Source organism: Pseudopipra pipra, chromosome Z (assembly GCF_036250125.1).
Source record: "Pseudopipra pipra isolate bDixPip1 chromosome Z, bDixPip1.hap1, whole genome shotgun sequence".
Classification (NCBI taxonomy): Eukaryota; Metazoa; Chordata; class Aves; order Passeriformes; family Pipridae; genus Pseudopipra; species Pseudopipra pipra.
Genome location: NC_087581.1, coordinates 73,676,367 through 73,964,724, shown reverse-complemented (window position 1 = coordinate 73,964,724; position 288,358 = coordinate 73,676,367). Strand labels below are relative to the sequence as shown.

General features: G+C 40.9%; 6 protein-coding genes and 2 long non-coding RNA genes across 13 annotated transcripts; 2 read left to right on the top strand and 6 right to left on the bottom strand.

The window, feature by feature from the left end:
- Positions 1-83,273: 83,273 nt before the first annotated feature.
- On the bottom strand, positions 83,274-104,317 carry SLC35D2 (solute carrier family 35 member D2). Of its 2 annotated transcripts, XM_064642335.1 has the most exons (12): positions 103,856-104,312; positions 101,036-101,069; positions 99,350-99,436; positions 96,532-96,599; positions 94,002-94,073; positions 92,235-92,303; positions 91,093-91,195; positions 90,277-90,369; positions 88,563-88,630; positions 87,736-87,814; positions 85,948-86,030; positions 83,274-85,366 (listed from the first exon to the last, which is right to left on the bottom strand). In XM_064642335.1, exons 1-12 carry the CDS (start codon positions 103,984-103,986, stop codon positions 85,264-85,266), a joined length of 990 nt encoding a protein of 329 aa, XP_064498405.1. In that variant the 5' UTR covers positions 103,987-104,312; the 3' UTR covers positions 83,274-85,263. The 2 variants fall into 2 exon arrangements, with proteins under 2 accessions (XP_064498405.1, XP_064498404.1); XM_064642334.1 differs by lacking the exons at positions 83,274-85,366; positions 85,948-86,030 and having other exon boundaries at positions 86,764-87,814; positions 103,856-104,317.
- Positions 104,318-104,711: 394 nt separating this feature from the next.
- Positions 104,712-112,102, bottom strand: ZNF367 (zinc finger protein 367). The gene is made up of 5 exons (XM_064642336.1): positions 111,639-112,102; positions 110,579-110,729; positions 108,821-108,940; positions 108,337-108,475; positions 104,712-107,295 (listed from the first exon to the last, which is right to left on the bottom strand). Exons 1-5 carry the CDS (start codon positions 111,987-111,989, stop codon positions 107,055-107,057), a joined length of 1,002 nt encoding a protein of 333 aa, XP_064498406.1. The 5' UTR covers positions 111,990-112,102; the 3' UTR covers positions 104,712-107,054.
- Positions 112,103-116,731: 4,629 nt separating this feature from the next.
- HABP4 (hyaluronan binding protein 4) lies at positions 116,732-140,532 on the top strand. Of its 2 annotated transcripts, none has more exons than XM_064641139.1 (7): positions 116,732-117,137; positions 126,634-126,781; positions 127,676-127,837; positions 130,309-130,392; positions 136,838-137,006; positions 138,702-138,878; positions 140,009-140,532. In XM_064641139.1, the coding sequence occupies exons 1-7, from the start codon at positions 116,870-116,872 to the stop codon at positions 140,063-140,065; spliced, it is 1,065 nt and encodes a 354-aa protein (XP_064497209.1). In that variant the 5' UTR covers positions 116,732-116,869; the 3' UTR covers positions 140,066-140,532. The 2 variants fall into 2 exon arrangements, with proteins under 2 accessions (XP_064497209.1, XP_064497208.1); XM_064641138.1 differs by having other exon boundaries at positions 116,734-117,137; positions 127,643-127,837.
- A 9,134-nt stretch (positions 140,533-149,666) lies between these two features.
- CDC14B (cell division cycle 14B) lies at positions 149,667-190,592 on the bottom strand. 4 transcript variants are annotated; one of them, XM_064641136.1, is made up of 14 exons: positions 190,352-190,592; positions 182,764-182,857; positions 181,760-181,835; positions 179,884-179,976; positions 168,634-168,710; positions 166,151-166,217; positions 164,825-164,887; positions 163,820-163,907; positions 163,239-163,469; positions 161,316-161,454; positions 161,040-161,193; positions 160,206-160,306; positions 157,609-157,754; positions 149,667-149,877 (listed from the first exon to the last, which is right to left on the bottom strand). In XM_064641136.1, the coding sequence occupies exons 1-13, from the start codon at positions 190,506-190,508 to the stop codon at positions 157,643-157,645; spliced, it is 1,452 nt and encodes a 483-aa protein (XP_064497206.1). In that variant the 5' UTR covers positions 190,509-190,592; the 3' UTR covers positions 149,667-149,877; positions 157,609-157,642. The 4 variants fall into 4 exon arrangements, with proteins under 4 accessions (XP_064497206.1, XP_064497205.1, XP_064497204.1 ...); XM_064641135.1 differs by lacking the exon at positions 157,609-157,754 and adding an exon at positions 152,748-152,864 and having other exon boundaries at positions 149,667-149,874; XM_064641134.1 differs by lacking the exon at positions 157,609-157,754 and adding an exon at positions 152,748-152,864 and having other exon boundaries at positions 190,352-190,590.
- A 2,022-nt stretch (positions 190,593-192,614) lies between these two features.
- PRXL2C (peroxiredoxin like 2C) lies at positions 192,615-197,484 on the bottom strand. Its single transcript, XM_064641140.1, has 6 exons — positions 197,159-197,484; positions 196,649-196,717; positions 195,066-195,119; positions 194,507-194,612; positions 194,147-194,278; positions 192,615-193,292 (listed from the first exon to the last, which is right to left on the bottom strand). The coding sequence occupies exons 1-6, from the start codon at positions 197,339-197,341 to the stop codon at positions 193,165-193,167; spliced, it is 672 nt and encodes a 223-aa protein (XP_064497210.1). The 5' UTR covers positions 197,342-197,484; the 3' UTR covers positions 192,615-193,164.
- Positions 197,485-201,261: 3,777 nt separating this feature from the next.
- On the top strand, positions 201,262-207,585 carry LOC135406735 (uncharacterized). The gene is made up of 2 exons (XR_010426449.1): positions 201,262-206,228; positions 206,568-207,585. It is a non-coding gene; the product is annotated as an uncharacterized LOC135406735 (long non-coding RNA).
- A 35,720-nt stretch (positions 207,586-243,305) lies between these two features.
- Positions 243,306-251,858, bottom strand: LOC135407385 (protein FAM240B-like). Its single transcript, XM_064642359.1, has 3 exons — positions 251,598-251,858; positions 246,186-246,334; positions 243,306-243,701 (listed from the first exon to the last, which is right to left on the bottom strand). Exons 2-3 carry the CDS (start codon positions 246,329-246,331, stop codon positions 243,569-243,571), a joined length of 279 nt encoding a protein of 92 aa, XP_064498429.1. The 5' UTR covers positions 246,332-246,334; positions 251,598-251,858; the 3' UTR covers positions 243,306-243,568.
- A 19,860-nt stretch (positions 251,859-271,718) lies between these two features.
- Positions 271,719-277,594, bottom strand: LOC135407070 (uncharacterized). Its single transcript, XR_010426671.1, has 3 exons — positions 277,093-277,594; positions 272,078-272,532; positions 271,719-271,842 (listed from the first exon to the last, which is right to left on the bottom strand). It is a non-coding gene; the product is annotated as an uncharacterized LOC135407070 (long non-coding RNA).
- Positions 277,595-288,358: the final 10,764 nt, after the last annotated feature.

The window sequence follows — 288,358 nt, the reverse complement described above, 5'->3', positions numbered from 1 at the left end:
ATTTGTGAAAATCTATTTGCTGTGTGCAGTTGAATTGAGCTATGGAAAGATGTCTTGAAGTAAGATGTATGACACTCCATAGCTTCCTGTGTAATGTAATGTATTTTACAAGGGGATATCACCTAAGTATAAATACTGCAATTTAGTGCCCTGGGGATCTGTCTGTAAAATATTCTTGACGTGGAGATGTCTGTATAATTTAAAAAAAAGAAGCTGAACAAATTAAAAAAAGAATTTACCTACATTTGAAGACAGATCCTTCAAATACTAAAACCGAAGAGATCCATTCTGTCTTCTTAGAAATCTGTGATTATGATTTTGTTTGGCTTTGAAAATGAAGGAGGCTTTGGGGGATGTTGTCTTGAGGGTTATGGTGGTGTGGAGTTCATACAGCTCCCATGTGCAGGTTCTTGCAGGGAGGTATGGGCTACAGGAAAACTCTTAACAGCCTCCTAGCACAAGGAAATAGCTTTGTGGTAGTTGTCATCTGATCTGGATATAAATCATTCAGGAGGAGAAGGGTGTCATTGCTTTTGGGTGGAAATGGTGTGCGAGGTTTTTGCTGTTCCCTGTTGCAGTGCCCTTGTTCTTTCACTCAGTGGAGTTTGTGTGGGTCTGGCACTGGGTCCCTGATGTAGCAGCTGGTACCAATAGTTCCTGTTGCCTGTAATGAAAATTCTTTGACTGGAAAGAAAATAGGTTGCCAGAGAAGTAGCAAGAAATCTTGCCCTGCCTGTGCTAACAAATGCACCTATCTCAGCAACCAGTTTGCAAAACTGTCACCAGACCTGGTTAAAAACAGGAGTGTTTTGAGTCTGATTTATGGTGTAGTTTGGAGTAGTCTGAAGTGTGATTTGCAAACTGGGGCTATGCTTAGAACTGCATTGTGGGGGTAGCTGTGTGGTACCCAGATTTCATGTTTGATCTGGGGGCGGGAGACTGAATCATTTCAGGTAATGATTAGGTCTCAGAAAGTCAGGGTGCAAACATCTTGTGTACACATTAAGGCAGTATGAAAGGATGTATTGGCTCAGCTTCAGCAGGTGGTGAGTTCAGGCACTGGAAGGCAGAGTGGTGGCTGTGCCATGGCTTCAGCCCAGTGAGTGAAAACAGCATTAACAGGAGGAAAGGGTAATTGGTAATAGCATTATCAAAGTATCACAGGGTGTTTTGAAGGTGATAATTATTGTTACTACATAAGAAGATGATTTAAGTTAAATGCCTTAGGAATCTCAACTGCAGAAGGAGGAGAGGATTCTTTTCTTCCAAGAAACCATTTAACTGCCTTTGCTGCTACATATTTTCCTGTTCATGCAGTGCCCTGCATATCTTGTTCACTGCATACATTCCAGTTCATGCAACAAGTGAGGTAATATTAAAAAAACTCTCTCTCCTTGCATGTTCCCCAATTCAGTACATCTTGAGTTGGTGCATTTTATAGATAAAGAGTGATGACTGCCTAAGTAGACTTCATGCCAGTCTGCCTTCCTGATAATAGAGGCACCTGAAAAGTAGGGAACTGGCTTGAGGTAACTAAGGAAATGCAATTTCTGCTGTTGAAATTGGGTGTTTAGTTCACAGATGAGAGAGGTAGGCAGTGATTCAAAGCATTTCAGAGGTATTCCTCTCACCCTGTAGATCCTATGCATATCATAGCAGTGTCCTAATTGCCTGAATGAGTCTGTATCTTATACATGATTCTGCCAGCTAATTCTGAAAGAGGAAGAAAGTACATCCAAACAAGATGATTGGAGGGCTTCAGAGTTATTTCTGGTTTGGTCAGCATCCAAAAAGCTGAATTTCCTTTTTCAAAGACCAAGTGAAGATTGTACTCTAAAATAAAAGGCATAACTGAATGTAAGCATGAGGTGTATGCATGATACTTGAGGACAGATTGTCTCAGTTCTCTCAGTTTGCTTAAGCTGAGAGGATGGAACTGAGTGGTCAGAACCTGGCCTTGTGTCTGTGTCCACATGTAGTGCGACCAAATTGAGACTGCACACATCACTTCAACCTACTGGAGCATAAACAGGCCCGCTGCACTAAAGCACTGTTCTCTGAAAATGCGCACAGTGTGGTTTGTGTTGGTCTGTTTTGGCCTGTTGCAATGGCTGGACGTTGGTTGTGTGTTTGATACCAACATTCTCGATCCCTAATTGCTGCTCCCATTGAAGTGGGAAAGCAGTGGGGATACCTGGGGTGCTGAACCTGCTGATACCTGCTCAACTCAGACTGAATCTGTATTTTCCTTCAGCAGAACTGTTTGTACTGGAAGGATTTTATTCCACTTTAGTTTGATATTAAGTTGTTTCCATCAAGTGAATGCTTATGTAAACATGATCTCCCGTATCACCCTGAAAATCATTCTATGCCAGTTACTTCCAAAACAAATACCAGATGTCTGTTTATATTTGAGGTATCTGCTCACAGCTATTGCCAGCACTTGCCTCTTGGTTGAGGCTGTGGTGGAAGTCCCATCACAGTTTCTGGTTGTTCTGGTTCATAATTCTATGGCAAAGAAAACAAATTCGTACTGGGGTCTATTTGGGACTGTAATTTAAGTGCCCCTAAGAAAGCTGTTATCTTAAAAGTTCACTTTGGTGCTTTGGTCTCATCACAGTGAACTCAGAGATTTAACTTGTCCTGGTCCTTCTAAATGCAGATGCTGTAATAGCATAGCTACAGGATTTTGGGCTCCTTTTGCTTCTCTCTTAGCCCCCCACTGTGTCATAGTTGTGGTTATATATATATTTCTGTAATTACAATGTGCTAATTCTAATTTAAGAGTCTTATACTTGAGGGCAGTATCGAGGAGTATTTTCTCATTATTCAAATGTTGAGGTTCAGTTCTGCTTCTGATGCTTCACTGCAGTATTTAGGATTAATGGAGTCTAAGTTCCTTGTAAGGGGCATTATTACTTTTCATTACTGAATGCTCTAATCATTGCAGGTAGATAATATATATTTTATATATGTATTATATATATACTGTCTGGCACATATTATACATATATATGTATGTATAAATTAGAATTATTGATTAGATTATATAACATAATCGACTTCTAACATACAGTAAGGGAAATTATGATTGCATGAGAAAATGTATTTTAGGCCTGTGGCAATTACCTTCATACTTGATATACTGTTGTTTGAATCTTGGGAACATAGAATAATTTTGTCGTTTAGAATTTTGTGGTTCTATCAAATTGTTGTAATTGGATAATTTACCATCTGGTGGTCCTTTGTTTCAAACTCTGAAACCATAGGCAGCTGAGAAACCACTAAAAAATTGTAATTTGCATCCATCGCAAATACCTACATTCAGTGGCATTCATCTCTCTGATTCTTTGTAAGCTGCACAGAAGAGACTGTGCAGTCTCTTATTTTGTTCTTAGGCTGTGCAGTCCTCTATTTAGTTTGAGAAGAAACTCAATAGGGAAATGTGCTTGGAATAAACTGTGGTGTTTCTCTTGAAACACTTCTGGATACATATTAAGGGATTCTTTTTATAAATTCCACTTAGTTGAAAGAAATAGAAGCAGTAGGAAGACACTTAAGGTGAAAGTTGGACTTGCTATTGCTTATGTAATGGAGAAGTTAAAGTAATAGTAATTTAAACTTTAATAATAATAATAATCCTTTTCAATAATGAGGAAAGCTGCTTAAAATGGTGGGTATTTTTTTAATGTTTTCAATTACCCTTTGGTTCAGGCACTCATGGTAAGAAAATAATTTTAGAAATTTTAAGGGAGTTTAAAAAATAGAACAAGACACTTTTATTTTACTTTCCTCTGTGGAAATCCCAAGAGTCATCTTAGAAGACTTCATGTTAAAGACTCAGAGCAAGCAATAAACCCCTCTGTAATTGAGTTACTATACTTTAAGCATGTCACTGTTTTATCTTTTGTTGTTTCCTTCCTTCAGAGATGAGAAGTTGGTGTTCAGAACCTCCGGGAAGCTGCAGTGATTCTGCTCTTCCTGGTAGCAGAGAACTCCCAATCTCAGCCTTGCAGGATAACAGACAACAGCAGCATAACAGATATGAAGTCTGGGATGTGTGTCTGGCTGTACCTTTTGTTTTTGTTCAGGCAGGGAACTGGGAATAAATGGGAGAAGATTGTAGCTGCCCAATAGCTCGGTTTGAGTGCGTTGAAAGGGGAGCCCACTGGGCAATTGTGCTTCACAGTAGCAGAGCCTGCAGCTCATCTGTGGTGCAACCTGGGCCTCCTCATTCTTGGCCTTGTGCTGAGACAGTCACAGGGAAAAAATGCAGATGAGAAAGGGAAAGAAATGAAGGGATCTCTGCAGAGGACACCACATTTCAAAAGGGAAAGGAGGTGATGTCCTTGGGAAAAGTTAGTCTTGGTAAGCATACAGTGGAAGACTGTGCCAGAATGCATGAGCATTTGTAATGCTGTCATTTTCTAAACTCTGAGTGTTTTTATAATTTTACTATTTCTAGCACAGTTTTGACAAGGTGCTTTTTGAAAACTTTCGGATAAAACCATAAAGAAAAACAAATTCCTTTACTCAGAAGTGATTGATTCCCACGTGGATCATTATGAACATTTAGAATCAAAATTTGAATTACTTGACCAGTCGGAGTGGCTAATAGCAGTAGGTCACAGTCTCTTTTGTGGACCAGCCAGTCAGGGGAAGAAAGGACGTAGTTGTTAGTAGATGTCACGGAAACTGGTTGAATACAAGAGTGCAGGCATTTGTGAAATCTTGGTTCTCTTCTGCAGTCTGGAGACAGTGTTTGTGTACTTAGCACAATGGATCATTATGCCCTGGCTATGTTGCATCTGTCTCTTGGAGCCCGCTCTGCTTTTGTGTTTCTTTCTTGTGAACCCAAGCTCTTGGGCTCGTTTCCAAGATAACCGGCTTCCTCAGGGGTGCTGCATGGGCACCATCCATGGATGTTGATGGAATAACGGGCAGAACTTCACTCTCAGCAGCTTCTGGGGGCCAGGACCATAAATTGCATGCAAAGACCCAAACTGCTCTATAAATGCTTTTGTAATTGCCAGGACACTGGGTTCATCTGTGGGAAGGACGCACACGTAGTCTGGTGGTGGAGGAGGTGTGTGAGCTCAAGGTAGTCTTTTCTTTTTGTAGAGTGTTCAGAAAATAATGGTGCTTCTCTCTAGGAGATTTATATGGAACATGGGTAAACCACAGTGTTTAGAGCTTAACGTGGCCAAAATTTGGCAGGTTTTCAGAAGGCTAGTACTGGGCATGACGCTGACAGTCTGGCTCCTTACAGTAAGGTATCCCACCCCTAGTATTTCTCCCAAAACATGCAAGCAAAACAGATTCTCATTGAAATGAGAAAAAACGTGGGGGGAAAGGGAGATTTCTCCCCTCTAGCCCCCTTTGCAGAACAGCTGTTCTGCTTCAGTTGAAACTCATCAGAAAAACTCAGCCTGCCACGAACACTCAGCGTGGAGAATTTCAGCTTGAGCACTGAGAGTTTGACAAACTTATAAACAACTGAATGCAGGGTCCTATAACAGAAAGTGTTAAGCAACCTTAACTATTGGTGGAAGTACCTGCAGTGCATATAATAGGAGTGTAGATGTGCATTTGTAGGCATGCGCAGATAGTATCAGTGGCACAGTTGTGTGATGGTATCACTGACCAGGTACAAGGCAGTGAAAGGGGTGCTTCCAGGAGTCAGCCTGTGAGCACCTTTGCTTGTTCCTTTTAGCCTCTTCAGGGGCAGCTTAGCGGTGGTGCTACAGTTGTGATGCAGGAGAACTCCTTGCCTGTTGAATGCAGTAAAGCTGCTTTTTTTTGGTCCAGCATAAAGGAAATATTTAAGGAGAGCTGGGCAGGGGTTTGGCTGCTGTCTCACTGTTGCAGTGCCCTCACTTGGTGCAGAATTAAGCCTGGGAGAGTATATTGAAGCAATGGAGTAACAGCTATGGAAGAGTTTGCCCTTTGCCTCTTCTGTGTGTAGTTTGTTCTCACCAGCCATGCAGTATAGTTCCTATGTGATTTTTTAAATATGCAATAAGCATACCTGCCAGTTTTACTTCTTTAGATTATAATGGAAAATAATATTTGAAACACTCAGTGATTTTTAGCTTGACTAAACAGGGAGTGACAGAACCAACATTAGTCTTTAGGAAAATTGTGGGGAGGACTTTTCCTCATCTCCCTGTGCAGTAAAAATAGCTTTAATATGTTTGCATCAGCAGTTTCTCCTCTTGAAAGCTGTGTTTAGATGGCATAGGCTTTTTGCTATTTCTCTTTGGCATGGTATGCACATACTGTACTAATCCATTTTTTCATCAGCTTGTTGCTCATAATGAGCCACCTAAGCTCTGAAAACCTCCCTCTGCTCTAGCTGTAAAAGAATGCTTAAAGGATTTAGGGATGTCAGTCATCATCTGGTTGTTTTAGCAGGGGTGTGTGTGTGTGTGTGCGAGGACGAGGGAAAGAGAGCACCCGAGCCGGAGTTCAGAAATTACACTCTGTGTGTGGTCTGGGGTTATTTCTCATTTCATGAAATGCACGCTTCATTCCTGGCTCAGACAAACTTGCACGTCACTGAATAAGTCCCTTATCCAGTTTCCAAAACACTGAAGAGATTTGAAAGGGCTCTGTGGGTGGACTGCTACTATCAGCAAAAGCAAATAAGCTAACCTATTTAGCTAAGCATTTTTTAATACTTCAGCAGAATAACCTTCAGCAACACTTGAACAGTTGTGGCCAGCCAAGGGAAGAGAAGAGGGGGGGCAAACGCAGAAGTTTAAGCAGTCATACTTTAATGAACATTAAAGGCTGTGTTATAGCTCCTGGTGTGTGATGGTGCTGTCTGAGCAGCCCAGGGATGGCACTGGGGAATGATTAAATGAACTGACTGTGCTACCAGGAGTCCCCTGTGGTGTGCTGGTCACAGTTTATTCAGCATTTCACCTTCCTTTAATCAAAACTGGTGCAAAATTATTATAGTAACCCCCAAAAAGATGAATCCAAAGACTCCTTGTGTCAAGCTGTTTTGGTGTCCAGAATAAGTAAATGGCTCTACCCTGGAACACCATGAATGTCATCAGCAAAGCATTATTGTAGCAAATTCTAGCTCTGTGATAAATCTCAGCATTCAAAATAAATAATGGTTTATTTCATGGCAGAAAGAAAACAAACCAACCAAACAAAACGTTACTGTTCATTTAACTGGAAATTGTTTGGCTAGAACAGGGTTGAGTACTCCAAATCCTGGTTTCAGTCCAGTATTCAGTGATCAGAATATCTCTGATCTTGATAGATTTACTCCAAAGTAGCAGTGTAGCCAACTCTGCAACTGCCCTGCACTAGTGTGGCATCACCTTGAATGTTGTGTCAGGTTGGTCACCAAAATATAAAGAAGATATTAAGCTTAAGAGTGTCCAAAGGAGGGAATGAGGATGGGGAAGGGCCTTGATTTGAAGCCATGTGAGGACACTGAGGGCACTTGGTGTGTTCAGCTGGAGCAGAGGAGACTGAGGGGAGACCTCAGTGCAGTTCCAACTGCCTGGGCAGGGGCAGAGGAGGGGCAGGGACTGAGCTCTGCTCTGGGGGGACCAGGGACAGCAGCCAGGGAATGGCTGGAGCTGTGTCAGGGCAGGCTCAGGTTGGATCTCAGGCAAAGGTTCTTCCCCCAGAGGCTGGTTGGGCACTGCCCAGGCTCCCCAGGGCAGTGGGCACAGCCCCAAGGCTGCCAGAGCTCCAGGAGGGTTTGGCTGATCCTCTGGGGCACAGGGGGGGACTCTTGGGGATGGGCTGTGCAGGGCTGGGGGTTGGACTCGGTGATCCTTGTGGGTCCTTCCAACTCAGCATGTTCTGTGATTCTGTGCACGACTGGTATATTTACAAGATTAACTTCTTTACAGCTCTGAACTAAATCAGGATGAAAGAATCTCTTTCAAAGTGAATCTTGGAGAGAGATGTTGGATCCTGAGGGATCAGGATCTGTGGAAGCCCAGGCAGGGCAAAGTGGGGTAATGTAATTTGGTGGAGGCATTCTGTGACAGGTATGAACAATGATCTCCTTGCCCTGGGTGGCACAGAGTGGGCCTGCATCTCTCAGAGGTCTGGCAGAATGCAGGCTAAGGGGTCTGCCCGAGGTGTGAGGTTCCTGCTTTGTTCTGGCATGAGAGAAGAAATCATCCTGTTGCAGACAGGGGGTTTTACTGAGGTCTTTGCAACCCAGAATGCAGCTTCAGATACTTCTCACCTCTCGGTGCCAGTGTTAAGTTAGGTCCCAAGGGTCTCACACTTGGAATAAATAGTGGAGAAATGAATGTTGCCAAGAGGGTATTGAATCACAAGGGAGAAAGAAGAGGCATTTGATTGTTTTGTTTCCTTCACAACATCAGCAATTCTTACTTGCCTAGTGCAGGCCAAAGACTGATGAATTGCCAAGCCCAGTGGCATGTTGTCTTTTCAGGGTGCGTGGAGCTGGAAAGAACAGATGACTGTGCAGTTCTTGTCTGTGTCCACAGGCCACTGCCACAGATCTTCTGTGTGGGAAGGAGGGGGCAGGCTTAGCCTTCCCTCTGACAGCAAATCTGTCCCTGGTCACCCTCTCCCCACAGGGAAAGTGCACATGCAAGTGTGATGGACCTAGACTGACACAGAGCTGTGTCAGTGAAACTGTTCCACCTTTGTAAGGTTGTATGGTGTGTGATTGAGGTGTTTGCTCCTGCCACAAGTGATCCGCCTGCAGCACATCTCCTGCTGTTCTGCTGGACAGACCTGCACTGGAGGGGCTTGTGACAGGGAGCACTTAGTGCAGTCAAGGATGAGTGGCATGGAAATCCCTAAAGCGTGTGCAGTTACTGTCTGGGCAAGTCAGGCCACACAGAAAACACAGAAAAGATAAATTTGTTGGGCATCCATAACTAAAAGGTAAGAGTAGACAAAATTGGACAGTGAAGCAACTTAGCTGAAAAGGTGGGAAAGGTGGGATTTGAAGAAATTTTTACGGTTTACTAGGGACCTATCACAAAGGGTCCAGAGAGTTCAGGATACCAATGCACTAGAAGTCATTGTATGTTTTCCCTGCCCCTGGATGACAGCAGTTGATGTTGAAGATCTCTGAATTTTCACCAGCTCCAAAGCTGTGTTGTTGTTTATTTAGTCTGACTGGTTCTGGACAAGGTGTTAGCCTCTCATTCCTTTGTGCTTAAAGAACATCTGCAAGTCCAGCTGCTGAATATGGGGCTTTTCTCAGCAGTTGTCTGCATTAGTATCTGGTTACTGAGGCCAGGCTGTGCTGCCAGACCTCCCCAACACTGTCCAGACAAGGCTTTCCCAGAGCTGGATGAGCCCAGGAACAAAAAAACCTCACCAAAACCCACTCAGAGAAATCAATGCCAACTTCAAATACCACACTTTAAAGTGCTTCTGCTTGTAAGCCAGCAATCAGAAAACCCCTGCCTGGAAGAGGGCTCTGGACCAACTCCTGTTATAGGACTTGACTCTGAGTTCTTGGTGGTAAATGACCACATTTCTCCTTGGGGCCTGTGGGTGTCAGAGAAAAGATGCATATGAGAAAAGTCACCGGCTGAAAGCATGGACATGTTTTGAACACTAGAGGTAGTTTAGTAGCCCAGGCCTGTTTCTGATTAAAATAAGAGTCCTTCAGATGAATGGAATGTAAACCACATACCAATTATTGGAATCCCATAAAGGAAACTCCCTTTTCCGTCTGTCTATTCATCCATCCGCCCACCCACAAAAGTACAGTGTCTCAGAAATATCCCTCTGCAGGAGTGGTGGAAAAATTCAGTGCTTGCTTCCTTTTTCCTTACCTCCCAGGTGCTGGATGACAAGTAAAGAGATGAAATTGCAGTGAGGCCACTTAAGCAGTTATCAAAGAAATGGACCTGCTAATTAAAAGGATAATATTTCCTGGCACCAAGAGAAAACACACAAAAGTGAATCTCAGTTTTTTCCTCAAGCAAACTTCTGTGGGAATGTGACTGTGTGAGGGCTGCAGGAACAAGCCTGAAGAGTAAGACCCACTCAAAGTGAAAGCATTAAATCAATGCACTCATGAGAAAAAAATGCTAAGGCATGCATATACCTGTTTCATTTGGCAAATCTCTCACTCTTTTGTGTTCTCATTGCTCTTGAAATTGAAGCTTTTCCATGTAATTGACTGCAGTAATTAATGTTCCAATCTCTTCCTTCTGTGGGGCAGGAGGTGTTTCTCCCAGGTCAGCTGTGCAGTGGAAGTATTACAATATCTGTTTTGCAGATGGTAAAACCAAGACACAAAGTTCGGAAGCAGCAGATCAGTGCTGGAGTGTGTTGGAGTCCCATTCACATCCCTGACCACAACAAACACTGCTTCTCCTAAGTGTGCACTAACCCCAAACGCGCTGTTTAAATGAGCAGCTCTTCCCTGTGTGAATGAAGGCAGTGTTTGGTGAGCACTCTCTAACATCCCTGACCCCACACAAGAATCTAGATTCATGGTGAAGGTAATACCAGGGCATGCTTTTTACATTCCTACTGGTAATTGCAGGACAGTTCAGCCTCAGTGCAAAAGGCAGCCTTTGAACAGCTGGAAAAAGTTTTAAATGTTAATAATTTGGGCAAGACTTCGGTCTACAGTAGTATTATGGTCTAGTTCATGGTAATTGTTTTTTGATACTCTGCTGGCCTCTAGAGGGATAATTTATACTCAGGCTGAAGCAGTAACCAAGGGATTTTAAGCAATACCACCTGCTCTTCGATCTTCCTGCCAGGTAGTCCTTTCTTCCTTTTCTCTTTTGCAAAGCTTTTAAGTAATGAAGCTTTGTAGCTCTTTGGAAACACTTTTTCTTTTTTTTTTTTTTTTTTTTTTAGCTTCCGTGATTTTCCTTCTCTCTAGGCAATAGATGTAAGGTATATTTCTTCTGCTTGAGTATATTTCTTCTGTTTGCATAAGGAAGGGTAGAAGATCCTGACAATAAACACCTCTCAACAGACTCAGAAACTCTGAGGGAAATGTGCCAAAGGGGTGAGTGAGAGATAGAAATGCAGAAAAGAAAAACCAGCATTTTGAGTATAACATTTATGCACAATTTAAAAGCTCTTAAATGATGAACATTCTTCTCATGAATTCTATCATGTTCACTGAAAATAATGACTGCATCGTGAAAAAGGAAATTAAAATCATGGCTCTGAAATTTGCAATAGGCAGCACATCTTCCTTGGGTTTTCCTGTTTTCTTCTTCTCTACTCACTGCAAGGATTTGCTGTATTCTCAACTTCATTCCCAGACTCCACCTTTATTTTTTCAGGATACATGTATCAAATCAGAGAAAGACTATGAACAGAAAGGGTGAAAATTTTCTTCAGAGAGCAGATGATGATCTGTAAGCAGTAACTGCTTTCAGGAAATACTGTGGCTGTGTTAGTATTAAGTATATATATTCTTAATGCTTCAAGTGTACCTCTCTGTAACTTCAGAGCATGGCAGGCATCTTGGTACATGTATGTGAAGGCCTGTGTTATTATTCCAAAGTCATCTATACCTTTTATCCAGTGGCAAACATCCTTCAGGTCCTCAGCTCTGCCGTGGCACTTTGCCCCCATCCACTATGGCCAGTCTCTCCCAGCTGAAATGTCTCGTCTCTTCAGGATATTCCTATTTCCAGTGTGTTGGCAGTGAGGTTGGCTTGATGGACCCCTACCCAAAGTAATTTTTAATTCCTCTGTGTGCAATCACATGATAATTATAGAATATGTTTATATGAACTTCTCCTTTTTGCTTTGAGGTGACCATCAGGAAGTGTCAATGTGGAGAGGAGCCTTGTCTAGAGATCACCTGGTTGTCAAATGCTGTTTTAATGTTTAGGTTGATATAGGTGTGGACCAGTTTCTCCCACAAAGTCCTTTGTGCCATTTAAACACGTGTGGCAAATATTATTGGGTGCAGCAGAATGTCAAGTTAGGCCTTGGTAGTAGGATGCACATCTGTCATGGAATTTGCTTCTGCTGAGCCTTATTCTAGTAAAGCATTGAAGGAAGCAAAATAAAAACACTGAAGGAAGCAAAAGGCTGTAATAATCAAGATCTGTGTCTGTAATCTACAGCAACACTAATTTTTGCTTCAGGAAGGCTAGGATTCCAGTCTTATGTGGAAAAAACAAAAGATCCTATACCATTGTGTAGATTCTACACCTGTCTTCTGTGGAAAGATCTCCTCTCATTCCTTCTCTGTGCTGTTGTTCTGCAGATGTGTCATCAAAGTGCAACCGAGTTATTTATCAAAATTTGCATGTATTCTTCAGCACATACAGGAAGCTATCAGGTAAAAAAAATGTGGTGTACTGGAGTGACATGTAAACATTTGGTGAGAACTTTTAAAAATCTGAATGAATGCTGATGCTTGCTCTGTGAAGCCAGACAGGCTAGCCCATATAAAACTGATCTCATGAAGGTATGTTTTTCCTAAGTACAGCTGTTAAAGATCATGGTGAATCTACATGGTTCATGTGCACTGTTAGTAAAAAAACGTGTCTGTAAATGGAGAGCAAATAAAATGTGGGAAGTTTTAATGCCTTGATCCAGGTAAGAATGTTAATGGGCCTGTGTAGAGCTGCAGAGTTTCAGTGTTGTTTTGCAGCCTTGGTTAGTGTGGGATGTGTGACAGGAGGCAATCAAAAAGCAAGATTGGCTGGCAGGGTCCTAAAATGTACACTAGAAATTACTGGATTGGTGGTAGTGGTAACTACAAATGGCAGGGAACAAGTCACCTGAGCAGCAAATAGAGACCGCACAGAGACCACATCCAGAAATTGTGTCCTTTTGTCATGGGAAACAGCCTCTTTAAATGCAAAAGCTTATTTGTTTGAACAAACTTTGAAGTTCAACTGCTGGAAATTGAAACATATTCAAAAATACGTGGGTCAGTGCAAGCCTTTCAGGAAGAAAATACCAGGTTGTTTTGGGTTCATCTGGTTGCAGGTGACAGCACAGAACTGGCTGAAAAGGTTGCAGTTCTGCAGCTGCTGTGTGACACAACAGTAATCAACACGTTGTTAAATGAGAGGTAAACCAGAACTTGATATAACTTTCATGCTTCCTCTGGCTTCACACTAGACTACCACAGATGATGTAGAGGGACAAATGTGCAGAAAAGCTATGTGATATGAGCAACTAAAACAGAGGAAATCCATCTCTTTCTCTTGGGTGTTATAACAGTAAAGTTCTCGTGTAGTTGTAAAAAGCTGACATTAAAACTCTGTGTTGTGAAGTGCAGGAGTGCTACATTCTTTGGCAGAGAGTGGGGAAAGGGTGTTCATCTGATCTGCAGAAGTACAGAATATCCAGGAGGCTTACTACGGAACCTGTATTATGTGCTGAATCTCACCACCTTCCCTCACTCAAGCTTTGGTTTGAATCACTCCTTATGCTCTTGAATTTGGAGGCTGGAACAGGCATGCAGTGCCAGTGAACATGGCCAAAGAGCCTGAGGGCTTGGGAGGAAACAGGGAAAAAAAAGAATTCCTGCCTAAATAAAAATGGAGCTTCAGTTTCAGGTGTTGTCAGTGTTGGATCAAAGCTTCTGGGAAGTCCAAGAAGCCCGTGGTAGGTTTTCCCACATGGAGTAAATTCATACCACGTGCAGGAAGTTCTTTCCTCTTCTTGCATTTCAGTCCCCCTCCACGTCAGCAGAATGTCCCAGTGCTTGGCAGAGGAGCTCAGCAGCTACTGAGGGCTGCTGGGTGGGTAATTATTTTCTCATATTGCAAATAACCAATTTCTAAATCTTGCCCTAGGGGTGCTGGAAGAAGGAAGCAGCAATAGTGACAAGGACCTGGAGATGGTAATTTTGTGTCACATTCTGATCTGATGTGATCTCACACTGAAAACAAGCTAGAGTAGCCAATTTGTGTTTTCAGGTGCTTTTTCCCATAGGCTGTGGGTCTTCTGGGCTTCAGGCAACTTCAGGTTCTTGAGGGAAGACACTGAATCAGAAGACTTTGAAAGATGTAACCAGATATTTGTATACACAAAGAGATAATGCCCCTGTAACTTTTTAGTATCTTTTTATAGATTCACCAGAGTTTAAAACCATAAGGGACCATTAGATTCTTTCACAACCATTGAATTTCATTTGGCTTGTGTTAGGTCCTTAAGCATACTTACAGTACAGGAATGTTAAGCAGCTTTTACTGTGTGTTATACAGCAATAGATGCTCTGTATAAAGATAGGCCACAGCAATATATGTATAAATAGCCTTCAGACGTTCATTATAATTAGCAAATCTTCATATCTGAAAGCCAACCAATTTTTCCACGTTATTTTGCTGTATCAAGAACACAAATTATGTGCAGAGGCATCCTATCATCCATTCTTACCCATTGGCCTACAATGTTAAAACCAACAAAACTGATTTCCAGTAAACTGGTTAATTTTTAAATTTTTTTTCTGAAAACAGGAATACAGGGATCCAGGATGGCTTTGTGTATTCCAGACTCCCTCCCACTGCCTTGCTTGGGTTTGAAATTGCTGAATAGCATTTCCAGTGGAAACTCTACTATTGAGTTCGTGTTTCATTACTGGATTCCTTTTCCTCAGTGAGATTTTAGAACTTTTCCAAGAAAGGGAACAAACTCATTGGAATATTAGGAGAAAACTGCTACTTTCAGTTTGTGTGGGACAATTTCTGGAAACCATCTGAGTGGGTCAGTTCAGCACACTGAGAACAGTAGAACAGTAGCACAAGAGATGGGAGTCATTAATGAAAGACTTTGTTGTGTGGGTTTTTTTTTTTAGTCTTCATTGCTGAGGAAACTGGAAGGTATTTAATGAATCAGGCAGAGCTCAGGTGGTGAAATGCTGTCACTGACAACTGAATTCTCCCTTTTAACACCTTTGGTGTGCATCACAGCATCAAGGATTTAGTAGGTAATTGCTCCCTGTTTGCAAGGGGTCTCATTTTCAGAACTGCAGAGCACTCACAAGAGCCATGAAAGGCAATGGAAGTGTCCTGTGAGAAATGTAAAGTGCCAAAACACTTGTGCCAAAAAATTTGAGGGGAAAAAAGAAAAAAAGAATTCTAGGAACCTTAATTTAGACACCTGGAAGAGGTGGGCCTCTTGCACAGTGATCTTCACAGGCTTGTTATAAATGCAGTCTGTGAGGCACTCAAGTTTTGTAATGAGAAGGAAAACAGAGAGACATGCCAGAAACTCAGCACTTGTGTCTTCAAAGTTGTCTCTGAATTGTGCAGAAGCCACATTCTGGGCACTGGGCATGGGACACAAAGATAAATAGCAGCCCAGTCTATAAGTCCTCACCATATCCTGAGGCTCACACAAAAGTGAGCCCAAGGAGGACTTTAGGGGCAAGGGAAGCCTGGTATTCTCCATTTTAAAGAATTTATTCTGCAATTTCATTGTATATTTTTAGTTCTACGTGTGTGTACCATGCATGCAAAATACTGCATCCCTGATAGCTTTTCTTTCTGTGATCTTTATAGTCCTAACCCTAATTCAAGTTTCCTAAAATATTACTTATATTTCTAGGCTTCTCTATCACTAGAAAACTACTAGTGGGTTTTCTACATCGCGTCATCTTTTATGTCCAAACCAGAGAAATATTTGTCCACAAGTTTACCCATCCTCTCTCCCTCCAGTCAGAAAGAAAATCTAGATCGTTGTGTTCTGTGGGATTGTCATGTTCTTACCAGCTTTGGCTCTCAGTTCTGTCAGTGGGCATTTACAGGAAAAGGTTCTGCACCCAGAGGGTGGTTGAGCACTGGAACTTGAGCACTGGCTTCCCAGGGAAGTGGTCACAGCACCAAAGCTGTCTGGAGTCAAGAAGCCTTTGGACAACACTCTCAGGCACATGGTGTGACTCTTGGGGTGTCCTGTCAGGGCCAAGAGTTGGACTCTATGATCCTGATGGTCCCTTCCAACTCAGCGTATTGTCTGATTCTATGATCTAGTTGACAACTGTTTGGCATCTGCTTTGTTTCTACCTCCTTGCTCCCTGTCTGTCCTTCTTTCTGAGAATGTGTTGCTGGTATTTCAACAAAAAGATTTCTGATATTAGCATGCACAAAAATTGTCTCTCACTATGCATGAGGCAGTACATCCTTTCCCCAACACAGTATGAGCTGTGTTCTCATATTTTCTTGTAAGTGGTACTTAAATTTGCAGAGTGTCTCACTTCAGGTCTATCAAATACCACAGGGCTTCGTCTTCTACCAGTAAAGGAAACCTCATAAATTTTTAATGGATATCATTCAGTATATTCCTGACTTCAAAGGCACCGCTACGACCTGACTGGAATTTCCCTTCTTGAAGATATATCTATCAAAATTGCCATTACAGACAATCATCACTGGAAAAAAATAGAAGGCTGACTAGATACAGAACACATTTACACCAACTGTAGGGACATGGCTGAAAGATCACACTTACGGATGTAAGCCCAGGGTGTAAGAGCCCCTTCCAATCCCTATCCATGTAACAAAGGAATTTTGCAGTGTACTGCTCTCACAGCCCAAGTCACTGGGACAATTCTCACTGATCACAGAGAAAATGGGATGAATCCAACAATTCTCAAAGCTGTGCATGTGCCACATTTGATGTTCTGTGCTTCTTTTTGTACCTGTTCTCTGTCTGGTTCATAGAAACCAAATATGGTGTCCTTGGGTGAAACATTATCCCAGGGGACTGCTGGATTCTTCAGGGTTTGCAATTTCCAGATGTTTTTACACAACTGCTCGAAATTGAGATGTTGCATGTATGGCTTTCTTTTTTTTTTTTTTTTCCTACAGTATGCTCTTTTGCTCCCTTGTCCCCTTTCCTTTGTGTGGTATTTGAGACAGTTTAAGGTAAGGGCATATATTGGCTATCCATTTTTATTGTGGCTCTGGATCCAATCAGTGCCGTAAATCATTGTATGAACTTCTCTGTCTACTAACTTTTTACAAGCTCCTTTACACTGTCTGAGTAGTTGTGTCTTTCTTTGGCAAAAATGTTTGACACTGCTGGATTGAATGAAACAGAAATTTTCAATTAATTTCTGAACTCTGCTAATGAAAAGAAGTAATATGAAAAAGTATATCACTGCTTTGGAAAGACCCCTATGTTGTCTCTCATAAAAGAACCCCCAGATGTTCTTTAGTATAAACTGTATTTATTTTTATTACTCTTCCTAATATCTAATAATGAAACCTTGTATTTATGTGCTTCATCTTCAAAGTACCTTGAAAACATTTGTTATCTGAACATCTGCAGGATGGGATGTCCTTCTGCCATTCAGTGTGTCTCTCTACTACACAGGATAATCTTAAATGAGTACAGCACAACTTTACCACGTGCCAGACTTTGGGAGGATGGTTTTGCTTCGCCTTTAACCTTATCTCCATCTGCCCAAAGGTTTACAGGGTATTTTGGACATTCCTAGCTATAGATTCAAACATGCTCTAGCAAAATGATGCATTTCTCTATGACACAAGAATTAATTTAGTTTCATTTGCATATAGAGTTTTCTAATATATGCTGCTTGGTGGCCTTAATCTCAGAATCCTGTGAAATTCTAGTGCAAAACAAATGTGTATATTAAGGTCTTCCATTCCACCTGGGCTTATTTACCGTGTTCTTCCTTCACTATGACAAATTTGCATTTTTACTGTTAGTTTAGTTGTCCCATCACACTTCAGTTACAAGAGTTTAGTGCCTTTCCTGCGTCAGTGAGATCCCAGAGCTAAAAAGATTAATTGAACTGGTGATCAAGTGAAGGCTTTTGCTCTTGGCATTCTCTGGGATCTCACATTAATCTTAACATGGGATGTGAATCTGGTTTCTTCAGTGAAACAAACAAACAAAAACCCCCCTGCAACTCCCAGATTTTGCACAGACTTTTCAAGTAAGAGTATAATAATTCAGCAAACTCAAATTTGGAGCTGAACTTTCATCTCCTGCTCCTGAAGAGTCTTTTGGGGCCTATTTGCCCTGCTTGAACCTATTTCATTTTTCTTTTTTTCACTTGGGTCCTTTGGTAGCTGAGGTTGGGAAATGGTAGATGAATGTATTTTATGGGGAAGTTTAAAGGAAGGAGATCATGCACAGCATGTTATCAATCATGTCTTGTAAACACAATTACAGCATTTCCACTGCTTCACATCAAAAGCCAACTATTCTATTGCATCTCCATCATCATAAACTTTAAGGATGCTTTTTTTTAAAGCACAGTGATCCATCTCTGAGGCTGGATGCCTATTGCCTGCACTGCAAGGAGGAGCACTCTGAGCTGAGAGCTGGGAGCAGAGGGTGCAGATGCCAGGCTGTCAGTGCTGTGGCTACCCAGGGAAGAGCCAGAGATGCAAGTTTGCAGATGACACCAAGCTGGGGGGGAGTGTGGATCAGCTGGAAGGCACGAGGGCTCTGCAGAGGGACCTGGACAGGCTGGATCCATGGGCTGATTCCAAGGGGATGAGGTTCAACCAGGCCAAGGGCCGGGTCCTGCCCTTTGGCCACAACAACCCCCGGCAGCCCCACGGGCTGGGACAGAGTGGCTGGAGAGCAGCCAGGCAGGAAGGGAGCTGGGAGTGGGGATGGACAGGGAGCTGAACAGGAGCCAGAGTGTGCCCAGGGGGACAAGAAGGCCAATGGATCCTGGCCTGGCTCAGGAACAGTGTGGCCAACAGGTCCAGGGAAGTGATTCTTGCCCTGGACTCAGCGCTGGTGAGGCCACCCCTGGAGTGCTGTGTCCAGCTCTGGGCCCTCAGCTCAGGAAGGACATGGAGGGGCTGGAGCAGGTCCAGAGGAGAGCAACGAGGCTGGGGAAGGGACTGGAGCACAAGTGCTGTGAGGAGAGGCTGAGGGAGCTGGGGGGGCTCAGCCTGGAGAGGAGGAGGCTCAGGGGAGACCTCCTCACTCTCTGCAACTCCCTGACAGGAGGGGGGAGCCAGGGGGGGTTGGTCTCTTTTCCCAGGCAACTCTCAGCAAGACAAGAGGGCTGGGTCTTCAGCTGTGCCAGGGGAGGTTTAGGTTGGATATTAGGAAGAATTTCTTTCCAGAGAGGGTAATCAGGCATTGGAATGGGCTGCCCAGGGAAGGGGTGGATTCTCTGTCCCTGGAGGTTTTTAAGATGAGACTGGATGTGGCATCAGTGCCATGGTCTGGGAACCATGGTGGGGTTGGACTTGATGATTTTGGAGGTCCCTTCCAACCCAGCTGATTCTGTGATTCTATGATTCTGTGATTTTATGATTCTATGTATTGTCACCTGCTCCAGCTGCAGTGAGGACATCAGCATCCCTCCAGCTGTGCTTGTAATGTAATCAGCATGAATGCCTTGCTACAGCACCTGTAGGGTCATTAACACTGCCTTCCATTGTCCTAGTGGGACTAACTTTGGTGAATCTCACTGGGTGTTGTGTTTATATAATTTGGTCTCCTAATTTTACAATGTTTGCAATTTTTTGATGTTTCTGTCAGGACAGAGCAAAAGTAAGTTTTTTCACGTTGTGGCTGGGGACGTGGGTGTGAGCAGAAAGGCTAGGTCTGAATTTTTCACTTGTTGCTGAGATGAATTTGAGTGCAACTATTTCTGGTTTACATTTTTATAATAAAAATTTTTATAATTTATATTATAAAAAATAAGGGGAACTTATTTCTCTGGTTTGGACATAAAAGATGACATGATGTAGAAAACCCACTAGTAGTTTTCTAGTGATAGAGAAGCCTAGAAATATAAGTAATATTTTAGGAAACTTGAATTAGGGTAAGGACTATAAGGATCATGGAAAGAAAAGCTATCAGGGATGCAGTATTTTGCATGTGTGGTGCACACACGTAGAACTAAAAATACACAATGAAATTGCAGATTCAGTTCTTTACTGTCACTGTGTCATGGTTTGAGATAGCTCCAAAATCCAATTCCCTAGCTCCATTCCCCCTCCCACATCTCAACCCAGTGTGAGATGGGTTTTTCCAGACAAAACACACCAGACTCAAAGTGGGGGAAAGGGAATATATTACAAAGACTGTACAAATAAATACCATATCACATTATACACACGATCACAACTATCTCTACCATGACATATAGTATTTACAATGGATCAGATCTCTTCTCCCCTCCAAATAAAAGTCCAGGAGGGAAAGAAGGACAGATCCCTTCCAGTCTCTGAACAGCAGGATCTTCTACAGCAGCAGGTTCTGTCTGTCTTCTCCACATGCAGCAGCTGATAGCTGGCTTTCTTCCAGCACTCACGAGGGAGGTATCAAACTCCCTCGGCCCCCTTGACACAGGCAAAGGGGTTTTCCGTGGGCTTCGTAACCCCAGACAAGGTCGTTTCACCACGTCATATCACGAGACACAGGGGGGTCTTCGTGACTGTCTGGTATCTCTTGCAGGAGACTCAGCTCCTTGCAGGGCCTCTGTGCCACTGCCTCTCAGGCTGCCACCGTGGCAGCAGTGCGAGGGGGGGGAGCCAAGGTCAACTCCCCCCGCATTCCATCTGGCCGTCCTGGTCCAGCTCCCGGGACGCTCTGAGCTTCTCAGCTCCTCTCTCTCTCCGGTGCTGCATGTCTAAAACTGCTCTCCATAATAGGAGTCCAATGTCCCTCTTCTCCAAGAGGGTCTCTAAGGGAGTTTTGGGGGATCTGGTACAGTCTTACCCCAAACTCTGTCTCTCAGCTGCTGGCTCTCTTTCTACTCCCTTTCCAGAAGTCTTCTCCCCGGTGCTGCATGTTGTTTTCTGCTGCTCCTCCAGTTCAGGTTCTTATCTCTGGCTCTCTGCCACCGTTTCTCTGGTCAGTCCCAGCTGCTGCTCTGGTCAGTCCCGGTCAGTCCCGGCTGCTGCTGATGTTTTTCTGCATGGAGAAAACATCTCCTGGCATAACTACAGGCACCCAGCCCAGCTTTATGCTGTTCCAGGTCCCCGCAGCCCCCCAGCCAGGGCTGGGAGGCCCCAGAGGGCCCAAGGGGCTCTGAGCCCCTTCCTCGTGGCTCACAGCATGGCCACCTCTCCTACAACAACCAAACTACAACTCTTCTCTTCCTGTCTGGTTGTGATATGTTGACATTTCTGCAGGAGCGCCCATTGGGCAGAACTTCAAAACTTCCAGGGGTTTCCACCCCCTTGGGGTCTACCACTTTTCTTTAGCCTCTGGGGGAAAACAAAGTCCAAACCACTACACACTGTCACACATTGTGTGAACCTGGCCAGTAATTTTTATGCAAGAAAAAGATCCTGCCTTTGAGAACACAGGGACTGAGCACGATTAATTCTTTGCTCATTAACTGCTCCATCAACTCCCCTGTCAAGGATTCTGGGTAATGTAGTCCACAGGGGAGGCTCCTTGGGGTAAACAGCGCTAGATGGTTTATGTTTGGGCTGCAAGAGATTATTCTGCAAAGAGCCATAGGCACAGGAACCCAACACAATACAATTGCTCTCCAAAGAATGGGCTTTGTGCCTGTGCTGCCTGCAGAGGTTGTTTCTCAACAGGAGACCTCGTGAGTCCCCACACAGCAGGACTTGTGGGCACGGGGAGGTGGAAGGAGGACATGCACTGGAAAAGGAGTTTAGCCTCTGGGTGCTCGGATCTGGGATGCAGGAACAATGGGGACAAAAATGGTTGGGAACTGGGATTTCTGTTCTAAAAGAAAATTCCAATTGTTTCAAACAAAGCTTGTTCCAAAACAGAACAAAATGCTAATATGCATTTAACAAAAGTCTGACAGGGTTTGATTACTGTTGTAGTAATAAAAAAAAAAAATGTTTCAATATTAGTGTTGCAGTTCTATGGAACTTTGAAAATTAAATTAAAATAGCCTATGTTATACATAATGTCCATAGTATGTAACTATCTAGCATTGTCTGTATATAGATTACAGTGTTATATAAACTTGTTATTTGTCACAGTTTGAGCAACTAAAGGTTAACCAAATTGGAGAAATAAAAGTTGCATATTCCAAACACTTCCTGATGAATTTGTGAAAGCCAACCCATTCCCATAAAGCTTTCTCATACTGACAAACAGGATATTTTTAACTCGTATAAGTGGGACCATCAGCACCTGTTGTGTTACAGTTGTGACCTGGTGGAAGCAGTTCCTTCACCACCATCTGTAGGAGATCAAGAGCTGTTCTGATAGCCCCATCCAGCACCACTGTGCTAAGCTCAGATATTCCAGTTTATAGATCAGGATTTAACACATTAGCAGGTTTTGTATCAATTTCCTTCTTCACTTCAGTTTGTGAAATCCGAGTGTTGAGTTCTGGGCAGTTTCTGTGGTGCTGCTGCCTGATCAGACACTCCATCACATCAAAGAGCAGTGGCCTTCTCTGATCTGTGTGTTTGTAGGTACAACAAGTATTAGACTTGTTGTGGGAGGCACCAACACTGTCACAGGCAAAGAGAAGTCATCGTAACTTTTAATGTTTGAAAAATCTATGGAATAGCAATTTAGTTGTCCCTGATAGATTTTTAAACCTTGTTGTACAATTCCTGATGAGAATTTCCTATAAGGCACAGTTTTTCCTGGATTTGCTCAGGGGCATCTTGGTGCATCTCTTTGGAAACCAGCAACTGGATCCAGCACTCAGAAAATGATAACCATAGTTCTGTGCAAACACGTGTTTGTGGGGGCATGATGCTTTGGCCTCCTGACTTCTGGCAGATTGGCTGGTTTGCATTCCCAGCAAGCAGTAGTGAGAGATAAATTCATCTGTCCTAATCTTTGATAAGAACTAAACAGAAAGGATAGATATGGGGATAAACCATTAAAACAGCTTTAAGCATAGTCCCTGCACTGAAATAAGATAGTACCTCAGGGCAACAGTGATTTCATCAACCAGGTGTTGGTGAAGGAAAGGAAAGGTAGCCTGAAGCTGCAAATGGAGCTCATGTTTGTGCTGGTTTGCATCCTTGATGCCATTTTTAAAAGAGGTATGTGCTAAAAATGGCTGTGGTTTCCCACTGGAAGTCACAAGGTATCAGTGAAATCTGGGCATCTAAAAAAATTGTCCAACATCTCTCTACTGGTAGAAGTAAACCATTTGCATTTGTTTGTACCCATCAGCATGAGTAGAGCCCTTTGCATGCATTTTTCACCTCAGATATTTAATCAAGGCAGCAGCAGTGGCTGTGCTTTGCCATCAGGAGGGGTGAGTGTCCCCTGTACCAGGAGCACACCCAATCCATTGGTGGCTCTGTAATCTCTCTCATCACCCAACCCCTTTACTTATTGCCAACAACCAGCAAAACAGGGCTAAAACTGAGGTGGGTGTGATGGCACAAGAGATCTTTTGGGAAGGTTCAGCAACTTTAGCTGCCAGCAGATAAACAGGGCATTTTATAGCTTGAGCATCCGTCTAGATTAGTCACTGCCTCGTTGTAGTGGGGAAACAATGACTGAGGTGAAGCATCACTCCAGTTCCATGTGTTACAGTGGTTTTTTTAGTTTAATGCTCTTTTGCTTTTGTTTGATACTGTAGAAGAAATTCAGCTGATCCAATGTGGGTGTCTAGACTCGTTTTAGGTGCTATGGTGAATCACATCTTACCACCACCTGTGGTCTTGGGTGGCTGCAGAGCTCTCAGCAGCCCTTTACAAGGGTTTCAGGTGTCTGGTGTGTCTCAAACCACAGCAGCCTCGTGTGTCAGTGCAACTGCAGTTGGTCGATGCCTTCCATGAGGTACCTCAGTTATAACACCACTGCTGGGTGTGGAGAGGTAGCTCTGGCTTTTTACTGCTCCCAAGCATTTATTAAGATGAGAAAATCGCTGTATTATTGCAAGGATGAAAAGACCAACAAAAATAAATTGGATAGTTTCCTTTATGTGCTTTTAGCCGATATTTGAGGAAGGAATTACTTTAAAGGACTTCACATAGAGTTTGTTCAAATACTTGAGCTCCAAGTATTTACTGCCCAGCTTTTTGAGGACTAAGATACTTAATCCCACTGTAAATTCAGTGTTCTTCTGTAAGTATACTTAAAATAATAATCTATTACCAATCAAAACATAAACAAATTTCAACCAAACCTTCAAAACTCAGCAAATTAATTTATCAGTAAGCGTGTAAATGAAGACCTCCAGAGCTGCGTTTTATCCTCCTTTAGGAGTTAAAACTCTCCTGCACATGAAAGGAGACCTTTACCTTATCTTCTCTCTCTATTTCCTTTAAACCCGTTCCTTCAGACAATGTTTACCCTTTTCTCATCATTCCAGTCTTGGACTGCTGTACTCTGCCATACTTTCTGTTTGTGATGCCTGATTTAGATTTAAATTCTTTGGGACAGGGGAAATACCTGTATTTGTAGAATGTCCAGTAAATTTATGGTGCTGTATAATTTATGATTGTAAGTGCAAGTCACATTTCAGTTTGACATTCCAACTTATATTTTCAAAGCCATAAATAAAGTATTTATGAGCAAGATCCCGAACATTTTATTTTTAACATGTTATACTTGAATGTTTAATTCAAGGATGGATAAATATTGAAATTATGTGGGCAGAACATAGTCACCACTTTCTCCTTCTTCAGGCAATATTGAGGGGCCAATGCCAGAAAAGGTATATTTTATTCTGCTTATGATGATCCACTGTCAAGGCAATAGACTAGAAGGTTTGTTGTTTATTAAATGTCTTTCAGGAATGCCTCTCTTGAGCATCACATTATTTTAATGAAAATCATGAAAATAAGAGCAGTTTGTCTTCCCATATGTGATCTATTACTGGCTGAGCCATAAAGACACATTCTCTCTCTACATCTTCTCCTGTGGTGAATTTTTATAAGGGAAATAAGAACAGAGCCCTTTATGTTACTGGGAAATGCTGAAATGTCTATGATACATGACTGATAAATTAAAATATAATCTGAGTTGGCCAATTTCTGATGTGCAAGCAGTGCACATATTCTGTTCCCTGCATTGGTAAACACTGGTTAATTCTGCATCTTAATGCCTATAGATTCTACTGCTCTCATGACAGAGCCAGGATTTAGCATTTAGTACCCAGTTTGAAAGCCACCTTGAGAGGATGTGAAGAGAAACAAATGCTTAATATTAGCCAAAAAAGACACTGAGCATGATGTTATTTAGAATGAGCAGTTAGGGAACATTTATTACTGGCATTACTGAGACAACAGAAGTGTAGAAAACAAATTATGGGTTTCACCAGTTCCAAAACCTAAATGATAATGGATCAAGCCTTGAAAATTTGTGGAACTGCCTTAAATCAAGAGTTTAAAAATATATGATAATGAAAGTCATATTCTTTTTCTGTTTCTTTCTTTCAGGCTTATGGCTGCACCTCAATTTTCAGACTTTTAGTTAGGGAGTCCAGACACTAGCCACATAAAAGCTTGATTCAGCAATTTAGCTTCTCAAGGCTTTAAGAAAAAGGTTCCATATATCCCAAGGATCGGAATAAAACAGTGCAATTATTTTATTCAATTCTGAAAAGCAATTCTGAAAAGATAAAAGCAAGCCTTGAAATACCTGAAAATGTGTCAGTGATCCAAATGATTTGATAACAATTATGCAATCTCTGCATAATTATTTTTTTTAAAGTCTCTGTTCTTACCAGTCTTTATGTGTGTTCCAGCACCTGCTGGAATCATTGGAAGAAAAGCAGAATGATTTCTATTTGGGTCTTTAAAAATCTCTGTAAGAGTTAGATCTGTGCAACTAACTGAATTATTTTTCTCTGTTGCTGTTTGATCAGATTCCAACTGAATTTAATTCTTGATGCCTGTGAATCTTTGGTGTTTGCTGACTGCAATATAGAGGCAGATAAGAAAGAGCTGTTTATGTATCACTGAAGCTAAAGTAGTACAAAGATAATTTAATCTAACATCAGAAAAAAAAAATCTGTCAGGAAAAAAATTCCACTCTCAGGAAAGGCTATTATTGTTATTCCTAGTTCGAAGTCCAGGAACACTAATGTATTTCAGCAGCTAATAAAATTACTCTTTGGGATTTTACAAATTTGCAATTCGCTGTGCTTATACATTCCAGGGATAAAACGGAAAAATACACCAATGCTCTGAAGAAAAGCTGTCTAAAATGGAGTCATTCCACCTGAAGACAAGTAATCTGTGATGTTACAAATACCCTGATGTGATACAGTAGGCACTGAGGTGGTTCACAAAGAAGTCATTATGCAGGTGGGGCATTTGCAGCGTAGTCCAGGGCAGTGGCTAGGGAAGTTTAGCCAGCACAAACCTGCTTTCAGGAGTGAATAGCAAGGCAGTGTGCCCCCTGTGCACTCAGCAGGCTGGTTTAGGTGTGCAAGTCTGATTTCTTGCACAGGTGGGGGGGAGATGACCATGGAGCAACACCTGAGCATCTAACTGGGCTTTGTAAGACAGACAGTCCTGGGCTAATGAAAAATACAGGATTAAACCAAAGCCTTCTGAGCCTGTCGTGACCATCAGCATATAATCTGCACCCCTATTCTCAGCCAGAAAATCCACAGATTGTGTAGTGGAAAAGAGAACACATTTTTTACTTTGCAAGGAAAATGTGATTGATCTTTGGACATAAAGCATGACCTTTTAGTGTGAAACTCTTGCTGCAATGGTAGGTGAATTTTGACAGGCTGGGGAGAAAAGAGGAAGGGGCACACTGAGACAGGGGAAGGCAGGACACGAAGGTACACCTCCTGAAATAAAGACCTGACAACAGCAGTGGTTCTGGAGCAATGCCAGTGTACTCCCTGCTGGGCTGGCCAGAGTGGGCAGGTGACAATTTGTGTGATGCTGCTTGGATTGGAGGAAGGCAGGTGGTCCTTTATTTCTTCTTTATTTTTTGTGTGCCTCGTTTGAAATTTCCAGATGTTGTGGCTCAGGGGCCTCAGTAGCTGCTGTCCCACTGGAGCAGGAATGTGGAAGTGATGGGGAGTCTCCAGTTTCTTTCTAACTCCTGCCTTGGTAACATGGCCTTCTTTGTATACTTAACCTCTGTTTTCCCCTGGTCTTTTATTCCTACATTTGTCCATGTTGGGCCAATATAGTGTACTCAGAGATAGGGACTTGCCACTCAGAAACTGTTTCACTTTCACAAGTAGCCATTGCTCCTGCAGCTGTTATTGCCTCCCCCTGCTGCTGGACTGAATAACAAATAATATGCAAAAAAATATTTTATAATTTTCTGCAGAGAACTTTAGAATGGAATCTCTATGTGGATTATTGTTAGAGTGAGAATAACAGCACTTTATTAATTATTGATTGGTTGCAGTAATGCTTCTTTTGCTTGCTCCTTTTTAAAGCTTTTAGGGCTTTGCTACCTAATATGCTTTTATTTGTCTTTGTATGAGTAGCACTACACAAATATGCCACAACCAGCCTGGTAGGAGCTGTAATTTGCTAATTGAATGTAAAATCATGTTCAAATTGATAGCAATCCCCCTCCCTTTAGCTTGCCTCTGCATGCTCGTTGGAATTTTGCTTTGACTGTGAACCAGAGTTTGACGAAAAAGTCTTCACTTCTCATGTTTTCATCCCACAAATGTTATGTCTTAAATCCCCCTTTTTCCACATGACTTCATGTGCTAGCATTTGACTTAATGAGCAGCTACAATAAATGTACAGTATGGAAATATTGTTGTAAGTCTGCTAGAATATTCCCATGCTTAAACAAAGTGTTGTGTTGGAAGAGATGTAAAATAATATAATTACACTGAAGTCTTGAACAAAATCTAGCTTTTTATTTTATTCTTATGGTTTTTTTGGACAATGTGAGTAGTCCTTGTTTGTGCCTTCTTTTTGAACAGTATTGCTCAGCTTCTAAGCATCAGAGCTTTCCTTTCCCTATCATCATCCGTGGATGCTATTAAAATGAATAGGTCTCCTTGTGTATTGTTTATTTTATTTTAAGGTCTGCCAGATTCCTTATGTGCTGATGTAATTTTAAAAAGTCTCAGTTATGCCCACTGGTAATTTTATCTGGAAATTTAATTTACTTAAAGCAACAAACAAACCCAGACGAGAATGAAATAAAATGAGATTTCCTCTCTGGTGTATTTACAAATATTAAACGAGTTAAATCTGCCTTCTCTTCTGCTTCAGTGTCATCCTGCTCCCAGCCTGGTTTTGCTTGCCTACAAGGGCACAAGTAGTGAATGCAAGTGTACATTCCACAGATGAGGACTGAGTTTTGTTTTTTTTTTTAGTTTCTCTGCGAGCCAAATCTTTCAAAGATGAAAGAAACAAGTCACTGCTAACTTAAAACTGAACAGATCCAGTCTGTCTTGTCTTTTCCAGAATGGGAATACTTCCTGTTGACCCACCTGTTTGGTTTGTCAGACAGACATCTGCATTCTTTCTGATGGAAATTCAACACTTGCTGCTGGAAGCAGACATTTTTTGTTTGAGACTCCATTTTTCCCCCAAGGGGGCTCTGAGTAGAAGTTCTCTACACTATCACTGCTCTGCTCCCTCACCTATTTAGTTTTAGATGCTGCTCTTGAGGTTTGTGCTAAACTACCATTTTTATCTCTGGGCTAGGGAGCTCATATCTGCTGTTATCATTATTAACATCTTAGTATGCTTCAGGAAAGTGTCTGCTCTCAGCATTAGTGTTGTAGGGAGGCCTGGACAGCCTAAAAAAAGGCAAGGTGGGACATTTTGCATCAGTGCTCAAAACCGGTTAGTTAAATGGTCCTTGCTCTTTATACTGTAGTTCATCCTTGTAAAATTGAGATAACAGTTATTCTTACAAAATGTCTGTTTTCTGTTGTGCCAGAAGATGAGAAAGGGCTGAAAGTCCCACAAGAAAGGTTGGCAAGCTCCAGCCTGATGCTGGTGCAGCCTGCAGTGGTGGATGCAGCACTGCACTGGGTCCCGAACACCTTTCCTGAGCACACACCCCCCACTCTGTGCTCTCCTGCTCTGCTCACATGACTCGGCACCACAGACCCTCCCTCCCGAGCAGCTCCCGAGGATATTTTGAAACACTTATTTGAAAGGCTATTTTAAGCAGTCTGCAGCACCCACACAATAATAGCACTATCACACTGTTTTACAAGGCCATAACTTGGTTCCCTCCCTGGCATAAACCAGCAGAACTTCAGTCTGGCAGTTTCTCCACTTGGTGACTGGCTTAGTGCCTTGTAAAACAGCACGATGGGACTGTTACCACTGGAGGAAGGGACAGACATCAGGAGAGCCGGTTGGTTGACACCTCTTTTTCATTTAGCATAATATTTTTCTTCTTGGAAATAGCATATAAACTGAAACGTTTGCAATTGTAACACCTCGTAATTTCCTTTTCCCCTCGTGATGCAAAAACAATTTTAATACAGTTCACTTAATTTATCACCAACCTACCTGTGCTACTATTCATTGTTTATACAGCACCATAAACAGGGAGGACATGGCCACCACAATCAGACAAAGCAGTGCCTGGTGGGAGGGCTGCAGCCTCCTGGCTTCTTCCTGCAGCTCTGCACTGCCTGCAAGGGCACGGGACATTTCACAGCACTGGCAGTGTTTTCCTAAGGACCCTCATGGCTCCCTCTGAAGAATTTGTTTACTTACACCTGCAAGGCTTCTGTGTGGTAGGGAAACACTTGCTGTCCCAGTTTGACATGGGAGCATTTCGGGCAGGGAGGGGCAAAGCTGTGCACCAGCTGGGGTTTGGCCACCAGCACCAGGACAGGTTCCATGGCCCAGCCCTTTGCCATCAAACCTGCTCTGTCCCTGTCCCAGCACAGCATAGGGGTTCCTCTTCAAGTAATGCCCCACATGCCAGAGGGAACTCAGGATGCTGCAAGAGGCTCTGAGCATTAAAAGAGTTGGGCTGTAATGCCTAGGCACAGAGAGGAGCACTGTGCTACCACTGCAGCACAAGTACTTTCACAACACCTTTACTTCCTTTAAAACTAGATGTATTTTGTGATAAAATGCCTCTTAAAAAAAAAATAAAAAATTGCTTTCAGGAGCACTGCTTCTGTGTGTGTGCAAAATTTCTCAATATTATCTTCTGCTGTTGCACTGTTTAACACATTCAGCTTGGGACAATCAATTGTCAACCCAAAGCTGATCTATCTGTAGGAAGAAGAAGTCCCCTCTGAAATAATTCCACCTAGGCTTAGTTCCTGGCTAACCTGATCCTGATTAGCTTTGTCTCCTCATACCAAATCAGACCCACTCTCCATTGAGGACATAAGGAACAGCACTGTTACAATTAGGACTTTTGTGAAAACCCAGAATCTGTAAACATCCACCCAGCACAAGGTCAGGATTCTGCTGCACTGCTCAGACAGTGGCAGTCTTTACCAAGAAATTTCGCAGGAAATTGGAGAGTGTGGAAATCCACTGCAGACATGAAGGTTGCTTATTAAGTTTCACTTCCTTCTTTCATGCATCCCCTGGGAAAAGAGGCCCTTAGGAGTTGGGTCAATGTTATTTCCACGCCAGTAATACCTGGATAGCATTGGAACCCAGCAGGCTACAGGGAGCAGGAACAAAACAGAAAGTCTGCAGGCTGCTGCAAGCTCTGCTAGGGATAGGTTGAATCACCTAATTACCTCTTTTTTTTCAGGCTTAACCTGGCCTTGTACAGTTAATAAATAATACTGCTAAGCATCCTGAGGAGCAGCATTTGCTCTTCTAACCAGGCAATTGCACATCTCCTTGCAAACTTTCCAGATTTCTTCCTAGCTGCACTTGCCCTCTGAACTGCTTTCCAATGATTGGTTTCAGGTTCTCTTACTCCAGGATGGCATTGAGCTACCAAAATATTGCCTTGAAGCCAGGTCCAGTCACGCACGTGAAAACTTATCGTTAGAGTGGCACTGATCTCCTCAGTTCTCTTTTCTAAGCTTACATCTCTGGTTTGAGTGGCTCAGGAGCATTATTGCACTGAGCAGCGACAGTCTGTGAGGGAAGCTCTGCCCTGCCAGCCTGTGCTGTGCTCCGGTGGATGCTGATGTTGCAGTGGCAGGATGTGGCTTGGCTGACATCCCCGTGCCTCACCTGCCTGCTGCCATTCCTGCTGGGAAGGATCAGAGGGATCCACTGTGGGAACCACTGTGGCTCACATCCCACTGTGCTCCTGCCAACCCAGTTAATGAGCATATTGCAGTGAACAGGAATACCTGGACATCAGCAGATTTGCAGATGACACCAAGCTGGGGGGAGTGTGGATCAGCTGGAAGGCACGAGGGCTCTGCAGAGGGACCTGGACAGGCTGGATCCATGGGCTGATTCCAAGGGGATGAGGTTCAACCAGGCCAAGGGCCGGGTCCTGCCCTTTGGCCACAACAACCCCCGGCAGCCCCACGGGCTGGGACAGAGTGGCTGGAGAGCAGCCAGGCAGGAAGGGAGCTGGGAGTGGGGATGGACAGGGAGCTGAACAGGAGCCAGAGTGTGCCCAGGGGGACAAGAAGGCCAATGGATCCTGGCCTGGCTCAGGAACAGTGTGGCCAACAGGTCCAGGGAAGTGATTCTTGCCCTGGACTCAGCGCTGGTGAGGCCACCCCTGGAGTGCTGTGTCCAGTTCTGGGCCCTCAGCTCAGGAAGGACATGGAGGGGCTGGAGCAGGTCCAGAGGAGAGCAACGAGGCTGGGGAAGGGACTGGAGCACAAGTGCTGTGAGGAGAGGCTGAGGGAGCTGGGGGGGCTCAGCCTGGAGAAGAGGAGGCTCAGGGGAGACCTCCTCACTCTCTGCAACTCCCTGACAGGAGGGGGGAGCCAGGGGGGGTTGGTCTCTTTTCCCAGGCAACTCTCAGCAAGACAAGAGGGCTGGGTCTGCAGCTGTGCCAGGGGAGGGTTAGGTTGGATATTAGGAAGAATTTCTTTCCAGAGAGGGTAATCAGGCATTGGAATGGGCTGCCCAGGGAAGTGGTGGATTCTCCATCCCTGGAGGTGTTTAAGGTGAGACTGGATGTGGCATCAGTGCCATGGGCTGGGAACCATGGTGGGGTTGGATCAAGGGTTGGACTTGATGATTTTGGAGGTCCCTTCCTACCCAGCTGATTCTGTGATTTATGATTCTATGACTACCAACGATGGCAGCTGAGCCGCAGGTTGGATCATCACACCCAGCTCGGCTGCAAGGGTAGCAATAAATAAAACCTGCAACTCGGAGCAGTAACTGGAGTTGGTTCCCACATCAGCTGGAGTCTGATCCCTTAAGGGACAGTGTGCAAATACATTTCAAGCAGACCAAGACAAATGTTTCAGAAGAAAATCTGTGTGTGCCTTCAGTCTGAAAACGCCCTGGTACCTGCACACCAGTAATTTAAACCCTTTTCAGAACCCACCGGCAAGTTTGTTTCCCTGGTTAACCTGACCCACTCAGCATCTCCCCGTTGTGACCCTGCTGGAGACACGCGAAGTACGATTCCTTGGGGCGGCAAGGAAAGGGAAAGGGCTCCGCGCTGTGCTGGTCCCATCCTCCACCAGCAGGGGCATGTGGGGGGATTCTGGCTTGTCCTGTCAATGTTAATATTTCTTCAGAAAAACGGAACTTTTTTTTTTTTTTTTTTTTAAATTTTAGAATCCGTTTCTCTGAGGGAAAGCGCGGAAAAAATGACGTAAGCTCACAGATCAAAACCTAACGAGTTTATTCAAATTTCAGATCACTTTTTTTCGTGGTTTTTTTTTGTCTGTTTGGTTTTGTTTTGGTTTTGTTTTTGGTTTTTTTGTTGTTTTGTTTTGGTTTTGTTTTTTTTTTTTTAGTTGAAGAAAACATTTTGTACCGAAAGGAGAGTCTAGTTCCCATATGGTAATGTTCCCAGCGCGCTTGGCTTTGTCTCAGAGTGACTCTGAATTCAGAGTGCTGCTGACAGGATTTAAAGCTCCCCAGTAGTGCTGGGCTGAGTTTAAAGCTTGGGCTTTAAAGCCAGCAGCCGTGGGGCCTGTCTGTGTTTGCATGCATAGTTAATCAGACATCGATTAACATCTTTAGCACAACAAATCCCTGTGGATCACAATTTAATGGGTCTGCTCTGGATCCTACAAAGAAAACGAGGCATAGTACAGCCCACGTGAGCTTGCAGAAAACTGGATTCCGACTGCGAAGTGGGATTGTTTCTGATCATATCACCAGCACTCCAGAGAAGTTTCCTGCTTTTGTAAACACATTTGAGAGAGGGACCTTTTATTTATCAACCAACCTCCCCCCGTTTCCCACCCGGTGATGCGAACACTGCTAACAATTTTTTTCCTTTTTTCCTTTTTCTTTTTTTCCCCGTCAAACCTTTCAGTTAAAACCACAACTGATCATTTTGTTGGCCCAGTGTTCCTGCTCTGAGAGATTGCACACCTGGAGATTTTTACAGGAGTTTAGTTTTGGTCTAATTCCCGTGGGGTTTTGTCCCCCTCTCTTAAAAAGAATCAGAATAGCTTGCATTCCTGCACCATGGCTTTCCTCCCAAAGGACCCTAAAACCATTTACAAACTATAAAAGCTGCTTTTTCTCTAAACAGAAATCACTTTACCCATCAGTGAAGTGCAGCCACCTGGAGGGGAGGGAGAGTGGAGAGCAGCAGCTGCTTGAACACGCCCAACCCTGTTACATTTTAAGCTGAAAAGTGATAAGCAGTGTATCCAGCTGAATGTATGGCTGGCATTTCAGAAGGTAGGATGTAATTTTTCAAACTGTAATTTGACCTAGAGAGCATACCCAGGTCTTGCCCCCAGTGCAAAGAGGCATTTAATTTTAGCATGCAGTCAAACTAGCAGCGTGTGACTTATCCTAAAGAAAACCAGGACCTCTGGCAGGAAATTATCCTGAAGTTATGTAGAAAGGAAGAAAAGAACCAAGTGAATAATCAGCTCCCTAGCAGAACTGTGTAGCATTGTTTCATGAAGGACTAAGTGCTGAGCAATCTCGGACTGCTTTGTTTTTCAAGTCTCAGAAAATTATAGCCCAGGGGGGTACGGCTGCAACAATGCCCCAGATGGCACAGAAATCATTGTCAGATCTGCCTCATCATTGTCAGAATGTACTAACAATAACCATAAAAATAAATATAATAATGATAATAATAATGACAGTAATGATAATAGAACCCAATCTAGCATTGATGATGCGAGTAAAACCAAGTTCATGTGAACGTGCTTGAGGCTGGTTTTGTTAGTTTGCAAAGAGATTTCTTTTGGATGACTCGGGATTACTAAGGTCTGCTAGGGCAAGTTGTGTACTTGGTAACATGTACATGAAAAGTACAGAAGAATCACCACTAGTTTGGGGTTATCTTGTGCATCTTACCCAGTTTTGGATGATATGCCAAAGGAGAAATCCATATGCACTTAGAACACTGCATCAGGAGTAAAGATTTTAAATGAGCAGCATGCTGAGTAAGAGTTTCACAGAAGGCATTTACAGCTGCTGAGGCTGCAGCTGTATGGCCATCATAGGAAGAATAATTACTGCTTATTTAGCAATCCTCATCCGAGGGTCTCCTAATGGCCCTGAGGGACTGCAGGAGAGACAGAAAAGGCTGTTACTCACACCAAAGCAATAAAAAGCCACCATTCATCTTTTAATAAAAAAAATCAGATTTTTTAAAAGTCAGAATAGTCTGGTATAGGACATGTGCTGTCTCCAGGTTATCACAGACCAGGCAATTCCCAGGACTTGCTCCCTTTGCTGAGCGTGGTGCTGGGACTTGCTCCAGAAAGTGGCATTTCTTTTGTTGACCACAGAAAGCAAAGGAGCGTGCACCTCTTTCCTTAATAATATTATTCTTCATTTTCCTAAAACAAAACGGTGTTAAAGCACTTTCACCCAGTGAACAACATAAACAGAAAGCACAAGGGAAGAGCTGAAAGAGGACTGAGCGGCCTGAGATGGCATATGGGCAAAAGGGAGTCATCTGGCCCCAAAATGGCAAAATGAACCTGTGCTAGTCCCTCTGCATTTGTCCCAGGGATATCTGGGCTCCACATATGACTCCTGTGTTCTGCCACAAATCAAACTCACATCCTCCCTTACTCTCTTCTGTACTGTTCACATGAAATACTGATGTTAATACACTTTGACCAGGGTGTTCACTGCTGTTCCAAAGTGCTCTTGTCAGATCATGAGGAAAAGGACACTTGGTTTTAACAGAGAAAAGATTCACAGGCAAAATGTAATGGGATAAATTTTTACTGAATTTCTAAACATGCTATAAATTGCAGTAGTGAAAAGAAATTTAAAAACAGTAGGTTTGCTCTGTAGGTCATTTTTTTTTCTCATGCTGGTGAAATCCACTCTGAGGTCAGAGCAGTGCCATCACAACAGGATGCCTGTACCCAAACACCCAGCTAGCAGGTTTTCTACAGCTTGATTCTCCTTGGTCTAGATTTTGTGGCTCAGTTAGCATCTTCTCTGTAAGTGTATACTTTCATTCAAAGATAAATTAGATTTTTCTGACTGCAATGACTCCTTCAAAAAAAGGCATGCTAGATGGTAAAGTTAGAATTAAGGCAGGTAAACTACAGCTGTTGGTGCATCTAATTTATTTTCTTTTACTAGCATTAATTGAAGATAAAGCTTTTAATTCCATTCACTTCCCATATGCTGTTTCCGTGTTAGAAGGTCATTCACAAGGTAGAAGTCATAACTGGGTTCACTTAATGGAAAGACAGAGCATGTAATTCTTGCAAGGTGATCAACTGATATTTCATCCCTCAGAGATAAGAGTTCACAACAGGAATCAAGATAACATCAGAGTCACTGAGGGAAAGAGTAACTGTACCTGAAAAATACATCATGATCAAACCTGTAAAGTATGTCTGCAGGAAACCTTAGAAGGCCTCAATGTTTTTATCAACTCTATCTTTTTTAAGTACTGAAGCGATATAAAAAAAGAGGGAAATGATTATAGAATTTCAGTTCCTTTACAGTATTTATTTCAAAGACCATGAGACAAGCAGAAATAACAACCAAAACAACACTGGTCAAATTTATTTGAAAAAGTACAAGTGCAACCAAAGCCTGGGAAGCTTTGGAGATGTCTTATGTTAAATATGAAGTGTAAGTTTCTTATCCAACAAATATTTATGCACCATCTGATTTTAAGACTTCAACAAGCCTAATTAAGCCTTATAGACTGCATAATTGTAAGCATTGCTGAGTCTTTAAATGTGCTTTACTTCAGCTCTGTTCAGCAGATCATGTTTTGTGTATATACATTGAAGTTTGTCATCCTTTGAGAAGCCTGCCTAAAAATTTTCTTGATTTGTGTAATGGAGAATAAAGAATTTATACCTTGGACATATGAATGAAATGTGCATCTTAAGGTATCCTCTAATATGAGGAGAATCATAGTCTTGTACTGGAGGAATAAAGGTCTCATAACGAATTTCCCTGTCAGCCTGCAGTTTTTGTGAACTAGGTAGAGGAGATGTTTGGGCAGCCAGTGTTCATATGAGCAAAGCTGTTTTCTGAACATGTTTGAAAAACTACTTTTTGGCAACACTGATTAAATTACATCATTAGCATAGATAATTCTGGCGTAGATAAAGTATGGCAGTGGGTAGAGTTTTAAATGTGCTTCTAAGTTATATAGCTTGAGGGTAAAAACAGAGCCAAAAAGAACTGTTTTCCCAGGAAGTGACCTCTGGCATCTGCCACCTTTTTTTTTTTTTTCTGCTAAATATGATGTGATATGTGGATATGATAAAAAGGTTTGGCTGTGTTAGAAAGATTGCTCAAAGACTGATAATAAAGTGTGTTGCACTTACACTTTGTGTAAGCGATGTTTATTGTGCAAGTATATAATAACTTCTGTGATAACTTTAGTGTGTCTCTGTGATTGTTCAGTAGGATGTACCAAACGAAAGGGATATTTAACAAGCCTATTTTTGTCACTGCCTCTCCCTAATGATCTACCACACCTGCATACCATGTGGAAGGCATTGGGGTCTGATAGGCAAACTTGGAGTACGTTCAGTGCTATATTTTAGGCAAAACTGGAGCTTGGATTCAGAGATAGGTTCAAGGTCAACATGAAATCACGTTTTCTGCTCTTGAAAGATTTCACATTGGCATGGCAGGCAAAAGGCTTGAGAGGGCTGTTCTTGCCACTAATAGTGGAGATTTCCCTTGTTAACTGTTGTCCTGGTGACTGTATGTTGCTTGTCCCCAGAATTCCAGAAGTAAAGGTACCTTCAGGAAATTCTACTTGCCTTTTTGCCCTAGGCAGAAAAAGGAATACTTTCAGATTTCAAATGTTGTCCAAAACTCTGGAGGAGTTTCTGATCTGAAAAATCACCCAACCCTTTTACTTAATCCCCATGACAGAAACGATTTGTTGTGCTGAGCATGACCTCGGTTTTGTAGTAATGTGATATGATTTTATGGAAAGGGATAATATCCTTTCATAAGACTCCTGAATTTTCCTATTCTGTAAGAAGAACATAATCCCCTATTGCTCAAGGTTAATTCAGAAAGGCCTCTGTTACATTTTACCAGGGCTTTTGATGAAGGTGTGTTCTCTTTCCTCCTTTCCCCTGCAGAAATGCAGTGTGACTACAAATTTTTTCCATCCCTCAAACTATTAAAAATGAACTGGATGAGCTGCATGACCTGTAGAGGTACACTCAGTCAAACTTGACCTAGAGCAGGAGGCAGCAGCCATCCATTTCCCCAAATACAAGCTTTTTTCATGGCCATCACAGGTCCTTTAAGTAGTTTAAATCCCTGTCTAAGGAGGTTAATGCCACTTTCAGTAGGAAGTGGGTTGCTTTTTAATTCAGGTGAATGTCATCTCTTAGGATAGTGTAAGACTTGAACACTACTTCTAGCAGTGATTTTTCCATGTTAAATTTCAGGCAGTCACACTGGTAAGGGAATGCCAGTATTCATGGTGTATCCTTAGCAGGCCAGTTCTTATACCTATTTGTAAGTTTTATCCATCAGCTGAACGATTTCCAGGCACATGAACAAGAAGAAGGAATTTTTCTTTTTTTTCTCCTGATTTTTAACACATGAGCTGTCTGATTTAAATTTTATAATGTAGATGCAAAGTAGTTACTGAATTTTCCTACCTCTCTTTACATTATGGAACAAAGATCCTATTTTCCAGGGGAAATTCTTGCAGTTTCTACTTCTCAAGGGCCCTTATATGTATTTTTCATGCTTTATTTGTGCTTTGCATAATTCTGAAGATGTCTGGGTTCACAGAATTCTATGAAGTCTAAACCAGATTTTCCAATGGTTAGTGGAAAGGTATCAGGGCAAATTCTTATATGGACTGTGACCATCATCAACCAAACCCAGAGCTCAGAACTGAATATGCAGACCTACAAAGATTGCTTGGATGCCATAGAGGTTTTGGGGTGGTGTTGGGTTGGCTTGGAGGCTTTTCTTGGATTTTACTTCACTGCTGTCTGCAGCAGGAAGAAAGGGCCAGGCGAGATCTGTCCTTTACCAGTTTGTGGGTATGGTTTTAATTCCTCAGGGCTGAGAGCTGTAGCTGGCATTAGGTTGCTCTGAGTATAGGAAATCAGAACGTAACTGAAACAGGAAAGGGATTAGGATGATGGAAAAAAAAAGGAAGGGACAGAACCACAACCCTAAAACAGTTCCTACTGCGTGCAATTCAACCCATGCTTATTGTGTTTAGCTGCCTTTTCTCATGCACTTGTTTTTGATCTCCGGCACACTCCACGGTGGTAACTACCAAAGCCTAGGGAACATTTGCAAGCTATCAAAGGAGGTGGAGTCACTCAGGCAACTGGAAAGGGAAACTCTGCTATTTCTCAGGATATTTATAGAAGGGTAGTACCCCTGCTGCCATTTGTGCTTCAGGGAGGTCCTCCCCGTGATTACTGATAGTGTGTACTTTAGCCATGTGTGGTGGAGCAGATTGGGCTCAGCACTGTGAGCCACAGTTCCCCTTTCCCAGAGATTCCTTTGAACTTTGCAGCCCTGAGCAATAAACTGCTGTGTGGTGCTGGGGTGGCCCGCCCAGAGAGAGAGATGTTTCTTGGAAGCTGTCTGACACTTCCCCATGGCAGGCTACTGGGAAAACACTCTGGTAGGGTCTCTGTCAACGCGGCTTCTCCCTCACCTCCTGGCTCCAGCCTGCCCACTGGAGGACTCCAGGACTATCCCAGCTGGGAGCAGCACCTCTTGCTCAGCGTTGTTTCTGATTTGGGACCTTTCACTGCTGTCCCACTCCATGTGGCAAAGCAGGATGTTCACTGACAACATCACATTTGCCCAAAGCTATTGTTTCAGCTTTTGTTTTTAATTGCAGCATTCTCAATAGCTGGCCTCTTTTCCTCTTTTTTGATTATGAAACAGGGCCATTTTCCATGTGTTTTGTTAGTGCCTTTCCAACCTCTAACCCACTCTCAAAACAACAGTTTGAAAATGCTTTTCAGGTCCCTCTCCCCCAAAAACAGCTAGAGCATTTTTAAAGACCTTGCTTCAAGACGAGAGAAGGGAAGGGAATATCAGAAGGGCCAAGCAAGCCTGTCAGCTCTCTTATCCAAACACACTGTCGTTCCCATGATTGATGGAGTCCTCAGCCAAACCTTGGAAGGTTTTCAAACACACTCTTCTGGGGTGGTGTGAGCTTCGGAGGGTCATTCTGACAGGTGTGACTAAACACAAATTAAGTTTTAGCTCCCCAAATAAATACTGACTTCGGGAAGATAACAATTTTCACAACTCACTTCTTTTTTGAATGAAGCAAATTTTCTTAGAACTTGGGATATTCAGGAAAAACACTGAGAACATTACAATTCACTAGGCAGTGAGCATCAAGTTTAATAATTTAATACTTCTGCCAGGAAATATTTATTACACAACCAAAACTGTGAATGTATGGGGTTTTTTTCTTTGTCTTTAAAAAAAACCACAATGAACAACAACTAAACAAACAAATGGACAAGCCCACCACCACCCCTGAAGAAACAAAAACAAAACCAAAACCCCAAACCACCCTCCCAACCCTCACCATATATTTTAAGTAAAATATTAGTCTGGTATCAATGAAAGTGTCCTGTTTACTCAAAGCATCTTCAAGGACTAGCTTATCAGCAGGAAGAAGCTTGTGATAGAGCTATCTTTTCATGGAGAAGTAAAAAACCCTACCTTCAAATGGCTCTAAAAGAATCTGAGACTTGAAGGGAGGCAGCCTTATGTCCTTATATGTATTGTTGATATCTTTATGGTGATGTCCTTATCCTGATGTCCTTATATGTATTGTTGATACAGGACAAGTATTTAATACAATACAAAGCTAAATGCAAATGTGACTCAATTGGATGATTTCAAGTGAACTGTCTAAAGGGGAAGCTCAAAGAAGCATGCACAGCTTTCAAATAGAACTCTGAGTTTTCACATCCATATACCAGAAAGATGTGTTTTTCTAGTGTTTTCTTCAACTGTGAATTATGACTAAAAGTGTCTATCAGCTTAAAAATGCCTTGTCCTGACACTGTTTTAATGGCAAACAAAAGGACTTCTGCTTCCAGAAAGTGAATCACCACGTTTTTCTTTTATAAAGTGATACATTGCACGTAGAACACCTGCCACCAAACTTCCAGAAGTGGAAAAAGTCTCCCTTTGGGAGATTGGAAAGGGCAAAGTGAGGATGAGAGAATGTGTTAGTGTCCCAGCAACGCAGGGAAAGCTGGAGCAGGTGTAAGGAGTCAGTTCCAGTTCATCCCTCAGTTAATTGTTGCTGTAACTATTAAACATTACCCTTCTCATATTAATAACAGTAAGTCATTGGAGTTACCTGGCTGCTTGTGGGTTTACTTTTTCTGTGTTTTCCCAGGGTTCTCTAGAGAGCCACAGAGTCACAGGTTTTCTTTGAATTGGCATATTTGGGTTAAAAGAAGTAAGCTCAAATACTGTAAAATATTCATGGGTCTGTACAATTAGTGGGGTTCTTGCTTTTGCCAGCAGGCAGATGGATAGAAATTACAGATTCTATTTCATCACTGTATGAGCTTTGCAGCTGCTTCTGGATGAAATAGTCTGGGAATTTGCCTTTAAAATGGAAAATGCTGGAATTAATTCTGCAATAGCACTAATTGTGGTCAGTGCTTCATGCCCTGTCACTGAAGGACAAGAGAAGTTTTCTGCCATGGATAGATCAGATTTGTTACGTGCAAAATATCCTTCTCTTGGCAGGTCTCATAATGAAGCCCATTTCTTGTTATCATGGGTGCTGCTGTGTGGTTTCCTCTCTTTGCCACCTGCCTCCGATCCCTGCCCCTTTAAAAGTCCCAGTAACTTTTCTCAGGGGGCCAAACTTCTGCATGTGTCTGAGACTGAAACATTTTAGCACTTTGCTTCCTACCCAAATCAGGTCACTGTGCATGTGCCTTCCAGTCTGCCCTGGCACATGAATCACCCTTTAAACGAGAAATCTTATTTACTGTTATATCAGTTCAATGCTATAAAGGCAACTACATGTTTCATTTACAACTGGGTTCTGGATCCTGGTCTCGAGGATATAATTCTGTTTTTAATTTCTCAAATACTTTTGTTTTGAATATATTGTCAGTGACTGAAAGCTTATAGAGGGTGGGAAGGAGGAGTGCAGAAGAGTCACCACATTACATAGCTTGTGAAAGGCTGGAACAGGACAGCTGCTGTAGAACAATGCACATTTAGAAAGGCGCAGAGCCTGTGCTGGCAACTTTAGGGAGCTTTAAAGTAATGTGGATGTAATATGTCCCCAGCATGAGGCTGCATAACTCTGCCAGAGCACTGGAATGGAGAAGCACTGCCAAAGGGTAAATGCAGAAAAGTTCCCGGTATCCCACAGAACGCTGAAGCTACGAAAAGCAGTCACAGAAGATGCTTTGTTGTTGCTGGTAGAGGAGGGGTAGGGCTTCCACCAGCTCTGTCTCCATCCATGCTGACAGTGTTGTCTCTATGGTTCTTTTACTCATAACAGAGATAAATGAGCCCTCTGCAGGTAACGCTACTTGAGAAGCTACTTTAAAAAGGACTAATTCATTCTCCACTACTCAGCGAATATGGACTTGATACATACTGGCTGTAAAAAGAGTGGGGTGACTACCTCATTGGAAGTTATCTGCATTATAAACTTTACCTGACTGTAGTCAGACAGACACAATACCACCCAAAACAACTCAGCACTTCAAGAACATCTTCCAACATTGCTTCATGTACGCCCTGACCTTTCTGAGTCTTGTCACAGAGACAACCCTTGGTGCCAGCATGGCAAATAGTATTTGTGTTGCTTGATGACTTAGAGACGGGCATGGCCTTTCCACTGGTCTTCATGAACAGATACTCCAGTGGCAGAGATCAGATGAGAGAAATTTTTGATATTTCTCAATCACAAATGTATGTGTGCAGATATGCAGATGAAAAGTCAGGTTTTTGTTCAGAGTTTGGAAAAAGGGATATAAATGTGTAGGCACTTGGTTAATAAGAGTTGATTTAACCCTTATTAGTCCTTACTGGTGTCACTACCTTGGTGACGTGGTGCAGTGTTACCACTGCATGATAACACATGGGCCCAGTAGGAATCAGGGCTCACAAAAAGCAAGAAGAGTAGATTCACAGTGTGTGCCATGTATGTAAAATTAATAAAACTGAAGAGCTGTTCTTATCACTTTATATACATGACTACCAAATTCCTGCCAAACTAGTTCCTTATGTGAAGTATAATTCTTTCTGATGCTGAATAAGGTTTGGTCATGAGTTACCTTTCTAGAGTTCACCGTGCTGTGTTTTAAGCAGTAATTAATTTACTGTAAAGCTCTAACTGTTACAGTCCTGGTTTATTTTAAAAAAAAAGACAAAAACCAAAAAACAAAACAAGTCACAAAAAAACCCTCAAAAAACCCCAAGCAAACAAAAAACTCCAATCAAAACAAAACACACACACACACACAAAAAAAAACCAGAAAAAATCACCCCACACCCTCTGCCCCCAAAAGCCCCAAGCAAACAGGAGTATGCAAATTCAATTGCTTAGATATAAAAAAAATCAATTAAGTGAAAGCTGAACTATGGATATTCTTTTCTTCTGTGTTGGGAAGTTGTTGCTCTGAAAGTTGTTCCCGAATATTGGTTTTGATCTGTTGCAGAAACTCAAACAAAACTTACATGTGTTTCTAGTAATATATTACTACTAGCAGTAATGTAATACTACTAGTATTCTAGTAATATATACTACTTCTTAAATCAGGGAAATATGTTACCTAAACTTGTTATGCACTCCAAAGCTAAGCTGAAGTCTTAAGAAGAAGATAATGGGGGTCAAGCCTCCATTAATTTCCTTTCATACTCCATTTAATTTTATTCATCAGAGTAGACCCTCAGTATACTGGAAGTAGGGTCGTTATTTCTCATAAAATGGGATGTTATTTTGGACATTTTATTCACCAAAATGCAGGAGGAAAGGGGATAAAGCAAATAACAGTTTCTGAGGAGGAAATCCTACTGAGAATCAGCCTTAGAAATAATGCAGTTAGGTGAAGAAACATTTGCCAGATTTCTCATAGTAGACCAAAATATCAGCCTCAGGGAGAGGTGTGAGGAGCAAAGGGGACACAGAGGAAGGAAAACACATAAGCAAGAGAAACTGGCTCTTTGGAAGGTTATTTCTAAAAACAATTTGATCTTACTTTAAAAAGAAAGGAATAAAACCAGACAGAGAGTGAGAAATTAGGGTGAGAATACTTCCTTCTTGCTCCTCTTACTCATGTGCATATAATTCCGTTGGAAGACCTACTTGCTGCTTTATTTAAATATGAATGTCTACACTGAGAAACAGGTAACAATGACTTTGCTCATAAGCCTGGGCAGAGACTTTAATAGAATGTTAATAATTTTTATGTCTTTAGTGAAAGCTCATATTCTTAAGATCTCATACAAAGCATCGCTATCACCTATCAAAATACTCTATTGTTGTAGGTTAAGATAAAAGTCCATTAGAGTGATTGGTTGTCTCACTGCAAGGATTCAAAGACTGTTTATCTCGATTAATTAAAGACCTGTAATTACAGCAGTTTGACCTCGAGGAAGGTAATTACTCCACAAAAGCTCTCTACAGGAAACCAGACATTAGCCTTGGCTAATTAGCTTGACATTCACAAGCTGCCTGTATCAGAATGCAGATGGTTTGGCAACACCAGCATGCAAACAACATCAAAAAATACTGCAGAAAAGCAGTGCCTGTCGATGATGGCTAAGAGTGAGATTATTTTCTTGATGGCTTTTAAAATTTGCATTAAGAAAGATCCTTTTTTCCCTGAGACAATTTCCCATGGAGGAAAAGGGGATAAGTGGATGGCTGCCTGGGAGACTGACTCAATTTATTATGGGAAAAAGTCGAGGAATCTGGTTCTGTAAACTTTTCCTGCTCCTCCTGACAGTGATTAGTCTTCTCATGCCTATTGGCACATTCTTCAATCCTTCCTCCTGTCAGTGTCTGTAGGGTTTATATTTAGGATGCTGTAGGTTCTCTACATATGGTCCGAATAGAGCCCAACAACAATCAAAGACAAAAAATAGCATTCAATTTACGCTAAAAGTTGCATCATTTGCACACAAAATAAAATGGAGTTTTGGGTTGGATTTACGGTTCCAACTTCCATAGATGTATGAAATAATGATTCAATCAGTCCTGTAGAGATGTTCTAATGTGTGCTCAGCATGTAGCTCAAAATAAGCTGGGAGTAGAATTCACACTTTTTAAGAAAACAGAATTCAGAATTGTTTATTTCCTTATGTCCTTCCCAAGTGACAGTCAAGTTCTAACCTATATTGTAATTTTTCTTTCAGCAATATAGTTTTCTCCTTGTGTTTTCCACTTTGTAGATTGGGGTGTCCACCTGGGGTGGCAGCAGATCCTGCCAGCTAGAAATCACAGGGGCACAAGGGCTGGCACAAACAGGAGTATTCTGAAGTCATGCCTCAAATTTATAACTCAGTAGATATCCTGGTGAGAAGCAAGATAATAGCTACATATAAAAAAAAAAGACGTACTTGCTTTTCCTTTTCCATTGTTTGTGCTAAAAGTGTTTTAAATCATTTCGGAATATTTTATTATCTCAAATGCAATTTTAAATCCAAAATGTTATGGTATCATTCTGTTCCTTCTGCCACAGACATTTTTATGAAGGAAGACATGCTTTGCAAGTAAAGAAGGATCCAAAAGGAGGATGAGTCAGAAATTGGAGTTACTGAGTGCTGGTAAATGAATGTTCATGGTTGTTCCCAGGGCACATTTCCACCTGCTCTGAACATCACAGTGTTCAGCTTTCAATCAGCTAAACCACTGCTGCTACTCCTTTTGGAATTGTTCATAAACCTAAAAGAAGGAAGGACTTGATTATCTTGCAACTTTTATGGGATGCATATGAGATGGAAAACAGAAAAGAAGAAATCCCCCTGCAGAGTTAAAATACATTTGCAGTCCTTTCTTTTATCCACCTTTTTGCCCTCTATGAGATATGAGATGGATAAAGAATGCTGGAATTAGTATTAATTAATGTACTTCTCATGTGTTTATTTGTCTTTCACTTATTTTCCAGTCTTAGCACAAGCAGAGTTTTATTGCTCAACTAAATCAGTAATATCTACATTTGTTAAGTCAGGTTTGAATCTCCCTGAAAGTGAAAAAAAAATTATATACAAAATATAAAAATACAAAAATATAAAAATATATATATATACAAAATATAAAAAATGTATATATACAAAGAATATTTTTGCTCTGAAAAATATCAACTAGCCCTGTGGAACAATGCTCTCATCAAAGATTTGTCAATATGTAGGGAATCACTTTACAATCAGAATGAATTTCACCGCTCCCAACACCCACTCTTGCACCAGCTTTGACAAAAAATTTTGACAAAAAACCGACCTGTCCACAACACCTCTCAACCTCCCCTTTTGGAGGGGATGGGAGGGAAGAAGGAGGGGGGGTCCTCGAGCACCCAGTGGTGCATTTCTCCCAGCACGGAGCATTTCAGGAGCTGTGGAGCCTCAGGACTACAAAGGACAACTTTGTGCGGATTCCTGATCTTACAGGTGGCAATTCCACCTCTTACACTTCCCTCACCTGGCCTTCAAATCAAAATCATCAAAATGATTCTTGACACACCCGAAATCAGGAATGACACCTTTGCAAAGGTGCAGACACCAATCTAGTCTTGCTGCAAGGCACTGAAAACCCACAGAGCTCCAGTGTGTGCCAACACTGAAAATGAACACACTGGCAAAGGCACCTTTCCAGGTTTCTGGGTTTTATTCCACACCACGAAATTTCACAGGGCTGAACCCCACCCAAGCTGCCTCCAAAGCCTAAGGAACTGTATTACAGTGAAGTGAGAAAGGAATATGTACCCACCTTCCCACTCCATGCAGCCACAGAACTTAACCCTACCTGGTTTCTAGATACTGCAGCCTGTGAAAAAGAGGAAGAGCAAGCACCTGCTGTTTTCCAAACTCATCCAGTCCTTATCCTTGACAATCTTCACCAAAAAGGCTATCAAATACAGTGGTGGGGCATGGGGAGCTTGGGAACTGGGGAGGAAAGTTAGCTATGGCTATTTTTCCCTCATGGAACAGGCTTAATCCCAACGAAGAGCTACTGGAATCAAACCAGTGACCCTCAGAGTGCCTCCCAAGTCAGCTCTTGGAAAGGTAGCTTGTTATGCATGTGGGATGAAAAACTACATCCTGGAAAAACACAGAAAGTAAATCTTTAAAGAAAAAGAAACACAATGAAAGAAATGCCTTGTGTTTATATTTCCGTGGGCCAGTGCCAAGTATCTCTCATCCTGTTACCCCACTAATGTTTAGTGTACCAAATGTTTCTTAAACCAGTGGATTACTCTCCTCCATGGTTGTGAAAAACATCAGTGTATTTGTTCTGGAGTTCCTCTTCCTGCATTTGTTGTTAATTTACAAGTTTCTCACATCCCTCTGACAATTTCTGTCTGACTATTTACATGTTTCAGGTTTCTGATGGAATATATACATTGCTCTTCCCACCACTCAGGGTCTGTTATCCCCAGGAACACAAAATGTCATTCAGCCATATATTAGTGTACATTTAAGAACACAGGCCAGGAATGCCTTGGTGTCTTTTAATTCCCAAGCTCCTTTAATGTCTACTCAGAGCACCACCTCCCTCCAAAGAGAGGACAGTTGCCAGGTCTCAAACTCTGTTCAAAGCTTTGGAAAAGTCTTAATCCAAATTTGTTGAATGATGAAGAATGAAAACCAGGGACTCTTGATTCTAACTTAACCTCTCTCACAGCTGCACTCTGCTTCACTTTGTGACATTTGATGGTCAAGCATTTGATGGTACAGCTAGGAAGCCGTATTTTTGTACATCGTGGTTTTGCACATCTCTGAGTAGCTGGAGATCTCCTCAGTCTGAGAAGCTCTGCCCCTAAAGACACAACCAGCAGGGCCACCCATTTTTCCTCCTCTCAGGTCTCTGATCAAAGCTTGGGGAGCTTGGTTAAAGCAAAAGCATTCTTCTGTGTCCTTTCAGCTTTCCCTGGGATCAGAAAACAATAAGCACAAACAGAAATGGAGTGAAGACTAGAAGAGCCACCACACTCATTTTGAATGTGTAAACAACTGGTGGCACATTTTTAATGACCTGCAGCAAATATTCTGGAGAACACGTTTGTTAGCAAAAAACTGATTGAAGCAGAAAATATAGACAGATAACACAGTTTTGCTTTTTTTGTAAAAAAAAAGGGAATCCCCTTGTCAGAGGGGATGTACCAATATGCCACATGCAACGTGCACATCAGATATCACAAAGTATTCGGCTCCAGGTGCCTGCATGGAAGGAAGTTGGTGAGGGCAGTCACCTCCACCCCCAAGCAAACAGCCTTGCCCACACTAGGTTGCAGTTTAGCACTTGGATGAATCATAGAATTATAGAATCACAGAATCAGCTGGGTTGGAAGGGACCTCCAAGATCATCCAGTCCAATCCTTGATCCAACCCCGCTGTGGTTCCCAGCCCATGGCACTGATGCCACATCCAGTCTCTTCTTAAAAACCTCCAGGGACAGAGAATCCACCACTTCCCTGGGCAGCCCATTCCAATGGCTGAGCATGCTCTCTGGAAAGAAATTCTTCCTAATATCCAACCTAAACCTCCCCTGACACCTTCACTTACAGGTGTGGCTGGACACCTCAGGATGAAATGCAGCTCCAGCTAGTCTGTGGGGTGCCAGGGACTTGCTCCTGAGCCAAGGGAAAAATAATGGGGCTGTTACTTTAAGCCACAGCAGCAATCTCTGTCAGTGTTAGACCATGGGCAAGAGCTCATTTTGAATGTGAGGACAATCAGTGAGCTGCATCTAAATATTCTGAAAATGCTCTTGTTTACTTGAAAAGAAAAGCTCTGGCTCGGCTCATGCAACATGATAAATGTTTGGTTGTCACATCACCCAACCTGGAAAAGTCTACATTTCTGGCTGGGAAACAAGGCAATGGGAAAAATGTCAAAAATTTATTGTTTCAAGTAGGCAAACAGAGTGAAAGCCTTCTCACAGATAGTGGCTGGGAAGAATACTAACTGGTGGTGCTCAGCTACTTCCAAGTGCTTGGTACCAAACTTCCATTGACTTCAATGGCATGACTGCTTCCTGTGGGAATTAGGCTCGATTTTTTTTTCAGGAGCTGGCCTATCTTTCCTGTAGCCTGAGCCTTTGGCAGAATATGAGACATCAAAGACTGTTTTGACCTAAACACTTTGGTTTGGCTTCTTTAGCTGCTGCCTACCTGAAAGGACTGGGAGTGTTCCTGCAACTTCAGTCAAAATCGAAAGCACAAACTGCCTGACAGGTCTCAATGATATGTCAGAGCCTAGTTCCCATTGCTTTGCAGAGCAAACAGCAGTCCACATGCCTCTGTTGACTTGTTCTGCTCAGCCTGGAGTGTTGCTGTCCATCAGATGGATGAGAACTGTGGGGGAAACCATCTTGTTCAGACCACATCAAGCTCAAAGCCCAGCACTGTCTGATTTAGGCTTTCCTTTCTTCCCTTTGTCTTTGATCCTGTCTTGCATGCCTTCTGTCATTAAAAATTATAGCAGCACAGCTCCTTTCTTGGAAGAAAGTCTGAATGTAAAACCAACTCTTACTCTGAACTCCACACTGGTGAAAAAAACATCTTGGTGATCACTGGATGCAGCAATTTTATAGCAGACTCAGCACCACTGCATTTAGCAGGGCAAAGTTTCCATCCTGTGTGACATTTTTCTTCTAAATAAATCTTCTGTCAGTGTCCATATGACAGATAGGACACAAGTGGGTACAAATCATCACAAGAGAGGTTTGTACCTGATTTTAAGAAAGTTTTTGCTATGATGGGGTTGGTGATGCACTGGCATGGACTGTCAGGGGGGAAGGGGATAAAGGAATTGCCAGCACTGAAGGGTTCTAAGAATGAGTTTGTCAAATGTCAGTCAGGAATAACATAATTTTGTGAGTTATTTGTGTCTTACCAGACTTCTCTACCTGTTACTGAGCTTTTCAGGAAAGCTCAAAGTAACTGAGCTATGCAGGAAAGGACCCTGGGGACCTCTGGGGCAGGATGAATATGCTCTAATCACCAGAAAACAAACCCTGTTAGCCTCATGCCACCTTCCAGCATCATCAGAGCCCAGCTCCCAGTGCTGCTGGAGCAGACACAGAAGCCAGATTGCCGCAGTTTGTGCTCAGAACCTGGGGATCTGCCTTCTGCACTACCCACATGTGTCTGCAGCACCACAGCAGTGCCCCCTGTCCCATCACTAATGCACAGATTTTGTGCATTTAAGGCACAAAAATGTACCTTCAGTCTAGATAGTGCCCACAACTTCCTAACACCCTCCTCTGTTGATGGTTCTGAGGAAGAGGGAGAGTGTGTGGAGAGACTGGGGGTTCCTGTCTCAGTCCAAGCACATGTACACACACACGTTCAAAGGAAGTTTTGCAGCTGGACTGTTGGAGCATCCCTGTCTTCAAGACTATCCTAGTGGTCCCCCAGGAAAGAAAATTGCTGAGGGGTTGCAGGTGGAGTGTGCTCATGGTGTGCAGTGGGAAGGGACCCTGCACTGTGTGCTGCTGTGCAGAAACACAGGCTGTCCTGAGAACACAAGTGTTGCCATCTTCTTTACAAAACAGCCCTAGGAATGTAAAAGTCGTTCAAAAACCAGATAGGCAATGTCTGGTCAAAGTGCTGTCCAGGAGGAGTGGCAGGTGTTTGTTCTCGTGGGACCTCTTCATGTCACAGCTCGTCTGAATATTAAAAGGGATCGTTTGTGTGTGAAGGGGTAAAGGAGGGTCAGGGTCACGTTATTCTTTGCTCTCTTTGTTCTGTTAGAACAAAGCAAGGAGTCAAACTTGAATTCACAGAGTGGAGGGGCAGCCAAACTGTGTGCTTGGGAACCTGTTTGCATTTGTAACTAGCATAGTGTTAATTAAGCTGAAATGGATTCACAGGCATAGTTTCTGTGCTAGTTTGTTTTTCTGTAAAACCTTATTTCAAGGACAGGAGGAAAAGAGGAGAGACATTCCTTCTGTGCATGCTTGTGACAATTTAAGCACAGTTACTTAACTTTCCAGCCTTCTCTGCATGCATGGCGCAAATCACAAAAAGATAAATCACAGACCAGAATATTATTATAGTTCTCATAGTAACCACACTTTGGCTTTGATTTTTCACCAGAAATTGTACAAGGAAGAAAATAGGATAGTTACACTGCCAGTCACACTTGAGGTTTAGCTAATTTAAAATGTATGATTCTTATGAATAACAGCTCCAAATTGCAACTGTGATTAAATTACATGTTATCTCATTAGTATTCAGCATCACCACTCCAGACTTCAATTGCAGCTCTCTCCTATAGAGTGCCTGTGAGAACACAGAATTTACTAGTCTGTGTGTTTCTGAATCAATGTGTATCAAGTCAGTTCAGTGACACACACACAGCACAGACCTTCTGCCTTGTCCTTTGTGACCAGTGTGTGCTTTTATGGACAGTGGATCTACACAGCACGTTTGACTTCAATCTGTGAGACACACAATAAACACATTTCCATTTTAAGGTTGTTTTTCCAAAGCAAACCTGAACCTGATAAAAAAAACCAAACTATATACTCAATGAAAAAGAAATAATAAACAAAAATAAATATGTTTCTCCAGCAGAAAGATGACATTTAGATAGTCTGTGCTGCATTTGTTATAGTGCCATTCATGTCTGATTGGGCTGGGAGGAGGGATATACAGCGTCATGGGACTGAGACTGCTCTGAAGTGTTCCCAGCAAAAGCCAGGGCTCACACAGCAGGTCAGAAAGGCTCCAGAGCCATTGTCCTGTGTCAGGGTTGACAGCAAGCCTGCCAGCAGCCTGGCATTTATCGATGAAGCAGTGGACATAAACCGGAGTACAGTACACCCCTGAAAGGAGAACACAACATGCAGAGGAGTGTGGACAACTTTCAGACAGGAAGAAGATGGAAGACAGAAATGGACTTCCTGTAATTTCTGCAAGTCAAGATCACTCAACAAAAACTTTGTTTACTATATTTCAGCCAATCCTGATTTATTTATACATCAAGACACCAATAGTAGATCGACATGAACATGGCCTGATGTGTGTGTACATAAAAATACCGATAATTAAGCTGACAAGTATGACCTGATCTATGTGTACCAATAGCAGGATGATGTGTATAGCCTGTTATATGTTTATATGGAGACACCAATAGAAAGTTGACATGTAATATGTAAAAAGTATAAATGTTTGCAACCTGTTACAATAAAGTGATTGCAGCCTTCTTGTAATCCTGCCCCTGCTTTGGAAGAAGATTCTGTGTCGCATTGGCCGTCCCCAACTTTAACAGCAAAGAAACACGAGCCTGTGAGATCCCTTTATTTTTCTGTGAAAGCAATAGAATATTCCTTCCTATGATTTCAAAGCTTGCCTAAAATTTGTTGAAATCTTTTTCAAAACAGGATGTTCTTTGGTTTCCAAATAAAACACACAGCCAGGATTTTGCAAAGGTGGAAGCAGGCCCCCAGGAGCTGCTAAATATGCTGGTATCATGCACTTAAGATTCTGTTGTCAGTTTTTGTGCTTACTCATAGTATGCCCCAAGTTTGGCATTAGACCAGTTTTCTTTTATGTTGCCTATTTGTAGAAGTGAAAACCACCTCCTTGGTGACAAGACCTCCCGTTGAGGGCTGTGCAAAAACAAAGAAGTCGAATGGGAGGATAGAAACGAGCCTTACTTTTAAGGGTTGGAGTTTGGGGGGTGGGGTTTTTTTTCCTTTTTGTATCGGTTTGGGATGCAAACCGGTAGAGCTCGTGTGGTGGCAAACACTGCTGAATCAGGAGAAACTCAGTTGTAGGAATCTGCCTCTCAGTTTTGAGTCTTGGTGCTTTTGGGAGCAGGAGATGGAAGCAGTGTGATGAAACACAGTGTGAGCTGCTGGGGCCTGGGGTTTGGGTGGATTTCCAGTAACCTATCTGTGCTCACTGCTGTCTCTCTCCACAAATTTCAGCTTGTGGGCTTAACCCTGTTGCCCTACATGTCTGATTGAAAGGTGCTGATAACCGTGAAAAGTGTCTATTTTAGATTATTTATGGACAATTGTACTGAGAGAGTAGGGAAATCAGTGAATGTTCACCACATCTCTCTGACTAACTCATGACATTTGCAAGCACTTCTAGAAGCCAGTTTTACTATGCATCCTACAGAAACATTCAGCTTATCACCCTGCATTTGCAGGACACAGCTAGTGATGGGGTTCATCCGTGCCTTAACTCTTATCGTGGCTAATTTTCATCAGCCCAGCCTGAAAACAGGTGAACATGTTTGTGGAGGAAAGCAGAACCAATGGAGCAAACCCTGGAGATCTCTCAGCTTTCAGTACTTCTCCCTTAATTAACTTTTTTTGCATGATGAATGAGCAAGAGGTTTCTCCAGAAGCAGTGTTTTAGTGCCAAACTCTGTTCCCAGGTTTTATAGGCATGATGGTTAATGTGTGAAGAAGTAATTTAATTTCTTCAATTACTGGCACTTGGTGGATCCAGCAGCAGAGAGGCAGTGGAGAGAGGGAAGGGAAGATAAAAGGAAACAGGGAGAAAATCATGCAGAGGATGATTTCAAAGAGAAGTTACTGGAATTATTCTAATTTGACCTGCCTTTTTTTTTCTCACTGACTGCATAGTAAGGGTGGCTAGCCAGATGATTTAATGAAGTTTCTACATTTGAGGGACGTGAATACCCATGGTTTCACCAACAGAAGAATATGAAAGACTGTATGCTGTGCCAGCCAACGTGGAAAATTCCTATTAACCCTAGAGACAATTTGTATTGCAGCAGACGTTTGTTTCCCCTGTTGTACCTTAACACTATGATAGAATAAATGCAGTGGGGATGCAACAAAATGCAAATTAAGCCTGTTTGCAATCTTGCTTGTGCATCTTTGCCAAAACAGGTGTGGATTCATGATCTTATGTCTCCCTTCTACATCACATACATTCCCTAGGCTTGGAAGGAGGCAAGCTGACAACAGGGCTTCAAAAAATATTACTTCAGTTTTGCTGAAGCTGACCACTGTCCTGCACAGCAAAGGTGCACTTGGAAGAAATGAAGTACCCTGTTATAGCCATTTCCCAGAATCTTCTTTCTGAAAAGAGACAGGAAAGATGGTTTTGAAATCACCTCCACTGTGGACTTCCTTCAGAAGGCCGAGTGCTGACAGGATGTTGGGGCCTCTAATGACCATTTGGTCACTGATTATTTGTAGGTCGGGGCTTAGTGGGTGGCATCAAGCTCTCTGTGAACTTTTCCATCTTGTTGCTTTTGGCTGTTTTCTTCTTCTCTTTTTTTTTTTTCCTTTTTTTAACTCCCGTTCCCTGGAGCGGCTAGGAAAGGGTGGTGGTGGGAGGACACAGCATTCACAGCTAGCATGAGACACAAGCCAGTTTATTTACTCAAACAACAAACATCCAGCATGCCAGGAGAGCAGTGACAGAGGGCAGTTCCTGAATGGGATGAGACAGTGTGTCTTCTAAAGCGCCCACCCACGTTGCCTGAAAGGGTTTAGTGGTGCTGACTCCTTGTGAGGAAATAACAGCCTGTGTGTTCAGAGACGTCACAGGCAGCCCAGCAATGTGTGTGATGTGAGGATCTCACAAGCTGTCTGCAAAATGACCAGAGGCAAAACTCTGCTTATTTTCCCTTTATTTCCCTCACCCCTCTGTGTCCCCCCTCCCCCGGCCCCTTTTTTGGGGGCTGTCATTCTTCTCATCATCTTGTGTGCAGCTGGCACTGAGCAGCAGAGCACATTCCCCATCAGATGCAAGGCGAAGGGGATTATACAAACAAACAGAACAACAAGAACATTTCTAGGATCAACATCAAACCCGACCTTTTGTTTTAAGGCAAAAAGTAACAAAGATGTTCTTGGGAAAACAGCTTAGCTGAGAGAGAAAAAACACGAACCCTTGAACTGTTGTGCCTGTGTGGAGCTGACCAAGCAGCAATTTGCTTTTTTACCAGGGCTCTGAACTCTGCTGGACTATAAAAATGTACATTGTAGTTGTCGTTCTGCGAAGGTTGGTAACCTCAGAACTCAGCTGAAACAAAGCAAAACAAACCTTTTGCTATCTGTTGTTTTTCTAGCACTCCTTGAGCTGGATTTTTGCTGACAACTCCTCAGCATGGCAACGTGTGACACCAGTGCTCTGTGATCTCTGCTGCTCGCCTGCTGCTTTTCCAGATTGAGGCGAAGGTGTTGACTTTGACCTACAAAGCCCTAGATAGCTTTGGGCTTTCCTACTAGATTTTCCCTTTCTTCTAGCTGTGACCAAAAGAGGTGCCCCAGATGCTCTGTTTAAAGGAGCTGTGGGGGAGGTTTCACATTAAGGATGCCCGCTGAATGCCATAAACTCCACTCCTCCATACCCAAAATATTCTCATGAGCCCTGATCATGTGAAAAGTTTGCATAAGAGCAAGTAATTTCCTGTGGCTCTTGTCACAAACCTAATGCACCCTTAAAAGAGAACCAGGGAATCTTGAAGTTTCATCCTGGGTCTTCTAAGCACCAACTCAGCAGCTCTGACAGAGGGGTTTGTAACTGCTCAGTACTGGTAATGCAGCACCGACTTCCCTTCAGTATCAGCAGTATCTGAGAGCCTCATTTCCTCAGTTAGAGGGAGTAAAATTAATTTCATCTTAGTTCAGGTGCTTAAAATTATACATCAACATTTATTATCTTATTAATTGTACTTACTAACTACTGCTGCATCTAGTCCAGCTGTTAGACTGGACTTCATTGGCAGTCAATGGGGAGGATTTTTTGTGAACTGTCTACATACCTGCCATGGGATTAGAGGCCCCATACCCTAGAACTTCCCCGTTCTCTTCACTTATTAAAGAAAATGTCAGTGAATATTCATATGCATCTGAAACTCAGTTACCTAAATAAACTTAAACATATAAATCTCAGACAGTGATCACATCAAAATTGGTTTTTTACCACTCCCTTTCAACTGAAATATCTTTCTGTGGTGCATATTCTTTCCCAAACTGTTTGTGATGACTTGGTAGCACCATCTTGTTTTTATCCACAACTCTCAGGTTGGGATCAAAACGAGAGGTTAGCTGTACCCATATGGCACCCAGATAGCTTTCTGGATCTGGACCTTACTATCCTAAATTAATCTATCCTAAGTTTATCTCGTCTACTCTTGTCTGGTCAGCAGTGGCTTTTTACAAAATCATGTACAGACATTCCCTTCTAAACAAACTAAAGCTCATCCTCAAAATGCACAATCTTGGACAGTTTTGAAATCTTCTGCAACATTGAAACAGCTCCCACTTGCACCCCATGTTTTTAGGGGACAAGTGGAAGCGTGTTCTGAAGTGGTGTAAGAGAACAGCTCACACCACTGCTCTAAGAATGGCACTTCTCTCCCTGCTTTTCCCACAAAACACTGCAGCAAGCTTGTAAATACTTGGTACATCTGCAGCAAGCTTCACAGATAATTCATGCAGTGCTCACACGTTAGCAGGGGGACAATGATGTATTTGGAGCAAAGGAGGCCAGATCTCTCTGCCCCTATGCACACCTGCAGTTGTGAACCTATTCCTTTACATGTGAGAACCATGACTCTAAATTAACTAAGAATCTTTGAATAAATATGTTCAAGTCCCTCCCCAAACTACTTTAAAAATTGATCTCTTCTGTGTCTTGTCTAATAGACACAATAATGGAAGTCTGTGAAAAACATGACAAAATTGCACACAGGCAGACAGACCCACCACAACAGAGTATATTGAACAGCTGCTAAACCTACAGAAGTCACATTGTTTCCTGCACTGACTGAGCATCTGATCTTATTGACCTGATGCCTTGGAATTTTTAGGATTTTTAGCTGTAGCTGTATAGTCTCTCACACTTTAGAATAGTAGTTAACACTTACCAAACCCTGTTCTCCCCTTTTCATGTCAAATTTATGCACTCCTCATGCCAAAAGGCCTTCATAAAAGAGCTGTTCTCTATCTTATCTATATCAGATTTGTCTGGAATTTTTTCTGCTCTTGATCTTCAGGCAACAGAAGCCAACAGATTTGGAACAGCATAGAGAGAAACTGTTGACTGAAGAGCCCTTTACACGAAAAACCATTGTTCAGTTAAATTCTATGACTCCACAGCTTTTAAACTAGAGTGATTTTAACAGGGAAGATTTCCTGGGAGGTTTCTTTATGAAGAGAGTGAGCTGAGTTCCCCATTTCTCCACAGATTAGGCTTCATTCTAAGAAGCTTTCTCAGCTTTCATCTACTGGGAAAAACAAAAGGCATTGCCTGGGTTTAGCAGTGCAAGCCCCACATCATGGGTGAATCCCACCTACCTAAAAAGAGGAAGCAGAATTGCCAGCATAATTATTACTGAAGTTGTGATGGTTTTTGGAGAAGCCTGCTGGTCATGACCAGGGTGTCTCCTCTGGGTAACAGTTCCCTTGTCAGGAACTCCTTCCACGACATTTGCCAGCAAGAAAGGCATCAAGTTTCCCTTTACCACAATGTCATTCCAGCAGCAGGGCAGAAGGAGCAACTGATGACTCCCTTGTCACCTGAAGGCTTGTTCTGGATGGCATTCAGTGATCTGGGGATAAAGGATCTTTCAGCAGGTGCAGAAAGGGGAGAAGACATGGACCATCAAAACACACTGTCACATGTGTGCCTGTGTTCTCTTGACTCATCCAACAGCTGCAGGGATGCTACACCCTGTGGCAGGGCTTTCTTCAGTGGCTTCTACCCAGGGCACCATCCGGCAGTTAAATCTTCACAGTATCATGGGCATAGTAACACTCATTCAGCTTTTCTAATGCTGTCTGGAGCACACGGAGGGAGAAGCAGATACCAAAATATGCAGACATCTGTGGTGGTTTGAAAAACCTTTTCTCTGAGGTAGTAATGGTTTGCCCCACTGATAATACTGGACCAATCAATAGTCCACGTGCGCCCTACGGAAATTACATGCCCACAGAAATGGAAGAGAAGGTGGTGAAGATACTGTAGAAAATAGGTAGCCATGATCTGAGCCAGGAGGAGGCAGGGGGCCAGTGAGCAGGGGGCCAGTGAGCCCCAGCTGAGGCCACAGGAGACCCGGTATAGTGTCAAAGCTGGACTGGGTCCCGTAATCAAGAGCTGGAAGAGTTTCCTGACTGTCAGCAGCAGCAGAAGACACTGAAAGCGGCAGCGGAGCAGTCCTGAACAGAGACAGCGATGGCTAAAAGCCAAAAAGATAGCCAGTAGCAGCGAGATAACGTGAAGCCGGAAGACACAGAGATGTTCCTGCAGGAGGGAGAGCTGGCAACAAAACAGACGAAAACTCAACGGGGCTGTTTTGGGGTAAGACTGTATTACTTTCCCAAACCCCAGAGACTCCTTGAAGAGGAAGGGTGGACTTCCAAACCCTTAGGGAGTCCCGAAATGCAGCAGCAGCTGGAGAGAGGGAGAAAGGAGCTGAAAACCCGGAGTTGTCCTGAGAGCTGAGCCAGGACGGAATGCGGAGGAGGCGGCCGTGCCCTCTGCTGCTGCTGCTTCTATCATGCTGGAGAGCTGAGACAGAGCAGAAGAGCTTTGGTAAGACTGAACTGAAAGCTGCCTTCAATGTTCTAACCCAAGAGGAGTGAAGATCTACAAGGAAATCCCCCGAAGGCTCGGGCTCGGGGTTGGAATTTCCAAGTAAGAACAAAAGTCCTGACTGCCACACTTAAATCTGCTGCCTTGGGAAGATGAAGGACACTAACCAGTACCACAAAAAACTGAAATGAAGGAACTGTGGCCTGAGAGGTGACAGAAAGACTTTTCTCTTTTCTTCTTGGACTTTTATTGAAGAAAAGGAGAAATTTAATTTAATGTAAAAATATATGTGGGTGTAAATAAACCTTTGTAAATATTATCCCCTTTCCCCAATAACGAATGGTTGTGTTTTGTCTGAAAACTCTCCACATGAGGTGAAAAAGATATCAAGTCCATACCATCACTAAACCCTCTCACAAGGGCACACTGTGGGGGGGGGACATTTGAATTTAAAAATTAGATTCTTGAGAGTTTCAAACCACCACAACATCAAAAGTACCCTCATTACATTCCAAAGTCCTATTAAAATCCACTGTAATCCTCCTTGCCAGTACATTTTAATATCCTAAAGCTTCGCGCCTTGTAAATTGAGTCATTGTAGGATTGATTCTCCCCATTTTTTCCAATGTTTGGGTTTGATAGCAAAGACTAATGGTCTCAAAAGAAAAAAAGCTGCATCCTGAAAGGCAACAATTGCTCCCTATGTGGTAGTGAACTCCCACAAGTACAAATTGATGTCAGTGCACCACACAGACTGCTGGGGGTAGGGAGTAGGGCAGCTAGGAACACACCTCAGGGATAAATGACATTTATCTGCCATCTCCTGAAGCACCATGCACAATTTTATCTCAACTAGATTACAGTGGAATGGCAGGTCCATTGGCATTCCCTTTTTATTTTTTTTCCAAATCATACACATATTTAGAGTAACACCACGGAAAATATTTGAAAAAAAACCCCGTGAGCTTATTTCCTTTTCCTGGAATTATCTCCTTTTCTCTGTCCTCTACCAGCAAAGTGAAATGTTAGAGAAACCCAAAATATGCCTGCAATGCCCTGACACTGTGCTGTGAGGGGAGGCTCCCTGACACTGCCCCATGGGGAGGAGTGGCAGCTACAGCATCTCCCCTGTGCACTTGCACCAGATATGCAGCTGCAGCTCATGCCAGTCTGAATTTTGGGTGTGGCAGGTGCTGCTGTGGTTACTGTGCTCAGGGTCTGATTTGAAAGAGGTGAGGCACTCCTTCGGGGCACAGCAGCACAGTGCCACACTCTTCAAAGCAAGACAACTTGGGGCTGTTGTAGTTCCATCTCACTTTTGCACATGGGGGAAGCTGTCAGAATTGTCAGAATTTTGTTTTAACATATTTTTGCTGTCTGTGTTGTGACAACCTTTACAAATGGGTATGAGTTTTATGACTTACAGGGGGCCAGGAGCATGAATGGTGCCACAAATATCAGAGGGTTATATTGTCCCTGCAGCTTATAATGAAATCAAAGGTATTATTACAGCAGCAGCAGCAGCAAATAGATGAACCTCAAAGTTTAGAGAGAGATGTCTGGTTCACCTGAAGAGATAGTCCAATTATCTCCTCAATATTGCTATCTCATATGGCGTAATAAACTCCTGAAGAAAAGTACCAAGGTCAGTGTTTACAGAGCCATAGTGCTGTCTGCTCTCTCATATGGATCTGAATCATGGGTCATCTACCGCCACCACCTGCGACTCCTGGAACGCTTCCATCAACGCTGCCTCCGAACAATCCTAAACATCCCCTGGTCAGATGATGTGACCAACACATCTGTTCTAGAACAAGCAGCAGTCACAAGCATTGAGGCCATGTTGCTGAGAACACAGCTGTGCTGGGCAGGGCACGTCTCCAGGATGAAGGACCAACCACCCCCTCCCTAAGATCTTGCTTTATGGGGAACTTGCCACTGGCTGCTGCAAGAGAGGAGCCCCAAAGAGGAGATACAAGGACTGCCTGAAACAACATCTCAGCCTTGGCCATATTGATCATCACAACTGGTCTACTCTGGCCTCCAATGGGGAGGTCTGGAGACACCCCATCTCTAACGCTGCTGATGCCTTTGAGAACGCAGCAGGATCACCCTTGAGGAGAAAAGACAGCGCAGAAAGAATCGTGTCTTGCAGAATTTCCCACCTAAGGAGTCTTTCTGCTGTGCCTTTTGCAACCAGATGTGCCTGTCTCCTATTGGCCTTTTTAGCCACCAGTGTGTTTGTAACAAACGTGGGCAGAGCCCTTCCCAAATCTTCCTTCACGAAGCCTGGACATGAGATGGTGGAACAGGGGGCAGCACTTCATCCCTAGAGGGGCTGGCCCATCACCTCACATCAAATCACGTGGCACAGTTTCATATTGCTCAAGGCCAGGGCCAGCAGCACAGTTTTTGAGCACCAGGAACAAAGAGCAGTGCTGTAAGGAGGAGGAGGAGGAATGCCCCATGCAGCTGCCAGTCGCAGATGGAGGCAGAAGGGAAGCATCTCAAACCCTGTGAGAGGGTGTAGTTACTCTTTGCACTGCTTCCTCGGGCAAGGAAGAAACATCCTACAACAGAAATTAAGGTTTCATAAGGAAGTGATTGGTGAAGAAAAAGCAGGATATATCCATCTTCAGCATAGATACAGATGCACCAGCTAGATGTGCTGGAGCGTGAAACAGGGTGAGAAAATGCACTGAATAAGCAGTTTTCACCTTCTTGCTGTGTTTGTGAACACCCCCATCGTATCAGACAGCGCTGGGTGGCCCTTCTTTAGGAGAAAAGGTAGCAAATGACTTCACATTTAAATGGGATTAAGAATATGCCCAGTGCTGGAATTATATGGCACCTGGGGAGCCAGAGACTGTCTCTACAGAGTCATTAAAGCTGTTGCTGACGTTAAGCAGAGGTCTGTATCTACACCAGAAGATATCCAAAGTGCAAATCTAAAAATCAAAATGAAATCTTGAAAATACAGGGATTTTCATTTTTACTGTGAAGCCTATAACATTACAGAATGTAAAAAAAAGAAAGAAAAAAGAGAAAAAGAAAAGAAATGAGGCAAATGAGAGCATATCCTCAGAAAGCAAACTCCAAAAGCAACATCTGAAATTTTCAACTTCAATTATCTATGAACATTGTTCACAAGCATATGAATTCATTATACTAACAGTTGTGGTGATGTAGCTGTGATACAAGGTACAAGGGTAAAAGCAGACAAGGTTTGTCAGGAGAGACAATATTTTATTATTTAATACATTAGAACCTGAAGAAGGGCATATGTGTCTGTAAGATTGCCTCTTTTATCCAAATATGACACTCAATCTAACAAAGGACATTATCTTTCCTGATAAACCTTGCCTCACTCTTACTACAGAGTTTTCTTTTTGCCAGACTTGCTTATAATAAAAAAAAAATTAAAAAGATGTCTGTGTACAACATTAATACTACCTCAAAAGGCAGGCAGCAAGAAGGGGAGGATGTTCTTCTGCTATAACATCTTTTTCCCCTAACAAACCATCACAAATAATTTATTAGCAATGGTTTTTTCTGGACTGAAACTGCTGGAAACAAAGTAAAACAATAGATTGGGAGTACAGCATGTTGTTCATATGTTTGCCATATGCCCAGATCCACGCAGTGATTCAATATTGAAAGAGTATTATTCAACTTTTACTGAAATTTGCTGTGATTTCATCAGCAAAACGGGTTTCTGTAATCCAGATGGGATCAGTGTCACAGCTTAATAACAGAGGCAGCCCTGGAAATTAAGGTGATTATCAATGGATGGGCCACCCACCCTGTGCCGTTCATGGGAATGTGCCAAACAGAACAGGAAGAGAAGCTGGCATCTACTGTGTATCAGCAGCACAGACATTTGGTTACTTTATTTATTGATCTATTTATTGATTTATTATGTGGGTCAGGCTCTGGGGGAAGAAAGCTGCCTTTTAAAGCCTGGATCTATAAAATCAGCATGTGAGGATAGTTAGTGCTCTGCAAACATTTGTTTCAGACACCAAGAGCTTCTGCTGGGTTTTGGTTTTGTTTTTTTGGTACAGAATGCATCCTCCTTTTCAAAACTATTACTGCTCTGGAAAAAAAAAAAAGGCAGAATGTGCTTTGTTTATCCATTCTGAGCAACTCACATATTGTATTTGGGTGCAAGTGGTTAAGGGTGATATACACACAACATCTTCAGAAGCTTTTAGTCATTACAGTCTGAAGAACTTCCTTACAAAAAATTCTCATTTGCCTCACAAGTTGATTTCCATCTCCATGCCTACATCTTTTGCTCTCCTAGGTCTCTGTTCTTGTCCCTCAACTGTAAGGAATTGACACATTCCTAATGTTTCTGTCTCCAGATCTCATTCTTAGGTTGTCTCGCTGGAGGATATGTTCAAAACTCACATCTTTCAGACATGTCCCCAAGTCTTTTTTGCCACCAGGTCCACTTCTTCTGTAAATCTCTTATCCCTTTCCCTAGGCAACTCTTGTCCCCAGGTTCTCTTCTTCTCCTAGGTGTTTTCCTAATATGCATACCTTTATTCAGTAAAACACTTTCTTTCCAGGTGAACCAGACATTTTTGCACTGTAAAATACAGGAGAGAAGAGAGAAACAACAAGAGACAGGCCAGAACTTGGTTGAAGTTACAAAGTGTTTGATTGTTGCTAGGAAAATGTTTGATTTATATTCATATTAGAACGTCTTTACTTTTCCCATTGGTCCCAGCTAAAGACCAAAAGAAATTAAGGAAGTCGAGAAACCAATTCACAGCATGAACTACCCATGTACCTGAGATCAGTGAAAGAATCAGACACAGACCAAGCCGCAGCAAACCCTGGAGCAGCTCACTGTGGTGAGCTCCTTCAGTTGTTTAAGCTGAGCTGAATCCTTCACCCTAAAGTCCTTTTCCAGACTTCTTTTCTTTCTCCCACTCCCCTGTGCTCTCAGGTCCCTCTGTCATTGCTTTCCTGTGTGTGAGGGAGAATATTTTGGTGATATCTGAGATATATCCATTCTGTCTGAAGTGAAATGTATGACTGTGATCTTAAATCATCAGTGCTGCTAAGCACAGGCTGGAGAGTAGGGGGTGGAGTGGTTTGGAAGGGAGACGCAGGTAAAAACTCAATCTAGAATAAAAAGAGTGTGTAAATACTCAGATACATTTTCACACCAAGCCTTATTGTCCAAAGACAAACCAGGAAATTGGAGTGACAGATTAAAATGGCCGTATCTGCTGTAAATATTAGACAAATAAAGCAGTCTGTATCTGTAACAAGCAGGGCAATAGAACCACCTTTGATCAGTGAGAAGGTGTATAACATTCTTTCATGTTCTTCAAAGGCAGAAAGATGTTCCGTTTACCTTAATGTCACTTCTATCATTGTTTGCTCTACCAGAGCAAGACCCAGAAGTATTTCTGCTTGTATGGAGCACAGTGAAAAGGATAAGAGCCACAGTCTGTGGTGTCTTTACCTGGGTTTTGCTGAGTTCTGGCTAAGAAAAACACCGTTGAAATCAGCATTTGTTGTTGTTGTTGTTTGTTTGGTTTTTTTTTTTTAATTACTCCTTTAAATAAAAAATACAGTATATACCTTTGGATAGAGTAGTTGAATGAGTGCATGAACCATTAGAAGAAACGAAATAAATAAATTAGCAGCCAAACCCGGCAGGGCTTTATTTTGTGGTCATAGTGCCCCCCCGAGGTATCTGGTCACACAGCTGCGTGGCTCCCCGTAATTTTTAAACTTCTTTATTTGTACGAACGGTACAAGCCTAAAGATCTAATTTGTTCTCCGAACCCTGAATCGTTCTGATTTTCGTACAACCCGGTGTGCTCCCGAGCACACTCCGTTCCCACGGGTTTTAGCGAGCACGGTGGTTTCTCCCCAGGCACAGGATGGGGTTTTGCTGCCGCTCCTGCCTCTCTCACACGCTCTCGCAGCACCTCTCAGTGGCGAGCCCAGAGTTTCTATAACAGCAGTTCAGTGTTCGCTAAGAGGCATCAATTGGTCTGATTAACTCAGCCAAGCCACTTCCCTGCAAGAAATTCGTGCTTTAAAAACCCTACCGGGACTGAGTGTCTAAATAAGATGAATTACAACACTACACTTTTGCTTGAAACACAATATCCATTATCAGCAGATTTCTGGGTTTATGTTGATCCATTCTGTCTCACTGGGGATTGAGCCAAAGCCCACTGAAGTCGCTAGAAATCTTTCTTCTGCCTTGCCTTCCATGTTGACAGATCAATACTTTCTAAAGCACACTTGTAGAAGTTAACGTAGCCTGCACAGGGGAATTCAAGCAGCTATGATCTTACTGTAGGCTGCATCTTTTTTCTTCAAGAAGTTATTTTAGGCTGTACAATCTGTAAAGAAAGGATTAAATATTCCAGCTCTTGCAGTGTTAACATATTCTGAGCCATTAAACAGCATTAACACTAACCAGCCATCCCTGTGCCTGCAAGAAGCATTCCAAGAAAGTGGCTTCACATCTCAGTGTCTCTGATGTGGGATAAATGTTCTTGTCTCCATGGGGGGACACTTTGCCCTAGAGGTCTTAATGATCACGTCAGACCACCTACTGAGCCCTAAACAGCACCAGTTCTCAGCCTGGACCACTCCCCTTCCACTGCTCCAGGTCAGGCACCAGATTCATCCATTCCCTTCTCTCTCCTGCACCCCAAATAGGTTTTAGTCTACATCAAAGTTGCTTTGGACTCCTTCCTTTCCTTTACCAATATGTTTTTACCATTATTTCTTTCCACTAGTTACTAGTAAATTCTATGTCAGAGTATATTCGAAGATGGCGAGAAGAACTTTGATGTCCATTTATTTTTCATTGACCTGCTCACTGAAGATTATTTCCCAGGCACAAAGTCACGCTGTGCTCACAATGCAGCAAGGTCTGGCAGCAGGAGGACATCTCCTCCTAGGTCACAGCATTTCAGCAAAGTCTCTCATTGCACTGAAACAAGCCTTTATCCTGTTGAGCAGCAGCAAGCACAATTGTTTAGCTGCTCAGAATTTCCAAAAGGTTCCCTGGGAAAGCCCAATAGATTTTTAATATGTCCATAGGGAGTAACAGTCCTAGTTGCCTTGATACATCTGGGAGGTACAAACTGCAATAGTTTCTCCTCCAGTGGATTTTACACTCTCCCCTCGTGCTTGCAAAGCTGTCAAGGTGGGACTTGGGCGATTAGAGCTGTGTTTGACCTTGCTCTCCACTCACTTTCTCTGAATCACTCAACTCTGAAGTTTACAGAGTAGTGGAGGGAAGAGGAGGGGAGGGAGGAATGTAATAGCCCTCTTGGGCCAGCTGCCTTTTTCCTGTGTTTTTCTTCACTGGGTAAGTAGCCAGGAACACTTCTCAGACTTTTTTTTCCACATAGCTTTCTTCCTTGGCAACAATAACAGAAAGCCCCCTACAAAATGAACCAACCAACCCCCAAGAAACTGCCAAAACTAAACCAAACAAACAAACAAACAAAAAAAAAACCAAAAAAAACCCTCAAACCCTCAGGTTAACAAGTTTGGGGTCTTACACATACATCATAGGGGAAAACCCATTTTATCTTGAGGGAATTACAGGGGAGAAAAGGTATTCTGGTTTACAGAATGTAAGGATTCAGGGAACACAAAGGGAGAGATAAAGCACAATAAGTCTTCTGTGTAGGTGAGGAGATCAGGGTGTGAACTCTCTGGCTTGGGCAGGGCATATGATAACATCGTGCAAAGAGTCTCTTCACATCCTGCTGGAGAAGGCAGGAAAAATCCACAGGCATGAGGTCAATGAAGAGGGTTTTTCCCAGCTTCTGTAGCCCATGGCTTTTTCCAAAGACAACTCAAATCTCTCTCTGCAGATATTACGTTTTGGGATCCAACACAAGCCTGACCAGATGGAACTTTTCTTCCAGCTGAAGGTCATGAAACGTCCCAGCATTACTTGGGACATAGAAAAAGGGATCAAGTGTCCCCTCAGCAAGTCTGTGGGTTACGTCAAGGTGAGTGGCACAGTTGACACAGCTGGGGGAAGGGATGCCACACAGTGGGACCTTGATGGGCTTGAGGTGTGGGCAAATGTGAACCTCAAGAAGTGCAACAAGGCCAAGTGCAAAGTCCTGCACATTGGCTTGGGCAACTTCCCACGTGAGTGCAGACTGAGGGGAAAGGTCCTTCTTGTGCAGTGCTGACAATCCCACTGACATCTGTGGGAGCCAGGATACCTGGAGCTCAGACAATCACACTGCAAGAAGTGGTGAACAGGATCCTAGCAGGAATCCAGACAGGGAGGGGAAAAGAAAACCAAAAAAAAGGTTTGAAGATTATTTGGACCAAACCATGAGGAATGCTGGTTAAGAGAATGCTTTCCTCTTCATAATTTGGAAGAAGGGGAATTGTTTGTGAAAACCCTAGGAGGAGCAAGTTCACCAAACTGCTACTTTGCTTCAATTGATATTACATTATTTACTATCTGAAGTCATTAAGCAGCAGTACAAATTTGGGATGTAAATTCTGCTAGTCAAAGAAAGATAAGCATCTGTTGTTAATTTTCATGTCATGTTTAGAGAGACATGAAAGGAGTGAAAGCCAAGGTTGAGATGAACTACAAAGCTCTTCTGCTTCTTGTGTTCATGTCAACATGCTGGTTGCAAACAGCAGAGAAACACAAATCTTAATCAGTTGGAAAGCACGAAATACTAAATATTCTTGTAAAGGAAGGAGACAATCAAAATATACTTCTTCAGGCCCAGTTCTTTTCCAACTCAATTGAATAGTTAATACACACTGATTGTAGCAGGGGCAGAATCTGTCCCTTGTTCAATGGAATTACAACTTCTCATTGCTGTGTTAGAAGTAGAAACCGGCAGAATAATCCTGCATCATCTATGTTTGGTTCATTAAGGAAACTGCATGAAAGAGGATTATGAAGCATTTCAACGTTGTTAGCTGGTCAAGGAGAATATAATGGTAAGAACCAAATCTAGACAAAGTGCATAGTTCATCTGGTTAAACAAATGGCTTCTCCTCAAGACCCAGGAGATTTTGAGCTGTATGTGAAGAGAAATGCTATTGAACATCAGGTCTTGTTCTCACTGAAGTCACTGATTCTGATCAGTGCTGACTACATGTAACAGAAATAGACTTTTGCTACAGTTCGGGGGTTTGTTTGTTTGTGTTCTGTTGTTTCATTTGCTTCACTATTAAAAGGATGTTCGTCTTAAAAAAGAACAGCAAAAACCTTCAAAACTCCATCTTTTCACTGCTCCTTCATGAATCATACTGGATAATGTGAGCCACAGGCTCATTTCAAACTGAATATAAGAGTTGCCAACAGCTGTAAAGCAACCAATAGAGAAAATTAATTCCTTGAGGTCAAATGGAAAAGAAGTCCTCTACAAGCTGGATGCTGCTTGTAAAGTGACAGAAGAGGTGTCACAGTAAAGAACCCACTGCAACACAGAAGCAAGAAGACTTTGGAGAATCCTAATTCACTTTTAAAACTCATGATAAGTAAAGTTCAAATGCATTAGACAGCTTTGGCTAATTTGTTATGACAGATCATTTATACCAGGGTTTGTTTAATACACCATAGCCATAAAATACTCTTCAATGAACAGACCTTAATGAGTCACTCAGAACACCAATATCCAACCCTTTCAGATTGTTTTCAGTGTTCTTGTACACTGAATTTTTAGTGAAATCAGCTTGTATAACCTTCACCTTTTGACCTGTGGCCTGCTCTGTAATTAAAAACAAACAAACAGAAAAAAACAACCAAACAAAAAACAACCAAAACCCCCAAAATAAAACAAGCAAACAAACAAAACCTCAAAAAAACCCCCAACCTTTTTGTATCTATCCAGAAAGAGGGAGAGCTGTAATTAAGTAATGATTACAATCAATGTTGAGAAACAAGTAGATCTCTCATTTAGTAATTCCTCTGTACAAGCAATTATTTCAACTTTCTTCCATTAAGAAATAATACAGCACAAGCATAACACTCTCAGTCTACCCAATTTTTTCAGGGTAGTGGCCTGGCAAAATATAGGATGGATTTATGCCCCAAAATCAATGGAGTTTTTCTTCTAAAATCTAAACAAGATTTGGTCCTTCAGTAAGGTAAAACAAAACAAATGCAGAATTAAACCACACAGGACTTATTCTCCTGGATATCATAATATTTACAGATGAACACTGTCAGTATAGGTCAGACAAATGAATGTGGGTGCCAGATCCTCTCCAGTTTTGCAGAATGGTTTAGAAGCGTTTTGATGGAGAAGATGAGCATTTGAACAGGTGGGACTCATCTTTTTACACAGGAGGAGGGGCAAACAAGGATGGGTGTGATACAGTATTTCCTGCATTATTTTCAAACGGCTCCTTGCCTGTTTTGACATCTGTGATCCCACAGACTGAACCTCATCCAGGGTTTTGCAGCACTAAAAGGCATTTTAGAGAGGGTACAGCTTAAACTTTGAAAGGTCAATTTATACAGAAGGAAAAGGGAAATGTGTGTGATTTTTCCAGTGTCATTGCTATGCAGGAGTGGAGCCCAGCTGTACATTACCATTTTTCTCAGCAGTGGATTTATTGCTGTTCATATTTTCAATGAAGTTTCACGGGGAAGTTTCATAGAAGCTCTTATTTACTCACTTTTAAAGGCAAGGCTCTCCTTTAAAGGGGCCCAGTAAAGTCTCCTCTTAACTAGCTGTTCACATTGCAAATTCTTGCTACTAAAGCTGCTTTCAAGTTTTTATGGGCAACCTGAAATCCAGATGAAGTTTGCTGACAAAGTGACAGGCGAAGCTTGGAAATGTCAATAGAATATCGGGTTGCAGGCTCTCTGCAAGTGGCAGGAATTCAGGTGCACACGGATGGCAGAAAGCATGCTTTGGAGAAACTGTCCCTGCTTGTTTGGAGCCTGATTTTATCGTACAGGAGGCAGAGAGCATTGCCTTGAATAAGAATCAGAGTCACTGATTTCCACCCAGAAATTCTGCCTCATCCCTGGATGTGCTTTCAGCAGGAAGAAGAAGCCTTGCACCAGCTCCTGCAGGAGAGCAAGGCTGGCAAAAAGCTGGCTCTGGGTCCACCAGGCCAACTTGCCACAAAACAGAGCTTTTGTTGGAGGGCGAGATAAAGCTGTTCCCTCCTAGTTGTTCCTCTTTGCCCCTGAACAAATTGCAAGTCTCTACCACCTTGCACCACTCCAGCAATGCAGTTTGACGAAAAAGCAGGCACTGCGAATCCAGAGCTGAAATGTGGGTTGCATCTTGTGTGCAATTTTAGAGGACATCTGTCTCCATGACAGAAGAAAGGAGGAAGGAGTGCCCTTTTCCCTGCTCTCTTTCCAAGCTGCAGTTCTCTGTATGAAAGGAACAAAACATCCTTTGAACCTTCAACCTATAAAAGCAACTCTAGTGGCAAATGAGCCCGTCATGGTCCCAGGCTGGGCCAGTGATGAAACTATAAATAAAAGGACATTGTGAGTGTCAATGCAGTTGAGTGGGAAAGAACCGAGCAACAGCTGGAGCAGACACCTACAGTGACCTTCTGATTGAAGAACTCTATAAACAAAATGAGATGGTCTTAAAAAGTGCAGCAATGTTATGGCCATCTTTCTTGTGGGCAGTCAGGTGAGCAGCCAAAACTAGAGCAACATAAAAGTGAGGAGCAAACAAACCTCCAAAGATTTGGACTTTCTTTGCAACCAGCCAGCACAGCCAACAAACAAGCACTCCAGATGGCTTTCCTCTGTTCCATTTAAGAATAAACCAACATATTAAAAAACCAGTAAAACCCTCATGCTGACAAATGAATTATCCAGGGATAGCTCTTCAGAAATTATAACAATTCTGCAAAGGAGTGAGACAAAAAACAATTTCCAATATTTCTTATGGGTCTCCCTCTCTGTGACAAAGATTTATGACAGTCTTTGAAGACACAAGCCATTACAACTCCGTTTAAAAGTCCTGAGCATGCCAGACACAAAAAACTTAGCTTCAAGACAGGTTATTTCCTTGTTGTTATTGTTGATCTGGTTTGTTTTAATGGAGAGAAAATTAAAAACCTGAATGAAGTTGTTTAATCTGATATGTTATAAAAGGTATCACTAGAGGGTATCACAGCAGGTAGGACAGATAAATGAACCAGCACCTTCACAGGGCTCAGGGCAAGCAAGGCACATTTTGTATTCTTGACTGGTTTTTTACTCACTACTTTATTCTATATTAGCAGGCATAATTTCTGCGTATTTCCTGCATCACCAAATCCAAATTCATTAACTGCATGCTCAGCTGGTCTACACTGATACAGCTGTATTTTTACTGAGGGTCACATAGCTTATTTTCCCTTAAACTAAGATTTCTTTTTACCAAAAAAAAAAAAACAAACCAACAACCCAAAAACCCACCAAAAAGAAAGAAAAAATCCCCCCCCGACCCCAAAACAAAAAAACCCAAACAAATCCCTACCAAACTCCACAAAACTCAACCACACTTTTTGTGAAAAATTTTACATCTTACAGAAGTGGCTTTTTTTTTTGTATATTTGGCATTTAACAACCAAATGGTACAAATCCTGGTCATATAAATAGGTCTTAAGAAATAATTCTGCAAAGAGGACCTAACTCTGCCTGTCAGCATGCTTAGAAAATACAGGCAGAAAAACAAAAAAAGGAGTACAGTGAACAGCATTCCATCATTTATAATCCCCCAGTATTGTGGTTTGATCAATGTTTTACAACTGAATGTGTTAAAATCACAGTATACCTGGTGTGATGGTTCTTTCTGCACTTACTTTGCTATTTTTTACTTACCTGCTCCAGTTCACACCTTTGGCCCACAGGACTTGGAAGGCCAAACACTGAGATCTTTGAAATTACCCCCCCAGTTTAGACTCTTTTGATTTATAGTGTTTGGCATCCAAACTGATGTGACAGTGTGATCAGGCAAATAATACCATCAGTTTGAAAAAGGAGGCAAGTCTTGCCAATATGGTGTCCAACTGACTGCAGAAAAATGCATGCTGTAGATGCCTAAAAAAAAAAAGAAAAAAGGAAAAAAAGGAAAGAAGATTAACGTGTCCAGTCCTGCAACAAACACATCCAATATTTTTTTCTTTGTGTCTTTCAGTGCCTTGATTTACTTGCATGTGTGTTCAGCTGCTTGGAGTGAGATACTTCTTGTTTAGGTGGTTTAGAAAGAAAACATCTCCGAGAGTTACAAAATTTAGAAAAGAGTACAGTCGTTCTTGATCACATTTCTGCTTCAATTTTGGTTTCTGTGGCTTATTTGCTCGCAACATCACACTAAGGTTAAACTTTCCTTCCTTCCCAATGACTGCTTAGCTTAACTACAGTAAAGCCTGAGTCTGGACTTTGGAATCCGTGAAACATTTCCAAAATTTTAGCATGAGCCCACAACCAGGGCTCCCTGCTGGTTTTAGTGCCTCCGCATCAGATACTCTGTGCTTTTCATCGCTGTATTTTATTCTCTTCCCTTTTCTTTGTGTCATCTATTTGTTTTTATGTACCCATTTCCAACCTGACACAACAAATAACAGATGACTTGCTCTGGACTTCGGCCAAAACCCACCAAAAACACCGAAAACTGGAGTTTGCCACCAATCTCAGCAAGCTTTGGGGAAGGCTCTGCCCACAACCAAGTTGAAGGCAGTGTCCACACCTGATCAGTGCAGCCCGATCTCCTGGAGCCACATCCCCACACCTTGGATTACATGGATGGCCTCCACGAGGAAGGTGTACAGTAATAAATAATAAATAATAAATAAAGCCTTGTAATAAATCACAGTGCAGAGGAATTCACAGTATGTCATCTTCCCAGCCCTCCAACACTTTTTTTTCCTTTAGTTAACTATGTTAGTCTCAGGAAACCATTTTTCTTCTTTGTTTCTATTTATAATTTACAACGCAAAGAAACTATAAAAACCCTGTAGCTTTTTTTTCTTCAGGTTTCTGTTACTGTGGTTCTCTAACACACTGCTGCAAAGAAGTGCAGCAATGGCACCAGAGCTCACCTACTTCCCACAGAAATCATTTTTTTATGGCTGTTCACTTAAGAGGGACTAGTGTAGACAATTGCCACTTTGGCGTCACAGTTACGACTTCTTATAGGGACAGTCGGGGGGTTTTTGCTCTCCTCCTCAGAGGTTCCTCAGAGGGAAAAAAAATCTACACCCCTCCCCACCAAAAAAAAAAAAAAAAAAAAAAAGGTATATTGGTTAGAAAATTTCAGAGTCCAATCCTTGATTTTGGTAGCTACAAGTTCAAAAGTTGGAGACTTTTTCACCAGCCTCAAGCCTGGCACATCCCTGATGGATGCACTGCTCTCTCTCAGGGAAGTGTCCTGGATGCTCCTTGGAGTTGCCTGCTGGGCCTCCTTAAAGGCAAGTCTTTACAACAGAGATGTGGTCTTGGGGTGGCACAGACCTTAGACAAGTGAATGGAGTAATCTGGTGGACAGAAGCCACGTATAGAAAGAGAAACAGTGCAAAGAATAATCTTCATTATAGCAATCTGTGAAGTTAATGGAGGATAAAACTCATTTGACTCCTAAATAAATTCTGTCAATCTCAGTGTATTTCTACAGGCTGTTCCCCAGGGTAAATGGCTAATTTCCTTTGAGGGAAAGAAAAGGAACATTAATTCTAAAGAAACTGTTTCATTGAGAGCCAAATGTAATTTGAAAACCTAAACAAACAAACAAACAAACTTCATTTCAGTTTTAGTCCTCCTTTGCTGTGTTCCAAGAACTATTTAAAAGGTAACCTAATTTTCCTAAGCACAAACTGTTTGATAGATCCCTCTGATGAATCTCCTATTACATCTCCTTTGTGAGTATTTACAGATTTTAAGGGCAGATAAATGCAGTAAAGAACACACATTTTTTTTTTTTAATCAAACCCACTATGCTCTTTGAAATACAGGATATTTTTTTAAAGAGATCCATGTCTAGAAGGGTTCAAGTGACAGAGTAGTATTAAAAAAATATATAAAAATAAAAATATATTAAAAATAAAATAATAATAATAATAAAATAATAAAATAATAAATTTTTTTAAAGCAATAATAGATTTTTTTAAATTGTTTTTCTTTCACCTGTCACCCGCCTAGTGGGTAAACAACAGGTATTAAAACCAGGCTAAACAATAATCAGCCTTCTTGGACCCTTACAAGAAAAACAGACTGGACAAGAATCAAACTGCAATAATATGAACAAAAATAAATAACCAGAGCCAACTTCAAATGAGTGAAAGCTTTCAAGGACTGAAAACTACACGATATTTCCCAGAAACACACCTTTATTTGGGTCTGTGAGCCCAGATATGCTGATGGTTACCCAGCTGGTTTACAACTTCACCTTCCACTATAACATTTTTTTATCCTGAGGAAGCAGATTAAGTATATTTAATTGAAGGCTCAATAGTTTGAAAGGATTTGCATTTTATTTATTTTTTTTTTGTAATAGAAATAAAATTTGATGCAGGCAGACAGATAAATTTTAATTCCCCCCTTGTTTTTTTAATTGGATGCAAACTTAGAAGAAAAAAAAAAACAACCAGAAATCAAATCAAGGAAAAAAAGGTGAAGTCCACGCACGAATACTCAAAATAGAGTAACATAAATGTACATCCACAAAGATGCTGGCAATAGGTGGAATTTTATACCTGCAAACACTATTTAATATAATGAGGTCAGAGAAGGAAACACGGCCCCAGCTTTTGAAACTGAGTTATTAACAAGTAGAAGCTGAGCTGAGCTGCTGAGTGGATAAAGATAAGACCAAAAGCAGAAAAAATGCCCATGAGAGCAATAAGAGAGATAAACTGGTCACCACAAAAGTCTCTTTCAAGCACTCCACTTGAAGTTCTCAGGAAGAGAATTCTAATTGTCCACATACTGGCAGATTTCATCTACAAAGAGTTTGACTCAAGCCATTTCCAATCTGAGATGTGGTCTCTGTTTCTGTGTTCACCTGCTCCTTTCTGCCATTTGAGGGTGTTTGGATAGGGACTGTTTTAATTTTTGCACCTTCAGACCCAAGAGCAAATATCAGCCAGGTCACGCACAAAATTAAAAAAAAATTTCTGCCTCACTGGGGTTTTCAGTATCGTACCAGCTTTGTCTCTGTATTTCATGTGGTAAAAAAATCCCTCCTAAAACATAACTAAAAAAGGGTTGCTGTTGCTAAGATCACACTGTATTTCAGCTAAAAGGACACGTTTGGGGCAGTCCTATTAAACTGTTACCCATCAAGTGAGAAGAATCTCCCTTGCTGCTGTGCACCAGACTAATCAGAAGTATAAGGCATTTCTCAGGGCAAAGGAGGCTGTACACCTGACTGGTCTCTTTTGCTTCCTCACTCACGCAGAAAATGTGCATCCTTTTCAGAAATTAGATTTTTAGGACATTGCGACCACACGAGATTCAAACGGACTCTCAAGCAAACAAAAAGAACTGTGTTTAGAATTTCCTGACCATCTGCTGGAAAGGTTAAATCTGGACCAATATTTCAAACAAAGGTAACTTTTAGTGTAACTTTAGCACATAGGATTTTCCTAACGGACAAAGGCTTTGGCATTAGAGGATGGTATTTCCCTTCCCAGTAAAGAACAAGCGCTGGCTCCCAGCACTGTGTCATGAGAAGCTGCTCGTGTTAGGAAACCCTGACTCCCAGTGGCAAAGGACTGAAAAGCCCCTGAGACTCGGTCTGCCAAAAAGTAACATCACTTACCGACTCCAGCCATGAGGAATTATGACAAGTCACCATTTAGAAATGGGGCTAATAATGAAGACATTTCGAGCAGGACCAGCACTCTGGAATCTCACAAATGCACGGTTAAAAAGTTTAAACCCACATTAAATGAGGATTAAGTCACTCTGCACTTTCTAGCATGTTTTTGCAGCTCAGTCTGAGTTGAATTTTTAAACAATAAAGCTTAGTGAAAGGCAAGATACAGGTTTTATATTCAAATAACGAATGCAATTGCTACATTTACCCCGACAAGCTCATTATATTCTACATGAATCATTGGATGTAATACCTTAAAATCCCTAATAATGCTTTATGGAATCCATAGTTGCCCACCATAATTTTCTACCTATTAGAAAAGAGATTCTTCTCCAAGACTGTGCTGATATGGCCCCAGTGTTTCACCCTTTGTCTTTCCCTACCTGGGGTTCAGCCCTGTAGGGTCTCTGTGACTGAAGGACTCACTCATTCAAAGCTATGATCCAAATCTTTTAACCCTTTTTTGGTTTGTGATGACAGGACACAAGGATTTTGCAATCTTTCTGCTAGGTCTACATCTGTTCAATGCAAGTAGAATAGCAGCATTTTCAGGAAAAAATCCAAGATCAAGTGGAGAAAATAGAATATTTTACAGCTGGAGCAGGAAAACTCAGATCATATTTATTATTTGTATTATGCTGCTGGTAATATCACACACAGTGTAAACTCTAAACCAAGACAAAAACTCATGGACCAAGCATAACAGAAACCTGGCTTTTCAAACAAGTATAGCAAAATAGACCCCAAATCCCAGTACTCTGACACCACATTAGTCAGTTAAAAGGTTGGGGTCTTTATCCTCAGGAAGACCAGTCCTTCAAAATCACCCTGGTCTACTTGAACACAGATATTCAGGCAGAAGAGAGTAAGCTCAAGTTCTGTGTGTGGTTGCCTCTCAATACAAACTTGGGAAACTAAAGGTCTGTGTCCTGGCATCAACAAAGAAGTGTTCTGAGACCTCACAGCTGCTAGGCTCCTCACACAGCCCCAGGTAGCTTTGGAACCTGGGAGATTTTGCAGTGACCTGTATCTAGCCATAAACCTTGGAAGCAAGGGTACTGAACCAGTAAATACTGTCATCCTTCCCTGGACCTCAGTCTGCTGTGTTTTACCCCATGAACAACCTACTGGGCTTTCCCCACAAAACACTGAACATACAAAACCACATCAAATCAGCCTTCTGAAACACAAAACCTGTTCTCCTTAGTATCCTGTAGCATATACTACCATCAAATGTGGAGTCCTTAAGTGAGTTGGGAATTGTTATCTGCCCCTGCCTGAACTCAGGATGTCAGAAATTCATCACTTGGTGTCAGAACTCAAACTCTAGAAGAACAGAAGACTCTGCCCATCTGTGGTGGTTTGAAAAACATGGGAGCTCCAAGAGCCAAGCTAGTTTCAAAAACTTTGCCACAACTTGTTTCAATGTGTGAGAGAAAAAATTACCAGACACAGACAAGTCAGAACTCAGTACAGGGGAAAGGGGAAATATATTATAACCATTATTAACATATATACATATATACACAACAATTTTAAGTAAGAAAACTATAACTAAAGAAACTTAAACTAAAGAATAAATAAATACACAGTATTAACACAATTTCTACCACCCCTGGATCCTCCCTTTCACATCAGTTCAGGAGAAATTTTCGGGGAGATAATTAAAGCCTGTCTCTCTCTCTCTCTCAGTCAGGGTTTTGAGGGGTCAGGCTGCACCCCCCCACCAACTGCTCGGCCTCCATCAAGCAGCTCCTCTTGGGCTTCGAGGGTTTTTCAAACCACCACACCATCAAACAAGACTTGCCTTCACATCAGCACACAGCACCAGAGAAACCTACACAAGGAGAACATCAGAGAGTTTTGTGCCCCTGACATCAGAGCAGCAAGACAGCAGCGCTGAGCCAGAAACTCTGAAGGCACAGAGATACCAAAACAGCAGGGTCAGATTTATTTATCCACAAGCCACGCACAAGTGTGTGCTCCGACCTCGGCCAGCAAGATGTGCCAAGTATGAGCTCATGTGGTGTGAGCCTGGAATTTGCCCCACAGAGCAGTAGCTGAGCAGAGCTTCAATCAAAGGGACCACCTGGGGAGGACAAGACATCTCAGCGTGGACGAAGATGGCTCTGAGTCATCCCACAAACGCCAAAAATAACGAACAAATGTTCCACAAAACCTAGCCAGCTCCAGAGATGTTTTAAAAAAAAAAAAAAGGTAGTATAAAGCAGCCATGGTATAAAACATGTTACAGCTGGCCTTTCAAATGGGATTTACTGTTGTGTAACCCACATAGCACAAAGGAAACAGAACAATGGCAGAAGCTCTGATCTAGACATTCACAGGTTCTTGCATGCTTCCCAAGGATAAAATATCACCAGGTGCTTGTTGCAATCCAAAACATGGATATCAGCAGAAAAGGAACTGATAGGATTATGTAGCAGGCCATGGACAGCAGGAATTGGGAGAAGCTCCTTACTCTGAGGAGCCTCATTACAAGACCTGTTAATATTTTAATATTTAGCTGTGTTTGAGTGTCCTGTCTCTTTCAGCAAGACATGGAAAGACTCTGTGATGATGTTGTCAGATAACATCACATAGAAAACCTTTTGTTCTCTCCCCCCTGTGTGGTTCCTTGCTTCGGGAAATATTAACCACGTGTGTAACTGTAATAGAGAATTATGCAATCCTCTAATTAGCATAACCCGTCCTCTTCATTAACATGTCCTGCCCCCAATAAAGATCCCAGTTTCTACCCTCGACCTGGGATCTGTGGTTTTATTGACCACTTAGAGTTACTCACACACAGAATTATTCCAGCAAGCTGCATGTACAGGGGACTACACCCAGAGGCATGATGTTAAATAAATGTGTAAGCACTTCTGATGATTCTTCTCCCTCTGTTGATCCCCTTGAGTTCCCCCTGGATGTATGTATTCACCAGATCTGTCCCATTTGCTCACCCCTACAGCAACTCAGTGAGTAGACAGGAGGCAACATTGTCCCTTCTCTCCCATGGGAGAGCTTCTGATTTTTGTCACAACTATGCCAAACGTTAAACGCTAATATCTGGTATTTGTCTTGTGCTTCCTACATTCAATATTCCTTCAAAAGTAGTTACTGGATTGCCACTCCCAGTAATGGAAATCATGAGGCAGGTGTTTAAACTACGGACACACTTGAAAAGACTAGTGCAAAAATCCTGTAAATGAAAAGCCAACTCATTTTCCTATCCTGTGAGATATACTTTATAACCTGTGAGTAGAAGGCATCACATCTGAACTCTTGCATACTATGGGTTGATAATTGTTACCCAGTCACCTCAGCTCTGAAGACAGCAACTGATGTTTCACTGCTGTTCACCTTCTAGAAGGGGAGACAGTTTAAAATGAAGGCACCAAAGAGAAAATCTACCCCTCAGTCACTATCAGTAGTAGCAAGGCTGGAACAAGACAGGATAAGGCCACCCTGCCTTCAGTGCTGAACAGCAGGGGACAACAGGCAGGTGCTGCTGCAGTGACTCTGCACAGCTACAGGGACAGCACAGATATCCTCTTCCTCCTGCAGCCTCCTAGAGCTACTGTTAATTAAACCATTCCTTATAATTTTCAGAACTTGCAGTTTATATTAATTTATACAGCTTTCTCCCTTATTGGTTACTTCACATATAACTTCGAAAATGTGTTTGAAAGTGTAAAACCTAGAAAAGTACATTTTGTGTGTTAATGCTGGACCAGCCTACTGAAGGTGAAAAAGCAGATTAACTGTGAAACCGGGGAAAAAATGGACAATTTAGGAGATTTCCTACTCTGGACAGACATTCATGGATTATTCATTTTAGTTCCCTGGTTTGACAAGACCACTGAGGTCTGAATGACTTTCCTCTGAAATGCAGCACGAGTTGCCTTTCAGAATTTCATTAATACTACTCTGCTCATACAGGGGAGAAGGACTAGCACCATGTTTGTCACAGTAGCTTTGAATTCTAGAATAATCTTACTAACTTGCAGAGACTGAGGGAGGGATAGCAATGGCCATTTTGTTAAAATAAACTGAAGGGTAAATATTCTAACTTACCTCAAAGGGATGGACTTTTCCAAGTCCATCTCCTGCTCCCATGACCACTGGAGAAAGCAAAAAGAAGGATAAGGATTCCATTTGGAGCTCTGCTTTAGCTCATTCTTTCTGAATCCTTAATCTCCATCATCTGCATTTCTCGAATGTTGCAACCTACGTGTCTCTACTGAAGCACAGAATCAATTTTTTCAAAAAAATTTTTTCCCTGTACCTTTGCATCCTTCAGTTACTGCATCCAGCAATTTTTGTCTTCAAAGCAAATCCCTCCCCAGGGTAACCTTGTTGAGGTTACAGGGTGATAACAGGAGGCAATTATTACTCTCATTTTCAGTAGTGTAAACGAGCAAGAAGTCAAGTACCTCAGATGTGGCAGAATTTTCTTCCACATATACATTTTCACACGTTCTGCTTTGCAAGCTTGGCATTATTTGCTGGTGGCAGAGTAGTAGGAGATAAGGACTAACTGGTGTCTGAAGCTGATATAACAATTTCTCACACAAGAAATCTATCCCTAAGGAAAGATCACAGCAAATTCACCATAATCTATAAAGTGCTCTTCCTTCAGAGTTGCCCTACTCAGTTTACTTTTGGATTTAGTGTTACTGGGAAAACAAACTATCTTTGGCATTTGTAAAGCACCCTAAACTTTAAATGCTATGCAAATAAATGCCAAAGAGGAAGTATAGAAAGAAAATCCTTCTCACTTTAGAAATTAGAAGAAATAAAGTAGCAAAGTATCAAAGCAAGTACGAGGTAAATCTTATAAGTTTCAGAGCAAATTAAAAAAGAGTCAATATCAAAAAAATGTGGATTAAGGACTTCCATATTGCAAGAGACACAGGGAAAGATAGATGTTTCTGAATGGTTAATTGCTGCCAACAGAAGAGCAATTACTCTCTCATTTCACAGAGAAATGAGACCCCAGTGAAGCAGTTGGTGAATCTTTACCTGCTTAGCAGACCTGGAAATGAAAAGAAAGAGTCTGTTGGGAAACAAGCTTCTATATGCCAACTTTAATTTTCATGATTCTCAGAATCTCATGTGCCACAGGATACACAGAGTTATTCAAGACTTGTGAGTTTTATTGGGTCCAGAAGACTTTGTTTATAAAAACAGATCATAAAGGAAAGAAGTCTCCCAACTTCAATGGAAACAAAGATTTTACACAGAAAGTTCCACATGCTGCTCCTCATGCCATGCACAGAAGGGAGGTCCTTGCCTCACTTCAATAAAAATGGGATTTATGCACTGCTTCGGAAGCATGTGGTATTCAGGAAGGTCTTCTGCACAGGTGTGGATTTAATTTCTTATTAATCCATTGCGAGATGTGCTAATTAAAGGTATATTTAATCGAGTCACATCAAGTCTCTAAGGCAGAAGGAAGGAATGAAGCGCGAGTGTACTGTTCAGGTCATTTCTTAACAAGAAGCCACTTTCAGCAACATCTGTAGCCAAGGGACTCAGAAACTGCAGTACCTGTTCATTCTTCCTTCACACTGATCATCTAACAAGCTTAAGAAAGACATCAGTGATCAGTGGGAAGAAGAAGGTGTTTATTAAACTTTTCTGTTATTTTATGAGAATGCACATTATCTTTATAAAAAGCACTGCCAAGTTGCAGCCTTTGAAGATTTTAGGCTAGAGCACACTCAGCTCACTAATGATACCATTAAGGAGAGGTCACCACTTCGGAAAAAAACCACACTGGAGCAAAGAAAAGTTACTTTGAAAAGCAGAGAACATATGCTAGACATAAACTGGTTGCTTCACACACCACAAACTAAGGATATGCTATTAAAATGAAAGCCTTCACAGAAAAGCAAAAAACATCAGAAGTAGGAACAGGGAGAGAATTCCCATCTACACGTCAGGGTGTGAGCTGTTACCACTTTGACTATTTCTCTATTCTCCCCAAGCAACCGAAGATCTTCAGGCCCACAAACCCAAAGTTTTAGGAGAAAAGGAAAAGAAATCAAGCAAACCATAGTTAGCAGAAACTGTGTTTTGTTCTGAAGGGACAGAAGTGAGAAGACTAATCAAACCACATGATTTTGTTTTTTCCAAGGAATATCCAGGGTTTAGATTAGAATAACATTGATACAGTACAACCACATTTGTAAACTACTGAAAAAATCCAAACTAAACAATGATTTCTGGTGCTTGCCTTAGAGGGAAAGTTTCACTCCTTTTCTGGAAAACAAAAATGAAAATATTTTTATTGTCATTGTTTAACATTCACAGAGATCAAAGATGGGTCTAAACCTAAACCCTGAAAAATAATACTCCAAACCTTGGGGATAACACAGATCAACACCACTTCTTCCAGTGAAGAGTTAAGCTGTAGCCCAGACATTTCCAGGGCAAGTTCACGCTGAAACCAGAACAAAAAATTTAACATGTCATGTTACTGATACCTTCAGACAGAAAACCACAATATGAGGATGCTTTACAAGTAAAGATCACAAGTCAGGTGACACTACCTGAAACAAGAAGATAAAATTATCATTACCATCTTAACAACAACCCACTTTCCTCACACTAAAGCTGTCTTAATTTTTCCACTTTTGTTTTACCTCATAGGTAAGGCCAGTCAAATTTTAAAAGAAGGCAAACAATGTCACCGGGACAGAGAGATTTCTCTGAGCAATTTTTCCTGCACTCTGTAGGCCTTGCTTGCCATGGAAATGTCAAGTGTGTATTGTTTATACTTACAGACTGTGTGAAAATATGTGATGTTTATACTTGTTAACTGTGTGTCTAATTATAAGGTTTGAGAACATAATATGTTTATAGAAAGAAAACCTTGAGAAACTGAAGATAATGAAACACCTGCAAATTTAGTAAAACTCTAAAAGCAGATTAATTAGAAAGAGGTTTCTATGCCAAGGATGATTTCAGATCACGTGGACAGAACATCAGGTCCAATGAACTGGGGACATGAGACACGTGCACAGACTGAGCTATCCAATCATCTTATTATGAGCATGTGCCCCAAACAAACTAAACTGTATAAAAGTTAACTGATTTAAATAATAAATTGACATATTGTCGATCCTAAGGGTCTGTGAGCTTATATTCATGCCTCCCCATCGATAAAACAATCACAAATTACCCAAAGAATCACCCCCTATTCAAGGAATACTTTAAATTTGAACAAGGTTCACTGTTTTCCATACGCAAAAATAATGCTGAATACCTCCTCTAAATTAAAATAATAATAATAATAATAATAATTTTAAAAATCCCTTAAATTTGATGATGGACTCAAAACTCAGACTTCCACAGCTGCCAGTTTTCTCTTCCACTCTTCCCTGTTACCCTGTCATTTTTGTTTTCCTGAGGTTGACAAGGAGTCTCAGATAAGACTATGGAACTTCAGGGGCCTAGTAGTAAATTAGATACTGATAGGAAAAATAATAAATTCTTAAGAATGTGAAGACTTGTTTATTGAGCCCACTCTAAGGTTTTTGTCTGAGGTATTGCCTCTGACTTTCATAGGAATCACTGCAAGAACTTTACAAAGTGCATGGATAGGAAGTTCTTTGGTTGACCATATTTTTTTGTCTCTTAATCTCACTCCACTAGAGCTAGGCCACTGCTAAGAAATCCCCATAAAATTTAGAGTATAAACAGATCAAGGTACAGGACAATATTCCTTGCTAGTCCAGTTACTGTTTTTCTTTGTATGTTCCCTTGTAAATATACCTCGACTCCTGTAATGGTACCAGTGTAATTTTTGAAACCTTAATTTCATTAATATGAAATCTGTAGAAAAGGTGAGGACTATCAACAGCTGTATCTAACAAAAATGAGTTTTAAATTCCTATCTTATCAGCTGAAAGACACAATTTCTGAGGTTCTGAATGAAACAGCCCTTTCTGTAATTGCCTAAATTCTAACACAATATTGTGCCTGGTTGAGACCATATTCTCAGGGTTTTAACCAGCAAATTTTCATCTTTTACATTCTCTCTGCAGATACAGAGGAAAATAGTGACTGAAGCTGAGTTGCTTTGTGAAAGTATGCAAGCACTTGCACATCCTTCTAGATAGTACCAACTTGTTGTTATTCCTAAATGTATTTTTTGAATAATTCTGAGTAATACTATCATAAAGACTATGAAAATCAGGTCTGTATTTTAGGTGAGAAGTCTAAGTCTGAAGGACCTCAAAAATATTACATGAACAATGAATTAAATAAAGTAATTTCCACTGTGGTACAGAATGAACCAATGAAACTACCTCAAGGATGTTATAGCAGTTGATTATAGAGAAAGCAAATATTTGTCCTGTGCATGTGCTTGAGAGCAGGTGTCCATCCACAGGGGGAAAAAAAAATCAAAAAACTTATTAAAACCGTAATTCATATATTTTTATTTATAAAAGGTACAGCAAAATATTAATTAATTCAATGCAAACAGTAGGTGTTCCTTGGTGGGAATGACATCTTATTTAGCAGGTGCCATTGTTTGTTCATCAGTATTGCAATCAAATGGCACTCATAATCATTTTATAATCAATGAAAACCTTCCAATGCCTTGTCTCACTGCAGAGGGTTGAGGTTCAATAGTTTGGATTGTGGAGGTAGAGATGATCTGGAAAAAGAGCAGTCCTACAAAAGAATGCACTCAAAAATATTGAAGGTTTTTTAAGTATAAAGGAAATCTTTAAAAACTCTTAAAATATTTGCAGCAAATCCTTCCCTCCCCAGACCTTCAACAAATAGAAAATGCAAGTCACATCTCTTAGCCAGCTGGGAGAGCTCAGATTTCTCTTTTCACTTCAACTGTGCCCTTAAATTCCACTTGTAGTATCTCCAGTCACTGCTTCACTTGCCATTCACATCCATGCAGGCAGTGGGAAGCCCAGTCATTCCCTGAAGCTTCTGGTGTGATCCACCCACATCTCTTCAACCTAATCCAGACTGGTCATCCATGTGCTACACACAGAGCAATGCTTTTCAGATTTAGCTCTGCTTTAATTCAGAGGGGGATCAAACAAGTCATTAGACCACGCTGGTTCCACATCAAAGTCTTCCAAAATCTTCTTTTGATTTGATTATTTTCAAAAATCTTGGCTCGTGCTTGCAGGGAATTGAGACTTTCAACAAGATTAATTACTCTGCTGTCTTCCAGTGCTGCAGTGCTTCTATCATGTTTTCAGAGGTTAACACTTTATCCTCAGAGGCACAGGTAAGCATTGTCAACCATATTTTCAAAGAAGGAAATACAGATACAGAGCAGTGTCACTGTTGTCCCAGATGATAACTCAGACCATCACAAGTGTGGACTGTGCCTACTCCAGCAATCCCCAGGCTTATAATGATTTCTTGCTCAGAATTTAAAGCATAAGCTAGTACCAGACAAGCTTTCACTGTATATACATAAAGACACAACAAGACACTGAGCCTTTCTTCTCATTTTAAACATGAGTTAGTCTCCCATATACAATCAGTCTCCTCTCCCTACTATGTTTGTACATATCAGCATCACTTCTCTGCAGCAAGATATAGACAAAATATCAGAGGAGGTGATGGTGATTTTAAAAGAAAAAATCACGTAAACAAAAACAGATTTACTTTTTTTTGGTACTTGCTCTCTCTCTCACACACACACACAAAAACACCTTTAAATACTAAAAAATCCTCTGTCATTTTCCTGCTCTCCTTGATCCTGCTGCAAAGTTATGAGGATTCACTTTTAACAGTGCCAATTGCAGCAGAGCACCAGGGTGTTATTGAGGATGAAGAAAAGACTGAAAGGGAATGCCTACACAATGTATACTGAACACACTTGGACATATCCCCAATTTTTTAGTCAACACTAACACAGGAAACAATCTGGGGGAACATATCCTCTTTGCCCCATATGTTCTGTATCACCCACACACAGGTAAATGTGAAAACAGTCTGCACCACCAGGATTTTTGATCTCTTCACTGACAGTAAGGATTGCACACGGCATAAGGCAATGGTGAATCAGGCTTCATGGTCTTTAAAGGGAGTTTTGCCTCAAGAGACTACCGGCAGACACTGATCTTGGTGAGTACAAACAGCACCCAAACACAGGTAAACACAGAAATTTACAGCTTGAGATTTGCTCATAGCATTCCTTCCTATAAATTGGCTTGTGGTGTAAAAAAAAAAAAACCCTGAAATTAAACTAGTCTATATGTTAAAAACATGGGGTGCAAGAACATTTCTGAGCCAATGAATCACATCTGTGACAATCGAGGTAGATTTTCTAGTTCCAAATGTGTCCCATCATATAGTTATTTAAGTTCTCAGCAATGCTAAGCACACTTGTATCTTCAGTCCTTTTCAAGGCAGGCACTTTGGCTAACTCTTTGAGGCAGGAAGTGCATTCTCTTCATCCCCAGGTTGTGCAGGCTGGCTGCTTCCTCTCAGTGTTAAAAATGAGTACCTCAGTCCTCCTGCCATGCTAAAGAAAAAGGAATGAACAGCAGCGTCAGAGATGTCTGATGTTACAGATGCCATTTCACAGGTATGAACCCTTCCTTCCAGAGGATTAAAGAACACCAGCTACATAAATTAGGAGTGCCTCAGAGCTAGGTAAGCCATCTCAGCAGGCAAAGATCAATCACCAGTTGCTCACACAGATTCATACACACAGATGTAACAGTTCATCCAAGCACAAAAGCAACAGCTCACGAGTCAGAACCTATATGCAATGTGCACAACTTAGTCAGTGCTCTCACTTCCTACACCACTGGGCTTTTGCTTGCAAGCCTCGCAGCTCAGAGCTGCTGCTCATTAAAAAAAAATCAATTCAATCCCACACAGTAAAACTTCACAGTTTTACTAATACTTCCACAGTTAAGACCCTACCACAGTTCGATTCAATACCTGAAAACAGACATGATAAAACGTGTCTAACTAACTGTAATGTACTTTTACATCCTGAGGTAGTGCTTCATCAGGTCAAAAAAATCAAACAACCCAAACAACAACACTGAGAGATTTTCAGCTCTAACAAATAAATGCTATTCAAGTTTCACTCACCAAATATTTAGGCCTATAAAGTTTAACACAGAGAATATGTAATCTCCACCAATCAACATTCCGATGTAAGCGATGGATATATTCTGAAAGGAAAAAAAAGTCATGCATTTATTTAATTTAGGTTTCATCCCCATGAATATAAGTGATATCAACTAAATTACTTTTCTAGGGAAACAGATATACTCTGTTACTGACCACTCTAAAATCAGTGTTTAAATTCCTTTTATGTGATGTCAGCCTTATGGATAATGTAGCAATGAAACAGAATAATAAAATCAGCATGTTTTCTAAATGCACTGAGAGTGATTTTCTGGGTTAAAAAAAAGAAAAAAAGAAAATCAGCTACTCGATATTAGGCAAAATGGAGCTATGGCCACCTTTTGAAATCTACTTCTTTATAATCTTTGGAAGGCTCCCTTTAAATCCCATTTCTTAAAAGTGAGTTTTGGGTTCTCAAGCATAAAAAGGACACTTCAAAGTTACAATAAAATTCTTTTATTATTACTTTAACATGGTTATCTGCTTACTTTGCCAACGAAATGTGCACTGAAAGCACTGGGCATCAGTTCCAGACAGGCACAGTTTAAAATTAAAGGTTCTAACTCTCACCCACCCCCTTCAAGTTTTGGAAAAAATGTCTCCTAAAAATAAAAAGAAAGATGTAGAACTGTGTGAACCAACACTTTGTTGCCTTCAGATGTTTTAGCACCTGGCCTGGACAACAACATCATTCCTACCAGCCTCTGCTGGTATCTGCTGCATCATAAACTGCTTCTCAACTATAAAGCTGCACGAAGCGTCTCAAGGACTACCACAGCTCAGAAAATAGAAATTGTGTTCCTCTGACTTCATATATGCAGACATATAAAATGTAAAGAACACTTTCAGGGCCACAGAATGAAAATCACTACATTAATCTTGCCAGCTTTCAAAAAAGGGAAAAAAAACCTGGAAAAAGTGCAGTACCATCCTCCTTTTGCAGGTTTTGCTATGCTGGAGGTATTGTTTTCCTTAGCCACCCACATAAGGGATGACCTTGAGGACTGTTATTGCTGTGCCTTAACTAGTTTGGATTCTGATAGTGTTTGGCCCACAACTGCACCAGTGTTATCTCCTGCTAAAGCTGTTCCAGGTGCCTGGGCAGTCAGAGATGTTCCCAGTTCAGACATGTTGGCCTCAACAACACCAAGGAAGCTGCACTGGTTTTAAATTAAACCATGTCAAAGAAAACAGACTGTAAAGACACCGAGTTTTTAAGAAACCGATTTTTTAAGACATGCATGTTTTGCTGATGATCAAATTGACCAGAATTTGCACAAACCAAAAGGAAACAGTCCATTCAGCTGGAACACAAATTCTCACACAGAGGCTGAGGCAGTTAAACAAAAAGGAATATGCTCTTACTTCAGCTTAGTCTGTGTCAGTTCACCTGCATTTGCAACAGGCCACCTTGACTAACACACAATAACCTAACAAAAGAACAGAAGCAGGTAGTACCTGATGAAATGTGGTTAAATATATGTTTTTAAATTAAAGTGGTTCGAGTTATTCTCATAGAAAACCAAAATATAAACCAACACTAACATTGCTTTCTAGGGCATACATGAGCTTCAGTGGAAGAGAACAGTCACTCTGTGGTGTGACCCTGTTGGGCACAAGCAGTGTCTCACTATTAGCTCTCATTTTGACTTTCCATCTCAGAGGAGTATAATTAGAGTCACTGCTGAGCCAATGCTCCTCCCTGTCTATTTGAGCATTCTTGTTTCCCTCTTCTGCTCCATAACTCACCTTGATGGCACCAACTACTGTCGTTGTGAGTGCAGAATTGTAATGACTGCATAGGACAGTAGAATACATCAAGAGAAACCTAAATAACAGAGAAAATTTTATAAATGCTTCCCAGGGAGCTCAGAAGTTTAGCAACACTTTGAGATGTTCAACATTTTCTGGATCAGTATTTTTCTGGGATCTTCAATCCCACCTGTTTCAAACCCTAAAAAAAACCCCCAGATCTGTGGATTTGTATTTTAAGTTAATGATGTATGTATCCAGAATATTCAAAATACATGCCTGAGCTCTAGCAGAGCCATCCCTCTTCTCTGTGCTTTTTAAATGTCAGTACTTGAAATTAGTTTGACCCCTTAGTTGGTGATGTGTGGAAGAGAAAACAAGATGCAACTCATTCTTCTGTTCTTCCTTTGACTCTGTAGTTCCAGCAGGAACAAAGCATTGGGTCACTGCTTTTGAGTCTCCCACACGTTCCCCAGCTACTTTACAGAACAAACACACTGAAACAGTTCCTATACTGAAGGACTTGCATGCCATTAACTGCAAAACATTTAAATGATCAGAAGAGAGATAGAAGAGAGAGTACAAAAAGTACAAAGCTAAATATCAGGCTGTTACCTCACTGTATTGTGAGGTCAACAACACAGATAGTACTGAAACGGTTATTTCAAACATCAGAAATACTTAAAAGACACAATAGAAGCCTGGGGGAAAAAAAAACATTTTCTTTGAACTCTAACATAACTTATTAGTGAGTCTTACATTTGAGATCTGCAATCTGAAACACTGTCATAAAAACATTTTGCTTGATTCCCCTGTGTCCTTACCCCAACAAGCAGGAAAGAGCAAATTGAAAGAGAAATAAAAAATTTGTCCAGTGCTGGAAATGTATTGCCTATTAAAAAAAAAAAAGAGAGAGAAAGAGAATTATGTACTATATAATCAGTTGTAAACACGCATAAAACATGCTTAATATGAAAATGTGCAAAATCACAAAATATATTTAATTCATACTAAAATTACGAACCATTTATACTACTACTGGAAACGGTTCAATGCATTTAACTGTCCTCATAGTGGACCAGCTGGTAAAAGAGAAGTGAATAATGAGACACTCAAAAACTACAGTTTGCATGAGGTGGTAGCTATCGTTCCAGAACTAGATAGAGGAGCAGAAGCAATGTCCTTATCACACAGACATGGTACTGATGTTTTGACTGGCAAAAGACATGTGCTATGCATTGTCTGTGATGGAGCAACACAATAAGTTCTGCTAGGATAAAAGCTGGTCTGAAAATCTGATAAATACATGTGTTATCTACAATAATTTGCTTACTTCTCGTCAGTATTTTTCCGTTTTCTCCCTTTTTTCTGTGATTAAATTTCTGTGTGTCACATTGACATTGGTTACCTGCATCATTTAACAGGACTTTTTTTTGAGTGACCAAGCCAATGCAATACTCAACAGGCAAACCGGATCTCTCTGATATATATTTATTCCTTTCAGGTAACTGAGCATTAAGTTGCTTGCCCCAAATCAGGCAGTGGCCACAGCACACTGTTTATCTTTCCCATGGAGCAAACTTAGCAACAAGTTAAACTTCCCTGCCCAGGTCTCCCAAAATGCCTCCAGCCCTGTGTGCTGGAACAGCAGTTCAAACCTTGCAGCTACACAAACTTGGGCCCTTTCTCCAAGAAGGGCAGCAGCTGCATTCTCCTAAACTGGCTCAAGATCATGATGGACTGATGTCACAAAGAGATTTCACATTCACAGCAGACCTAAATCCATCACTTTCAGGGAATGATAATTTTTCCATTTATTACAGACTTCTAGGAACACAATGACAAAATTATGTGAGTCCAGGGCACAACAACATACAACAAAGAACATAGCAATGATTTATGACACCCTCCAAAGAATTTTCAGTGGCAAATCTCAAACATTTTTAAAAAAGACTATGAGTGACTAGACTCGTTTTACTGGTAAGAAAAAGGCAACTCAGCGAGTCTATGAGGGAGCCAGAAAAACACAAACCTTCTGGTCTGATCCTTTATATGTCAGGACATGCTGACTGTGATACTGTATCAGGATTAGCTATGGAGGGTCTTGCTGTCATTCTATGAGAATGCAAAATGTAGGTTATCAAACTAGACTAAGACTAAACAGAAATCTGTCCTGCACACCAAAATAAGAGAAGGACTGGAAATGTCCGTGTATTTCCCATTTCATTTTAGAGCATGTGGCAAACCACACAATGCAGCTGGATTATCAACCAAATTGCTCTAGCTGAAAGTCATATATTAGTTCTTAACAAAGCCTCATATGAGGACTACCACACAAATTCACCTTCTTATTAAGTAAATAATCATAAGTTCCTACCTGTGAAGGGCAAGTCCAAGTCACACTTTTCATATATTAGTCAATAACATGGAGGTAGAATTATCTCTTTAGAGACAAACAAAAAGCCCACCCACTTCCCAAGCGAAAAAAACCTGAACTAAACAAAGTTATCAGTCTGAGATATGCAATATGCTACTTACCTGCTGAAAGTCTCCAGTAGAAAAGCTAATAATAGCTGTTGGAACCACCATGAAACAAGCATTATAGAACAGGACACCGTATTTTCCCAGCTCCTGCGAAAAATGGAAGATGGTGTTTGGAACTGCAAGCCACTTGAGAGCAAAATACTACATATGACTCTGGCAATCTTCCTGACATTATTGTCAATGAGCAGACAGGACATAATACATTTCAGTTTAAAACACAGCCTTGTGATCCTTGGATTCATTGTTTTGTACTAAGCTTAATTTCCACTTCAGTCCCTTTGTCTGTATACCCAGCACAATATGACTGCTCTGTTATACCTCAGACAGTTTCTGTACAATGCCAGCTAGTCAGAAACTTCCCAAAGAACTGGTCCAGAACTGCTTTGTTCAGGACTCCACATAAGGCTCTGCCTGGCCAAGGGATTACTCATTCCACCTCTTGCAAATTAACCATGAAAACACGTAACAGGAAAATGAATGAAGTCTGACATGTAAATGATTAATTTTTGGTTTGGATTATTTTTTTTTTTTTTCCAAAAGCAAGGTTTTAAAGTAACCACAAACTCTGCCTAAGAGACCTGGGAGAAACTAAAAAATATACTGTTTGTTTACCTAAGCCTGGCCAGTGATTCAAATAACAAATTTTCCCAGGCTGTTCTGTATTAAAGATGCATATATCAACGGAAATGTGAAAGTAAATGAAACCGTTTATTAGTTCATAACTGTTAAGTACATAAAATTACATAACAAGTAACCCACTGTTATCACATTGTCATAATGTTAAATTCAATCTAATCACCCCACAGTTACCTTTGGATCGATTTTCTGCTTTGTGTAAACTCCATTTGCTGCTGTGAAGATATCATTCAGCAACACGAAGATGTAGCCTTCCAGATTGAAAGACAGATCAGACCTGGGGAAGAAACATTATACTGTAAATAAGCAAACAGCATGCAATGCATTGCATTGGCTTGCTTACCTAGATGGACACTGTAAATGAGGATACGCAAATCCTGACAACTGCAGCAAGTCACAGGTTTTGCTTCAAGCATTCTTTGTAAGTCGAGGTACTCTACATTTCTCCAGTCACAGGACCTTCACTAATGAGCCAGTGGAGAGTTCCCAGCAGTCAGTGTGAAAGTGGCAGGAAATGTTCAATTTTCATTCAGTGAAAAATTCCACCCATCTCAACCCTGACAACCACTCCAATTATTACTGAGTATACTTACCTATTATTTTTAATACAAAAAGTAGCTAGGGAATAAAGTCTGACGGTTTGTTACAGCCAAGCCAGACATATTGTCATCCTTTCTGTTTTGACTAGTTACCTCATAGATACAGAGTAATTCACTTAATAGGACATGGCTCTATCTGAGTCACCTCACATGGAAATTATTTGCCCTTGTACACAGCAAAGCCAAGAAACAAACAAAAAACCCCATTACATTTCCAATTAGGTAAAGGAATATTCAAACAGAAAGAAAGCACAGGACAACAGCATGTGAGTGCTTTGTGAACTTAATCTCACAATTGAACCTATTCAAAGTGATTAAAAAAATAGACAATACCTAACTCAATATCTGACAACCAAAAAAATCAGTCTTTCTATCCAGAACAGGAATATATCTTTTTCTAAGAATATTAAAATACACTGATACCATGAAATAAAAGCAACACTCCTCACACAGCTTTAGCTTGCTTCATTTATGATCCTGCAAACATGGAAAAACTTAGAGGTGAAAATAGAAGCACCCAAATACTTCCAGCAGGAACCAGAATTTCCCCTTTGTATTCCTGCACCTCCCAGTGACGTCAGCAGAGAGATTTTAAAAATCAATTTATTCCGGAGTAACTGATCTAAGCTTAGGTTTACTTGGAACTAAACCAGGAAAAAACCCTTCTGTTTTCCCTCCCCTCATAAAATGGCTTCATATAACAAACTAAAACCTTACCCAGCTGCTATGAAGGCCCCAAGAATGATGGCAAACACGCTGACTATAATACTCAGTGGGTACCACTTCCTGTAGGCAAAAATAAGACAGTTCACATTTTCATTATTTGAAGAGGGGATTAAATGGCTGTCTGCCTGAAAAGCTCCAAAGCAATTAGTAGTCCCAGAACATTTAACAGGAGGGCAAAGTCTTGATAACCTTGCAGAAGCAACGTGATTGCCCACGTGCCACACTGTCAGACCTTGGCCCCTGAGAACAGAGATTGAAAAAGCACCGTGAGCATTCTGCTACTGGATAATTACAGCAGTAAATATTAAAGATTTAAAGTAACAGCGCTGGAATAAATGTGTATTGGTATTCATAATGGACATATTTCAGTGTCTTGCAGCAATCCAATAAGGGAAAATCACTGTGTATCTCTCACTTAGTTTTTCATTCACTTTTCCTGGGGAGGATGCCCTACTACACATTATCTGGACTGTTTTTCAAACAGATACTTATTTTGAAGTCAAACTGAAACTTTGTGCATGAAAGGGAAAGCACGGAGCTGATGATATTCTTCATTACCACAGTGCTGCCACAAAGCAGTGAAAAGCATAATGTAAAGCTGTTCTTTCTTTTATATATCTACATTACTTTGTTTGGAAATGCCTTAAGTACTCATTTTTCGCACCACATGTGATATGCCTTAGAGACATCTCCCTAGTCCTTAGTCTGTCCTTAGCCTGAGAGAGGAGATCCATCAAAAGAAAATGTACAGTGCTCTTGGAAAAATGCTCTTGGGGAAATCCTGTGTGTTAAAGGAGCCCAGCTGTGGACCACAGTCCCAACAATAAAGCTGTATGCAGGCTCTGGACATATCAATCTTTGATCATAATGACTCTCAACAGTAGCAAGCCATACCTTGACTGTTTTTCAAAGCCTGACATAAACCTGCACAGACCCTCTGGAGTCCTTTCATCTTCAGCCCTGAGGACATACACTGTCCCAGGCTCCTAAGCTTCCCTTAGCAGGGATGTTAGGATGCTGCTTGCACTCACAGACACATGGCTGTAGTCCAGCTGAACACATATGACAATCTCACTGACTTATGTTTTTCTCACGTGCTTGTGGGAGTCTTCAGGTTCACAGGAGAAGAGAGCAAGTTATGCTTTCCCTGTGAGAACTTACAACTGCAAAGAATACCAGAGCATCTCCAAATATGAATCACACTGATCAGCTGCTGCTTCAGCCAAAAGGAGATGACAGTCTACCTGGGGGCTTTCTGGAAAGCTTGACCATCACTCTCTTGTTGCCTGGGTTCAGCTTCAGCAAGTTGTTTTTCCCCTTGTGACTTCATCTTAATCTACCACCAGCCATGTGGATAGAACTATGAAGTTGTAGACAAAATAAGATGTATTTATACTATCACCACTGTTTTGAGACAGAAGGACTTGTCTGTTTGAAGCCGTTTGCAGATTAGGGGCCTTCCAGATGAGACACAAACATAACCACTAAAAGTGTGTGAGTTGTGTCTGCTTACCTGAATCCCATGCAACAGCCAAGAGAGATGTGTAAATGAAAGCAAGGTTATTTTTTTTCTGCATTCACTAAAATCTATGTATCTGTGTCTTCAAAAAAAACCCCACTTTCTTTGCTTTTCTCTATTTGTCAGTAAAAATCACTCATTCAGTATTCTGATGAGCTGTCACAAGTAATCCATTTGATATGATCTAAAATAAAGGTATCTTAAATGAAAAAGAAACAAAACAAAACAAAAAAGATCACCCAAGTATGATGATTTCCAGCAGTAAAGTAAGTGGAATGGTAAACTTCCTGAGCACTGCAAACATCGGCAAACTGTCAAAAAAACAAAATAAAAATCCAAGCATAATATCAGATTAACAACATTCTTATGTTCTAATTCTTATTTTGCTAAACAGAGGATGGAACCATCAGTCCAGTAGTAAAAAACCAAATCAAATATCCAATCACTTAGCATCACATCTAGTCTGACATTAGACACAGATTAGATAACCAAATCACTGAAAAATAACAAGCATTGATAATTTGTAAGCCAGTACAACTGGCTACCTTCTAAAGGTTCCTCTGCATTAGTGAAATGGAATTTAATAGATATTTTCTACCTAGCATAACCCCATGAAATTTATTTTTTTTTTCAAAATTCATGGGCAGGGTTAAGTGAAAATTATTTCTATAACAAACTTAGAGGATGGACAAAAAACTTGTCCCTGAAAACATGTAAAAGAAATAAAATACAAAGAAACCATGCTTATTAAACAAGATGTACCTTCAAAAAAGTAAAACAAATTAATGAGAAAAAAAATCAGAGCAAGTACAAGAAACATGAAAGGTGGGACCAGCTGCAACTACCAAATGGTCACTTTTGAGCAACATATGGTTGATCTTCATGAAGTAATGCAGTTGGAAATCTTTTTGATTGAGAAAACACTTGCATCTGACTTTGGAAATCTGACAGCATGGCCATATGGACCAATTAATCCTCTGCTTAAGATAGTTACTACCAACTGCATTAATAAACGATACAAATCCTAACACAGTTTAATCAGTTTGAAAGAGATATTTTTGAGTTATGCATTGGATCGTCTACACCTTCCAGACAACCCAAACTAGCTGGAGAATTCCACAGCATAAACAAATGTCACATATCGTAACAAAATGTGCTGTAACAAAAAGTTAATGGTAGAAATGCTGCAGCCATTTTTACTTTTCTGTTATAAAAATTAATTATGAATAGTAAATCTAAGAGAGGTATATCAGCCACAGGAGAGGGAGATAGTGCACTTATGTTTAGAATACCACACTAATCATTTAAAATTACAGTCAAGGGAAAGTGAAAGAAAAACCCATGAATAAAACTTTTACAGGATTGAAACTACTTTCATATTCACAATGGCTGAAGTGCTACCAGGGACAGGACTGCCTAAGTCTTTATGTCTGCCTGAATAGTCACTTCAGTGGAACAATTTCTGAATGCATACAACAAAAAGTTGCAGAATCAGGCATCCAGTGTTCCTAGATAGGCAAAATTAATTCTCTAATTATAGAGAATTAATAAATAGAAATGTAAACAATAAAAAGAAATAAAAAGAAATGTAAATAACTTAAAAGTCATACATGGGGGACCTCATTGCTCTCTACAACTACCTGAAAGGAGGTTGTAGTGAGAAGGGGGCTGGTCTCTTCTACTGTGCCTGCAGTGAGAGGACAAGTGGAAATGTCCTTTAAGGTGAGACAGGGGAGATTTAGATCAGATACTAGAACAAATTTTTTTACTGTTAGGGTGGTCAGGTATTGAAATGGGTTGCCCAGGGAGGTGGGTGGTGGAGTCACCACCCCTGGAGGTGTTCAAGAGGCTCTGGGTAATGTGGTTTAGTGGTTCAGGGGTTATAGTGCTAGTGCTGGGCTGACAGTTTTGACTTCATGATCTTAAAGGTCTCTTCCAGCCTTGACAATTCTATGATTTTATGATTCTATTTTCTTTCCCAGCATCTCTCTCAAAGTTAGAAAATGCAATAAACCTGCAAAATTCTCTGTTTTGCTTTAGCTTGCAACCAAACCCCTAGGAGCCTGCAGTAACACATAAAGAACCACCACAATGGCAGGGCTGTATCCTCCAGTCCTGATGCAGCCACCACGTTCCTGCATTCCTCTTCCACAGGAAATCTGGTCATTCAATCTATTACAGCATGCTAGGTACATAACTTGCACCTTTTTAGCACTACTGTGGAAGCAACTCTCACTAATCCATGCTGACAGGCACACAGGAGTCTGGGAGCCCTTCAGCAATACCCCCCAACAACCCACTTTTGGAGCTCTACGACCACCCCACTACCCAGTAGTTTTCCCATCTCTTGGTGATTCCTAAACACCTGCAATGACATCATGCTACACATCTTTAACTTATGCTTCTTCCTTCAGAAACATCTTAGGAGTTTTCCAGCTCTTTGGTTAGGACACCCATGAAAAGCTGGCCACTTGAGTGTGAGGGCAAAGTGGAAGCACTTTCATGGTCACACAGAAAAATTGTGATTTTTATGGCAGTACAGGCCTGGATAAGCTCCTTTTAAAAGAAGCAGACACCTTGTAAACAGATCAAATGATTGGGTAAGAATTTCCTAATAGCACAAGGGGTTTAGAGAGACAGACAGATACCACATGCATTTAAGGCCCTACCCAATGCTCTTCTTTAGTGTTTATTTTTTACCTCACAAGAGAAGAGTCTTTTACCTCACAAGACAAAAAACAGTCTACTTATAATTTCCATTTACTGTACCTGAGTTTGCTGGTACTTGATAATCCACTTATGTGGTTTCCAACATAAATCAGAGGCAGAGGAAACAACTGTGATAAAATTAAAAGCACAACTCAGATTATTATGTGTTGAAGCACTGCTGAGAAACTTTACTTGATAGAATTTGGTACCCACATCAGATGTACTTTTAGCAAGAAAGAGGGGTTTTTTTGAGGGGAAAAAATGTGACTATGCTGCAAACTCATCTGCAGTTCACATTTATGTGACCATTCACAACCACAGCTTCACTGATTCATTAAAAGAGTTGCAATTTAGAGTAAATGTTGGTCAGTTTTATTTTAATCACTATATCCTCAGATTAATACCCATTCTAATATTTAAGTTTAGGTATAAATACTAATAACAGTAGCTAAATAAGCAAGTGAACAGCTGGCATAAAACAATGAATAAACTGTAAGTATGCTGTGCTTCTCTACAGACTCCACCTATATTAGTAAGCCTCGAAGTTACAACGTTTTAGATCTACCCAACAAATCACATTATGCAAGACATTAGAAAGGAAAGATAAGTATTTAGGGATAAATTAAACTTTATCCATCATAGCTTCTAGCATAAGGAGACTGACTTGCAACACAGAGAAAACATAACAGCACTTCAGAGCCTTAAGAAAAGAAGCCAGGGATCTCCACACAGTACTCAGTTGCAATTCAAAGCTGTTAATTTTCCCGTTACAGAAAAATTGTAGTATCAGAGAAGGGGTGAGGCTGGAATTTGCAGAAGATAAAAACCAACTAAAGTGATCAATGAGGACAAAGGTAGCGTGTGCAGTCAGTCCCATTCACTCACTATCAGTCAGGTGGAGCTGGAATGGCAGGAAGACAAAACAGACCTCTATCCTAATAACTGCTGCTGTTCCTACACAAGCTTCAGGAGATAAAACATGGTCTGCTGGAAAAGCATACAGAGAAGTGGGCTGCATTTTATCTATGTCAAAAATTCTGCATTTCTTTTACAGCGAGTGAGAAGAAAAGTGAAGTAAAAGCTAACTATAGTTAATTGAAGTTAACTTTTGAGTGAAAGTAACAGTAAAAGTTAGGAAGAAAGCAGGAGCATAAGTAACAATAAATATTCAGCTTGTCAACATAAGTTTGCAAAAATTTTGTAATGCACTATCTCTTCTGCAGACTTTTTTTGGAACATTTTGGTTTATTTCATATATAGACCGAACAAAGAGAGGACATTATACTATCTTTCCTCTAAAACTCATGCATTATAAAGACAAAATTACAACATCCAGCACAAGACCAGAGATAAGTAAATCATATACTTAAAAAGGGTCAAGAACTCCAAAGCTTCATCGCTAAAATAAGCATTTCACTACTTTAAAACTCTAGCTGAAAGCACTGAAGACATAAACCATTTCAGGAGTGAAAAGTAATGATTATCTTAGTGTCAAAGCAGAAGTTGTCAAAAGGATGAAGAGTTGGTCTAAGGGTCCTTTAAAAAGTAAAGAAACAAGCAATGAGCAATCCAGCTGATTCACTGTGACTGGTCAAATCCAGCACTACAAGCAATATGCAAGTCCTGGGTGCTCCAGTGCTGGCTGCTCCCAGTCCACTCAGGGAAATCTTCCAAAGGACAGAAATTATTAGGATAAAGAAAATGGGAGCTGTGTTGTGCTAATGCCTTTGTCCTGACATTAAAGTGAAGGCAACAGCAGAGAGGGAGTACAGTGGGACTGAGGGAGGTGGAGGGAAGGAACTTCTCAAGGTCTCAGTAAGTTGCTTATATGTGGAACTCAAAGCTATCCTCTGGGAAACCTTCTTCTTTCTTACTCTGGAATAAAGAAGGATTGTCCATTTTATGATTGACACCACGGATTTTCCTCCAAGACTTTTTACACGCAGAAATGCCAATCATTTCAACCTGCATTAAGAATGAACAAGTCTGCAAGACATCCATATAAAACCTCACATGGACAAGACAAGATTCTGCAATGAAGATACCGGCCTGAAAAGACACAATATCTGAGCCCTGCAGCAGAGCTGGAAACTATCTCTGTACCTCTGAGCAAACACCAACCAACACCACGGAACAAGATCCAAATTCACGGGCTAATGCATCAGAGTAAAACTCCAGCAACATTGCACATTGGTGCAAAAATCTACAAGGATCATTGCTGCAGTCATTTCACATCCTAGTTCCCAAACTGAGGCAACAGGAGATCCTTTCCTATTTGCTCTGGCCTGCTTCTTTAGACCATATACACTTAAGGTCTGTACAGTGCACCTAGCTGCTACCTACAGTGTTTTCAGTGGGCATTATCTTAGCCCCTCCTACGGAATATAAATCTTACATTTGGAGTCAACTGTTGTTCAGGCTTTTGGTCTATCACGTGTTCTTTTCCTATTGTTTCATCACATGCTCCACTGAGATTTCCAAGGAGCCCTTCCCCCTTCATGCTGTGTGCAAAAGTCTTTCACAAACTCATATCTCCCACTGATCCCACAGAGAGCTGTCAAACCACCACAATACATCAGGAAAACACTTCAGGAATATGAAAGAGTTCATCCAGCTGTATGAAGGTACAGCACGCTTTCCCATCTACTCCACAACCAAATGGCACCAGGTTTCTCTGCAAACAGAGCTCATCCCTACAGCCCAAACACACAAGAATATTGAAAAGAATTTAAAACTATCAAATCCAATATTAAACAAAACACAGATACAAATAATCCCACTTGACAAACAAATGTAATTTTTTTTGTCTGCATAGGAAAGAATGCCACTATAAGAAATAACTCCTTGCTATTAATATCAAGACATACCTAATTCTTACCTTCACAGGTATACTTTTGTCAAAATCAGGGAAGTGAACGATATTATTTAATTTTGACACATACAAGATAAGTATAGTGGCTGCCATCTAAACAAAAAGAAAAAAGAAAAAGAAGTCATGTAAGAGCAAAATTGTAATATATGAATACAAGAACTGCTTCAAAGAAAATCTTTACATGCAATTAACACATGCTATGTATTCTGTATTTCTCTCAAAGAACAACACAGCATGCAATTAACAAACTGAAATAATTTTATTCTTACCAATTTTGCCAGCTATTAATTTAAAAGTAAAATATACACATGCACTTTCCTATCTGAAGAAAATTGGTGGCACTCTGTGAAACAGTGCATGTTGAGAGGGAGCTGAAAAATAAAACAGGACGCAATCCCAGATTAACCATGAGATTTTTACTCAAAGAGTTGTTTAGGCTGCAAAACCACTCCTAAAGCTTTTTTTTTTTGCTAATGCAAGACAGTGGTTGTGCATTGATCAGTCTGTAGATAATATCAGGAAGAAATAATACAGATATAGACAGAATGAAGATGAATATCTTAGCAATCACATATCACACCACAAGTGTTAATGCTGTCCTCAGGGAGTCAAAAAAAAGGTAAAATTTTCCTTATACAAAAAATACAGTAGTTGACTATCTAGAGAATGCAGGGGAGTCATGTTCTGCAGACTAAAGTGTTATACCATACTTTATGCACTTCACAAAGTGTGCAGGGAAATCTTGGAAGGATCAGTCAACAAAAAAAAATGGAAATGCCATTAAGTCTTAGGTTCTGCAATGAAACAAAGCCATAGCATCACATGGATTATTGCTGCATTTTGTAGTCTTCCACTGAAACACGATCTGAGGTTCCTTGAGCAGTGTGGATGTGTAAAACTCTCCCTCCCACTCACAAAAACTTTACAAGACATTTTACTGTCTCCAGCACTGAACAGCAGAAATGTCAGGCTTGTAGTACCCTGTTTTAACCTCTTCCTCACTACCCCCTGGCATGCAACCATGGCAGAAAGCAAATCCTCTTTAAAACGTATTTGCCTAAATAAAAAAAAGCTTGCTTCAAGGCTCTATCTTTCCCAGTGACCCCAGTCACACATTCTTCTTTACAGACCATGCCTGCAAACATTTGAACTTTTTTTTATTTTGTTTTATTACAATGCCTACTGACAACAAAAATAATAAAAAACATTTCTGCTGCAGTACTGTAACTTGCAAATAAAGCAACAGAGAATCAAAATTTTGTGCTGGTGCTATTGCAGAACTGTTAGGAAATGAGGGACATATTTATGAGGAAATACATGGTTTTGCTACAAAGAGGGGCAATATCTAATATAATCCACAAATGCTCAAGGACTCTTAGAGGATGTATGCACTTTCTAGAACAAACCTTGGCAGTTTTGAAGGCCTGATCTCTTAATTGCTGAACTTCGTAAGGAGAAATAAATGGCATTCCCAGTCTTTTACGTGACTCTTTTCAGGCAATAATTTTGACTTGAACTTACAACTTCCCAGTTCTCCATAAAGCAAATTACAGTTCCTTATAGTCTATCTAATCCAGAAGACAAGCAGTTCAGTATAACTGGGATTTTGGCCCTCTGAAATCTAACTCTATTTTCATTAGTTTAACTTATAAAATAATGAATATGTAAAATACGCTTTACTCATGAACATACCTGTCCGATTCCAAGGAACACTGGAGATGGGAAGCTGAAAAGTATTGACAGATATTTAATACTGAGGAATGGAAAAACAATAATCAGGAAAAAAAAAAGTTTAAATTTAATACCAAAACCAACAACTGACAGAATGACGGGCCTGTGTTTCAGAAGTGCTCAGGGCTACACTTATTGTAGTCCTGATATTTTATTTACGCAGTAAAACACAATCCAGATAATACTGGAAATGCACAGGCGGTCAATTCTAAACTGCTAATAGTTTGGGGGACATTTGTAAGTGAAGGTAACACACTCAGTGAACTCTTAACAATGCATCATTTTTTGAGTGGCCTCACATACAAATTATGCACTCTGAGAAGGTATAGTAACTTAAATCTCTTGCACTTGCCCTAACTTGGAAGCTTATCTCTACAGTCCAAATGTACTAGTAATATATTTCTGTGAAAATCAGATTCCTGGGTAAATGTTGTAGAAACATCCCTTGTCTGCTAAAGGGCTACATTCCTACCAAATCCTACCATTCCTTTCAGCTTCAATTAGCTTTAGCTGAAAGCATGGATAGAATCATAAAATGGTTTGGGTTGGAAGGGACCTTAAAGATCATCTCGCTGCAGCTCCCTGCCACGAGCAGGGACACCTTCCACTATTCCAGGTTGCCCAGAGCCTGATCCAGCCTGGTCTTGAACAGCTCCAGGGATGGAGAGTCACAGCCTCTCTGGACAACCTGTTCTAGTACCTCACCATTCTCACAGTAGAGAATTTCTTCCTAACATTAATATAAACCTGCCTTTTTCAGCTTAAGGCCTTTCCCCTTTGTCCTATCACTACATGCCTTTGTAAAAAGTCCTTCTCCAGCTCTCTTGTAGCACCCTTAAGGTACTGGAAGGCCACAATAATGTCTCAGAATCTTCTCCAGTCTGATCAACCCCAACTCTCTCAGCCTGTCTTCACAGCAGAGGCGCTCCAGCCCTGTGATAAGTTTAGTGGTCCTCCTCTGGACTCATTCCAGCTCCTTCTTGTGCTGGGAGTCCGAGACCTGGACACAGCCCTCCAGTGGGGTCTCATCAGAGCAGAGGGGGGAGAATCCCCTCCCTGGACCTGCTGCTCACGCTTCTTTTGACGCAGCCCAGGATACAAGTGGCCTTCTGGGATGCAAGCACACATTGCCTGCTCATATTAAGCTTTTTGTCCACAAACAACCCCAAGTCTTTCTCCCCAGGGCTAGTCTGAATCCATTCTCCTCCCATTCTGTATGTGTGCTTGGGATTGCCTCAACCCAGGGGCAGGACCTTGCACTTGGCCTGGCTGAACTTCATGAACATCACACAAGCCCACCTCTTGAGCCTGCCAAGGTCCCTCTGGGTGTCATCCCTTTCCTCCAGTGTGTCAACTACACAAATTTGCTGGGGGTGCACTTGATCCCAGCTTCCACATCACCAACAAAGATGTTAAACAGTGCCAGTCCCAGCACCTGTCTCCAAGGACAACACTCATCACTCTCCACTTGGACACTGAGCTGTTGACCGCAGTTCTTTGACTGTGCCCATCCAGCCAATTCCTCATCCACCCAGTGGTCCATCCATCAAATCCATGTCTCTCTAGCTTAGAGGCAAAGAATGTCATGTGGTCAAATACCCTGCACAAGTCCAGGTGCCCTTCCCTCATCCACCACTGCTGTAATCCTGTTGTAGAAGGCCCCCAAACTTGTCAAGGCATGATATGCCCTTTGTGCAGCCAAATCACCTCCTTATTTACCATGTCCCTTAGCATAGTTTCCAGGAGGACCTGCTCTGTGATCTTGCCAGGCACTGAGGGGAGACTGACCAGCCTGTAGTTCCCTGGATACTAAATTATTAGTTCTAGAGAACTAATTACTAGTAATACTAATAATATTAATAATACTAAGTATATTAATAATACTAATTAGTATCCACATCGCAGGTCCCTGGATATCCCTGGATTCAGATACTCAAAAGTTAGGAAGGCAGAAACTCAAGCAGAACACCTGAAAAGCCTGAGTGTCTCCATTTCCCCCCCCGGCCCCCCCTTAATGTACATCAAGTTAAAACTACTCAAAGTATGGCAGTAACTGGGCATTCTCCATCTGCATACTGAGAGATGTTATACACAGTTCCTGTGTGTTCCAACAGCAGTGAACGTTAGAAAATAACAGCCAGTTTGGCTTTTAAACTTTTCTTTTTCCTCTTGTTTTTTTCTTGTTCTGATTTTGGTACATAATGAGCCAAACCACAAAACACTACAGCAAAGATAAAGTAAAATATATTAATGGTGAGAAAAATCACAGCCACAGGACAGTCATAGAATATTCTGAGTTGGAAGGGATCCACGAGAATCATTGAAGTCCAAGTATTAATCCAGATTGGCAAATATGAATTGGAGAGGAATGCTCAAGTTCCTCTGTTTCCCGAGCTGCAAGAGAATGGAAAGTGCAAGAAGTCTGCAGTTAACACAGTGGTACACGATGCCAATTATCACAACGATTCCACATCACGGGATGCGGAACGATGGGAATTAGCCCCGTCAACTCAAAGAGTCCTTCAGTGTTTTTGTGACTAAGCAATTTTACGAAGTTCACTTTTCATTTCTGGCTACCCCCGAGAAGGAGGAAGGCAACGAGTCTGTTCGGGAGGCAGAGCCGCGGGACGCCCGTTCCCGGCAGGGCCCGCCGTGCCCGCACACTCTGGCACGGGTCGGTCCGAGCCGGGGAGCCCGGCCCGGCTCCCGGGGCAGCGCTGCCCTCGGGCCGGGACCGCGCGGGCCCGGCCTGGCCGGCGCTCACCTGCAGGCTGAGCTCACCTGTAGGCGCTGAGCAGCGCCTTGTTGACCAGCACGATGAGGAAGGAGCACGTCCCGTAGAACAGCGCCGAGAGCACCCTGGGCAGCGCCGGGGCCGCCGCCGCCTCCCCCGCGGCCTGCCCGGCGCTCATGGCGGCGAGGAGGGGCCGAGCAGGGCCCGCCGCTGCCCCGCTCCGCTCCTGATCCCGCGGCTGCTGCCGCTGCTCCTCCGCCCCGGCCCGGCCCCGAGCGCGGCGGCGGCAGCGCGGCCCGGGTGCGCCGGGGAGCGGCGGCTCCAGGCCCCGCCCGAGGGGGCGCTGCTGCCGCCCCGGCGCCGCTCTTGGGCCCGGCTGTGGGGGCCCGGCTGTGGGGGCCCGGCTGTGGGGGCCCGGCTGTGGGGGCTCCAGCTCTGGGGGGCCGGCTGTGGGGGCCCGGCTGTGGGGGCCCGGCTTTGAGGGCCCGGCTTTGAGGGCCCGGCTGTGGGGAGCTCGGCCGGCGAGCAGAGGACTCGGGGTGAAAGCCCGGGGCGCCGCGACGCCGCCTCAGCGGCTCCCGAGGCTCATGGCCACCCCCCCGCAGTGCCGCCGAGCCCCCGCTGGAGTCAAACCATCCCGGTGGGAACGAGTCGCACCCCGGGCACTCGCCCGCGGGCCAGGGAGAGGTGCGAGCCCCCCGGCACGGCGGCAGGGACAGGCTCCAGCAGCCCCCGGGACTCCCACAGCTCTGTCGAACTGTGAAAAAACGCTCTACAGAATTTGCCTCGGGTGGTTTAACTTGGGTCAAATTTGGACCTTCACCCTCTGCAACAAGTCGGGCTGTCAGCACTACAGAAACAAGGAGGAGGCTGAATACTTAAAGGATTACCAAACAGCACACATTAAACCTGAAAATTAAAGTTTTTATTCAAAGCATCTATTAGAATGACAGCACATCAACTCTTCTGCCTTTAACTCATGCCAAACTACAACTTAATCTTTCAAAGCACTGAACACTTTCATGACTCCTTGTATGTAATCACTTAATAAAACAAAAAGCAGTCTTACACACACTGGGTTTTTCTTTTACTTGGTATTTTACCCAAAACTTGTCATGATTCAGAACTGCTTCAGCTGTCTGAATTTTGTCTACAGCCAACTACAATTCAGCGTACTTGTCATTTTTGAGGAAATATCCTGCAAGTTGCCCAAAGCATTACAGCTGACTAGGAAAAAAAAAAAGTCCTAATGAAGTTACAACACCAGTCTGCAACTGGCTGGTAATTACAGAGTCTCCTGCCCTTTGAAACACTACTCAGGAGCAATTCTCAGTTATGACTCAGAACTACAACGGATTTAAGTCCAGGGCTCATTTTGGGATCAGATTATTTGCATGAGGCCAGATTAACAGTCAACAGCATGTAATTTTTTTGAGAAACTCAAAACCTACACACATGAATTACCAGTTTTACACAGGCTAAGAAGCCTACTGTGACTAGTGTTTTCTATTTTTTTCAGAAGCTGAAGCAAAAATTAAACCGTATCACTGGTGCAAAATCATTTACATTCAATGAAAGCGATTTTATTTTAATTATTCAATTACTCTTTAGCTAAGTGCATCAATACAAGATTTAAACGAACTGGGTTAATGAGATTTTCAAACACAACAGGTTATCAGAGAACACATTTCTCCAGTTGCAGTTCCTGGTGTAAAACCACTCTACTTTTCTGGAACAGCTGTATGCATCTGGTCAGTCTTTACCAAGTGACTGATAAAATTATTTCTTTCTCTTGTTTAAGTAAGAGGGAAAGAAGTTTCCCTTCTCATTTGAATTTCCTGACCTCTAACAAAAGGAAGGAGTTAAAGCAAGCAGGTCAGTAAATGCACATTATTAATATCCCCTTAAGCAGTAGCTTCATAACAACAACCAACAACAAAACCACATAACAAGAAGTCCAATCTGAAAACAAAGTTATGTTAGAATATTAGGAATCTCTGGCTGCCTTCAAAGAAAATTATGGAAAAAGATCACCATGAGACAATGCTACTGAAAAGTATACAGCATTCTCAAAGTGACAAGATACCCTGTTAAACATTTTATATCAACATCTGAGTACTAGGCAGCATTCTGTAACTTCATTTATTTGGGAAATATACGAAATCCCACTGTTAACACACTTGTAACTATCTTTGGAAGCCTATTTTCTAGTTGTATAGTGAATACTTTCTGCAGTGTTTAACTGATAGCTGTGCTATGGTTAGTGAACACAAAATTGGCATGTTATCCTGAAATAAAGCAGTAAGGTGGCTTCAGGCACAGAAAGTACGGAGGCTCATATCTGCTGATCATCATATGAAAGCAATACTTTAAAACTTAGTGTTTGCTAATAGAAGATCTGGAATTAACTAGAAATCCATACCACCCTGTAAATACCCCCTTTATCAACAAAATCAAGTGCCAAACCACTACAGGGTCAAAAAACATCTGAAAAAATATTACCAATTGTTTAATTTTGTCTAGACTTTGCAAGACTAATCATTTTCAGACAAAACAATGTGCAAAAGTTCCCAACGTCACATGTTAGGAATAACAAGTGCTACCAAGAGATTCTGCTGAAATCAAATCAGAAAATGTAAAGCAGCAAAGTCAAGCCCCATACCTTGAGCAGTCACAGTGAAGATACTGAACAACCATAGGATTTCCTGCACGAAGCAGTTCCTTTCCCACTGCAAGTTGAGATGATTAACCTTTGCCTTTCACCTTGGTGATACTAGGTAAAGACATACTGACATTAGAAAAACACAGTTTTGTTGCTGTTTAACAGTATCCCCAGACCTATTGCTTTTTATAAATTTGCTTAAATAGTCAGATAAATGCTTTTCTTTTTGTCAGCCTTCTTTGGCCACATGTACCATTCTGCTAATTGCGAACACTTTGTTCAGAAAGTGCTTCCTGTGAAAACTGCTCCAAATAAATGAGTTAACCTTGCAAAATCTAGCTTCCCAAGACACATAAATTTGTCAACCCTATATTTACAAAACACTTATAAACTTTACATATGTCTTCTATCTTGTCAAAAGTGCAATTCTCTCACCCCGCGTTACGGGGGCAACAACATTCTTCATAAATTCTACAGAATAGCAGCCTATGATAAGCAAATAAGGTGCTTAGCTTATGCTTGGGATCTAACTGGTTAAGTGACACCAGCAGGTAACGTTTTGTGTAGGCAGAGACTGCTCCCATCTACTGTCTCAGGGGTGCCACAGCTAAGTTTGCCAGCTCAATGAGAGCCAGCGCTCCGTGCATGCGCTCGCGCTGCTCCTGCAGCCGGCGCAGGCAGGCAGCTGAGTGAGAGCTGCTCTTCTCTTCATCGTCCTCCTCATCAGACTGGAGATACTCCATCGGGTCCTGCTGCTCCTGGTCCGTTTTCTGCATCGCTTTGGTCTTCAAAGCAAGAGCGCGCTGCTCTCTGGTCTCCCAGTATCTGTAACACCAAATGTGGGGAACGCTCGTCAAATGAAGGACATGGAGGTCCTGGAGCAGGTCCAGAGGAGAGCAACAAGGCTGGGGAAGGGACTGGAGCACAAGTGCTGTGAGGAGAGGCTGAGGGAGCTGGGGCTGTTCAGCCTGGAGAAGAGGAGGCTCAGGGGAGACCTCCTCACTCTCTGCAACTCCCTGACAGGAGGGGGGAGCCGGGGGGGGTTGGTCTCTTTTCCCAGGCAACTCTCAGCAAGACAAGAGGGCTGGGTCTGCAGCTGTGCCAGGGGAGGTTTAGGTTGGATATTAGAAAGAATTTCTTTCCAGAGAGGGTGCTCAGCCATTGGAATGGGCTGCCCAGGGAAGTGGTGGATTCTCCGTCCCTGGAGGTTTTTAAGGTGAGACTGGATGTGGCATCAGTGCCATGGGCTGGGAACCACAGCAGGGTTGGATCAAGGGTTGGACTTGATGATCTCGGAGGTCCCTTCCAACCCAGCTGATTCTGTGATTCTATGAGTACACCTGACAACAATCCAAACCTGCCAAAATCCTCCCAAGTACTGACTTGCATCTGACTAAGCACTGCATTTCATTTTATCTTTCAGCCCTTATAGGACAATATTTATGCTATCAGAAACCTTCTTTATTCAGTATTTTAAGTGTAAAGTGCCCAAGTGAACATCTGTGACAGGTTTCTCCTCTACATAGCATTCCCAGTAGGCATTTCTCCCTAGGCAAACACAAGTTGTTGCCCCTCATACAAGGGCAAATTCAGCAAGACTGCAGCACTAACAAGGTATTAGCAGGGGTTGATCAAGCAAAGAAGGACATTTAAGCAGAGAGCAAAACCAAAACAAAATTGGAAGAAAAAAAGTCTCATGAGGAGCTTTGTCTTAAAGGAGTTCAGACTCCTTTAAGGAGGACTGATATGTACTAGAGGAGCGTATAGTTTTGGTTTGTTGGGGTTTTACTGTTCTGAAGAATAAAATGCTTTTTCAAACCACCCTTATAAGTATTTCAAGGAAGGTGACACCATGAGGGAACTTACTTTGCTAGCCACTCAGCCACAGCTTTATTGTCAGCCGTCTGCTTCTTGGTCAGCCTGTCTGTGAGCTCCTCCCTCTTCAGCCGGGCATAGGGATGTTTTGGGCAGTGACGGTTTGCATGTGTGAATCTGCTCAAACAGCCTTAAAAACACCAAGCAAAAATGAAGAACACGTTATGGAAAGCAGCCAATCAGTGACTAAGCATAACATCTGTGGAATGAAGAACCCAACCTTCCTCATTCACAAAAAACCCTAGGTTTGGTTGAAAACAAAGTTGCAAGGTTCATAACATGTCTCGTCATTTTATAAGTTAGTATCTATTGGCAGAGAACATATGCAACTTAGATACATATTTGCAGAATCACCCCAGAAGTTCAGCCAAAATTAAACTCCAAGGCTTTTATGTATCTTTGCCAAGTGAACTTGTATACAATTCCAGTATTGGTCTGACCCTAGAAAGCTGCAAATTGTTCTCTGATGACTCACCATTCTCTGAGCAGACAAACGGTTTCTCTCCCGTGTGGAGACGCTGGTGAGTTTTGAGCTGCCCACTCTGTACAAAGGCTTTCCCACAATCTGGGTAGTCACATAAATAGGGCCTTTCACCTTAAAAATAATGAACAGAGATTTGTGAAAGCTGACTATGTGTCACAGTACCCAGTGGTGCTCCCTGGCATGAGACTTACACAAGCAAGCTCTCCTTTTAGCCACTCAGACACTTGCAACTACTTAAGAAGTCCTGGTTTACTCTGAAGTACATGTTCTATGCTACTGGACAATATACTTATTTCCAGAGAGGAAAAAAAAAATTTTTTTCCCTTGTCATGTTTTCTGATTTAAGACTCTCAGATAACACCACATAAGCTTTGTCCAGTGAAACTATGGACCCCTATAGAGCAAGAAATATAGGAAGTAAATGGACAAGTGATGTAATTCAAGTTGTAACCAGAGAAATTTTATCCTTAACATAGCCTGAACTAGGGTGAAATACTTGAGGTCAACATTAAAATAACATACGAGGTTGCAGAAATATCTCATTAGGAGAAAGTCTCACTTTTGAGAAAAGTCATAACAATGGAGGTTGCATGAGAAACTTATTCCAGACTTAAGTCAACAAAGTTTTCTTAGAACAGTCACCAAGGAAGACTTCTCCATGCAAACTGCAACCAGACAAAACAAGGCAGCAAGCGTTTCCTTCCCCGAGAGGGCTCCTCAGGAAGGAGACCAAACAGAGGTGACTCGGAGGAATGACACCAGGGTAAGCTCTGCTCAGGTAAGAAGTTCTTACAAGTTCAACAGCTTGTACAACCAAGTGAAAGAATGACTTTTGACCAAAACCCATGAGGAAACTGCTGTTTAATTTCATTATCTAGATTAGTTGTAGGGACTTGAATCAGAAGAAGCGAAGGTGGGAGCCAAGGTTTTTGTGGGCTTTTGTTTGCTTGGCTTGGGGGGAGTGCTGATGGTTGTGTCTATACTGTGAACTACATTAGTTCACACTTTATTGCAAATACAGAGTGCTGTTGAAACATGAATTAAAAAAAAAAAAAGGTATTTGCTTGGTTGAAAAACCTAAACCAACAGTATCTCCAAGCCCAGCTGAATGAGTTCATCCTACATTTTCACTTAACTGCGAGCTGCCTTCTAAATACTGCTCAGAGAATTAGCATGACCACCTCCACCCAAGAAAATGAATTCTAGATGGTGGGAAAAAACAACTGGGTGCTAATTTTAAGCAGGTGGACTCTTTCTCAACATTTAAACTACACTTCTAGGGTGTTACAGTGCTGAAGTTGCCATCTACTTTCTAAGTTACTGTAACCTCTTACAGGAAACTTCAATGCGGTGTGAAAAACACAACAGCAACAGGGAAAAAAAATAACAGAGAAGAGGCAGTCAGAATACAATGTGCTACCAAGCTCAAGTGCAGAGCAACAAGCTCAAAAAAAGTTCTCCCTCTTACAAAGCAGGTCTGCAACTGCAACAGATAAAATATTTCTGTAATTTGCCTACACTATTAAAGCCCAAATTGCTGCTACATTTCGCCACGACAAACACAGCTACAAAGACTGTGAGTGACTAACAAGCACTGGAAGTAAAGTATGATTAAATTAGTAGTTACAATAACATATTAACAGGCCAAGAGTTGGGAGGTTCCTCTGTGGTTTGTTTGCAGGGTTTTAACTCCTTCCCTGGTGCTCCCGAAGCGCTCAGCCCAGCAATGCACCCCTCCCTTTTACTCACCCGTGTGAGTGCGCTTGTGGGCCTGCAGTGACTTCCCTCGTGGGAAGACCCTGTTGCAGATATTGCAGCGTATCCTGCTGGAGGAGTGCTCTCCTTCGCTGATCAGGTCTCGGACGGTGTCTGCTCTCGGCCGGCCACGTTTGATCCCATCCTGGGCGTAAATAACGAGGGAACTAAACTCCAGCACCTTCCCCGCTCTGCAGCGTGGCCAACAGGCACAGCACGCCCCGGAGTGACGGCACTTAGGATGGTGACAGTGGTGCCGTGACAGCACAGAACCAGCCCAGACCACGTCCAGCCCATCCCCAGCTTGCTCCTGGTGGCTGGGCTGTGGCAGCAGGGGAGATGCCAGGCACTGCCAGTGCTCCACCACACGCTCAGGAACACGGGGAGGAACTGGCAACAAAACCATGGAATGGGGCAGGCTGGAAGGGGCCACAGTGGGTCACCTGGTCCAACTTCCCTGCTCCAGCAGGGCCATGCCACAGCACATGGCACAGGATTGTGTTCACAGGGTTCCGGAATATCCCCAGTGAGGGACACCCCACCCCTCTCTGGGCAACCTGTTCAGTGTGTGGTCACCCACACGGTAAGGAAGTTCTTCCTCATGTTCAGGTGGAACTTTCTGTGCATCACTTTCTGCCCGTTCCTCTGGTGCTGTTGTTCGGCATCACAGGCAGAGCCTGTCTCAGTCCTCTTGTCAACCTCGTTAGGTATTTACACACTTTAATGAGGTCCTCTCAGCGTCTCCTTTCAGGGCTGAACAGGCCCAGCTCCCTCAGCCCTTCCCGGTAGTGAGAGATGCTCCTGTCCCCTGACTACCCTCGCAGCCCGTGCTGGGCCCGCTGCAGGAACTCCCTGTCCCTGAGAAGCCCCGAGCTGGGCACGGCCCTGCCGTTGGGAGGGCAGAGGACGGGCGTTCTCCATGGACGCGACCCGACCTCGTCCCGTCCCGCCCCGCTCTGCCCCGGGGCGCGCCCCGCTGCCGGAAGTGCCCTCCCTTTAAACGCCCGGGCGGAGGCGCGGGAGGCGCGCGCGGGTTCCCCCTCCCCGCACTCACCTTGCGGTGCCGGTGGCGGCCGCCGCTCTCCGCCGGCTCCTCGTCCCCGGCGGGGGCTCTGCCCGCGGCCCCGCGGGGCGGCGGCAGCGCCGAGGGGCCGGCGGTGCTGTCGCCGCCCCCGGGGCTGAGGGTCACGTTGTGCGCGTTCTCGCCCCAGCGCCACGGGTAGACCATGAAGTCGCTGAAGCCTGGGCTGGTGGGGACCGGCGGGACGGGCATCGGCTCCTCGCCCCCGCCCCATGCCGGGGAGGGTTTGATCGGGGTGGTTTTGATAACGGAGACCAGGACGCGCTTCGGCGAGTCCTGGCAAAAAATCACCGAGGGGGCTCCCGGCGGCAGCCGCTCCGCCATCACCGATCGCTCGCGGGCAGCGGCGAGAGGAGCGCGGTGAGAGGGAGGGCACGGCCCCGCCACCCGCGCCAGGCCGTGCAGCCGCACGGACGTCCCGCAGCCGCCGCCACCTGTCGCCGCGCGGCTCCGCCTCAGACGCTCATCACCGGGACGGCGGCCCCCCGCGCTCTCGGTGCCTTTCCCCTCGCGCCCCTCCGCCTCCGCGGCCACCCCCTACCAGACCTGCGCCGTCAGCGGCGGCCCCCGGCCCTAGCAGTGGCGGGGCCGAAGCGGTGGCAGAGCGTCCGCACCTTTCCGAAGCGCTACCGGAGCCGCTGCGCCCGGAGGAGCCGCCGCCGCCGCCCTGGCCGACCCGCCGCTTTTCCCGCGTTACGTTTCGCGCCCGAGCGCAGCCAATCACCGCGCGTGAACGTCACGGGGCGCGCGCTCCCGCCGGCCAATCGCGAGTCGAGGAAGCCGGCGGCCCCGCCCCGGAAGGCGGGTCCCGAGAGCGCGGCTCCGCGACTGCTGCCATCCCATTGGGCAGGCGGCCCCGCGAGAGGCGCTGATTGGCCCGGCGCGGCGGGGGGCGGGGCCGGCGCGCGCGGGCAGGCTTGGCGCGCTCTGTCCGTGGGCGGGGCCGATCCCAGGCGCGCGGGGGTCTTGGCGCGCCCAGCGCCTTAAAGGGGCCGCGGACACGGCGGCGCCGCCCAGCCGGGGGGGCACGGGCTCCGGCGGCCGGCAGGCCCTGCCCTGCTCCTGTCCCCGTCCCCGTCCTCGCCGGCGGGCAGGGCGCCCCGCGAGCGCGGGCGCTGTCGGGGCGGCGCGGCCGTTATGGCGCTGTCGGGGAGACGCCCCTTCCAGCCGCGGTGCCCGCGACCGGGAGGCACCCGCGGGTGTACAGCTGCAGACAGCGGCCCCGGGACTGTAAGTGGCCAGTAGGCGTCTGCACGTGCAGGTGGCGTTTAAAGACGGTGGTGCCAGACTCCTTTCAGTGGTGCCCAGCGATAGGACGAGGAGCAGTGGCCATAAACTAAAACGTAAGAACTTCCACCTCAACATGAAGAAGAACCTCTTTCCACTGAGGGTGGCAGAGCGCTGGAACAGGCTGCCCGGGGCGGTCGTGGATTCTCCTTCCCTGGAGACATTCCAAACACACGTGGATGCGTTCCTATTTAACCTGCTCTGGGTGACCCTGCCTCGACAGGGGGCTTGGAGTAGATGCTCTCCAGAGGTCCCTTCCAACCCTAATTATTCTGTAACTCTGCGAAGCTTGTGCAGATCACTAGTTTTAGTATATTTATGTTTGAGGGGTGGAGGTCTTTGGCTGTTTCGTTTTGGTTTTCTAATTTTTTTCCCCCTCCCAATCTATTATAGCTGTTCAGGCGTTTATACACTGTGATTTACTAAAATGGCATCTTAAATCTAGTCTTCCAGCCTGTGCCCTTTGAAACCGAGACCCAGTCTAATTGTGCAGCCTGTTACCCCAAGCAGGGAAGCTGCAGGTCTGCTTGGGTGCAAGGCTCTCACAGCCTGTTCTGTGTCAACTTTAACTCACCTGTGTGAGAGCTGTGTGCTCGATGTATGGAAGAACTGGTGTTACTTAGGAGTGATTTGGAAATACAGTGACACTGGTCCAGCTTTAGCTGGTGAAAACATAGGTTCAGTTTTTAAATCTGCAAGCAGCCACCTTGCCTGCTTTATGAATCCTTTGGAACTCTGGTTACTTGAAACTGAAAAGAATTTAGATGTATCAGACAGCAGTACTTCACTTATTTTATGCTCGTTTTCTGTGTTTTTTTTTTTCTTTAAGCAATAGAACTCGCTGTTCTAAAGCAGAAGCACATTAATGGCATTTGATGTGGGCCTCTTATGCTGAAGTTGACTAGTAGTGTTACATCAACATGCTCCCTTTGCCTCAGTGTCTTACCATTGCAGTGAGTCTTACTGACCAGTTATGGCCTGAGAAAGAATTAAATCCTGTTCCTTACACGAATAGCTAAATTTTGAGGCCAATATCAGGAGCACAGACAAGCCACAGAGCTGTAAAAATGGTGAGATTTTTCCCCTGCTCAGTTATGTTCACCACAGTCTGTATGCTGCAGGCCACTGTTTCTGGGAGTGTTGGCACAACCATCACTGCTGACAGGAACAGGAAAGTGCAGGGAAGACCAATTTTGCACCATATGACTACACCAGTTCTTTGAGCACAGAAAGGCTGTAGAAGTGGACTGCAGTATTAACTATCCACCCTGAGATTGGCAGCCCTTTCATTATGAATTACAGTTTGGTTTGTCACAATTGTCCTTTTAAACTAACTCAGATGTTTGCTTAGTCAAATTCTTGTTCATAGTAAAGATACTCCAGCTTCTCACAGTCAGTGTTACTTGTTGAAGTCCTACCACTACTGTGCCAGCTCAGGCCATGATTACCAGGCCAGAAAGAAAATGCTGCAGCTTGCAACACTTGTTTCCAGAATGAGGAAACTGGTTTCCATATGCTTGGATCTGAACCCCTTAAAAACCTTCAGCCCTGAAAATCACCCACTGTGAACAGTTCTGGTAAGATAACAATGTTGGTAATACAGAAGATATGTTGAATCTACTGGGGGGGAAAATGACTCATGTTAAAATAATTCCATCCCAAAAATCAAACTGCAAATACCCTTCATAATTTTCCAAAATTACCTGCCTGATGTTTCAACAGTGCATGTAGCTGCTGAAGAACTCAGATGGACAGATGGAATTAATGTTATGAGCTGGTCCACAGAACTGTAGACACTGGAAATGGTGCAGTGCATTGTGAGCAACTGAATATCTCCATGTTTAACCTGTGCCACCCCACTGTTCTTTGTGATGATATTCAAGGGCTTGGCAGAAGATTAACTTCTTTACATGGATCTTGTAAATTTTTCTAATTCCAACTAATAGAACTTTGTTCATGGAGGAAACACAATAGAGGGAAGAAGTGAGTTGATGCCACTTGTGATACTTTAACTGTTTTGAACAATAGTGTTTCATGTAGTAATAACAATAATCAGAGAGAAGTGAACTCGCTGTCCAGATCCTGCTACAGGAAGAGGAAACATGCACACAGAATGTGTGTGGCTTAAAGGGCATAAAACACACTGTCACTACGCAGGGAATTAAAGTAACAGTTCATGTAACATTATGTAAAAAAAGTTCTAAAGAATCATCTGAGCTATAGTGTCTTAGCAATATTAAATATGTTTGTTCTTTATAATACTTTGATGCTATGCTACTGGCTTAATGTATTAAAGCATTAATATTTTAGTGTAGAAGGAAGAGAAAGTTCTCTCTGAGAGGTGAAGGACTGAGATAATTAAACATGATACAACCTGCAGTCAGATCAAATCCTACTTACTACAACAAAGTTTACCTTTTATCACAGTGACATAATACAGAAATTGTAAAAGGATAGAGAGCAAGGGTTCAAGAGAAAGCAGGGAAAAAGTTCCTGTGTTCTATCCAGCTAGTTAGACTCAAGAAGGACCTGATGACTATGGAGTTTTGAGATAATAAACTCTGAAATAAAAAGAACAACTAACTCTCTGAAACAGAACACAAACACATGACAGATGAAAACGAAAAGAGGTACTTTGCCTCTCTAAAGCATGCTTCAACAGTTTCTAGTGATATTTCAAAATTCAGAAAACTTTGAGAAGGTGATGGCCTTTAGATAGATAATAGCAAATACTTAACCACACTGCATGTGACTTAATTGTATGTTATGGACTTATGTAGTAACTTATCATTAGTCGTAGTATCTTTTATCTGAGTCTTTTTTATTACATCTTCCAAGTGTTTCTTTCTGTCAAATCAGTATATCAACACTTGGGGTCTTCTCGTTGCTGGTTGGGTCCTGCAGGGTCTCTGGGTGACTGGCCACCTTTCCTGGGGCTCCAGCCAGGGCACAATGCCCAGCTCACATGCAGAGCTGCTGGCACCAGGTGTGCTCCTCAACAAGTGCTTGCTATCAGCATGTCCATCTCTGCTGAGGTAGCTTGTTACTGTTCCGATTAAGGCTTCACGTAGTTAATTTTGTTCGGTAGAATTGCATTGCTGGAAAATGTATGTGATGGTGTGCTGGTTTAAAGGTAAACCGGCAGGGGAAATGAACCCAACTCAAAAGAGAGATTATAAGTCAGAATAACAATTTAATAAAATGACACGATAAATACAATTATACAGACAAACAGTTGGTTTTAACCCACAAAACCCAAATGTATAACCCAGCACCCTGGGGCATGAACAGAGTGATGATCGTTGGGCCCTCCTGAGTCCAAAGTAAAAGGAGAGGGGAAAATCTGTTGGTGAGAGTGGTGGTGCAGTCTGGTCAAGAGTGGTGGTCACAGTCCTTCTCTGGATCCCACGAGTGGTTAAAAAGGTCCCAAGACTCCAAGATTGTATACCCCCAGGTTCAGGCAGGAATGCCCAGTGCCTCCCTCACACGGGACGTTCCCGCTGTCCCGGGGTGCGAGTGACACCTCGTGAATAACCGAGCGCGGCACCGCATTGGTCAGGAGCCGTGATTGACGGCACCGGTGCCGCGCGTTGATTGGCCGCAGCGCGGCGTTGGGGGCGGGGCCCAGCGCGGCGTTGGCCGTTCTGTTTTCCCATTGGCCGCGCGCGCCGGCGGTGGGCGGGGCCGGCCATGGTTATGGGCGGGGGCCGCGGGGCCGCGCTCCCCCATTGGCCGGCGGGCGGGGCGGGCGAGGCCCTCTGGGCCGGGCTGAGCAGGGCTTGGCCGGCCCGGGCCGTGGCGGCTGCTCCGTCTCTGCCTCCTCCTCTGCATCTTCCGCACGTCGCGCCCGCGACTCTGGCCCCGTGGCAGCCTCGGCGGTGGCGGCTGGCGGGGCGGGAGAGGCGCCTCCGCGCACGATGAAGGGTGCGGTGGGCAGCGCGGTGGCCGCCGTCACGCAGGAGAGCTTCGGCTGCGCCGTCGCCAATCGCTTCTACCAGCTCCTGGACGACGACTCGGACCCCTTCGACATCCTGCGCGAGGCCGAGCGCCGCCAGCAGCAGCAGCAGCGCAAGAAGCGCGACGAGGCGGCGGCGGGCAGAGCCGTGCCCCGCGGCAGGAGGGAGAGCCAGAAGGAGCGCAGGCAGCCGGGGGGCTCCGCGGCCGCCGCCGAGCCGCCGCTGACAGGTACGGCGGGGCGGGAGGCACGGGCTGCCCGGGGAGGGGGGAGCGGTGCCGGGAGCGGTGCCCGGAGCAGCGGGATCGCGGCAGGGCTGAGAAAACCCTTGTTTGCCTTGGTGAAAGCACACCTGGAAGCCCCCGTGGACAGGGCAGTAGTAGCGTTAAGCCGGGTGGCCGTGCTCCCAGCCTTTGGAGGTGTAAATGAAAACTTCAGCAATAGCCCCTAAGAGACAAGAGCAAGAGCATTAACTCCTCCCCCGCAGCGTCTGTAGCTTTCATGCTGGTTTAGCAGCCCTGTCGATGTCTTTCATCGCCCTGGACGTTATCCTTAAGTGTTTGTTGCTTTCGGGCTTATTTTCTCAGTACCTGTGGGTTTTTTGGCATTTCAACGTCTTCAGGGTTCTAATGTCTCCAGGGATCTGTGCTTATTTTACCTGAATCTTGCATTAATGTTCCAGCCTTATTTCCCGGGTGAATTCTTCATCACGGTGTTCAGTGATGGCCGAGGTTGTATGTCAGCTGCTAGGTTCTGATGCGTGGTATTGGCTGGTGAAATAGGGAGTTGGTCAGCTTTTGTACCAAGAAGTCTGTCACAGTCCTCTTTGCAGCTGAAGGCTTTGCTGCGCTGTACCTCCGTGCATTTGGAGGTGTCTTTGTGAGTCTGATTGTTACTACTACTACTCGTACTGAGCTGCAGGTTGTTGGATTCAGTATCTAAAGTATCCAAGGGCTGGCTGATTGTTTCCAAATATAGAGAATCTCTGCACTGAAGATTCTGGTTTCACCCTCTAAAGTTCCTGTTCTCCTGTAGCAAGCAATGAAGCTTAACGCGTAATCTGTTATTAAGATATTTTCTTCCTGTAGTAAAGGCTTCCTTTAAATTCACCATAATTGAACTGTGTGTTTTAATGTCCTAGAAAAAGACCTTTGATTCCGTGTGGTTTCTCCATCAAGTTATAATTGGTGCTGTCAGTTCACTTGCTTAGGCTCAGTTGTTACACTGTTCCCCACAGCAGTTAGTTGAGCAGAGACTCTTTCCATGTTCTGGTTAATGAACATCTTAGGATGATATAAAAAAATTGTCACTGTCCCTTTGGACAGTTATGTGAAACTCATCTTTTTGAGGTTCCTCTGTAGTTATGTGACTTTGTCAGAGATTGCTGCCTGTAATACCAATACTTACAGTAGTAACAGCTTATTTTATTTAAAAGATACTTTGCTGTGATTATCAACAGAAGGTGTAGGAGCCTGTTCAGTGAACAGCAGAGTCTCAAGTTTTGATGAAAATGTTCTTGAACAAGGACTGGTGGTTATCAGTGACCTAGTAGGAGCATGGTAGTATGTGAAGACCATCCTTTACCTCCTGCTTGTCTGTAGACAGTGTCTTCATTCTGTGGTAATACACAGTGGCACTGTGGAGTATCTTTAACTATTCTTAAACTTCGTGTTAAGGAACACATTTTCTCATACAGAGAGATCAGAGATGTGCACCTTGTTTCCTGCTAATTTAAAATGGAGAAAAGACTGCTGGCTATAGTATCCTTAGGTAAAGGGAATGAACATTTGTTTTAAGAAGAGTTATTTCTGAAAAATGCACTTTCTTTTTTAAATAAAATGGCTATCCTGGATTTTATGTGTGCTTTATGTTTGCCTTGGGTGTGTTAAGAAATAAGGACTGCTCAGGATGCTAAACCAGGATAAATAGTCAAGACTTGGTCTTAACTGTGTGTTCTTTTTTTGGATGTGCTGTCTTAGCAAGTCTGCTCTGTAGGGCAGAGATCACTTTGTGAATTAGGGCAACTACATAGTGATGGTGTAGCTGACAAATATAAAATGAATGGTGTGTTGGGGGAAAAATCTTCAGTAAGGTGGGGTTTCAGCTTTTTATTTGGGCCATAAAAAGTTGATTTTTTACACAGGGTTCAACTGGAGAGCTTCTGGATTCTATAAAAGGGTCAGAGGAGTATCAGCTTAATGGTTGAGAATGAGTAACTTCTTAGGAAGGTCCTCGAACTAGTTGAGTTTGGCATAAAACTATTGATGGACACATTGCTAGAAGAGTGCACTTCTGCTTAGGGAAATAAATAATATTGATTAAACTTACTAAATGGTGAAACTAATTACTATTATTAAAAAAAAAAAACCCAAACAAAATCAACAAACAAAAACAAAAAACCCCACACCAAACTGTATTTTAAGACTTTGTTTCCAGACTTTCTTACTGATTTTTTTTTCCTCCTTATTTTGGGCATAACTAACTTAATTTCACTGATTAGGAATTAAACACCATAAAACAGCATCCAGACCCACCTTAACAGCTGAATCAGATTCTGGTACTGCTTTGGTTGAAGTAAAAAAAATCCCTCCTCATGCAGCTTATCCCCACTCTTGCCCCTTATCTCCATATGGCTCCTTGTGAAGAGAGAGCCTTAATCCTCCTTGTAGCCTTTCCAGTGCTGGGATGCTGTGATGTGGCTTCTACCAAGCCTTCTCCAGGGAGAAGAGACACAGCCCTTCCAGTCTTTTCTCAAGTGTTTGCTTGCTTGGGTTACAAAAAGTATTGTTAAAAGTTTCATGATTTTTGTTTTATTACTATATTGTTTCCCGAGCATATTAAATCAGAACAAAAGTTAGAAAGATTTAAAGCAAACCTAGTCATCTGTCTTGTAATATAGAAAGTTTTACAGTAGTTGGAGAGACTTTTTTGTGGTGTTATATTTTGAAGTTAAAGGGGAAGGTTTACTCACAAAGTTCTGTAAGTTGACATTTTGTTTATGTAGTTCTTCACTGCCTTTTTCAGAGGAGTTTTTACAGAATTTCTGGAGATAATTTCAATTTGAAGCAACCTCTTCAGAGGACTTTGCCAGGTAATGCAATAGTTTGACTTTTAGAATCCAGCTGTTTACTGTATGAATTGACACAACTGTAAGGAGACAACTTTTTAATCTTTCTTTTTTAAGGAGAAACTGTAATCCTATTTCATGACCTACCAAAACCTACACTTTTGACCTTAATGATGTATTTTTTTGTCTTTTACTGACTGTTTTGTGGTTTGTTTTTTTTTTTTTTTTCAGACTATATTAGGATTTGGGTAAAGACTGGTTGTAGGTATTACAACTCTTCTAATTGCACCTCTTAATGTTAACTCAGTTCATTCTTACCACAGTGACCAAACTGCATTTGCCAGCTCTTTATTCAAAAGGCCCAGTTGCAGAGCTTGCATTCTTTACCAGTCCAGGCAAATTGAATTTGTTGATCATGCAGTAATAAGCTCTGTTCTTTTGAAATCTCTAAACCTTTCTTGCTAATACCTCTGACAGGTTTTCTTCTTTCGTGTATGTTTGATGGCTTTGGTACCATTTATATATAGTCCCTCTTAATACTATGTGTTTGAATTTTTAGCTAATATGGCATGGGAAGTTTCTGAGGAGTTTTGTCTTAGGCTGGCTGCAGTTTTTTTATTTTTAAATAGTTTATCCTGATAGCGTTCTTTCAGCTACAGTGTCATAAGGATTTTCTAGAGGAAAGCTGTAGTAGGCAATTCTGTAATTCAGTGAGTACTGGCACACATGAAAACAGAAGTCTAGCTCCATGTGACTTTCTTGGGTGTGTTGCATGCAGTAGCTGAAGCCTTTTTTTGTTATTTTGGGACATTCTGTTATTATTTTGCGGGTCATGTAATTAGCTACGCTTTAGTTCACAAAATCAATTGAAGTTTGGTAATAAAATCATGTGGACACACACATTCAAAGGGGAGAAAGTAAGATTGTGGAGTCTTAAATCTGCCACACTTAGAAGTGTAGCAGAATAAATCCCTGAGGTTGTGAACTGCCTTTTACTACTTCCAGTTATGCAGCTTTGTGTAAAGGAAGATTAAGTTGTTAAATAAATTTCTTTACCTTGGGTTTCCCGCAGCTGAGTCTCACATCCAATTTCTAGGAGGAAATATTAGTAATTGAATGGTACTGCACTTGGTACAGGTCCAGCTAGGTGCTACCCAAGAGGGAACTAGAACAAAGAAATCCCTGGGATTTTATACCATTACAACCCACGCACCTGTGCTTCACACACTTCACACACCTCATGTGCATCTCTGACTCCAATGGGGATTTTTTTGTTCTGGAGTCTTCTTGTTCCTTATCACATTCTTTCTCTGTAGCTGTTTTTGTCTGGATGGGTTGCAGCTTTTGCTGATAGTCAGGGCTTCTTAATCTTTTGGTTTGCACTGGTCTCAGAGCCTCCCTTTATTGTAGCTAAACAATAGCACAAGACTAGTTCACCATTTCAAGGTGAAAGTTTGCAGCTTGCTGCCTAAAGCTGCAGCAACTTTAGCTGCTTTTAGTAAGCAAAACTACTTGGCAAGAGAATCCGGTTAAAAGAGTTCAGCTAACTAAACTTAATTTACAGCAGTTCTCCCTTTGTTTTTAAGCTTTCTTGCTGTTATGTCAAAAAGAACTCATGAAGTCTTTCAAGGCATTTGACTACAATCCAGTGTTATTACAAGCAATAGGCATAATATCCTAAAGCTTTAACAGTAAAACAAGTACATAGTAGGACAGTTTATGACCCTTCCCATTCACTCTTCCTATTGATGACAACCCTAGATGCTGGCAAGGGGTATTTCCCAACATTGTGTAATATCCCAAAGTGCTATTCCTAAACTCGAGGCCATTATAAATCTGTCTGACTACAGATCTGAGTAATTCTTTTTGTTTTGATTTGGGTTTTTTTGTTGCATTCAGTTGAAGCCTTTTTTATGAGCTGGACAGTGTGCTACAGGAATTTCCCTTGAAAGCCTAATGGCTACCAAGAGCATTTGGATTTCAGATCCATTAGAAATATTATTTTCTGCTGAAGTAAGGTTCTCTCATTCTTTCCATAGCATACCCATTGCATGACACACTCCAAAAGCATATTTAGAATCAGTATAAATAGTCACTTGCTGATCACGTTCCCACCAGGCTGTTCTTGCTAATTCAATTAATTTGGCCTCTTGGGCAGTCACCAAGGGTTGTAGAGGTTCTGTTTCAAGCATCTCACAGTGTCTCACCACTGCATAACCCGTGTGTTGTTCTCTTTTTATGTGGTATGAAGATGTATTGGTGAAGAGGATTAGATCTAGATCTCTAGAGGCTGATTTTGCAGATCTTCCCATAGCTGGCTGGAGAGAAACACCTCCTCACAACAACCATGACGTGGCTCACTGTTGGAAGGAACAAACAGTGAAGTCGCTGAATTCAAAACATCACATCTTTTCAGAATAATAGTAGGTGAATTAGTGATTTTGAATTCAGAACAATGGTTTTTTTGATTGTGTAGAATGTAATTTAAGAATCAACTCCACTTCATATGGTTCACACAAAGTTGTCAGGTGACCCAGAACGAACGTTCCTTTTATAGCTTGGAAAATCTTTTCTTTCTCTGGACTCCACTTCCTCTGCCTTGGTAACTTCTTTCAATGGTTTATTTAAGTCCCCTAGACCTGGTATTTGGGTTTTTCAGTATCCTACTGTACCTAAAATATTCCTTACAATTGTTTTCTTGGTTGCTAGTCAAGGTATTTCTACCATAGCCTGCACCTGGTTTGGGTCTATTAATCTTTGTCCTTTTGTTAATATTAATACTAGATATTTTACTTCCGGATGACACAGCTGAGGCTTGGAAGTTGCTTAATTGCCTGAAAATGTCATGCAGAGTGGTATTTTGGTACATCTGTTCTTCATGAGCAATAGACGAGGTTTGTATGGTGATGCACCTACTCTCAAAACTCCTTGTGCCTTGTGTGGTTTTGAATGTTTTTTTCATCTTGCTGGGAAGAAGAATACTGTTTTAGAGCTGGAGAGGGGTTTTTTTCCCTTTGTGGTTTTTTTTTTTTTTATTTGTGGGTTAAGCCAAAACTAGCAGGTCTGCATCAGTGCTGATTTTACTCCACAGCTTGTAAAACCGGGCTTTTTTCTTTAGCAATGTCTAGTTCTAGTACCTGTAATTTTAGTATTTACGGGTGTTTTCCCCTGGTAACAATAGCTCAAGCTGCTTCTCCTGTAATTAAAAAAAAAAAAAAAGCTGTGTCTGTTGAAACAGTTTAAGCATCAGATTTCTTTGATTCCTCCTCTAGAAAGTAAAGCAACAGGCAACTTATCCAAGAGAACAGGCTGCTGCAGTAACCTTCCAGGGAAGCTGTAGTGAAGTGGAGAATGGTGGGATGCATTTTCAGGTGAATACAGATTACAGATGTAACTGTAAGACACAGAAAAAACACTTTAAAGAGAGGCTAGACTGGGTAACTAGGAAAGAGTGAGCTTCAGTTTCTGGCGTGATGTTTGTAAGACCTCAAGCAGATGACCCACAAAACTCCAAAGCTTTTCTTTTGTGTGTGATTTTGAAGAAAACTTGCATACCAGTCTATATATGCAAACAAGCAGACAAAATTGGGTTGTACTTGCAGAGGTAGCTAATAAGCATTTGAAGTGTAGCCCAGTTCTTTTTAAGTGAAAGCTACTGTGGCAGTGCTATACAAGATTGCTTGTACTTTGTCTTGGGGTTTTTTGCCTTTTTTTTTTTTCCTTTTTGGCCCTAAAGGGTAGGTGGCCCTTCAGCTTCATAAATTTAAATAAGTCTACACTGGGACATACGTATGGCAGAGGACTATAATTGTACAGCTTATGCTATCACTACTGCCAGGTTTGGTTTGCACTTATGTGCAGAGCTGAAAGTTGTGTTTGAACTGATTTACAAGCAGGTCACACAAACTTCTGCCCTGGAGGTGACTTATCTTATTAGAGAGGTATAGGTGCTGCATACTGTTTTAATTCATGTCTGTCAAACCAGTTACGGCTGTTTTTTTTATGCAGGTAATAAATGCCACAGATGATCTTTCTAGTGTTTAAAATCCATCTGCAGTAATTGTAGCCACCTGTTAGAATCAAAGTGGAACAGTCTTACAGTGAAATTGGAGTAGAACTGACTGCTTTGTCCAGAATGCTCAGTGCTAGTGACATGTCATATCTGACATATCTGGGAAGAGGGCTTGTTTTGAAGTACTTCTAAATGGTACTGGATAACAGAACCAGAGTCTTGTCTTGTTAAAATTACTTTTGCACTTTTTTTTTTTTTTTTGGCATTGCTTTACTGGTTCTAAGGAGCTCTTGGAATCTGAAGGTGAAGCTGAGGTTAATATTAAGTACATAGGGGAGGTGGTCTCTGACTACTGCGTTCTTGCCAAATAAATCTTTGTAGAATAACTGAGGCTTCTGACAGCCAATGAGAGGATAAAAAATAAATAAAAATACAGTCTTCTGTTGCAGTCATGCACTCAGACCCAAACAAAATAACTAAAAATGAGTTCAGAAATGAGTGGTCATGAGGCTCTACACTTGTAAAGTTGGTAGTGTAGCTGAGATGTGTGCAGAGCAGACAGATGTACAATTCTGTATTTTTTTTATAGTTTTGCTTTGTGTTAGTTTGAAAAGCTTACTTAAACACCAATTTCAAAAGTTGTCCTTCAGCCAGAGATAACACTGTAATTTGGGGAATGCAAACATGCTTGCTGCTCTAAGGATTGAGTAGTCCTAGACCTTGAAAAGGGAGAATTACTATCTTGTGTGTACAAATATGACTGTCGTTACTGTATAACAAAAAGCTTTATTTACCTCTCTCCTTCGTTATTCACTGAGTGGATAGTTCTTTGAAATTTTCTTTTGAAGGATGATGTTAGGCTTTGTGCTTGCCACCTAAGCTTTGATCAGAGATCTTATGTGGTCATTTCTGTTGAGCTGTGAATTAATTTACATCTTTATATTGTGGCACAGAATAGGCTTTACTCTCTCTGTGTGCCAGCAGCAAAGGCACAGTAGCCAGGACTGTCACTTGTTCAGTGACTTGAGTTCAGTAATTTGCTCAGCTTTGCTTCTCCTGGACAGAGTAGCTCAGTTTTGTTGGTTTGAGAGCCATCTTTTTGTAGTTCCTTGATTGATTGAGGCCTAGCAGGCAAAAGGCTTGCTTGCTTCTGGAGAACTTTGTCGCAGATGGAGCATAGAATTTGGGAAAATTGGGAAGGAAGCATATAACAAACCCTAATCTGCTAGGTGTATACAGGTTGAGTAGAAAACCTCACTTTATTCTCTCTTACAGTGTACAGTTTCTCTCCATTCACCCTTCCCAACATGATCCTCCTTAACCCCATCAATGGCTGAACAAAACCCTAAAAGTCTGAAAATATATTTTATGTTGGAATATGTTGACATTCTAGAATTAGTGGTGTTGAGGCCTTTCTACTCACTGCCTTCTGCCACTTAAACTCAGTGCCCTGTAGTGTTGGTGAGCGGTCCTTTTCTCCACAGAACAGTAATAAAAGGAGATGACCCTGCTCTGGTTGTTAGATACCACAGCCAGGAGCTTAGAGTAGAGTGGAAGGCTCAGACTGCAAAACTGAGCTCATCTGTCAGGTGTGTGGTTTCATGATCAACCTTGTCTCTGAGGGTCCTCCTCTTGCCCTTGTTCACTACTCCTGCAGCCATCGTGCAGTTACTCTTTTCCACTGAAGCTTCTCTGCCTCATCCTGTAGTATACATGAAACAGTTTTTGTTCTCCTTTTCTATGACTTAATGTGAGCAAAATTAGGTTTTTCTCTAGACCGTCTTTTCTGGAAACATCTGACTTGCGTCAAAACCTGGAGTATTTTTGCAGGTTCCTCATTACAGAAGAGATAGGAAGTGTCTTTCAAACAGTTGCTGGCAACATTAACTATGAGGACTTTTAATGTTTTGGTGGACTTGAGGTTGGAGAAGGTAAATCCAAGGAGTGCAAAGTGTAATCAGCTCCTTTCAGTCAGTGGTTTGGTAAGTGCAATGCAGTTACTGAGGTGTTTTGAAGCTGGCTCCCTGCCAAGTCTCCAAACCTCACTGCAAGAGCTCCCCCCCAAAAACCAAGGGAAAAGAAAAAAAAACACGAGAGAACCAAAACGAGAGAGAGGTAGCTAAAGTAATATATATAAATATATTTACACTTATTTTACATTTATATACAATTGAAATATATGTACAATTTCAAAAGGAAAAGGGAAAGGGAAGGGGGAAGGAAAAAAAAACAAACAAAACCCAAAATAGATATACACACGATCAGAAACTCAGGATCTAGCAAGCTAAAGAATTAGCAAAAGAATATCTTACTACTCTCCTTGGGACAACAGAAAGTCATGCTGGAATGACCGCTGGCAACCTCCGCCTCCCAAGGTCGGCAAGGCCTCACCAGGCCTCACCAGGCCTCACTCTCCAACACAACAGACTCAACAGCAGGGAACCCGCACCCTCAGAGCCACCAGAAGGAAAAAAGAGACCGAAGGCCTCTCCTCCTTTCTTCTTATACTCTTGGCTTATGTAAAAATCATAGAGAATATTGGGTAATATGGGCACTTCCTTGGTTACAAACTAGTCACCAAGGAGGGCCTAGACTAAACTACTACAGTTACTGATGAGCTGTTGGTGATCTGTGTGTGTCTGTGCAGGCCAGAAGCGACCACCTTGGTGGGGAGAAGAGCAAGGCTTCAGCAACAGAGGAGCAGAGGTGAAACAGGACAAGGCTGCGTGGAGACCATCTTTCTTGGAATACCGTCCTGATGGAGCACAAAGACAAGTGGAATTCCAAGTGGAAAAGTATGTGTCATGAGGAGGATCTGCACAGGAATGGGAAGGAAAAGTGATCACCTTCTTAAAAAGCTACTTCTTCTAGTAGCCAGGCATGATTTGAAGGCATGATCTACACATTATTAGGGTGTAGATTTGTTGCAAGATTTGGCTCATGCCTGTCACAGCTGCAGTTCCAGCTTTCTTGCCTGTTGATTTGGAGCGGTTTTGTTAAATGTCAGAAATCTAAGACGAAACTGAAAAGTGTGAAGGCCTGAAAATGTAACACTTAGTCTGCAACATATTAATAATGTTTATTTCTGAGCTCACATGCCAAGCTTCGCAGAGCATGTGGTGAGGTTCCAAGTTGAATGACTTACTGTTCAAACTCAATACAGACCTTTGTCTTATTACTTACTGCTGGACAGTGAATGCATATCAATTTTACTTTCTTCATAAGTAGTAGGAAATTCCAACTAAACCTTTAATGCTTCAGAGTGTGGCTGTTCTTCCTTTACATCACAATAGTTGGTACTTAAAAAATTGGCTGAAATTTTTAGTAATTGCGGCTAAATCTGGGTTTAGACAGTGGAGCTATTGCCTAATAAAGTTACTGAAGATTTGACAGTTTTATAATGTTTTCTTTAACTTCTCTGATGTTTTCAGTGTTACCAAGAAACAGCTGATCTTTCTGTTCCCGTTTGTTGTAATAATTCCTCCTGTATTCAGTCAATGTCCATTTTTAATGACAAAACTGAAACAACTGCACTGTGTGCTGTAAAAAGATGCCCTCTAAAAACCGTGCAGTAGCTGTTATATACTGACGTGTCCCACAGCTGCACAAATATAAGCATATGATTTTTTTTTTCCTCCTTGTTCACTGTTCTGCAGGGAAAAAAATCTTACTGGCTGTCATCTTTGTAGGCCAGTGGAAAGATTAGACTGTGAAAGACCAACAAGAGGTCGTGGTGGAGGACGAGGTGGAATGCGAGGTAGAGGAAGAGGTGGTAGAATAAACAGAAGTTTTGGTGGCTTTGACCAAAGAGGAAAACGTGAATTTGAAAGACAGAGGGGGAATGACAAAAGGTAAGTGTTCTGTGTGCTGTTTCCTGCTGGGTGTACACTACAGTTATTGATGGGGAGGCACGAACATAAGCTCACAGACCCTTAGGATCGGCAATATGTCAATTTATTATTTAAATCAGTTAACTTTTATACAGTTTAGTTTGTTTAGGGCACATGCTCATAATAAGATGATTGGATAGCTCAGTCTGTGCACGTGTCTCATGTCCCCAGTTCATTGGACCTGATGTTCTGTCCACGCGATCTGAAATCATCCTTGGCATAGAAACCTCTTTCTAATTAATCTGCTTTTAGAGTTTTACTAAATTTGCAGGTGTTTCATTATCTTCAGTTTCTCAAGGTTTTCTTTCTATAAACATATTATGTTCTCAAACCTTATAATTAGACACATAGTTAACCACGTATAAACATCACATATTTTCACACAGTCTATAAGTATAAACAATACACACTTGACACTTCCATGGCAAGCAAGGCCTACAGAGTGCAGGAAAAATTGTTCAGAGAAATCTCTCTGTCCCGGCGACAACAGTAGTGTGTCTCCTAAGTGTTCTGTTCCCTCCTTCTCTATCCAAGCTGGAGGCAAAAAGTCACTACTGGTTTTAGTTTGAGGTCCTAGTGGGAAAAAGCTCCTGAAGTCACAGAATTCTGTTTTCCTCTCCAGAGGAATGAAAGCAGATAACAAAAAGGGAGGAGGTGGAGCTTGCAACTGCAGAGCAGTTGAAGTTGTTATGAGGTACATCATGCCCTGGTGTCCACCATAGGTCAGAATTTTCCATGGCCTACCTTTGATCATTTTCTATTCATCATTTTCGTGTCCATTTTGAGCTTTATAAGTGTTGCTTTCCATTATTGTTGTGGTGTTCCACAGTTTTTTAAACTTGTCTCCTTCTTGATGGTAAGATTAAATTGTAGCAAAGGCATGATGGTGTTTGTTCACTTAATACTGCCAAAATCTTTTGACTGGAGCCAATTTGTCCTTTAAAGGAAATAAGTTGTGACTTTTCTCAATAGTCAGGTGGTATTTAATGGCATTGCTCCAAAATGCTGATTAAAATTTCAAACTCTGTTCAGAGGCTTAAAGTCCAGTCTCTTTTTCTTGAGTTTTATGGATCATTCCTAAATTGCAGAACTGTGATACAATTCAGTATGGCTCTGGAGCTAATACTTGGCTGACTGTACCACTGAAATGCATTTTAAAGTGCACAGGAAAATCAGTAGCTAATGGTCAGTTAGATTAAAAAAAAATTGGGAATTTTCTGTTCAGGTCTGTATTTCTTGTAGTGGCACTGGTTTCTGTTCAGATTTGTAAGATCTCACTGAAAATGCTGGCTTGTGTCCATTCTCTGCACCTAGCAATAAGCTACTGTTTCCAGTAGCTTTTGTTCTCATGTACATCTAGAACACTAATTGAAGGCTGATAAAGGGCAGAGAAAAGGCAGCGCTTTGAACTTACAGCAAATGTCTTTGGCCACGTACACATTCACAAAATTGTTCTAAAAATCAAATTTTATCTTAAAATCTAAGCTTTAGAACTTAGATTGTGGACTCAGGGAATCGTGCTAAAGGTTTGAAAAATGCAGCCTTGGTTTGTAATAATTTTTGGGACTTGATATTCCAGGTTCTGAAAGGTTGTACTAACTTCTCTCTCTTCTATAGTATTTCATACTAAATGTAGGTTGGTTAGGTGCTCTGGCTTATCAAAGTATCAGCTAGGTTAACATAGTTTTGTGCTTTTGGTCAGCTAGTTTTATACTATCAGTTGAGAACTATCTTCTGTAGGATGTCAGGGAAGGCTGTGTGAACTTCCTGAAATTAGAAGAAGTGTAAGGTCCCTTGTATTTTTTTTCTCCCTAGTAAAGTTTTGTTGTTTGGTGTTTTTTTTCTAGTTCAGTAGCATCAGAACTTATGATATATGAAGGATTTCTTGTGATGTGGTAGAAGTGACATTAAATTCAAGCTATCTGAACAATTCTAAAAGCATGTCTGGGCCTTAATTGCACTAATCATGCATCAAAGCTAAAAGGTGTTAATTTTAATTATGTATACTTACCAGTGGAAGGCAAGTAAGTTACTGCTCTCATTTGACAGTGAACTGATGTCCATGCTACGGAAACTGCAAACTTTAGTTGTTGAAAAGAAGCAAAAAGGCAAACTCAAACACCAGTGTTATACTGTAACCAAGTACTTGTATTAGTATTCATGATTGAATTATTTGGTCTTCATACATGCTTTTCACATTTTTTGTTTAAAAAGAAATAGAAGTTGTATTTTCCTAATCCTCCTCATTTTGTTAGTTGCTCAACCAGTCACTTAGTAGATCTTTCTGCTTATGATCAAAGAGCTTTTCTACTTTTTTTCTTCTTCCCAAGGAATTCTAGAAAAAAAAAGTGATATATTGATCTGCAAGGTATTTTTTTTCCAATGTGACTCATGAAGACTTTGTGGTGGTTTTATTTTGTTTCCTGTTTTAGTGGGATGGAACAGGCTGCACCTATGGAAGAGACTGTAGAAACTGCTGAACAGCTAGGGACATCTGAAGGAGACTCTCTGAGCAAGTACTGTCTGACTTAAATATTTTCTTTCTAAATGCAAAGAAAACAATTGATTTTTACTGTTATATTGGGAGACACACTTGAAACATGAACTGTGAAGTTTTGCTAGTGCACATATTTAAAAATAGAAAAGCTTTGTCTATATTTGCGAGTATAGAAAATGCATCCCTAATTCTGACTAAAGCTTGATTTCAGGTGACTGGAGGTTGCATTTAATTGTACCACAATGCTTATCTTCCTAAGATTTGATGATAATCATTTCAGGAGGAGCTACATATTATCTTTTACCTTTTTAACTTGGCTAATTAGTGAAAACTAGTGTGCTTTTTGAAGTTCTCTGAGAAAAGGTATTCAAGGTGCTTGTACATTTAAAATGCACTAAGATACTCTAAGTCTGTAGTAATCAGTCACTAATATGCTGCAGTTGTCATCTATTCATGAAGGGCTATGCAGAACTTGTAAAAACTTTCTGGAAATGCAGTGAGCCTTAGAAGTAGGGAAATTGAGAAATCTGCCCCTTGTCTTCTGGCTTTCATTCTGTCCAGTGTCTGGAAAGAATTTGCTTCACAGCAGATAAACACTGGCTTAAGAAAAAGTAACTGGACAATCTTGGCCAAATAAGAGACTTAACAAATAATTAAATTGCATTCTTGACAGGTGAAAGATGGCCTTTTTTACCTAATGGTGCAGCTCCAGTTATTAGTGACATGGGTTTATTTCTTAATTATAAAGCTGACTGGAATACAAAACCTGTGTTATATGTTCAGGTTGTTTAACCCCCCAAGAAGTTCAGTTGATATAGCCTTGATTCTTTTAATTTTAAAGTAGCTTTTAATATATAGCTAGAGATGTGTACACATGGGGAAATCTACCTCTGAAACTGAGTGACTTATGACTGAATTTCCAAAAAACCTGTTTCTAGATGAACTTAAATCAGATGGGTAGTGCAGATACATTGTCAAAAATGCACTGTATTAGTTAAATATGAGAAATTATTCAGCTTTTTTTATTTTTATTTTGTCAACTGCTGGTACCTTTAGTTGTTTCACACTTGTATTTGTTTCTAACTCAACTCAAGCTCTTTGGAGACATGTCCCAGTAGTAGTTCCTTGTAGAGCTGAAGGCATGAGAAGTGTATGCACTGGAAAAGGCCCCTCTCAGAATCTGCCAGTTGTCTACATTTCTTTTACCTCTCTTAGAAATCACTAAGTATTCAGTCAGGCTGTGAGCCTTTCTGGAGATTTTCCTCCTACTTGTTTTTTTTTTTTTCATCATGGCTGGGCTTTGCGAACGAAGATTTGGGAAGGCTCTATCCACATTTGCTACAGGCACGCTGGTGGCTTATGAGGCCAATACGTGACAGACATATCCGATTGCAAAAGGCACAGCAGAAAGACTCCTTAGATGGTGTATTCTGCAATACACGGTTCTTTCTGCGTTGCCTTTTTTCCTCGAGGGTGATCCTGCTGCGTTCTCAAAGGAGACAGCTGCGTTATAGATGGGGTGTCTCCAGGCCTCCCGATTTGAGGCCAGAGTAGACCAGTTATGGTGATCAGTATGGCCAAGGCTGAGATGTTGTTTCAGGGAGTCCTTGTATCTCCTCTTCGGGGCTCCTCTCATGCGGCAGCCAGTGGCAAGTTCCCCATAAAGCAAGATCTTAGGGAGGGGGTGGTTGGTCCTTCATCCTGGAGACATGACCTGCCCAACGCAGCTGTGTTCTCATCAGCATGGCCTCAATACTTGTGATAGCTGCTTGCTCTAGTTTTTTTTTTTTTAAAAAGCTGCATTTAGGAATAGTCCACTGAAATCTGTAAGATCCAAAAAAAAAAGCGAGTAAACTACAAGTAGAAAATTCTGCAGTTGTACTCTTTTCAGTGCAGTAAGTCTTGTCCTGAAGGCTACAAATATATATACAAAACATGAGTTACATTTATCTCATTGCACTTACCTTTTGGGGGGGGGTGTCAGCTCAGTGACTTTATGTATTTTAAAATAGGAGGCAATGTGGGATCAGTGCCTAGGTCATTAGGGATGGTTGTAGGCATATGTCTTAACATATGAGATTTTATTTTTTTGTTGTTGTTCTTTTAATATTTAAAAGCAAAAGCTGGTTTTATGCTTCAGGATTTATTTAGAAGTCTCATATGCTTAGGTTGCCCCTGCTCTCCAGAGCTGCTGCCTTCTGCTTTTGCTGCAGCCTCAACATTATATAGGATTGTGTGTTTGCTTAGGCTGCTGCTGGGATCTTTCTCATTTTGACTCTATAATGCAGTGACTGCAAGGAAACCCTTTCTCTTCGGCTGTTTTGTTGCAGTGGTATGCTTTTATCGAGAAAGAGATGGAAGGCTTGGGTTTGCTTCTTCTCTCATTCTCTTTCCTGTTGTAACTGTTTCCATTTAAAATTAAACTGTAAAAAAATGTAATCCTGGAAATTGGGAATAACCTTCCTGCGAAGATGCTGTGAGTCTCTCTGGTGTGGTACTGGCTAACTTCAATGCAACTCTGGAAAGAGTGTGTAAGCTTCTCTAATTTAGGGGGTCTTGCCCTGAGGACTGCGTCGGCGTTGCCATTCCTGAGCTTCTATTTACAAAGTATTGCAGGACGAGAGTTGCTTTAATACATCTGTAATGTGAAGCGAGTTGTTTTTTTCCCATATCCTCAAATTTTATTGAGTATATCAACAATATCTGTCTCTATTTGTATCATACCAAATTGCATGCTAATAGCTGGGGTTTGGTTTGCTGCAAAAGCAAAACCTAACCTTAACAGTGTAAGAAAATACAAGGATAAGCTTCCCTCACATCTGCTTTCTGCTGAACTTGTCTTCACAGTCAGCAATGTGACACGCTTGTGTTGACTAATTTAAATTAATAGACTTTTCTTTTTATTCAGTACAACATACAGGCTAATCAATTCCTGTTCCTAAAGGGTATTTGCAGAGTTAGTAAATTTATCTTCAAGCTTTTTGAGCTATTTATCTCTTTTTTGTTTTTCTTTGTTTGGTTTGGTTTGGTTGTTGTTGTTTGGTTGTTTTTTTGTTCAGTGGTGACATAAAGCTATTCACACATCAGGACAGAGATTCATAAATATGTGGTTCAGTGTTTTTCTTCTGCGGTAAACTTGTACAGTTGTTGTTTGATCTTACCTTGTTTAACTTTGAATTTTGCTATAGCTGGTGGTAATGCTCCTGTAAGTGCTGTTTGGTGGGAAAGATTCATGTCACTGACTTCTTGATAAAAGCTGGCTAAGGATTTGCTTTGTGCAGCTGAATAATACAAAAGCTGATCTGACAAAGACTTGCTATGGTTATAAAGACTTGCTATGATCATTTTTAATGATATGAAAATAATAGCTGAGCTGAATGCCATTGCTTTCTATTTGCATTTCTTCTGTTAAAAAGAAAAGGTGTTTTGTTTGTTGTATGCCCAGTAATCAAGGCACAGCTAGAGGGTTATGGGCATCTACTGAAAACATTGAAGCAGTAGGAACTGTTACTGAGGGCTCTTGTTTAGTGACTTGGTGGGACTTTCATTGTGAATTGGCTTTGCTCATGTCCAGAGATTGCATTTAGTTGTCTGGCAGTATTTTGTGAGCATGATTGCTCATGTGCCAAGGAGCTTATTAATTTGATTAATCAAAATGCACACCGAGCAGTTACTAGAAATGTGTAAGGTTAGAAGGTAGAAAGTAATGCACAGAGTGCACTCCCATGCAGGCTTGGTGCCCAAAATAAGCTGCTGCAATTGGGTCTCTGCCCAAAATGTGATATGCAGGTTTCTGTTGCTGTGCCTCACTCATGGGAGGTGTTTTCCCTTGGGAGTCTTGACATCCTAAACCAAATTTTAACTGCTAATAATCTAGCAGTTAAAACCATTCTTTGGAGTAAAAATCAAACCGTGCTAGGCAGTTGAAAAAACAAATATTGCACTGTAGATCCACAAGTATTTCCTTTAGAACTGGCAATGGTTGCTTTTGATAGACGTGTACTTTTCAAAGCAATGCCTTTGCTCTTTGAGAGGTCAAGTTGCTGTATAGTGAAATGTCCTCCTGTTATCTTGTGGTCATAGCAATTTAAACCTGAAAGGGGGCTTTCTGACCCAAGGCATGACTAGCTGCAGCTGTCACTTCTTATGACTGTCTGGTTGATTTTAATGTCCCAGAGATTTCAATGTCCCTTCATGGTCTTTCTAATACTTAAAAAAGAGAAGCTGCTGTGTTAGGGTTTGTTGTTTTTTTTTCCACCTGAGTGTCTTGCCTTGCTATCATGGATATGCAAAACCTCCCTTTTTTTTAGTGTTATATGTTTCCTCATCACACCTTTAAAGGCTTCTCATGCCTTAAGACATCGTCTCTCTAATGTGTTGAAAACTTAATGGGAGAGGACTTCTTAAAGTTCAGATGTGCAATTTACTGATTCCATTCTGAGGTAGTGACTTTAGAAGAAATTAAACCAGTTTAATAGAGACCCCTTTTATTGGTTTACTTTCTCTTTTTTAATTCCTCTGGGTGTTTACCACTAATATTGTTTTTCTAGCACTTGCTCCCAAAACTGAAACTTCAGGTAACTGAGTTTATTTATTCAGGTAACTGAAATTATTTGGCCTCTTACTCTTGAAGACAACAAATTGAAATGTTTGGGGTGCAATTTGTTCTTAATGCTGTTACACGTGGAACAGTATCCATTTGTGTTTTTCCAGAAGTAACTGCTTCTTTCACCAGTATCTTTTTTATTTAACTCAATCTGTCTAGTATAGTTTCAGATCTTAATCCGTGTGAAACTACAGACTGCTTACCAGTCTTTTAACCTTTAATTTTTGGTTGATACAGCTGGAATTTTCAAAATAACAGGGTGTGTCAGAGGGGGAGGCACATAGTGCAGGACTTGTATGTTTGTTGTTCTTCTGTCAAGTGAATTTAAAACTGTGTTCATCCTAAAATCAAAATGAAGGGCTGCCTTACTGTTCAGTTCTGCTTCCAACTGTCACATGCTGGGCGTCTCAGAAAAGTACTGTCTGATTTTGACTGGCAAGAAATAGAATGGTTTGCTTCAAGGTCAAGTAGGAAAAGGGACCAGCCCTGTTCATGTATAAGGTAGTTCTATAATGTACAAAACGCTCCAAACAAACTTGTGCAGTCTGATGGGCTGCTCTTATAACTTCAAAAACCAGAGTGCACAGTTTACTGACTGTCATTTGACTCTATTTCTCTCCATGATAAAAATTTCTAACTTAAGTCTAATAAACTGTATATTTACATTGGGAAAATCACCAGCATTTGGCAGAAGACTTGGAACTGCGACTGACTAAGGAAAACCAAATCCATAGTTCTCCTCCATATGGGACCTAAGGAAAGGGTTTTCCAGAAAAATCGGTGTAAGGGAAATACTCAATTTCAACTGCTTCAACTGCTATAGCAATAGCAGTTTTGTGGGAGAAGGGAGAAATGGTTTCTTGAGTGTTTGGGAATAATTAGTGTGGGTTTTCCTGTAGTTAATGATATTTGACTTGTTTAGGCAGCAGAGAGTTACAGGGATGAAGTGATTTGTGCTCCGTGTGTGTGGTGCTGCTTGGCAGGGGACAGCTTTCTCTAGGTATTATTAAAAAATATACCTGTAGTGCTCCAAGAGCTGCTGGTCCAGGGCAAGCCAGTTGTGGTCAGCATCAGAGTAGTAAAGCAGTGATGAGTGGAGAAGAATCTTTAATTTTGTCTTGTGTATCCTGTCTTATTTATGCATCTTACAGACAAAACCTTCTGTCTTTATAGTTCAAAAATATGCAATATGTTTTCCTCGAATATATCATCATCATTGCACTTTGTGACAAATTAAAACTTGACTAGGATTAATCTGTTTTTTTGGGTGATAAATAATGGCTCCTTGTGTGTTACTATATCTGACCAAAAAAAAATTAAAGAAGCATCTTGTGAAATTAACAAAATGTTAATAATTACCTAGAAGATCCCAGGGTGTGATAATCATATTTTTTTGATGACTGAAAACTACACTGAAATGTGAATCCACCTCATTCCAGGACAATGAAACTGTGCAATTGGGGTGTTTTAAAACTGCTCTAGGTGCTTATTTTACTGTGGCTGTATTTGCTAGGGATAGATCCACTATTAAACTGTAGGGTTAAGAGTATGAGAGATCAAAAGGCAGAGTGTTTTTTGTCTAGAATCTTAAGTGCTTGAACTTACTGGATGAGCAGCAATAGAGGTGGCTGCAGATGGCATTTGTTCATATGACTGACTTTGAACAATACTCCAACTTACATTAATGTAAAACTCTCCCACAAAGTTACTGTGGCGAGCAAGTGAATTTAAGGACAACAGTTTGGTGAGAAATATTCCAAATATTTTGTTTGGTATCCTTACTTTAGAGCTTAGTGTTCTTGTTCATCCTGGCATGTTGCAAGCTAATGGTTTTTACTTTACAACTATAAACCTTTAGAGCTGCTGAAGCAGAGCCAGTGGAAGAAGTAGTTCAAGAAATGACATTAGATGAGTGGAAAAGTCTTCAGCAACAGAATCGACCAAAGCCTGAATTCAACATCCGGAAGCCAGAATCCACTGTTCCTTCCAAAGCAGTGGTGATTCACAAGTCAAAATATAGCCATGATGTAAGCATTGCCTCAGGAATTCTGTAAACTGTCCTTTATGCCCAGGATTAGGAAACTGTCTCTATTCTTTTTTATTAGTTTTAGTATAATCTGAACAGACAAGAGAACAGTATCTAAGCTTTATTACTTTAATGACATGTGGCCCGAAACTTGCTTTAAACTTACTGTCTGTTCATTTTGTTTTCCCCCTCTCAGATTATCACACCTATTTCGTGTGCAAATACATAATGTATCGAGTTGTTCTACCTTATGGCTCAGTCTTATCCATATAAAATGTGTCCTTGCTGCTGCCACCTGTGTAGATGTCTGGTAATGCTGCTAGAGAACCTTGGTTTACTAAAAACTTCTCTTCCTAACTCTGAATCCTGCCAGTATACACTTGCATGTATATTTATTAAACTCAGGTTTTGGCATCTGTCAGTCTCGATGCTAAGTGGTCTATTTTTCATCTGTGCTGGATCCCAGCTCTCACTGTGCCCTTGGAATATATGAATTTTAACTTTATTTTTTTTTTTTTTCAGTTTTAGGGTCCTGCTTCTAACAACTAACTCTGGAGAGATTGTTCTGCTGTGATGTGCTTACCCACTCTGCCCCCTTCCCCTGTATTTTATTTCATGATGTCCCTGAGATTGAAATTTCAGGGATAAAGTCTGAGTCTGGAGAGAGAGGGCAGGCTTCTTTCACACCCTTGCTTACTTACATTTCAGGTTTTGGGAGGAAGTCACAAAAGTGAATTTTGATACTTGCATGCATTTATGGATACATATTATCTTGTGTCTAGTTACAATATTAACATCAGACCTTGCAATTTTTTAAGGCTTAATCCCCGTCAGATGATTGAGCACTTCTGGGGCAGACACTGGTCCTGAAGTGGCCTTGTGCTCTCTTTAGTGGGACTTTGCTGGTCAGAGTTGCCATTATCCCCTGTTCCTTCTCTGAGGGAGGTGGTGGTGGTAGGAGTGGGGAGAATAACTCTCCCAAACTCTGAAGAGAGAATGCAGGTGTGTGAGGACTGCATACAGGTTTCTGTTCTTCTTGCCCATAATGTTTTTGGCAGTTCTGGCAGTACCAAGAGACCTTGTCAAAATGAGCATGGAATAGGAGGTACAGGAACTGTGTAACGTGGGCAAGTCAAATCCCTTAATCAGACATTGAATAAGTGATTCATTATTGTATGGGATGAGTTAACATATACATTATCATTACTATATGGGCACATTGAACCTGTGATGGGCAATAGTCTGATAGTCTGACATCCACTAGCTGTTAGGAACACCCAGAGTTAGAACAACAGCAGTCTCATAGCTGAAGACATGCAGACAAATACACCAATTAGATGGCTTTATGATGTGGCCTTTGTCCATTACTACAGGTAACTGTAGGAGTAAGTAGCTTAGGTCTGATTCTCTAGTGCCTTTGAAAACCTCCTAGATGATATTTCGGAAAAACCTCTTCAGTATTACAGAGCTGGTACAGAAGATTTTGTTGCCAGGAATCTCTGAGCCAACAAAGAATTCTCCCAGGCATCTGGGAAGCTGCAATTGCCTCATCTCTGTTAAAATCCTATTCCTTCTATTCCAGGTGTCCCCTCGATCCATTTGCTGCTTAGTCTGTAACACAAGTGCGTGTGTTTGTGCTGGGGAGGGGAGAAGCTTGTCCATGGAAACTGTGGCTTTAACCACATGTTCTTTTTAGTTGCAGAAAGAAGCCTTTGAATATGATTCTCCTGTCTTTCGAAAGCCGGTGAATGACATCACATCTCAGCTGGATATTAATTTTGGGAGCCTTCCTCGCCCTGGCTGTGGATCAAGAGGGGCACGAGGTGGTCGTGGTGGAAGAGCTGGAGAGATCAGACCTCAATCAAAAGCAGTGGTAGTGGTTTTTATGAGTTTATATGTGGTTTTTTGGTTGTTTTGCTTGTGGGTTTTTTGTTTGTTTGTTTGTTTGTTTTTTGTTTGGTTTGGGGTTTTTTGTGTTTGTTTTTTTTTGTCTGTTTGTTTTCGGGTTGTTGGTGTTTGTGTGTTTGTTCTACTGCCTTTTGTGTGGAATTATTGATTTCCACAGTGACAGACTTGTTTCCTATTCCTGCCTCATAGTATGTTGGCCTGCTTATTTTGAGTTCCTGGCCCATATCGTGTTACTTCAAATACTGGTTCATGCTCACAGCTCTTAATGCATGTATTTCAAAAGGTCTGATTACTGGGTGCTGTAATGGTGACTAGAGGAAAGAATGCAGTGAAGATTTGTTTCTGCAATGAGTTTTGACATAAATTGGAAAGTAATTAAATTACTAAAGGCTTGTATCTCTTGGGAAAAATTTCAGTATAGTACAATAATGATACTTAGATCTTCTGATCTCTCAGTAATCAGTGATCTTACAGAATGATGAGTTCAATATAGCCATTAAAAAAACCTTCTACTTAACTTTTTCTTTAAAAAAAAAAGTATTTGCACACTGGAAAATGACATCTCTATTCTTCACACTAACAGAAGGTCTCAGTTTACTGTGACTAAAATGCTTTAAAGCTGGGAAGTTTCAGAATAATATGGAAGTGTTGATGCATTTGTTTCATCTGAATAAAAAAGGCTCTTTATAGTAAACAGAGCATAGTGTTTAAAGCTACAACCCAATCTGTGGTGTAGTTTTAGAATGTAAAAATATAGCAATGCTGCTTATAAAACCACACAGTATTTCTCTTGAGAGGGCTTTACTTTCTTTGTTCATTCAGTGCTGCAAACCTTATGATCTTCTGGCCCTCTCCGGGCAGCATTATAAATCCATTCACACTGCAGAAATTACAGTAGTCGTAACTTCTGAGATAAATATTCAGGATTTCTGTGATAGTGATGGATACAACTTGACTGGAAGTGGGATTTAGTAGCAGCAGCATTGAACTTGAATGGAAGAATGAACCCTTTTAAGGGTAAAATACATCTCCATAGCTGTCAGGTGCTTTTTGAAACACGTTCATTTTTATAAAGCTTCTTTTCTTACTTTACAGGTGCAGCCTGTGGCTCCAAATCCTGATGATCCCGAGGATTTTCCAGCTTTGGCTTGAAGAACCACCAGGAATGGTGGCCTCCCAAAGTAGCTTTGGAGTAGCTGTGAAGAGACCAGTTTTATGCTGGGTGGGGATAAAGAAAGCCTGTTTCCTTGTGGGAAAGTTGTTTAGGTGTTCGGTGTGAAATGGTTGCAGCTGTCTGCTAATAGAGGTGGGTCCTAGAAATATGGGTGGACTGGGATCCTGTTGCAAATCCCAGTGTCTCCTTTGTGAGAGCTGTGGGAAGGCTCACAGGACTTCACTACCAGGCTTCAAATGAAGTTAAAGGGAACAGTGTTTTTACAAAATGTGTATATATAGAGATTCTATCAAGTTCTCCATGCCACCATGGTGAAATGTGAACTGTACAATTGAGACTCTTTCACTGTACATTTGAAAGCTGATTTTTTTGAGTGAAGTGTATATTTCAGACAGTCACGAGCTGCAGTTCTTCTTAGCTTGGCAAATAAAGGAAAGTGCTCATTCGTTTGGGGTTGAGGTATTATTTTAAGAAGTCAGAGTAGTAGAATGAAGGTTTTGCTGTTTGGATGTCGTCTGGAACAGAATAAGAAACAAACAAAAAACCCCCCAAAAAACCCACCAACTACCATCCCCCCCAACAAAAAACCCCCAACCAACCAACCAAAAACCCAATCAAAAAACCCCCCACCAACCCCAAACCTCAAACAGCAGTCTTTACATCTCTCTGAAGGAAAGTGAGGTGTAAAATTAAGGCACACAGATGCTTTTTGTTGACTATAAGTCCCACTTCAGTAACAACATATAATCTGCAACTGCTTTGAAGATATTGAAATTTAAGAACAGTAAGAACTTTGAGCTAAAGACAGAACTAAATTGTTAAGGAAGCTTTTGATTCCAGCAGGAGCAACTACAAACTAAAATGTTTCCTGCCTTACCAAGAAGTTTGTGACATTGGGGACGAATGGGATGTTCCTTCATTGCAGCTTTAACACACTTCCTCACCTGAGCCTCACTTGTTTCCTGTCCAAGGGGATGCTCAGAACCATTCTGGGAGATCTGAGAGAAACAAGGAAATAGTGCCAGAAGCAATGACAGAAAAAAAAGGAGTGGATGACCACACTGGACATTTTGGAAGTAGCTCACAGGAGTCTTCAAATGCCTTGAACTCATTCTTTCAATTTACTGGGAAAGCAGATTAATACAAACATTTCATTTTTTCCAGTTCTCTACCTCACTTTTAAGCAGTCTACTTAGAAAGCAAATAGTGGATGAGACTTAGAAGGAAAAAAATGTTTTGCTCTGGAGTAAGCTGTAGGAGTACTCAGCAACTTAAAAGACTTATCTCACTGATAAAGCTTTGCACAAGCAGGAGAAAATCATCCTAGAAAGACTACAGACTCTTTTCTTTATGCTCCAAAGAGAGGGTCTGCAGAGTAGTTCAGCCCAAAGGATTTTTTTTCTTGCATTTGTGAAATTACTTACATGACAATTTGCTATAACATGAGATTTCATGTTCCACAAGGAGTTCATTTTAGTAGCAGAGAGATACTCTGACAACATGTAGTAGAAAGAGTGTGCAAAAGCAAACCAGCTGCTGATGTAAGAGGAATCCATGCTGCTGCTATTTGAGTAATTGAACTGGATGAAATAATTTACATGACTCCTTCACCTTGTAGGAAAAGTTGCTACATGAAATCAGTGCAGTTTAAATTTTAACTGCTGCTGCCCTTTTCCCAGGCAGTGTGTGTTTCTGCCAAAAATGGCAATTTAATGATTGTGGAATAGAAGTGATTTTGTCTGTGGGGGTCATAGAATATTTTAGCTTGTTCTTCCCTCCCTGTTCCGCTTTTCCCATTGGACAGGAAAATGTCTCTGAATTTTTGTTTACACTTTTACTTGCAGGAGTGAGTGTATGTATAGACATGGAGAGCTTCTTTGCAGGGCTTGCTTCTATTTTCCATCCTGTGTTGGAGGTGTAGCCTCATCTTCTCCCAGTACCTCTTTTTGCTAAGGAAAGCAGTGAAATATTTAACAGTAACCCTCTCTTTTTCTACCAAAAATTTGAAACTTTGCTATGCTACTGGGCTGAATCTGGTGTAATCTAGTTCAGTTCTGACTGTTCGCTGTGAAGGCTGTTTCCTGCTGCTGCAAAGTTACTGTTTGTTCCTCCAACTTTGATCTGCTTTTCCAAACAGAATGGCAAATAGGTTCTTTGGGGAATGCTTTAAAGGACTTGTCAAAGTGTATCTGTGTAATCAACTTTTGGTTCAGCAGAGTGTTAAAAAAACACCTGGTTACAAAAAAAACCCCAACTTGTTACAAGTCTGTTTAATTAAAAACCAGAACAAACCAACCAAAACTAAACCCCCAAACTTCATGAGAATGAGTGTTAGTGTAGTTGATCACTGCTTAAACACGAAGTTTCTTAGAGAAGTGACATGTGACAATTTTATTTTTCAGTCTGTCTGACTTGACTGTGGCCTCAGAGCTTCTCTAGTTGATGGTATATCCAAGTATAGAGAAGGAATTATTAATTGTAAGTGGTGACAGTGATGCAATTCTTTTGTGACAAGAGAGCAGTAAATCTCAGCCATCTGTCACATTTAAGGTACCAAAATAGCTGTCTCTGTTAAGCACATATCTGCTGCTACCAGCCACTCCTTCCTGTAAAGCAATTGGGAGCAGGCATAAATAATAATAATAAATACTAAATAAATAATAAATACTAATGCACAAGCACTAGTAAATATATACACAAGCACCTTGAGACTGTTGCAGATCTGAGCCACGTTACTCTTCAATGCACTACTACGAGGTACTCTTTGGATTAATACAGTGAGTGGCTCAGGAGAAACTAAAGCATTTCAGCTTCCAGTTTGAGATTAATCAAGTTTGCAAAGAGAGGAATTCCCCTCTCTCCAGGGCTGTTGTTTATATATGATAGTGTTGATGTGAATCAAATGTGGTACCGTGGTTTAGGATTGGCAAGAATATATTAATATGAAAGTGCCTTTAGAGGAAAGAGGAATGTCTGTACTTAAGAGTATCAAAGAATGAATAAAAAAACTCAGAAGTATCAAGACCTGAGTTGATAAATAGGCATATTGGGCAATTTGAGCTCATGGGAAACAGGCTTTCAGCTCTGGTTAAACCTGTTTTTATGAAAACAGGCCTTAGGGTATGAGCATCCTTTGGGCCCAAATCCAAAATCCAGAGCCCTAGTACATTTATGTAATTAAAATTACTCTTGCACAATTTTTGAGTAATTTTTTCTTTCTTTCAGAGCTGTCACTGGCACATACACACTCACATAAGAAAATAACTGTATGTATATATGTATATACACACATATATATATATGTGTAGTCTTGAAAGTAATGCAACATTGACTCATTATCATTGAATCAACAACTGAATGTGAAATGTGGTTACTTTGCACAAAAAGTACATTTCAATCACTGAATAACAGGCGTGAAATTAGAGCTTTTTCTTTTTCAGTAACACACTGAACAAGAACAGTTTGTGCTTGAAGGGGGAGCCTTTAGTCTTTGGAAGAAGTAACACTGTGTTGATCAAAGTGACTTACACTTTGATTGCTATTTAGAATTTAATTTGAAATACATTATTATATCTTCAGCAGAATTTTATTGGTCTGCAAACAAATGCCTTCTGAAGATGTGATCCAATGACTGTTGCAGAGAGATGGCTGTGTCTCCAGAGCAGCTTTAGATGCTGAATCATGTTTAAGGACAGTGTTTGTTATGTTTGAGACAAACTAGCCCTTAATAAATTGAAAAAAAGTTTTTGCTCTTCCTGTTTAAGCTCAGTAGTGTGAATATTCACAATCTGTGTTCTGTTTGTTGTCTCTGCAATGCTTTACAGCTAGTTAATAGGACTTGTCTGCTTTTAGCAGAAGAAGTTCCTCTGTCTGTATTTGTACAGTAGTTACCATTTGAATGAAAGATACTGAATTTTGCATATTGTAACTGAATTAGCAGGATAACTCTGCCAAAAGGTAAAAATACCAGCAAGGTACAGGTTTGGTTTTTTTGTTTTTAATTCTTGCCAGAAGAGAATAATAAGTTGACATATGAGAATCCAGGAATTCTGTACTCGTTAGTGCTTTGGTTGTATTTCTGTTACTTGTGGATTGTGTGCTGGTTTCCAGAGCTTTGTGGACTGGGACAGAGTTTAACAGGGAGGATGTGGACCAGGCATGTTTAAAGGACAGCCTTCCAAGGTGCTTTCCTCCAACTGCTTTGTCACAGTCCAGCACTTGACAAGGTTCTTAGAGATTTCTCCCATGGATGGAGGGTGTCATGTTTAATAACAAATGTACTTAATTGAAGATAGTTCATGTCACATGGCATTTCTGGTTTACAGTAACATAAACTATACTGAAGACACACCCAGATATAAGTTACACTTAACACAGCAGTTGCAGTACAGAGTTTAACCCCAATGCCAATGTGATTCCCATTACTGGTTCCTGTGATATGTATCCTCACTGTCACCATACCATGTGTCCCCAGGTGTTGAGAAGGAATGGGAGGGTTGATGTCAGTTCAAACCCATTGAAATTCTTTTGGCAGTTGTCTGGGTCTTATATTCCATGTATTCATTCTCCCCATGCTGGTCTGGTCTTCCCTCTCTCTAAAGAACTCCTGGAGCTGTACGCCTGGTTGATCCACTCAACTGTTGACAGCCCTTTATCTACAACAAAGGACACCCTCTGGTCCCCTCTGTACTGAGATAAAATCATCTTTGCAACTGCTGTGGTCCATCACATCCTGCATCACTCCCTGAGCTTCACAAGCACATTGCCCTTGTCTGTCTCCTCTTGACTTTATTCCATTTTAGGGGATTATTGTTCAGTCACATCCATGTGAAACAAAACCCCAAAACAGAAGTATGAGAAATAAAAAAGCAAACATCTCTTCCTCAACAAACTCTTAGTGAGCTAAAGCATGCAGTTCCCAACACCAGCCTTGAATGTGTCTAAACAGTGCATCCTTTGTGCCAGAGCATGTTTTTGCCTACTCTTGATAGGCATTGTAGAAACTGTAATCCAAAGGAGGCTAAATAATAATAAATAATAAAGCCAAAGAGAAGGTGTCCAGAACTACTCCAACAGATCATTCTTGCAGTGCATTAACTGACCTGGCACTGTGTTGCCTGAAGAAAATGCAGGGAGAAAAAAACTCTGAGGCAATTGGTTTTGGAGGTGAGATAAGGGTTTTAATTTGTGCCTCTGAGGCACAGAGATTACAAGACACACGCTCCCCCTCTGTACAGATGGTAGTTTATAATATTGCTTGTCCAATCCCAGGTTTCGTCCACCCACTGGCTTTTGCCCTGGACCACCCTCAGTCACACCCCTTGGGAATTGAGGTGAGGGTCTCTAAGGCCACTCCTTCATCAATCTTCATCTTCTTCGGGGTACAGGGGGCATATATTTACCCAGTTCTTGACTGTACTTTTGCAGTTCAGGCCAAGGTACAAGGGTTCTCTAAACAAAAGTCTCTCAAAGAGAGACTAAACATTTTCTACTGGAATTCAGGGGATAAGGATATGGAAGCATGGAATGGGGTGATGGGGTAGGGGAATGTGTGTAGTTTCTATGCTAAGGGTAAGTGAATAAGGGCTGCTGCTTCTAAAATCTACTGTATAACTACTTATAAAGTTTATAAAAATTAGAAAAATCAAAAAAACCCAAAAAGATCTTAAGGCATCACTGGATTTGACCTGGGCCATGATCCAGTTTTTGTCTGTGGGATTCTTTTAGTCCTCTGCCCTCCCCTGCCCAGTGCATCTTAAGGATGCCTTAAATTGCTGAGGGTATGGGAGAGCTTAGCTGTGTTTTCCTGTGGGCATCACAGGCATGAGCTGGTGTTTTCCCATCACTCACTCTTCATCAGGCAACTGGTTTGTCAGGAACTCATCCATGTTTAGAATGGATCACCTTAAAACAGAAGAACACACTTCCAACCATAAAAACGTATCTTTGGGCAAGTGAAAGCTTCCTTGCTTGGCAAACAGGCTCTGCTTGGTGAGCACAAATTCTGCATTTTCTAATGCCTGTAAGAGTGGTCAGAAGTATTGCAGTTAGTTGGTTAATATTTTTTTTGCTGTTGTATTTGGTGTTTGTTTTTTTTTTTTTGAAAACTGAACTACACCCCCACCAACACTTAACACAAAAATAAGGAGTGTTCCTGAAAATTTAGTTTTTACTTTTGAGAAACCATCACTTTCCTGGTAGGTATCAAAGCAAACAGTATTTAAGATAAAGCTTGCTTCCAGTAATTAGTACTATATGATCATAGGAGAAGGAAAAAAATAACAGGAACCCCATTGTTCCATCTAACCATGCTTTTTTTACTATGTAACAGTATCCCAATAATTCAAAATACAACTCCTGTTTTCCAAAGTGAGTGCCCTGAAATGCAGAGCCAGAGATTGTCTAATTTTTTTTAAATTTAAAAAGTATGTGTTTTAAGAATCTGTGCTTTAATTAAAGGTTTTCAGGTAACTGAGAGTGTTGTATTATTTTTCAGTGCACATATGAGTCAGTCCAGTACAGACACAATGGCTTTGTGATGATTTTTTTTGGAATGCTGAAATAAAACAGAATCCAAACATGTGATTATTTTTATTTTGACAGAACTTGTGTTTACGGTTCTCACTATTCAGTATTTTGTATAAAATCAAATGCAGTATTTTCAAATGAGACACAAATGCATATTGAACTAATTACTATTACAAGATAATACGAACCTTTATCTTAAAAATACCTTCAGCAAAATAAACTTCCATTCTGTCACTCCAAGTTAAAAAAATATGACTAGAAATATACAATTTAAAAATAATCAGGATGCACAGTACTGATTAGTCACGAAATTTTAGACCTTGATAGCCTACATGAGTTTACACAAAACAGACTGCCACTGATTAATATAAAAACCGCAGTGCAACAAACTGGTGAACATCACGTCTATCATGTTTTCCCCGATTTTGAGTCTCTACAAATCTTTTTTTGTTGCTGTATTAGATCAGCAGCACTTTCTCTGCTGTCATACTGGGGCAAAAAGACAAGGTCTGGGTTAACATCTGAGTTAAGGTATTGATGCTGTAATGGAAAGGAGCAATATAACCCAATATAACTCCTACTCCATGAGTAGGAGATTGATGTGGAATTCATTTGAAAAGGAAAAGAATTTCAGAGGAGAAAAACTCCTAATTGATGACAGCAGAAATAACTTCCCTCAGCTGCTCTCTGGTACAGTGGTGATGCATCTGCCACCACCTTCCATTTTGGCACATAATACTTCAAAAAAAGATTTAGAAACCATGCCCTGTACCTAAGACAACTTTGGTATGGTATAATAAAATCTTGAGGCAAAAGTACTAAAAATTCCTAACAACAAACCAAGCAGTACAATTAGATGGGATACAATGAGGTAATGAGTTTGTTTTCCATATAAGGCTGTTTGGAAAGTTCAAACATAAAATCCCTTTGACATTTATGTGTCTCTGACATTTATCTTCTCTGAGATCCTGGTTGCTGGGTGTCCTCAAACACACTGATGTCAAAAATGCAGTTTTGGTCTAGCTGGAGTGGTTGTTGTGTATGTTTGCTCACTTGTGTTACACACATTTACTTCTGATGAAGGCAGAAGTGCTAAAGACTCTGCCTTTAAAACAGGCAAATTCTGTTTTGGAATTTGGAAGGGGTGAGAAGTAGACCAATTATTTTTAGGTTAAAAACAACGATGCTAGAAGCAGCTCAGCTGAGAGAAAGGCAAAGCCAAACACAGTAAATATCACTGAATCTCTCGTTTTGACTCTCACTTCAGCAGTTTCATCACTTCTGCCTCTGAGATAAGAATGTTCTCAAGAAATAAACTAAGATTCATATTTGCACAATATACCTGCTATTCTGGCCACCTGTACTTCAGCTTTTGGGCAAGTGGCTTACTAAAAAACCCTAACCAACCAACAAAAAACCCAAAACACAGCCCTCCAAACCCCAAGAAATTTTAATTCCGTTACCAGGATGAGATCAGTCCCTCTCTTTTAGGTGCTTTTCACCAAGAAGAAAACGGTGGCGACTGTGAAGTTTAAGAGAAAACAAAAGAAATATCTGCAGTCTGAGCCTCAATGGTCCTTTACTTTGCACTATACTTTTTTAGATTTCTTTGTATCTATATTTGCACATTTTGACTATCCAAACTCATGGATGCTACCTGAAAGCTTACTTACACTTCACATCCTGTTTCCTCTCCAGCTCATGATGCTCTTGCTACAAAATGTTTTCAAACCACTGTGTGACTATTTCATATTGACATTTAAAAATCACCACCCTAACAGATTACTTTTTATTTAAAAGGATGTAGATTGAAACTAGTCATTGAACATTTACATTCATAAAAATAAAATTCTCCCTCTTGCAGAGGTAATCTTTATCTTTAAAAAATTCAGTTATTCCATTACTGACATTTCAGATCTCTCCATTTCTTCTACTTTCTACTGTAAGAGTCACTAAATCAACAGATAACTGAATCATATTTAAGGCTATGTGGTAACAGTCCTCATCTGAGGGATATGCAGCTATAAACATCAGTTGGCAGACAAGGGTACATCAGCTTTGAGATTTCATAATGTGAAAAGAAGTAGGGGAAAAAAAAACACTGCCAGTGTTTGAAGACAGTCTTGTAGTGGATGACAATGTCAGTCTCAAATAGAATCCCCTAAAAATTACACTGCTTTTTAACAGAGGTAAGATGTAGTTCTTAAAAGTGTTAATTAGATGTCAAATATTCTGCCTGCCCCTGAATTGCAGCAGCAATCTCAGTTGGATGGCAAGCTTACTTTCCCTTTTTTTGTGTGCTGCACTCACTAAGTGCCTCTAAGATAAAAAACAATGGCATCCACATGTTATCAAGCATACCAATAAAATCTGGCGGAAGTTCTTACCTTTTGTATATGGTAACCTAAAGTTTCACCTAATAGACTTGATGGTAGGAAAGGGAACAGTAATGATATTTCAGTACCACAGCACTGCTTTAAACGGTAAACTGTTTTTCCTCCCCTTTAAAATCATACCAGATTTAAAGCAATTGTAAGTGGTTAAAAGAGCCATTGGTTGTGAACAACTAAAAAACTGTCACTATTAAAAACAAATTAATCACTTATAATTAGCTTTTCCTAAACAAACAAACCACATAACCTCTGAAAATAAAGCACTCTTTGGTGGACAATAGTTACTTAGTGTACTCAATACTGCAGCTTCATAAAAAACTTCATACAAAATAAGAAAACAGCCAATGAACACAGGAGAGTACCAATACTAGAATAAGAAATAAAGCTTTTGTTGTTGATTCTCAGTCTCAAGTGAAGACTTCAGCCCACTCTGAATGGACAACACGATTTTATATATTTAAAAGCTCCCACCATCTTTTTGTTTCTGCTGGTCAGCAGCTGAGTGATTGCCATCACAATTTATACACATGCTTCATACGTATTAGCAAGCCCTCTTTATAATAGAGAGCTTAAGTATTTACACCTGAGTCTGAATGTACACAGATTTTGTTGGGTTTGCTTGAGGAAGTGTTAGCACGGTAGGAAAATGTCTACCAAGCACGTTCACAGTTCATTTTATTCTACAGGTACGGAAGAGATTCTTCTATTTCATTTTTTTTTGCTGAAAAATGAAGCCAAAGTCATCTTCCTTGAATTGCAACAAGTTCCCTCTAGTCATATCCCCTTCACTCCTGAATATCCTCTTCAACACTCGTGGCTTATTTGAAATTCAACGCCAGACTGGTCTAGTCCTTGTGACGGGCTGGCTGCTGAAATAAAACATGTTTGAGGGAAAAAAGTTAAATATCACTCAGCACGTATTTCATGCAAACATTTCTGGCAGGGTAAAATGAGCAAATGATACTTGAAGAAAGAAACAGAAGGTAAAAGTCACTGCATTTAAAAATACAGCAATACTGGTTGTCAAGAAAGCACAGACTGGTTTGATCACAGACACTGTGCAGACAGTTCTGTTCCACATGGAAATGCAACAGAGGGTTCACAGCATCATAATTTCAGTTTTCTTTCTCTCCCTCTGAGGTATCAACCGTAGGAAAAGTAGACAGCATAGTAAAGAAACATTAACATTTTTTTAAAGCTAGATTTAGATTACATATAGGAAAGCTCTGAAACGCTGCAGGTAGTTTTCAGTATTTGAACAAGGGTGCAGAAAAGCTGCTTTGTGATAACCCAGCAAAGCAAAAGCATATGAGATTTTTAAAGTGTATGCCTCTTTGTTAGCTTTTGTGATATTCCTGTCTGGTTAAAACAAGTAAAGAAACCTATACAATCCAGTTTTCACACATTTCTTTCCCTACTCCCTCTTATTTTTTTTTGTAATGACTTGACCTGCATTCCCTTAAGCACCTCTACCCACCAAAATGCCTTTACCACTCAAGAGTTCATTTCTAATCAACTATTTACTATAAATATAAAAATACTACTATAAATTTACTATAAATATAACCTAATTCTGTGGTAAGATGGAAAAGATGGTTTGATTTGTGTCTTCCTGTGATTCAGCTGGTTCAGAGGTGAAGGATGCACCTTGTTAGAACACAAACATGGAATATATCAGAGAATCCACTGGAATATATCAGAGAAGAAAATGAAAGAATGATGATACACAGCAATGTCAGAAGTTCAGTGAAGCAAACAAGGTCTTGACAAAGACAGATGTTGGTTAGGGCATGATGTCAATTTTGTGTAATAATAATAATTATTCTCTACCCTGCAATCCACTTAATCAAGAATAGGTCAATGAATCTGAGCACTGTGAGTTAATGCAAACAGCACACACTTCAAGAAATGAAAATAAATTTAGATGAAAAAAGAGGCATGCTTAAAAAAATGAGTGAGATTTTTCCAAATGCTACAGGAAAAATAAAGGGACATCTCTGAAACTAATAACAAGGCACTGCATTCAAAGTCTATTAAATTGTACAGTCATACCCTTTGGAGGGACCAGACCCAATCTGCCCTCTCAGATTACAAGATAATTAAGAACTCTAGAACTGTGACATAACTAGGACAAATTTGATTACTGGATGGAAGTATAAAGTGACTGGAATTCTCTGAGCTCAAGAGTTAGAAGAAAAGAAACAGTGTATGGAATGAAATATTTTGGATGGAAGTTTTAGAAAATCCATTAACATATGAAGGAAGTAGTTTATGAACTTTGAGATCAACCTCATCCTTGCTTCCACAGTCATAAATCTGCCAATACACATACAGGAGTTGTTTCAAATTAAATGAAATCTTCTGTGAACTCTATTTTAGGGATGCTGTTTCCTCCTAGGATGGGTATTCTCATCTCACACAACATGCAGGTCAACTTGGAAAAGTGTTTTCCAGGAAAATCTCTGTCCAAATTACACATCTGCATGTATACAGCTTCAAAGCCTTGCAAGCAGATTAAAACTGGGAGAGGCATCAAGAATAAAAACAGCAGGCAGAACCCCATCTATTCTGTTTGGACCAAAACTGACATGGTGAAAATGAGGCAAAATTGAGAAAAAACACAAGCAGCCAAAAGGAAAACCCTGAAAAATACCCCTGGTTTTAAATAAAACATACCTTTCACGAAAAAGAAATTATTTTTTAACATATTGTTAAATAAATTAAAAGAAAGTCACAGCTAAAAATTCTCTGAATATAATTTTACTGCAGTCTACTATTAATGACTATTTCCATTGTCTGACAGAGTGAATTTTTCCTAACTTCTGTTACCTTCAAGGTAACAGGATGAAGAAGGAGAAAGAAGAGCTCATGGGGAAAAAACTCCCCAAGAACTTGGAATTTTCAGCAATATTTATAAATCAATGCACATAACATAAAATGTTTCCCAACAAAAGTAAGTCTCTTCAGTATCTGACAACCCATTCAAAAGTTTTTCACTATGAGCCACAAGACAAATTCCAGTCAATACAAATTCCAGTCAACTGTAACCACTGGAAGTTGTTTGGATATTGTTTTAAGCTGCACTCTCAGGGTCATCTCTGATAATCAGCTGGAGAGTTGGTACAGAGGGGCAGGATCACATGCAAACACAAGGAAACCCAGCAGTAGTGTGCCCACCTGCTTCTCTGCCCAAAGGCACTTTCAGTCTTGCATAAGTCCCTTGGAGTTTAAAATTTCATTAAGCTTCACTAAACAGGTTCAGTTCAGATTATCAGCCATGCTCTCCATAAAAAAAAATCTCATGCCAGTATAGACAAGCATTTTGTACACTTGGCTTTGCCACTCCTGCTGCATTTCAGTTGTCCATCAAATTTCTCGTAGTTTTGACTTCATGCACTGACTAATAATGGACTTAATGCTGTGAACTACTTTTCCATCTCTTACTCCAGGCAGAGGGGTTTTCATGTTACCAAAATCCCTCATCCTCAGTAATTCTGACTCACATTAGGAATTACAACATAAAATTCTCGAAGTTGAAAGACTGAGCAACATAAACAAATGTCTTAAGAAATATATTTCCAGATATTCTTGGTACATGACATAAACCATACAATTGTTTCTCACTTCCCACTGCCAGGAGAAAGGCTGGACTGTGGCAAAGCTCCTGCCAACAATGGGTACAGCAGCTCAAAAGTTACTGGAGAACAGTTACTGGATCTGTAAAGAGGTTAACTCTCACCTTTTCAAATTGTTTTTTCTCGCAGCAGACCTGGTAGTTCTTTTAGTAATGTCTGTACTGTCAGAAATGCTAGGTTCAGAGGTTATATTTTTCTGAACACTGGACTGCAGAATTACTCTGTAAAGAGTAGGAAAAAAGAAAGATTATATAACCGGGAAGTTTCTAGAAGACACTGAAAAGAGGGTGTAACAGTTGCAATAGAGTTAACAAGTAGCAGCTGGCTTTTCACAAATCATTCTGAAAAGCAAACTCTTCTGCCTGAAACACATCCTTCTCTTTTATAACATCCTTGTTACAATTGTGGTAATGCAACTTGTTTTTATTAGGAGCATAGCAGCTTCCTTTGTTCATTGGTTTTGTTGAGGTTTTTTTGCTTTCAAGGCATGGATTAAATTATTGGTTTTGAATTTCCTGTTAGGTTGTGGAAAGACAAAAAAAAAAAAAAAAGAAATTGCATTTTAGATTACTGCAACGAATAAAAAAAATTATAAAATCTGAAGTATGCAAAAAAACCAAACATTGCTTTTCAGACTGACACAGAATTCAGAAAAAAAACCAAGTAATTCAATTTATGAAGATCAAAGTCTAAATCTCCTGCAATTTACCATGAAATAGTCCCTTCAAATAGGAAAATCATTGCACATGTTGGCATTTTGCTCTTAGAGGGAATTACTGCACCCTACTCAAAACTCAGCTTTACATGCTGATTGTGCTCAAATGCTTCTCTAGAAGATTTTGAGCAATATATTGACTATTTCTTAAACAGGCAGATAAATTCTAGTGTTGCTTACATTAATGAGAAAAGAATTCCAGGCTGTGGAATGCAAACAACTGTTTTTATCCACCAGACAACTGGTTCACAAGGAAACCATGTCTCCTGTATTCCCAGATACTATGAGAACAAAAAGTGACAACTGGTTAATGGAGTCCACGAGTATCTACTTAGTGCACCATTTCATACATCTATTCTCTAGTCATTCTACTTGTGCAAGGTTCCAAATATAAAAGTATGCATCTTTTTAGAGATTCAGAGCTAAGAGTAACTTAGCTATTAGTATTTATTCCCCTGCTGTTCTTAGACTCTAATTTTTAGTGGCTTCACTGACTCCAGTTATGTCAGCAGATTATATTAGACTGGAAATCAAACACTTCATTTAAGTTGGATAAATTACAGTTTCGTTGGTTAATACCCTGAAGAAACTATTTTCAAGGAATCCTAAATGTGAATAGAGAATGTTAACTTCTGGAGCAAAAGTGGAAGAAATGGGAGAAAATATACTTTTATATACTCATGTAACATACTCACCAAAAACAGAAATGGAAAAAAAACCCCTATGTTTTCATTGTTTTATATGGGTTTCATTCCAGAATCAGAATGTGCATTGGAGATAATACAATTTCATCTAAAATATACTCTTTATGCAGCAAAACTGATCGACAACCTAACTTTTACCACACACTTCTTGATTGTTTAGCAAACAAATTACTACATAACCACAAAGTTCAAGTATTTTAAAATTCTGCTTGAATAAGTCTGTCTTATTATTTCAGCCTAGCAAAAGATTGTAACTTGATTTGCAAAAGTTCAAACAAAACCACGAGTTCCTCTGAGATAAGACTGTAATGAGAAGTACTACTAAAATACAAAGCAAATTCTGCTGTAAACACAGCACATTCAAAGTTGAAGGACTTACACAAGAGGCAGAAAAAACTGCAACCCAGATACCTTCAACATCATATCGTGCTTCTGTAGACAACACAAATTCTTCTATGGAAAATATGTTTTCCTTGCATGCCCAAGGTGAAAACATTCAAATCCCGAAAGTTCACTTTGTAGTTTCTGTTGAGAGTGCAGAACAGTTCCTACAAGTTCCAATATTAAAATTCTGTTTTCAGTGCCACAGTTGTCCTACAGCATGAACAAATTTGGTCTACCACACTTTCAACCAAGCCCTGGAAATGACACCAGTGGTGAAAGAAGACCTGCATTGTACCTTTCATCTGTGCTGCTCACAGCTTCTAGGACTGAAGGGAAAAGTACAGAGAGAGCTTACCCTCATAATATTTAGTCACTGAAATATATGCATGACCAAATCATGGCACATACTGGTTTACTAATGCTCATGCAGACAGAAACAGGGAAAAATTATGTTTCCTCCTTAAATATATCCATTTGGCGTCTCTCTGTATAAAATGCATGTAATGTACACATACAAGAAAACAAAAATTACTGGAACATAACCTAATGTGTATAATCTTGCTCTCATAGATGCCCATTTTTTCTAGATATCAGAAATTCAGAAAACAAGTCAATGCACAATGGCTTAAACCCGTGTACTTATCTAACATGAACTGAAATATGAGGCAGCAGTGTGCCCTTGTGGCCAAGAAGGCCAATGGTATCCTGGGCTGCCTGTGTTCTAAACACAGGCTACAGGATGCTGTAATATCCACTAATATCTACTGAACACACACTGGAAGAATTTGTCACCTCCAGTTAATCTGTAATGGAAACATCACTTAGTAGTTCTGATCCTAAATACATGCCCCAAATAGCAGACTGCTTTATGTGCTGCTTTATTAATCAAACTAGTACATTGATTTTTAAACAAAGCAAAACCTGTTTCAATGGAACAGTGTTTGGATCAGTGGCAGCATCTTTGAAATAATTCACAGCTTTTTTTCACCACTTAACTCAGAGCAAGGGTGGTACACAGGTACATCAGCAGGACACAAAAGCCCAAACCACATAATCCAAGACAAAGTCAGCAAGGTAATAAATACATATTGGAGAGAAATCAATCCACACAACATATTTTAAAAGTGATTACAGTATCCTAAGAAGGGATGAGGGAAAGACAGGCTACACAGCTGTATGTCTTCTCTGTCTTGCAATGGGCATTTTAGTCTTGACAAGTCTGTCAAGTTCAATACTGCTTTCTCCTTCATCACCTCATGAGTTTTAAGAAAATAGACCTGAGACATTGACCACTTTTCCAAGTCACTGACAGGCAACAAGTGACTGATACTCTTCAGCCTACAGGGCTCCAGCCAACAGGACTGCCAGGCTAGTCCAGAGATTCATGATCCTGATTGATAATCTGATCCCTCAAAACACAGGGAACACTAGCTGGATAATAGAAAGAGAGTTAGATTTTAAGAAAACCTCAAGTGTTTTCTCTTCCTCAATTTAAATGAACATTGTATGACTCTTAATCCTGAATATGAAGTAGTAGCACCAGTAACCCAGTTGCTTGCATCACATTTACCAACCTCAATCTTCCCTCTTTCCCTTTGAGCATGGGATTGTTTAGTTGAACACAGAAACAGCAAAAGAAAGAGAGTTGAGTGAAGCTGATCTTACTGTACAGAAAAACAAAGCACAGATTGTTTCATCCCTTTAATCTGTGTTGTAACTTCAGCTTTTCAGTATGAGTTCAGAAATCTAAAGTCTGACTTTTGAAGATCACTGAGACAAGAAATAATGCACATTTGGTGCAAAACTTTGAAAACAAGCCTCTCATCTAAGTATGTTATTTGACAGAGTTAGGGGGAAAAATAAACAAAGCTTAAGTGACCTTTACTTCTTGATCTTTTTTTTTCTCTGAAAAGAACAGGTTAAGATGACCTCAGCCAAGGCTAACAGAATAACTAAGCTGTCCACAAGTCCCCCAGTTCTCATTCTTCAGTTATTAGGTCACTTACTTCAGCAGAAAGAGTCCCATGCATTTTAAAAGTGCAGACAAAAAGTTGCAAGGCCAAAGGTAAGGATGAGAGAAACTCTTAATCTTCATGTTCTGCCAGGAGAGAATGCCTATTCTTACTTACTCATGTGAAACACCTTCTGACCATTTTTATTCTTCGAGAGCACCAAGATTTCAAGCAGTCACCCTAAATAACCATCCCACTCTGAGGGTGGTGGTGACAGAAGAGCTCCAGGGAGACTCAGAAGCCAGCAAAGAGTTCATTTGGATTTCCTGGCAGTTCTGCACGCTGAGGAAGTTTCTGTTTAGCCAAAAGATGTAAGTTGTCATTTGATGAAAACATTGCACCTTTAAAGTGGAAGCAAGGCACAGCAATCACTGCAGCCACTCTGACAGAAGCAGAGTGGATAAAGAGTGAAAACTGTACACAAGGAACTGCTATGTTATTAATGCTTTTCTTAGCTCCTGAATCCAAGTAACAGAATAAAGGGATTTAAGTAGTCTCATAAAGCTCTATAAAAAAATAATTGAGAACAAAACAGGATGAAACCAGACTGGCTGGATAAACCAGTGAGCCTTGACCTAACACTGCAACCTGCCCCATTTTCTGTTATGTTAAAAAGGAAAAAAGAAGTCATGTTTTATGCCATGGCATATAATGTTTAATCTCTTTATAAAAATAAAGACCTACTGACATTTCTAACAAATTCTAATTCCTGGCATTTAGTGGGAATAAAACCATCCTTTGGGAAACTAACCTCCTTTGCAAGTTCATGAATTTCAAAGTAAAACTGAAGCTAACACCTTCATCTGCAATATTCAAAGGATAGGATATATTTTAAAGCAGTATTTTTTCCTTTCTACAGCTAGTTTTGCTTATGTAGTTTTGCATATTTGCAGGAGCATGCAAAGAAGAAAGCCTTCAAAATTATAGATTATTCTAATTATAAGAGCTCTGCACCTTTTTTATTGCAAGGCAGTCATAAAAGTCACTCAGTTATTCCAAGTAATATATACAAAAATATAACAAAGCCAGAGCAGTGAAATTTTCCCTTGCAACAAAGCCAGTAAGAAACATGAACATGGAAACATGCATTTATGAGACACAGTAGACAGAAAGTGTGAGCTATTGTAGAGAAATGGAATGGGACACTTACACAGTGGCTCTCTCTCAGGGGGTCCTGATGGTTACTATGTTCTTAAACCATCTAGACAGAATAGCAGGCTGGGCAGGAGGGAGCCACAAATAATCCACCAGATGACAATGCTACACAGTGTAGACACCAGCATAGCTAGGAACCATCTATAAGAGGGGTTGGAGGGGGGAGGAAAAGATGAACAAAAATTCAAAAGCAAAAGCTGTTGGTGCATTTTAGCTTGTTTCAGGTTCTTCAAATGCATACTGCTCCACAACCTCTGCCAAGCATTTTCTTACTTACTAACAATTCCTGCAGCTGTAATTTGCCAAATGTAATATCCGATATTTTGCTGGAATCAAAGTAAATTTTCTGAAATCCTCACTATAGTCATTTATTCCAAAGGGAGTCTGTATCACTCTTGAACATAAGTGCATGCAGAAGCAATACATCTCTGATCACTTCTGCCATCTGATATCCTGTACTCATATATTCATATATCGTACTTCACAATCATACATTTTAATACTAAAACATAAGATCAGAGCCAGATAAGTTTGCAGAAACAAACAATTTATGTAAACATCCAGATGATGGCATGTATCACCTTCTTGCGTCCAAAGAAGCAAAAGCCAACTCATAATCCTTTGCCAAAAGGTGCAGAATATTGCCAATCACAACATACACAGAGTATCCATTCATCAAAGCAGAAAGAGTTTATACAACCAACTTCAATAAACATTCTACATAAATCCCCTGTGACTTAAGTGTAAGTAATGCCTCTAATTTTCAAAGACTGTAACTGTCCCAGCTTCTAGTACTCCTATTTTGCCCTCCTCTGGGTTTTTTTGGGTTTTTTTTTTTTCTTCTCTGAAATAAAACTACATAGGAGATCTAGAAGCTTCTGTTTGTTTGTTTACATAAAAGTGATCAAATTCACTGCAAGGCTAGTTATTTTTAACAGTCTGAGCTATAAAGGGAAGAGACTGACACCTCTTCTAGTAGGAAAAACCTCGGACCCATGTAAGGCAGATAAAGATTCCTAGAGATAAAACAATAGCATCACAAAGAAGGTATGAAGTTACACATGCATTTTTCACCAAATTATTTGAGTACAAGTTGCAAACCATACAAATAACTTAGGGGGAAGAGGATGAGGTAAATTCAAACTCCCCTAAGCCCCGATGCACACTATAAAAACCAGTTGTAAGCTCTAGGGCAATTATCGTCATTCTACACAAGTACAAGCTAACTAGTTTTAATTTAATTAGAGCAGCCATGTTGCAGAACGTGTCATGAATGGAATAATATTTTAATAGTTGATGGGTTTTCTGCATCTTAAGACAATGGCTCTGAACAGGTTATCACACAGCCTACATTCACTCTATGGAACATATGACAACCTTAATGATATAACTTAAAGTACCTTTTATGAAAAAAATATTATGAAGTGGCAACTAAGGCACTTATGTGCCTTAGACACCAATGTGCAAGGTAGCTGTTTTTTCCTGTGTTATTTGAGGTAACTGAGGTGATGAGTTTTGTGTTTTTTTTAAAGTGTCAGCTGGGTACAGGCTTTGTTCCAAACGTGTTATTTCTTATGTAAATGTGTAAATGATGAGCATGAACAAAAGAGAGTATTTTAAAACAAAAGCAGGAATCACACATAGCAACGTGTGAAAGTTTCCAAGGAAATATTCCTTTGGCTTCAGCACATTTTACTACGTACCTCTCACTTTTTCTAAAAGACTGATGACACTGGTGATCTTCATAAAGAACAAGAAAGAAGGAAAAAAAATGCCAGCAGGTAGCACCATCATCCCCTACAGAAGGACAGCACAACACAAACCAAGCTGACTGTGGTCTGTGACTCTGGTGCTGTGTCAGCTGTAAAAATCTGACAGACAGAGGTCACCATTCCTTTCCTAGCAATCAAATGAGATCCAGCTATGTTTTGCAAGCCTTGCATTCTCTTGCAGTTTATTTAAAAGTTTTTCTACCTACAGTTGCTACAAGCTACAACAGATGCAAACTTTCTTCTACAGGTGGTGTTTCAGGTCTTGACTGCAATAAAGAGACTACCATACCAGGTTCCCTGACAGAAATGCACTTCTTTTGAATTTGTTTACTGGAACAGTGCTACTCTGCCTTCCAGAAGCCCATAGGGTTTAGGGAAAGTTCCTCTCCAAGGAAGAGAAAACTTAAGGGAAGCTAAAAATCCTTCTTTCAACTGCTTTTTGGGTGGCTGACTTTACTTCAAACACCAGCACGTACCTTATTTGATCCAATCAACCACACACAGTCACAGTCTTCCGTTTTTACACTACTACAGCAAAGACAAGAGAATGTTTGTGACTAAACTCAAAGTAAAGCATTCAGAAATACTGTGGGAGCTTGTAAAGTGCAGACAACCAGAATCCAAAAGTACGCAGAGAACCAGGAATTCAGTCATGCAGTTCTTTAATCAAGCTCTCCTCAGCACCAAGCCTTGGGAGAAACGGTGAACCCCAGGTTTGTTCTAAGGGAGTAAAAGCAGCCCTGGCAACAAACATATGCATAAAGAAGAGGATCAAAGTGTTTCTGGCATTTTAAATATTTAAAGATTTAAACTGACTTACGATAATGCAGATGCAGCTGGAGCTTTTGCTTGTCTTCTGCTTTTCAGAGCACGAAGTTTATCCCCTTGTGTTAAACAGTTTGTTTCATCGTCATCACTGTACTGGATAACGGATGGGGGGGAAGGGATAAACCAAGATTAAAACACAAGCACCTTGATATTTAAGAATTAACCTTATCTTAACTCTTAGAATTATCCCAACAGGAAAAAAAGGCAAAGGAAATTCACTTGCATAAATACAGTTCTGTTCCTTCCAGTTTTCTGTTTGCTGCTTTTGAAGCTGTAAACCATTAAGTGGTGTCATGAATTACATGCATCAGAATACTGTCTACTTTTAAACAGTGGAAATAATATACTGTCAAATCTTTGCTTAGGTACAGAACAATACAGCATTTCCCTCCTTCACTTGCCTTTTTAAAACAGCAGTACAGTCTTTTTCAAAAGGTATTATAAAAGGTATTACAGAAGTTTCGATTACTTGGAAACTAAAAAGAGTAAAAAAACCTTTCATCCCTTTCCTTTAAAAACACAGAATGAAGCACCAGACAATCCAAAATGAAATCACAAATTGCAGATTTTGAGTACTTTTTTGGTCTGTTATTTATCTAATTACTAAAGCATGATAATGATGTTCCTAGTTCACCTGTGTTCTGAACTTCATTTTTCATAGTTGCTGTCCACACTTTTCCCCCCCCATATCCCTTTATACAAAAAGTGCAAACACAAATAGAATCTCATTAACATTGTTTCATTGTGTACCCACAGGTTTGTTCAGAACCTGAGAGATTCTCAACAAGTTCCAGCTTTTACAAGAGCACAATATTTGGATGGTTACCAGTTCAATGTCCTTTTGGATGCTTCTCCTGTTTCTCGTGTTATTAATTGAAATATCATCTACTCCTGACAGAATTCTTGTTACAGCAATTTTATGGTTTCCTTTCAACTTTGCACGGAAAATATCCCCTTCTGTCCAAAGCTCTGCCTGTTTGCTATCATAACATGGAAAAAAAGGCCCAAAACAAAACAAATTAACACTGAAGATTATTAAGTGCACAGCAGAAGAAGACATCTAGATTTATTTTTGGAAATAATTTCCAGTTAATTGACTTACTCCATCAGGAAATGTTGTTGTGGTCCAATCACAGAACCAGGTCTGTTTATTCTAATCCAGGCAATGGTTTCAGCAGCCGTCATCCGATAATGCTTCATGATATAACAGGCAATAAGTGTGCCAGTTCGGCCAAGACCAGCTGTGTAAAATAAAAGAAAGGCTTCTCTTATACACCCTCTTCATCTGGAACTTGTGTAACTGCAGACATTGTTACTTGTTCCTTGCCCAGTTTATTAAACAAACCCTTACTGATCAAACTTGGTTAAGTGCAACTCACCTTTTGATACTTTTTTCATATACAAGGCTAGCAACACACTGTTCATGTTTTTTTAAGGGAGGTAACATTCCAAAGCCAGCAACCCTACAAATATCCATAAGTCTATCTTTATTTACCTATCTATGAATATGTATGTGTGTAGGTATGAAATGTTTTTATGCATGGAATAAAACAACTGGCTTGTTTTGTTTGGTTTTTTTTCAGAATTCTCACAGCACCTTCTTGCAAACAGATCATGCACTGAAACCAGCTGCTCTTCCAGTCCCTCCTCTAATTAATCTCCTTAGCTCTCAAGAAAAAGAAAAATTTTGCAATAAGCAAGTCTGGGGTGCTAGCTGATACAGGCAAAAATACTTCAGAATGAGAAACCTTTGCAATGGCCCTCAAAACAGTTTTGTTTACCTTGGGAAACATGAGAAGGAAAGGAGGACAGTCCAGCTAAATTGTGCCTCTCCTCAATCACTTGCTCTAAATGTCAAATCACCCACCACCTTCTCTCATTTAACACCTCACTGACTGACCAACAGCACTGGAAAATCTTCTTTATAACCCAACAGCCAAGACAACCACACAGCACTTTCCATGACTTGTGCAGCTTCAAGAACAGGCTACAGCATTCTACTCTTTCTCAAGAGCAGGCTGAGGACCATAAAGCTAGCCCAGACACCATCAGTAAGACATATATCAAAGAATATCTTAATTTGAACGAAAACAAAGCACTTGTACCACTGATACTCAATATTCTGGCATAACCAATTAAGTGATATACCTGAATTTATCACCTCAGTGAGGAATAAGAGTGTGCACTTTTATGCCAATAGTCAAAATGCTGGTTTTAACAAGTCTTTCACTCCCCAGTATAACTTTGTTAAATGCAGCAAATGGATGGCAGGTCCAGGAGCAAAAATGTAGTCTTTGCAAGTCCAAAGCAGACAGGTTAAGAAAAGGCCCTTCTCCTTCAATAACAGCATTATCAGGTATGCTACTGAGGCAAAGTTGTGGAGAAGAAATGTTTGGTAAGACTATTAAAGATGGTGTGGGAAGGGAAACATACTGCCTTTATAATCACAGAAAACTGCATCATTACACTACCTACACTGGGCATGCTCTGGAAAAACTGGCAGTCCAGCTCTGGAGGAACAGATATTCAGAGCATCTCCAATAGTACACAGAGTTTATGAGGGATGACAATTTTTCCTCATATTTTTTGAGGAATCTCCTCCAAAAGCTGCGCTGATATTTTCAAAAGTTTATGATTTGTCTACTTAATCATGTATTTTTAGAAAGACCTAACAACCTTGCCAGGAGTTCAAATTCCTGCTCAAAAGCATCCTTGGAAAGTGCTAACACCTTCTAGCAGAAAGAGCTGTTAATGTTGGAAAGCTCACTTTCTCCATCCTCATTTTTGGGAATGGCTGGGAAGATTTTTCTGGAACTCCAAAAAAAATTAGAAGACTGAGTATTGAACAGAACCATATAGAAACAATTCAAATGGAAAATAATTTGTATGGAAATAATTGATATGGAATAGTTGCAGTTTGGCTGAGATGTTATTAACTAGATAAAATAGAATTACAGTGCAAAATACCTCAGGAACAGTAACTAATAGGCATCACTTGTAATACAAATTGGTTTTCACACTGTACCTTTGCAGTGAACAGCTATAACACCTTCAGCATTTTCACAAATGTTTAGAAATGTTTTAACTATAGTATCACTAGGGGTGCTTCCATCAGCAAAGAAGAGGTCAAAATGCTCAAATCCAGCATCTGTGAATCGTTTGGCATCGTAGAGTTTTTTGTTGAGGCGTATTATAGTGGTGACCTTGTGTTGCCTGAAGTATGGGAAATAAGCCTCTGGAGCATGGTGGGGATAGCCTGTTTGAGAAAAGAAGGGGGGAAAAAAAAAAGAAAAGGAAGTGAGTGAGGCTCAAACTGCAGAAATAAACAAAGACTAAAAAAACAAGAGATGAAAACACTCTCAAAAGAGAATTCATGTTGAACACAAAGAAACGGACTAACCGAAAATGGAATTCTAACAGAATCGCCTAGGTCAGATACAATTAAACCAAGCATTACAATGTTACTGCCAGAGTTCTTATAAAAGGAAAAGAGCCAAGGAAAAAAACACACTGTTTGAGGAACAATTTTCAAAGCTTGTTCTTACTGATAACAATCAACTAAGAAAGTAGTGGGCTCGTGTCCCCCACCTCCTTTTTTAAGCATACCATTTTCAATTTTACTCCTTGAATGAGGTCCACTGAAGGCAATGAATTTGTTTGGTATTATCCAGTTAAAATCTCCATTTTCTGCTCTCTGTCAAGAGAAAATGCTTGGTTTATCATTATCCCTGTATTTTCAGGCTTTTCCTTATTGTTTCAAAATACATGCTAGATAGAATTGATGCACAATTTTTGTCAAAGGAAGTTATGTTAGTTGCCTGCTTTCTTTTTCATCCTGAGGATGGCAGATGCTCTCAACCTCACTTTTCCTGCCCGTGTTCTCATCTTTCTGAATGAGGGTTTTAGAACAGTACAACTCATGCCCTTCTAATGGGAAGGGCAACTTCCAATTTTTAATTTTGTATAGGTTTCTAAATTATTGGTCTCACCTCACCTCTGTTCACAATTTGAATAATGATTTTTTAGGTCGTAAGAACACTCAAATTTCCTCTTTACAGGTAACTGGCAGCTTTGCATTTCTGAAACTGTATGTTGCAGTCCTTCATTGTCACAATCATTTCCTAGGCCCCAAAGTGAACTTTATGCACTTGGGGTTTTCCAGCCCTGTTTCCTTCTTTACCTCAAAGAATGTTACTATACTTTTGCCCTGTGTTCACAGATAGATACTTTGATTGTTCTCCAGCATTCAGTTAGACTCAGGCTTGTGTGCCCTCCAGTTTTTCATCAAGACTGCTCAAGAATATGTGTGACCTCTAAAAGGTGTCCAAATTCACACTCCTGATCAACTTCTAGGGTTTAATAACAGAAAAAAGTATTTACTTCCATTTTGGTTTCTGCTTTCCTCCATGATTGAGCCCAATTATGCTTAAATCTGAATTTTAATATTCTCTCTGACCATGCACTTTTATTTAACTAGCAGAATTGGCATTATAGTTTAAAGAGATAAAACAGAACTGGAACTTAATACTACAAAAAATAGCACAAATTATAAACAATCACTTTAGCATTAGTAACAGCAAACAAATCAAAAGACTCATACTGAACACTTACTTCATAATGCTCATATTCATTTACATCAAACGTACTAAAATCCAGGAAACCATACTGCAAAGCCTAAAATTCAGAACACAGCTTTTAACAAAGATGCCTTTTCAAAGAGGACAGTTTATCACATTTTTTGGTTACTGAAAGTCCCTTAATACCCATACTATTCTTTCAAAGAGCTTTCTTCACGTGACTGAAGAAATACAGGTCAACTCAGTCTTGGCTCAAAACAGATTTGCAAATTTCAATACAAGTGAAGATGAATAAATCGATTGTTTTCTTTTTTTAATGAATCACTACAAAATCCCAGATTACTGAAGCATTCAGCCTTTTTATTACTGCTACGTGCACAAAAGTAAAAAAAAAAAAAAAAAAAGGAAATAACTGGCAAAAGTATGTTGAAGTCAGGAGTACATTCTAAAGTAAAAAAAAAAATGTAATCATTTGGGTAATTGATAGTTTATCCACTTGTTAAATCAGGAGGCACAAATACAGATAATGCCAAAGCTCCAGGTATTTGAAATCATACAGTCTAGTTTTCTCTTCCATTGTGTGATCTTCTGTAGTTTTCCTTGCTGTTCCAGCAAGAACAGCAGTGTACCACTCTTGACATACAAGCAGCCTTCAAAACATCCAAAAAAGCTGAAAATCACAAATCTGCAAGAAGCTGACTTAACCAGTGAAAACACTAGAATTTGGCAGAGATATCCATAACACAAAAGACAGTAGTAGGGTGGAGAGCTGCAGAATTCCCCATTTCACTACTCATACAGACCAAAAAGAAGTTGTTTAAATTCTCCTGTCCTTCAATATGTTACTGCACCACTGTATTGCTATAAAACACTAGATTATGATAATTTGTAGATAAAATAAGCACCTACCTCCTGACATTTGTTCTATTTGTATTACTAAAGCAAAACTTGAAATCATTAGCATGTGCTGCAAATGCCTGAAGTGTCTGACTAACCAATTCAAAACCACTTCCAAAGGCTATATTCAGCCTAAAACTTAACACCAGGGGAGCATGGGCATATAATAAACCTAACAGGCAACTCTGAGGGATTAGAGGTGTGAATAACTGTCCTTTATTTTATTACAAAAATAAATCTCAAAATTCCCACTTTGAAATCTTCACTAGTTGATTATATAAGGTATCTGTTGACTTCTATGGATGCTGTATCCACTTTTGTTACAGTGCCTAATAAGCTAGGTAACAATCAGGAAACCAGCTACTTCACAGCTCTAATTGGATCCTAGATTCCTAAACATTCTTTTTCTAATGGGCAATACTTAGCTAACTTTTTGCAATATGAAAAATATTAGTTCACTGACCTTGTTTATTGCATGAAAACAGTCCAGCAATGTCAGATGAAAACTGCAAGTACCAAAGGAAGCATCCCTATAAGATATGATGACCAAACCAGTAATTATTCCATTTTAATCCATGTGAAACCAGTTGAAGATACTTCTCTAAAACACCTTTAAAAAATTGCTTCAAGGTAATTACTATTACAGTGAAGTAATTATGTCAAATGATTACTTCATTACCCACCTTGCATCTTACAACAAAAACAAAATATAAAATAAGTTATTTTAACAGATATAAGAGTAAGATTACTCCAATTACAGTTTTGGTGAAGCTGACATTCTATTTCTGACATGAATAGGAAAACTGGCATATTTTGGTATTCATCAACAAACAACAGACAGCACAAACTCCTTATGGCAAAAGCTAATTCCTAAATAAGTATCATATTCTAACACACATTCTTTGAATATTTTCCTCTGAAGCATATTTTCAAAAAAGTAGGATTTTAATAATCTGCTCCATTTAAAAGAAGAAAGAGATTGTGCACATGCACTCTTTGTATACATGAACAGCATCTTCTTACTGAAACTGTCAAGATAAACATTGGTGTAGATACAATAAAATACTTCCCTTAAGATGCATAAATAGTTTATGTTTAAACAAGAGGAGAAACCAGTTTCATTAAAATCCCTTCTTTCAACAACATTTTAAATTCTGTTGATCCAGAAATGGCATATTCTTATTAAGTGACCTTTATTAGATTCCATAAGCACTGCAGAGTAAGCATTCTACAGGAACACTTTAGTCAAGTAAATAAATAAATTAAACTGAATCTACATCAGAGAATATTATGTCTTGGCAGAACATCATCTTCTGAGACCATGCAGCCCTTATCAACACAGAATTGCTAATGTTTCTAATAAGTAAAAAATGTATTATGTTCAATTTTAACTGACAGGAGGAAGAACTTTTGAAGTACCTGGATGGTTGCCTCTAAAATTTTTTTCTACCCTTTCCTTCCTTCTGAATCAGTGTGAAAGGTGAGTGGGGCAGAAATCAGCAGGAAAAGGAAACAGCAGAATCCCATTCAGGCAGAAGAAAAGACACACAAAGGTGACATTGTAGTGGGTGTCTGTCAGCCCACCTGACGAGGAAGAACAAACAGACAAAGCCCTGTACAGACAGACAGACAGGAGCAGCCTCACATCCACAGGCCCTGGTCCTTATGGGGAATTTCAACCACTCTGGTATCTGTTGAAGGGATAGCACAGCAGGGCACAGGCAATTCAAGAGGTTCCTTGAATGCACTGATTACAACTCCCCACTTGTGGGAAGCCCAGCAATCTGCAGAGAGTACTTGGTGCAGAAAGGATGCTATTTAGTCTGTGAGGGTGGGGAGGCCCTGTCACAGGTTGCCCAGAGCTGCCCCTGGATCCTGCAGCATTTAACATCCTGCTTTGCAGATGCTGCTGAGCTCTTTGGGCTGGAAGTCAGCTTAAAGACAGAAGTTCTCCATCAACCTGCACCTCAGGAAGTCTTCCATCATCCCCACATCACCATTGGCAATCAGAGCTCAAATCAGTCCAGCAGTTTAATTCCCTAGGCAGCCTCATCTCCTCGGATGGTGAGATTGACGGGGAGACAGACAACAGGTTAGCAAAGGCATACAGTGCCTTCAGAAAGCTTCATAAAAGAGTTTGGTGAAATAAACACCTGGAGAAAAGTACCAAGATCAGTGTTTACAGAGCCATAGTGCTGTCTACTCTCTCATATGGATCTGAATCATGGGTCATCTACCGCCACCACCTGCGACTCCTGGAACGCTTCCATCAACGCTGCCTCCGAACAATCCTAAACATCCCCTGGTCAGATGATGTGACCAACACATCTGTTCTAGAACAAGCAGCAGTCACAAGCATTGAGGCCATGTTGCTGAGAACACAGCTGTGCTGGGCAGGGCACGTCTCCAGGATGAAGGACCAACCACCCCCTCCCTAAGATCTTGCTTTATGGTGAACTTGCCACCGGCTGCTGCAAGAGAGGAGCCCCGAAGAGGAGATACAAGGACTGCCTGAAACAACATCTCAGCCTTGGCCATATTGATCATCACAACTGGTCTACTCCGGTAGAGCCCTTCCCAAATCTTCATTCGTGAAGCCTGGCCATGATGATGCTATTTAGTGTTACAAGCCATTTGTGGGGAATGAGAGATATTTTGATCAACTGTCAACTACTGGCACAAAATCAGACTGCTAAATGAGAAGTAACGCAAATCAAAAAGCTCAAGGAGAGCGCACACAAAGCAGTGTGGCTCCATCTCATGCCAGCACACTTCAGCACCAGCTCCTGACACCCCTACTCTTTGAGTACTTAAAGTCCAGAAAGGGAACGTGTCCCATGAAAAAACTTCAGCACAAAGAAACCCCAACACAAAGTAGTACTGAAAAATGCTACTTTCTTCTTCAAAATATCAAGGCACAGAGGGCTCTATCAGCTTGTTATTTACCTGAAAGGAAGATATGAAACACTTCCTGCCAATATAAGCCTGTACACATCTTCTGGGGATTCTCTCAGGTATATTATCTAATTTTGGAAAAAGACAGAAAAGGAAAAAGATTATTTTAAGACTAGTATCAATAACTTCAAGTCACTCATCTATTACAGAAGGCATAATTAATTATCACAGACTTCAAAAGTACTGGAAAAGAGTGGCATCAAGAACAAATGTTCGCAAGTCTGCAACAATAAAACTAACATAAACAATATAAAATTCTGTCAATCTAGAGGAATATATATTTTAAATTAAGTTTATAGATTTGTGCAGAAGTTGTTCATCTATAGGCTACAGTGAAAAAGCTTCTGTCCATCTGTGTTCTTAAATATTTCTATGCAACTCTGCTGGACCGGTTTGTAGATTTTTTTTTTTTAATTAAGCTTTTAAGATGCAAATCAAAACACAAAACCCCACAGAGGTATCAGCAAAGCTATGAATCATCTGCTACACAAACAGTCTGTACACTCAGCAGACAAGACTAAAACAGTAATTCATGTATATTTTGATCTTCCTACAGCAGAACATTTAGATATATCCAAATTCTGTACTTCCTCCTTTGCAATGGTGAGGCAGCATCCAGTAATTAAATCCAGATGCCACAAAAAAAATAAAAATTAAGTAAATAAAGAAGAAATCCGTAGCTTCAGAAGCAAAATACTAAGAACTGAATGAAGTAACATACTTGAGGCAAGATGTATCAAACTTTCTATTGTCAAAAACACTCAGAAAAGAATTCACAAAAGACCAACTTACGAGAAATATCCACATGGTCTTCCATCACAACATGTCTGATCCCTCTTGGATAGCCTTTAACACTAAGGTCTCCTTAAAGAATACCTAAAACTCCTCTTTTTTGCATATCTCTTCTTCAAATACCATCAAACACCATCCCAGCATGGCCAGGAAGTAACAACTGTTAATAACAAGCTGTCATTAACAGGTCAATATTCAGTAATTTCAAGTTAATACTTTTTCTTTAAAATTGCATTAACTAAGCTTTAGCACACTACAGAAAGTTGGGATTTTTTCAATAACCTTCAGTAAAATTATTTGCTTCTTTTATATTAATGACCTTTTTCCTTAGAGGTTATTTGAAAGTAAAAATCCTCATGAGCATTAATTAAACATCTCTCAAAAATCTAAGCATGGCATATTTGCTTTCTATTTCTTTGGACATTTTTTTTTTCCCCTTAAAAGTTGCTGTAGCCTGTCAAATTTCTTTGATGCTGCTGCAAAGCCAGTTTGAACAAATGGCTTAACAGACCTTAAACATCCTCCCTCCACACACACACAAATACACAGAGAACAAGAGTTGGAACAGATGTTGCTAAAAGACCCAACAAACAAACCCATCTTGAAACATATCCTAAACAGAGAGATAAAACAGACACGGCAACAGATGATCCCTTTGATTTTCCTCTGATTCAATTACTGTGTTAAGTATTTTTGGAGCATTCTTCCAGTTACATTAGGAAAACAAACAAACAAAAAATCTTCCTCGATAAGTAGTTAAGTAATGAACACTGCATGTTTTGTGTGTGTGTGTGCTTTCACTGGGGAGAGGAGACTCTTGCATTTATATATTTGCAAGCATACACCCAAAATAGAAATATACTTAGAAAGCCCCCCCCAATATAATTAAATAGCTTATCCTCAGACACCAGAGTCCATTTTCTATTCTGCAGGCATATTCATTGCCTGATTTAGATAAAAGGTTATCTTCCCAGAAATTTCAAATTGTGTGCTTTGATACAGCCCTAATTTGCCCCCTGCAGCACAGTGAACACATACTGCTAGCAACCATATAAATCTGGCACTTCTTGTTTACCAGGGAGAGAGCCCTGCCCCTGAAAAACGTACAAACCACAGACATGAAATGGCATTAGCAAACAGATGGTAATTAAACAGCAGAAAGAGAGTTTGTGGCCAGAAATGAGTCACCTGGAAAAAACTCGGGATTACAGAATCACAGAATCAATTAGGCTGGAAAAGACCTCTGAGATTGAGTCCAAGCCTTGACCAAACACAACCCTGTCAACCAGACCATGGCACTGAGTGCCACACCCAGTCTTTCCTGAAGCACCTCCAGGGAGAGTGACTCCACCACCTTCCTGGGCAATCCATTCCAATGTTTAATCACCCCTTCTGTGAAGAAATTCCTCCTAAGGTCCGACTGGACTTCAGTGCTGTCAGGCTGGGTAATATACAGAGAGTTGTACCACAGGCAGACAGAAATGGAACCAATAGTAGCTAATTCTGTAAGTGCTTGTAGGTCAGAAAGGCCAAGGATTTCTCCCATATCTCAGCTGAGTTTTTATCACCTTCTTAAAGAAAACAAGATTCAATGCAGAAGCATTTGTTTACAAGTGTAAAAGCTGTGAGACAAGTTTATTTTCCGTTACATTAGGTGTTGTATTAAAATAAGTCTAAATAATGTGGCAGGATACTGAAATATGCTAGTTCTTAAGCACTTCTGAAATTATATTACCAGTGGAGCTGCTAGAAACACCATTTTAACATACATGCACATGTGTATGGACTTTCCTTAACACAGCTAGATATGAACACTTGCTGCATACAAGGCCACTTAAAAAACCCAATGTAGTTTTGCAAAACCAAAAATATATAGTACTTCCCGTACAAATGAAGGAAAATACAGTATATTTACTGAAGAAGGAAACTCTTAAATTTCTCAGAATTTTCTGAAGCAGAGATCCAGCTGTCCTTCAGCTGTGACACTACTATACACAACAGATGAAACAGCAGTTGACGAAATGGTCAGATGGTGTACATGGTGAAAAGTGGCTTACAAAAAAAATGACGTTAGTGTGAAGATAGCCAGACAGGTGTAATGTGTGGAGTGCTTCAAAGAGGAAGAATGACATTCAGCCACTGCACATAGACCATAAACAGATAATTACTTCACAAGGAAAGTATCCAGGCAGTAACACAACACAAGAAGCTCTGAGAGTCAAAGTGGACACAGGATCAGCTTCTGTCACAGCTTAAGGGAGCACCCAGCTAGAAATCCTGGATGTAAGCAGGGCTGGATGCAGGCTGAACATAGGTGGGGCCTAGGTTCAGGTTGCAGGTGAACCAAATTCCAGATATGGAAACAGGTAAGACTGGAGGAGGGAGGGAAGGGGCAGCAAAGCCCAGAGCAGCAGCAGATGCCAAGGCAGCAGAGGCCACATCTGCATTAGGAAATGTTGTGCACCAGAATAAATGCATCTGTAGACTGAGAGCCAGCAGTGAAGATCTGACATTTGCACTATATACTTCTAGCAGCTTGTAAGCTTTACAGCTAGTTTTAGTCTGGTCCTGTGGACTGAATGCCCATTACTCATTGGGATTGCTCCTAGACTGCTCTATGAAGTGAACCAAAGTGCAGTTGGCATGGTTTAAGGAAAGATTCACTTCAAAAATATTTCTGACACATCTATCTATCTATCTATCTTCAACTACATATAGTACTGTTTCTGAACAGGAGAAACCCACTGAAGCCTTAAAGATGAATAATTTCACTGGAATGATGTGGGCGAACAAAGACTAAAGAAAGACAGTAAATGGGAGAGAGAAAGTAGCAGTGATCAAAGACCTGCAGCAGACAGAAGTGTTGAAAGAGAGAAGGACTTCCTAAGGCAGCAAGCAGAACTGAAGTTTCAGAAAAGAAGAGAATGGAAATGTTGATCTGATGAATAGCAAGACAAAGATATATTTATAAATTCACGAGGTATGTATTGGGGGAAAAAGGGGAAATGGGAAAAGACAAACTCCAGAAATCAAAATATACAACAGCTGAATCTAGTTTGTCGGGATGCTGATTACAATTTATGTTTCTGCTGTGCTAAGATGACAAAAACTTTCACAAATAAAGCTGTTTTCTTAAGTTAATGCCAGTAAAGCAACCAACAAGAACTACTATTAAAAGCAACCAACAAGAATTAATATTAAAAGATTAAAAATAGTGAAATAAGTTGCAAGCAATGATATTAACTGTTATTCAGCAGAAGTAGGCATTCTCTGGGATAGCTTTTGTCCATTTTTGTACATGCAAATGAAGAAAAATCTATCAGAATTTTACAGATTTCCCAAGAGCATCCTTTCCTGCAGATCAATAAAATAAAATAAAATAAAATAAACCCCAAAAAACCAAAAACACACAAAAAACTTAAGATAATGCAGCAGGCCCGAAATTCATAATCCACAAGTTCAGTTGCTTTCAGAATTTTTCTACAACCATACTCAGGGTAGATGGCTGTACATACATATCTACATACACACAAATACACAGAGAAAAGCTCTTAAAGTAATCTACAAATGTTCTATTTAAACACCTTTCAGAAAAATTGTTACTATAAGGAATTGATGCCTTTTAAGTCTAACAACTGTTTTATCACAATATGTAATCACTTCTCCACACCCAACTTAGAAATCTGCTTTCTTTATGCATACAAAGAAATATCCCACTGAACTTCAAAATACAGCCAGAAATTTGATATTTGCAGCTGAACCACTAGCATTGCTCTAATCACCCTTTTCATTTAGGACATCTGTTTCTAATTAAGGGAGTACAGGCAGTTCTGTGAATGGTCAAGAATCATCCAAGCATTGAGTACTGGAAAAGGTGCACTCAAGCACTGCTCCTGCCAACACTGCTGTGCTGTCAAACAGCCACTTGAAAGTTCACTGAATGAAACAGAAGGGTTTGAAGGATGAGGCAACCCATTCTTTATTCCTGAGCATTTCAAATCAACCATAGAATGAGAGCTTTTAGAATGCCATGTTTTTATCTGATTCATATCAGTGTTTTCAAACCAGGCTGATTTTTTTAAGCAATTGTTTACTGCAACAGAGTTAGAATCATCAGAACAGTATTCACAATAGCATAAAAACTATTCCTGCTGGAAAAGGAAAGGAGCCTCTGGTTGAAAAAGGCATCTTAACTTTCAATACATGGGATTGCCAAGTGAAATAGTAATGCTGCATGCAAGATAAAACATATTTGATAATAATAATCTATGACGTAACTTGTTGCTTTTTCAGGAATGTTAAATAGGCTATTGAAATATGCTTTACTGTTAGAAACTATCTCAACTCCTGTTTGTAGATAGCACTTTAAATTCATGTCTCTGATGTGCTCACTATAATCAAGTTTATCCACCTGCTTACCTTCAATTGCAAAATCTACTTAAGGCTGCTACCTCCATTGTACAGTTCACCAACCGTGCTGACTTAAAAGCCAGAAAATAATGAGATAATTCATTTTAAACTGCTTACAAGCAAATTTTACTTGACACAACTATGTTCCAAAACTGTCACTCACCCAAGACAGCCTGAACTGCTGCAAACAGCAAATAATTGCAACCCACCCACTCTGAACAAATGCAAGGAACTGCTGTGTGTGACGAGACTCAAACACCAGCTTACAGGGGTGTTAGAACTTAAACCTACTAAATACTTTTTTTACATTAAAACTTCCACTGGATATACTAGTCAGTTAATACATTATATTCCTAGCAGTATTCCTTAGGAAAAAAAGTTAGATGATGCAAAATTAAAACAGAGACATATTATAGTAAAAAGCCCCTGTATGGATTTGTGGTGTACATGTACACATGGTGAATGTGTCCAACGGTGCCTTCATTAGGAGACACAGTCATTAAGTGGATAAAAGTGGCAGAGAGGGAATAACTGCCTGTCTCTGGCAACTCTCTTTGTTCCTCATAAACAAAAGCAAGAAACCTCCAATTATGTTTTAAAACAGCAGAGGGGAGGTACAGAAAGCCCTGTTAGCTCTGAACCAACTGGGCTGGGCACATCAGTACTTCACAACAGCTACGAAAGCAAGCCAGTACCACAGTGAGGGACCCCAGAAGAACAACCCTTCTTCTCCTCTGGGGACAAGTAGTTGATAGGAACATCCTGAAGAAGACCCTAGTACAAACTGCAGGAAAATCTGCCCTCGTGACGACTAACCATGATTTCCCAATTTCAATTCAGAGAAGGCAGCTTTTGAGAGGACACAAACACAGAGGCAGCCAAGACTTCAGGCAACTTCTGCTTAAATGAAAAGGTCAGTGCTTTGTCCATCTTGTCTCTGCCACTCACCCGTCAAGCACCTCTCACCAAAATGCAGCTGAAGGTAAACATGGTTTAACCACTCGTAACTACCCACTGATCACCACCCAAACTGGACCACTGAACAGGTTTATTTCAGGCTTAGCCAAAGATAATTCTGCAATTGCCACAGTAAGAACAGAGCAGTTCAACATCACACCCATGGGTGCCAACTGTTGCTCCAGCCTCCAGCTCCTACCCAGCATGAGGCCCACAGCTAGGAGGGACACTAACAAATTGAAAAGGCAAAAAACCAACACTACGGATTAGAAGGGATGAAGGAAACGCTGCTTACCCTGAAGAAAGAAGATGAGAAAATAGACAAAGTACAGAGATGAGTCCTGGAGAAGGTGACCTGAATTACAGCAGTTCATGGGGCGGTACCCTGGGAGGGTCACCCTCCAAGTACATAATTAGTGCCAGGCCTGAGAAAAAAAACACTGTTACTAAGTCAATGTAGCCAAGGGGAGAGGGGGGAGCTTGGGAATTGGGTGGACAGGACACAGAGGGTACATTTTCTTTCTTAATATAGAAGGAGCAATGATGGAAGAAGCAGACTTTCCTCACCCACAGCCAAGTCCTGGCGAAAATCAAGAGAAGCCACTGTAGATACCAACTCAGAAGATCACTGCTGCTTTGGTAGTGTGGTAAGGCCTGAACAGTGCAGATAGCTTTCAAGGAAAAGATTTTTCTTTAAAAGGTGAAGAACAAAAGCTTCCCCCAACCCCCGCCCTTCTTTCCCTTTTCCCCCTCCACCCAAATAAAGCGTAAACATTCAACCCCAACACACTGAATTCTGGCTACCCTTTGTGTGGCTGAATGTGTGGCTGCCAAATTTTTGCTAATCTACACAGAAGAGTATTATTCCCATTATGCAGTATATCATCTGTAAAAATGAAACAAAATACAGAATTAAAATAGATGAAAGATGAAAAATAAAGAGATTAAGGTCTAATTTGTTAAGATTTACTCTAAAAATAATATTTCATTCTAAAACTACATATATAACAATGTATTTGTAAATTTTGTTCTTCATTTTCAAGGCCATGTTATACTGAAGAGCTTGAGTTAGGCTGTGCTGTCACATCAAAGTACACCTGGAAGGAAGTAGCAGATGCAGGAGGGGGAAGAAAGAAGTATGAAGTCTGGAGGGTTCATAAACTATCTCCACTGAAGAGGGAAGAAAGACAAGTTAGATGAAGGGGAAGGGGAAACATTAAAACACACCAACTGTGAAGAAAAGACTCAGAACAGACTTTGGTTGAAAATGAGAACACTAACAGCTGCCCTTACCACACCACAGTTAATAGAGACTTTCATAAGTGCCTTAGTAGTCCAACTGAGCATATCCCCACATGATATATATAAACACACATACACATTTACACAAAAGATGTTGAATTATAAACCATGCTAATATATCCCAACTCCTTGAAGCAGAAGTTAAATAATATTCTGTTTAATAATACAAATTTAAGGTCAACAAGTCCTTAAAATTACATGTTCAGAAGTTGAATGGAGGACATAGAAGTCTCAGAGGAGAATTAGTTATATACAGTTCATCACAGTTTTATAGCTTAAATGTGACTGTGCTTGAAACAGAAATCCACAAAATCCCAAACCAGAAATCACACACATTTTGCTGTTCCTGAAAACCTGGCAGCCTGTTATTTGGAACAAGTAACTTGCAGCACCAGCATCTGCAGAGCACTTTGCATCCAAAACTGTGCTTAAGTTCTCAAATGCCTTACAATACATGTACACAAGCACTATTTTCGTGACTAACTCTGCAAAGGCCATGCTCCCTTTCTACCTCCTTGCTCTTCCTTGAGCATCAAAACCTCATGCACTACCACACAGTTCCTCAATCGAAGGTAAACTGTTGAAATGGGAACCTACCATAAAGCCAAAAAAACAGAATCCAACAAGAAAACACATTAAATCCACAGAAAACAAAACACAGTGTCAACCTACCACTTACACCGTAAGATCAGAAATTAAATGATGACAACCAGCTCAAGCAATGAAGCATCACCAACATGACAGAGTCTGACAATACAATTAAGGAAAAGCTTCTGAAAGATTTGACCAATAGCTGGATGGATCCTTCTTCATCAACAAGCAAAGCATTCTGAACTGAAGAAGGCAGATACTTAAGCCTACATATGTTTCAAATAAAGAAGGCCTCAATATTTCCTTTCAGTAAGGAAATATACTTACAGACATGTTTATGAGGTATTCTGAACAGATCCTACATCATTGCTTACTCCAGAAAGAACAATCCAATTCTCTCTGCAGAAAGCAAAAATACGGCACAAGTATGTTTGGACACTTGAGCAATGGGAGCTGTAATTAAGCCTGTCTCTTCACAAAAGATCATCAAAGGGTGCCACGGAAAAAAGGAAGTCTTGGGGGCACAGGCTTTCTTCAGTGGAATTCCTCCCACATGAAACTGGGAAGCAACTTGATCTTGCTGGGAAGAAAAAGCAGTTCCAAAGCCAAAGTCTATTGCACTGGAGAGAAAATCCATCTAGCTGGAGCTAACTCACCATCTAAGACCTGTGGAAATGCAGGACAGACACGCGCGCATTCAGAGAGGTGACTCGTACTCCCACTACACTTCACATTGCCCTGGGCCCTGAAGAGAAACTGCTGGAACAGTCCATGTATTCAAGGCAGTAACTTAAGCTGGTGGTTTTGACTGGCCTCTTCCTGCCATAGGCCATCTGCCTGCAAGCAGCACTCCCACATGCATGGGCTAGTCAGTCGTGATCTCCTGTTCTACTTCAGTGGGATCTGTATGAGCGTCCTTCCTTTACTCTGCAACCCCCACTTCCTGGTACTAATCTCCATCACCTACTCCTCTGTACAACAGCCTCCATGTTTAATTACTGTGCTTCGGACTGTCATAATCCATACATATTAATGTTAGAGCTTTATTCAAGTCTGTTCAAGCACTGCCCTTCAACTGCATGTTGTTATTGCAACATAGCAGAGCGTAAGGGACTGATTAAAAGATGGAGTCTGCTGAGCCACTGCCTCGAGCATGGAGCTAAAAGGTCTTGATGCAACAGCCGGGCTGCTCCAGGAGCTGAGCTGCTTGCAAAAGCTCCAGGAGGTAACCAGCAAGCCATGGCAGGCAGGTAGACAAGCTATTCTTAGCAAAAAAAAAAAAAAAAAAAAAAAAAAAGAGAAGAAGTTGTTACAATCAAGAACACAGCAAGGACCCTCCCCAATAAGGCATGGCAGGCAGATCTGGCATGAATACTCAGGGATCAGCCAGTGGACACTCAGGGCCCATCTTGGTACCAGGCAACCTTTACTTGGATACTGGTGAACTGGCCAGTGGGCATCCAGGGGGTACCACAGCAAGGGAGTTTAGGGCCATGCCCAGGGACTGCTGCCACCCTGTTACTCTGCCTGCCTCAGAGGATACAAGGCAACCAGGGAAGAAGCAGAGATATATCAGCTTGCAAGCCAGCAGCACTTCATTGGGGTGGTAACTCCTGTCCTGTGCTTTTAACAGCTACCCTGAGCCTTTCCTGCTTTTCTACCCTCCTTCCTTCTCTCTGCTCTTTACAAAGATAAAGCTGAATTATCATTTTGGGATCCAGCATCTGGCCTTGTTTGTGCCTTAATCTCGGAATGTTTTAGAACCTGGTTCCCCTCTCCAAGTGGATCAGAACACAGGGCTACCGGATGAACAAAAATAAGATTCGTATTAGTTTCTCTGTATACTTTTGCATAGTTAACCACAGTATTTTCTTTAGAATGCCTTGCCATTAACTAGTTTTCTGTACCAAAATTCTGCTCTAAATGTCAGCTGCTGTGCTGCACAATACTAGGACACATATTCAGAAGTGTAGGGAAAAAACAAAACCCATTTCTTTTCAATAATGATTGATAACTGAAGCCAGTCCTCTCTCGCTTTCAGGGCCTCCCTTTTGATCAACTAATTCGGAAGAAGTAGTTTTCCTAAAAGCTGCAGCTGTTTTGTCAGCACAATCCCTCTAAATGCAAACAAGCTTAGTAACTCATGTTACCAGTTTCCATGTGGTTTAAAACAGCAAAGGTCTACAGCAACGTCTAAGTGCCTGAGTTTCAAATACCAAGAGTGACATTTTGAAATCTAGTTCTCAATTTGTAATAAATGCTGTAAAATACAGACAACAGAGAAACCCCGGGGGAGCAGAGAATTGACATCCTGCATGATGCAGAGAGGCAGCAAGGAGACTGTCTGCATCACAGAAAGTACTGGGTAGCCTTGCAGCCAATAAATAGGAATGACCTAAGGCTCCATGAACTCTGACCCCTCAAACCTCCGACATCAAAAAGCACAGAGCTTTTCATTTCATTTTATTACTCAGCAAACAAGAGAAACGGTTACAATCAAGGTGTGTTACAAGTCCAAACAGAACATAAATATGGTACATCACATCTTTCATTCTGAGGCTTTCAGCATTTTATTCCTTGACTACACTTTTGTGTACAAATACATGCAGCTGTGATGTAAAGCCAGCCCTTTTCTCCTCTGCAGTCATACCCCTGGCTTAGCACCTTTCCAGCCACCTTTCATACTCCCAGGCTTTATACAGGCCCTAAGCCTATCACACATTCTCACTAATTCTCCTGGGTTAACTGAAGAGATCATCTTATAGTAAAAAAGACACAGCTGGGGAAGGAAAAGGTTATTTAAACATGCATGTACTGGTAAATGATACACTGTACTTGGCGCAAGACACTATTTCTGTATTGAAAAAAGAAAAAGGGTTTGTATGGTTGGGGGAAAGGTAAAACTTCAAGAAGCAGTCATTTTTATGAAATGGAAATACTAATTTTTCTTTTCAGTGATGCTCTTACTTCCTAGGGATACAGATTGCAGTAAGGAGGAAAAAACCTAAAATCATACAACTTCACTCACATAGCTGCTAGACTTTAGAAACTCTTATTATGTTGTACATTAGTATAATGATGGTAGGATGATTTTCAAGAGTAAAGAATTGTCTTTATCTTGCTGTTTTAAAAACTGAGTATGAAAAAATTAACACAGTTAGCAGCTGATGTAAAACTTTAAATACTTACTGCGTAGGAGCCTACGAGGAATGCAGCATTTGCTTGTTTTTTCTGATCTAAGCCAGTATAATGAATTATTTTCTTCCTTGTCAATGAAAATGACTGTATCAAGAAATGAACAAGATTATGATTTTGCATTTTAGACCTTTTATCCCTTCTTTCACAAAATTAGAGGAAAGTAAGAGTTTGTTTATCTACTTTCAGCCACCTGTATTTAGAGAACCAGCCATACTGTAGACTAGTCCCTCAGAAGCTTTGGAAAACTTTGCAGCCCCACCTAGATTGTTCTGGTATTTTTCCCAGTATCCAGCCTAAATAATTTTCAGTACAAATTACAGGAATCTTTTATTTTTCTTCTTACACGTATTTAATATTTCCAACTTCAACCCTTATGTAACAGACAGCCATTTATCAGAAGTAAATAGAAAATGGCCTTTTCAAAAACAGCACAGGCATAAAAACAGAATTTAGACTTTTTCCTTCTTGAAGAAAACCTGACTCTCTATAAATCCACTAGTATTTGCTTCTAAGCATCAGAAACATACTTGGATTAAAATATTTTGAAAGTATTTCTAAACTTTATCATAAATAGCTTTTTAAAATATCATCTTGGCTTGGTATATAGTTTCTCTAATTATCTTAGAAACTGGGTGGAATGGCATTTTCCATAGAAATCTGTGGATGTCAGAAAACTGACATCTGTGGTGTCAGTTATCCCCTAACTGGCCCTTGAAACAAATTCTGATGTGCTTAAAACTGCATGCTTTGATCAACTGCTAAGCTATCATAAAATGTCATTTTATGTATTTACATAGCAGTGTTACTTGCTCAGATACCATTCAATGCACTCAACACAAATAAACCCCAGATCACTGGCAGAAATATGATCTCAATCCTAACGTGTCTGTCTAATATCAAACCTAAGATATTAAAAAGGTTTATAATACAGACTTGTCTTGCTTCAGAGCATCCTGTAAACAAAAATCAGAGAACCTTGTCTCTGGCAAACCTGTTTGTAGTACCACAGGGATAAAGCAAGTCTGGATTATGCAAACTATTATCAGTGACAGACATCAAGGAATGAAAAAAAAAATACACTCTTAATCTATAATGTTCTGTATACTTTCCAATTTTCACAGTTCAGTGGCAGCTTAAAGATCTAAGTAGTTTTGAAGAGGCAAACTGTGATTCACATTAATGCAAATAAGCTTTTTTATCTGCCTAACAAGTTTTGTGCTCCAACATCTATTAGAGGTCAACTAACTTGTAGTCATTCGTATTAATCATTATAGGAAGTAGGCAATCCCTGTTTTAAAGACACTGTGCTCTATCAAGAGCCCAATCCCAAAAATTGCTGAGCATCCCTAAGAGAAAATAATCTGCAGAAGGAGCACAGCAGCCTCCTTCAGGCCAATGCCATCAATGCCACTGAAGATCAAATGTTACTTCTTACTAAAGAGAAGTCAGCAGCAGAAAAGACCAAATCAAACCAAAAACATCTCAAATAAAACCGTGTTGCACTGCACCCTCCAGCTCACTCAATATGGGCAAGATTGCCAAGAAGACTGAATTCCAGGAGGGGAGCTTTTCATTTAAAAGAGCCTGTAGTCATTTAGCAACTGATCTTTCAGAAGCTTAACATTAGTTACTGCCAGAGTGATACATCTTCTGATTCTTAAAAGTAACTGGGTCTTCCCTTCTGATCCTCCTCCTCCCTAAATTTACCTTGATAAACTCTGGCATTCATATTCAAAACTCAGCTAGGTTAGGATTCTAGGAAGGCAACTCAGCAACAACAACAAGAAAAACCCAAACCAAAACCTTTTGCCCATTTGTTTTTGTTCTTTAAGAAGTCAGTAATATTGAAAAAAACCCCAAGCATTACCTTCAGTTTCTTATTTAGCTTGCAGCAGTACCTGTAGACCATTGCCAGATTGAGTGGTCCAAAGTCTGCATAGAAGCTGGCAGAAGAAAGGGGAAAATTTGTATATGACCCCTGTGAACACCTTTTCTTGTTAATAAGATGCACAAAACAAGGAGTAATAAGATACAAGTGACATATGTACACCATTCTAAAAACAAGCATGCCTTCTTAGATACATACATACACACTATTTTGTTGGAGGAAACAGGTTTGTCGTCTTTAAACATGGACTAAAACTTTGTTTTTCACACAGCACCATTCAAAACCAAACTCAAGGTTTGAAGAACTTACTTCTCACTACTGTGTTACTCTGTGACAGAAGTTTTTAAACTCTATTTTAAGAGTAACTCATAAGCTTTACTTTAAAAGAAGGCAATTGATAGTGCTAGAGAAAAGTAAACACAGAGAATAAGGACTGATTAGTACTTTAAAAACCAGCAAGTACACCCTTGGTCAAAAACATTTAAAGAATTAGCAGCATTCCACATAAACGTAAAAGGCAAACACTGTTCACTACAGGGGAAATAATATATCCATTGTCAGCTCATAAAAGCTTGAATTGATTTTGCCAGTTTTTACTCTTACTGTAGGAAGTTCAGACATTCCACTTTATACATGAACAACCACAGACACCCCCTTCAGCCTGGCAGTTCAATGTGCACTTCTGGCTCTATATGGCTGCATCATGTTCCTATGTCTTCTAACAGCAATGGGTACAATGAAAGCTTATGCTTCGAAAATGTTTTTAAGAAATCCTGATTGGAAGGCAAGAAACCATTCTAAGGCATATAATCATGGCAGATAAGTCTAAGACCAAATTCATGTAATTAATTCTATAATGGAAATGGTATATTTCCCTCAGCTCAATTTAAAAACAGAATGCCAATCAGGCTGTTTCCTCACTGCTGGTGTTCTGACTAATTTATTTTGAAAAAAAAAACCAGAAAAAATAAGACCATACTTACTTCTCATACACAAGTTCATCATCTATGCAGAAATAATGGGTATTTGCAGCTCCACTCTTTGGTTTTTGGCAGAGAATTGCAAAATAAAGGCGATCTGAAACGCAAGAAAATTTGAAGCTTTTATAAGCACCACATTTTTCTGCTGAAAGCCTGAAGTATTACCTGTCAAGGGTACAACTTTAAATGGTTTAAAATGAAGAAAATCTTCTTTTAAGTATTACCCAACCAGGTATTATTATTGCTCCAGTATTGAACAAACAAGGCACACAAAGATTGAGGCTTTTTGCTCAGCAGTGTTCCCATAATCCGCAGCTCTTTTGTGTTCTTTTCCAAAGTGTTCCCCGTTGGACGACTTTGCAAAAGAGCAGGAGCCTGACTTGCACCCACATCCACAGCAGAGTCCTCCTCTGGCAGGTGGCTGCACTCCGAATAGCAACACCCCCCCCAAAATTACCACAAATCCCTCTGCACCTCTGAGCACCTACGTTAAACTAAAGGTGCCTCCTGCAGGCAGGAGACATCTTGCCCTGGCTTCCTCTGTTAAGTTTTTTTGCAGGGAAAAAAATACCAGTGGTATTCACACAGATATAAATTACTTTTATGGCCGGGGAAGCTGAGGGCCCAGTGAACTTTAAGCACCGACTGTGCTGCTGCTAATAAATTGCTGTGCTTGAGGTAATTGGTCAATAAAAACTGAGGCTTGCAGCACCACAGCAATACTTGTCTTCCTCCTGCTGAAAAAATATCATATCTGGATTAAAATTCAGATAACCTTTTTTTTGTTTCCAACTAGGTGCCTAGAACAGAGGTATTACTTAAATATCAAAACAGATCACCTGCATGTAAACGTATTATTTCAAAACAGAATTTGTGATGGAGAAAAACTGTATCTCCTTTTTGAGACAGCAGGAAAAAAAAAAATCACTTTAATATTCAAAACATCCTCCATGACCAGCAGTTAGACACCATTACTTGTATCTTCAAAATAAGTATGCCATGGGAAGGAGTTTGTATGTCTGTATTTCAACAGTCAGTACTCAGTGTTCACCTATGTACAGCAATATCTCAAGGGGTGAAGGCAGAAAAGACCACCAAAAAGTGTACATTTGCAAAATGCTCATTTCAGTTGCCTGTTGTGAATTGTTTGGCTTAAACATTTACAGGTCAGCTGCAACCAGTGGGATGTACAGTAAGGCATGTCAGGCACCTCATTCCTTACTCTCAGCAGAAGCAAGGCACCCAGACTTGACTGTTTAACTCCTAATAGTCCCATCTTGTAAGCACAGCAGCTGCAGGACAGGATGGAAAGTGTATTACCTGCAATGTACCTCCCAGCATTTATTTACCAAAGCATTCTCTAAAACCAAACCAAAGGACCAAAAAATTTAGAGTAATGCCATGCATTTTTAAGACATGAGTAAACTGGCCCACGAAGTGAAATACATGTGGAGAAGCAAGTGCACTGCTATCCCAACTGGATGCAAAATATGCAGTGGCAAAAACTGTTTCACATAAAGGTAATGCTGGGGGTGGGCTTTGGGGATGGAGGGAGCCCCAGCTCTCCACAGCTTCCCTGCATCTATCCCCACCTCTGTGCTAATGGCTGAGCAGCATTAAGGTGGATTTGCATGAATTAGAAACTGCAGCAGGTAGCCAAGTGCAATATTTAAAAAAAAAAAAAGAAAAAAAAAGAGAAGAAAAATAGAAAAAGGAGGGGGAAAAAAAAGAACAAAGCAAAGGAAAAAAAAGAAAAGAGAAAAAAAGAAAAAATAAAAAAAGCTGCTTTGCTGATTTATTTGCCTCTGGTCTGAGAATGTGAGCTAATGTGGGCAGGAGGAGAACTGAGGGCAAAGGAGGAAGCAGAAAGGAGAACTGAGAGGATGTGATATCTAGGGATTGTGTTTAAACTGGCATTGCCAGATTAAACACATGTCACTACAGCCCCAGGCTATAATTTCACACCACTTCTAAACTGATTTAATGGCTAGCTGCCACCAGGTTCCTTACAAGGAAAAATCTTCTGAGTTAGCTCACTGAACGAGCCTGCTGGGTGTTAACAGTAGGAATACCCAGCCAAAACTTCTCTCTCGATGGCATCTGTCCTTTAGTGCCAGTCTAATTATCGACTAGACTGGGCTCTCCCTCTTTATTGTACACAAACAATAACTGCATCAAAGTCTGGGCAGAATGGCTGTAGTACTCCAACTGACATGCTACCTTCTTGCACTTCAGCTTCTTCCCAGAAGCTTTACATCACTTGAAAATACAAAAGCGCTACACAAAGAGTAATCCAAAATCCTCAAACACAAAGGGAGGATCAAAATGAAAATAAATATAATTTGCACAGGTCAAAGACTTAAAATAAGTTAGCATTTTGCTCCTAAACAGGATTTGGAATAACAGAGTCACATCCTCAGGGCTCCTACTTTCACTGAAATTCTTCCGCAGCTTCTGCAAAAATGTCCAACAAAAATAAGAATTCCTGTCTTGAGCAAGCAGTGTGTATTTTGAATTGTTGGCATACAATTTCTGCAATGGTAACTCTGGACCACGTTAATTGCGGCTACTCTAAAAACACATGAAAGAAACCTGAATTTAATAAATTTACAGAAGTACTTCACAACCAGAGCAGTGTGTGCCAAATGCCCATATCCTGACAAGCTGTCCATTCCCGTGCACTGCTAACAATTGCTCCCTATCATGGAAACAGCAGGCTCCATCTTTTTAACATGTTTCCTATGGGGAGATTTTAGAAATGAGCTACACAGAGGAGTAATTTCCTGTAAGTGTATTTTATTTACCTCTCTGCTGACTTACCAGTCCAAATGCTGTATTACTCACCATGGCTGTTTTTACCTGCTTTTTTCCCAACATATTCCCAGTTCTGTTTAGTCAAGGATTAGTGTGTTGATTTTTTCAACAGGAATTAAGAGAAAGGAGAATTCCTTCATTAAGCATCTGATTGCAGGATTGAGGGTGTATACATAAAATACACTCAAACACTGATGAATTGATTTCACTAGGACCCCACAAAGGTTTGAACTGCCAGAAGCAAGGTTTCCCTTTTATTATCTTTATGTTTCCTTTGCTAATTTTAGCTTTTTGGTATTTCATTTACATAAACTGCGCTTGAGCACTTCCTAATTCCTGCAAATTTCTGATAAAAAATCATCCTAAAACTATCAAACTGGAGCAGACCTTTCTAATCATCTCTCAGAAGAACGAGAGTGGGGCTCACTGCCTTACAGGCACTGCAATTAGGAGATATGACTGCAGCATGTTAGATATACTTCAAATACACTTAATTTTGTTAGCCTTATATAACAAAACAGTTAAAATACATAAATTAATTTGAGTAAGCATCCAATGTACAACAAAATGAGCCTACACACCCCTAACAGAGGACTAAGCTACCACAGCTGTGTGACTGTTGGTACCTCAACTAGTGGGACTAAAGGCAGCACAGACATGCCTACACAAGCTGATTGCAGTGTAGAGAACTGAGAGCTACTTCAAAATCAGGTTAATGTGAATTTAGAGACGAAAAAATAATCTCCTTCCTTTTACTCTCAATAAGCCTGATGTTTCTCAGGTTCTGCTGCACAGGCCTTCAAGGAAGAAATGTCAGTAATTCAAGAGTCACCAGTGGACTTGAGGACCTTAAGGGTCTCTTCCAACCTAAACAATTCTGTGATGAGACAACTAAATACTGAACAGACACTAGTGGCAGGACAAGTCTGCATATGATCAGCAAAGGTTATTTCATTAAACAAAAGAAGTTCCACAGCTCTGTTGTTAAACAGATGCCTTAGATGAGGAATTCAGAGACTGACAGTACAACAAACCCCAATGTTAGTCTGTTTTGAATTACCAGGAATGTAACCAAAGAGTTATTTACTACAGGAAGAGAAGTGTATTTCTAGATCTAGAGTTGGTATATGGAATTTTGTTGTGTTTCACTTAAAAGTCAACACATAAAAGATATATCAGAAAATATGAAAGACAAATTTTGTAGCAATGTCAAGAAAAAAAGCAAAATTGTTTATGATTCTCTTTTTATTCTTTCCTACGATTAATTCAGTCATCACTATGATATTTCAAATTTAGGTGACAACAGAGTTGGCAATTAGAACAACAGCCTGAACTCTGAAAAAGAAAATGAAAGCACAATGAAAAGCTAAAGGAACTTTTTAGAAAGAATTACTTTAAGGGCTATGTCATGAGTGATCAACAACACTGCTACCTTACTAAAACAGAGTCCTGGCACTCTACTGCTCTTGATTGGCACACAAGACTATGTATCTTCATGCACTTTCAGTTCTGAATTAGACACTAAAAGCCTCAAACACGTATTTAAAATCTCAGTTTTGAGAAGGACTAACAGGAAAGTGAGGTCATACTGATGAAAGAGTAAACAGCTTTTGTACTAAGATAGTTGCATAATAAAAATTAATTGGAAGTATTGATAGTCAAAATGTTGTAAGCTTAATGATACTTTTTAGAAGAGTCCTTAGCATTCAAAAAAATAGTTTTCTACATAAGACACTAAGTTTATCATGACAAGTCAGCAATAGGGGAAAAAGACAACTCAATGGTTTGAAAATAAAAACAACCAAAAAACAACACAAAACCAAAAAATCAATGAATATATTAAATTGAGTATTTCACTATCAGATCCAAGTGACAGTGTAAGAAAAATGATTCACAGTGGAGAAAAGACAAATCGGCATGTACAGTGCAGCTTAGAGGATCCTTTAAGTTGTTTGTTCCTCACTGTACACAAACTGGATGTATATATTCAGCAGGAAGACAAACAAATGTCAGGAAATGCCCTATAATGCTGTATTACTTAAAATTTTATGCCATGTATAGTTATTGTTGTTACTTCATTTTAGAATTAACCACGGGAAATAGAAACACACAGCTTTTGCCTGAGGTTTATACATTATAATTCCACCTCTTCTTTACAGTGTTACTTATAAAATCAGAGGAATGACAAAGAAAAGCAGACAAGGAAAGGAAACTAATAGCTTTCAAGCATCTCGCACAGGACAGTTACATTTTCTTTCGATTATATAAATTACTTCTCTCAGAGATCAGAAGGACATGGGAAGACACTTCCAATAAACAGAAGAAATGCATTCACTTCCAGCAATTGTAATTAATACCAGCAAGTCTCACACATTAGTTGGCAAAGAGAGAATGATACAGCTTACCATGCAGCTTAACAGACCAAACAAAAACAATTTTTAAAAGAACAGCTTTCTTGAAGAAGTCTAATTAGTAAACAAAAATATTTAGGTGATTCTGATTAATAATTATTCTGATGAATAATGGCTGATTAATACAACTCACTAAAAAATAAAGAAATGCAATAATTACTGTAAGTATTTTGAGTATAAAATTCATGCAAATAATGGATTAGAAACTTTACTGTTTATGAAAGTAATATCACACCAGGAAAGTTTACAGCAATTTGGGTTTATGTTCTGCTTCTATCTTTTGCTAAGATGAAAATGAGGGTAGCTTGCAGTGTTCTTAATAAGTTTGGCACTATTTCTGTAAGTAGATAAGCTAACACAGATCTCTCCATCTTAACAGTAGTTCAAATATTTACCAGTATGTTCACTTTTAAGAATAAGACCTTATCTGTCTCCAGTCCAAAACTAGTTACAAATTTCTCAGAACTGCATTGTAAAAAGGCAGAACTGATAGTTCAAAATTTGACATAACTTTAAAACAGATGAATAAAAAGATAAGCCTGTTTGCTTATTAAGATTTCTATTTAAAAAAAAAAAAACCCACACGACATGGCAGTGAACTAAAAATTAGACAATATTTTCATTGATAGAAGCTTGTAAAGAGTAGCCACTGTGCACAGCAAGATCAAGACAAAATGAAGTATTATTAGATATAACAGTCTAGTGCACTTTAATCAAATTTGTTATACTGGGTACTGCTGAACATGGTGAACTCCCACTGAAAAAACACAAGTCAAAACCTAGTTGCTCTACTGTATTTAAAAGGGTGAGCATTTCTTTGAAGGAGAAAATACAGCAATTTAATGGGCCTGTTGATGTCAGACACACATTATCAGATGGAAGCAATTGCTGCATGACAATGGTTAGAGACCTGTTTGCTGGAGATGTGAGCTGGCCAGGCCTGTACGGTAATCCAGGTACTGAAATTACCTGATATCAAAAAATCATCATCTGTCAAATGAGGGGTTTCTACACTCAACCTTAGAACTGTACCAGCACCATTTCTTATATAAATGGTTGCTGTTATAGCAAAAAATACACATTTGGAGTTATTGTAGCCTTAGCGTTCTGCAGATAAGTACACCATTATGTTTCTCTGGGAAGATTAGGCCTAAAATGCTGTATTTTAGGCTGGAGTATTTAGGATTTTACTCCCTAACAGTATCAAAGCTTTTTAAAAAGAAGATTCTGGGAAGCTTTGGGAGTTTACATTCTTCCCACATCGCTATACCCAATTTTCAAAACAAGATCTTACGGTTTTCTAAACATGCTGTTACCTAGAAGACACATTAGGTAATTTAAGGAGCCCTGTTTCTTGGCACAGAAAGAAAAGGTACACTGGTGCCTTTTCTCCGTGTTTGCTCTTTACATTTCTCCTTGCTCTGTCCACAGATATTTCCCCTATCCCTCCAAAAGATGTGCTGAGAGGTTTATCTCTTGCTTTTTATGAGAAGTTGTAAATACACTACCGCTCTCACATTCTGACTCGACTTAGAAAGCGATTTGTTATTGTTGTTGTTTTTTTTTTGTTGTTGTTATTGTTGCTTTCAGGCAAACTAAACTCAAGGTCGTCTTTTAGCCGGGGAGACTCAAATCTGAATACAGAACTGTTCCGGCCGCGCTCCAGCAGGCTCCTTAAAACAGGCAGGTCCCTGTGCCAAAACAAAGCACGGCTCGGCGCCTTGGGTTACAAAAAGGAGGGACTGAGCAAACCTGACTGATTTAAACCCAGCTATTTTGACTCTCCAGATAAACCTGCTGGCACTCCCGTGTCAAGAAGAGGTGGGACGTTTTGCCCATTATTTTACCCATTGGCCAGCAAGCACGACATCAGGGAAAGATTTCTACATGTATATATATATGTGTGTGTATATATATATATATATATACATACACACACCAATACAGGGAGAAACGCGTTACTTTTTTCCCACCCCACAACGTGTCGAACGGACAGAAACGTGTTTATCGTTGTTTTCCGTTCACTCTGCCAAGCCGGGAACGGCAGCGCAGGGCAGGCAATGGGTGCTCGGCACTGCCAGATCGTTCATCCCGCCGGGCGAGCCGCGCAGGTTTCGAGAGCAGCGCCCGCGGTGTGACACGGCACAGACCCGGCTGGGACACCCGGCCCCCCGCGGGGCTCAGGCTGCCGGGAGTGCCCGGGACCCGCTGCGGCGGGACAGGACAGCGGGACAGCGGGACAGCGGGACACCCCCGGGGCCGGCGGGACGGGACGGGACGGGACGGGACGGGACGGGACGGGACGGGACGGGACGGGACGGGACACCCCCCTCCGCCGCCCCGCGCGCCCGGCACGCCGCCCTCACCCGCGATCCTCAGGCAGATCTCCGGCCCGGCCGGGAGCAGCTGCCGCCGCTGCCCCTCAGCCGCCGCCGCCCGCGGCGCCGCGCCCCGGGTCCTCTTGAGCGCGGGCGGCGCCGGGGCTGCGCGGCGCCGCGCCTCGGCCCAGCTCTTCCGCTTCATGGCGGCGGCGGCCGCGCCGCGCCGGGGCCCCTCATGCCGCGGGGAGCGAGGCAGCGCAGGGACCCCGAGCGGCTGACGCGGCCCGCGGGCACCGCCCGCTCCCGCCCGGCTCGGCCCCGCCCGGCCCGCTCCGGGCCCGCCCGGCGCGGCTCGGCCCCGCCCGCCTCAGCCCCGCCGGCCGCCCCCGCTGTGTCCGCGCGGCGCTGGCGGCGGGGCCGCGGTAACAGGTGGGCGGGGGGCCCGGGCCGACCCCCGAGCGCCGCCTCGGCCCCTCCGGGCGCTGCCGTGCGGGGTCACGGCGGGACCGGCACAGCGGGGATCCCCCTGCGCTGCGGGTCCGCTCCCGCCGGTGCGGCCATAGCGCGGCCCGCTGCCCTCTGGGGCTTCGCAGCCTTCCAGGTGCCCCGAGCACCGAAACAGAGTCCCCAAGGACATGATGCTGTAAAGCCAGTCCGGGACATGCAGCCTTCTGGGCTGAAGTGGAAGGTTAAAATAGATGGGTTTAAATCTGCTTCTTAAGACACAGTGATACTTGAAAACACACAGTTATTTGAAATAGCTGTTGCAATAGATCAAGCTAGTAGTTAAAAGAACTTCTGAAAACTGCTCCTTTCCCTCCTCCCTCTAATTGGCCTTGGTGGAAGAAAGCCCTTGCTGAAGTGTTCTGCTGAGTGTGCGATCAGTGTTTATCACCTATTGGCTTCCACCTTCCAGTGCCTTACATTTCTTAAAATATTCTTGCTAAATAACACCAGAGACCTAAAATTCTGCTGACACTTCGAAAACCAATTCATGTCACCATCATTGTTCCAATTCATTATGCACATGGGAGTCATTGTCTTGCAGTGAACTTAGTGAAGCTGTGGCCAGACAGATGCAAAATGCAGGGCCTATATATACCATGATTCTCTTCTACTGAATCCTCCTCTCTGTCTTCTTGCCTCTTCTCATTTGTCTGCACTTTGTGAGTCTTTCTGAAGAAGTGATTTTGCTGGGATAATACAGAGGCTGTGATGTGGTTCCTGTCACAGTTGAAATGGTGAGGGTGGATGACTTCAACTTACAGAGCTGTCAAACTACAACTTCATTCCATGCCCTTTTAATAGTCCACCGTTCTTTTAGCTATAGCTAGTATTGTTAAATGTATTTATTAGCAGCAATAGAACTATCACCATTGTATGTTAATTTTACTAAAAACAAGCAGGAAAACAGCTAGCCAAAAACTTCCTTTAAAATCAAAAGCACCCAAGAGAGTGAAATGATTGCAAAACCGAAGTGGAACTAGAGTCAGTGTCCCTGGCTGTGATTATCAAGTGAATGAAGCAGAGTGGAAGCACTACAAAGAAACTGAGTATTCATCAATCTTTCTCTTCAGAAACACATTGTATCAAAATGTGGATGTAATTAATAACTTGCTAAGGCATAGTACCTTTAATAGAATTACATTGCTCAGTATGTTTCTTAAGCAAGCTTTTTCTTATTCATCAAGGAACTCTGCATTTAATTTCATGTGCTTTCTTTCCAGAGCCTGCTCTGGGCCTGCCAGTGACCTTAATGGATGTAGGAACAAACCTCTTCACAAAATGCCATTTTAAAATTGCATTAAAGCTTAAAAGGGGAGAGAATTTTCAGTTAAGTTTATATAGCAGCATTTTACAGAAGGCTAAAGATCAGAAACTGCAGAGGAGGATATGCTCCTCCATAAATCTCGGACGGTTTTTTGTCTTCAAATTGCTAAAAAGAAGTGGCTGGTGGATGAAAGAGGGCACATCTACTTTAATGAAAGCAATAGACTTTGAACATAAACATTTCTAGAAAAATGGATAATATGAAATCTGACAGAACTGCAACCCAAACTGCTGTTGTCCTTAGTTCAGTTGTCTAAGACACAAATAAATAAGGAGAATTTATTCCGAGACCTCTCACTCTGAGAGAAAGTACATACATCCAGAGGAAGAACATTCTGCTGTAAATCCTCCTAGGAAAACACACAGTTGACTATAGCTTACTCCAAAACCTGATCAGATGTATGTTTAAGACACACTTCTTCCTGGTCTTACAGACCCACATTTTTGTATGACACAAAGAAGAATTGCAGACAATGGATGATGTATTTAAAATATTTATTTAAAATTATGAAATGTATTTCATAATGTCTGCCAGTGTCAGATGCAAAAGTAGGTATAAGCTTAAGTCCCAGTGTTCAACACTGTGACTTTTCAGGGTATATTTTAATACAAGATTGTCATACGGTGCTTGAAGCTTTAAAACAGTGCTGAGAAGTATTGGATTGAAAGACAGCGTTGATCTGCTGAAGGCATGTTCTTCCTCACCAAAATCAGATTTTTTAGTTTACCGCATCTGGAACAATGATTTTTAAAATATATTAACAAGATTGTTTCGTGAGACAATAATAATCTCCAGGATTTTTTGCAATCAGCCTCAGTTGTGTTTTAGTTTTTATTATCTTGTACTCAATGGGAATAGCACTTTTGTGTCCGTCGTCAGTGCCAGGTAGTTTATTCTGTGCTCTGATTTTCTAGATAAGGTTTCAGATGTCCTACAAAGACACAACATTACCAATGCTTGTTGGAATTCACTGGAGAATTGTTCCTGTAGAGCATAAGTTTTAAAAAAAGTATATATTATGTCAGTGTCATATGTCAATGATCTGGGGTTTGTTTGAGAAATTCACTGTTTTAACTCCTGCCAGCTGCAAAATTGTATTAATGGGAACATGATCCAGCCTGTTTTTATCGAGGTGCAAAAAATGAACTTCATTGCCTGGAAAGGAATGAGAATAACATGTAAATTACTAAATAAAATATTTATTTATTCAAATATGTAAGCAAATCAAAGCAGCATTCTGACTTCCTACTAGTTCTTGTACAAATGTGTACTAGATCTGTAGATTGCACAATATACTGTATTTTAAACAATGACAAATTTTTTTTTAAATTATGTTAAAGAAGCAAGGAACATTGAGGCACCTAACTAGTTTAAATCTGCTGTAGCATGATGTTTCCTAATCACAGAATCATAGAATCATAGAGTCATAGAATCATAGAATCACAGAATCAGTTGGGTTGGAAGGGACCTCCGAGATCATCAAGTCCAACCCTTGGTCCAACCCCGCTGTGGTTCCCAGCCCATGGCACTGATGCCACATCCAGTCTCATCTTAAAAACCTCCAGGGATGGAGAATCCACCCCTTCCCTGGGCAGCCCATTCCAATGGCTGAGCACCCTCTCTGGAAAGGAACTCTTCCCAATGTGATAACTGTCATGTTGCAGCTCCCCCTTCATGCACTACTCCTGTACTAAACAACATCAGATGCCTCGAATCAAATGTGAAAACAGACTGTAGGTAAATGCCATGATGTCAAAAAACCCCTCCAAATTTCGAGGCAGTTGTTCCATCAGCACTCCAATCAATTTTTGCAGGATGGTGATGAGCTTTGTGCCACCTCTGTGGGAGCTGGGACTAGGCAATGACACTTTGCAGATTCCTTCATGCCACAAAAATCACACAGTTGCACACAAGGCTGTCTCCTCTGAATCCACAGGGACAGCAGGCGAGCTGGCAGCAGACAGCTGAAGGAGAGAGCTGCAACTCTCACACAAAACACAGCAGCTCACCTGGGCCTATGATCAAAGCTCCTCCCTGCTGAGCAGGGTCTCCTTGGAAATCAAAAGCCGGGCCAGTCATTGCTCTCCATATACTCCTGATGCTTCCCAGAAGTGTGTTTGATTTCACATGAGGGCTCCGCACTAAACAAAACCACCAAATATTGTTATCTATAAACACAAAAGTATGTAAGGAACAAGAGCACTGAACAGCTGCTACGAATAGTTTAGAGATTCCTGATTACCAGTATTTTCACAAGAGACAATCTAGTGGGCAACTCACTTTATATTTACATTGCAATCATACTATTTTATCAGAGCATTCATGTTTTGTTTGTGTAAGTCCAAATAAGGTGAGAAAATTATTCTTACCTGATATGTTATTACCTTCACCTCTTTTCATGCCAAGCGTTTTATAAATTTCCCTTTGTGGATCTACATACATTTCATGTGTATACCCAGTTAAACTGCAAAAGGGCTGCAAAATATATGCATACACACACACAGAGACACAAAAAACATATTTTTAAGGTTAAGGCAGTAACTGTTAGGGTCTGCTGACAACAGAAAAAGTACTGATACCCTGCCAACTCCACCCTCCCCCCTCTTATTTGGAAGCTGTGTATTTGTCATGTTAAATTAAAGGCCAAAAATTTTCAGCCTTTATTAAAACAGCTTTTATTAAAAAAAACCTTCCAGTGAAATCAAGAAAAGATGTTTCTTAGAAAGAAAAAGATGTTTCTTAAAAACCTGGTGGTTTTTAAATTGAAAGTTTTAGTTATTTGCTTTAGTCATGTAAATTAGAATTGCCTCATGAATGCCATCCTTTTTTTCTGTAGTTGCAAAAGACCATCTTTTCACTCAGAGCAAATCCCTCAATACAGACCATTAAGACACAAGAGAGGATACCTTCAATGACTATTTTATTTACCTTGATGTGGTGATAAGATGACTGCCCAATAACTATAAGCCTCACATTTGCTTCCTAGAACAGAACAAGGGTATTGAAGTTGTAAAGAGGAACTCAAGTGTTTCTGCACGACTTTGAAGCATTAGCAGAATCTGGCATCCTGAGTTAATAATCACAGTGCACTGAGTTAAAATTATTGGAAATTAAAATCACTTACGTGTTTGGAGACTTCACCCTGGCTATCACCCACAGTCAGAAGCAACATTAATTTATTAAGTGATAAATTATTTTTAAAGAGAACCTTTAAATTATAGATGTGTAAACTTTGAGTTTCCTGTAGCATTGGTAGCATTGTCTTTCTGATTGATTGCAATTGATTGCAACATGCTATAATTTTGGAAATTCAAAATTTCCACGCAGTTGCACCTACCTCTAAAGAAGCAGCACGGAAATATTGGTGCCCAAATATCTGTGATTTACATATAGAGATATATGTATAGATATAACTTGCATTCACACATACTGCTGTCTCTTGCAGGTGCAACATTAGGCCTGAGCCCAAAATAGAGGCCAAAACTTGAGTTCATTTAGATGCCAGTAAAAACAGTTAATAAAATATAAGGTAGTTTCATTAGCGTGTAATACTTGCCTTTCCCATATAGAATCATTTTGGTTGTTATGAAAAGAAGCCCTCCTAAAAACAAAACACTCACACTAAGAAAAGCACGGACAGATTTTGATTCTCTATCTACATTTATTTGAGGAGTCAAATTAAGAAAATGTCACTTTGAGTAACACTGGTCGAACAGTTCAGAAATATCTGTCCTGAGAAGACAAGCTGCCAAAGACATTTCCCCTTTTTATCCTCAAGTTCCTAGTCCATCTCAGATGGATTTAGATGAACTTGCTGTCAGCAATGACCTGAGTCTCTGTCACTGACTGTGCTGCTGTTGGGAGTAAAATATGACAGAATTTCAATCATCAGTCTGGAAGAGACAGATTGACCTTCCACATTTAGCAGGAGATCATTGTCTTCTCCGGTGTCTCCCACTACCCAGCAAATACCTGTCCACAGCAACCCCTGCCCACTCCTCCTTTCTGTCATTGTGTCATTCCTGTTTGTGCAGCTGCCCAGAGAACAGGTCACACCACTGATGCAGCTTACAAATAACCATAGGGAAAGATACTGGTTTTAATCCAGATCAATTTTCTGATCTTGTTCCATGCACAACCATCAGTCAGCCCTGCTGGCATAATGGAAAGGGCAGTAGTTAGTAGTCAGGAGAAGACAGCTGTCTAGGGCACTACTAATACCAGAAGGAATGCCTGTCAAATGTTGTCTAGCTGTTCTAACACAGCAGTAAAAAGAGCACCAAGCTAATAGGGCAGGGAGAAATAATGCTGCTGCAACAGAGCGTGGAGTGCCATAAATCCTTTCCTGTGTCTCCTAGGCAGATTCATTATTGCTGTTGTAGCAAACAGAGAAAGTGCTTCTTCTGACCCACTTTTTTATTCCTAGAAGCCTCATGCAAGCCTGTAGCTGGACATAACAAATCAGCTTGGTTGCAGCAACCCCACATACATATTAAGGGTAGAATACTTACTTGTAAAAATGCCTTGGGAACTTTTGCCAGATCTTCTACATATTCCTTACAGGTGTAACACAAAAAATTCTGCAACACAGCCAATTGGATGTATCAGAAACATATATAATTGCATAGCAATGAAGCAGCAGATTAGTGATTGGGGAACACGACACTTTGGAGGTGAACAGGAACCAGGGATGAGAAAGATTCCAGTTCTTTGAAGTCACCACATTTGGATTAGGATACCGGTTTAATCCAAGCACGAACAAGGACGCTGGGCCCGTGGCCTTGCTAATATTTTTATCTCTAGATATCGCAGCAATGCGATAGGTGGCTCAACAGCTGGGAAATCAGGGGAACGCGATACTTGTTTCCCTAAAAGCGCGGCTGAAGAAGTGTTTCCTTTCTGGTAAACAGTGTTATCACTTGACCACCAAGGCGCGGATGGGCCGCGGGAGCAGCGCTGACCCGCTCGGTGCGTTCCCCCCGCTCCCCTCCAGCCCTCCCCTCCAGCCCGGCCCCGCTCACCCGCACGAACACCACGATCGCCTTCCGATCCCCGTACAGGGCCTGGAAGGGGACGCTCCGGCCGTCCCGGTCCAGCACCGGGCAGCGGGCAGCCTCGGCCCGCAGCTCCGCCGGCTGCCCCCGCCCGCAGCCCCGCGCCCGCCCGACCTGCTGCGTGACCGGCAGAGCCCGCGGGCCCGCCATGGCACCGGCGGGGAGGGGAGGGGAGGCGGAGCTGGCGCGGAAAGCCGCGGGAGGGAGGGGGTGCGAGACGGAGAGGAAGCGACGGGGCCGGGAGGGAGCGCGGAGGCTCGTCCCTGTCCCCGTCCCTGTCCCCGTCCCCGTCCCTGTCCCCGTCCCTGGGAGCGGCTCCGAGCGAGGAGAGAAGACGGAGTTGGGACGGAAAGAGCGAGAAACCTGCGGCCGAAACCGCTGCGCGCCTCTCTGCCGCTGCCAGCATGCGGCTTGTGCCCGGAAAACACGGGAAAGTCACACGGGACTCGCCCGGAATGGTGCGCGGGCAGAAGCGGGGACGTGGCCGTGCCGCCCCGAATCAGGGCTCACACTGCAGAGGGCTGTACGCCAGAGAGAAAACTTTTCGAGGAGCTCTCGAGCTGCTGTATCGCACAAAACACACACCAGACCCGGTTTCCTTATTCAAGCAAAAGTAGAACTTCCCGGTGCTTTGGCAGTTGAGCAGCAGAGGACGCTGAGCGGTGCAAATGCCCGTGTGAGTGCATCGTGTTCTCCCTAAAATAAGAAGAACAGTAGGTCGTTTAAGGGTATCGTGGTCTCTTGGATTATTGTGTTAGCTGAAAGTTTATAAGGACAAGAGCGCTTTTCTTAGGGGGCAGAGAAAAAGATGCATCAGGGAGAACAGGACTGAGGGGACCTCCAGAAGTTTTTCTGCTTTGTGAAACTCTCCAACTATATTAGCTCCAAAGTTTCTTGGCAAACTGTCCCAGTGTCTGTATGTTAATGTTATTCAAATTTATATCCCCTATGCTGTGGGTTTAGCCCACTGCTTTTATATTACCAGGAGAGAGCAGGTTGAGTCTTGCAGTTCAGTACGTCCTCACAAAGACTTTGATTTAAAAGGTGTTGAATTCAAATTAGTAAAAATGAGTAAAGAAGTTCTGAAAATTGTAAAACTCAACATTCTGCTAGATACAGTTGGACCCAATGATTTTGAAGGTCTTTTCCAACCTAGGTGATTCTCTGATTCTGAAAAAATGTGGGCAGTATTACTTCCCCATTGTTGTTTTCATCAGGCTTCTTTGTTCACTTAACAGTTATGTATTATACTGTCCAACGCATTTCTTCTACGAGCAGTCCATAAAGAAAACTGTGGGTTGTGCAGCAGCATTCTGCAGGCCCCTCAGCAGTACTGATGGGAATGTGCTGCCTATCCTTGACTACTGCAGGACATAGCAAAGCAGAGAGAGCCACTGAATTTTGACAGGCTTTGCTCTTCATCTTCAAGCTGAAGTGGCCAGGCCATGACCTCACTGTGTTACAGCTGCAGTAAAACCTTTGGGTAGCATTAGGCAGGGTTCAGTGGCACAGCTCAGCACTTGATCATCAGCAGAGCTTGGACCAGGGCCCTTGCCATTGCAGCTGGAAATCAGAGCCTGCAGGGGAGGCAGGCACACCACCGGAGGGGATCTGCTGCCACAGCCTCCAAGAGGGAGCACAGACAGGAACAAGACTGCTGATGGAAAAGACTGGGCAGTGTGGGGTCACAAACTCAGCCGACACTGCCCTGGGTCACTCTGCATGTAGCTGACCTTGTGCCTAGTATGTAAAAAGCTTGTTCTTTCTTGATTTGATCTGAAATCACTTGAGGAACCCAGCCTCTCTGGGAGAGCTGGTAATCCTTCCTTCTAGAGACTGCCTGCAGATCTTGCTCTATTTATTCTGTTCAGCCTCCCTAAATTGGCTGAAGCAGCATATCCTTAGCACCTTGTTTCAGCAGTATACGACTGAGGAACAGCAACTTTCTGCTTGGGATATCTGCCAAAGCATTCTCTAAAACTCTCAAACAGCATGTTTCTGGCTTTTGATGGCGATTCTTAAGTGTTGCTGGAATACAAGTGCTGCTGCCATCCCCGGTTTTACAGAGAAAGAATAGAGGCAAAGGCAGTTGTACACTGACGTGTTCTCTGAAAGAGGAGACACTCAAAATTAGCAGTCACCCTTTGAAAGCTGAAGCTTAAAGCCTTTCATTAATATATACTTAACAAAAATATAGATATAAATTCCACTAACTTAGTGGGAAGAAAGAATCCATATCTGTTGATATACTAAGAGTGAAGGCTACTAAACCCACATAATTCTTCAGTGTGTGCTGTGAATAGGCAAGCTTCCTCATCTTTCCCCTTTTTTCTTTGTCGCTCACAAATATAAAAATGTGGTTAACTTAAAAAACGCACTTGTCAGCGTGATGTATTTTTCATTATCTTAAGGAGAATCAATTAGTGCATTTGCATTATTAATCGTGATTCAAGATGGAAGGCACTCTCTTCACTACAGTGCAATTTACAGTTGAAGAGAGAAACTTAGTTAATATTTAATTAATCAAGAGTTGGGTTACTTTGTGCTGTAAGAAATTCAAATTCCTACCATTTCAAGAGGGAAAGCAATAATTACGTGAGGATGTCTGTTAATTTATTTGTTCTGTATTGACTAGTGAAACAAAATGCCAGCTGTAATTATGCAACCTTAATTCGTTTATTTACAGCAGGTGAACAAAGTATCTGACAACAGAGGTGTGACCTGTGTCAAAACCATAAACGCTGTCTAAAGTATGTGGTGTTTATTTGTAAAGCAACACATTATTATCAATTTACTGCACAGTATACTGTTTATTTAGCACAAGGGTATTTGTTGTTCTTGTTTATTTAAGTATTGTTTCGCTAGAGATAACGTGGTTATTACTTATCAGCTGAAAATAAATTAGTGTTTGCAATTCCAGGGTAAAAACATCCTGCTAAGTGCTAGCTAATAATGAGTAGTTTTCAAACTTAAAAAAACCTCAAACCTTAATTAAAAAAGAGTAAAAATGTGTACTGTCCTGTAGATAAGATGGATTGTTCTCTGTGAGGGCAGTGAGAGAAGTTGTGGACTCCCTGTCCCTGACAGTGTCCAAGGCCAGGTTGGATGGGGCTCTGAGCAACCTGGGCTAGTGAAAGGTATCTCTGCCCATGGCAGGAGGTTTGGGACAAGATGATCTTTAAGGTCCCTTCAACACAAACCATTCCATGATTCTGTAAGAGCTTTTTTCCTTTATGTCTCCCTTTCATTTTTTCCTTAGAGTCACAATATCCTGGATTTCTTATGCTGTGCTTCGTCATAGCAACATGAGAGTGATTCTTCTGACCAGCAAGGGAAATAATTTGCAGCCTTGAAAGTGATTTTGCAAATGCTGGGTTCATCTCCATTTTTGCTACCTGTGTGTATTCTCTGTCTCCTGATGTTGTTTCTCTTCACTTTTGCTTCCTATTTTTTTTTTTTTTGTATGTGTGTGTTTTTAGTTTGGTTTGAGATTTTGTTTTTGTTTCATTGTTGTTTTGTGGGTTTTGTTTGGTTGGTTTGCTTTATTAGTGGTTTTGTGGGTTTTGTTTGTTCATTTGTTTTTCCCTGAGGGAGGAGATATTACCATTTCAAAACTTGCCTAAGTTTTGCTTTTTCACTCCCTTTAAAAATTATTCGAGATTATTTACCAGACTGAGATCTTTATAAGTCTGGCTGCAGTATCTGAGTATCACTATGTGTTGCATATTGTTTAACTTTTGTTTCACAGCACAGATAATGGAAATGTAATTAAAAATCTACACTAATAGTTTAGTGATTATAATGACATATGGAGAAAAAATATTTCTCCCATTCTGTTTGACATATTTTAGTTTTGTAATGCCAACCCTACACAGAGAGCAGTAGTTACAAACTTACTCCACAACAAAATAACAATATTAATTGAAATGCCCACATTTTAGTGGGCATAAAGAGAACTAATTTAGTAAGAACTCTCTGTATTTAATCTATTTCTGTTTTGCAGGTACCTACTCTGTGTGCTTCAAATGAAAAACAGAGGTGACCATCTCCATGTCCACGATAGTAAATTATATGTGAAGATGCTGCTTATTTGCTCTGAGTGCCACTATTTTGAATCTTTCTTAAAAAGAACTAGGAGGAAGCAAATTACTACTTAAATAGATGAGACACGGTCAAAAAGCAAATCAAAGATATGCTGCAATCCAGACAGGCCAAACAGAATTGTCTTGTATCTTGTTAGCGATAAGGCTCTTAGAAAGTAAAGCTAATTATCATTAGTGTAAACCAGATCAGAGGATTAAGAAATGAAGAATGTGAAGAAAAGCAGAGGGGATCTCATGAGTGGTTCATGCCAAATTAAACCTCATTATTTAAGATTCTTGCCCTGGTGTCTTGCAAGGTAAACAAAAAAACCTTCTTGAAATCTTTAGATAGTATTCCTTTTTTTACTTCCTTCCTCTTCTCTCCCTTCAGTATTCTGCTGGGTTTTGCCTGTGCAGGAAAAACATACTGTGAGAAAGTGCAGTAGAATAGAGTAGTCAGTAAGTAGAGTAGAGGAAAGTAGAGTAGTTCCCGGCTACTATTTCTGTTTTCTGTGTTCATAGAGAGCTGGATGTGTACTTTGCAATGGATTCAGTTCAAATGGCTCTTTTATGTATGGCAGCACTGACATTTAACTACAATTAAGGATTCCCTTCTTGAGACCTGTGGATGGTATAATATTTTTGCTGGAGACTAATAGCTTTGAGTTGATTTTAGCACACATTTGAAACAGATTTCTTTTATTTCCTGGTGTATAATTAAGAGTAGCATCAGTAACATCAGGCATCTCTTGAGCCTCTTTGCTAGAGGGATCCATTAGGAAACCAGGCCTTTCCTCAAAAAGTAGATTTGATTTTTTCGCCAGCTTGCCTGACCACTTGTGTCCTGAGGACTACAAATCCATGGTCCATGTCCACCCTTCTGTCTTTCAAAATGGCTGAGAAGTTGAGGTGGTGAATATTCTTCCTGCCACAATAAGTGTTGCCTAATTATCTCCTAATATTGTGTGGCTGACCGAGGTGGTGCATGTGCCAAACTCTGATGAAGCAAGCCACGGTTTTCACTTAGTGAAGACTTCCTTAAGAAATTATTTAAATAAGAAAAAGGAGTCTAAAGATAAAGTGTCTGATGGCCACCATGTGAACTCTCTGCCAGGAACTTCAGAGATTACAGCTTTCCAGCTGGCTCTCCTATGAGGGCCTTTAAAACCCTCTCCAGTGGAAATAATGTGTTTGGTTTGTTAACAATGAAAACTTCTACTACAGCCAGTGGAATTCATGCCAGAGCTGAGGTGGAAGACCCAGCCCTGAAAGCCTTTTGGATCTGGAGTTCATGTGGATGTTGGCACGAATCCTGCACTTGGTGCTCTGAGAGATGATCATTGGCTTAAGGCTCAAAAATATGGCCCCTTTTGTATCTTAAACAAGAAAGCTGTTTTTCCTTCTGCTGTTTCCATCATAGTTATGTTATTTGCTTCAACAAAGATGTCAATCTGCATCAGAATATTTTTTCTTCTTAATGAAACTATTTATTCTTTCCTTATATTTCAATTGTTATTTTCAGTAATCTTTATATATACAATTCTATTTCAGTCATTTCTTTATGCACAAAACTATCAGCAAAAGTGAAGAACAGAATAAAAGGGGGAATATAAATACATTAAATATACTTTAGTTATAGTCAACCATAAATTAAAATATATTAATGTATCGTCTAAAACACAAGTTCTTTAACTGACACGTCTGTAAATGTAAGAGGAGTGTTATCTTTATTTGCAAATTTATGCACTATTGTTTCTTTACACCATCATCTTTCACGTTGTAAGTGAGGATGTGCAATCTCCTTCTGTCCACAGCAGCAGATTTCACACATAAAAGCTGAAGGATAAAATATACACAAAATAAATTTAAAAAAAAAAGAAGATAATGGAAAAGGAATGAAAAGTGACTGATCACATTCCCTCAAATTCCATTTCTTTATTTTTTTTCATTTTCCTCATTACTCCTCTATAAAATGTTTGTAACAATTTTAACTTAGTTTCCTTGCTGTTGATTTTTATGCATCAACAGTTTGCCAAACACAGCTTCTGCTCCATTTCTGCACAGTCCATGAGTCAGATTTTTTTTTTCAAACTGAATTGACTTGTTCTCTTGCTCTCTCCAGGGAGTGATCAACAGCCACTGTTTAAAAATTCTCATTAGGCACTTCAGCATCCAAGCTGTGGCCCCGTTATGGTTTCCAAGGTCCTAACATAGAACCCCAGTGATTTCCATACCAGTCTGATCACACAAATGAGTTACTAAGTGCAGTAACAATCAATTTGTAAAACATATGTGTTTCTATGCTGCTGCTATCATTAATTCTACAAAGGAAAATAATTGCAAGAAGCAATAGTTGTTGTTCAAAAATATCAGAAGAGAGAAGAAATCTGGCTGACAGTCCAAAAGGGATCAATACAGCAGCTTCTGGAACTGCCATGCCAGCAGGAATCACTTCTTGCTAATGTAATTTGTGTGTCTCCTTCTGAGTAGTTATAGCTGTTGTTGCTCTTCTTGCATGAAAAGGACGTTAAGACAAAAAAAAGTAATCAGAATGGAAGCATTTTTATTCCTTCCTACTGCTTAGAAGACTGCTAAATGCTAAGACAGGGGTTATCTTTATATGTATCTACTTATTTGAACAAATTCACATAATCATATTTTATTGTCTTAGTCTATAGACATATTGATTCTACTCTAAAAATGACTTCTTCATGAAGTACGGTCCACTTGGGTGTGTGTGTGTGTAATTATTCTTTTTCTTTATAATATATTTTTCACACAGGTCGGGGGTTTGGAGCTCCTTTGAAATGCTTCTTCTGTGGCCTGTCCTCTGTGTCATTATGGCAGTGACTTTTGCCTAAAAGCTTTAATAAGGTACTTTTGAAAATAATACATTTTAGTTATTTTTCCTTGTATATCTGTGCAGCTGTATTCTGAACAGATCATTGTAATTCAGCCTCTGTTTCTAACAATGTAATAAGGAGCTTGTTCACACTTGAAAGGTAATTCTGATTAAAGCAGATGTATATTTAATTTCTGTAGCTATTATTGAATAACTCCACTCGTGGTTGTGCTTATTTGTGCTCTGCTTATCTCAAATAACTTTCAAATAATGAGACTTAATCAGAATAAGAGATGATTCTGCAGAAAAAGACATGTTCAAACATGAAGGTGTTCAAGATATCTATACCTCATATTGTGGACAAGCTGAGAGAAGTTTCAGTGGGACAATATTTTAGTTTTCTAGGGGAATTTCGGGTAACAAAAATATCTGAAGTCTGTTTTTATCTCTGATGTTGCTTAGATAAGAGACTTTCTATTTCATTTGAAGTTTAACTAAGGGTTCTGTTTTCTTTGATGAAAATTGATGGAAATCTTGCAAAGTAAGTTATTTACTGGATTCTAGTTCCAGAAAAAAAGCATTAAGAACGGGGAGACAACAGCTGGGTTGCCGTGCCAAGTGATGGATAGACCAGTCTTTGCACAGAGAGGGTGACATAGTCTGTCTGCAGTTTTTTCCACACAAATTTAAGTACTGTAATCCAAAGAAGAGGTCATGCCTTCCTCAGGCTCTAAAGACTTGAAGTCCTAGAAAGAGTTGTCCCACATAAAGTGGAAGAGCTATCTGCTGTGGGTATAAAATTTCCATTTTCTGGGATGTTCTATCCCTTTCTTTGGGCATTCTTCTGCGTTTTTGAAGCACTTGTGGGATCTGAATGGTGCTCCCCTTCTAAGCAAGCATGTCACAAGTGCACTGAGAGGCTTGTAAAAGATGGAGGACTGGGAAAATATTATGAGTGCAGAAGCCTCTGTTATTAGTTCTCTTGACTATTTCAGTGATGTGTCAACCTGAAATCATAAGCTTTCACTACAAAGTTACTAGTTCTGCTTCTGTAACAGACAGAAACTGGAAAATAATGATCATGTTTGTAAAAAATTCCAATTCAGCTTAAAAAGAGCTCTACATGTGACAACTTCTGAAAGATCCTGTGTCTAAAACTACCTTTACTTAAAACTGGCAACACTGAAGTTACCACTGGCCACATCTTTTTAATATTTTCTGTAAATGCTGCTGTGTCTAGCCTGTCCCACTTCAAAGTAGCAGTGCATGACTTGTACTTCTAGGGGGGAACGTGGTTGGAGCACTTTTCCCAAGCCTGAGTGAAATAAAAGCTCGTTTCCCATTGAAGCTGTGGCGTGACCTTGCCGAGCACCTTTGACAAGTGGGCTTCTAAAAGTGTCTGCAGGTGCTACACAGCAGTTCCAGATGAGAGGCAGGGGAGTGTAGAGTATTTTGAACAAAAATGCATTGGAAAATTTAGGTTGGCAAAATGTGGTAGTTTGTTGGGTTTTTTTGCAGCTGTGAAAATGTGATTTAGTCAGAACTCCAGGGGTAACCTTGTTCATGGTGCAGTGAAGATCTCTGAGGACCATAAATACGTCAAATATAGGTTTAATACAGTCTCTTAAAGACAATGCAGCCAATAATTCAACCTGACACCATGCTGGCATATTATTTAGTACCATCTTAGGGGCACAAATACTACTTATGGAGTAGTAACTAGTGTTAATGCCTGCTATCTACCTAGAAACAAGTGCTATTCGACAGTTATTTGTTACCTTAAAGAGAAGAAATCATACAGCATGTATTTTGTATGACTCACACTTCATAAACTTACAGATTCAATGGTCTTTCAGAAGAAAGACTATTATATATATGTATACATATATATATATAATATATATATATATAATGTATATATTATATACATCAGGAGACTGATGTATATAACAGCACTTAGAGGAAACAAATATTTGTGAAACTCTTAATTCCAGGACTGAAATGAAACCATCATCTTTGAGAGTGCAGAAAGAGCTGGTAAGGGGTTCACCTTTCATGTACCTCTCACGTGCTCTCTTGTAAGAGCATCCTGAGCTGGTGGGACTGCACTCAGGTGTGGGGTGAAGTCACAGCCCCACAACTGAAGTTTGAGGAGTTTGGAATGTTACAAGGTGTTGGGCCATTTTCCATGGGAGCAGTGAAGCTAACTAGATAGTTCCCATGGACACAGCCTTGAGCTGTGTGGCTGAAGTGCAGGTGCGCATTCCTCAGTGTTTTTGTGGAAATATGTTTGTGTTGTGTGTGTGGGAAAGTAGAAGTGGGAGAACCTAATAAAAGGCTGCCCGCTGCGCTGAGCGGGCAGACATCTCTTTGTCTCACTCCCTCGTGTGTGTTGTGTGTCTTCTTCCCCCCTCGGACCGAGGCCCTTCGACAGATACCTGGTGACACTCAGGGACCAGCTGTGAGCAAAGCAGCCACAATTTGAGGGACTGGGTACCCCTAGTGTGTTTTTTTTTTTCTACCAGTCTTTTCTTTCTGTTTTCCTCTCCTCCAGTTCTGTTTATGTACAGGTAACAGTCCCTCTGGGGAAGTTCTTGCCCTAGCACATATTCTCTCTCAGTCCCTTTGGAAATGTCCCTGTGCTGATGAAGATTATCTGTGGCCTGTGGCTCTCCAGGGGTGTTCCTACCCTAGTGTGTGCCACTGGTGAGTCACAGTCCCTTCAGGGCATCCTGGCTGTGGGCTGCACTCCCTCTGGCACTGAGCATCCATGAGCAGCACATGTCCCTCTGTGCCCCCAGCAGTGTCCCCGTCCACGTGTCTCTGTCCTCTCTCAGCAGCTGCCACTCTTTTTCAGACATGTCTGAGCAGAGGCACCATGTGGTTGCTGGAGGTTTTGGTGTGTGACATTGTCCTAGTTAGAACAGCTGGGACCAGTTCATCACTGGATGGGTGTAACCCAAAACTGTGTATTCTATAGCCTTCCATGCCATTTCCCAGAAACTGTTATCAGTAGACCATTTACACCCTCTGCCCAGAGCAGCCCTGACTCCCCAGGCTATAAACTGGGTGTTAAGAGGCCCATGAGACAGGAGGATGCTCTTGTCCTCACACCCACTGTGGAACTCCCCGCCTTGAGGGAGGCACTGGGCATTCCTGCCTGAACTGGAGGATATGTAATCTTGGAGTCTTGGGACTTTTTTAACCACTCATGGGATCCAGAGAAGGACTGTGACCACCACTCTCAACCAGACTGAGACCATCACTCTTGACCAGACTGCACCAGCACTCTCACCAACAGGTTTTCCCCTCTCCTTTTACTTTGGACTCAGGGGGCCCAAAGAACACCACTCTGTTCATGCCCCAGGGTGCTGGGTTATACATTTGGGTTTTGTGGGTTAAAACCAATTGTTTGTCTGTATAATCGTACTTATTGTATTATTTTATTAAATTGTTATTCTGACTTATAATCTCTCTTTTGAGTTGGGTTCATTTCCCCTGCTGGTTTACCTTTAAACCAGCACACACATGGGATGCACACTGGTTGCAGAGCCAGCTGGGGTGGCTGTGGCTGCTCATGGATTCCTCCCCTCAGGGCACCCCTGCAGCCCCTGGCTACCCAAACCCCCACATTTGTGCCCCAAACCAGCTGTGTGCAGTCTCTTGGCAGAACATGCTGTGCCCCTGCAAGACAAGCTGCTATTGAGTGGGCTCCCAAGACATCCCAGGGTAGCTCAGGGTCTGCCTAAACAGTAAAATCTGTTTGGCTGCCTTTTGGTTTGCTTATTCTGTGGTTGTGCCTTTTTACTTGATAACTATTAAATACTTAACACTGAAATGGAAATCAATTGCACTACTTGTTTGTTAGTAGAAATGTCTCTTTGAAAATGGCTCTTCGCAAGGCTGTTAGAGTGTCCACTGGACATAACAGTTGAAAACAGAGGAGAAAAAAATTAAGATAAATGGAATTGGAAGTGAGACTATTCAGAAATTATATGTGATAATGATTTGTTCATGACACTGACTTTATTTGAAGAAAAGAAGTGCCTTCAATTATCAAAGATGAGTCTTGCAAAGCTCTGAGTTAATATGAAGACTGAGGAAATGTTTTCTTCATGTCTGTCTTACTAGACAAGAACTGTTTTTCTTTATCACAAGAAACTACTGACAATAAACCTTCCCTATGATCACCTGAGCAAAGCTGCTGTAATGATTTATATCTGAAGCTGGTGGTAGGCACCAGCTTTATCTGGTGTAAATGCTGCAGTTTATTTTCTTTTTATAAACAGATACACTACCAGAAGTTGCTATAGTTTCCATGATCCTCCACAGTTTCTTATTTGACTTCTAGTATCCATTCAAGAGCCCTTAATCCTTTTTTTTTTTTTTTTTTCCATTTAGAGCTTGATGAGAAAGCTATGCTCTGAAGAGCCACATGGTTAAACAGCTCTGGACAGATGAGGATGGTTTTTGAAGGAGCTTTTTACTGCAACTTGCAGTGCTTGCCTGCTAGGAATTATTTTTTGTGTGTGTGTGTGTGTTACTGCTGACAGAATTATATTAATAGAAAGTCCAGGAATGAAAGAAATCAGCAAGAAAATGAGAATTTGCACATACTTGGCTTAAGTGTCCACCAAAGACATAAAGAGATCAGGGTCCACTGTGAAGTGTTCATTGAATGACTTAAAGATTTGAAAATGTGTAGGAACTGTGGTGATGGCTTCCTTATGTGAAGCAGAAATAAACATAATTGTGCTCATATTAATTATTAATTAGACATAAAAAATTAAAAGGAAAGTGGAAATTATTTTTCCTGAATGCTGATCATGCAAATTTTTTTTACAATCTGAAGTCATCTGGGTCTCGGAAATCCTTAATTTTGAGAAAAACTTGATCCCAACAAAATGATGATCATGCTGGCATTTGCTTTGCTGTTTTTCTTGGCTGTTATGTTTTGTTTTCTGGCTTGTTTCTGTAGGGGAGAGGGACAAGTCTGTTCCATGTCAGGCTTAGTTTTAGCTTGTGTTGGGGCTCTTTTATTTTCTGTTTGTGAATTCCTTTTTAAAATACGTTGTGCTTAAAATATATTGCTGTTCTGTTCCACAGAATGTGCCTGTGGTTACTCTTAGATGGGATATTTTAAAACACTTAATCCGACTTCTGAATTGAACACTGTTTTGGGTATGGATGAAAGAAATTCTGCTTGAAAAGTAAAGGGCTGGAGCGAAATAAAAATGAAGTTGAGATGACATTAGGTGGCATTCTTATGAAAGACCACCTTAGGGCCTTTAACCCAGGCAGAGGTGGGCATATATTGTTTTGCTAAAATGCAATTCTGATGTAAAATAAAGGCCTGCTGGAATGTATTTGGCAGGAGTTGTGTGCAAGCAACATGAGCTTTTCTTGACTTTCTGCGCTCAGAATTTGTTCCCAGAATTGCAGCTTGAAAGAATGAATCTTTAAAATAAGCTTTCTAGTTTTGAAATTGTTTATACAGGGCGATAAAGTAGTAGGTTATGCATTTGATAAAAAAATTAACAAACTCCCTATTGTTTTAATCAGGGAAAAGGATGCTATAAACCGAGTAAACGTCAAGGACAGCTAGATAGCAACCTGCTTTTTTTAAAAGGGTTTAAAAGAATTGTCTCTCCCTCCCTCCCCCCCTCCCTTACTGCATATTCATTCAGCAAGATTCAGCCCCTCTCCAGCCCTTCCACTTTCTGAGCATCTTGCAAAGCCATAGCAGCAACAATTTTGCTACCTCTGTCCTGGGAAAAGCACAGTTCACCTGCCACTGAGCTGTTTAGAGCATGGAAGGGGGAAGAAGAAAGTAAGGAATGGGTCTGATCAGCCAAGAGAGAATGTGATGTAGAAATTTGTACACATTTCTAGCCAAGGACTTGCTCTGTAGAAACACAGTGTGCTGTATTTAATGTATCTCAGATTAAAGCACAGAGTCATATGTAATAACAGGGTGTCAGGATATTTTAGAGTATCCAAAATTTAGGTCTGCCCTCAAGTTTAGCAGTTTGCATTTTTCTTGGAAAGTATTGCAGCTTCTTGGAAGTCCTTGCTGCTTCTTCAGGCAGAGCAGAAGTTACTTTGAAACCAAGTAGGTTCTTCTGGATACTCAATTGTTGTCAGGTGCTCATGTTTTTGTACCAGTGTATGTGTCAGAGAATTCACAGTTCGTTTCAGTTTTGTGCAAGTTCCCTCTGCAACAACAACAAAAAAATTTAGGTTATGACTGCCTCTTCAAGGCAGCATTCCTCAGGAGATATATTTATCCAATAATGAGTTAATTTTAGACTGGGATTTACTGAAGTGGTGATTTGGGGAATACCCCCTCTGAGAGAAGAGAAGCACAAAACCAGAATGGAGTAGATCCTATTAACTGTGGTTTGCCACAGCCTGAGACAAGTATTATCTGAATGCTGGTTCTTTCAAGCCACAAGAAACCCTGCCAGAGAAAAAAAAAAGAAAACCCTCCAAAAAGCCTCACAAAAAAACCAATTAAAAAAGACACTAGCCCATTTTTGAGTTAATAAGTGGAAGCTGTAGTGAACTGCAGAAAATGAAGTCCTCAGACTCTACTGCTGATTGATGTATTAGCTGTGGTATTTTTCAGAATATAGAAGGAAAAAGTGAGATATGCTAATGTGGATTGTATGTCTTTGTGTATACAATCTTTCTAGTTACATAAATAACTGGCTGTCACATCACTTGCTTGCTGTTGCCTGGCTAAGGCTTCCTAATACTTTGGTGTTGTAGTTCTTTGAAATCTGATGCAAATATATTTAGAACGCAGGTATGAGGTTACAAAGCATTGTGGCTTACAGGGAATTTCCATATAACACACTTTTAATGAAACTTCCTATCCATTTTCTTTACGATTCAGTCCATCTCCCCAGCCTTTGACATAATTCTAGTACATGGTAGCTTTTCCTTTTTCCTGAATCAAAATTAGACTGCGGGTATATTAACTATTTTGATGTGAAAACCTCATTTTCTGTCCTCCAAGGCTGTCACAAACAGCCAATTTTTTTACAAAAAAATCTGCTTGAAATAAAGAGGAAAGAAAAGGAATATATATAAAGGTACATCACAATTTGCACTTATAATACACTGCATTCCTGTCACTGCCCTAGCTCTTTACACATCCACTCTGAATTAGTTTAAATAGTCATTAGCATTCCACATAGTGCAGTGTATAATAGGGATTCAGTGCTGATTCTGGGTGAGTGAACTTCAGGAGGTTGTTTAATATTCACTGTACACACTTTGTAAAAAAGGCGGAGCATGTTTTTTCAAACTTCACTGCACATCTGGGCATCGTTGCATGTGTATTGTGAACCCTAGTGACCACTGCAGACAGGCATGTGACAGGCAGCCTGATACACTGATTTTGGCTTTTATTTATCCCAATTTGCGTGGTTCTGGTTGCTCTTTTCTAATTTGCTCAGTTTATGTCACATAGCATCGATATGATTGTTCCTGCAGATGTGGAAGTCTTGGGGTTAACTTTATGTTGAACTGTATTCAAAGGGAACTGAGATGCACAAGAATGTTACTGGGACAAACGATTTTTGTTTGCTCCCATATGTTGGACATACAGGAACATTTCTGAACTGACTGCATATATGGAGAAAACTTCTCTGCCAGCTGTCACCAGTAACTAGTTCACTGTGTAAGTATAATGTATGGTGTTTGCAAGAGGTGCTTTGGGAATACGACAAAGATTTTTTTATTTTTAGATACAACTTTTGGAATTAGGGGAATATATTGAACCATCTTTATACAGTGATCGGAAAAAAACCCCAAGATATTTTTCTAACCTCTGCCACCACAGTTTATAAGAACTGACATTTATAACACTTCATTCTGAATCACTGACATTATGTGACAGTGTATTTATTCTTTCAGTGATGCTGGTAACAAAATCGCTCAGTTCATGGTATAGGTTGTTGATTGTTTGTTTGTTTTCCCCTCTCTGCTAACTCAACCTGTGACTGGAATTCTGAACATTTTTTTCTTAATTTCACTAGGCCCATCCTTCTTGGTAGCAATGATTATCTTTAAGAAGGTACACGAGGAAAAAAAAATTATATGACTCCCTCCTTGGGGCAAAGGTTAAGGAAAAAACGCTGTAATAAAAAGTTGAATGAAAGTCATTAAATTGATAAAAGTATGAGATGCAAGATGCAGTTGCTCTGTATGGAATTGCAATCAGTAGGTGTAGTTTTGTCTAGAAGTTTGATGAAATTTAAATATATTTGATGTATCAAGTACATGTAACTTACTAGCATGTACTTCTGGCATCTCTGTTTATGATTCTGATTCTTCTTAAGTAGTAACATTGCTGGAAAGGGTACTGGACTTTGTTGCTTCATAGCAAAACTCTTTAGCCTTTAACACTAGTTGACTCAGGAGAAAAAAAAATAGTGAGTTTGCAGCTTGGACGTTGTTTAATACCCATATCAGGTGGACAAAAATTCCTTCATCTGTGAATCAGCTCTACAGAAAGAAATCAATTAAAGAAACTAAAGTTGAAGTGCACTGGCTGGAAATTTCTCTGAATGATGAGAATAAACAGGGACCAAGCAAAGAAAAGGCCACAAAAGGAGTGAAAACCAGAAGGGCCAGATTTTTTATTTCCTCAGTATTATGATGATATGACTCATCCTTCTGTGGCTTGCTTTATTTGGTATTCATTAATCACTCCACAAAGAACTCTGTGACTCATCTGAGCTTGTTGATAAATATCTCAGTTTCTGAAAGAAGTTTCACGTTTGGAAGCTCGCCAAGCTGACAAAACTGCACAATGTCTGTGTGTAAAAAATTGCCAGTTCTTAAGCAGGAGAGCTTCAGACTTTTCCCCATTGGCCCACTTTTCTTCAAATCTACCCTAAAAAATACACAATAAATGTTCAGTCACCTTGCCTGTCCAGCGTGGTCTTAAATGTGAAATAGAGCACTTTAGCAGTTATGTACTTCTCGTAAAATGGAACAGACAAGTGTATTTATTTGCTTTACTTCTGATTTGAAGCAGCGCTTTAAGGGTGAAAGGTTTTTTTGTCTTTGCTACTAAGATATCCCAACGGAGATTCGGCAGCCCTGGACTGTAAAATTATATCTGGCAGCAGCACAGCCTGTGTGCGAGGCTCTCTGTTGCTTGTGTGACTTAGAAAAGTTTTTTTATATTAAACATCAATAGCAGCTCCAAGCAGAGGGGTTCCAGAGTAAAGCAAGCCTTCAGGTCTCTGCAGCATGCGCTGTCGGGGAGGCTCCACAGGATGGCAATGTGTACCCAGGTTCTGTGTCTGTCTGCTTTAGAGACGGAGACCTCCCAAATGCATCAGCAGATTTTGCTGGTGGAATAAAATATTCAAATGTTCTGTATGACAAAACCTCCATTTAATTAAATACTCTTGATTATTTTGCTTAAATTAAAAACCACCGTGCGTTGTTTTAGTATTGCTAGATTAATCTGCAAAAATAGGATTTTTTTTTTTTGTAAAATGTATATTTTCTTTCCCTGACCCATTCCATACCATAAAACTTATCTTTGCTTACACAGTATTATTTTATTGAGAAAGATGACTCTGTATAGCAAATGCAAGTAATTATGTCCATTCATAATTCAAATAGTGCCCTTTTTTAGAGATGGAATGATTGCAAGTTAATTGTGCCTGTCTTTGTATCATTTTCTCTGCTTGGCTGTCACTTAGTTGAAGATTCCTTTAAAAGCATCCTGACTCCCACACATAAATTGTAAACCACCAATCAGTCCCCTACAGATTAGGGATGTCTGTGGGGCAGAGGGGTGAGCACAAAGGGAAGTTCTCCTGCCCCAAAAAATAGGCAGAGAACACTTTCCTGGTGATGAAAGGCAGGACTAGCTCCCTTTTCAGCCTGCACAGAAGGTAATCCTTGCTCCTTTATTACTGTTGGGCCCTGGTGCCTTCCTTCTTTAGGTGAAGCAGTGGATAAGTGGAGGCTGTTGGTCCCAGGGGCTGGTGCAGTGACGGGGGGGGGGGGCAGGAGAGCTCAAAGGCTGCAGCAAAGTGGAACCAGCCCTGGTGCTGAGGGAGAGGCTGTTTTAGCAGATTTTTAACAGTTCATCACAGACACACAAAAATGAAGCTCATTTATGAAACAGTGAAGGAAGAGGGAGAGAAAAACAGTTCCTCCAGGAACTACAATGTTATTAAGACCTGATTCCCAGTGGATGACTGTGCCTTATGGGGTCTAATAGGTATGAGCTCCAATCTAATCTTGGCTGGCAATTGGAATATTCAAAGACTGCTGAGAAACGCCAAGTTTCTCTTTCTGGGAGTATCTTAGGTGATTAATAATGTCAGAAAGCATGCTTTACCCTCTCCATCTTTGGGCCACTAATACTGTCTCTCTCCTTCTGTTGCCTGCCTATTTCCAAGAAACTTCCTTTGAGACCCCTTTGTCTTATTTGGCTGAAATGGAAAATAAAGTTCAAATATTGTCAAAGGGAAAGAGACTGGCAGAAACAGACTGAGACATGGGCACACGGCAAAAATATGCAAAAGCAGTTTTCAACCTTCATGGTAGAGTAAAAAAAATTCAGTTTCTGTTCCTCACCCTAAACTTTTGAGGACACACAAACTCAGTACTGTGGAAATGAGGCCAAACTATCTTCTACCACGCATGAAATTATGTGTATTTTAGCAATGATATAAACATTTGGGGAGATGGATGTTTATCTGTTGTATGCTGGTGGGCTGGTTGTCTCTCTTTTTACCCTCCTGCTCTCCTGAATTGACAAGAGCCTGCTAATTTTCACCACTGGAGCATCTGAACAGTTCTTACTGGGCATGGTGACCTGTTTTCCTATAGTAAGGGCAACTCTGTAAAAATGCACATTACTGAGGAAATTCAAAATATTTGCTTCTGTGAGCTGTAAACATGCATCTTTAAAGATTTCATTCTAGCATGTTGTTGGATTTTTTTTTAATTAATTTGCTGAGGTAAGAATCTCCTCACACAACATTGTTGTAGTCTGTCTTTAGAAAATACCTAGGAATTTCACAATGTACTGGAACACCTCAGTTTTCAGTTTGCTTAAAACACTCAACACTTTCACAGCAGTGTTTCAAAAACATATCTTTTGGTAACATAAATGTATAAGGTAACATGTAGACTTGTTGAGTTGTCTGAGCCACCAGTGGAAAATGCTTCTGTTTTGCATATTGGTATGAGACTGGCAATATGATTCTCATTTTCTTACATGATTTAGCTCATGCAAGCCTGAAGTGACCCTTCTTGATTCTCGCTGTATAAACAGAAGTGAAATTTTGACTTCAGTGAAGTTACAACAATATTCTTACCTACCTCAATAGTGGCCAGGATTTCAGACACACTATGTGAGAAACTTGTTGTGAAGGGCTTAAGCCTAACTGTGCAAAAGGAGGCATGAGAGAAAGCCTGGGCTGTTTCTGTTTGTTTGTTTGTTTGCAGCTTTTTGGTTTCTTTCATTTGTTTGGGATATTTTGTTTGTATTTTTAAATCTGAGGGTGGGTGACTGAGATACCAGGAAGCTAAGCGGGACTTTTGAAAAGCACACAGCTGACATGGAGTGCTACCTGGGAGCTGTCAGAAATGCCTGTGTATAACACCTATTTAACACCTTTGCCAGTCACATGGACAGTGGGTGGAGTGTAACCTCAGCAGGTTTGCTGACAACACCAAGCTGTGTGGTACAGTCTCCTCTTGCTGGAGGGAAGGGATACCATCCAGAGGGACCTTGACAGGCTTTGGGAGTGGATCTGTGCAAACTTTATGAAGTTCAGCAAGGCCAAGTGTTGTGAAAGCCCTGCTGAGAAGGACTTGGGAGTGCTGGTGGATGAGGGGCAGGACACAACCAGCAAGGTGCTCTTGCAGCCCAGAAAGCCCCTTGGGTCCTGGGCTGAATGTGCACGGCCAGCAGGTCCGGGGAGGTGATTCCACCCCTCTGATCCTCTCTGGTGAGACCCCACTGGGAGTGCTGTGTTCAGTTCTGGGTTCCCTAGCACAGGAAGGACATCAGCCTGCTGGAGTGGGTGCAGAGGAGGGTCACAAAGATGACTTGAGCACTGAAGCACCTCTGCTGTGTAGACAGGCTGAGAGCGCTGGAGTTGTTCAGTCTGCAGAAGGGAAGGCTCCAAGGAGACCTTCCAGCATCCTTCCTGTACCTACATGAGGGCTGCAAGAAAGCTGGAGAGGGACTTCCTACAAGGCTGTGTAGTGACAGGACAAAGGAGGATGACTCGCTGAGAGTCAGATGTACATACCTGCACAGGGAGCTGGTGTGCACTGCAGCGCAGGTCACAGGCTGAGCTCTGGGGGTGGATGCTGAGGTAAAGGGTGTGAAATATCCTTCAGGAAGGATATTGAGGTCCTGGAGCAGGTCCAGAGGAGAGCAGCAAGGCTGGGGAAGAGACTGGAGCACAAGTGCTGTGAGGAGAGGCTGAGGGAGCTGGGGGGGCTCAGCCTGGAGAGGAGGAGGCTCAGGGGAGACCTCCTCACTCTCTGCAACTCCCTGACAGGAGGGGGGAGCCAGGGGGGGGTTGGTCTCTTCTCCCAGGCAACTCTCAGCAAGACAAGAGGGCTGGGTCTTCAGCTGTGCCAGGGGAGGTTTAGGCTGGATATTAGGAAGACTTTCTTTCCAGAGATGGTAATCAGCCATTGGAATGGGCTGCCCAGGGAAGTGGTGGATTCTCCATCCCTGGAGGTTTTTAAGGTGAGACTGGATGTGGCATCAGTGCCATGGGCTGGGAACCATGGTGGGGTTGGATCAGGGGTTGGACTTGATGATCTCAGAGGTCCCTTCTGACCCAGCTGATTCTATGATTCTGTGATTCTATGATTCTATGAAATGCAGCCCCTTTGTATAACAAAGGGCAGGGGGACCTGTGGCCCAGCCAGGTGACTCAACACTCAGGGACGCAGGTGGAGCCCTGAACTCAAGAGAAAGAGCTGAGACTTTTGCACACTCAGACTGTGAAGTTATAACAGCCCAGGGTTCCTTTGTTCAGGGTCCCTCCTGGGAGGCACCAGCTTGGGCTGTTTCTGTGCTGCTGTGCCCTGAACAAATGACTTTATGGAACGAGACACCTGAGACCCTGCTATGGGAAGCCTGGAGTCAGACTGGCCAGGAAATCTTGTCTGACTGTGTGAGAGTGGGGTGTGCAGGGAGTCCAGCTGGGCACCCCTTGGGTCACGGGAGCCCCCTGTGGCAAAGGGGCTTTGGTCCCACAAGTTAAAGTCTCTAGTGGTGGGAGTGTGACTTCGGATTGCCTCCTGAGTGGTCAGATGTTTCCTTAACAGCTTTAAACTAAAAATGGGCAGGTTTGAATTAGATATTAGGATGAAATTTTTACTCTGCAGGTGGTGAGGCGCTGGAAGAGGTTGCCCAGAGGAGTCGTGGCTGCTCCGTTCCCGAAGTGTGCAAGGCCAGGTTGAAACATGGCTTTGAACAACCTGGTCTAGTGGAAGGTGTCCCTGCCTGTGGCAGGGGGCTTGGAACTAGATGATCTCTAAGGTCCCTTCCAATCCAAACCATTCTGTGATTTTATAATGCCAAACTAAACAGAGTTCTTGACGGTCCCCCTGTGCTTTGTATACATCTCTGATGTGATGTGATTTGATGACACACTGGTGGATGCAGGCATTGAACCACTTTCTGCAGTCATGTCTGCAAAGTAACGGAGCTTTGCTTTCACTTAGGGTAGGTCAGGATTGTGCAATGAAATGTGTTCTCAGGATAGGTGCTTCATTCAAAATAAAGGCCTTGTGACCTTGGTTGTTGTGTGCTTGAAAAGTTCTGAGCTACGTCTGAGTTCTGAAGGGAGGTGAAAATTGTGCAGGTGAAAATTGTGCCCTGAAACTGCTTTCAGAAGAACAAAACCCAATATGATCTATGAAAACAGAAAAAAACCCTGCAAACTGCCCCCTGATATCCTGTGACTGGTTCTGCAATTCAGCCACTGATGCGAACTAAACACCTTGAGTACACCAAACATTCCTGCCTTGCATGATGCAAAACTGCAAATGAGGTCTTTGTATAAGTATCAACCCCAAACTGAATTTATTTAAAGCTGGAGATGAGGTAGGTGACAGCATCAGCAACATATGTTGCACAGTGTATGAATAAATCGAGCTGCATCGATGGCTAATGAAAGGCTTTTCGATATGCTGAGCTCTAAATTACTTTTGATTAAAAAGCTTACTGAAGAGACAAATGTAAACTGCAGCTAGGTGTTCTCACGTTAGACAGTTATGTGCTGAATCTAATTTGAAATGGGTAAGTGCTAACACGTTTAATTTCCTGCACACTCGGTGAGACAATGCTAGCTTTTTTTTTTTTGAACAGTAATTTCAAGAGAGTCTTTTAAAGTGCCTGAGTCAGCACCACAGCAAGAGTGTTTGGAAAGATGATCATGCAAATGGAGCTTCAAGTGATTTAATATACTCACCATTGCAGGTAGATAGCTTGATGGATGGCACACTCAGAATGATGGAGCAAGCTATGTACATCAGTGGTGTATTTCAAGCTGTTAGTATTTGCAGCAAATAATGTTTAATGTGGGTTTACCTTTAGTCTGGAAAACTTAGCTGGAAGTGTGATGAATAGCCAAATTATGGAAGCAACAAAATGAATGAGAGTGGAGGTATTAGCAGAGAGGAGAGAGAAAATAAGCTGCCTGGGCTGCACCATAACTATTTTTGAGCTCCTTATGCTACATCGTGTAAGAACTGTGACTTCTTATGAGTATTTCTCAGACTGGAAACTTGCAATATAATAAAAACAGCACGTGTGGAACTAGACATCACAGGAAGGAAAGTATGTAACTATGTGGGAAAGGGTGCAACATTGAGTTCAGGGTCAGTCAAAGAGGAGAAGCAAGTACCTCACTAATAGTTGAGTAATGGAAGTACTGGAAGTTGGCAACTTTGCACTAGAAAAGGGTGTTTCTTACTGGAAAAAGCCTCGAGGTGAAGGAAAGATGTGCACTGATAAAAGCTATTTAAAAAGGTAGAGACTGTAATAATTTCCAAAAATGTAGCCAATTCTGCTTGTGATTGTTTTTGCCCAAAGGTAATTATATTGCATTCTAAACAAGTTAACAGGGCATGCAGTCCTATCCTAGCATCCTTTTAAAACTCCTAGGAAGCAACGGGGATTCTCACTCTTCATTCAGCAACACCACTGGAATAGTTTTTGCCCTCTGTAGCAATCAGTATAAACAGAGTTTTTCACAGAAGAAACATGCCTTTTTGGGAAAGGTTGTAGTCTTTACAGCTCTGAAAGTCTGAGTAGGTAGATACTATTTTTCACACTTTTGGTGGCACTTAAAGTGGTTAAAAAACATACTGAATATCACTAAGTTTTTCAATGCAAAGTTATAGTTTGAACATAACTGATACTCCTATTTCTCCTCTGACCAGACTTTGGCCTGGCAACAGTCCACTCTCTGGTTTGGTGTCTGGTCCACAGCAGAAAAAAGAGCCTTAAAAACTCTGGACTATAGTGAGCCAGGGTAGCAGCTTACTAGACACAGATCTGTGGATCTGTGAACTAAGCAGGAGTAATACACCTGAACAGATCCAAACCCACTGATTCACTGTGCTTTTTGTCCCTGAAATTTTCTGCTTCAAAGCAATAACTATTATTGATGATAGTTTCTTTTTTGGTCTAACCTGGTTACGAGCAAATTAAAAATACAAATAAATAAATAAGCAAATAAATAAATAAATGTGTTGAGTTCCATAGTATAGAAATCACAGAAAAGTTAATGTTGAAAGGAACCTGTAGATATCACCTTGTCCAACTTTCTGTTGGGAACAGGGCCTTGGATTAGGTTTTCCAGGGCTGTGTCCAACTGAGTCTCCCCAGCAAGGGACATTTAACCCCTTCCATCATTTAACTGACACAGAATCAAAAACTGGTTAAGGTGAGATGGGATCTCTGGAGGTCATCCAATCCACCCCTCTCGCTCAAACAGATTGCCTAGGACTGTGTCTTCACTGTGACATTTTTTTTTCCCTATATCCAGATGGAATTTCCCCAGAAGCAACTTGTGTATCCTGTGTCTTCTGGCACCTCTGCATCCGTGTGCAGGGAGTGCCTTCACCTCCTCTCCACCTGCCCTCTAGCTATTGGAATGCTGTCCTGGGATCTTTGATGGCTCTCCCTTCTCTAGGCTGAGCAAATCCCCTTCTTCAGCACCTTTTTTTGTGTGTCACATTCACCAGCCCTCTGATCAACGTGGTGGATCTCTGTTGGACCTTCTCCAACCCTTCAGTGTTGTCCCTGAGCTGCAAATGAATTATTTCAGGATGAATTATTTCAGGTGTGGCCTGACAAGTGCCTAGAAGAATAACAGCATCCTCAATAGCTGTTGAGTTACCTATGACTGATGCAGTCCACTGCTCTGTTGGGCTCGTTGCTGTCAGGGCACTCTGCTCACTCAGGCTGAGCTTGATGAGGCCTTCCTAGCAAGGCACTAAGTGTCCCCAGCCATGTTAGGTGTGTCACCAGGCTCATCCACCTGCGTGATCTGATGACTCTTCTTTACTCAAGATATCACCCAAGCTCCCCTCCACCACTCTTTACTGCCTGTGGATCTCATGTGACAAAGATGTAAAATGTGAGTTAAATGATTGAATTTTTCTAGTCCGAGGGAGATAAAAATGCAGTCCTCCTGCTAAAGGTTTAGAAAAAGGTATAGGCATGTCATGTCATGATGTAGTAAGATTTCTGTCAGAGAAAAGATACACCAAGCACAAATTGTACTTGAGCCTGGCCATTAGTGAGGAGTCAGCCTGAACACTTAACCATCCCATCTTTGAGGCAGGGCTGACAAGCTGTGCTTTTACTGTTCAGCGAATTATTTAATTAAAGACAGATATGTGCATTTTATCTACCATTTGCCTAACTGCTGGGATTTTTTTATTTTTTTTTTATTTTAAAGTACAAAAGAAGAGAGTCGAATACAAAAGAGATACAGAAGAGGGTACAAAAGAGACACAACCAGCTCTCCAACCCAAGTGTCAGCCCTTGTGCTGACTCCTTTTTACTTTATCTGGCTGAAAAAATCCCAGTCCTTCATGACAAAATTGCTTACATCATAACTCTTCTGTTTCTGGTGTTCATGTACTGTCTCTAGCCTACTGAGACAAATGTCTGTTTTTCATGTTTCATCACCATTGCTGCACGTGTGGAAAAATTTGTGCTCTTGTTGTGCTGAACCCAACTTGGGGTCAAAAATGCTATTTTTAAAATTCCGTAAGTCAATACTGGACATATTGTTATTAATCTTCTTTTGGTAAATCATAGATTAATCATGCACATGTGCTTTAAACTGCCCTCTACATTTTCTGCAACCCAGAGGAGAGTACCTTGTTAACTATAGTAGAAGTAGAGGAAACTATAATCTGTACTCCATTTCCAAAAAAAACTTTACAAATCTGAACTCCATGCCTAGTACAAATACAAGACGAAAGCTAACATTTGAAAAGGAAAAAGTAAGTGTAATGCATATTACATGAACATATTACAGTTGTATAAATTATTGGAAATCAAAGGCTTTGAAATAAAACATGACTTGGATTTATAACAAAGGCTGAGGTTTAGCAGATCAGCCTCCGTTCTGTAGCTGCGTATAAATGCTCAGATGGTTGGGTGGTGTTCAAGAGAGAAGTCCAGATCCAGTGTATTATTGGGCACCCAAAGAAATAAGAGGTGGGAGTCAGACAAAAATGTTTCAGATGCAGATTAACAGCCTGGTTACTATAGTGATGAAGGGGAGTGTGTATTGGAAGTGACAGCGTCCTTTTCAGCAGACATAATAGGTACCTTTTCTAAGATAACAATATAATTTGCAATAGAAAAAATAAAAAAAAAAAAAGGCAAATGTGTAAATCGTGTCTGCTGCTTTCTGCATATTTATTTCACAGAGCAACAACAGTAAAAAACACCAAGCCTGGTAACAGAAAAAAACCCCTATGTAAATAGGTGTACCTGAGCTGCTACATCAATGAACTAACAACCTGTTAACACTAATGCTTTCATGTAAACTCTTTGTTTTGTAAAATCTGATCAGTAGAGAATAGTCCAGTTCTGAAAATCACCTCCCAGTTTCTATTTTATTTGTAAACACCTCCTGGTAGCCTCCTTTATGATACAGCTCCCACAGAATGCATTATCAATTAATTTGCCTGGGTTCCTTTCCCAGCTGTACATCAGTGTCATGCTATGCACTGAAATGTCTGTCTTCATAAATCTTCCAGTAGGAAATAAGATCAAAATGATATTTTTTGAAGCCTGAGAGCCAATAATATAGACATGTAGCATTTTCAGCACTGCAAAGAGAAAACTCACACCTCATACTGATAAAAATCCTTTCTGTTGAAAATTATGAACAAGCTGCCTGTTAATTTTTTCCCAAGAGGCTTTAAAATTTCTATTTCTCAGTCCTTCAGTGTTCTCTACTGCAATGCACGCGTTAATATTATTATTTAATTATTTTCTACTTTTGGATACATTTCAAAGAAAACTGTTTGTCATCATGCAGTATTTTCCTCACATAAACTGTTTTCTTTCACAAAATGATGGTGTGTGTTAACCTCCCCTCACCACGACGTTTTTTAATTCTGTGACTCTTCTTTTTCAAGAGGTTTCTCACAGATCTGAATCCTCACTTTGGACAGAGGAGTAGTCATTCCTAGAGGAACTGCTGTCCTCTGTGGAACATTACTGCAGGCACTAGAAGTTGTTCTGTCTAATGCAAAGAAAGATGAGTCTGCAATCTTTTTTGGGTAAAAGCAGCTAGAAGGTTTTATTGTTCAAGGGAAGAGGATTGAAGGATAGGGGCAAAAAGGAACTGAACACAAAATGGCTCTCACCTTATATAAGATAGGGTAGGGAAGGTGCTGGAACATTAGGTGAAGTTAAGGCAGAACATGCAAATTATAATTATAATTTATAATATAATATATATAATTATATTATATATTATATTATAAAATATAATATTTATATTATAGAACCATTTATATTCTATATTATATATTTTATATAACATTTATTATATATAATATATAACATAATATATAGTATATAATATATATTATATATTGTGTATATTATATATTATATATATTATATACAGGGGTTACACACGTAAGAAATAATGCATAATACTTGAAGAAATGAACAAAACATAGAATTCACAATTTCCCAACAATTCATGACTTCCCAACCCCGACAGTCTGATGGGTTAAACCCATGTGAAGGAGGGGCTGGGAGGGTGTGTTGTAGTGCTGACCCAAAGGACATGGAGGCTAGGTTTATACCATTATGTTCAAGAGTTTACTGTATTTTACCCTCAGCTGTATTCTAAAACAGTTTTTATGAGATTTCCCTCGGTTGTATGTACCTCTTAATCCCTTTCCCTGATTGGCTCCTGCTTGCTGCATTGCAGCAATTCCTTTTATGGCCGTGATTTTCCCTATATGGGCAGTGCCAACCCCTATATCACCTTTCGTGGTTGTTAATTGCCTGCTTCTCCCTGGTTCCTCCTCTCCTTCCAGCTGCTTCTACCCCAACCCTATATAAAGCCAAAACTCCCTTCATGAAGGGCCATTTTCTGCAACCATTCCAAGAGTGGTGAACCCCTTTTTCCTTTTGATCAGTGATACCCTCAAATGACTGAAGAGGCCTTTAGGTCTCATATTAATTTTTTTACTTGTTTTTTGTTTATTTGATTTTTTGTTGGTTTTTTGTTTGTTGTGGTTTTGTTTTTTTTTTTTGTGTGTGTGTGTTTGTTTTTTTTTTTTAGGTAAGTGAGAGTAAAGATGTTTACAAACTTATTTATTATTTTCATCCAGCTATGTTAATTGCTTATGAAAAACATGTCTATTTATTTAATTTCTATCTGCACAGAAACTGCCATGTCACCTGCCCATAGTTCTTGTGGACAGATAACTTGGCCAATAGAACTCCTAAATCTACCTTTGCTGTTTTTAGCTGGAAGGCACAGCTGAACTGTTTCTGTACGGCTCCAAAACACGTTCAGAAAATCTTCTGAGAAAATTGAAGGAGGTGATTGGAATACACTATTTACAATTGAAGATTATGTTGAATTTATAATTTCTTCAGACTATGGATAAAATTTAAAATATTTAATTTTCTTTTCCTATGTGAGTGAGTCCTGGTATCTAAACAACACAGAGATTAGCTTGGCCTAACTTACATTTCACACTCTCCAGCATAAAGAGAATCAGCAGACTACTTTTCCCTTCCCCTACCAAAGTTTTTAGAATTTTACTAAAATTGGGCTTTAAGTATATGAAGATTTAGAATAGTATGACCTTGTGGCTAGGTCTTGATCACCAGTCTGAAAGACACCAAATAGGAGAGCCAGCCCAGGGTCATTTTCCACTATCACTAGATTTGCCAAAAAAAAAAAAAGAAAATCAGTAGGAAGGCAACAGAAGACTAGGATGAGCCTAGGACCTGCACTCACAAAAATCTGGTCACAAATAAGTCCTGCAAGACTTTTGTTAACGCTGGAGAATTACTGCTGTGCTCACCCCTACTAGTTCTCACCTAAAATGATTATGGCATAGTCCTTTTTCTTTGAAAACGTCACAACACCTGAAGCAGGCCTGATGATTTCACTGAGGATTTTGTTGTGTTTTTATTCTCCTCGCATTTCCTGCTTAGCAAGCAATGTAAGTGCAGGTACCACAGCAGCACAGGAGACGTGTCATTATCGTCAGATGTGGGTCTGCAGCTGTTGCACAAACCAAATGTTCCTTCTGATGCCCCTAAACTCTTGTTGTAAAGGTGTCCCCAGAAGAATAAAACGTGCTTGTTAAGGGAGGGAAGCTGCATGTGAGGGCAAGCCTCAAGAGGAAACAGAGGATGATTGAAGTTTCAAGAGAAAGCTATAGGAGAAAGTCTTTTATAAACCACAGAGAAGCCTGGAGCACACTCTGTGGGATCTGGAGGAAGAGATAAAACCAAGGAATAAAAAACTGTGTGCTGATAGATTGATCTAAGCTACCAGGGGAAAGAAGAAATGGTTGTAAGGAATGAAAATATGTATCAGACACCTGCTGGAAATGAAGGTGAGGCAGACGAGGAACTGATTTAGGAAGTCATCCTGTCACTAACTATCTAAATTGGTTCAAAGCAGCATGAATGGAAAAGGTGTTTTTAGCCTTTACTGCAAATAAAGAGCAGGTATTTTACTAATTCACTTCCGTATGTCATTTTTGTATATACATTATAAAATACTCCTTACTCAAAGATTTGAGTTAGACATTTTTGACCACCAAGAATGACTGAGCAGACTGGAATGTCTGACTGCTGGAATAATTCCAAGAACTGAATGTATGAAATATCCCACTCCCAAGTATATTTTGCTTCACTTTGTTTCTGTGTCATGTCACTCTTCTATTTCTTTTTCTACTCTGTGCTAACAGGGATAATTAACTGCAGTTCTCTCTGTTTTGTTTTTTCCTAGAGCAGTCTACATAAGCTCCCACTCTGTGTTTGGTGTAGTTTTCTTAAACATAACCATGAAAAGAGCTGTCAAAGAAGCTGCCATGAGCTGGGCAGGGGTCAGTGCTAATTAACAGAAGGACTTGTAAGAGGAATAGTGTGATTCTGAGACCGAGCCTGGGATGTTTGGACAGAAAAGAGCCAGGCACCACTTTTCTTCTGTTAGTGTGAGAGCTCATAAAGCCACAGAGGAAGAAGCTGCAACAGTAAGGATGAGGAGATGAAGCAGATGTGTCAGGATTTCAGTAATGATGCTCTTCAGGCAGTGGCACTCCCAGCCTGATGCTTCTTGGGTGGTAAGGAAGGAGGGAGGGCAAACAGCTCAAGGATTGAGTTCAAAATTCAAAACTGGGTCACATTTTTCAGTTGCTTAAAATTTTAGCAGCCTTGTTCAATGTCAAGTGTAAATCAGCACACTTCCACTTCATAGAAAACCTGAAGGTGTAGCTGGGAAGGCAGTGAGGAAAACCCCATAAACTTACCTGTTCATGGGAGACAGAGGAGTCACTTGTGCCATTGCCTGAGTGTCTTCTGAACAGAAGTGACAGCTGAAGATCATTTTATGAAAACTGGTTTTGTCCCCAGACTGATTTCTGAGTTTTCCATGGAAGGTCAGGGCTGTTTTATCCCAAGGTGAGTGTTTTCCATAGGGAAAATTACTGATTTACATTCGGAGTCCAAGACACTGCTGAACTGTGTGAATCTAAAGATTGTACTACTGAGTGCAAACCAGGATCTAATATGAAATTATTTGCACCTACTATGGATATAGAACTTAGTAAAGTTATTCAGGTTTTAAGCAGGCGGTTATTTTAGTGGGTCTGCTCTGACTTTTGCTATTTTATACTCCAGGGCTATAAATCTCTACCATTTCCCAGTGTTTGGCTTCTAGAGAGGCTCATTTTTTTTTGAAGTTACATGGTGATCTAAATTTAATCATAATTATGAATGGAACATGAATTATATGCACTTTAAAGCCTTTTAACTTGATATAGTTAAACCAACTCTTGGGTAATCAATAAATTTTTTTGCAGGTTAACCAAGGTCTTTTCCATTTGTACCACTTGTGCCCTCTATTTCCAATAGGTGGCACTCCAATGACTTCTGTGAATGTTACCCTGTTTGAGTCTGAATTCCTGAAAAAGCCGAAGAAGAGTCTGCAAATAATGAAAAATTGATTTATAATTATTTTATTTTAGGCATCGTACAAAAATCTTCTGTGTTTATAAATTATACATTCAAGGGTGTAAACTGGCGAAATAGCAAAGGAGGAAGGGAAGGAAATTCGTGGCATTGTTTGTTTATAGAATTCTGTGGAATTTGCCGTGGTAATTTTATTTTGTGTTCTCTCCAGTATCTACCAAAATTGCTTCAATCCTTGCCCAGGAATTCTGGAGTGCCTGGCATGGAGGCAGCTCTCCTGCCTGGGGTAGTCTGGTGTTTTATCCCACAAGGCAGTGGTTCTGGCCCTCAGAAGAGCTCCTGCCAGTGGGAGAAAAAAGGGTAAGTATAGAGTTGAAAGAGGTCAACTTGCAGGAGCACACAAGAAGTAGCTATGATGCTGGACTTGCCTAAATTCACAATAATGGAAGGTATTCTGAGCACACCGACGTGCTCGCCCCTAAGGCTGAGCTCACTCCAACTCCCTGGGATTCTTTGGCTGAGGAATAAACCCGGGGGGGGAAATCCTGGCAGTGACAGTGACAGAGCCTCATGAAGTCAACAGGAGCTGAGGTTTCACCTTTTAGCATTTATCCTCCTTCCACCCACAGCCATCCCTTGTGATACACAGAACAGCAGAGCTTTGGGAAAAACCACAGCTTGTCCTTAATGCTCTCTAAATCTGATTTGGCCAAGAAAATAAATGCATGTCCGTTGCTTTACATGAAGGAAATTTGGTGAATTGGTGTGGTCATTCTGTGTGCCAAGCAAAGAAGGGGCACACAGTTCAAGAGACTGGGGCATCTCCTTCTGGGAAAGCTTGATCTGCCAAGCAGTGGTGTTGCTATGACTGAAAGTGTGTTGTGCTGCTGGTATTTTATGTGTTTCCCATGGACCTTTAATTTTATTCAGGATAGTCAGTCTTGCACGGTGGTATTTTAGACATTCAGCCTGTCATTCTGGGCAACACTTCATCCTTTCTTCTCCTCAAAAGATGTAAATTCGAAGTTAAAATGTGTTTTTCAGTTAACTTACAGTACAGTAACAAACATCTAGCTCCATCTCTTAAGGGAGCTTGGCATGGTTAATGAAGGTTGCAACCAAAATTCCTGAAGGGTGAAAGTGGTTTTTTTAGCTAAACTTGCTGAAATCTGGCAAGACAAAACAAGAGGTAAAACTAATTAGAAAGTTTTGTCATTGAGTAGGTTTAGATTCATGTTTGCAGTAAATGGCACGGGATTTGCCTTAACTGAAAGCTTACCTGGAACATAGAGAGCTTTACCCTATATTAACAGAATATTTTTTGTTTTAATGGGATGTGTGACCATCAGTATGCAAAAACAATACATAAACATGCACTGTCTCATTGTGAAGAGATGTTTATAATCACACACTAAGGAATTTTCTGAACATTAATTGCAGTGTAGAAAGGATTCCCTCTTTGCCAGCTGCTCCTTTTGTCAGATTGCTCCCTTGCCATGCCCTTCAAATCGTGTTTGCTCAGAGAACATCACTGTCTTTTTGTGTTGTCTATATTTGTGTTGATCAGTCTGTCACGCCAAGTGACAACTACACTACAGCTGGACTATGCAATATACTTTATTTTTAGGTTTCTGGAAAAGGTATATGTCCTATGTAAGAGCTGTGGAGGAAGGGCATCATTAGGGAGGAATCCTAATTGTAAATTGAACTACACAATTTCCTCCACTCAAAATTAGCAGTACAAGGTAAGAGAGGTTGAATTTCAAGAGCTGTGGCACTCTTCCCTCTGTTCCAGTTTACTTGTCCTCGATTCATCTGGAGAGAAAACAAGCACATTAAAAGGTAATATAAAACAGATAACTTCCATGTACCCAGAAGCATCTTTCAGCACCACAAAGGTTTGAAAACTCCAGTGTTTGCTCATTGTCTGGTCTCACAAACCAAAGCAATGTGATCACACTTGCGAGGCAGAGGAGTGAATTTCTTGTGTCTTCCTGGAGAAGGGTTCAAAGTTTCAGCTCATCCTTTGCCTCATTCTTTTCATCCTTCCTGCCATCCTAAAAGGACTAAGGTTTGGCTCCTTTAAATCATAGAATCACAGAATCAGCTGAGTTGGAAGGGACCTCCAAGATCATCAAGTCCAACCCTTGATCCAACCCCACCATGGTTCCCAGCCCATGGCACTGATGCCACATCCAGTCTCACCTTAAAAACCTCCAGGGATGAGAATCCACCACTTCCCTGGGCAGTGCATTCCAATGGCTGATCACCCTCTCTGGAAAGAAATTCTTCCTAATATCCAACCTAACCCTCCCCTGGCACAGCTGCAGACCCAGCCCTCTTGTCTTGCTGAGAGTTGCCTGGGAAAAGAGACCAACCCCCCCTGGCTCCCCCCTCCTGTCAGGGAGTTGCAGAGAGTGAGGAGGTCTCCCCTGAGCCTCCTCCTCTCCAGGCTGAGCCCCCCCAGCTCCCTCAGCCTCTCCTCACAGCACTTGTGCTCCAGTCCCTTCCCCAGCCTCGTTGCTCTCCTCTGGACCTGCTCCAGCCCCTCCATGTCCTTCCTGAGCTGAGGGCCCAGAACTGGACACAGCACTCCAGGGGTGGCCTCACCAGCGCTGAGTCCAGGGCAAGAATCACTTCCTTGGACCTGTTGGCCACACTGTTCCTGAGCCAGGCCAGGATCCATTGGCCCTCTTGTCCCCCTGGGCACACTCTGGCTCCTGTTCAGCTCCCTGTCCATCCCCACTCCCAGCTCCCTTCCTGCCTGGCTGCTCTCCAGCCACTCTGTCCCAGCCCGTGGGGCTGCCGGGGGTTGTTGTGGCCAAAGGGCAGGACCCGGCCCTTGGCCTGGTTGAACCTCATCCCCTTGGAATCAGCCCAACTCTCCAGCCTGTCCAGGTCCCTCTGCAGAGCCCTCCTGCCTTCCAGCTGATCCACACTCCCCTCAGCTTGGTGTCATCTGCAAATTTGCTGATGATGGACTCAATCCCCTCATCTAAATCATCAGTAAAGACATTAAACAGATCTGGGCCCAACACTGATCCCTGGGGGCACCACTGGTGACCAGGTCCCAACTGGATGCAGCTCCATCCCCACCACTCTCTGGGCCCGGCCCTCCAGCCAGTTCCTAACCCAGCACAGAGTGTTCCTGTCCAAGCCTGGCTGCAGCTTTTCCAGGAGAATGCTGTGGGAGATGGTGCCAAAGGCTTTGCTGAAGTCCAGACAGACACATCCACAGCCTTCCCCTCACCCACCGGGCGGGTCACCTGGTCATAAAAGGAGATCAGGAGATAATCTGCTTGTCTCAATAAATCAGAAAAGTGGCTGATGGGACTGCAGAGACTAACCTCGACTTTTCCTTGGTCCTGCCCAAAGTGGTTTGCAGAGGCTGGCTGGCTGTGACAGCCTCAGCTCTGGCTGTAGGACTCCAACAGATCAGCTCTGTCAGGTTTAGCTGCAGGACTTTTGGATGTTACCACCCCCATTGCCCATTTCTGCCTCACCAGCTGCAGTTACTGCATTTCTCAGCCGGGATGACAGAAGGGGAATTACCTTTGTGCTGTGCTTGTCCCAGGTCAAGGGCTCACATTTCAGTGCAGCACCTTCATTCTTGACTCAAGCTGGTTCACCAAATTGTATCTGTTTGCTTAGATGGGCTGGGAGCCAGAAAACTGGTACTCACAACTAGGGTTTGCAGTGTTAAATCTGCCCAAACATCTCTGTTTCTTTTCTAAGAAACCCTAGAAAACGTCAAAAATTGGAACTTCTAACTTGTGTTGTACTAATAGAGCTGTTTTCAAGCTACAGAGCATTTATTTTGAATTTCGTAAAAAAAAAAAAAAAAATCAGATCTGCCCAGGAATTGTGACTCTTGTCTCTTTCCTTTTGCTTTGAACTCATCAAAACTTGCCTAAATTTAGGTTTTAATTTGGCTATGAATAAATATGTGAAATCTTAAGAGGGCAAAATCTATATGCATAATTGCTGAAATACTTTTGCCTATCATATGCTGTATTTAATTATTGATATTTGGTACATTATTGTAAATGAATATACAGATAATATTTTGCTTAATTATTGCCAAGCATTTTATGTTGTTGAGATGTACTTATATTTTTTATGACTGCCTATGTCTAAACAAAGTTAACTTTTAACAGAAAATATATCTTGCATTTGGTTGTGTTGAAGATCTAAGCTATATAAATGTGGGTGCTACAGAAAGAAGGGTCGTGTGTTTTTTAAGATATACAGTTTTCACAAATACAATTTGGCATGAAATGTGAGGATCTTTTTTGGTTTTACTCAAAAAAGCAGTGTGGTGTGTACTCTTGGAGTTCTGTATTATGATGTAACAAGATCTTTCTTTAGAGAGTAGGTAAAATAATGTCAATATATTCTCTGGCAGTTGGGGAAAGATGCCAATTAAAGCATGAATTTGGTTACTTGTGCTTATCCCTAACTAACAAGGCAAGAAGCTCCTGAGTTTTGGGCTCTGAACTATATTGTTTTAAACTGTTTTCTCCTGTGAGAATTGCAGAGCTGCATCTTTTAATGATGCTTTGGAGACAAATAAATGTTAAATGTTGCCAGTACCCTCCTTCACAGTTTCTCTTTTAGCTCTTTCTGAATAGCTTTCTGGTTTTACTTATTCCCTTGATGCAAATTTTATTGAAATCTCAATTCCTTGTAAATTGGATCTCCAACTATCTTTTGAATTTTATCTAGAGGAAACATAAAGCTACTGAGAATAACTGTTCCTCCCTGTATTTCTCTTCATGTACTCTCAGTAACTCCATAGACAAAGAGTTATTATTTTACTCACTTGTGTGGCAGCTTTGCTCCTCCAGCTGCCAGAGATATTTATGTCCTGTGGTGTGACTTGAAGGCTATTAATGCTGGACTCTCAGAATCTGCTAGTGAAGAGAGAATTTTTAAAAGTTAGGACTCCTGGCAAGTCCTGCTAATTGGATGAAAGGCTTAATCAGTGGAGATTGATTATGGCTTTGCTGGATTTTCCTTTGCTGCTAGAAGTAGTCAGAGCAAGTCTCAGGGTTTTGGATCCCTGGAAAGCAAAGCTTTCCCAGATAACCTTCAAAGCCTCGCCAGGACTAAGGCAGAAGAGGTTGGCCAAGAAGTGGCTGCTCATCCTCAGGCCACAGGACTTATGGAATGAAAAAAGCATGGGTGCAACATGCTGTGGTTGCATGTTCACCCTCAGCATCACAAAGGTGGAAGCAGGGAGCTGTACATTTTGGATTTATGACAGGTGGGATGGGTGTGGGGGCAGTGTGTGCCACTGGTGGGGTGTGGCATTGGCCAATTTGGATGTGAAGGTCAGCACACACCTCTTCTCCACTGCAGTTCCAGTTTGACTCGTGTGATGTCTCACTGTGCTCTCCCAAGGGGCCTTGTCCTGGGCAAGTCAGGTCTCCCTAACCCAGTGTAATGACCCACCCCAGAAAAAGGGGAAGGGGGGTAACCCAGGTTCTTATCAATAATTCCCTTGGGGTGGATTAGAGTGAAACAACACTGAATAATCAGTGTCTGAAAACATATATAGGTAGGGTTCATTTTAACAATTTTGTTTTAACAGGTATGTTAGCGTTTTGGCTGTTGTCATCTATATAATCTATCATAGGGATAACCCCTGGGGGGAAAATGCATAAGGGAGAGAAAGGAAAGATAGGGTAAGGGTAAGGGAGAGTAAGAGAAAGCAAAGATGAGAGTGGAAAGATGTCTATAGTCACTGTCCACGGGGCCCAGCAATGGAACTTGGGAGTTGCAGCTTCCATGTCTGTCAGTTGAAGTGGTGGCCTTGATCCGTTGGGGTTGAAGGAGGGAAGCCCCCACACTCCAAGAAGTTATGAGTTACTGTATCCATGGTTAGTGTCACAGGCCATGCCACTAGCCTCCAACACCTCCTGGGTCTGTGCTGATTTCCCGTGAGGGGCCTGGCCACAGGGTTTTTCCCACCTTTCAAGATTGGCAGAGCAGGGGGATGGGCTTTGATGGGCCATCAGAGGTATAATGCAAAAGTCCTGCAGAAGCCTGCAGAAGTCCCTTGGCAATCCTAGAATGCATAAATCATTAACCAACTGTTTCAGTCTCTGACACCCAGCAGAAAACTCTGGCTGGGTTTCTGTGGGGCCGAGGGATCGTGTCGGCATCACTGTGGTTCATTGGCAACCAGTAATTTGGATGTTCTACTTATAACCATCACTGAAAGGTCTTGCCTTGACTTCAGTTTCCATCTTGTGTTCCTCTCTTGCTTGTATGTTCCTTCCGATGCCTTAAAGATTCTTCTAGTTTTTTGGTTTTTCTAATTTTTAAAAGGTTTATAAGTAGTTATATAAGTAGAAGTAGATTTTAGAAGCAGCCTTTAGCCTTTAGCACAGTAGTTTACACATTCCTCAACCCCTACATACCCCATTCCATGCTCCCATATCAATATCCCCTGAATTCCAGTAGAAAATGTTTAGTCTCTCTTTAAGAATAGGCCTTTTTTTTAAGGACATTTGTGCCTTGGCCTGAACTGCAAAAGTACAGTCAAGAACTGGGTGACCGTGTACCCTTTGTGCTCTGAAGAAGATGAAGATGATGAAGAAGTGGTCTCGAAAAGCCCCCAGCCCCAATTCCAAGGGAGTGGGATGGGGGTGGACCAGGGCAAAAGTTACGGGGTGGAAACACTTGGGATTGGACAAACAATATTATAAATTGTAACACATGTACATGGCCAGGGCATCTTGTAATCTTATGCCTAGGCACAAATTAAACCCTTTTCTTACCTCATCCTCCATTAAATTGCTTTGGAGTTTTTTTTCCTCAGCTCCTGAAGGCAACACTTCTCTTGTCACATTGCTGCTTGGGAACACTGAAAGGAAAAATTGCATTGTGGGCACTGACCAGGGTTTATCCTGTGTCCTGTGTAGGTGGTTAAATTGGGGACTGATATGAGAACAGCCAGCAGTTCTCAAGCAAATTCTGTCCCATGCCTTTTCAGAGTGACAGAGAAGAGAAAATCAGGGTGCACCCAGACTTCTGTCCCCAGACTCAGTCACAGACCGAGAGGGCTGTTGCTGCTCCTCCCAGTGACTGCAGGGCAGCTCTAATAGCTGGGGAAGGCTGTGGGAAGGGAGGCCGTGGGGCAGCTTTGGCTCTTAGCCCTCCTAGCAGAGTGGCAGTTGTGGGGGCAGCTGCCCTGGATGGCTTTCTTGCATGGATCTTTGTGTCTCTCTGGTGATGGAAGGTGAAGAAGTTGATGGAACACACTCTGCTCTGCTCCCCAGTCACTCTCAGAGACACAGAACACAAAACAGCTCCTGTAGGAAAATGCAGAACTTGGTTCCTGATGGAGAGAGCAGAAGCTCAGCATGCCAGTGCTGTCATGGGGACTTAAATGTCCCTTCTTTGATCTTGCTCCTCTGACAGACCTCCATGCCCTGCAAAAAACCCCACCCCATAAACAACTGAAAAACAAAACAAAAAAAGAACTGAAATTTTCTTCTCCAGGAGCAGTTTTATCTTGTGTTTGGCACTGTGTGCCTGAGGCTGCTGGGGATGTGCTTTGCATTCTGCTGGGTTTCAGTGTTTTACATTCCCTAGCAGGGTTTTCCTTTCTGATGTATTCCTCCTATGGCTGGCAAGCACCCAGGTGAAATTGTGCAGAACACCAAGCATTAAGAAACCAGGAGATAGACACTCTGATTGTCTTGCCTTCAGACTGGAGATGGGGCATTACAAACTGACATTTTCCTAAAATTGAGATTGGAATTGCTGAAGCATTAAGGATAGTACTGCATGTACTTCTCTTTGGAACCAAACCCCTTATCTTTAACCGTAATTCCGGTCCCCCTTGTGGAAGGCTTTCATTGTTTTAGTTATATCAGATTAAATGTTGCTGCTGAAAAAAGCAGGCAAAATTCACATATATGTGTTTAACTTGGTTTACATTTTAATTGGCATGTTAATCTGGAGCATCAAAAGGCATAACTTTTATTCCTATTTGTTTCTAGCAATTAAAAATTAATTTCCTAAGACAAGTCTTCAAAGTACAAGTTTCTTGTTAGGAAACACATATGTGTGCAAATCAGAAATTGCTCTGCAGTTTAGGAGATACAGTTTGGAGTTTAGGAACAGACAGCAATTACATGCCAGATCAGAACAAAGCTCCTGAAGCCTGTCACATTCATTCTAGAGTTTGTGCTAAAAGCCTATATTTTATCCCAGTTCCAATTTTGCTCTTGTTTCTTGCCAACACAGAAAAAAAATCTCTTCAAAAATCCTGCAACCTAGCAGTGAATTCTTGTTGCCCACTTGCCAGCAGAAATACCAGACTTTCTTAAGGCCAGTTGAGGACTGCCAGCCAGGAGAATTTGCACTTGGATGGGAGCCTCTACAACTGAGTGCCAGAGATTCCAAAGGGGAGAATACCTGAAAGAGAAGATGTCACAGATGGACCTAGGCAGTGTACCTGCTCAAATATTCTGGCTTTTTGTGAAAATGATGGCTTCAATCTAACAGTATCTGGGCTAGTCAGTTATGTTTTTCAAAACTGGCTTGCTGGGAGAAATGCTAGTCTATTGTAAGGACTGGTTGTTTTCCTTGGTGATTCCAGGGCATGTAAAAGCAGTGTTCAAGTTAAACTATAAATATAGCAGCTAAAGTAGTTGCAGATATACTTATTTCTGTATCTTTGCAGCGATACATTAACAGAGTGCTGTCAAAATCGCTGCAGTAAAGCTGTAAGACACATCTGTAGCTACTTTGGGATGGATTTCAAAGATGCTCTGAAATAAAATAAAATAAAAAAAAACAACAAACAACAAACTGAAAAAAACCCCACCTCTGTTTTGGTTTTGAGATAAAGGAGATATTTTGAAGTCCATTCACTAATTAAAGCAACAAAACATCCCATGAGACAACAGTATTTTGTCTGAACATAGTGAAATATTGCATATTAATTACTTCCATGTATTGCTCCTAATTGTCTGTAGTGGCCAAAGGTAAACCAGCTGAAATAAAAAAAAAACATGTGCAGGAATTGTTTTGACCAAGCACACAATGCAGAATTTTGATACAGCTCCAAAGGGTCTTATTATAGGATGGAAGTACAGAAACTGGCCTGTAATTCAGCCCTAAAACTTTTCAAACATGTGTTTGTCGATAGACTCATTCCACGCAATTGCCAGCCCTCTACTACCTATAATGGAGGGGTCATTAGTTCTGGGAAAATGGAGTATTTTTCATCACTGCTGCAGAAGTGTGTACATGTCATAAATGGAGCCTGAAGAGATTTAGTTCCAGGTTATTAAGTGTTCATTTGAGATGGTGGATAATAACTGCTGTTTCTGATATTTTAGATTAGGTGGCCCTTATTGCTTGCAGGGCTTATTTTTGGTGACTGTTAACCTTATTATTACAAATACATATTTAATGACTGAGGCAGTGTCAACAAAATCAGTAAACTCATGTGCTGTCCAAAAGCTGCAAAGTATTGATTCATTAGTTAGCACTTTATCATTAACTAGGCTCTAATAAGAACTCTGTTACAATGATATCCAGTAATTAATGAGACAGCATCGTTATTTGAAACTTTTTACATGTAAAAATGAACAATTCTGTGGGTTTGTTCACTTATTAGAATAAATACAAAAGCACCAATACAAGTGTTACAGAATAAATTTCTCTAAGACTAGCTGCAGAGGAATCACCATCACCCTGGAGAAAAAAAAGTATTTAGACATCAGGGTAAACGTAGGTAATTTTTCAAAAGGTTTTTCTGGAATAACACTGTTGACCACTGCAGTAATGTATTTTCCTTGCCTAATTAGATTCATAGCCCCTACTGCAACCTCAAACTCTGGCAATAGCAATGCAGTTGTTAAATGGAATAGCACATTAGAGGGAGAAAAATAGCACTAACTATAGCAAAGTATATTTGAAAATGTAATTTTCTACTGCTTAATTTCAAAGAGATGATACAGGCTGAGCTTTTTGTATCAGTACTTTGCAGATATGTTTCCTTTGATTTAGGTACTAAATCTAAGAGAATCAAGAACTTTTCACTATTAATTCAACTTTTTGAACTGTTCCCTGTGGCTGAACCATCAACATAGGCTGCGAAATTGCAGTTCTGACCAAACAGCACCAATGTTCTGTTGGATGTGCAGTACAAGCATAGTGGAAATCTAACACAGAGGGGCTATTCTTTAAAGAATTTAAAAAATATTATCTTTCAGATTTGCTACTGCACCTTTTATTCTCCTTTGATTCTTGTCAGATGATTATTTAATTAGAGTAATTGTTTGAAATAATAGCTCTCCTTGATGCTGCTTCTGTTTGTTATGGAAAAAATAGTGGCCCCTTACTGTGAACCACTGAATTCATACCATTGTAAGTAAATCCATTGAGTCTGAACACTGCCACTGAGCACCAGCTAAAGATTAGGCCAGTAGTCTCTCACATACCAACAGACACTAGTAGGAAATTATTATTTCACTTAAGGAATGGCACTTGAGACACGTGCAGCTAATTATGGAGATAGCACAGGGTGACCTATTGTTAAGTTTGGCTCGATGTAAACTCTTTTTCAGCCTGTTTGTCAGAGTCTCGATTTTGGTCTGGAATTTTCCCCACAAGCTTTATGTCCACCTTAGCTTGAAATATGTTTAAAATGCTGGCCACTAAATAACACATAGGTAAATATGCACAGCTGAAAGAGTTGGTAAAAGGAAGTAGATTTTTGTATTGTCTGTCCTGAGTACTGTATTTTTGTATCCAGTTTTGTGCTAAATGCACAACACCATGCAGGGATCCTGTTCTTCTCTGTAAGAAATAAATAGTGTAGTAGTGCTTTTTTCATGAACAGAAGCATTCTCAGGAAGAATGAGATTTTCCAGAGCCACTTTTTATTTCGTCCTCATTTATCCACAGATGCCTTTTCAATCCACAAGTATTTTTATGTGATTTACTGTTCCCTATTCACACTGTGGCACGCTTAAATGCTGTTTATTAGGCAAGGTAGAAAACAGATCACTCGTGACACAGGCAGTTTGTAATTAGGATGAACATTTGGTCTAGAAGATTGGTCATTATCCTCATATTCCTATCATTTAACTGTAGAAATGAACCACATACAGCTGTTTTATGGTTCCAGAAGCTAGAGTTATACTAAGTTTTGTGTGGGAAGACTCTGTTCCAACACATGCAGCTGCAGTAGGTCAGTTGACCAAACTGTGCTTAGTTGTGCATTCTAGCACATCTGCATGGCTGTCTAATTAAATTATCACTCCTGGGCTCAGTTGTTGTATCTGCTGAGGTCCACCTTTAGACTGTATTAATGGGCTTTGATCCCACCTATTTTGCTTTGGTTGGTTTATACTCATCTACATAACGACTCAGCACATCACCAGCAGCTCAGTAGGTGGAAGTGGCTGCTGCTGTCCTCCCTTCCTTAGGCTAAGCATGGCTCAGGGATCACATCAGACTTAATCCAATTTGGTTAGTGGGAACAAATATGCCCATCATGCATGATTTGAGACACATTTGAGACAACATTATTATATCTCAAAACCATTTAGAGTGCCGCGACCCGCTGGGAAATAGGATAGGGTCGGGCACTGCAATAAGGGGTTCTCACACAGTGGAAGGTGAGGAAAGCAATGCCAATGTTTATTAGGTGGGTAACAACTTATATAGGGTTGGATAAGGGGTGGAACTTGGGCTAGGGAGGAGCATGGGATTGACAACCAGGAAAGTAAGGTGATTGGGCAGCTGGGTCAGGAGAGGAGGGGTTCGGATATCTCCGGGGGGAAAGGACCAATGGGAGCTACCTCTGCACTGCACCAAAACCTAGCCAATGGCAGGCAGAGGAGCGGGAAAGCAGGGAAAAGGCGGGAAAACTCTGAGGGGATGAGGGAGACAATATGGAGGGTGATTTAAAAAACAACAACTGGGGTACATAAAACAGTATAACATCATAACAACAAACTGGGGAACAACTGGGGTATAACAGACATGTCCAGTGAGTGTCATTATTGGTATTAAAGGTCAAGTCCAGTATTTTAAAGTCCTTTTAGGGGTTGTATATCTTCCTCCATGCTTCATAACGCTCCCACTCCTCCTTGTCTCCTCCAACATTAGAGAGCTAGTGCTTGTCTCAGATCCTTAGAGGTTGGGGTTCTCTCATGTGTGCCTGGAACACAACTTTTGGTCTGAATTAGGTTCCTCTGAAAGAAAACTGGTTTGCAATGCATTAGATTGGCCCCAAACCAGTGTGTGACATGTGCAGACAATCAAGGGCTTAGCTTAAAAAGTGGTTCTCCTGCTCTGACTTTAAGTGCAAATTCAAGTGCAGCAGCTGACAGATGTCGAGTTGCTGCATCCTACCTATGGCTTATTGTGGGCTGCTTTTCCATCGTGTCCCAATGAAGCCAGGCTGAAGATTAGTGTGGTTTATAATCACCCTTTTGACTGCCTTGATTTGAATAAGCCACACTTCAGCAACTGGTCACACTCAGAGATAGTTTAAGAAAGCAAACCTTGCTGTTCCTCACTGGTTCCTGAGTCAGACACAGCACTGCAGAGTAACCCTGGGAGTGGCTGTAGATTGTGCTCACACACAGAGAGGTCTGGAATGCTCTACAGCTGACATCAGTGTGCCAGCTTAAGTGCAAGGTCCATGTGAGAAATATCTCTAATTAGAATTTAGAAGATGGCCAAATATAGTGAAACAAAGAACTTTATTAACAGCACGCTGAGTGCATGAACTGACTTGGTCTGAGCACCCAGCGTGCTGTTAATAAAGTTCTTTGTTTCACTATATTTGGCCCTCTTCTAAATTCTAATTAGAGATATTTCTCACAATCCACGCCTATTGCATCACATAACACATGGTTAAAATCCCACGACCAAAATGTTAGTCACTGACCTATTCTGTACGGTTTTAGTTGTTTGCTGACTTAGGAAAGTGCTGGGCTGGCTTATATGCTGATATAAGACATGGCAATGTCTTGCTAATGCAGAGTCAGGGTGGTGCTGATTATGCAGACTAATGTTCAATTCCAGTTCATTTTCTATTAGGCAAATTAATAAACTTCAAGGAAAAAAAACTGGGTAAATTGGTTTCTCTACTTAAATAACTAGTCTGGCTTTCTTAATTTAGTTATGGTAATTTAAATTTTCACTTGAGGCTTTTTTTTTTTTAACTCCTCCTCTCCCTGCTTTCCCCCCTCCCCTCCAACATTTTTTCCATTAGAAAAGGAGAGGAACTAGAGACAAGGGGGTAAAAAAGTGCTGTGTTCAGCTGAAGGGGCCTACTGCTCCAACAGCTTATGCTCACTGGATATCTGGTTTTATCAACGGGGGCTGTATATATGAATGAGACAGCTTTTTCAAATATAACTAATTTCTGTTTGCTTGGGGTTTTTCATTGAGAACCAGGTTTTACATTTTCAGGCATGTCTGAAATGCCTCAGTTCAGGCTTGAGTTTCACCAACTCATTGAATAAAGCAAAAGAATGAAACGTTATCTGTCACCTTCCCACCTGCCTTCAGCTTTGCAATTTGCAAGCACCACATCTGGCTACATCTGGCTCCTAGACTTTATTATTTCTAGCACTTGATACCTTTCTTGATCTGGTGGCATGTGCAAGTAGCCGTGAAAAATGGATGAACACCCACATTTGGGAACAGGAACAACTGATGTTCAGGTTGCTGCTGTCGTGTAAATTATGTGATAGAATAGGTAAGCATGACTAATGCACAAAAAACTCACAAAGAAACTCACAAAGAACTGTTTTTTGCCAAGTGTGGGACCATTTTAGTCTTTCACACTTGTGACACACGCTCTGTGCTGTCAGAAACCCATTCACAGCTGAAATAGGTTCTGTGTGCTTGTGATGCAAACAACACTCCTCGGGTGTGTAGTTGGTTTGGTGCCGACTGCTTGTAGTGGAAATGATTTCACATATCCCTGGATGTGCTCAGAGCTCCTTACAGAAAAAGTATTCCTCAGAGACCTACGGTTGTTTTTGGGTAATCACTGGGGAGTGCTGAAAGTCGCTCTGTGGGAATTGCATCTACTTGTGTGGTCTTCCTCCCGTACCTTATGTAACCTCATCAGCAGTGAGATACACTGTCATAGAAGTGTAATAATTAAAAATAATTTTAAAAATAACATATTTTATATTTTAATAAAAATATTAAAATAAATAAAAACATTGAGATTAAATGCAAAAGAACCATGCATGCTTATTGAGACAGCTTTTCTTGGCTCTTCTCTTGCCACACTGACGCAGAGTAGGGGTAAGCTGCACTGATGTGAGACACATTACAACCCTATAAAACAGTGGGTGAGTTAGCAAATCCAGTAGATCTGGTTTTTAGAAGTGGAGAATCTGACATCTCTCCATTTCAGTGGCCCTGTCTATGTCCTTTAGCTACTGCTACAGTAAGTTAAACTGCTAAATCTTTTTATGTAAGGGGCAGCTGGTTCAGGTCATGTTTGATCTACCTCACCAGAGGAAATGTTTCACTCGGGTGTCACGGTTTAGGAATAGTATTCCTCAATTTAGTACCTCCACTAAAAAGAAAACCAGGAGCTGCTCCCCTTCCCCCATCAGTGAGAGAGACAAAAGGCAGAGATTTGGGGTTGAGATAAGCACAATTTGCTGGAAACAGCAGCGAGATAAGAAAACCAAACAGTAGACAGAGCAACAATATTAAAAAGAAAAGTATTCAAAAAGAGGGTGATGTACATCACAAAAAAGCTCAGGACCAACACCACTGGTGTGACACAATGAACATGATGAGTTCCCCACCCCAGCCACTCCATAGCCACACTTGCTCCCGACTGGAAACCACAGCCCACCACCTTCTTCGAAGCCAGAATTCCTTATTTCTGCCCTCTGGCAAAATCTATCCCCCCCCTCCCTCACTCCCTGTGATTTGAGGTGGCACAGAATAACCAAGATACTCCACGTGGCTCCAGGCTCTGCCCCTCGTGGTTGCTACGAAAAATGAACTCTGTCCTGGCCAAACCCAGGGTATTAGGTTACAGGAAAGAACTCTTTAGAGAATAGTGGGAAATAAATGAATAAAGAAGAAAAAGACCAGTCTGCAAAGGCAAAAGCAACTACAACTTTATTATTTTTCAGTGTTGTTTTTCTAATAGAAAATAGCCACTGAAAGAAAAAATTACTTTTTTTCTTTTGGTCAGTTTTTACGAAAAGAAGCTGATATTACAACCCCTTCAGTTTTAAATAATGGAATAATATTTTATAAGTTTTTAATTTTTCATGGAATAACAACATTTTTGTGAAACCTTGTGTTTTCTGTGGGAGAAAGTAATTTTTTAAAAGTGGCAACATTTTATAAAACTGTGTGTGTTAATTAAATATTGTTTTAAAATAATTTAAAAAAGCATTTTTGTGAAGTAAAAAAAAGTTTAGCTTTTGTTTTGTTTTGTTTTGTTCCTTTTCAAACTCTCATACTGACTTGCTCCTACATTTGTCAGGCTGGTTCATAATAACCTCAGTAATCTTTTTCTTACTTACTCCTAAGAAGTCAAACTAATTTCCTCTGTTCATTTAATGATTAATATCTGTAAATGTTCTTTTATGTTGATCAGAAAAGTTCTGTTTCTCTCTCTTCTCTTCTCTTCTCTTCTCTTCTCTTCTCTTCTCTTCTCTTCTCTTCTCTTCTCTTCTCTTCCCTTCCCTTCCCTTCCCTTCCCTTCCCTTCCCTTCCCTTCCCTTCCCTTCCCTTCCCTTCCCTTCCCTTCCCTTCCCTTCCCTTCCCTTCCCTTCCCTTCCCTTCCCTTCCCTTCCCTTCCCTTCCCTTCCCTTCCCTTCCCTTCCCTTCCCTTCCCTTCCCTTCCCTTCCCTTCCCTTCCCTTCCCTTCCCTTCCCTTCCCTTCCCTTCCCTTCCCTTCCCTTCCCCTTCCCCTTCCCCTTCCCCTTCCCCTTCCCCTTCCCCTTCCCCTTCCCCTTCCCCTTCCCCTTCCCCTTCCCCTTCCCCTTCCCCTTCCCCTTCCCCTTCCCCTTCCCCTTCCCCTTCCCTCCCTTTCCCTTCCCCTTCCCCTTCCCTTCCCCTTCCCCTTCCCCTTCCCCTTCCCCTTCCCCTTCCCCTTCCCCTTCCCCTTCCCCTTCCCCTTTCCCTCCTGTCCAGCTTATCAAGCTAATCCTTAGCTCTCTTCCCTGTAGCTCATCAAGACAAGCAGAACATCTTATATCTGCATTAAACTAGGCTCTGTGAGCTTGCACATGGAAATGTGCAATTTTGCATGCAGCTGTCTGAATGTATTATCCCTATTAAAAAGGCCTTGTATTATTTTTATTGCCCTCTTTCCTGGCAGTATGTTGTTGTCACTTGGAAATGCAGTTACATAAGAGAGTCCTGAGTTCCTGATGCATCACAGTAATAAGACATTGTGGAGAATTGGAGTAGTCTGCTTCTCATCTATCCCTTTTCCTTTTTTTTTTTTTTTTTTTTTTTTTTTTTTTTTAAATTTTTTTTTTTTTTAAATTTTTTTTGTTTTGTTTTGTTTTGTTTGTTTTTTGTTTTTGAGATTTCGTACTGTGGCACTGAATTGCAGCAGGACCTAAACAGGAGCTGTAAGAAGCAGTCTGGAAAAGGGCCAGATTCTGACCTTTTGCTTGCTGGGCAGCGTGACTGCTGGGTTATAGGTGTGTGCAGAAGGTCAGAGTCGGGCCCAATTCTTGCTTAATTTAAGCGACAGTTTTGTCTGGTGAGGGTAGAGCCTCGATGGACAGCGGCGTCGCTTGTTCCCCCCGTGTTTTCGTGTGTGCCTGGACCTGCCGCGCTCTCCTCTCCAGCCGCAGAGCCCACTCCTGGCGGAGCCTGCAAAGAGAGCACAAAGTGCACAAGTGCTCAGCAATTGCTCAGCCAAAGCCTTCAAATGGAGCCCGGGCTTTTCAGCAGGTTCGAGGCTTTCCTCTCTTTCATCACCAGAGCACTTGTCCTGTATTTATTTACCAATTACACATCTCTCCAGCTTTGCTAGATTGGGAATGCAGGGGAGAAAGGGATAGTGCTGATGCTATCAGCGGTTGGCATTGCTGGATTCCGAATGAGTCAAACAACTGCTGAAATACTGTCACCGTGAAGAACTGCTTTTTCTCTCTGGGGTATTCTCAAAGCCACACAGAAGTGTGCCTATGCAGTAAGGTCATTCAACGTGTCAACTAAAAAATACCATTTCTTCCCCCCAGCCTCCCCCAGTTTACTGCAAAATGCTGTGGAAAAGAGCAAGCAGAATTTAAAATATGTCCTTTGGGTTAGGAAAAAAACCCCAACCTCTTCAGAACCTGTATGTGTTTAATTAAAGGCATTGATGTCACATGCAAGAGGAGCTACATAGCTTCAAGACACTATTATAGCACAAACAGAAGAGAAAACCTCTAAGGACCACTGCAAGATATTTTTGTCTGGCTTGTTTTCTGAAGGAAATGTTGTTTTGAAATACCTGACCCGGTAATGTTATAAGATTAGATATCATATGTTAATGCCAAATGCATCATTGAATATACATGGGTTTTTATATTACCTTTGGTGTGATGAAAAGAACAGCAGCCAATGATTTAATCTGAGAATAATTCAGCAGTATCTGGTTCACATGGATGCTTCTGTTATCTTGGCTTCTGAGATTGATTTTAGATTGTGTTTTAAACTACTACCCCGTCTTCACTATTCTTTTGTGCATATAATTAAGCCCCAAAAAGAGGTGCAGTTAGTTAGGAAAAATTTGCCATTGAAAATTGCAATGTTTATTGTCAGCCAGCGTCCTAAATGTTGCAGAGGGAGCACTTGCCTTTCCTTAAAACCTTGTAGTTTTCCTAGATCCCACTTCCATAAGGTAGTGGACCTCTAGGTTTTGCAATGAAATGAAAGGATCTTTTTCCCAAAATAGATTGTTCACAAAAACACTTTGTGAACAATCTGAGCTTTGACTGAGTAGGTGACCTTGAAGGAACTTGCTTGGGTCTCTTTCAGTTGTGACCAGTCAGTTAAGACATATTGAATATGTATGTTAAGACACATTCAAAGTTCTCTTGCTGCATTTTTTTTTCTCTTCAGAGAAGATTTTTGTAAAGGCTTTTAACATATTTTAGCTCTGTGAAGTTAGAGATATCATCTACACCACTAATTGCAGTTTGTTTACACAGTCTTCTTGTGGTAGTTTTTTTGTGATCTAGAGTTGACAAAGCTTCCAGTGAAGCTGAACGTCTCCCTGGGTTTTATCACACATGTTTTCTCTCCAGCAACTTTGGGATTTTATTTAGGGAATATTACTCACTAGGTGGAGCAGGATACTGGAAGCAGGATTGTCTGCCTCTGACTTTGTTGGGACACAAGGTCTGCCCAGATCTTGATTTCCAAGATTTTAAGTGATGACAGTAGCTTTCTGCTTGGACACTAGGGTCAAAGTACCAGGAATTTTTTTAAAAGAAACAGCCCTTAAGGCAGTACATTCCAATTTGTTAAGTGCAATTAGTTTATTTAGCCACGGTTTTGAGGAAAGTGTATGCAGTAATATTTTTGTTAACTTCGGGAGGAAAGCACAACAGAAAACCACTAGAGAGATGGAATTTCTCATCCTCTGTCTCTGGTCATTATTAGTCAGGGAATTCACTTCCTGTGCAGGAGACCCTGGTTCAAACTCCTGAATTGCAACAAGTTGAACAAATATTTGAAACAGTCTACCCCGCTTGTGCAAAGTACCTGTACCACAGCCACAGCTCTTTTTAGGGAGTCCCATTGTTTCATGCTGTTTTGTAAAAAACCAATCCAAACCAAACCCAATCAACCTAAAAAAAAAAAAAAACACAAAACAAAAAAGGAAAAAAACCCCGACACAACAAAAAATCCCATCATTTTCCTCACTGAATTGGAAAATCTTGTTGTGTCATTTCTATCTTTGGGCTGTTAAACATGACAAAGATGCCATTTTTATTTATGCTACAGATTAAAGCGGGCGGTTGTCCCTTTAATGTAATATTATTTTATTTATTTGCGTGGCCGTATCAGTTCCAGGTAAAATTACTGATATCTTCTGGCTGTCACAAGCCATGATGCCAAAGTGCTTTATTTTTTTCGTGGCTGTGCTCCAAGGCCTTTGAAGAATGCCCATGAGGTTTAAGTGTGAGCGGTTGTCTGAGTTTCCATGCAGAAGAGCCACAGTAACACGAGACAAGCAGCTGCGAGAGGAGAAGTGCCAAAGACCCAGAACACAATCTGTGCTATGAATAAAGCAGCACAATAACAGGTCACCTCATTTTAAAGCACATGGTGACAAGTCTTGTGTGAAAGAAAAAAATTACTTACTTGTTCAGGGCACTTTTGCTTAACCTGGACTCTTCGGCTTCTTGTTGCTTGGTTTGCTCTTGGATGACCTTTTCCCAGAAGTTCTTCAGCCCTTCTGCATCCTGACCACCTATCTTGTAGTGCCTGACGTTGGAGTGCTTGCTCATTTTCTGAAAAGCAATTTGGAGGTCAGGGCAGTCAGAAGCCTGACCTGAGGCAGGTGCTGCCTTGCTCGGCCCTCTCAAAATTTCCTTCTTGCCAAGTGCTATTAAAATAAAGTATGTCACCTAAAAGAATAGGTGACTGATGCTTACTTTGCCTTGAACCAAAATATAAGGCATTGAAACAGGCCTTGGGTGACAGTTAAATGGTACAATTATATTTTTGTTACTGAGTAATGACTACGCGTGGCAGAAATCACTGAAATATTGCAAGTGCCTCAGTATATGTGATATTTTAAGTGATTTTGGGATAAATGCTTTCAAATATAGTGCCATTGTCACTGAAGTTCAGATTAGATGTGAAGGGCTTTCCTTTTTTCTATCTCCTATAGTTTTAAAACAGATGGTTTTATCCAAGGGAAATGCATTGGTCTTAAATGATGCTTTTCACTGCTCCAAATGATGTCTTGCTCAAAACATGCAGAGGAATTATGAATCTAAAGTTGAAGCACACAGAGTGCAAAGCTCTGGGGAACCTCTTATAGCCTTGCACTTTATTTTATCAAAATTCAGTCTTAAATACCACTAAAAGTAGACCTTCTTAAAATACAAGCATGAGTTCCAATAAATGAGAAAAGGGACAGAAACTAAGTGAATTTGTCCTTGCTAAATACCTGTTTTTCAAACATGGAGGGTTTTAAAATTCTCATCCTCATACTCCAGAGCTCCCTATGACTAGATCAGCACTTAGTTCGAGAGCTGCCCTGAAATCCCTTTTTTTTCCTTGTGTTCATCTGTATTCTGCCATCATTTGATGCTTTTTCCAGTGCTCCACTCTGTTCTGCTGATGAATTAATGCCTCACAGACCCTGGTATGTACTTGTGAATTTTCACAGACAGTGTCATACTTTATGAGCTATCCTTGATAAGCACTAGAAAGACTATGCTAATGTAGGCCAATCTGAGGAAACCTTTGCTTTGTACAATGCTTTGAGTGGAAGATCAGAGGAAAAGGAAAGGATAGTCGGTGTAACGCAATTAAGGCAGACTCGTGTAAGGTCTTATTATCAAACACTCTATTATAAACTCCCGAAACCTTAAAAGAACACATAAATAAGTTCTTGCCATCTTCCTAGATGGAATATTTTAGATTTTTTGTAGTTTTCACAAATCTGATTTTTAGAAAGATCAGTGATAACAAATAATTTTCCCAAACTTGGTGCTAAGGCTGACTGGTGTGAAAAAAGTGCCTAACAAGAAGAAAAACCTCATCCATATGCAGCATTTTTCCACTGAGAAGTCCAGTTACTTAAAGACCAGCACAGTCCAGCTGGAGTGGTAAGTGTGAACTGGTTAGTCCATGTAATATAATCTCCTATGTGATGGAATATCTTAAGAGGTTCGGATTCTGGTCCTGCAATGTCACCAAAACAACCAGGTGTTGTTCTCTGAGGCAAACAGGATTTTTTCTGGTGTTTTCCCTTGCTGTGGACTGAGGATGCTGTTGATGTAGCACAGTGGGATACAGGACAAATTGTTACATTGGTGTGGGTGCAGCAGTTCCACTAAAAACCTTTTGCTATGCTTGCTGTGTTTATTGATGAATGCGGTCTAAATGGCAGCATGGGTAATCTTAATGGTCTTTCATCTCACTCTGAGGCCCCAAAATAATGGTGTTATTTAAGGCTTCATCTTGCAAAAAGATGTGCATGTCACAGGTGCACTGGGACATGCCCTACCTGTGTCTGAGTTCTACAGGCTTGAAGCAGTGCTAAAATAAGTGCTCTGATAATAGCTTGTTACAGCAAGTGATGGAATCTGATTATTTCATCATTCTTAGATCAGCAGGTCACCTGGGTCTTTGCACCATTTAAAAACTCTTCTATCAGCAGCAGCTGCCCACTTGACACTCTGCAGATAATTATCCCATTGCCTCAGAAGCCAAGTGCAAGTTACTGACAAACTGTCTGAGTCAGTTTGCCCTCCAAACCCTATTATACTTTGCCTCATGTAAGAATCTGCCATAACACATTAACCTTCCATTAGATATTAAATTTTTACAATTATTAAACTTCTAGTAGATGTTCTTCAAGTGGTACAAAGAAGGTCTTTATCCAAGGTCTAAATTTGTTAGATTTTTGAGAGGGTGCATGAAGGTCTTGACTGCTCCACCCAGAGGAACAAGGTGTGATCAGACAGGTGCCCAAAAGATGGAGGTACTTCAGCAAACATTGGCCTGGTATGTCTGTGGGGACTTTTTACAAGCCAAGAATCTCTGACTTGGTAATAGTTCCTAGGAATGTCAGTGAGAGTGAATATTTCACGTGGTGTTGTCATGGTCCTTGCTGAGACAGATTCCTGGTGTGAAACTTTTGAATACAGCTTTGTCTGGCAAGACTGACCAGCATCTCTCATGCTATCATGTGTGAAAGCATCCTTTCTTTAAGCCTGGCCTTGCAACATCCACGTGTGGAGATTAGTGCACTGTGTAACACCTTCTGATTTTATTTCTGATTGGAAGATTCTACTTAGGAGCATGGTCTGGATTTTCCAGTAATTCTCTAGGTTTGGTGGGTTTTTTGTATCAAAAAATCCCTTATTATTGCTCTACAAAACATGTTTTGTTGATGTGTGATTTTCTTCTTTCTTTTCAGATGTCCCAGTAATATAAATTGGACTTACACTGACAGTTGGACTTAATTCTATCAAACCTGTTCTGGATTCCTTCAACCAGATACCTCAGGGTTCAGAAACTGGCGGGACAGTTAGATTTTCTCTGTAAGTAAAAAACACACTTTCTTACAACTACTTGGCCAATTTTGTCTGGGTGGAAAGTGAGCAAGGTAAAGAGGTTCTTTATCATCCTTATTTTCATTTTGGATTGCCAGGTATCATTCCAGACACATTCAAGGAAAGTTGGGGAAGTGTCTTTCTGAATTCTAATGGCAGGTGGTTTTAACATTCTTATCCACTGATATGAATGTAAAATAAGCAACAGCAACACTTCCATGCATGCAACATTATTCATTGAGAAGGTATGGACTGAAAATTTATGTTATAATACATTCTGCAGTATGTTTCCTATGAAGGGCTACTAAGATGTGCATAACAGTGGCGCAAGATAGAGTCCCTTATTAAATCTTCAGCTAAGGTAGTTAAGGAAGGAACTATTTTTGTATGGATTCTGCAGTCCTACCTGCCCATTTGAAGTGTAGTTGGTGGCTTTTTTAGGTAGTCAACAACATTTAAGGAAAGGTAAAATTAGATCTTGGTTAAGGTGGCTTATGTATTTGGTAGTTCTGCAACTCAACTGTCAAAAATACGTGTATGCATTTACAAAAGAATTTTTTATAGCATTCATCATTTTGGGGACCTAATTTATATGCTAACAAGTTATTAATTTATGGAGAATATCCACGAGAAGAAGTAATTACAGAAAAAAATTAATGGCACCATGAAAGAAAAATCTCCTACATTTAGAAGCAAACCATAAATCGTGTGGCAGTGCAGCAATCTGTAAAACAGCCAATCAGCCGTGAATCAAGTATAACATCTACAGACAGTACATTAGTTTAAACTCTTTGAGCTCCTGTCCCAGAGCACGTGGGAATGAGGATCAAAATACAAACGGTGAGCAGATCTCTCCAGTGCAAGGGAGAGGAAATTCTAAAATTTTGCTTCAAGCTGTAAATTATCACATGCACAACTTCTATTAATTGGCAAAACACTAGTATAGAAACAGCCAGGGGTACAATCATCTCTCGTTGAATCTGATCTGCAATATGAATGTGCTTTGTTAAATTAGTAAATTTCCAAATATTCTGGTCTCAGCCCCTACCTGGTCTGCGTATTTTGAATTATTGTAATCTCAGACAACCTCCACTGAGGTACAAAAAGGACTTTTAAAAAATATCCAATGCAAGTCATTTTTCTTCTGCACACTTTGTAATTCCTATTTTGGACTCTTTCTGGAGGAATTTTGAGAATCAGAAATGGCTCTTGATGTTTGGAATAGAACTGCTGTTTTTAGTTAGCTTTATATATGAATTAAGCAAGCAAAAGAAGAAAATCTTTTCCAAAGCCTCAGAAGGCATTTTTTTACCCTTTTTCAGTCTTTCTATTTAATATGTGTCTTAAGATAGCCATTGTCTTAAAAACTCACGATGAGATTCTCTGAAAAGCTTTTTCCTTTTAGTGAAATTCAGTACATTTACTTTTTAATGCATCCAGTAAACCTGTTAACCGAACAGAGTTTGGAGAAAATGCCAAAATATTTTTTAATCTAAATCATGCATAACTTAAAAGATTATTTTTTTTTGGCCAATAAAAACAAAACGACCTTATGCTTTTTGTCTTACTGGAAAACATTTTAACCAGCAACATGAAGTAATGTTTGAACATTTCCATGGCTTATTTTCAAAATCTTTTGAAAGAGAAAGACTTTTTATTTTCAAATTCTTTTGAAAGGCAAATAGTTTAACAAGAATGATTATTTTTTTTTTAACATCTTAAAAAATATTTCTTTTCTAAAAGGTTGAGTGAAATAGGTCCACTTTTACCTCTTGCAATGGATTTGAGTATTCAGCCAATTTTAATGTGTAATGCAACCATGTTGCTGAAAGAATTTCCTCGGTCACTTCAGAGGTTTTTGAAGATCATTGTAAACAATGGAAAGATTATCTTTGACTTCAACTAGACTCAGTCCCTTGGGTCATATCATGACCACGAGCTATCTTATCTTTGTCAGAACACTAATTAATGTCCTATTCCTTTTACCCTTCACCAGGGCTTGTTTGGCTAAGCATAGAATGTTTTCCAGCATTACATAAATATTACAGTACACTGCATGAGTTCAAAGCATTTAAAAAAAAAAATAAGAAGCTTAATGTTCTAAAAAGTTTTAAACTGCACTTGTAGAATGCATGGTTTGGATGAGTATCCCCTGAATTATGTGTAATACAGAAGTTCTAGTAATACCAAAAAAGATAGTAACAAATAACAAGTTAATAACTGAAGTTATGGTTAGAGTAAAAGAGGCAGGATACCTCTTACATTTTATAAATCACACAGGATCAGATTATTTTCCACAAAATTATATTGTAATATACAGAATTCAAGGTCATGGAGAGAACAAGAAGAAAACCTTGTTCAAATTCATGACTAAACAAAGTGTAAAATAAATGTATATCCGTGTATTTCTAGGCATGTTTGATAGTTAAGACAGGAAGAGAAAATCTTATTTCGGCCAAAATACAAGAATATAAATGCTTACTTTGATTGTATAGTAGCTTCCTCTTCTGTCAAAGTATGGTTTTCTTGAGTGATTACTGAATCATGGCAGTTTTACCTCTGGGTTCCCCTTTTCAAGAGAACTCCAACTGCCAGGAATAACTGATGAAATCTGCTCACTCGTCACTCATTTTTATTTGTGAGTGATGATATCTGCTATTATGGGTTAGTTTAATGGCAGGGGAAAAAAAACCCAAACCCACAGTCCCATTTTGCGAAGTCCGCGATGCACCGAGCGGAATGACCAGACAGTTACAGGGCACAAACTCTGGATGCCACATTTAATCTGTGCTATAAATTTTGGCAGGTGCCACTGATGTCATAACTTGGCTCTGGAGGAACAACTTACTCTTTGACAAGCCCAGATCACTGGGGCATAACATCCATAGGACTCGCAGGAATTCAGCGCCGTCTGCTCCAAGACAAAGGATGGATCTGAAAAGAACATGTCGGATAACACAGCTCGTCTCAGGATTGTGCCACTGTGTGACTGGCAGATAAATAGATTTCCTTTTCACCCCTTTTGAAGTGCTGGTCTGTAAGAGCACCTGGTGGGCCACAGGACAGGATTTCAGCTAAGCTGTTAATACACTGAATAGTGCAGGAGTCTGAACGTAGTGATCTGCGAGCTGAAACATAGAATATATATAACTTGTTATAGAATTTAGCACTCCCACTTCTTGGACAGATTCTTCCTCCCTGCACTGGTAGCCCTGGTCACCCAGGGAAAACACAGGCAAGTAACATGCTGCTTACTCAGAGGGAGAGCAGACAGTGACAGACCTCCTGCTCTCAGCTGTTGTTGGCAACCTGACTGCATAACCCTTCCAACAGTTTGGCAAGTTCCACCTTGAAATTAATTATGTTTCTTACTCCAGATATTTCAAGTGAAAGGTTGCTCCAGAATTTTCTGTGCCAAGTACTGTAAATTTGCTTTTAATTTACGACCTGGATGTGTTCAAGAGACAAGTTACCCTTCCCTTGGTTCCAGGATAGATAAGGCAGAAATCACCTCCTCTCCTTCCTTGTTTTGTTGTTAGATCATTGGAGGACTTTGGACTTTTCTCATACTCATTCTCTTGATAGCTCTCATGGCCCTCTCTGTGGTCTCACTGAACATGGACAATGGGACCTGTACATCACATTCCAGCTGAATATTAGTCCCTCATATGCATCCTTTTTTTGTTTGGATATAATAATTTGAATCTAGAGAAATATTTATCTCTTCCAGAGAAGTACAATGTTCGTAACAACTTTGCTTATGACAACTTTTGTTGTCCAGAAAATGTCTCTAACTCACCACTTCATTTTGTGCCAAATGCTACTGCTTGAAACAGTAGTAAGACTGTTTCTGAGAGAGGTCTGGATGAATTCCCTTTTTTAAATTTCTTGTAGTTAAGGAGCTTTCACTTAAATATATTAGCTGAATTTAATCACTTCTGAGTTTAAATGGATAACCCTTGGTGAGACCATCAGAGATAAAATCTGGTTCCTCTGTAGGGAAGAGGGGAAGACAGTAAAGAAGAGGCAGTGAAGTCCACCTTATCTCTTACGATATAGAGTAACAGGTTATTTATTGTCTGCTGGATGTTGTTGGTACACGCCAAAAAGGAAGAGAGAGGGAATTGTAATGTGTCATCAAGTGTCCCTACAGAGTCCATGGTTAGTTTAGATGAACAGCAAAATCAGTTTTTCCACTAATCATTCAATAAGACACTCAGCACCTCTACTGGCAGTGGAAGGTAGCCATGAAATATAACGTGAGGTTGGCAATTCACTGTTCCAGGACAGGCTGCTCTGACTGAGAGCTGGTCCTGCATGCCAGATAAATGCCCAAGTTGTTGCTGATGGTCTTAGACTCTCGCAGCTTCTCTTCTTGGAGCTGCTCCACTTCATATAAATAATGCAAAACCCTGGGCTTGAGAGGCAGTGCCGACAGCGTGCTCGTTTGATCTTCTGCATGTCTCAGAGATGGATTTTCCACTTTCCCAGGTTGCCTCACATTTTGGTTACTAGGTATTCTAAGGCGTGTTTTTCCACGGCAAGTGAGTTACTTGGAATTTCCCTTGTAAAATCTGAATTTCACCACGGCCCAGATGCAAAACAGACCTTGAAATGCTGCCCATGTTCTTGTGTTGGAACTGCCCAAATTCAGTGTTTCTGAGGACTCACACACAGTTCCACTGCATAATGTCAGCAGTGCCCAGTGGCAAGAAAGCATAAGGAGCATTGGACAGAGGACAGAGAAATAATCAGAGCTCTTTGGTATCTGTAAATAAAGTGACTGAGACTTGGGAAGCAAGACTGATCTCTGTAGTATCAGTCTGATACTGCATAGAGATAACAGTATAGTCTACCACTGGCAGTACAGAGTCAATTGCAACAATTTATGTGACTTTAGAAGTAGCACGGATTTTCTCTATAGACTTGCCAGACAAATCAATATTTTGAGTAAATTATTTCAACTTTATAAAGCACATAGATACCACTGTACTTTTGGAGTTTTACAGCCCAACTTGACAGTTTCATCTAAGATTGGACAAGTCTATGCTGTACCTCTCTCAGTAAGGCTCTGACAGTTGCTTTTGCTCCTTTGTTATGATTTGGATCTGTTAATAGCTCTCAGGTAGTGTTGTCTTGCGCTGCCATAAGCTTTGGTATAACTGACTGTGTTTTGGATGTTGTACTGCAGTAATTCATTTTTGTTACCCTTTCATCATCACCTTGTATTTTTTTGCTAGTTGGTGCAGATATCACCACTTACACAGAGATTTTTTTTGCTTTATATGATACAGGATGTGGCTGTGAACCTTATAAGAGTGTATTTTGGAGTGTTTCCTCACTGCATTTACTGCCAGGACCTTCAGAGACCAGTCTCAGCTGGGACCCACACCTTTGCCCAAGTACCCTGTTTCAGCCCAGGTATCTGTTCCTGAGCTCCGGCCAACAAATTCACATGTCCAGCCCTGCCTCTCACCTTGTTCCTGGACAGATCACAGCCCTACATGACAGAGCAGGTATCTGGTGAAACAGCACAGTAGATAATTTGTCTCCAGGTCTGTCTCCTGGATGTGTTCTGGACCTGTTCTGTGCCCTTGACATTCCTGGGGTTGTTGATGGGTGCTGTTACCAGCATCTGATGTAGGACCCTGATGGACCTGAGATCCCACAGCAGGATGGCTACTTCTTCTTGGCTAAGGCACTGCCTGTGCTGTGCTCACACTTGATCCATTCCTCTGTCATGGGGCAGCCTGGCTTTTGTTTCTACCTAACAATTACCATGGCTTCAACTCCATGGGTAACAGCAATATAGGCATGTAAAAGACAATTGAATACCATCACTAAAGCCAGGAATGATCATGGCACAGAAGACTGCCTCACCTACAGCTGGACTCTCACTGATTTCTGCAGAATTTTGGGGGAAAAAATGCTCAAAAATAAGAGTTTTGGCAGTACTACATGCTACCTTGTTGATGCAGAGTCTGTGCTACTAATAGCCACAGCCAGACATTGAAGTGTCTGCTACACTGAGAAACCATGAACCCACTCCCCATGGTTGTGTGGGTGTCTGGGGTGCACTGACATGAGTCGTTCAGAACAGTTTTGCTTTAACTGAATGACGGAAGGAATTCCTTATTACTGTCATGTACATCAAGGTGGAGGACAGCTGGACACAAAACACTGCCCTAGCAGTATGTATGTTCAGATATTGCAATTGTTGAAGTACATTTATCTAAACCAGGTGTCTAAAAACAGATTCCCTAAAGCCAAGCAAATTTCCTTGTACTGTCTGCGCTCACAACAAGAACACATGGATTGTGTTGCCATGTGAAAAGGTTGTCAGAGAGGGGAGAACTTGAAGTCAGCATCTGGAGATTAGTTCCATGGCTGATTTGATGCAGATGAGCAACACTGATGCCACAGAGCATGGAGGTGCCAGTTACCCTTCCTACTGTAACCTGACAACAGCGACTCTTGGCAAAGTGTTGCCAGTCAAACTATGACTGGAAAACAATAATTGATGGGATGATCCAGGGACTACTTGAATAATCATAAGTGTCTCTGCCTGTGATGGTTTCACTCTAGGCCTTCCTGGAGACCAGCTTGTAACCAGGAAGGAACTAGGAAAGTGATCACGGAAGTATTCCATGCTATTCCTTTACGTAACTTGAGGTATAAATAAAGCCAGCAGGAGGGACCTCGCTCTCTTCCTTTCCGGCGAGGTTCGAGAGCGGTGGGTCCCTGTTTCGGTCGGGCTTATCTGGAGCTGAGGCGCACAGTGACTGCTGTTATCAGCCACGCGTGAGGGGAGAGCGCTGGGCCGTGCCCAGCCATCCTGCCTGTTCAAAGGGAAGTGGTGAGATTTTTGCTAGTTTGCCTTCAGTTGGCTGGTTGACTTGCTTGGTCTTTGTCCCTTTTTGTCCTTCTCCCTTCTCCCTCCCCCTCTTCCCTTTTTGGGGAGCTGTTTGGGATTTCTGGGGTTGTGGTGTATAGTATTCTCATTGTATATATATATATATATATATATATATATATATTTTGCTATAGCTTTGGCTGCTTGGGTCGTTTCTTTTCTCTTCCCTCTCTGGGAAGCAGGTCCTTGTTGTCGAGTTTCGGGGGCTTGGCGGGAAGCCAGCTCGAAACTTGCACACTGCCTTAAATTATTTCTAAGTTATTTCTAATTGCACAAAGGTTTTATAGTGAATTTTACACAGCTGGACTTCTCTTGCTATGTTGATGCTGTTAGTGGGATACTTGTTTGCATTAGGTAACCAAAATTTATCCTTCACTGAAAGGAACTAATTTTTAAAGTCCATTGAAGATTTCAGTGGACACTTAACTGCAGTGAACTCTGTGTAGTCTAAAAGGCTGGTTCCTGGTCTTCACTGGCACTGAGCTACTGCCAGCTTGCAGAGCCTGCAGTACCTGCTGTAGGCTCCCTCATGAAAGGGCTGTGTTCTTACTGCAGGGTGCATGAAACAGGACAATGTGGGAGGTGATGATGAAGTATAGAGGGTACTGCAGTCTTTGTAGGGTCCGGGAAAGTGTTCTTACTGTCTCAACATTCTAGCTTTGCCACTCAGCAAATGCAGCCACCAACTACTTACTCAGGACGTTTCTTCTCTGCAGTGTTCACTTGCTGAGTCTTGTCTCGTTTCTTTTCTCCCATGCTTTCACCTTGCTGTGTGGATGTGTCTTTAGTTGTCTGGCTTTGGCCAGAAGGGTCGAGGTTCCCTAGGTTTGAAAATCAGGCTGATGAATGTTTTCCCTGCAACTAGAGAGATAAACAGCCCACAGGATTTAGGGGTTAAAGAAAGACTTGAATGTCTGAGACATGTTCAGCAAAAGTTTAGAAACAGAAGCAGTCCAGAATGGAAGACAACACAGGGGCCTCATGCAAGGGAAGTTAGAGGGTCCAGAGAGGAGTGGAAAGGATGTAGTACCATAAAATAAATATCTGTGAAAAGACTAATCGAAATTTGGCATGAGCAGACATTGGGGGACCGACATAAAATCTACCGGTGCAGAGTTAACCTGTCAAAACCTTTTGAACTAATCTGATTTTTCAATCTGAGTTTACAGCTGGTCAACACTTTGCACTGTGGAACTGTATTACTGGAACTGAAAAAATCACTTCACTATTATAAGGAAAAGGGGTTTGGAAATGCTTGCCTAAGAGGCCGTATCAGGGTACCAAATTAGTTCAAAATACATTCTTAATAGCTTAATCACTCTCCAAAGTAGAGAAGTAGATTATTATACCCATAAGATCTGGAAAAATAGCCAGTGTACTTCAGCTGACAGTGAGAAAGGAATTGTATAAGAACTGCAAGTTGATGTTTTACTCATATTAATATGTTCAAATCTACTAATTACCTTGTGACTTGCTAAGGAAGTTGTGCAGCATTTTCTTTGTATTTTGAATTGATTAGTTCATCAACCAAAAAAACCCATTTCTGTTAGTTCACTGTGCAACTTTTTAATGTTCTGATAACAATTTAAGAAATCAATTTATGGATATAAACATTTAAATTTTAAGTACTTTCTAATAAATGAGTGAACTATTCCCAACTCCATGTTACCTGTTATGCTGAGCCATTCCTTTGAATTGATCCTTTAATAATCACATCCTACCTACATCATCAGGGCACCAAGGTGTTCAGGACACAAACCAACTTTTACATCAGAGAATTCAGCAAAATCAGTCCTTAGTCCTAACAGGCTGCTTGGTCCTTGATAGTGGAACGTAATCCAAATAAGCAATACTTCGTTCAAAACCTTTGTTTCCTTTTAATAGTACTTAAATATTAACCTGCTTCTGAATCTTTGACTGTTGTCCAGGAATATCTAAGGTTTGAATACAAAGACAAATTACCCATGATTTCTGGTAACTTTTTCTACTTTGGACCTAGGACCAAAACCCCTTTGTCTCAGACATTTTAAGTTAGACTGGGCAAAGTACCTGCAAGTGCTCTGAGAAATCAGAGTAAAATGGCACAGAAATGTATTAAATTACCTCATTAGTCTTTCCCATTTATTATTTTTAAGGTTCAACATCCCTATATTTGCTTGCTTTTACATGTTGGTTTTTTTTTTTTTAATTTTTGTTTTAATTTAATGACAGATAGGCTAAAATGAGGGAGAAAAAAAAATTCTTTCCATGAGGCATAAAACTCAATAATGGAAGGATCAGCAGCTCAGTTTTTTTACTGTGTTCAGTATTTCACAATTAGGCAGGTGTAATATGCATTTTTTAAAAAACATTTTTGTTCTTTAGTCTTGGTACAAGATTTGATGAGGGAAATCTCTGACCTGAGACAATGAGTCTGGCAACAGTAAGACCAAATATTTAAAAACAGACACAGGCAATGTTGAAATTTCTGATGGAAATAAAGCTCATTTTCTGGCCATTTATAAGGGACAGGAACCCCTCCTTTCTCTATGGCAGGATCAGAGGGACGTATGTCACAGTGGGGATTCTTACTTTCTAAATAATCAGTAGATATCTTGAGTTAAAAAGCATTTTGTCCCAACCATAATTTACTTTAGAGCAGCACTTAACTCCAGGAATCTGGAGGAAATTGTAATAAGTAACAGGTATTTTTTTTAAATGAGAAAAACATCACCTGAAGGTGGCAGAAATAAAACTGCTCACAAGCATTTACAAAGAGCAAAGATCCACCACGGTGACAGATGTTTCTAGGTGGAGGAAAGGATATGGGTAACTTTGCTACACTGGGTTTTGTGCAGAGTGAGCACTAAAGACAGTGAACACCCAGTTGCTGAAGTGTCTTTAATTTAAATTAAGTGATAGCCAAAAGGCTGATAATAAAGATGAAATCAGTTTTGTTGCAGTTGGGCATGTTTTCCAAAAGGTACAGTCGATGTCTATCAACATATCTGCTTCTCTTTCAAGACACAAATTGCTAGTGAGAAATTATGTCTTCATGAGCACAGGACAGATGATTTGGAAAAGCAAGGGGTTTTTTTGAGAAATAAAATGTTTTGCTAAGTATAGCAAAGACTGAACTGAGAGCAGCCCTAGATGTTCTAACACAGGAGGAATGAAAATCTCCAAAGAAGTCCTCTGAAGGCTCAGGCTCGAGGGATATTGGAATTTTCACAAAGTAAGAACAGAAAATCCTGACTGCAATATTTAAATCTGCTGCCCAAAAAAATAAAAGACACTAACTAATATCACAGAAACTGAAATGAAGGAACTGTGACCGGAAAGGTGACAAAAGGACTTTTCTCTTTTTCTTCTTGGACTCTTGTTGAAGAAAAAACAGAAATTTAATCTAATGTAATCATATTATTTCATTGTAGAAGTGATAGCTGAGTTGTGTATGTATATGTATGTAAATAAACCTTGTATTTTTCCCTTCCCCCAATACTGAGTAGTTGTGTTTTGTCTGAAAACCCTCTCGCACTGGGGCAAACTGTGGGAGGGGGGCTTGAACTTGGAAATTGGATTTCTGAGGGTTTCAAACCACCACACTACGGCTATTTTATAACATCTGTTTCCTTAAATTTTCACTGAGATCTAAAAAAAAAAAAAAATTCAACAAAAGAGGGAAATTTTTTTTTTTTTAAGAGGTCTTTCAGAAAATATATTTCCCAAGAACAGAAAGTCATTCTAACTTTTGGTTCTTTTCTTCCTTCATCTCACTTTTAGTCCTTTCCTACATCTTTGGAATATGCTATGAATGCAAAGCTGCAGGTAGGGATGTGAACTTGTCATTTGCAAACTGTCCTAGAAAGGAAAGTCTCCAAGTATATTGGAAAGCACAATTAGAAAAAAAACAAACAAAAAAAATCAAAAGAAATTAAATTAATAGCTATACTGCTGGGAAAGAGGAAAATAAAACCACACATTCAAATAATTTAGTTCTGTTTTTTTCGGTTAAGAAATATATTTATGTTGAGATGTTACACCCAGGTTAATTTAAAATTAGACTGAATATGGTTATGTTCTGTCCAGCCTACTTTAAATGCAGTAATTGTTCTTTATAATCAAGCCATTAGAATGACATTAAAATGTAATCCTCAGAAGCAACATAGTCATTTATCAAAAATTGCGTTGGTCTGCTTGACATTTTAATTTACAAGCTTTTTATTATTAGTTTGGTCTCTCAGTTATTAATTTGTTGAAAAACATGTCACTTTTCATGTCTCATATAAGCAAATGCAAGAAAAGGGGTCAAATTTTAATCTTCATGAAACTGCCATAAATCAAAGATAATTATACTAAGCCAGTGAAAAGTTACCCTGGTGTATGACAGAGAGACATCTTCTCTCATATCTAAGCAGACATAAATGAAAGTTTTCTTTAAACTTATGTTATGTAGAAAAGACAGGAATTTTTTTACAGTAAAAAAATGTTTTTTACAGTAAAAAAATTGTTTCTTCAGTAGCAAAATACAGAACATCACACAATTTCTCAGCTGTTGTGTTTCTTTCAGTCAAGCTGTGCCTTGAAGTGTTTCCTGCAAGGACTTGGGTGTCAACTCCTGAAGCCTTTAAATAAGGAAATTTTGACCTTCCTCTCCCATTAAAAAAGCAAAATATTTGTGCTTGTTTTATCAGCTGGTAGGTATAGCACATTTTATTTTATAGCACATACACTTATTTTATTGAAAAATAGTAATTTTGAGTTTTAACTGAGAAAAATTGGCATTGACATAACTCTTGTTGTCGTTTTATTCCACTGTTATGACTGTGATTACTGGGCTGCTTAATAATTTGCAACCTGTATGTGAACAAATTCACCAAAACCCTCTCACTAAATTGCCAGGGTTGAAAGAATGTTGAGCACATACAGCCAGCTGACCTGGAAGGTACATCAAGTCAAAACTTGCCCTTTACATTCACAACTCAGGCAATAAAGCTAAAAAAAGAGCTAAGCCAACACTGTTGAGGTGATATCAGAAGAGATTTTTTTTTCCCAAAATTTAGAAAGCAAGAGCGACACATCAGCAGTGAAAGTGGGAGGAATGCTCTGCTTACGTACAGAGCTTTTTGTTTGCGGATCTTGCAGCATTTTAATTGGAATATAAGTGTTAATGTTTTTATTTTATAGAGGGGAAGAATGAGACTGAGGAGTAAAGTGATTTGTTCAAAGCAACTCTGTGGAATCCACTAATTAATTAACGCAGTGAACCTGCCCTATCCTACACTTGCACTGGGACGAGAGAGAAATTTTTGTTGAGTTACTCACTTCCCTCATATCTCCTTTTTCATCTTAATGTGCTTTCTTTGAGCCACTCTCCTCGGGCATGAACAAACACGGGGTAAAATCTGTTGTGATGTTTCTAACGCAGGAAAAATCAGGAAGCATCAGAAATCTTTAACACTCTGCTTTTGCCATGGAAGTTCAGTAACCCTGTAAACAGGGCTAATGTGCCTGTGTATTAGTGAGTAATAACTTTTTAATGTTGCTCAGCCTACTATTTTCTGAATTGTCGTAATTAGATGTTGATAATCTGTTTTAGAGAGAACAAAACCCCAAGGCCTTTCAGCAAAATATTTGACTGTCTTCACTACATTTAATGTGTATTTTGGAAAATGGCAGTATGTATCACAAAAGCAAGCTTATTCTGCTCTACCAACAAAAATCAGGGTATTGAAGAACAGATATAATATTATCACTCTATATCTTCTACAGTCACACCATAAGAAGTTACTGGCTTCTTCTATATTTTTTTCTCAGTGTGTCCTCACATTTGTACTCACCTTTTTATTGCTCTCCTTTATTTTCAGGCAGTCTTAATGATCTTAATTTGAATAACTCAGACGTTCACTTAACCTGTTAAAAATCCCTGATGGCACCTGACTTAATTCCAGACAAAATCTGCACATTTTGTACTTCTTTTGTGACAGATTTGTTGTCTGTTATCCTGCCCACAAGTCTACAATTGATCTTGTCTACAAAACTTTAGTCTTGTTTGGGTTTTTCTTTCTTTTTTTTTGTTCAAACAAGGGTATCTTAAAAAAACAGCCCTAAATGTTTAGAACTTGGTGGATCCAACAACATATTTTATAATAATTGAAATTCATTATTCAATCCAGATTCCATGCTTGGTAGTATGTGAACATATCAATGAATTTGGTATGAATATTTTATAAAATGGGAAACTATCTCTTGTGGGTTTCCTGGACCAGTCCAAATCCTGCATCACTCCCCACCACAGGCAGGAGATCCTCCTTTTATTTCTTTAAAAGAGGAGTTTCCAGGGTTTTGAAACAAAGTTAGAAAGCTGTACATGCTGGAAGGTATCTAAACAGTGGGGATAGAAGAGAATGGGACACAGAGATGGAAGAAAACAAAACTATGAAAGTGGAAAAAGTGAAGGGAGCATTTTATTTATATACCCTGAGTAGCCCATATGTGGCTTGGAAAGTCTACATTCCCTGCTCCACTGTTTAGAGTTGGGTTTTCAGGCTTGCTATAAATGACTGAACAGGCAGTTTTAATTATAGTAAAACATGACAACAGAAATGAATCCTCCTGGTTAACAGGTCACAAGACTGCATTGCTGTCCTCGGGGACCGAGTCGGCGAGGACTCAAACGCTTGGAAATAGTGCAGGTGTTGAAAACCAATATGAGGTTATATAATTTCTGGACCAGAGAAATGCCAACACGTGCCTTTTAGCATTGTGGTTTGTGACAGTATGTTTCTGGTGGCAATTTAGAGGCAGGGAAAGAGATCTTTGATGTCACTACACATGGCAACCTTTACATTTTGTAGTCGCTCATGGTCATCTCAGGATATGCTGGTTTTCAGACAGAAAGAATAACACTAGGAGAAAGGGGCCAACTGTGTTGTTAACATTTTTAAGAATAATTTTTAGCCCTTTATATATGAAATATTACTGTTATTAGTTTCAATTTGTTCATTGTTCTCATGTAACTAGGGGATCTAAGTTCTAAAATCTGTATCTACTCCTTGATGGAATGACCAAAGTTGGACAGAAGAACAGAAAAATGATGAATGACTTAATGATAAAGACCATCAGTCAAAGATAATTGGTATAAAACTAGTGGTATTTCTGTGACTGAGAAGTAATCTATTGTCATATGTCCATGAAGACAAAGATGACTGTTAAAAAACTGCATACCAGTGGCATAAGTTATTACCATTTCTCTGAAGAGATTTTTGTACTATATTTTGTAATTTCTGTGCACTGTAATTTCTTGCCCATGTTTAAAGCTGAAATAGTTCTCTCATCCAGTCGCAGCTGATATATGATGTGGGGTGATCCTTGGGACTCAGTTCAGTCATAAGAAATAGAAGATTTTATGAGCCGATTGAAAACACGCACAATACTTTCAGGGCAAGGTTTTCAGGAACACTGTTTTGGTTTTGGCTTTAGTTTTTTTCTGAAAGAATTTGTGCTTCTGTACTGCTGCAGAAAAATTACCTCTGTAATTGCTCACTCAAGCCTCTAAAATGTTACAACAATGTAATTTCATGATGAAATGATAAGGCACTTCATTTAAATCACACCACTGCTGCAAACTGTACTCGTGTTCCTCCGTAATCCAGATTTATTGCCCTCCTTATTCTCAGCAAGCACGAGCAAACATGAAATAGTTTTCTGTAATTATATATATAAAAAAAAAGAAATATAAGGAGTGTTTCAAAACCTTCTATGAGATGACAAGGTCAGCCATATGCCACTGAATAATTTCCTGAGCATCTGTGTCCAGCAGTGCAGATGTGGTATAAATAATAATGACAGTGCCGTTTACTGGGGTCTAAACCTGCAACTGTATATTTTGCAGAAGTTCTGCTCCAGGACATGAAAAGTCCTGCTGAAGGACACAGGAGTTTTGAAGGAGGAGATTTTGTGAGGCCGGGCCATAAAATCAGTGTCCTGCCTGACCTTCACTGCAAGGTACAGCCTGAAAAGAGACATGTAGGTACGCCAAGGGAAAGACAAAAAGTTAGCACGTCCTGGCACGGGAAATGAGCTTTTCTCTTCATAGATGGGCATTTCAAAAGACGGGGTTGGGGGGGGGTTGAAATGTGATGGCTGCAACACTTGTCAGCTCTTAACAGCACAATAAAAATTGGATAGGAGACCTCACTCCTGAGGGTGGCTTCTCAAATAACTTTGCCAGGGTGTTTTAAATGTTCATGAGGGACATCAAGAAACCAGACCTGTGAGCAGAAGAAAGTGCCACGGATTTTGTCCTGTAGTAACAATGATTATTTTTATTGAAATTTCTGATGTTTCTGGTGTGTCAGGTAAGAGAGACTTCATCTCCACAGCTTTTCTAATGAGAGACCCAGTGTGTGTCCTCTTCCAAATCTGTATTTTCATAACACTGGGAGAAGAGCCCAAATCAGACAGAAAGAGTTGGTCCCTATTCAGGTTTTTTGTGGCTTCTTGGCAGCAATTCCTATGCCTGTCCAGGAGCTGCAAACTCTCTGTGCACACCAGCAGCACAGAGCTGCCAGCACTGCCTTCCTAACCAGAGGCTGTGTCTCTGCTGCTGTCTCAGCAGACAGTGCTCCGAGCTCTTTGGTGCCTTACAAAGGCTGTAATTTTACCGAGATAATTTAGTGGTGTGGCAGCTCCAGGCTCAGTGAGCAGGGAGGAGCTTCAAGGATGCCTTTGTGGCTGAACATTTTGGTAACTTTTTCTGCTAGGGAATGCAGGAGCAGGCACACCTCTGAGTCATTGGCAAGACACACAGAGAGGTGTCTGTGGTCCAAACCCGGGGCTGAGTCTGTTATTTGTCTCACCTTGTGCAGGACAACGATAAGATGCACAGGCAAAATGGGCTCAGTGCTTCCCTGAGAGAAAAGGAGGAGAGGTTTCCAGCCGAGGAGACAAGCCTTTGATGATGACTGTTGCAGTGAAATCTGACTTTTCCCACAGTTCCATAAAGAAGTGCAGGAAGAAAAAAAACCCAAACCAACCAGAAATAGAAAGCTTCCCCATATTTCAGTGTAACTAATACTTCAAGTAAGGTAATGAATAGAAAAGTAGATGTGTTTCAAAAGAATAAGAAAACTCACCTCAGTAACTGGAATGTTGAGGACTACCAGTTGTAATTAATAAATTTCATGAGAAAAGCTGACGTACATTGTGTGCTGTCTTTTGACTGCTACTTCCTTAATCTTGTGCACTCCTGTCCTCCTCTGTTGTCTAATAAAAAATAATTATCACTTCCATGATGGGGTACTGTGTATAGTGTGATAATGTGTCTATTCTAATTTAATTGTGACTAAGTTTTTCTCTGTGGTAACTCTGATTGTCCTGGACTCCATTGAACTGCTCTTCCCACATTTACATCTAGTGAACACTGAGTGGAGAATCAGTGTTCCAGTTCCTTCCTCATTTTCATTTATTTGTACATGGATAAGGAAAAAAAAAAGCATTAAATATAACCCCTTAAGTGTTTAAACCCTATTAGAAAGAAGAAAAATAAAAGGCTAAAAAAGATTAGTGCAACTTCTGCTGTTATCTTGAGTACATGTCAGTGTTTGCTGTCTTACACTAACAAGGTAAGGCATGGATGGCCAGTGAGGGTTTTATGGAATGCCTTATGGGGCATCGATTTTTTATTTAGCCTGGAGCAATGTAAATCAGTCATTAGATCAGTAAGACTGGTGATATTGATACATGTTTGTGTGGCTAGGGATGGGAGGTGTAGAGCCAGACATTGCTGGCTTAAAACAGAACTTGTCCCACACAAACATAAACTTATTTGTCCTAGATTAGGCTGGATTGGAGAGAGGGGAATCCGTTTCTGAACCCTTGATGACCTCTCTGTATTTTCTCAAAAGAATGAAAATATTTTAATCAGTTGCCCTAATGGAGGAAAAGGCAAAAACTCTTAAGCCCTAAGGGGAACCAGAAAATATTTGAAGAAAATGTAGAGTAAGATATTTTTGACCTCGTTTACATCAGCTCCTTCATGATCATCTAACATGTTTTTAAGCAAGATTTCTGCAGTCCACATTAGAATAAGATGACTACTGCTGAGCTGGATAAAACTACCTTGAATCCATTTTCCCAGCTGTGTAACTGGTGGTCTGTGTCAGAGCAGTTATGTGACTAAAATTCCCAGTGTAGGGAAGACTTATACAAGAGAAACTATTTCTTGTGCAGCAATGCCACCTGGGTAAGAACATGGGTTGTTTTTCACACACCTACCTCACTGGAGGCTGGAGCTCTGCTGTGTGGGGTATCCTGAGACATGATGCTGTGTAGGGTACCTTGAACCTTCTGTGTTCCCAAAACAACAGAAAAATAAAACCTGTTCTTGGGAGTAAAGAAATCAGTCACTGAGCAGGTTGAGAATTAATGAAACAATGAGGACTCAAGGATGCTGTGTGTGCTCTATATAAATATTAATACTATGGATCCTACTGCAGTGATCTGTGTATCACAAGCAGTCTTCCCAAGATTGATGGGAAGATCAGGTTTTCATTCCATTGGTTCTAGATTTAAAGGCATCAGACTTAATAAACAAATGACAATAAACTGTCATTGAACATATATTTTAGCATTTGGCTTCAGTGATGTACTAGCTCTGTTGTGATGGGCATAGGTATAAATCTGCTCTGCAAGAGTCTCAGAATCTTCCCTAGAGGGAAAAAAAACACATGAAAAGCGGAAATGAGATTGAATTTTGTGATTCTTCCTGCCCCATTTTTAGTTTAAAATGAAACTCTTTAAAGCAGAAAATAAACAACTTGATCAGTTACTTACCAGAACTGAAAAAATTTTGAGTGTGCACACTGAGAACAGAGACATCTTATTTTAAGGTGTTAATACTTCCCATATTACTTTTCCAGCTTTGCTGAAATTAAAATGCAACTGAGAAGACACCCCAAGATAAAAACATTAAAGGAAAGAAAACCAATAAAGTTATTTTTCTTTATGAAAAGAAATTCTGATATCAAAATCTCTTTACTCTGCATTGTCTTGTTAAGCAAGGTGGGGTTTTTACATAATTTACATTTTGAAAATGCAGTTTCAAAATTCTGGCAAGTACATGACACTTAATTTTTTTTGTAAGACCTGCAGAAACAAATCCCCTTCCATTTAAATAGCTTTAAATTAGGCGGAAACAAGAATGATTTTCCTGCGTTGTTTCAAGTTCTTTACTGCTCTAAACCATGTCCTTTCAGCCCTCCCAGAAAATACTTCAGCTGAACAAGCAGTGATGGAGAGTCCTTAAAGACAATGTTCACAGTTTTGAAAGAGCACCAAACGGCAGCACTCAGAACGTTTTAGAAATGACTGATGAGATTTTTATGGTGCTTAGGAGAGAAAATATCTGAGTATTCATATGTAAATCTCAGATATTCACCAGAATGTTGCATTTTAAGTACTGCTATATTTTTCTTTGCAAGTGCATAAGGACTAAGTAGCTGGAGGTAATGTTCCCTCTAGAGACTCTGAAATTTGTTTTAATATGAAACAAAAATGTCAGAGTACTAAAGCTCTCAGGCTTTTTTTTTTTTTTTTCCTTTACAAGGAAAGTTCTCAAAGGAACACAGATAGAAAAATTAATTCTAGAGGGATTAGCAAAATCCAATTAACCTGGTAAAACCAATAAGTAAATTAGCAAATTTAGTAATCAGAGTGTTGTGGGTCTTTTGTTTGCTTAATTCGTGCATTAATAGCTTAACATGGTAAATGTTTAACAAAGAAGAGCCCTCTTTGTCACTCACAAACATAGATAAGTTCATGCATTTAGAAGACTTTTATTTAAATTGGAGAGCCTCTGGAAGAAGTTCAGCATACTTGCTCATGAATCAAATTTGTTTAATGTCACTTCGTTTTGATATAGAAAGTCAGTGTTTTTGTATTTTAGCCCACTGTGTGTGTATATATACACTGTGTACATAAGTAAATATAAATTAACTTTGTATTCATGTCTCTGTATGTGTATCTATATTTTTTTCATATGTATACCTATATGTATGAACACACACATATACTCATCAGATCTGATTCTTAAATTTCTGGCAGGTCAGATAAATTAGAATAATTCACTACTGAAAGTAAGAAAATTGAAGTGTTCTCCATTTACTTTCCATCCAAGTGTGAGTTTCAAACTCTGGGCAAAGCTAAAACTCCTGATATTTTGTTATCCAAACCTTTCAGGCCTCACAGTGAATTTAAGGTAAAACAACCTACTAAAAATCCCACAAACTTTTACTTTTGAAGCCATCACAATAAATAGGAACTATATAATAATTGTCCTGCATATGCCTCAAATCTGGATCTAAAGGAGTTACTGTAGGGCAGTAACTGTAGGCTGCAGTTGTTTTTTCCAGAGTCTCTTCACTACTATGATGGGTCAAATGTCACTGTTCCCACTGTAGAAAAAATCTGGCAGCTGGATCCTTGGTCCAGCCCCAAGCCTCACCATGCCACTGAATCTTCAGTGTTAAGAAATAATAGCAATTACAAGAATAATGATGATGACAATAATAACCTAAAAAGTGGAATTACATGTCTTGAAAGTTTGCTTGTTAGTGTATTTGAGGAAATAAAAAATCCACTCCTCCCTTTGCTCACCTCGTATGTTTGTCGTGTTCCCAAAAATATTTTGGATGGATGCAAAAAATCCCCAGGAAACAGGTTCCTCCATTTTGGCAGCAGTTCTTGCTCAGAGGCTACAGCCAGAAATAAGCAGTAAATTTGCTGAGCAAATAAGGCACCTACTCTAGCTGCAGACAGACAGGCCACCAATTTAATCTTGATGCTTTTATAATTTGTTTTGGTTGCCTATTGCAAAGATTCTACAGAGTTATTCTGACTTGTTAGCACATGCAAAAGGTCAAAAACTAAATTAAGCAGCATTCTCATAACTTTTAATTAATCTTTCATTAACAGATACAATTGCCTTCAGGCTTTTGTTGTTCCTGTGCTTAATCTGAGAGTGAAGTTTGTAGAGGCACTCATTCAAGGATTTGACCTTTCATATGTTCTTTAAAAGTTACTTTCTTTGATCTAGTTTTCTGGCTACCAAGTCTGGGAAAGAAATGCAAACCCTGGTGTCTGAACAGACGGCTACAGCTCTCAATTAGATCATTCTGGGAGAAATGGGTCTGGACTCTCAATAAAAAGGGAGCAAGTAGGAAAACGGCACCAAGAAGGAAACTCCCTTTACTAGCAATGTTTTGGGAGATGGTTCCAGATAGTGATATATCACGGGTATCTAGGGAACAGGCACTGCATGTATAGAGTCATAGAATCATAGAATCAGCTGGGTTGGAAGGGACCTCCGAGATCATCAAGTCCAACCCTTGATCCAACTCCGCTGTGGTTCCCAGCCCATGGCACTGATGCCACATCCAGTCTCATCCTAAAAACCTCCAGGGATGAGAATCCACCCCTTCCCTGGGCAGCCCATTCCAATGGCTGAGCACCCTCTCTGGAAAGACATTCTTCCTAATATCCAACCTAAACCTCCCCTGGCACAGCTGAAGACCCAGCCCTCTTGTCTTGCTGAGAGTTGCCTGGGAAAAGAGACCAACCCCCCCTGGCTCCCCCCTCCTGTCAGGGAGTTGCAGAGAGTGAGGAGGTCTCCCCTGAGCCTCCTCCTCTCCAGGCTGAACAGCCCCAGCTCCCTCAGCCTCTCCTCACAGCACTTGTGCTCCAGTCCCTTCCCCAGCCTCGTTGCTCTCCTCTGGACCTGCTCCAGCCCCTCCATGTCCTTCCTGAGCTGAGGGCCCAGAACTGGACACAGCACTCCAGGGGTGGCCTCACCAGTGCTGAGTCCAGGGCAAGAATCACTTCCTTGGACCTGTTGGCCACACTGTTCCTGAGCCAGGCCAGGATCCATTGGCCTTCTTGGCCACCTGGGCACACTGTTGAAGCTGGTAACACACATCTTACTTCACATTAGTTCTTTATACTCTCCATGGGAGCTGGGGGAAATGAGGGAACAGAAAAGGGAATAGCTCTCTCTGAAGCAGGGCTTTCAGCACAGATCCTTTCATAGTCCTGTGGCAAGTAAAGCGCTCAGCCAGGATAATAGCACCCAGAGCAGGCTGAGGGAGACATGGCTGTTCCTGCCGTTTTCCTTTTTTACTCCCGAAACTTCGAATTAAAAATTTAGAATTTTAGAAATTCCTCTTCCCCAAGTGAAGGAAAGAGGTGAATTTATAGATGGCAATAAGCAGTGCTACTGACACGTGTCCCAAGGCACCAGGCACTGACCAGGGGTGTTTTGAGACTGGCATTTTGGGCTCCACATATGAAACACGGGCAGCTGCTCTTTACACACCAGCTTCTTGAGTCTGAAGCTGCCCTTGCATCTCAAAATCAGGACCACGAGGTGAAAAGTGTTTTTCTGATCAGGTACCACCTATTGGCCATACAGTATAAAGTTCTTGCATCACTTGTGGAGAGGATTTGTCTCAAGCTTCTGAACTCACCCTCTACATTTGCTTCCTGTTTGTTTTTCTTTTTAATCATCAGCCCTTTCTAACTTTCCGCACCAATTTTCAAAAGCAATGAAACCGCGAGGTGCCACTTCCCATTTTTTTCTGTAAGACCAGCATACTCCAAGCAATCCAGTGGCTGTTTTAGCCGGCATTTTCGACGATATCAGGAGCACAGCAGAGTGGCCTCGGTCCATGAAAGGCTTGCTGATGGACTTGCCGATGGCTCCTGCATCTAAAACACACATGAGCTTCTGTATCACTTTCTAAAATTAAAGCTTTGATGCTCACTGCTTTAATAAGAAATAATTTTATGCTGTCAGGTTAGCTAAGTAGTGTAACACCTTAATCTTGTGTTTTAATTGTTCCTGAGAATGTCCCTATTGCTTTTTAATTTATATGTTTAAAAGGTGCTTCACAGATTCAAGGACTCCTCTCCCCGCTATTTGCTAAGGAAGCCGCACTCCGGTGTCAAAGTCCTTTGCCCGGAGGCTGCACATTTGCATTAATATGTAGGGCTTTTGTTTGTCTATTTGGTTTTGGCTAATGTACCTATCAGGATGTACCAACACCATCCTCTCATGACCTTCCTGCCCTTTCCCCCCTTTTCCTCTAGAAACACCTTCACAGTGGATGTGAAAAATCAATTTATATGCTCGTGTGATGAACAATTTACCACGTGTTAACTCGATAAAAGGTACGACGGCAGAAGGGTTCTTCTTTTTACTCCTAGAACAGAGGTTATTAATTTCTTCAAGAGAAACATTTAAAGGTGTGCTCTGATTTTCCTGGTTTGGGGGATTGTTGCAGTTTTCCCCTTTGCACCTTTTAAACATATAAATTAAAAAGGGATAGGGACGTTCTTGGGAACAATTAAAACACAAGATTAACATATGACACTATTTAGCTAACTTGACAGCATAAAATTATTTCTTATTAAAAAAATGAGCATCAAAGCTTTAATTTTAGAAAGTGATACAGAAGCTCATGTGTGTTTTAGATCTTATGTTAGCTGTTTTTCTTTCTGCTTCATAGTTTAATTACACAGATAATTTCACAGCATATTACGCAGGTTCAGGAGATGGAATGGTTAAAATAATGGTCTAAAATAAATTTAGACATAGGAATGTCTAAATTCTTAGTTTTTTTATTTGCAGGAAGAGTAACAAGGGATCATGATCCTGGACACCACGAGCAGATTCTGCTCACTCTGAAAACTCTCTTGGATGTCCTACATCCTTCATCATGCAAGGGAGTGTGGAGCTCTGAAGAGGCCAAAGAGAGCAACACTGCTGAAAATCCTAATCCTACAAACATGAGAACAGTGTCACTCAAAAGAGTTTCATGCTTGAAGATGTCTGAAAGTTGAGACTAGTTAATTTAATGCCAGTTATCTACAGAAGGGGATGAAACAGTCCTCAGTATTTTCTTTGCTTGATAGAGCTACTGCCCATTAAAAACAATAACAAACCCAACAAGAATAAAACCAACAAACAAAGAACCCCCCCCAAAACAAGCCAAGAAATAAAGGTTATGTCTTACTAGTTTCAGACTGGTGCACTCCTAAAGGTGTGCACTTAAAAAAACTCTGCAATGCAAATGTAAAGATATGTGAATTATGAATTCACAAAAAACTTATTCAATCATGGCACGAAGTTAGTGAAATTTGATTGAAACTATAGTTTTGGAACGTATGTGTGGAAGGGAAGTAAGCCACTGTCTATGGACAACATAAGTATTACGGGAAAAATGATTTGCTTCCCTGTTTGTAAGTAACTATGAGAAAAAGAAGTGTGAAGGTACAACATACGAGAATTTACTAAAGAAAACTGACAGATTTTTTTTTTCTGTAAGGAGTATCAAACATTTTAAAACCTGCAGTTTTGTTGTTTTAGAAAAGTATTTTCTTACCTAAAAACCTTCATATGTTTTCTCTCTGCTCTGCCTGTTTTTCACTCCTTTCTTTGCACGTGAAATTCCTCTACCGTAACTTCACGCTGCCGGGTACACGAAAAAGAATTAGTTTGACAGGGAAGTTTTAGTGAAATATAGAAATGAAAGTGAAGTCATTTTTCTGCTTATCATCCAAGAAAAAAACCGATGCATTTCACTCTCGGAGCTTTAACACCGTACTCCCTGCAGCAAGTCATTTACAGATGATCAACACCTTTCTACCCTCGGCTCTCATTTCCCTACTTGAACTCTCTTCATTAACCCAGCAATTTGCAATGGCATTGGGTGGTGGATTTATCACAGGACCTGCTCTAAATTGGTCTCTGGGGGCACCAGAGCCACAAGTAAATTGAATTTCCCATGTGAAAGCCACTTTTTCTTTTTTCCCTTTCTCCTTTTCTCTTGTCTTAAAATGTAGTATCATTGCCATGACTCAGGTCAGGTTAATGACATAAATATAGAGCCTGATGATCAACACACTATAGTCTCTAGAATAAATCACGAACAGATTTGAAAGGTAATATTTTATACTCGATTCTCCTCTAGAAATTTCTATTTCCTACGTGGCTTTTTGGTTTAGAGTACATTTTTTATGTTACATGCAATATTTTTACGATTGGTTTATTTTTGCTTGAGAATATTGGGGTCTTAATATTACTGTTCTGGGAGGTGTGAAAAGGAATTTTGAGTCTAGTCTTGTTGTGATCTAATCTTAACCAAAATGACATTATGTGCCAGAATTTACCCTGCTTTAGATAAACAAATGTCACTGAGCCAGTGCAAGTGTGTGTGGAAACAACCACGATGAAAACTATTACCTTTCTGGATATTTACATGCCTCAAAGCTTATACCTTTCATGTATCACCTGCAGTAATGCCAGATCTCCACCTTTTTGAAATAACTGGTTGACTTCATCATAGAAATTTCAGCTGACTAACGCCTGAGCCTTTTGTCTTAACTTTGTTTGCTATCTGATTCTTGATACTGTCATTTTTTTTTTTTTCCTGGTTCACTTTTCCAAAAACTGTTCTGCACTTACAGAATATCTACTGAGTGAAGAATAGGATTGTTATGTGATCCCGTGGTACCAGGAGTATAGATTAACAGCAGATCGACTTACAAGAAAAAAAGGCCCATGGGCTTTATGTACAGGAAACGGTTTTTGTAAAGTACATTAAAAAATGCCTTTTATTTGCTGGACTTTGGAAACTGACTAAAGCCAGCGTAACAGAGTCCTGTTGATTGATTGGCTTTGTCGTCTTGGAGTTCCATTTGGAAAAAGCACCAATTCAAGACCCATAATGAACAAGGAGTGTCTTTGCTCTACTGGACTGGTCTCCCAGAGCTATTCTTTGCCCCTCGAAGGGTTTACTCCCCAAAAACTGATGTTATCTCTTCCCACTCGATCTTCTGCCCGCCCACAAACAAAGGACTTTGAAACAATTACCACCTTTAACATCCTGGGACAATTTAAGGAGAATAAGACTTGCAAATTGAAGCAGTGGTCATTTCTATCGGCTTTGATTTAGTTTAATGATTGCAAATAATAATTAGCAGTTGGTATTTGAACACGTTGTCACTGAAAGATACCCAGTGATTACAGCACATCCAGGTCATTTAGATGAACAGTTTCACCCATTCCAAGGCAAATGAGCAGGATTTGTGGCTGAAATCTGGGGCCTTAAACACGGCTTAAACTTTTGCATGCCTTGAATAATCCCGCTGGAAGTGATTCAGTGCAGTCTATCACATTTATCTTGTGTGAATTACTGTTTCACCACTTCACCTCTCAAGATTAAAGTTCTGGCAGCACACGTGACAGATGAATAATTTCTAGACCTAAAATTTTCTTTTTTTATTCTTTACAGCATCTATTTTTAATATTTAATTAAAAATTAGGATAAATATGCAGTTGCTGCAGTGAGGCTTGAGTCGTCCAGGGTTACCACAGGAATACTAAGTGCAAAATGAGCTTGCGTGGTTACCAGCCATTACTAGGAAGTTCAAAGTCCTTGATACACTATTTGGATCAAAGCCTATTATTTTCTCTGTCATTTCTTTAAAGTTTGATTTTTCCTAAGGTTTCTCAGTAAAAAATTCATATTTTCCAAGTATATTCCTAGAAAACTTCATGCAAGATCAGGTTGTTGAAGACTGTTTTGAAATACTAACCACTGTTTTAAAATTTCTTTTATAAATAAATGAAAAGTAAAATCTCGAAGATAAATTTGTGTGTGGGGGGGGTTCTGCTTTTGTGTTAAAATAAAAATAATTTTTTCCTTTGAAATTACATGCTCCCTCTTTTGATTTCTTTTTTATTTTCCTACAAGGTGAAATTGAAAGGCTATGCTTTTTGGGTAGGTGCAGTAAAAGTTTATTTTTAAATAATGTGGGCAGTGTGTGTGTGTGTGCATAACGGTGAAGTGCCTGGAAACATCAAGGCAGTTAGCACAAAAACAGCTGGAGTTTGTAATTTTTGGGTCTTAACATTATCTTGCCCTTTGCCCAACTCTGTGAAATCAACGTGGTTTCTCAGGAGCACAGATTAAATTTCAATAACTTTAGAACAGAATAGTAAACACATTAATTTTTTTTCCCCAGTTATATCAATATAAATCACATATATAAATATATATGCATATGTAAATTTATATATATAAATAGATGTTAATATATATTTATATATGTAAATGTATAAAATATACAAATTTATAAAATATATATATAAGAATATATATTTTACAGTCTCTCTCCAGCTAGTGTGTTTGTATGCAGGGGTATGATGAAATCTAGTGTTCCTATAGTGATTGAAACCCCTCAGCTACATTCTAATCATAACAGCATAAGTAAGGTGAGTAAAGGGGGTAAATTGCACTTCTTCCAAAGATACAATTCAGAAAGTGCTGATGTTTCTCTACCTGCATGTTGTTTCATATCTCTGTGCTTTGGTTCCCCTTTTGTGAAACAGAGATGAAGGTATTACCTTGCAACAGAGAAATGTTATGGGCCCATATTAATTCATAAACATGATGGGTCACATAAAAGTGTTCATGAACATATTGCTGAGAGAGTAGTGTTATAAATGGCTTCAGGATAATGGGCCTGCTCTCTAATGGATGAAACCATTTTCAAAGCAGTTGCTGAGATTATGTTTTTCATTTTTTTGATACACACATTATAGCAGGAAAATGCATCTGTCTGGGTCTTGTGAAGAGCACGGATAATCCTCTTCTCCATAAGCTTGTGGGAATTTTACCTGGGTCACTGTTGTCAAATATCAGTTCATATCCCACATTTGGCTAGAGATAATTTACAGACCTCCAGGTACATTTTGTGCAGCCCAGTGGCACCATTACCCACTCGTTCCTGTGTGTGTTTTTTGAGGGAAATGAAGGCTCCCAGGATGCTTGAGACATTCAGGCTTCAAGGGCAGAAGACAAAAATTTAAAAGGCTGGACATGTCTAAATGCAGGTTTTTTGTGCTAGGTAAGTTCATAGTCAAGGTAAGCAAAAGAAAACAACAACAACAAAAAAATCAGATATTAAGGTTAAAATTGACAGGTAAAATTGTAATTGGAAGTTATGTTAATACATAAAATATATCCTTATGATTCTTCCTGTTGTCAAACTTCTTTAGAGAACTGGGAAAATCTCCCTTCAATGGGGTTAATTAGGGAGAGATTCTCTATGTGCATACTTAGGAATCTCATTGGGGTTTTTTTTCAGGTTTGGTTGTCTGTTGACACTGCTCAGCCAGTGTGATTCTTTGATCCAAGGGGACTTTGTGATTAGAAAAAACAACACATCCAAGGAAAGGAGGTGGTATATTCAAATCTGTACAAGGCCCTACTTTGCAAAACTGAATGTGGGTGCTAGTATACTGTTTTCTTCTTGAAGTATGTCTGTTACAAATCCAGGTAACCCCCATGTGATTCCTTGTGGTGTACCACACTGTCGTAGTAGGTGTGCCTCAGTTTGTTACTGGCATTGTCCATTTAAACAAATATAAATTAAATCTTACTGGTTGGTGCTTAGAAACATCCATTTTTCAGCCAAGTTCAAAATGAGGATATAATGCCTTGTTTTTCAAGGGCTGCCCATTTCAAGGAGACGTCATGCATGGGACCGACACAAATAAAATGATAGTTAATTTCTCATTAGAGATGTCAAATGGACAATAGCTTTAGGGCTCAATTATGTTCTGCAGAAGCAGATGAGAGTAGAGAAGAGCAATCAGTTAAGTTTGGTTCCTACCCAGTCATGTTTTATCGCAGAAATGTCAATGAATTCCTCTTTTTAAAGTCCTTTGGGACTTCCTGCTTGCTCCTGCTGTTTCTGAAACAAATAGTTTGGTGTTTCAAAGTCTAGATATAAGGACTCTCTTTTGAGTTGTTTTAACGCAGACTATTTTTATGTGCTACAGTTTGACCTCACAAATGCTTACACTGGTGATCTGAAAAGGTTCAGACACTGCCCCACACTCTGTGGCTCTACACCATGAGTGACCCCTCCCGATGCTTCTGCACACAGCCTTTGTCACCCTGAGCTGTGTCTTCTCTCACTAATAAACAGGCAGCCCAAAAGAATGCAGGAGAGTACCCACATGTCCAATATAAGTCACTGTTGCCTTCACCTCTTGTGTGTGAGGCTGACAGGGAAATGCTTAAATATCTCTCTGCAGGGTTGTGGGATGCGACACACTGGCCACACACAAAAGTCTTACACACGGTCTGAAAGAATCATAGAATCATAGAATCATAGAATCAGCTGAGTTGGAAGGGACCTCCAAAATCATCAAGTCCAATCCTTGATCCAACCCCACCATGGTTCCCAGCCCATGGCACTGATGCCACATCCAGTCTCACCTTAAAAACCTCCAGGGATGGAGAATCCACCACTTCCCTGGGCAGCCCATTCCAACATCTGATTACCCTCTCTGGAAAGAAATTCTTTCTAATATCCAACCTAACCCTCCCCTGGCACAGCTGAAGACCCAGCCCTCTTGTCTTGCTGAGAGTTGCCTGGGAAAAGAGACCAACCCCCCCTGGCTCCCCCCTCCTGTCAGGGAGTTGCAGAGAGTGAGGAGGTCTCCCCTGAGCCTCCTCTTCTCCAGGCTGAGCCCCCCCAGCTCCCTCAGCCTCTCCTCACAGCACTTGTGCTCCAGTCCCTTCCCCAGCCTCGTTGCTCTCCTCTGGACCTGCTCCAGCCCCTCCATGTCCTTCCTGAGCTGAGGGCCCAGAACTGGACACAGCACTCCAGGGGTGGCCTCACCAGTGCTGAGTCCAGGGCAAGAATCACTTCCTTGGACCTGTTGGCCACACTGTTCCTGAGCCAGGCCAGGATCCATTGGCCCTCTTGTCCCCCTGGGCACACTCTGGCTCCTGTTCAGCTCCCTGTCCATCCCCACTCCCAGCTCCCTTCCTGCCTGGCTGCTCTCCAGCCACTCTGTCCCAGCCCGTGGGGCTGCCGGGGGTTGTTGTGGCCAAAGGGCAGGACCCGGCCCTTGGCCTGGTTGAACCTCATCCCCTTGGAATCAGCCCAACTCTCCAGCCTGTCCAGGTCCCTCTGCAGAGCCCTCCTGCCTTCCAGCTGATCCACACTCCCCCCCAGCTTGGTGTCATCTGCAAATTTGCTGCTGATGGACTCAATCTCCTCATCTAAATCATCAATAAAGACATTAAACAAGACTGGGCCCAACACTGATCCCTGGGGACACCACTGGTGCCCGGATCCCAACTGGATGCAGCTCCATCCCCACCACTCACTCAGGGCCTGGCCTCCAGCCATCCAGTCCAGAAGACAGTGTGGAGGAGATCTCACTAACAGCCTGTGTGAAAATGCTACAGTGGGAACTTTTTCCTCCAGGTGCTTTGTGCAGTGTCACAGCACATCCGCAATTGAGGTCTGCAGGTTCTTCCTTCAGGGGTTAATTATACACTGCTACAAGAGGCAGAGGTAAGAACGTTTGTCTGAATTCTCACAGTGCAAACCTCAATGACAAACACAGTCTCTGCATCGTTGTCTTGAAGTTTTATACCTATTTCCCTGATATATTAACTTGACCTTGTTTATACTTATGGTTTTCTTCTGTTTTTTCTCATCTTGCCTGTTCTGATGCCTCCAGTCTGTGCACTTCATCCCCGACCACATGTGTTCAGAAAATGTGTATTAGCAGGTCTGACAATGAAATATATCTCTTGGTATTGCATTTAGAGAATAAGCATAGAGCAACCTCTTAAATGTTAACAGTATATTTGAAAAGTACTTGAATATCACTAACACAGAGAATCTTTACAGCAGTTAAGATCCCATGAGAAGATTTCTGAAGTCCTTATTGAAATTTTCAACTTTGAACAATAACCAAGAATTCTGATTATTATTCTGCTTATTAATACTAATAATTGTTGCCTATATTTCCACAACTGTGAAAAGAAAAACATTTTCTTTGGGACTGGTCATGCAGCCACTATTTCTTTTGTTCTTCTTATCCATACTGAGGGCATGTGATCCTGCTCTGTGCCAATCTTACCCATCTTCAGAAGTTTTCAATGTTTGGACAGGTTGCCTATAAATTTGTCTCTTTCTATATTACAATTTTCCAACATTGTCCATAAAGACTTTGTGTCTCCACATACTCCCACACTACTCTCATGCCCTCCCCAGCACATGCAAAGACAACATCTCTGCCAAATGAGGAAAACTTTCCTCCAACTGGCTGCAAAATAGCCCTCACATTAATAAAGAAATCAGGAGCTCAATCTCTCTCCCTCCTACCCCCACCTTACAACAATTATTATGTCTTAACACCATCAGGACATGACAAGGGGCTGAGTTCTCTGAAGTGCAGCTGCAGCCAGTTTGTGTTACTTTGATTCACAGGCACAGGGTTGTCCTTGTCTCTGTTTCATTCAAGGAGAGATTTCATGATTAGTGTTCTGCTGCTTCATCCCCAGTCCTAGTTTCATCCTAGTGTTCTGAGACTGGTATGATTTTCCATTTGGCCTTTCTAACCTAGAACAACTTCTATTTCTGCAGATGTTTCAGCTCTTCATCACTACCTGAGTCTTTCCTGTAAACAGTTTCCAAGTGACAACATCCTCACATACCATTTCCCAAGTCAGACAGGTTCAGACATATAGTTTGCCAAACGAAACACTAAGTTTAAATCCCCTGCTCCTCTTTTTCTTCTATTTATTGAGTCAGAGTAGCATCTGCATCCCTATGAAACAGCAGAGTCAAAGCCAGCCACCTGCATTACTGCAAATACATTTGCCATCTGCTTCTTATTAAGAACTGTCAAATTCACATCATCCAGATCTGTGTCTTCGCCACCAGAGAAGCTGTTCAGAAATGACACTGAAAAAATAATGAATCCCAAGAAGGTAATCAGAGGAATGTGTTAGTTTTACTTCTCCCATAATTTTTATAGTTTTTTGTAGATGTGCTACAGCTGAGAGGAGAAAAATGACAAGTGATGGCTTTCCCATCCTGAAACTTCTGCCCATGATCCAAACCAGGTTATATGAACACAGGTAGAACGACAAAGAGGCAAAGGATTTCCTAGGAAAATTATGTGTGGTAAGATAAGTTGTGGTGGGTGCTGCTATGCTTAACCATTCTGTTATTTTCTGCAAGTGAGAAAAGTAGATTTATGTAATATTGCCATGAAGCCACGGCCTTAATGACACTGTCTTGGTATCAAACGGATCAGTAAATCATCATCCTACAGCCACACAGTAGAAACATTCAGAAGCGTGAAGGAGAGAGGACCTTGATAAACCACCAAAGAACCAAAGCAGGATCAGCTTGACCTTGATGAGGAGTTCAGCTAATTTTCCTCTCAAATTCAGAAGGTTGCAGTTCAAAGACATGTTGGAAGATGGGAGTATGTCCATGACCCCTGATGGAGATCAGAAGAGAGGGACTGTAATTTGGTGAGCACAGCCAGGTAGTGCTAAAACTGAACTGGGGAGATTCTTTGAAGTTCAGAAAGGAGATAACTGTGCAGAGACTTGCAGAAAGAGCAACATTTCCACTGAAACGGTTTAATGGGCCCAGTGACTCAAATGCATGAATAAGCCACAATCGCTTTTCTCTATCTTGCTTCTGCATTGATTGGGATCATGTTCATTTTAACCCATTCCTCTTCATCCGACATCAAAAAGTGAGTGGAGGTGAAGCAGGTCCTCTCTCAGAGGAGAAACTGGCTTCAGGGGGTGGTGTAGTTTGGAACTAGGAAGCTTCTAGTCATTCATTTGTGGTGTTCTTCACTAATTGCCTCTTAAAGTGAGTTTGAGTCATGTTTAACATGGCAATTAATGGGGATTAGAGTCTTCTAAGGAGGCAGATTGTGTCAGAACATTCTGTTGTGTCACCATCCTTATTACTGAACTATCATGGGGATAGTACATTGTACATTTCCTGTTTGACTAAAAGCTGCTGTTTACCAATTAATGAAAATAAACTGACGCGTAATCTGACAGCTTTTGGGCTGTTGTGTTATTTGATGAGGGCCAAATAAGGGTGCCTGGGGCTTTTGGTACCATTTCTGTCTGCAAACACGTGCATATGGAGCTCTGGTGAGCACTGAGGAACCATTTGCAGAGCTCCTCTTTTGGTTGGAACTGATTCAGTTCATGGGACCATTCCACAACCCCCAGAGTCCCACTGCTCCTGCTTTGGACACAGCTGATCCTCAATTTTGAAGACATTCTCTGAGCGTAAAAAGGCTGCCCCAGGATTCTGCCTGCAGTGTAATGTTGCCTATTAATAATACGAGAATTATATGGGCTGATTTCAGTTTGCTGTTCTTTTTCAGTGGGCTACCCCTACCTTTGCTTTAGAACACGACCTGATTCATGAAACATATTCTGACAATAGGATTTAATCTAGGTAAATCAAGTCAAACAGAAACTGCATTTTTATTCCAGTTGGTTTCTGCTCTAAACTTTCTAATTACATTAACCTTAAGCATCATATGAAGTTTCATTCACAGCACTTGGACATTAAATGAACCATTAGTTAGTGAGGGATTATGTCGCTGTTGGAACGGACTGCGACACGAAAAAATGGTTCAGCAAACTTTATTCCCACGAAAAAGCAGAACCTGGGGCTACTTTCACAGCCCCTTAAGTACAGATTTTGGACATGTATTTCACACAGATAGGTTAGTTCAAACTCACACACTAGAATTCTTACAGCTAATAGGTGGATTCTCTAAACTCTACTTTCTCATAACAACCCTGTTCTTTCCCACAACGGTCCTGCACACCTGCTCTTATTTTTCTCTCATGTTGATGTTTTTCCCAACCACTCTCATTCAAAACAGGTCCTTGTTCTCATGAGACAGTGTTCTCTGTTCCCATGGGACAGCTTCCTCAGGATGCATCAGTATGTTGTCGGGATCAGGGCCTCCATTTTCAGTCCTCTCTTTCAGTCCATCTCAGGGGTATACTTTGATCTGGTCAACATCTATTGCTTCGTCAGTAAGTGCTAAGGTGCTGACAGACCCACTGTCAACCCCGACAGGATTAGAGCAACATCAAAGCCCTCATAGATTTTCAACATTATGCAAAATCTCTCATTTTCCTTTTGACTTAGAGCACCATGAAGATGATAGGTTGTGTATAATAATTATACTAGCAATTTTTTTTCTTGTCCATGGGTAAGGCTGTGTCAGCATTTCTGTTATAATCCCATAGTTTCAAAGGATTTTACTACTTGTCCATAAGAATTCATTTTGGGATAGAATTTGGTATTAAACTCTCATCCTTGGATAAAGAGAAGAAAAACTATTTAAACACTCAGTGACTACTTCCTGCTTTTAGAGATCGTATGTGCATTTTAAAGCAGTCAGTCAGTGCCTGAAAATTTTCTGCCAGTTTTGCAATTCCAAACCAGCTCTTTTTTTTCTACAGCAAACCTTGTCAGGTTTCTATTAGTCTGCTTGGAGTATTTGTTCATTCTCCTTCCTGAAGCAGAGTCGGGACAAAGGGTCACAGATACAAAGCACTCAAATCTCAGAGTAAACTTTGCCAGTGACCTCTGACACCAGGGCTACTGCATGGAATCCTCTGACACAGAAGAGTGGTGAGATTGTAAAGTGGAATATGTGCAAAGAGTGAGATGGGAATAAAAACAAGCCTCTGGGAAAGGTTCAGTGATTTTAAAGCAGCTACACAGACGTAGCACACTGTGTTCACTAAAAAGAAAATGGTTACAGATGAGGATGAAGAGCTGAGGGGGATTTTTACTTGAGAGGAATGCCCTGGTGATGCTCACATTAGGAACATGTGTCCTAGAAGGATGAATTGCCTCAGGGGAGTTGTGTAGGGGAGGCTGAGGAAATCATACTTATGCATTAGAAAAAAGATGGTGTTGCCAGAAGAGTAAGTTAAGAGATGTTAGTAGGGTATCTTGTGACAGCACTTTATAAACTGTCCCTGTGCTGGGCTAACTCTCCAAATTGCTACCAGCAGCTATAGACAGCAGGTTGTCAACAGAGAATTACCCTGCAAATGTAAGGCATAAACCTAAAGAGCTGTGGGCTGGGTGTATCACAGCCTTCTTCTCTGGGAGCTCTCAGACACAACATGTCTTTGGGTACTCTGATTTGATTTTCCCTTTTTACTGCAGGCACTGTGCTATCTTTGCTCTAATTACAGAGTCAGAAAGTCACAGAAGGACAGCATTATAGATTGGCTGGGATTGGAAGGCACCTTTAAAGGCTATCTAGTCCGACCCCTTTGCCTTGGGCAGGGGCATTTTCCAGTAGACCAGGTTACTCAAAGCCTTGTTCAATGTGACCTTGAACACTTCCAGTGATGGGGCATCTACCACTGCTCTGGGCAACACCCCACTCATCATGAAAAAAAAGTTCATCATCATGTACAATCTATATCTACCCTCTTTCAGCTTAAAATCATTGCCCCCTGTCTTGCCACTACAGATCCTGGTAGAAAGTCTTCCTCCATATTTCTCATAAGTCTCCTTTAATTATTAAAAAGCTGCAATGAGGTCTCCCTGGACCCTTTTTGTCTCCAGGTCACACAGCCCCAGCTCTCTCAGCCTGTCTTCATAGGAGATGTGCTCCAATCCTCTGACCACCTTTGTGTCTTTCTCTTATCCCAAACTGAGTCCTCTTCATGCAAAAAGAGGGTGAATGCAGGACTTAGGGTCCAGACCTGTCTCTAATATAATTTCTGATGAGCAGTTGCTGCAGATCATGTGTGGTTAACATGTACATGACTGAACTAATCCCAGCAGTGATGTCTGGGAGAGGCTCCACATGTCACACTGGAAAGATGGGAGAATGAGTTCAAAACAATAAAAGCCTGTGATAAATGTTAGGCCATCAGCCAAATCTCCTCAACCCTCCTTCTGTTTCAGACATTTCCTCTTAATCTTCTTTAACTTCACTCCCCAAATGTATCTATATTGCTTCCCCAAAGCTTCATGGTGAGAATCCAGTTACATGAATTCCCTTGACACGTGATGTATTTTCCCACAGTTTTGGCACCTGTCGTGGACCAATTCAGGATGTTCTTATTTTTCAGACCTGTTTATTGGAAGAAACTGTCTATGGATTTCAGTTTCAGCTGAAGCACTGGGCTTCTATGTATGTAGATCACATTATCTTTGTAGAGCAATTGGACCTTGACTTTGTACCCAACACAGGTACCGTGGCTCTTCTCTGACCCCTGGCTCTAACCCATCTTTCCACTCCCTCTTCACTGTTTCTGTCCTGTTTACACAGTGAACTCTGTGTGCCTGAGATTGTCTTTCACACTGCTTGTGTGTCATAGGGTCAGAATCTCTGAGGTGCTCTGTAGGCTTTTCTATAGTGAAAAACAGCTCTCTATAGTTGACGCTGTGCCCAACACAGAACAGGGTAGGTAAACTTGGTGTTGAATAGTGGATTTATTTAGCTTCTGACAACTTCAGGCACCTCGGAACTGGACAATACATCAGTCTCCTCTTCAGTGAACGTGGCCAGAGCATGAGTAGGCACAGCTGCACAGACATGAAGTGATTGTTCAACAGGGAGCTCGCGGCCATCGTGCTCCACGCTGAGGGCAGCCTGCTGGGGGATGCTGCACTGGTCTGCAGGACCATAGAATCATAGAATCAGCTGGGTTGGAAGGGACCTCCAAAATCATCAAGTCCAATCCTTGATCCAACCCCGCTGTGGTTCCCAGACCATGGCACTGATGCCACATCCAGTCTCACCTTAAAAACCTCCAGGGATGGAGAATCCACCACTTCCCTGGGCAGCCCATTCCAATGTCTCATTACCCTCTCTGGAAAGAAAGTCTTCCTAATATCCAACCTAAACCTCCCCTGGCACAGCTGAAGACCCAGCCCTCTTGTCTTGCTGAGAGTTGCCTGGGAAAAGAGATCAACCCCCCCCGGCTCCCCCCTCCTGTCAGGGAGTTGCAGAGAGTGAGGAGGTCTCCCCTGAGCCTCCTCTTCTCCAGGCTGAGCCCCCCCAGCTCCCTCAGCCTCTCCTCACAGCACTTGTGCTCCAGTCCCTTCCCCAGCCTTGTTGCTCTCCTCTGGACCTGCTCCAGCCCCTCCATGTCCTTCCTGAGCTGAGGGCCCAGAGCTGGACACAGCACTCCAGGGGTGGCCTCACCAGTGCTGAGTCCAGGGCAAGAATCACTTCCTTGGACCTGTTGGCCACACTGTTCCTGAGCCAGGCCAGGATCCATTGGCCTTCTTGACTACCTGGGCATACTGGCTCCTGTTCATCTCCCTGGTTTGTCCCTACCACCTTAACAGAAAGATGTCTTGTCCTCTGCCTGGCCTGTGTCAATTGTTCAGACTCAAAACATGGCTGTAGTTGTGCTTTGCTCCTTAATTAGAGAACTCCAGAGAAGAGATCCTTGATGAAGGGAAGACCTTGGTCAGGAAGGACTACTGAGTAAAGAACTGTATTTAAGCTGTCTCAGTTTGGGCTGAACTGCTCAGGATTCTGTTAAGTTACTGACAGAGTCATTCTTCACAGCTGTCAGTCCTTATCTGTTCACTAGAAGGATCATTAATACAGCTAAAATGGAGCATCTGTCACTCTTGTGTTAACAGGCAGCATACTTCCCATAAATTCCATTTAAAAGAAGCTGAGTTTAGATTATTTAGTGTTTGCTTCAGAGAACTGTAAAACTTTACTACATTACCCTTTTGTCACTGTTATGAGCTCTTTCAAGAAGTTCTGCACCATACATTTGTCCAGACAAAGTGACTGCATTTTCTTGCTACTGAGTGTCAGGATGAAGCAAAGGAATGGCAAAATAATGAAAGCTAGGAAGATGACTGAGTATCAACCACATTTTAATTGCACAGTTAATAAGAATAGGTTGGCGTAACTCAAAGTCTTTTGCTGTTATACTCAAAAACAATGTGAAAATCTGGATAGAAAAAAAAATCAAGACATATAATGTGTCTTCAAGGAGCTATTTTATAAATGTTTGAGTTACATCTAACCTATTTAGCTGAATACTGCACTCCTCTGGAACTTCATATTGGTGGAAAATAGTCTGAAGAGCATCCAGGCATCCTCTCTAACCATAATGATTTTATAAAACCGAGCTTATTTTGTCAGGTTTTAGCTGATGACTTTCCCAGTCCTGCAGTAAGGTTTCTCTAGTCCTTATTATAATGTCATGGCTCATTTCTGAATTTCACAGGTATTTCAGTTTGTTTGTTTGTTTGGGTTTTTTTTGCTTATTTCCTCCTTTTAATTTCTCTTGTAACCTTCAAGGTAAAGAATATATTTATATTTTTGGTTTGAAATTGCCAGAACCATTTTCATCTTGGAGTCTGCTCCAGCTTCTGACAAGATTATTACTTGACATCTAGATTTGAATTTTCATGTTATCACACTCTATTTTTGCTGGTTGACTCTAGATTATACTTGTTTCTTGGATATGTTTTCTGTTCTGGGTGGTAATTTAAAAAAATCCTAGGTAGATTACCTCTGCAAAAGTGATGGGGTTTGTATCAAAACATGTGGCTAGTATTTAGAAAAATGAAGATTATCTGACCCAAAGTCCTGAATCTAGCACTGTGGAAACTGAGCCTGAAATAATTCATCTAGACACTAGAGGTAAAATTGCAAAGTTCAGAGGAAAGTGGCTTAACTCTGGAAATTTATTTTCAGAACTCCTCTTGGCCTTGGGCTGGAATAGATGCAGTCCATAAAAAATAAGTTCCTTTTTATTATTTTCAAGAGATGATTTTAGGGTGTTCTTGGCTTGATAGGGACCTATTTTGAAGCATTCTTAAGTGACCACATAACCACACAAGTGCAATGAGAAACTCAGATGGAAATCAATTCCCAGCACATCTTTCTTTTCCTGGCTCTCTGTGGGTTCTCCTTACCCTGACTTACTTTATGAGAAGAGTAAAAGAAGGATCTTGACTATGTGAGAAGCAAAGAAAAGCTTATTCCAGGGGTACAGTTTTAATTTTTAAAATACACCAGCTCTGACCCCTTCTGTTTTGCACCTTTTACAATCACTTACACAAGGAATGAGGGAATGTAAAATGCTCCCCTTAGCTTAGTTCAAGCTCTAATTTCAGCCAAAATGGTATAAACCCCAAAGCTGTTTGATGATGGAGTTCAGGCAAAGCTTCACTAGGCACCAAGCACGGGCAGGTGATGTGGGAATTGAAGTGTGTTAACTGGCATTTTCCAAGAAATCTATCAATTTTTTTACTAAAGCCCGACATTAAGTCGTGTGCCTACCTGGTAATTGTTTATTTAAGCACAGTTTTATTGCAGTGATACTGTTAGCCTTCATATTCACTTTGAAAATTGTTTAAGAAAAAGAATAAACTGAAGAACATGAGTTTGGTAACTTTTTTCAGGTGCTTGGCAAACTCTGCTCTCACACTTGGTGACATAGCTGCTGATGTCTTGATTTTGGAATAAGCACTCCAAGGTCATCTTTTTTTTTTTTTTTTTTTTTTTTTTTTTTTTTTTTTTTACATACTTTCATGGATTTCTCAGGCTTTCCAAACATTATTTACATGTTTAAATTCCCATAATAAATTTTGGCCTTTGGAAACACACAAAAACGGATAAAGAGATAAAAAAATAGCATTTCGAATTTTTGTGTTGATTTAAAAGACCTGGATATTCTAAATATTTTAGAATATCTTTAGAATATTTTAGAACATCCACTTCCTGTTCCCTACTTGCCCCACTGGCAATTCAAATCCTCTTTACTCTGAAACAATATGAATTACCAGAGAAGTAGTGAAACGGTCTTATAAAAAGGGACTAAAAGGTTATGCAATTCAGGGAAGAGTTTTTTTAGCGTGCTCAAAACAACTCATTTTGCAGTACATTACCCGAAGCATTCTGATGACAACAAAGCAGTCACCCTAAAAAGGAAGTGATTTGATTACACCACCCGGCTGAAAGGCTTTGATATTGCTGGAGGAAATGCCACATTTCCTAATGAAGCGTTAGGAGGCGAACTAGAAACATTTCTGACTAACGACAAATGTGGGAGAGGAAAACTGCCACCGTTCCGAAGGTACCGGTCGTTAAGGAATAAACGCTGGGTCTTGGAGGGGAAAAGTGCTGGAGGAGAAAATGTGCTCATCACTTATGATGACAGACAGTTTTTAAAGTGCATCGAGCTACTCGGTGAAACAGATATATCAATCTAGACAAGACAGATGAGGTACCAGAAGCAGTCTCAAAACTTCAAGTTATTTTATCCTTGCTGATAGAGTGTCTCAAGGTAGCTGATGTGGGTTAACTAAGTTAATGTGGGTTAATTAAATAGGTCTTGTAGGTGTCTCACAAAGACTGTTTGTCAGGACATATATTCACAACTTCACAGACTTTTAATAGGGCA

Coding starts and splice junctions, on each gene's coding strand:
- SLC35D2 (XM_064642334.1), bottom strand. CDS start 103,986: ATGAGCGCCGGGCAGGCCGCGGGGGAGGCGGCGGCGGCCCCGGCGCTG. Junction 96,600..99,349: donor ACAAAAGTATACCTGTGAAG/GTAAGAATTAGG, acceptor ATTTTATCACAG/TTGTTTCCTCTGCCTCTGAT. Junction 90,370..91,092: donor AGCAGAAAATCGATCCAAAG/GTAACTGTGGGG, acceptor CATTTTTCGCAG/GAGCTGGGAAAATACGGTGT.
- ZNF367 (XM_064642336.1), bottom strand. CDS start 111,989: ATGGCGGAGCGGCTGCCGCCGGGAGCCCCCTCGGTGATTTTTTGCCAG. Junction 110,730..111,638: donor GCCGCCACCGGCACCGCAAG/GTGAGTGCGGGG, acceptor ATTTACGCCCAG/GATGGGATCAAACGTGGCCG. Junction 108,941..110,578: donor CCACAAGCGCACTCACACGG/GTGAGTAAAAGG, acceptor ATTATTTTTAAG/GTGAAAGGCCCTATTTATGT.
- HABP4 (XM_064641138.1), top strand. CDS start 116,870: ATGAAGGGTGCGGTGGGCAGCGCGGTGGCCGCCGTCACGCAGGAGAGC. Junction 117,138..126,633: donor CGCCGAGCCGCCGCTGACAG/GTACGGCGGGGC, acceptor GTGTCTGTGCAG/GCCAGAAGCGACCACCTTGG. Junction 138,879..140,008: donor GACCTCAATCAAAAGCAGTG/GTAGTGGTTTTT, acceptor CTTACTTTACAG/GTGCAGCCTGTGGCTCCAAA.
- CDC14B (XM_064641134.1), bottom strand. CDS start 190,508: ATGAAGCGGAAGAGCTGGGCCGAGGCGCGGCGCCGCGCAGCCCCGGCG. Junction 163,908..164,824: donor ATGAATATGAGCATTATGAA/GTAAGTGTTCAG, acceptor TTCTCTTGACAG/AGAGCAGAAAATGGAGATTT. Junction 161,194..161,315: donor CAACAACATTTCCTGATGGA/GTAAGTCAATTA, acceptor ATGTTATGATAG/CAAACAGGCAGAGCTTTGGA.
- PRXL2C (XM_064641140.1), bottom strand. CDS start 197,341: ATGGCGGGCCCGCGGGCTCTGCCGGTCACGCAGCAGGTCGGGCGGGCG. Junction 196,718..197,158: donor CGATCGTGGTGTTCGTGCGG/GTGAGCGGGGCC, acceptor GCTGTGTTGCAG/AATTTTTTGTGTTACACCTG. Junction 194,279..194,506: donor TGAAGGTAATAACATATCAG/GTAAGAATAATT, acceptor GGTTTTGTTTAG/TGCGGAGCCCTCATGTGAAA.
- LOC135407385 (XM_064642359.1), bottom strand. CDS start 246,331: ATGAGCAAGCACTCCAACGTCAGGCACTACAAGATAGGTGGTCAGGAT. Junction 243,702..246,185: donor AGCAAAAGTGCCCTGAACAA/GTAAGTAATTTT, acceptor CTCTCTTTGCAG/GCTCCGCCAGGAGTGGGCTC.